Source organism: Poecilia mexicana, unplaced genomic scaffold (assembly GCF_051168715.1).
Source record: "Poecilia mexicana isolate PSO_F unplaced genomic scaffold, ASM5116871v1 scaffold_16, whole genome shotgun sequence".
Classification (NCBI taxonomy): Eukaryota; Metazoa; Chordata; class Actinopteri; order Cyprinodontiformes; family Poeciliidae; genus Poecilia; species Poecilia mexicana.
Genome location: NW_028263385.1, coordinates 28398808 through 28642600, shown reverse-complemented (window position 1 = coordinate 28642600; position 243793 = coordinate 28398808). Strand labels below are relative to the sequence as shown.

General features: G+C 41.0%; 2 protein-coding genes across 2 annotated transcripts; one reads left to right on the top strand and one right to left on the bottom strand.

Annotated features, from left to right (window-relative positions):
* Positions 1–1581: 1581 nt before the first annotated feature.
* LOC106931384 (uncharacterized) lies at positions 1582–34239 on the top strand. Its single transcript, XM_015009483.2, has 11 exons — positions 1582–1707; positions 3231–3381; positions 4162–4233; positions 4317–4393; positions 4879–4979; positions 7664–7780; positions 10436–10510; positions 30589–30727; positions 32958–33040; positions 33123–33219; positions 33287–34239. The coding sequence occupies exons 1-11, from the start codon at positions 1648–1650 to the stop codon at positions 33452–33454; spliced, it is 1140 nt and encodes a 379-aa protein (XP_014864969.2). The 5' UTR covers positions 1582–1647; the 3' UTR covers positions 33455–34239.
* A 669-nt stretch (positions 34240–34908) lies between these two features.
* On the bottom strand, positions 34909–201757 carry zfpm2a (zinc finger protein, FOG family member 2a). The gene is made up of 8 exons (XM_088013832.1): positions 200923–201757; positions 159347–159505; positions 149901–150002; positions 124733–124857; positions 98282–98393; positions 40517–40723; positions 39728–39955; positions 34909–37658 (listed from the first exon to the last, which is right to left on the bottom strand). Exons 1-8 carry the CDS (start codon positions 200960–200962, stop codon positions 35110–35112), a joined length of 3522 nt encoding a protein of 1173 aa, XP_087869958.1. The 5' UTR covers positions 200963–201757; the 3' UTR covers positions 34909–35109.
* Positions 201758–243793: the final 42036 nt, after the last annotated feature.

Sequence of the window (243793 nt, the reverse complement as noted above, 5' to 3'; positions counted from 1 at the left end):
TGGGCCACACAGAGGCGAGCAGCCAGGCCGCTGCCTCACAATAACGCACAGCAGAGCCAAGCAACAGTTCTGTGATGAGACCATCCTTCTCTCAGTTCTAATTATGTGGAGCCGGAACAGAAGCAAGAGGCTGTGATGGCTCTGCGTCATTACCTTTAATCAACCATAGATACCCCGACACACAAACAGCGCGCGCACACAGGCAGCCTGACACTACACAAATAGCTGACATTCATCATCATCCAGCCGAGCTTTTTAATTACCGCAATGAATCCCCTGCATGGCTAAAGTCACCTGCTAAATAAACAGGTTTGGCTTTTTCCTCTTCAGGAAAAATGGCAAGGGGCCGTCTGGTGTTGTGGTTTCCCATGTTATCTTGCAAATATTTCACACAGTCTGAATCTGTTTTGTTTTTTTCACCTACATTTCTCAATGCAACAACAATACATTTCAATGTATTTTAGTGAGATGTTATGTCATTATTGTGAAGCATAAAGAAAAAAATATGTTTTTTAATGTATTTATTTAACTAAAAATCAGAAAAGTGATGTGCACAGTATTCAGCCTCCAAGGGTAAGTGCACTATAAAATCACATTTTATTTCAGTTGAGGTATGTGTCTGTTGATGTAGCACATCTATTGACTAAAACTTTGTGCCCACTTGCAAAGGATTCATGCTCAATCATGAAACATGTCTGTGAACTGCAAACAGGATTTTTTACTTTATTTTTTTTGCAATAGTTTACTTGATCTGATCTTTCTGGGTTCAAAAATTATTTACATATTACCTGATTCGCATCAATAAAAACAACATTTTTAGTGTCTTACCATATGACTGTACATGACTGTGAGAAAAAAGAGATGTATTTGCATAAGTTGCTTAATGTGAACCCAGCTGTCCTGCTCACAATCAGCAGGTTATTATATTTGTTGAGGGCTTGATTGCTTGTAAAGCTCTCAGAAGAGCAAAACCGCCAGACAGTAAACACGCTCTGTTTAAGACTAATCTAACCTATTTTGTTGTATGATGACACTGTATTTGCATATTTTATTTGTTCATTTCATCAACCTTTATTTTTTATTTGGATTAAAAACTCTTTTGAAAAGAAGAGAACAAAAACAACGGTGATTAATCCTTTTGCCTTTGATGCTGGTGTGTGCCGGACACTGTAGTGAGGCAAATTCAAGAGTGGATTTGTGGGATACAATGACTCCTGCAGGCCAGTAAAGGTACTGCTGCTGGGTAGTGTAGTCTTGCCCGGAAAATGGAATAAAATAAATGTTTTTATTGTATGATAATTTATATCAGTACATACTACTACTACAACTACTATTACTACTACTACTTCTACTACTGCTACTACTACTACTAATAATAATAATAGTAGTAGTAGTAGTAGTAGTAGTAGTAGTATTTGCAGCAGTATTATTATTATTATTATTATTATTATTATTATTATTATTATTATTATTATTATTATTATTATTATTATTATTATTATTATTATTATTACGCTGGTGTTATGAGTTAATGTAACTGGTTTAGCATAAAGATTGTCCCTCGCCGGCCCCCGTAGTTTCTACAGGAAGTCATTGGGTTTCATTCATTTTGATGTTGCATGGACTTTTTGCGAGGTTCTTTTCAAAATGCGTCGGAAACCAGAACATCAGGCAGGAAGCAGTGACCCCGTCAACGCTAATAAAAAGGTAGCCCATTGTTAGCGGTCATGTAGCGCATGACTGAACGCATGACAGTCCAGTCAGTTTTCATTGGCTCGTTGCTTTCAGGAGCCAAATTAACACATTCAAACATTGTTATAATATATCTATCCCGCGAAGTTTCTTGATATTTTCTTGTTTATTCTTTTTAAAGGCAAGCTGCAGTGATATTCAATGTGAATGTTTATTTTCATTTGTAGAGAGGGAGAGAGACAGAGAGGAGAACAAATATCATGGTAAACATAACGACGTAGTTGTGCGACACAGGCGGATGGAAAAGTGTGAATAAATCTTTTAACTGACAAAACATTCGTTTTCGAGAATCACCAGAGAATAGCCTGTTTTTACAAAATTTAATTTCCACGGAAAGGATCTGATGATCCTAACTACAGCTTAGGATAATTACATGATGACTTGTGCATTTAGTATACTGGTCTGCTAAATGCAGACCAGTATACTGCATTTATACAGTATACTGTATAAATGCAGTATACTGCATTTATACAGTATATAAATGCAGTATACTGCATTTATATACTGCAGTATATAAATGCAGTATATACTGCATTTATATACTGTATAAATGCAGGTACAACCTGGGTACAACCCAGTACTTTACTGGGTTGTACAGTAAAGTACAACCCATACTTTACTGGGTTGTAAAGTATGGCTTTACAACCCAGCCATACTTGTCCTCATTCCATTTAAATCACACTTCAATGTTTTAACAAAGACAACTTAAAGGCTACTACAGGTCATTTGTTGTCATTTTACAGAACTGCCATTTTGTTCCCATTATTTTAAATAAAGTAAAACAATGATGGATCCATTTTCTTCTATGTAGTGTTGATATTTGTGGAAATTAGAGATAACGTACAGCTTTTTTTTCCATTCTTAAGAAAAATTGTTCTAAAAGTCTATTCTGTTCCCACGATGAGGTTCAATATTTTCCTCTGTTTATTTTTTTGTTTTTTATTTAATCACTGTTTAGTGGTCTCCATTTATACTTCTAACTAGTCCCATAAAACATGTTACAAAAAGTTTTCAACAAACAAATTGTGCAGTTGGTCACTAAAAATAAAAATTATACATTTACAGCTTTTTTGAATAATTTATCAGACATTGTGGCTGTGACATTAGGGTGAGTTTGACATGCTGGTCTTTAAAAGTAAGTAATATTTTTAAGCACTGTGAAGATGCCCCAACTGGCTACTTTTAACATTAGAATGCTAAAATAAAAATATGTTTTTAAGTTTTTTGTTTGTACTATTCGCCTATTAGGTTAACAAGAAGGCAAGAGGATTCTTTTCTTTTGGAGAAATCACTCCAAAGGAGCTTTTCCCTTTTGAGTGATTCAAAAGAATGCTTTTTGGAATCAGGACCACTGTAGATTGAGAAAAGTGAAATGTTCTTCTCCAGATTCTTAAAATCACATTTTGTGATTTCTGAAACACTGTCTTCTCCAAATCTTGTCGTCTCCCCTTTTTCCATCATTTTGTGGTCGGGAACAGAGAGCGGAGCGGCCAGCTGACGCCTCAGCCAGGCAGTCCTACAGCTCCATCCTCATCAACTTCGGAAAGTACTTACTGCTGATCGTGATCATTCCTCCGTTCCTCAACTATGCATCTCTGCAAAGAGAAGGACAGATGCTCTTGCCAAAAGGTATACCGATTCTGTTTCCGAATTCATATTAATAGTGCAGGAGATAATTGAATATTTCACACAGATACAAGAATCTAATTTGATACAGATGTTCCTAGGGGCTTGCATTTAATAAAAAAAAAGGGTCAGCCACTCAAAAATTAAAGATGGCGGCCGATTCTCAAAGTGTCCACCATGGCTCTCAAGGAAAATCAAATTTTTGCACTCAAATTACCAATCAGACGAATGGGTTTGGTGTCAAATCATATTCTACATATTCTGAACCATAGAAATTAGGTCTGTCATGATTACAAATTTTTCCGGACGACAAACTGTTCTACAAATTATTGTGATAAACGATAATATTGCCATTTTGAGATCATTTTCATAATAATACAAATACACCCACTGAAAGACGACTGGTGTGGGACTTGCAAAAAGTTTCATGTTTGGCTTCAGATGAATAGGATGACCAAGGTCAAAAACAAATAATGTGACATAAAGTTCATGGAAGTCAACAAAATATGTAACATTTTATTACCTTAAGTGGTTTAAAAGGTTTATAAATGGTGGCCATCTTGAAAAATTACCTTCATCCTGAAATTCAAGTTGCTAATGGTAAGCATAGACATTTTTAGCTAGTACCCACACTTACCGTAATATTCTGCACTGTAAAGCACGTTTTGGTTTTAAGCTCTACCAGTGTTTCTCCAGCTGTGCAGGTTTATTAAATTCTTGAGAAGGTGAAAAGAGTTCTTTAAAGCCTAATAAAGTTTGATTTATTTTGCTTTGTACTTCCAGACGGGCAGATGGTTGATGTCGGTTTGGGTCAAAAGTTGCATCTTTTGTGCAAAGGACGAGGAAAACCAGCCGGTAATAAATTGTCTCGTATATCATTCTCTGTGTTGATTGATTGCTTAGTTTAACCGAACGCTAACTAGTCTTGTGTCTATTAGTTATACTGGATGCACCAACAGGAATGTCCTCAGACGTCTGGATCCATGTGCAGGAGAAACTTTCCTCCCTGACAAAGGTGACAAATCGTCATGTTTACGATGTGTGAAAATAAAAAAACTAAAACAAGTAAATTACACACAACACTCAGGAAAGAAAGGATTCACAGAGTAGAAGCTAGCACTGAGCCAAATAGTGATCTCTTTGCTCTTGTGGCCATGTTGTTTGCTGCTGTCAGGGTCATGCAGAGACGGTCCTCGCAGTCGCTCTGTCAGTTCCTTTTTGCTCGGCAACACTCAGCTCGGCAGCGCTCAGGCTGACAGCCTGCCCCATGTTGTTTGTCTGAAACTGTGACCCAAATTAGGTCACTGGCTTGTTGGGAGGAGTGTAGTTACACAGAAACAACTAAAGTAGAACAGCAGTGAGATGCAGAGCAGCACTGGCCACTGTGTCAAGATCATTACAGAGCATCTTGGTTGTTAAGGAAGATTTCTGTTGGGAGCGTCTTGTATATTAAAACCAAGCAAAACTTTCAGGGCTGGTCCTGTTTGTTTGTTCCATTAGGTTTGTACATATGACAGGATGGGACTGGGGTTCAGCAAGCGGCTCATGCAGAACGAAACGACCGGGACGGAGAAAGTCTGGGGGGCGTCCACAACCGGACGGTGAGTATGTTACGTCCAGTTGGCAATGGTTCCCTAGGTGAAGTCGAAATGTTCTCAGGAACATTTACAGTTTGATTTCCTCTAATTTGGACCGTTTGGGTCAGGTGGGACATAAATAGTTGTTCCTGTGGAAATATAAATATTTCAGATAATAAAACTAATTTTAATGTCAAAATGTCTCCCCCAACGACCACTGGGCAAGAGATGGAAAAAGTCACAAATGAGAGGAAAAAAAAAACCATGCATGAGTGGTGAATTTTCCCAGGAGTGGCCAGCCTACTAATATTACTCCATAAAGGCATTGACAACTCATCTAGAAGGTCACAAAACAACAACTGAAGAACTGTAGGCAACACTGGCATCACTTAAGGTCAGTGTTCATGATCAACCAACACAGTTGGCATCAGTGGGAGAGGTCCAAAGCTAAAACCACTGGTGACCGAAAAAGAATTCATCTTGCGAAAGCATCGTGATGATCCCCAAGACTTTAGGAAAAATATTCTGTTAACTGACGAGGCCAAAGTGGACAGGTTGCAGTAATTTATGGGATCACGAATGCTTAAACAGTACAAGCAAAGACCCTGTCTGAATGACTCAGGAAAAAATGAAGGTTTTCTAATGTCCTTGTCAAAGTCTGGTTTTAAGATTTGATTGAAATGAAACTGAAATGCTGCAGCTTGGCCTTAAACAAGTCTTTGTGTTTGAAAACTCTTCCATGTGGCTGAATTAATGTAATTTAGCAAAGAAGAATTGACCAGAAATCCCCCAGAGTGACTCCAAACGAATCAACTTTAATTAAAACAATGTTTTGAGAACGTTATGTAGTGTTAAATTTCCCTGGTTTGCAGTTGATAAAGTATAAAATATGTAATAATTTTAGCATTATTTTTAGAAACTTTTGGTTCAGTTTTTGTGCAAAACTGACAATTTGGAGGCTCGATGACTCCATGTTGCTCCTAGTTTAAAGTTGGACATCTTTTCATATCAGCTTCCTTTCCAGGAGGTCAAGTTGAGGTCTGAAAGATCAGAAAAAAAACTTTCTGAGGGAACTGCGAAATTCTTCTAGAGCAGAATAAACCTCAGTCGTAATGCGGGAGACCTTCAGGAAGACACAACCGGTTCCAGAGAGTTAATGTGTGGAGCAGCAGCTCACGTCGAGATGACAGAGGAAACTCTGACGCTTTGTTCCTCTGAGGCTCAAAGCATGGCATGCCGCCGTTTTCAGTTTATGATCAAATATTAAACACAGAGGGATTCTGCAGCAATATTTGTCTTTTAGCTGCCAAAACCAAAGAACGTTTAGCGTTGCAGGCTGAAAGACTGTGATCAATCAGCACTCCAAACTGCTGCTTGTTAGAATCCTGTCAAGCAAAACAATCACATTAATAATTTAATTCCCAGTTCCTCTCTTCATCTCAGAGTGGTTCATTGTATTTACACTTGTTATGTGCTGGGAAGAATCAGTGTCGTACAACAGAGAAGAAGAAACACACAGATTCAGTTCTGTGCAACAGTATTCACATCCGCACACTTTCTCACATTGTAATCACAAAAACGACATGAAACAAACAGCATTAGCTTCTGGTCTGGGATCCCTTTTGCAAGCCCACAGGCAAAGCTACAAAATATGTAAAGAAATATTGACTTTTAGAAAGTTTTTTTTGCAGCAGTGTCTTACACAGCAGGGCCTGGGTATGCTAACTTGAGGACAAGCATGGCAAATAACATTTCAATAAATTATTTTAACTTATATTTTGTAATAATGCTTGAAAAGTAGATAAGAGTTTTTTAAATGCAATTTAAAATTTATGGTTTGAACATCTACTGGATTCAATTTGTTATTTTTAATTTTATTATTATTTTTAAATATTTTTCCTCATCTTCGCTCCAGCTTTCCGAGGCCCCACCCACCACCCTCAGGTGGCCCCGCCCACCACCCTCAGGTGGCCCCACCGCTTTAAAAACCACAAAACATTAAGTAATTCATTATCTGTAAAGCCAATGACAAAGTAGAACATTACAAGACGTTCAACATTCTTCCTTTTAATTTTTTATCTTTTTTCATGGAGTTTTCATAAAATTACTGTCATTTCTGCTAATATTGCGACTTTACCTGGTAATATTAACACTTTAAAACTTCAATTTTGTATTATTTAGACTTTATTGTTGTTCAACTATATTCTCGCTTTACTATGTCGGTGTTCTTGTAATATTGTGACTTTATTCATGTTAGGATTTAAACATATATAAATCCTAACATGGCCCTGATGTTCCCCTGTAGAGTCCAAATAAGCAGAAGCTGTAAAACACAGTTATCAAACCAGATGGTGGTCTTGGGTGTGCTGACATCACTCTGAACTATGGAAACCCAAGGAGAGCATTGATGGAAAAATTTATTACAATTTTTCCAAAAATTAAATCTTCAAAAACCAAAATTGTGTGTTGACTTCTTCAACCCTTTGACACATGTGAAACCTCTTCAAGCCCAGCTGGCTTATAATAGCAAATTAAGGCAATTTTAGTATTTTTCCTAGTAATGATGATGTCTTAAACCTACTTTGATGTAGGTTATTGGCTTGTCCATCTTTCATTCTGGTAACCTTGAGTCCGTATAAACCTTCCTGACCCAGTTTGCAGCTCGCCCTGATTTTCCCACATAGATTGATGAGCGCTTTGTGTTGCAGGATGGTGGATGATCTGCACCGACTGCTGCAGGCTGCGGGGATAGCCACCCCCTTCATGCTCGTTGGCTCAGAGCTCGGAGCGCTCAACAGCCGGTTCTACAGTCACATTCATGATGCGTAAGTCTTCCGGCATGGAATCAAATGTTTTCGCTGAAGAAGTCAGATAGTTTTCTAGCAAAAAGTGTATTCTGGGTTTTGTGGTTGGGAAGGTGGCAGCTCACTGCCACGGGGATGTTTCAGCGTGGGGAGAGGAAAGCCTCTGCATCAAACAAGGTTAATGAAGATGGATGGGGATTGTAGTTCTCTTTATGTAACCTCCAAACAAATTAATTGTATTAGATGCGTTTAGCTTTTCCCAGTAAACTGTAATCCTTCCATGTTATGAGAACAATCGGAAAGACTTTCAGTCGGTCTGCAACAATAGCTGATGATTTCTGGTCACTTTCTAAACTTTTGGCAGTGGCACCAGTGTTGGGTTTTGCAGCCTTTGGAGCTCCAGTTTTTGTGGAGCCAATTTCCATTGTTTTCAGATTATTTTTTTTAATGCACTGCAATTAAATGCATGCTAAGTCACTGCAAAAGGCCTTTATTGGCTTAAAAGATAATTCATCACCAAGTCCTTTTCTGTATTTTGCACTGACACAAAACACTAAAGAAAATGGTGAAGCATGTGTTAGAAAAAATTAGTGGAAAAAAAAGAAAAAGTACTATTTGCTGCCTAGTGTTACGTGTCTCCTACGCTACTCTAAAGCCTCTTCCAGATCAGATTTGTGGGCTTAATGAAAAGTATGTTTAATACCTGCTTGAAGGATGTTATTTTCAAAAGGTACTTTTAGTTTGACAAGCAAGCCTAATCTGAAGGTGTATCCAAAATTATTGTTGTAATACAATCACAGTTACATTTAACCTGTTGATTTGAAAACAACCTTCTATGGAGTTAGATTTACTGACCTGCAACAACAGAGTGGTTCATAAAAGACTAACCTGACAAAATAAGCCATATTCACTAACTTTCCATAACCACGAACCAACTAATTGTTTGAGAAGTTCCCTCTGCTCCTGTGTGTTCTTAATATAGATCTTCTGCCTTGCTTAAAACACTTTCAGGTTTGAACTCTATTGAGCCTTCCTGCAGTATGACCCTGTACAATCCCATATTGTCTCAACTCTTGTTTTGTTGACTTCTCTGCTTGAGATATTTCCTGCACCATGTCAGAACTTTGTGCATCCCCACCGGTTGAAGGCTGTCAGAGATATCACTGTCGTAACAATTTTCCTGTCAAGGATCCACTTTCAGAAAAAAAAACTGTCTATAAAATTGTGAAGCTGTCAGGCGTTGCTGGGTCAATTTGAAGCCACCGAATCTGGATGTTGTTGCACTTTCAGATTTAAGATACTTCTTCACAATTTTGTATGTAAAACACACCATGTCAATTCTCCTACCCAGAAACAACCAGAGTCAGGATCATGTCATCAGGCTCATGTACATGCTGCTCAATGTTCTAATTGTGAAGACACAACTTACCATTCCAGCAAAACTGTTTATCTGCCATCATCGGAGGCCATGCTAACTGGGTTTAGCATTCACAACAGGCTCCGGTGTGGGGAACTAGCTGTAGCGTAGCAGAGAGAAAGGGCAGGGTGTGTTTTACCATTGATAACAATGTAGATTAGTGGAATAATAAAATTTTACTTTAATTCACCTCAATGTTGTCAGTGTAGTTAAGGTAGAAATGTAGTTTTGCCTTTGGGAAAGCAAAATACTTACAGACAGTTACAGATTTTTCCTGCTTGCAGCCATCACCATCTATAATAACTGACAAATTTTGAATTACTTTGACTTACAACAACATTTAATTTTTCTTTGGGTTTAATATAGTATTTTTGAATTTGAATTGAGCAGCGTGTACATAAAAATGATTGACAGCGCTAAAACCCTCCTCCTGGGTCTGATTGGTTGTTTCTGAACAAGTGGTGTATTTCTGCATATGGCAGTACAACTCTTGGATAGATATACTAAACCATAAGTACAAAAACTGATTGTTTCAGTCAAGATTTTGATAAATTTTGTGTTTCCCCAAATTTCAAGTCTTCGTTTGTGGACATCCTTTAATAATTTATATTTTAGGATTATTATATCCATTGATTCCCTATTAAAAAATAGCAACTGTGCAAATTCCCAAAATCTTGAAACTCTGCTTCTGATGTTGAAAATGTCTAATATTTGTCACTGAAGATACTCTCAAATCCAGTGTATGTCTAAAAATATATATATATTCTTCTAAAAAAACATCTGCTTGCTTTACTGACCTGGTCAGATTTAGATTTTGAGCTAAAGATGTTCCAACACCACTTCCTATCATCTGGCATAATTCAGTCAACTCACCGACAACTCGGTGATTAACACATCAACTTCTCCACACCAGGATGAAAGATTTAGAGCTTTATTTGGCACAATGTGTCTGTCATTCAGAGAGAGAGAGAGAGAGAGAGAGAGAAAGAAAGAGAACGCTATGGGGGTTTGTTGATGAAAACCTTTCCAAATGGAAATATTACCTCAGAGTACATGGCTGCCATAAAATGACAAATCTGCAGCATGGCAGCGGGGACGGCGCCATCTATTTCACACTCATTACAGCGTAAAGTGGTGGAGCCTAGTTAAAGTCTTACCTCATCCGAGTCTACTTGTGTGTGTGTGTGTGTGTGTGTGTGTGTGTGTGTGTGTGTGTGTGTGTGTGTGTGTGTGTGTGTGTGTGTCATTATTGTCCTCAGGCAGGTGTCAGACCTGGTGCTGATAGATCCCATCCCAGAGGACATCTTTGAAGAGGACCAATGGAAGGAGTACTGGTGAGTTCATCGGAGACTCTTCGTCTGCGAGAGGAGAAAGAGGTCGAGGGGTGAAGGAGCTTGGAAGTAGATATTAGGAAGAAGAGAAGGAACTGAGATGAAGAAGACACAAAGTCCAGGGGGCTACGGTAAAAAAGCAAAAGGTTTAAAATTAAAGGCAACACACAAAAGTGATGCTATGTTTCAAATCGCTGGGTGGGGCTCATTAACGTGATTAATTGGAGGCCAAGGAAGCACATTAGCCGGCTGTAGTCTGCTGGCCTGAAACAGACGAGTAGAAGGATCGGGAGAGGACAAAGTGTTGTTGGGACCGGGTTACGGAAAGTGTAATAACACTGCTTTAATCTGCGTAGCACGATTCATGTCAAGTGGTAGTCATTGTCGCAGCACATATTCCATTATTCTGTAATTATCATACATGAAATCGCAGAGGAGGAACTGTTGACTGAAATGCCAGCTACGCAACACTTGGTGCCTTTCTGATCGGGAACAAGCACAGCCTGTCCTGTGTGGCTGTTAAGCGATACAACGCCACTCCAGATTTTTGCTCCGAGTGTATAATTTAACAAACGGTCGAGAGCTTTTAGATTTCACTGACAGCCTAGCATCAACGGGGCGCCTGATAAACACGTTTAAGAAAACGCATTGTTGAGGATTTTCTCTGTTGTCAGATGTTCAGCCTGAAAACCCCTCGGCAGATGGTTATCTCGCACAGGCAGGTTCCTTCATTTGAAAATGTTGAAGTGTCTTATCAGGTCTGCGTTGAAGTGCTTGCACATTCTTCACGCTGTTAGCTCACGGCAAATGGGAAAGGGTTTGTAAAGTAGCGTTATGTGTTTGACAATTTCTCTTGGTGATGTGCAGCCCATTAAAATGACTCCTAAATGATTATTTACTGAGTTCTCTACATTCAATTTAAATATAGCCTGATGGCTTGGCTCATCCACAAAACAGGACTGGTCCCAACTGAAACAAACCATCAGGACTGACCTTCCCTTCATCCAGGACTTATATAAATCCAGGGAATATGGACAGCTAACATCTCAGCAGACCCCACAGATCCTGGACACAAACTCTTTAGACTTTGTGTGAAATTCCTTGTTTGCGCACATAATAATGATTAAGAAATTTGATTCTAAAAGTAGGTAAACATGCATCTTTTTACTGGAGAGATTATTGACCAGGATATTTGACGAATTGTAGAAAAGTCGAGCATTTGCTACGAAAAAAAGAAAACTCTGAAATTTTGAGATTATTCTCAGAGATATTCTAGAAAAAAACTTGGAAATGTCCTACTTTCAAAAGTCAAATTTTCAACTTTTGGAACTCAGAATTTTCCATGTTTTTTCTAGACAGTTTCTGAGAATAATCAGACTTTTTTTTTTCTAGCAAACTTTGAGTATTCAAAGTCAGAAATTTTCAAGTTAATGTCTGAGATGTTAAAGTTTCAGAGTTTTCCTCCGGCAAATGATCAACTTTTTCAACTTTCCTTGTTTTATTTTTCTAGAACATTTCTGAGGTTTATGGCGAAAATGTACTTCTTTCTTTTTTTCAATCTACCATGGCTCTTAAACACCCTTGTCTTTTTTATCTCCTTTATTTAGCCAGCCACTCAACAACTTGGTCACACAAAAGTAAAACAAATGAAAAAAATATTCAAATTTACAGATATAACTGTGACTTATGAGAAAAAAAAAAGTCAGTGTCACTCTAAAAAGGCTAGCCCCTCACTCAGTGGCGCAACTACACATTATTCAGGTGGATGCGAAAACATAAATCGGCGCGCCCCCCCCCCAGGGAAGGAACGTCAGGGTGAAGGAGCGACGTGCGTCGCCCCCTCCAGACGGGGTTTTGGCGCCCCCTCTGGTGCTGCACCCCTATGCGTTGCATACGCTGCATACCCACTTTTTGCGCCTCTGCTACTACAAAACATGAGACAGTATTGTGTCACATTTGTCATCACACTACTGTGATGCTGCGCTAGGTGTGAGAGTCTAACTGGTGAACACACAGGTCTTTGATAAAAAACTTCATCTTAATCGCTATGAATGTTGGAGAAGGCAAAAACTGACCTGTTTTGAAGTTACATCGGTGGTAAAACTTTAGTTAGTTAATGGTTTATAAATTGTTACAGTGGGCCAGAAGCTTCTTGCCTCATGTAACAGGGTTTCCACGCGGTAGTAAAAGGTAGTAAGTTAAATTAGCTCAAATTAAGGCCAGTAAAAGGTAGTAAAAGGTAACTAATAGAATTTGACTTGGTAGTTAATTTTTCAATAAACATTTCATGACCGCTTCAATATATTTAGAATTTTACATTGATGCTGACTTTTTGTTTTAAGTTGCTTTAACTGTAAGATCTGTATTAAAAATTATATCTACTCCCAGGACCTGAGCTGATGTTAACAGACTCGATTGTTTTCGCTGTCTGATCTGCTGTGCGCATGCGTAGTGTTGGAAGCGCCTAACGTTTGAGACTAGTGAGTCACCATGAGAAAATATAAGTTTTCACGACTTTGCCTGGATGACCAGGTGACAGACAATCACTTTGTAAAATATGAAGAAAAAACTATAAATATGACCTCGTGACTGCGACCAAACCGAGCGGAGCATCTACCGTTCATTCGCAGCAGATTCCTGCGCCGGGGAGCAGATGAAAAGTAGGAACTTTTTTACACTGAATATGGGAATAGAAAGGTGGTTAAACCCTTCTGGGTTAAAGCGGTGGACTTGCTGAGTAACTGGTTGGATGTAGCGGTTCCACTGACACTTGCCCTATGCCTGTTGGGAGATGAAACCCAAATGACAGAAATGGGTAAGGCAGTAAAGTGCCCTACCCGTTGGCCCAAAGCCAATGGTTCCCTGGCCCCTCCTGTTCCGGCGAAGCTGCGCAGATCACTGCGCAGACTTGTGGGAATAATGCATTTAGTGCCCACAGGTTCTATTTTTTTCATAGGGCATGCTCACTGCGTGCTATTATTAGCCCTAGCAACAGTTGCCATGCTGCTGACAATGATGTCATCAGCATGACTTCAAATGATGTCTGTGTCATGAGGCCCTTCTAAGGATGACTTTGTGATGTCATAGAGTCCATGACATAACCAACTGATCAGTTAATTCTCTGATCAGTCGACACAAATCAGTTAACAAGTCAGTCAACACACAATTCATTTGGAAGTTTTAGTTCAGCTCAGAAAAGATGACTGACGAAAGCCCGCAGAGAGAAATGGATGTGAGGCCTCAGGTCTCATTTTGGACAAAAGTAAAAAAAACATTGTCCAACAGAGTTCATCCTGGACAAAGAAGTCCAGATTACAAGAAGAAAAAATTTCTCAGTGAACTTCTGTGGGCAGTGATCGAAAAGGCGGCAGATGATCCAACTCTGCATCTGGTACGACAGACATTTGAGGAACAGCACAGCAAGATTTTGACTCTGCTTTTGAGAAAAACTGGAGAAATAAACGTGGACGTACTCTCGGAGGTATCGGAAGAGCTAAGTGAACGGATTTTCCAGAGTACTGCGAGAGATGCATTCCACTTTGCCTCTGGACTGCATTTAATTGCACTGCTGGATTACCCAGAAGGACATGACGTAATTGTGGAAAAATTCAAGCGTCACCTGGAGCATCCTGTTCCTCCAAAGAAAAGGTTTAAGTCTACGAAAAGTAAGATCAGAAAGACGTTTTTTCCTAATGAGGACTTGTACTCGGATGACAACTGCCTGAGTGACGAGTTTACTAAGGCAGGGATGGATCCTGAAGAGTTTTTGAAGGAAGCGAACAAGATGGGTTTCAGACGTGGAACCGAAGATGAAAGGAGAGTCATGGTGGAAACGATTCTTTGGAGATTGATTTATAAGTCCAGTTTCAGATCTAGTTATGGAGGTTACCAAATGAAGCACACCGAACCGGTACATAAAAAGCTTGCTCCGAAAATCTGGGAGGAAGTAAAAGACATTGATTTCGTCTTTTTTGAGGATATGGAACGAAAACTCTGCCGAGACATCTTACAACTTCTCTGGGGCAATGAAGATGTGGTTCGAGAGTTGTTGTTCAAGATGATAAAAAGTGACAACCCGGTAGTTATGTACAAGGTGCTGGAGAGCTTCAGAAGGAACCTGGCACGGCCGCGAAAAGTCATTCTCCAAGATAGCTTCCTTCAGAAGACATGGAAAATCATCAAGAAGGCTGCCTGTTGTGGAGACGCTTCGGACACAGAGGAGATGCAAGAACCCTTTGGGCATCTCAAGTTGGTTCACTCAGTGGTCAGATTTGTCTCCGAGTCAGGACCTGCCTCCGAGACAGGACCTGCCTCCGAGTCAGGACCTGCTTTCGAGCCAGGACCTGCTTTCAAGCCAGGACCTGCCAACGAGACAGGACCTGCCTCCGAGTCAGGACCTGCTTCCGAGTCAGGACCTGCCTCCGAGTCAGGACCTGCCTCCGAGTCAGGACCTGCCTCCGAGACAGGACTTGCCTCCGAGTCAGGACCTGATTCCGAGTCAGGACCTGATTCCGAGTCAGGACCTGCCAACGAGACAGGACCTGCCAACGAGACAGGACCCGCCTCCGAGACAGTACCTGCTTCTGAGTCAGGACCTGCCTCCGAGTCAGGACCTGCTTCCGAGACAAGACCTGGCTCCGAGTCAGGACCTGCTTCCGAGTCAGGACCTGCTTCCGAGTCAGGACCTGCCTCTGAGTCAGGACCTGCCAACGAGACAGGACCTGCCTCCGAGACAGTACCTGCTTCTGAGTCAGGACCTGTTTCCGAGTCAGGACCTGCCTCCGAGTCAGGACCTGCTTCCGAGACAAGACCTGGCTCTGAGTCAGGACCTGCTTCCGAGTCAGGACCTGCCTCCGAGTCAGGACCTGCTTCCGATTCAGGACCTGCCCATGAGACAGAACCTGCCTCCTCGTCAGGACCTGCCTCAGAGACGGGACCTGTCTCCGAGTCAGGACCTGCTTCTGAGTCGGGACCTGCTTCCGAGTCAGGACCTGCTTCTGAGTCGGGACCTGCTTCCGAGTCAGGACCTGCTTCCGAGTCAGGACCTGCTTCCGAGTCAGGACCTGCTTCCGAGACAGGACCTGCCTCTGAGTCAGGACCTGCTTCCGAGACAGGACCTGCCTCTGAGAGAGGACCTGCTTCCGAGTCAGGACCTGCCTCCGAGTCAGGACCTGCTTCCGATTCAGGACCTGCCTCCGAGTCAGGACCTGCCAACGAGTCAGGACCTGCCTCAGAGTCAGGACCTGTTTCCGAGTCAGGACCTGCCTCAGATTCAGGACCTGCCTCTGAGTCAGGACCTGCCTCCGAGTCAGGACCTGCTTCCGATTCAGGACCTGCCTCCGAGTCAGGACCTGCCAACGAGTCAGGACCTGCCTCAGAGTCAGGACCTTCCTCCGAGTCCGGACCTGCCTCAGAGTCAGGACCTGCCGCCGAGTCAGAACCTGCCTCTGAATCAGGACCTGCCTCCGAATCAGGACCTGCCTCCCGGTCAGGACCTGTCTCCGGGTCAGGACCTGCCTCTGGGTCAGGACCTGCCTCCGGGTCAGGACCTACCTCTGAGTAAGGACCTGCCTACGAGTCAGGATCTGCCTCCGGGTCAGGACCTGCCTCCGCGCTAGGACCTGCCTACGAGACAGGACCTGCCTCCGAGTCAGGACCTACCTCAGAGTCAGAACCTGCCTCCGGGTCAGGACAGACCTGTGAGACAGGACCTGCTTCTGAGTCAGGAACAGCCTCCATATCAGGACAGACCTCCGATACAGGACCAGCCTCCGAGTCCTCATGCCTAACGGTGTTTCCAGGATTTTTTGTCACCAACGAAGAGACTCATTGTCAGAAGTGTCAAGACTGGATGCGTTTCTTCAGGAGAACATCACAACTCACGGGAGTGGATCATTATGGCCTTTAGAGTGCTTCCAAGTTTTGGGTCTGAGAATACCTGAAACGTTTAGTCATCCGCTGTTACAGTCAGAGCAAGGTGGGTAGAGCCTACTGAAGAGTCAGGATGGGGGGCTCAGGGAACGGTGGCGGACTGGGGGGGCTAGAGTATAGTTAGAAGGGGTTCGACGAAGAAGGAGAGAAGGTGGTGGGGGCGGACTCTGGGGGACGTAGAAGGAGGGGGCGAAGGAGAGATGTTGAGGGTTGACTAGTGTACCATTAGAAGTGCGAGGGGGCGAATAGGGTGCGGGGGGGGTCTAATGTACCGTTGAGTGCTGGGGGGACGGACGGACGGCAGCGTCAGGACCTACCTCAGAGTAAGGACCTGCCTACTGGACAGGACCTGCCTCCAAAACAGGACCTGCCTCCGAGACAGGACCTGCCTCCGAGACAGGACCTGCCTCCGAGACAGGACCTGCCTCTGAGACAGGACCTGCCTCCTGGTTAGGACCTGCCTCCAAGACAGGACTTGCCTCCGAGACAGGCCCTGCCTCCTGGTTAGGACCTGCCTCCTGGTTAGGACCTGCCTCCAAGACAGGACCTGCCTCCAAGACAGGACCTGCCTCCGGGTCAGGACCTACCTCTGGGTCAGGACCTGCCTCAGAGTTAGGTCCTGCCTCCGAGTCAGGATCTGCCTCTGAGATAGGACCTGCCTCTGGGTCAGGACCTGTGTCCGAGTTAGGTCCTGCCTCCAAGTTAGGTCCTGCCTCCGAGTTAGGACCTGTCTCCGGGTCAGGACCAGCCTCAGAGTCCTCATGCCTCACGGTGTTTCCAGGATTTTTTGTCACCAACGAAGAGACTCATTGTCAGAAGTGTCAAGACTGGATGCGTTTCTTCAGGAGAACTTCACAACTCATGGGAGTGGATCATTATGGCCTTTAGAGTGCTTCCAAGTTTTGGGTCTGAGAATACCTGAAACGTTTAGTCATCCGCTGTTACAGTCAGAGCGAGGTGGGTAGAGCCTACCGAAGAGCGAGAATAGGGGGACGAGGGAACGGTGGTGGACTGGAGGGGCTAGAGTATAGTTAGAAGGGGTTTGAAGAAGGAGAGAAGGTGGGGATGCGGACTGTGGGGGGCGGATGTATCGTTAGAGGGGGTGGGGGGGTCGGGGGAAGCGAAGATGGAAGGGCGACGGAGAGACGTTGAGGGTTGACTAGCGTGCCATTGGAAGTGCGAAGGGGCGAAGAGGGTGGGGGGGTCTTGCGTACCATTGAGTTCTGGGGGGACGGAAGTTAAATTGGGGTGGAAATACGAACAAACAAACCTAATGTGTGTGTGGGAGGGGAGGGATATATATATATCCCTCCCCTCCCCTCCCATATATATATATATATATATATATATATATATATATATATATATATATATATATATATATATATATATATATATATACATACACACACACACAGTAGGAACTACTGGGTTTAAAAATAACCCAATTCGTATCCCAGCGCTGGGTCAAATATGAACCGACCAACTCTGGGTTGTTTTAACTCAACTGGGTTGGGTTGATGATTTGACCCAGCACATTGGGTTATGGCAACTAACCAAAGGTTGGGTTAAATTGACTTGTTTAATTTGGTTAAATTGACCCAAAATTGGGTTGAAACTCATAGCTCAACACAAGGATTATTATACCACTATAGTTGGGTAAAAAACAAAAAATTTATTCATATTAAATTTCACTAAATAAAAACAAGACTAAAAACAATCTAAATTTAAAGCTTCTTTTATTTCCATGTGATACATATATAGAGCCAGCAGATTTCATTTACAAAAGTTACAAAACATAAGTTAGTTGTTTCAAAAGCATATAGTGTAGCATCCCGGTTGAAAGGATGATCTCTCAAACTGATGGTTCACGTTTGTTTATTAAACAGCCTTTGTACATGAACATACAGTAAGAGCTACAAACATACAAATAAAATACCATTAGTAACTCTTTGTGGTTCTAACCTTTTACCTTAACCTATAAACCTTACTTTACGTAATAACATTAAACTTACAATACATGTATTTAATTAATATTGCTATATTACAAATTAACCAAAACATATTCCAACTGTTCGACAGTTAATCAATTAACACTATTTCATGTCAAAACATAAACATTATGCTCAATTTATACAATACTCTCATCAAAACACTCACCTTGTTCCCTCATCAACCAAGCGCTAACTAATTAATTGTTTAGACCTTAGTTGGACTATTCCTTAGTTATCTCCCTTTAACTGTGACTCGAACGCTCTCTTACTCTCTGCATTATGTCCAAAACAGTTAATTGTAAGTTATTGTCAGAAGTTTGTGTAGATCACCTTGTCCCTTTAAAAATCCTTTCAAATTAAAAGCATCAGTTGAAAGGTAACAAATAATTTTTGGTTAAATGAGGAAACAACATAAAAACCAAAAAATAAATATATATATGTATTAAAATGTTGTTACTGCAACATTTTAGTGTTAAAATGTTGCAGTAACTAAAAAGCATGAAAACATGTTAGCTATTCTTCTGAGCTTCAATGCCATGAGGGAGCAGACTCATGTTCTTGGCCATACAGAAGGTCTTCGTTGAGAACAAGGACTTTGGGTTTCGGTCAATTCTCCTGAAGATCCTAGATGTAAAATTACAAAATTTAACAGAAAAGAGAAAATCACAAATAAGAATGACTGAATTCAATCTTATAGCTGTCTCCACTGCAAATAACTTGTAATTAGCCAGAAATTTCAAATGTTCAGAGTAATTTTATGTTCCTAAAAAATAAATATAGCACTTAATAAAATAAAATGACACATATAATTTAATTTATAAGCAAAACTTAACTTAAACACTAACTTAGTGCTGAATAACTTTCAGCACCAACTTTAAATAAATGTTTTTGTAATTAATAGTAAAAATAATAATAAAATTAGCAATCATTAACACTAGATATTGTCTTATTTTTGCTTTTAACTCGTTGCCGAAAACCAGCGGGAAACGGTGGTTCTCTCTCGGCTTAACGAGCCGCTCTGGCCTGACAGAGCGGGCGAGACGAGCCGGAGGCTGCAGGGGAGCGGATAAGTCCGAACACGTCCGAGCATGTTTCTAATTAAACTACATGTAGCGGCAGTGGCGCAACTACACATTATTCAGGTGGATGCGAAAACATAAATCGGCGCCCCCTCCCCCCCCCCCTCATACCCACTTTTTGCGCCTCTGCCCTCACTTCAACTAAGCTAAGTACAGCTCCTCTTCTGTTCTAATAATCAATTCTTAGTTCTCCTTCTTAAAACCCAACTCTGTGTTTTGCATGCGTTGACGTCTTGCAGTGGGAAGTGTCAGCTAGAATTCCTTACTAACATTCAATATACGTGAAATCCAACAATAAAAAAACCTGCAGCCAGGAAAGCAGTAAAGGCGTAATAATTGAGTTATGCCCATGAGGATGTTGCACATCCAAAGACCACTATTAGCTTGTGGCTTATGTAAGCGCAAGTCAAGCCAGATAAGAAATGGATCCCTGAAAATGGCCTAATTTGTACGTGACTCAAAGTGGAGCAGCACCATTTATCAGGGGTATGTGTCCAATTATCCTCTGATTAATAGGCATTCATTTAAACGAGTACATGACAGTGCAGCCGCAATCCAATTACTCCGTGCAGAAGCAATGCAGAGATGAAATGAAGCAAAGACTTACATTTAGTTTTTGGGGGGAGAGAAAAAAAACACTATCATCTCTGCTTTATTTCCATTCGGGGAGCAAAATACATTTCACAACAACTCTTTCTTTTCCTGCTGAAGGCGTGGAGTTCTCCATCTCAGCGTTTATTAGCTGTCAAAAGTCTGACAGCATTTGGTACGTTGGGTTAAAGGAGCAGGACAGCACCTGAGCTCTGCTCTGGGATCGGAGGATTTCCACATCAAAGAGCAGCTCGTTAACGAAGGCTCGCTCCTAAAGCCAGTCCTGCTACAATCTGCAGAACGAATCGCCACCGTCTCCTGGGACAGGGGTGTGTAGGTATTTTCTGCTGAAGGGTCCACTTCTTTGTTTCGGGGGGTTTGAAGACATCACATTATTATTATTTAGTTGCGCAGAGACAATGTACAACATTGTATCAACCCTTAAAAGAAGAGCTGCATGCTACAAGGTTAAAGAAAAAAAAAGTCAATTTCCATCTGCAGCCTCTGGACAGGTTGATTTAATCAAGGATTATTTAAAAGGTCATGAATAGGCAGAAAGCCAGTTTAGTAATCTAAAACCATGAAAACCAAGCAAACCAAACTTTAAATCCACAGACAATTCATCACATTTTCTTGCTTTCATTAGCAATGAATGCAAATTTATTTCAGGAATTTCTCTTTGCTTTAGTTAGTCCAACTTTCCATCACTTCTGACATATTTCTCCCTTCTTGGTGAAGAAATGCATCCCATATCATGATGCTGCTACCACCCTGTTTCAGTGTGAGGATATGTTGAGGTCAATGAGAGGTGTTAGTTTTTTTTGGACAAATTTCCTCTCTTTCCCTGGAGTGCAGAAAGCTATGTTTGGTTTCATCAGACTGGAAGGACTCAAATTTGTTGCAGTTCATCCTGTGGGAGTTTGGCTATTTTGCTGCTTATTTTCTTTACAATTAAGTGTTAATACTTAAAGATACTATTAGTAATACTAGTATTATATTTATATAAATGATTTCTGTGACTTAAAAGAACTAGATCAGGCAGCCAAATCCCTCACCTTGCCTCACCTACTCTGCTTACCTTGCAATATTTCCTCTGCAAGCCCAAACAAAACAATAAAATGATGCTTGTCTTCATTTTGTATTTAACAGAAAGTAAATAACCACATTTAATCCACAGTCTGCGAGTGCCGAGAGTGTAAAACTAATGAGCGCCATGGCAACAGTTCTTTGTTCAGAGAGCAGAAGCAGCAGGGAATACTCTTCTCTAATGGAACAGTCCTCAGATTTTAATGATTGCTGATTGGCTGTTTTAATGGAACCTCACTGTGTTTAGAGCAGCTCAATTTTCACAAGAGCTCCACTTGAAGGTTTCCTCATCAGCTCGTTGCTTTCGGTGTTAGCCGTTACATTTTGATTGATTTGATTTTTTTTTTGGTTGATTTTGGACAATTTGAATTTCTAGGCAGACCGTTTCTATAAAAAGTATTCACACCACCTTGGATATTTTTACTCTTTTTGTTGCTTTTACAAATCAGTCACAGTCAGTAAAATGTGGCTCTTTTGACAGATTTTCTTTTTCAATGTCAAAATGAAAATTGATTTCTGCAAAATAATAAAAATTGAATAAAATATTTAACATAAAATAAGTGATTGCATTAATTTTTATTTAAATATGTTTTTACATGAAAAATAAAGTATGTTTGCAGTGCTGTGATTGCAGCTAAAGGTTAATGAGACTGAATAATAATTCAGTCACTTATTTTATGTTAAATATGTTATACATTTTCATTATTTTGTAGAGATACATTTTCATTCTTGCATCAAATGTTTTTTGTAAAAAAAAAGTAAAAAAAGTTGATTAATACTGTTAAAGGATAAGACATCCAAGTGAGAGAATACCATCAACAGTCACTGTAAAAATAAAATTAATATTTTTATTATATTTAAAAAACAAAGCAAATCATAAAAACAACTCAGTTAGCCCTAACAATATAATTCATAAATAATACAAACTGAATAAAATGAAAACATATCTCAAATCTTGAAGAATTGATAAGATGAGTTTATTCCCATGAGATCCAGTCCTCAAAAGAAAACTTGAGCTGTGTCGAGGTTAATATTTAAGAAGAAGAGGCGGCTGTGTGTTAGATTGTTAAATCATTTGTACTTTCTGTAATCTTTCTGTAATCAATCGTTAATTATTCATGTTGAAACAAGAAGTGGCGGCTATCAGCCTGAGAGGAGGAGAGGGAGCCGAAAGCTGTCTGTCTTAAAATGAGTTCATTATGTCAGAAAATATAAATGTTGCTGCTGCTGTGTTCAAGGAAGTCTTTTTTAAAAGACAGGGAGAAAACTACAGAAAAAGACAACAGCCATTGGTTTTTTGTGTGTCCACCTGAAAACAGACCCAGAGGAATCCCATCAGGTGACGAAGCCTCACAGCTGTCTGCGTCTGGCTGCAATTATGACCGACTTATGAGTCTGGATTAAAAGTGACACTTTGCAGCTCATTCATTAATCTGCCTCGTTAATATTCTCATCAAAATCTGCTCAGAAACACACACACCCTGTCAGCTTCACATAAACACTAACGTATGATGCATATGTGTGTGTGGCACTCTGTGTTACCCTCCCAAAAAGACAGACGGACACAACTGTTACTTTTAGTTAGATCTATAGATATTAGATAGAAAGATTGTTACATATTGACATTTAAACATTTTAGTTAGTTTTCCTGTTGCAAAGTGGCGCGTGGAAAAAGTGATCTGCTCTTTATTCGGCTGCAAAATTATTTACACCTGGTTACGGCATGCAGCACATTCCACTTATACTATTAATGAAAAATCAAAATGCTGTGTAAATGCCTGGGTAGTTTAACCACTATTGGCAGCGATAATCCTCAGATGTACTTTTCTGTCAGACACGTATTTCTGGCTTAATTGGATCAGTATCAGGTAATATTAAACCTCAGATATCAGTATCGGTATCAGACAAAAAAATAGATCGGTGCATACCCTGGTAGAAACTCTGCTTTGGTCATTTTTGAAAGTACAATCTTAAACAAATGAGTGGAATGGAATAAAAGAACAGCACCTATTAAGATTAATATTAATTCATATTAATACTCCTTAATAAGATATTGTTACTTTATCTAGACATTAGAATTGAATGATTGAAACGTTATTTTATTTACCTGTATATTTATCTGTGTATTTATACAGCATCTTTCATTATTTATTTATTTTTTACTTAATATTTTTTAGCAGCATTTTATTCTATTTCATACCCTGCGTGTTCACTGGGAGTGGGAGGTGTTTAATGTTGGTTTGAATGTATGTTTTATATGCAAAAACTCAATAAGTACATTGTTTAAAAAACAAAACAGAATCAGCTTCCACCCCGTCCTGCCTCCCCGTCATCCTGAGGCTCCCAGATGAGTCGGGAAAGGCAACTGATTGTAATTAGAAGCGGCGTAAAGCGTAGCTGTTGCTCTGACGCTCCGCTAATGAAGCAGGCCCGCTCCGGCCTCCGTGTGTTCACCCTCCTGTAATCTATAGCATCGATGCCAAGTGGAAGAGTTCAGAGGAGGGGACGGCGTCTGCCGCGGCGCAAGAGTGACACCTTGTGTTCGCTCTCAGCGTAACAGTTTGAACTTTTGCAGCCCTGCTCCTGCAAAAAAAGGAGCCTGATTAGAATCGACTGGGTTGTTTCTGAAGTGGCAGCTTTACGTCTGACTGTGTGAAGGTGGTGGAGGCTGAAGTCGTAGCGATTAGGAATCCGAAAGTATAATAATTGGAACTGTTCTCTGCACCGGGGCAGCTGTGGCTCAGATGGCAATCAGAAGGTTGTGAGTTTGATTGCATCTTCTCACATTCCCGGCCGATCGTTGTCTGAGTGTGAGAGATGGGAGTGCAGCCAGGTGGATTTGACCTAAAGGGATCTGGAAAGAGCTAATTAAGCTGAATTCATTGGAAAATTAATTTTTCACCATAATAAATAATAAAGAAACTGAAATTGACAAAAACAACAGGTTGACTACCTTGGTCCCATATGTAAAAAATAAACTGCAACAAACATAAAATGTAAAATAAACAATAAAGCATGATGTCACTCAGAGCACAAAGCATAGAATTAGACTTCATAGATCCGCCTTTGTGAGTCAGACGTATTGTCATTGATACCAGATCCAGAATTTTTTTTCACTATCGGATCAATACAGATATAAATATCAGATTGGTGCATCTGTAATATTAAAGTAGCCATTTCCTAAATGAAACTCAGCACATGTCTGCCTCATATAAATACTAAATTATCTTTATTTTTCCAAATTCAAAAAATGGCTAAAAGAAGTGGCTGTTTTACGTCACATCATGTTTATGCTCCTGTGAAACAGGAAGTCACGGTCTGATAATTTAAAGGTTGATCTAGACTTAAGTAGTAAGGTATAACCTAGAAAACAGCAGTTACATGTATCTTATGGTAATTGTTAAAGATGCCAATAAGTGGGGCTCTGGTCATTCTGTTAGACACGGTTGCTTAGTAATAAATGCGTGCATGTTTTCCAGTGTGAGATTATGCTTCTGCAGAAAAACATGAATTTATTCATGCCTCCTTGCGCGTCTCTACCAAGGTGCTGTGTATGTAAACAAAGGTGTTAGTTTTTACAGAACGCCATCGCTGCTTGCTTTCCTTTCTTCTGCATCATTCCCCAGGACAGTATCAGATGCAGTTTCATAACAACATAATCCCAACATGACTGTATAATTCGGTTCAGCTTTTTATAAAAGTACAAACAACATCCACTCCCGATTTTATTTATGTATTAATTTAACAGTGTATTTATTCAGTAGAAGAGCAGCAACTTACCCTGTTTTTCCCCCCGTCTCGCATGTGATGTTAAAAATAAATAATGAGGTACCCAGTAGTTGTACAACAAATCAGTGGAGATGGGGCTGGTTCACAAGGTGACACCATGCTGCTCTGTTTTTCAGCTGCTTAGACCAGAAAATCAACTCTGCACCAATAACATAATGAGTGTTTGAGTCCCGGTTTGAAGGATTAACAATATATGTTTACAGTTTATAACAGGTGTGTTTTTAAAGGACATCCATTTTCCTTTTTTTTTTTCATTCTTTTCTTTTTTGCACTTTTCAGGCTTGTTGCTCATAATTGTGTTCATTTCCATGTCTGAGCTTCATCAATGTGTAAAATGTATGAAGGAAAGAAAGGAAGAATAAATCAGCACAGAATACTGTCAAAAGTTAAGTAATTTCCTATATGCATAAAAAAAAATCCGGCATCATTGCCCCGCTTTATCCATACAAGGTGAAAGCAGTAATAATAAAGTCTCCATCTGGAATATGAGCTTATAATGTTAGTTGTCTGGAAAAGAGATTTTTGTTTTCTTCAAACTGTGACACAGAGACAGTTGTGTTAGAAAGCCATGAGTCATTTTGGAAAAACATAGCATTAGTGAACAGAAGCAGCTGAAAGTCTCACTTTTTGACACATAATCCATTCAGGCATTATTCCACGATTATTATATGGTTAATAATTGTGGTATAATATGCAGAAGAAACGCTTGGAGAAAGCTGTTAATTTTTAGATTTGATTTAAAAACATAATATTTAGACATATGGAGATGTTTTGTTCTAAAATAAGATGTTAAAGAAGAAGTTAAAACGGCACATTTTCTTATAGGCCTAGTTGCAAGCTCTCCTTTTGGCCCCAAAATATGTGATTTTTACATCCAATGTTTTGGTTTTTGGTTCACAGTGTTTGTCACAACAAGCTGCACTAAATATAAATAGCAGTGAAGACGTGAGTTAATAAAGATATACCATTATTTGGAAAATCAAAATCATGCTTTATTGCATTTAGGGATGAAAAGATGAATCAGATTAATTGTATTGAATCAATTGTTGAAGTGATCGGCAACTAATTTAGTAATCAAATAATTATCAACTGGAGTACACCTTCTTAAATTCTTAATTAAGCTAAAACTGTACAAAAATATCTGCTAAACATCCTTTGCTACAAATGATAAAGCTTTAGCTTTAGTTTCTTATGGAAAAAAATAATTTCATCATTTGTTTACTTGCATCTTTTAATGTATCTAATATTGTTTAAGAAAAGGTTTAGGTAGTTAACAAAAAGTCCGCAGAATGTGCAATTATTAATCAATTATCCTATTAATTGATTAATAGTCACAATAATTGAAAGAATATTTGATTGCTAAAATAATCATTAGTTTCAGCCCTGATTCCACTGGGTGTTTCTGTCTCTTTAAGAGAGAGATTTCAAATTTTGAGTATTATGTATTTATAATATAATAATTCACCTGTTGGTCTTACCAGCACTTTGAGTTTTTGATCAACAAGTTTCCTATTTTTGGTGGAACTTCATTCAGTGTTATTTGTTGGCGTGTTGCTTTTTGTTTTTTTGTTTTTATTGCGACTCGCTGTAAAATTAATTGCCGATTAATTGGGACTGAATCTGAATAATTTAATGCTTTTTGAAGCATCTAAACGTTGATCTGAGTCACACGACATTGTTATATTCCATAAATAATAAGAAGGGCCACACTGTGTGGGTCCAATAAGAGAACATAAAACCCCGATGTTTTGACGTAACAGTGGAGCCTGGTGTTTAAATGTTCCACGCTCGATGTAATAGTTGGCAAACTCGTGTGTAATGGTTGGTGTTTTGTGCGTGAGCACGCTCTCAGGTAACAGAGGCCCTGCATATGGAATGAGATGGTAATGAGGAGGAGGAAGAGGAGGAAGAAGAGAGGAAGACGGGGGGGCCTTATCGCTACGGGGCCAAATTCCGACAGTGAATTGCGTAGTTGTAACAAAAGTAACAGAGCGTCCATTCAGCCTGCACTAATCCAGATGGGAAAGTCAAACAGCAGAAAGTCCACGGCACAAACTCATTTCATCACTTTATTAATTTAGATATTGCCTCCTCGCTCCTGTGGGGAGGAGAAAAAAAAAAGAAAAGGAAAAAAAAAAAGGGCCCCTCTGAAATGACCAACATCGGTGAGGCGTTTTGCTCTACATGGTTCCCCCACTTCGTCTCCTCCCGTTATCTGTTTAATTCATCCCACCAATCTTGGCTGTCTTTACCCACTAAATTTCCCTTTGACACGCATGCCTTGCTTCGCATAATCCTCACTCAGGGGCAGAATTAAAAACGAGAAAAAAAGAGGCAGGAATGGGACAGGTGGCTGGAGAATCCTTGAAATAATGTTTGAATGCCAGACCCGGGGATGATTTGACTAGATTGGAACTGGCTGGCTGATAGGGAGAGACTTTCCTCTGCCCGTTTTTTACTCCCCCCCCCATCTTTTTTTTTACTTTTTTTATTTATTTTTTTTATTTTTGGAACCAAGTGGTACGAAGAAGGGTGACAGGTGGAAAATGTGCAGAGACTGAGATGTTTTTTAAGAGCCGGGTCGAAGAGTCGGCTCGAAATTGTGGTGCCAGAATGACTTCAGAGGAAAACTGTGGAAAGGAAGATGAAAATGTCAAAACGTCACTCTTCAGAAGTCTGATACACAAAGTTTTCTCTGTCTCACGAAGACGGGGAATTATTACATCCCACTTGTTTCATTCCCCACCCCCCCGCTGCCTGTCCAGAAAGGACTGCTGTGTTTTTTTTTCTTTCTATGAATATGGCAGACATGTTACCTCAGTGAGTAACAGTTGAATATGTTTTCCGCGGTTTGTTTGGGGCTTTATCTGACCAATCATAGCTGACACACTTTGTCGGAGCCATGCCTGATGTATCTGGCTGAGGTTTATGTAGAAATGTGTCGTATCAAGCACAGGTGGAATGGCTTATTTTACACATGAAAGGCGCATGATAGCAGCGCGATAAGGACTGAATAAAGAAGTGCTGAAGAATGTGAAACCGGCCGACTTTAACTGTGGAGCTTTTGGCTCAACGTTGTGTAGAAAGATCAACCCGTCTGTTATTGAATACCTTATTGATCCCAAAGGGAACTTAAATGCTGTATCTAATTTAATTAAAGTTATTGGAGCCGGTGATGACTGTGGGCAGGAAAGACCTCCTGCAGCAGTCTGTATTACAACAAATTTGAAGAAACCTCTGACTGAAGACTTTGTTTTTCCGTGGCAGTTTTATGCAGAGGGTGTTCAGTTGTCTATAATTTTCTTGCCTTTCTGCAGCGATGCGCCGATCTGATATTAATATCGGTCCTGATGTAAACAATTCTAGATCGGGTTTCCATAAGGTCAGATCTATTCAGTCTAATTCTATGCTTTGTGCTCTGAGTAATGCCACGTTTTAGTATTTATTTTACATTATAGTTGGAATTTCTAATTGCACTTTCTGAGCCATTTGAAAAAAAACATTTGTTGCAGTTTATTTTTCACATATTTGAGCCTGTAGTCAGTCTGTTGTTTTAGTCCCGTTTCAGTTTGTAATCATTTCATGTACAAACTGAAACCTGTGGAGCCTGGGATGGAGGTCTTTGATTTTTTTTTTTTTTTTTTTTTTTTTTGGTAATTTCTCTGAACATTGCATGGTTTGGATGAGTATATTTGGAAGTCCACTTGTTTGAGTACTTAACAAGGAAACGAAGGAGTATGCTAAGTTCTCTTGCCGATCATCAATATTTAGTTTTTTTAAAGCTTGACCTGCTGATCCGTTTTTTGTGTGTGTGTGTGTGTGTGCGTGTGTGTGTGTGTGTGAATTTGTTGCTAAATCTGGCAACAAATTCACTAAATTGGCAACATTGAGGTGATTATTGTTAACTGCATGGCCGTATCTGCCGTCTCTCTCACAGTAACAGGAGCATTGCTGATTTTCAGACCTTTGTCGATCATTCGATAAAATCAGTTTCCCATGAACATATTGAGCATTTGCAGATCGCCCCAAACTGGAACCAGTCTGTCTGCGCAGACCTACATAAAAGTCTTAGTATTTTCTGAATCCAGCCTTCCTGGATTGCTTCTATGTCTTTTGATCCTGGCCTCATCTTAACACACCTTCATGCTCCAGAGCAACAAACTCCTGCTTTTATTCAGTCTGTCACACTTGTCGATTATCAGTTAATCAAGTACTGCTACCCTCTTCCATACAAACCTGTTTGTGTCAAATTTACATTAGATTTTAATTGTTTAAACCCATGTAGGACCAGATAATAAAAAAATGTCTGAGTTTCCCTACTGTGGAGCAATAAAGGACATTTCTATTCTATTTTCTACTCTCCTCTGTTCTTATCTATTCGAAACTTGAAGTCTAAAAATGTAAGACAGTAGTTTCTTCTATTTTTCCTGTTGTTGGGCTTTACTAAAATAAAACCAGCCTCCCTGTCCTCATGCCTTCCAGGACTGTAGCCTCTGAATGCAGAAAGTGATTCATCAGATGTTTAAACTGAGAGCATCTGAGATCCAGATAAGGCAGAACCGGGACGAGGCTCTCGGGACACGCGGGGTGAAGACGCGCTCGGCGCCGGCTGCGTGTCGGCACGGCGATGTCGGCAGCTGCCGCGCCACGCTATTGATTGGGTTCCACAGGCTGAGACCAGCCAATTCAGAGCACCAGTGAGCCGAAACCGATTGGGCCTCCTGAGTTACAAAATCCTGCAGCTCTTCTTCTCTCATCTGCCAGAAAAAGGGAGTTTTTTTTTTTCATTCCCAGGCAAATGTTTTGTGTTTTTAAGAACGTTGGGCAATTTTTTCAACTGAAAAGATACGAGAAAGGCAACGTAGCAACAGTCTAACTTACTAATGGGGTATTTATCGTATCGTATCGTATCGTATCGTTTATCATTTATTGTGATAAATTTAGTATGATGCAAATTTTCATTTATTGTCACGATAAATTCTAATTAATGCTGTTTAAATTCCCCCCAAAACTGTTGGGACGTTTGGTTTTACTATTTTCTCCACTGTTTGTTTAATGACAGCATCAATAAATTTGAAAATGCGACCAAATGCAGTCACTGTGTGCATCAGCGATACAAATCACACTTCTTTGTTTTCCAGGAGCAGTTTATGTGTTTGTGGGGCTATGATTGTCAGTCATAATTATCTAAAAAAGAAATAGTAAATAGTTCCTATTGGAACTTTAATTATTAAAGTTGCAATAGGTACAATAGGTACAATTATTATTGTACCACACAATAACATGATAAAACTTTAAGTCATCTGAGTTTACGTCGATTTTATGATAATTATTTGTTCCATTTACTGGATTATTTAGGTCAGTCAGACGATTTTGACACTTTTTCAAGTTGAAAATAACAAATGTAATTCAAATCTACTCTATGCTTTATTATTTGGTGCATTTCTGTCATTAATAAACAGATTTCTTTTGCCTCTACAGAACTTGTCTTCAGCCAAACTTTTGCTACTGACTCAGCCAAATCTCCTCACTGGACGAAATTGATGAACAGAAACCTGTCTCTAAATTGTGTATCTCTGTTGTTTTTTTAACTGCTTTTCTTCCTCCTCAGGTATGGGAAGCTGCTGCCGTCACTCCAGGCCCGGCAGTTTTCGGCCGCCACTGGGCTGAGCCGCCTGCTGATCATCCTGGGCGCCATTGAGCCGCTGCTGAAAGGAGAAAATGTCTCAGAGGAAGTCATCCAGCGGCAGGTCAGGACGGCCTTCACAGCTGAAAACAACAGAAAAATTTCAGACGTTTTCATAATTGTTAATGTTGTGATAGAAATATCTTCCAGGTGGGTTTTAGGGGCTTTGGTCTCCAGTGCACTGTGAAAACACAAAATCTCACCACAGAGTTCTAGTTTCTTAGTTTTATCATATTTCAAATGTGCTAACTTGCAAGTAACTTTTCAGCAAGCTATAGGAGCTTGTTTTAAATCATTAATTTCTTAATATTGACAAAAAAGTTCTATAGTTCTAAAGGCTGATTATTTAACTTACAACAAGACATTTTCCCATCTTGTAAGTGAAATAATTTCCCAATGGAACTAGTACTTTCTTCATCAATATTAAGGAATTGTTTACTTAAAACAAGCTCCTATATTGTGCTGAAAGCAACTTGTTGGTTAGTACACTTGAAACAAGACAAAACTAGGACATGTGCACTAGAAACTAGACCAAAAATGCCTGGTGAGATTTTGTGTTTTTGCAGTGCTCAGTGCAGAACGTTTCCCGTTTCAGCCACAGGGTGGTGCTAGTGCGGGAACAATCGCAGCCTCCCCCCCTCTGCTCGAAAGCAGAGTGGGCGACTGTTGCAGGAGCGTTTCTGTCTCCAAACCGTCAGACACACTGAATCACTGCAGGAAGCCACACGTCATTTTTTCTTTCTTTCTTTCTTTAAATAAATGAAAAGCGAGGCCGGGTTCATCTGGGACTGACACGGTGCTGCAGACGCTCCCTGTCTGTCTGCTGCTTAGGAAGCTTCCTCACAGGTCAAACACAGTAATATGAACTACAAGCTCTTTGCTGGTTGCTGGCATTTGATTTAAAAAATACAAATAAAAAAATAAAAACTCATTAGCCTGATATTTGCCCTTCTGATTCTGCATCTCTGCCATTTTCTGAAGTGAAGGATGTTAGCGGTTCGTTAAGACACCTTCTGGCAGCCGCCCACCATTTGATGGCTGCAGCGATGGGGGGGGGGAGGGTATTTGAGCTTTTCAAGTATTACAGTTGTTGCCAAGGAGATAAGGACATCATTGTGCTTGAATCCTCCAAGGACCTTGTCGTCAGGCCAGGGAAGGTTATGATGTGCACACAGAGCCGCGCAGAGCCAGGGCAGATGTTTGCTACAACGTTAATAACTTCTAAGGCAGCCGGTCCAGTAACATCTGGATGATGAATGGAGGCAAAGAGAAATCGGCTCGGTTTCATGGAGTTCAGCTCGTCTCTGAAGTCCGTCAGCGCTGACCGACCCGGTCCGCAGTCGCTCCAGGGTTTCTGCTCCACTCGACCGCTGGAGAATGAGATTATTTGGAGGTTTTTTTTGTCCATGTTCTGATCAACCCTGAGGTATAAAGGGGTTGTTTAGATGGAATTCAGAAAATGACAGAGTATTGGAATTTGGTCACAATAACAAATTTTACTGGATGATAAATTGTCCCAGAAGTTATCGCAATAAAAGATAATATTGTTTTGAAAACATTTTGAAGTAATATTATGGTAATATATCAGAGTAGTGCAAGAACACGTTCTCAGAGCTTTGTCCTTGAAGGCGGGGCTAGGTCCAATCAGGCGTTCTGTACAACTGGAGATGAAAAGATTTCTCAAATATGCATGAAAAGATGAAAGCAACACTCCAGATATGTTTTTGATGAGGGAATAACGTTATGATATAAAGCTCAAAAAAGTCAATTTTACATAATAATACCCCTTTAAATATTGGTGATCGACCAGAACAGTACAAAGCTAGAAGTCAAATCATCGTGTGGCATTCTGCTATTCAACAACAGTTTTATTAGTTAGTTGAATTAAAATGAAGTTTATTATGCGTCTCGGTCCATGGAGGACTTCTGTTCTGTTCTCCATGTGAGGCTGCAGACACAACCACACCCAGACCAAAAACAAACAGAAACCTTATACACATGTGAGATCATTAAAAAATGTTTATCACATGAGACCCTGTGTTTATTCATAGACAGTAGATGTTTGCTCAGTTTAAGGACAGAGTGATGCGCCTTATTGTTTTTTTTTAAAAAGCTTGAAAGTTGTAATTTTTAGTGCACTTTTAAAATGAAACTCTTGATCTTGTTGCTGGTTTTAAAGATGAATGCATGAGCTTTTCAAAAACAATCAAATCAGGATGCTAACCTTCGTAGGCAGAATTTCTTGGTCTAATTTATTTTGAAGTCGGGCTAAATTTTCTCTCTCCTCCTGACAGAAGTACCTCCTCAGTAACCCCGCCCACCAGAGCAGCGCTGTGGACGAGCATTACTTTATGAACGAAAGCGTCGCTCAAGTCGGGTAAGACAAATATGTCTGACATTTTACCTTTTTGGATGTTAAAACCAGAAGACACTTTTTTAAAATTGTTTTTGTTTTAAAGGGACATCACAAAGTTTAAGCCACTCTCCAGCCGGATATCAGTGAGCATGCTCACTGGGGATTCCTTTGATGAGCAAATGCCTCAACACCTAAACCAAGTGAGTTCCACTTCCTCCTGCTGTAAACCAACAACGCTCACGCTAAATCATATTCCTCCCGCACCAGATGGTCGCCGAACATCAAAAGAGGTTCCTGAAGGAGTCCTACCCATCGGCCAATCACGTCCACATAAAAGGAGCAGACCGGCGAATGATCTACAAGAAGCCATCTGCCATCAGCCAGCACCTGTGGAAGCTCGTCAGCCAGCGACAGGCCGGTCCGCAGAGCGAGTGACCCTCCAGAGAGGAAGCAGTCGCCACGGATACGGGGGCCGAGCAACGGCTGAATAGGTTTTAGATACTCACTAAAAAGTTCGGCGGGCTTGTTTTGCCGTTCTTCGCAGCCCTTCGTGGAGCCGGTCCACACGCCCCGCTAAGGTTCATCAGAAAGTCAATTTCAGGGCAGATTTCTGCTTCACTGGAAGCTTTTTTTTTTTTTTGTAAAAATGAAAATGATTTAGCATTTTCTGTCTTTGATTCATCAAATCTTCCCAAGTTGTTATTTCAGGCTCTTTGTGAGATTGGCTAGTGCCAAAAAAAAAAAAAAAAGAATACATGAATCTTATGGAGGGGAGGGGCCACACATGCACCATGTTACCGTCCAACTCAACGTAGTCACTTCTTCATTTTCTGTCACATTATGGCCACAAAGCAACGGTAGCTTCAGTTCCTTTAGCTTCATGTATCAGAATTCATATTCATACACATTAAACCTGGAGTTTGAATATATACTTTTGAAATCCAAATCTTTTTAGTCAGCTTTCTTAATCCAGATATGCTTAAAAAAAAAAAAGAGCAAAGACCACTGGTTTATCCTGAGGATTTAAGTTTAATTATGACACCACATCAAAATAAAAATTTCCAACAGATCTGGAATTTAATTCCATCCATATACATGCATAGCAACAACGTTTTAAGAAACATTTTCTCCCATAATCAGGACATTGGAATGATCATTTTACATCAGTATTCCCCACTGACCTCCCGGCTTGTTCATCAGCAATAAACTTAATTCTCGTACAGCGTCTTTTTTTTGTCTTTTTTTTTTAATGGGGTAACAAATAATTATATGCACAGCCCCCATGTCATAATACTGCTTTCAGTAATGTTCCCTCATTTACAAAGTATTGCATTGAGAGCAAAATTTCAAAAAGGGAGACCAAAGTGTATCATCGAACAGAAATACGAGTACTATACAAGAATGTCGTCATCCTCATGAAAACATCCACATCCGAGTCGAACGAAAGAGACAAGGACAAACAGCCACATATGTATGCAAAGCCATGTATGTATGCCAAAATGTGAGATGCAGCGTTGAGCCTGGCACTCGCCTCCAAACGGTGGTTTGTAAGTCACTAGCAGTAATCTGCAGGAGACATTTTGAGCATACGGAAACTGGTACAGCAAATAAGAATACACAAGTGCCTCAGTAGCTATTTTTGAGTCTAAAATGCATCTCGTTTTTGTTTATTGTTTCGTTTGAGCCTACATTACAGTGTAAACAATATGTGTGCTACACAAGAATGACTATACAATAACATTACAAACAACTCTGATATAAATTTCATTTTGAATTTAAATTAAGATCACTACTCCTAATAATACTGATTGTAAAATAAATTAATGTGAACGTGGCACCAATATTATTCTCGATTCTCATTTTCTTTTTCTCTTTTTTTTTTAAACCAATGGGTTTTGCATTTTTAAGTCTTGAAACAATGAAAGAAGAAGCTTCTCTTGATTGTCCACAAGCAGTGTTTTAGCACTGCATGATGCACTATTCCAGACACAACAGTGTACCAAAAACAAAGGAGGAAAAGTCTGGTTTAAAGGTAGGGAGGTTGGGGAGCGGAGGGGGTCGGAAGAACAAGTCTTGGGTCTTTTTCCAACTTATTTTACATGCTCTGCAGCATGTGATGAACAGTAAAACTTCTTATGAGTAATAAAGTTTGATAGGTTGTTGAACTGGATGTCACACAGGCGGCAGTATTTGCCGCTCCCGGAGCCGTTCACGCCTTTGTTGGCTGTCGGCGCCGCTGCCTCCTCGCCGGGGGACTTGGAGGACGGGGACATGTTCTCGTTGGAGTCGGCCTGGTTTTCAACGCCCCACGTGGGCGAGGGATTGGAAGGCTGGCTGTCTGACTGCGGCTGGTTCTCCTGCTGCTGCTGCGGCGCCGAGCCGGACCGCTCCTCCGGCTTGTGCCCCCCATTGACGATGACCATGCCCCGGTTTTTGGGCAGGAGGGGAAGGGGTTCCTTGCCGGGGTGGGGGCAGCCATTTGCTGTAGGTTGTGGAGCCTGCTCTCTGGTTGTGACAGTCTCTCCTCCTCCGTTGACGCTCTGTTCCTGTTCGGTCGCCTCTCCCTGCATCACCGGCCCCCCTGCCACGTAATCTGTCGGCTTTATCCCAAAATACGGCGATATTTGCTCGGGACCTTTCACCTTCTTTATTGCTCCTGGATAAAGGCAGTGGGGCAGAAACATATTCTTGTTCTCGTCTTTTGATGGAATGAGCTGAGGCTCAGTGAAAGGCTTAAGTCCCGGCACGGGCGCCAGGTGAGGGGGGAACATGCCTCCATTCTGCACCACCACCTTCCCATTCCCGTTCTTCTCGCATTTGCCAGGGCTCTTATCGTACCCGTCATCTGGGCTGTTATTCCCTTCGCTCTTCACATCTGGGAACAGAGCAGACTCCAAGGCGCTGCTCTCATTGTGCTGCTGCTGCTGTTGTTGAGCTGCGGCAGCAGCAGCAGCCGTGGCAGCAGCTGTCGCAGGGCAAAAGTTCTGTTTGTGTGCCAGGTAGTTCTCCACTTTGTTGAAACTTATCTTGCACACTGCACATTCGTGATAGTCCAAGAGTCTTTTGGGAGAGCTACATGTCTTGTCGGGGACCGGTGAACACTTTTTGCTGAGATCAATGGGTGCGTCCAGCTCCTGCTGCTCCGCAGTGTTGCATTTGGGAGGCAGAATGGGCTTAGTGACAGTCAGCGAGGCCTCCAGGTGTTTGGGTACCATGCCGGGAAAGATGTCGCAGCGGGGGTGAAAGCGGTCGGTCAGACTCTCCACGGCCTCCTGAGACGTGCAAGGGTTCATCGGAGGAACGCCGAGGAAACCCGGCTGCCCCATGGGGATCCTCTGGGGGTCCTGATCCGGGAGACACATCTCGTACATCTTCCTGCGCTTGCGGGTTCTCATGGTCCTCTGCATGGAGGGCACCTTGTTAGCGGACATCCGTTTCATGGGTGGGTCATGGCGGGTGGCGCAGTAGTACTGCTTGTGGACCATGTAAGTCTCGTGACGGCTGAAGGTGATGTTGCAGGCTTCGCAGGTGGTCTTGTTGGGATCATTGTCACTTTCCACCAACCCCGTGCTCGGGCTCTTCCCTTCCAGTTGCTTCCCGTTGAGCCGCTCCTCTGCCCCGGTCGGGGTCGACACCTTTTTCACCTGCCCCGCTAGATCCTTGTCGGGGGCTTTGCCCCCCGCATTGATCATGTCCAACACGTTGGAGTTCATACACGCGGACTGCATGAGGTGGCTGTCGGCCTCCGTCGGGTGGCAGCCGGCCAGCAGGCTCACAGAACTGTGACCGCTGTTGGGGCTCACCGCTTCTGGAACCTTCCCAGAGAGCGCCGAGAAGTCCGGCGACTTGGTCATGTGCTGCCAGCGGCTGTTGCAGTAGTGCTTTTTGTGGACCAGGTAGTTGTCCAGGTTGCTGAAGGTGATGTTGCATTCGAAGCAGGTGGCCCCCTTGGGCATCAGGGGACTGTAGATGACAGGCGGGTAGCTGTTCCCGCCGTGGCGCAGTCTCCGATGGACCAGCTCTGACATCTTCGCCAGAATCTCCGAAGCCTGCGGGACGACGGAAATGTCCTGGGAGAAGGCAAACTGAGACAAGAAGGGGCCCATGGGAAACGTAGGCATGTTATGTTGCACGGGGGAGGAGGCCAGTCGGGGGCTGGAGGGCTCTGACTTGATCCTGGTGTAAGAAAAACTGGCTTTGCTGCCTGGGTGGGCCTCTCCCTTCTGAGCAGACAGCATGGGCTTCTTCTCAGCCTTGTCAGCCTCTCCGTCTGTGGCCGTCTCCTTGCTGAGGGCCCCTTTGGGACTTCCCATCAGAGCGTCCTTCTTGTTGGCTAGCTCCGCACGGCCCTGCTGCTGCTGCTGCTGCTGCTGCTGGAGGCTGTCCTCCGGACCCCTGGGGGAATGCTCGGTGCCGTCGCCTTCCCTGTGAAGTTTGCCGCCGTGCCCATGTAAGTCCTGATGCTGTAAGAGTTCCCTGTGGCTCTGGAAGCTGATATGGCAGTGATTGCATCTGAAGGCCGCCTGTGACAGGTGAGACATGATGTGATGCTGGAATGTAATAAGAGAATCTGCCGTGTAGTTACAGATTGTGCATTTCAAGCTGGTGCCAGGAGGGAGGCTCTCTTCCATTTTGACACCTGTGAGGGAGATAAAAGAGGAGAATTGCTCAGAATCTCGTCTCCCACTTCTCTTTTAGAGTTAACTGCAGACGCCATCAAACGCTCGCGCCTTATGCTAAGCTTATTCCCATTCACTTGATTTTTTTTTTCTTTACACAATGATAAACTGTCAGCTGTGCTTAGGGACAGCCGGATATGTGTATTCCTTAAAAGAAGTGACACTTTTTCTATATTCATGTTAAGAACTGTCCAGGTTTCTAAAGCATTTTTATTTCAAATTTAAAATACATAAAATGTATATCTTGTTGCTTTTTGTCTTTTCTCTATCAAAATTCTCAAGTTTTAATATAAAAATTTTTTTTTTAATTATTTTTAAAAGCTGAACCAATCTATCCCAGTGTGAAGTTTCTCATATAAATCCATTTCTGCTTCGTTATTTGCCTCAGCATCACAGCAGCTTGGACCCGGGGCCAGACTTATAGGGGCAGTAGCCCAGGGCCTCAATTTTTGGGGCGTCCTTGAATGTTTTCCTTTCTTCTTTTCTTTTTTTTAATGCATATGTGCTTTTGCAAATGTATAATATTTAAAACTCATAGGCCCAAATAAGATGAGTTGTATTTGTTTTTGAGGTTTTTCTGAACAGAAACAATATTCAAGTATTTAAAAATAATGAAGTTATAGTTTATTTTTTTGGGGAGCAATATGGAGTTATTGGCTATGGGAGGTATTGAATCATGCATGGATTCATACCTGCTGATGTATGAATTAATGTCCTGTAATTTGCATTAGTAAAAATTTTCCTTCGTCAATAGGACACCAAAAGCGGCTCCAGCCCGGGGACCCACTGCCTTGTACATCCGGCCCTGTGCAGACCATCACACTGCCACCACCATGTTTGACTGTTGACTGAAATGTTGAACTAGTTTAACGCCAGGTGCAACGGGACACCTTCTGCACTGCAAAAACACAAAATCTCACCATATCTCACCAGATATTTGGTCTCGTTTGAAGAGCAAATATCTTAGTACACTGGAAATAACACAAATCTAACCAATTCATTAATATTGACGAGAAGCTACAAGTTATAAGTGAAATCATCTGCTAGTGGAACAAGACATTTTTCCCATATCATAAGTTAAAATGTTTTGTTCGACTTAGGCCTGTTGTATTAAGCAATAAATCAGTTAATCGCTTGCTAAATTAAAATGAGCTCAATAATTTCCAGTTGCATGATTCATTGTTTTTCTCTTTTTCTACCAAAAACTAGATAACAAAAGTCTTTGATCTGCTTCTTTGGTCTCAACTAGCCTTTTTTCATGAAGGATAATAGTATTTACAGAGATTTCATGATTTGTCTTATTTGTTGTTTTTGGTGTTTTATTTGTTTTGGACATTTAAAGTGTCTTCCAATTCCAGTGTTAAATGTTTATTAGAATTTGAAGTTTATTGATCTATGTGGATGTATTCTTGGGTTATTATGTCATTACTGTTAACTGAAAATGGTCTCAAAACAAAATATTATCATTTATCGTGATACCTTCTGGGAAAATTTATCATCCAGGAAATGTTATCATGACAGACCTGATTTCACTGGCAGACTATTTCATTTATAACTATAACTTTTTCATCAATACTAATGAATTATTGACTTAAACAAGCTCCAATATCTTGATGAAAAGTTACTTGTCTTGTCTTAGTTCAAGTGCACTAAGACATCTGCACTAGACTGAAAATACCTGGTAAGATTTTGTGTTTTGACTCTCCCACATTTTTTTCACTTTTTCACATTTTGTTGCCTACTTCATGCAGGTTACTCTTCTGTAAATTTTGGATTGTCAAAATTTCGCCATTTCCAGGTGGGAGTAAAATTATATTCAGCTTTCCAAAAAATGGGATTAATCGTGGCTAATTCATCAGTAGGGCCAGCTCTTTCCTTTGATAAATGAACTCAGCATTTAAAACTGCTACTATTCACTCAGTTTGTTAAGTTTTGTGACAAAACAAGCAAAAACTGAACAAATTAAAACGGGGAGCTAGTACTTTTCCCCAGATCTGTATCTCTTTGGAGCCGTGCCGTTGCCGCTCACCGCTGTGCGAGGTGCTCAGATGGATCTCCAGGGCCCTGGCTCCAGAGAAGCTCTTGTTGCACTGAGGGAAGGGGCAGACGCTGGGGGTCTGGTGGGGTCCGCCGTCACCGTCCTCCACCACCGTCTCCGTCTCCCGCTGCCGCCCGCTGCAGTAGTACATCAGATGGGCCTGCAGGTTCCTCTCGCTCCGGAACCAGATTCCACATGCCTTGCAGGGGAAAATGTCTTCTAAAGAAGAGAAGGGACAAAACAGGGGGACATGATAAGAGGACACAAACAATGCTTTCCAGTTTGAGTATGAAGATAAAAAATAAAAAAGAGCTTGAACATAAACACTCCTCTTCTCCAGTTGTGACTCTCAAAGCCTGCATTAAAAGGCTTTTCCCACCAAATCCTGGGCTGCAGCCTATCGCTGCGCCGCTAGCACGAGGTCGCTAGCCCTTTCTCAAGGGCAAACAAGAACACTGGACCATCTGCTTCCAGCAGCCTCCCTGTCGAGCTGAACCCAGATAGCCCTCTGCTGAGTAAACAAACACACTATTTGCATGAGGCGAGCGTTCCGCAATTAACACGTTCGCTTCGGAGCCTCAGCGCGTGTTTACGCGAACCCAAAAAAAAAAAAAAAAAGAAAAAACTTCAAGGTCGACGGTTTTTATCTGTGACGCAGAGACTCATCTGGGTTAATCTACGACCCGCCGGAGACGCCGCCACTCGTTAAAAGCAGGTGACCGGGCGGGTGCAGAGCGGACCGGAGAAGGTGGAGGGAGTGGAACGTGTTCGGGCGCTTACTGTTGACGATGGCGGTGGGCAGGATGGAGGCCATGGCGGCCTGCTGCGGCAGGAGCTGGATGCTGTCCAGCAGCCGGGCTGGGTACATGCCCTCGCTCAGAGACATGTGGTTGACGGCCTGCAGGCGCGAGTCGAAGTCCACGGCGAACGCCACCAGCTCCTCGCCCTCCATCATGTTCTTGGTGGTGGTGCACCACAGCTGACCACCTGGACGAAACACAGAGAGGCGGCTTAGTGTCAGTGATGGTTCTAGAGTCTAACAGCTGATCAGCTGATCCCATCAACCAATCAGCTTCCTACTCCTGCTAAAGCAGAGCTTTCTCTAAGCATGACGCTGCCACCACCATGTGCCGTAATAGGGATGGTTCTAGAAGAAACCAATGAAAACAAAGGATTTTCAACACTCGAAACAACGAAATTGTAGCAGTTTCCATACTACTGAACTGCAAAAACACAAAACCTTACCAAGTATTTTGATCTACTTTTTAGTACAAATATGTTAGCACACCTGGAATTAAAACCAACTTAAAATTAACTTTTCAGGAAGATATGGAAGCTTGTTTAAGTCAATAATTCTTGAATATTGATAAAAAGTACTAGCTTCACTGACAGATTTTTTTCACTTATCACATGGGAAAAATATAAGTGAAAAAATGTGCCAGCTTTTTTTAAAATCAGTATTGAGCAATTATTGACTGAACACAAGCTCCTATATCTTCCTGAAAACGTACTTGCAAGTTAGTTTTTGTCTTATTTCAAGTGCAATAAGATATTTGCTCTCGAAACTAGACCAAACATTCTTGGTAGGATTTAGTGTTTTTACAGTGTGCTGCCCATATTCAGAGCAGCGTCGACCTCAGCTGGGGAAACACTGATGCCCAGAGTTGTTGTCAGCAGCAGGACTGAGACAAGTCCTCCACATTATTAGATTGTTGTGTTTTGGGATTAAGCATTCCTTTGAAATCTTTTGAACATATTCATTAAGTCAGAGACAGAAGAGGGTGTATGTGTGTGTGGGGGGGGGGGACTTTGAGGGGGCAAAAAGGAGAGAATGAAGGTTTTAGCTCTGATAAAAATTTATCTCAGCATATGACAGGCTTTTCAGCTGCACTTCATTTTCCCATTGAAGAGATTAAAGTTTTTAATATGACTATTTACAGAAATCTGGCTGCGGAGATAACAACAAACTATGATACGCTCCCGCTAAATGGCAGAATTAGGACATTGTTTCTGAGGGAGGATGGACAATTAATTAGAGCGCGCTGTTGGCTTTCAAAGATGTGCAAACATACCGACGGAGCGTCAGGCTGAGAGGGGACGCGGCGTGAGGTCTGGCTGGTATGGAATAAAGAGAGTCCTGAGGAGAAGTGTGAAGGAGGTGGGGGCTGTAGAGGACCCCCACATGTCTGCAGCACTGATAACTCATGTCTGCACAACATCAGTGAGTCACCAGGTTTAAAACAGCACCGCAGAGTGGATGAAGGTGAACCAGCAGTGGCGACCCCAAAAGGGGGGGCAGCTGGGGCTAACGGCCCATTGAGAAAACTGTTGCCCACCCCACTGGCCCAACAAGAGAATTATGTTCAGGTCATGGAAGGGCATAAATGTAAAACCCAATTAAAAATTAAAAAAAAAGGTAAATTCACTTAAATTAAAAATAACATAAAAGCAGCAGTTTGTAACTTTTTCTTAAAAAAATGTTTCTTTTAAATATATATTTGTTTACATTATCATTATGTGGTGACAGTATAAGACGTATAATCTGTGAAAAAAAAAATCAAGCTCCTTGCCTTCTCCCAGTACAAAGTGCAGAAATCCACCACACAGTCAGAAATAACCAATCAGAGCCAGGAGGAGGGTCTTAGTGCTGTCAATCACCTCCTGCCCACCCCCTCTCCCTTGCTAAGCTATAGTTGGTTCACCACAAGACAGCCTGACATAAATGCTAATGGTTGCTAGCATAGCCACCGATGACAATTTTCCTGTCTCCACCATTAGCATATTTAGTACCACATACACGAGTGAATTGACAGCACTAAGACGTCCTCCTGGCTCTGATTGGTTGTTTTTGACCGGATTAACTGAATTACCTATTTTGACCTAAAGGCCTCTCTTTTAACGTCACACAGTTTTTTTTACACAGTCGATTCCCACATGGGAGTGAAAAGATGAACATGAGAGTCAGACTGGTCATGTTCACTTTAAAAAAACACAGTGATGGGCTTTTGGATAAAACCAAAGCAGCATGTACTTATTGTAAAGATTAATTATCCTTCAATGAAGCACATAATTAGCATTTCTAGATTATATTTGAAACAAAATTATTTCTTTTAAATTTTTCTTAAACTTACTACTGGCCCAGTCTGGACACCCCTATGACATTTTCTGGGGGCGTCCTTGAACGGGTGGAAGGAAATCCACATTTCTGTTTCCTGGATGCGCAAAACCCAACTACAGATAGATTATGTGTGAACCTGTTAAACCTCTGAGATAAACACTTCCTTTATATTAATTAAAACACAAAGCATCAGATTTAACGTCTGTTATCCTGATTAAAACATTCCCAGGACTTCCTGCTTGCGACTCCCTGAAAATTAGAGCAGCACAAACACGTCAGAGCGGTGACACGCTATTAAAAATACGCTATCTGTCTCAATCCCGTCTGCGTGCGCGCTTCCTCCCCGCTACCGCACGCGCGCGTGCCAGCGCCACTTTAAAGAGCAGCGCCTATCTGTCGGCCAATCTGCTGCGACGACACGTGCACTTCAGGCCCTCTCTGCTTCATCGTTTCTTGATTCTGTCATACCACACACCGCCTGGAGAGACCCTTTGAATTTTTATCTCCTAATTAAAATAACAAAACTCCTCTACACTGTCTGTCCGAGTCACCGTCAAGGTAGATACAAAACTGCTGCTGACAATGGCGAGGAGTATATCGCTGCACCAGCCATAAAAAGTTTGAGTTTCTCAAATGCTCTTAGTTTACAAAGAGAATCAAGAACGAGATCCTGACTCTCAGATACCGGTCGGGTTTGTTTGGATCAATCCAGAAGCGCAGATAGCGTTCTCACGTGACATCTGATGAAAACGTTTGACTGCGTTTTAACAAAACTCGAGCTCCGAATGCTTCCCTCCGGCCAAGATTGCTGCACATCCATCTGCTGTGTGTGTGCATGTGTGTGTGTGTGTGAGCAGGCTGGAAGAGAGCGTCAGGACTGTGTGTCCTAGTTTCACCGAGGCAGCGCTGAGCTCGTTGCAGTGACTCGCTTCAGGCGGCAGGAAAACTGTTTGAACTGGAACTGGGGAAACAATTGCTCAGGCTAGCAGGATTTTTATATAGAACCTGTCTGCAGGATAAAGATGGCGCCGCAGCCGCATCCTCAGGTGAAACGCATGCAAAACATAGAGGAGACTGAACCTGAAATCTGAGATCTACATCATTCTTTACCCATGAAACTGCAAATTTTCTTACATAATTTTGACATAATTTTGGAGTTTTACGTCCTAGACCAAAGCAAACTAGCATAATTGTTAAGTGGAAGATACATGTTTATAACTCTTTTGTTTTTTAAATGAAAATCTGAAAGGTTTAGAGTTCTTCATGGGTTTTCTTCCAGAGTTATCTGGTATTTAGCATCATATTTGCCATCAACTCTCACCAGATGCTCCGTCTGCTGAAGAGAAGCATCCACTCAGCATGATGCTGCCACCAACACTCCTCACCCTTACATTAGTGTTTTCTGGGTGATTTTTGTTTAAATTGAAAATGGGATTTATTTTGACTTTCTTAAGGAAAAAAAAGTTCTAACCCTGCTTCAAACCTTTTCTCTCTGACCTGTCAAATCAATTTAGTTCAGTTCAACACTTCATTAATCTCAGAGGGAAATATCATGTTGTAACTCATATTACAGTTTTCTTCAATGTTGTTGTAAAATGATGATGGCTGTGGACAGGAAAGGATCTCCTGTAGCAGTCAGTATTCCAGCAAATCTGCTAAGGGACTTTGAATGAAGGCACACTGCAAAAGCACAAAATTGTACCACACATTTTTTTTCTAGTTTCTAGTTCAAATATGTCAGAACATTTGAAATAAGACAAAATGAGCGTACAAGTAACTTTTAAGTAAGATGGGGAAAAAACTGACATTAGAGCTAGTATTTTTTTATGAATATTCAAGAATTATTAACCTAAAACAAGCTACAAAAGGTGCTTTTGAGTAAGATAAAGGAGCATCCTCTTATGAAGAGACTGCTCAAGGTTGTTTGTGATTTTCTTGATTTTATAGAATCCTTCTAGTCTGAATCTTTCATCGGGTGTGTTCATTAGTCTTCATGATGCTGTTTGTTCACTAATGTTCTCTAAAAATCCTCTGAAACCTTCACTGAATGACTGGCTTTATACTGAGATTAAAGTTAGCACACTGAGTAGCTGAGTTTCCATTGACCGTATAATTGTGTAATTGAACATTTTAAAAATAAATTTGCTTCATGGAAACGCGGCAATTTCAAAATATGAAAAAGAAGGGGAAAAAAAGCTAGTTTTCCATTAAAGAATTTTGCACTAGGAGCAGGTGGAGGGTTTTTTTTTTAGTTTATTTGGTAAAAATGCAATGGAAACACTTTTTTCGCATCACACAAGTCACAAAATCAACAACCAGATATTGCCACTGGCACAAACTACAAAGAAGACGAACAAAGGAACTAGTAGAAGGAAGATGATATTGTGTTTTTTTTTTTTTTTTTTGACATCAGCAGAATATTGACAGTTTTGCAACGGAAACAAATTAACTTCTGAAGGAAATTTGTTGCGATGAACTTTTATTTAAGGGTGTCAGGCACAACACAAACGTCCGACTTTCATTTTCTAATCATTTTAAATTCTACCTCGCTGTGATTTGTCATGTAAAAGCGCCGCTGCAGCACAAAGTAGCTCACGGTTCAACATGAAACTTCGATGAAATATGAATACTTTTGCAAGGCGTTGCGTCAAGAAGCAAAGCGCTGAAATCCGCCTGAGCGGAGGCGTCGACCGGGCAACGGACAAAAACAAACGTTCCGCGAAAGGAGCTCTTTTAGGAAGATTTGTCACGGCTGTTTGCCTTTTCGTGACAGGTGATTCAAATCTGACAAATCCAGGTGAGCCGCCAGGGCCTGGGGGTTGGGGGGGTCAAGAGTTAGAGCAAACAACCAAATGCATTAAGTTGAGAAACTGGGGAAAAGGCTGAAGGAAAGTGCTCTTGTTTTGCCTGCTAACTGTCTGCAGTGTGAGCTGCCTTTGTGCAGTGGCCAATGCAGTTGGAAAGAAGGCTATTGTCTAAATCCTCCTGCAGAGCACCTGATAAAAGAATAAAGAACTATGACATATTCTAAAAACAATGGAGGAATTAAGGGGGAGACAATAGGCCAGCTGCCTCATTAAAACAATCAAAAACGGCATCCTGTATGTAGTCCAGATAATTAAAAAGCGTCGCTTCCGACCGCCTCTCAACACACCACATCCACCGGCTCGCCGAGGCCCCGAGACTGCTGGCTCCGCTGGCTAAATGCCCTCGTCCCTCTCTTCCTCTTTGATTAATGGTTTATTTGAACATGCAGCTGAAGATGAACATATGAAGGAATTCATGAAGCAAAATTATAATGCAAACCCTTCTGCCCCCTCACCCCCCCAGCATAAGCACTCGTGAGCTAATCAAACGTCTCAGGATGAATCGGAGGGACCAGGGGCCGCGTGTGTCTCCTCCCCTTCGCCTAAAGCCCCGAGAGATTTCAAAGAGCGGGCATCACAGGGCATTCTTTTTTTTTAATTTTCTCACTTTAAATGACTTTATAAGAAAATGGATGTGTACAGTATCTGTGTTTGCATGGAGAAGGCAGGGAGAATGGAGAATGAGATACTTGAGCACATTTTTTTTATTTATATATATATATATATATATTTTTGCTTCCTGCAAACCCGCTACCAACACCATATCTTAATGAAGCTGCAAACAAATCTCTCATGCCTCGTGCAAGAAAAAAAAAACAAAAAAACTGAGAGACAACAAAGCAGCAGAAATAACAGAAGGGCCCGGATAATTAAACTGGCCTGAAGACAGGTATTCAAATGTTGGTGTGTAAACAGCACAACTCTTTAATAGTTTAGCTGTAAAATGCGTAGTTAAGCACATCAGCACTTGCCTCTCCCATCTGTCCAAACACATTACTGTGGCTGAGGCCATTATGGCTCTGGAGTACAGTCTCCCTGCACTGCAGCCACATATTATAGGAAGGGTTGAATGGGGCTTCTGGGAGCACTAAAAAGGGGCCTGTTGGCATTATCTCATTGCATCATGCTCTATAAAAGAATGAATTCTGGACGGTATTAAATATTAGTCATCAAAATTTAAAAAAAAAATTTAATCAATCAAGCATTTACTGAACTAGTGTAATTCTAAGAACAAATTCCACCATAAATACGACACCCTGTTTCTGTGTTGGAGACTCTTATTTTGAAGCAAGAAAGCAAACTGTGTGTCAGGACGTCGGCGTTCCCCATACACACAGAGTCTGCAGTCTTGGACGGTTCGATTCCCAAACTTGAGACCTTTGCTGCATATCTTCACCCATTCCCTCTCTCTCTGCTGTCCTGTCTAGAAAGGCCACTAACGCCAAAAATAAAAGATAAAAAGAAAGAAAGCTGTTTTTCAGTTGTTGGTTGTATGACAAAGTTAGTTAACAAAACCTGAAAGTTGGAACAAGATAAAAATGCTTTGTCAGTACTGTCAGAAAACAGCAACTGACTGAGAGCTGCTAACAATGCTAAAGTTAGCATGTGTAGGAGTTTCAAGGCAGCACTAAGCTAAACAGATAACAGACTCGAGATCAAATATGGAGACTTATCAAACCTGAGCCTGATTATTCTACACTCAACAGAGAAGCTTTAAAACACAACTCTGGATTTGTGAAACAACAAGGTTTGCTATCTTTTTGTAGCACTGGAAGCACCATTCAGTTGAAATAAAATCACAATATATAAACTGGACCGAGAGTCAATAGTCACAAACAATTTGCATTGTTTGTGAAAGTGAAAGAAAAATTCTCAGTTTTTCCAAAAATATTGCAAAAAAAAAAAAAATCTCAATGTTGTGTATGTTCTCCTTACCTTGTGAGTTTGGCTTATTGTCACAACCAAACGTATACATTTTTCACTAACTATTTATCCATTAGTCTCCTACCTATTTTTATTTTTTGTTTGTTTTGAAGACGGGTAAACAGACCAGGCAACTCAGATAATTATCATTAAGACCCACTTTGGCAATACTGAGATTAATTGCTAGAGTAATCTTGGAGAACAGATTTTTAATCTCTGTTTTCCTGACGTTTCCTAGTTAAATCAAGGTCAAACAAAACAAATAAATAGTTCAGATTGAACTAATTGTACTTGGTTATAACGTACCTAATTTACCAGAAATTAAAATCAACCTCTAAACCATACGGCTACATCAATTTTAGTGGTTCAACTTTATCAGCACCGGTTGAGCGAAAGATGTGTTGGGTTTTCTCGTACAAAAGTGCTTCTGGCCTTTTATTTTCTACTTTAAAACAGCGGAAGTTTTTAATATGTGATTCCAGATTCAGAGTGGAACTCGAATCTCCTTTGTGAAGTTGATTATTAATGCGGACCCCTCTCTCTTTTTTTCTTACTCTTTTTTTTTTTTTCCACAGCTACTTACATTTCTCATCTCCGTCTATTGGCTCTGCACTAACTGCTGGTCTTAATTGTGAAGTGAGGCCAGCGGTGCCTGAAGCCACAGAGAGGGTTGTAATTAAAGACCTCTACTCCTCTTGTCTTCAAATCAGCTCCGGCTCCTCCTGGTCAAATGGGAACAAGCCGCTCGCACCTCCGAATATCAAGTAGCTGCGCGCCAGAAACAGTCGCCTCCCTGTTCTTAAACAAAGCTTCATTGCAGGAGGAATTCACAACCGTGACAACCATGGCTTCCCAACGCGGGTCCGTGGCAAAAAAAAAGAAAAATTAAAAAATAAATAAATAAATCAAGTCGCCGAACGAGGCTGGATAATGTCTGTATCTGCACCCGTCAGCGGACCGGACAAGCACTGAACAAATCCTGCTCATGGACACCAGTAAATATTTGGATTGTTTCTGGATCAGCAGAGATGAACACATTAGGATGACTCACAGCTCTACCAGTCCACAGTTAGAACCCACTGCAAGCATCACATATAAGGTCAAATAAGCCAAGTAGTATTACTATTAATATTATTAGTTAAGGATACAGTAAACTAGATTTAGCTGACTTATCAGCACAGCTCTGACAGATTGTGTTATTGTGTCCTCTCTGCCACTAGGGGGCACTCTTCTCATGCTCTAGCTGCAGGCCGGTGGCTGACCTGCTGTGATGATGCAGAGATGCCTCAGACATAGCAGGCCAGCACAGACGCCTGTCTGCATATACATCTTCCGGAGGACGATTCTGATTCTTTTAGTCTTGCGAGAAACAGATTTTGATCAAAAAGGAACATTTTGTCATTTTAAAAATAAACCGTTTCCCCCTGATAAGAGCTCAGATGTTTAATTATGCTGTTTTCCCCACTTTTTTTTTTAGACAGAATGTCACAAATATGGCAGGCTTTGCTGTATTTCAGGGCAACAGAAATCATCAAAATTTCTGTTAAGCAACTTCTCCCATCATCCCAAATATCTCTCATTTCACACTAAAGTATCCAGACTAATTTTAGTCTCAAGTGTTTTTGGGTTGTTTTTTTTTTGTTGTTTTTTTTGCAGATACAATCAGTTACCCAGAGATCGTGGCCTTGAGCGAATGGCACATGGGTCAGAATGCACAAATTAAAGAATTGTCCCAGGGGAGCCTGGCACACCGCTCTCTTTCTCTCTCTCTTTCTCTCTCTCTTTCTCTCTCTACTGTATACATTCACAGCGGCTGCACCGAACAATGTCACCCAGCCTCTCAATTAGGAGCCGTTTGAGGACATTAGAACAAACAGTTTTGACCCAAACGGCGCAGAGATGTGACTGAGTAAGCATTTTTCATTTCACACAGGGATAAAATGAAATGTTTTTGCTTTGAAACGGAAAGACGTTTCTCCGGCTGAGGGTTGTTTGCCTGGTGATGCTGTTGTAATCATTTTATAAGAGGTGGTGAGGAAGGGGGGGGATGGTGAAACAAATGTGAATTAGCAGCTATTTCTGCTCTGGAATGCTTCGAAAACCAGAGTATTACAGTTAGAAATGTATTTGTTCGATACCCCTTTTATTAAGATGTTTTCAGTTCTATAAACTATGTCCAATTTCCCCCCCACCCAAGAGAAATTCAATGGTTTTCAGCATTTTCTAGTACGTTTAGGCAGTGCTGTCAGCGTTCAAAACAGACAACACCGACATTCCTTCAGTGTACCGAGCCGCTGTCCCTCGTTAGACGTCGGCTCCTCCCCGTCCCGCAGCAAAGCGGAGTAGACTATTAAAGCGCAGCCCTGACTGGCTGCTCTCCGCTCGGCTTTTATTCTTTATTTGGACAGGTTTGTCCCACTGAGATCTCTATTAGCTCTCCCTCTCTGCGGGTAAGTGCTTGCCTGTGTCCTGGTTGTGGCCAGTCGACATGTGTTTACTGCGGCCCCCGCTGCGGCGGCAGGCTGGTCGGGGTGTTTGGGGGAGCGGGGGTCCGTCCTGACCAAGCCCTGCTAATGGGACCAGAAGACCCCTCGTGACAGGACGGCCTAGCTAACTCTCCCTCCCTCTCACCCCCCCAGCACCCCTGACTCTTCTCCAGCTGTGGCCTCGTGGCCCGTGTCCCCCTCCCCACCCTCTTCCCATCATGCCTCGGTGGGAGCAGGTGAACGGCACAGAGCCAATGGCGGCAAGCTCGTTTTTTTTTGTTTTTTTTCCTGGGAGAGCGGCGCTCCACCGCCGCTCGCCTCAGTGGTTCCTCCAACATGGCTCCGGCCCTACGCCACATGGGCTGGTTGGCCGGTCTGCGTGTGTGTGGGTGCATGAGAGAAAGTGTGTGTGTGTATTTGAGGAAGAGGTTTGGGGTGGGGGGTGGATAGTGAATGCCAGCCCTAATGCAAATGCTTGCCTTTTAAAACATGGAAGGCTCTCTCCTCCTCTGCCTCTCTTCTTTGGAAAAAGTCTATTTTGGCCTTCTGGTGCTGGCAGTTATTTCCTCTCCTCTCCAGAACGACGGAGAGCCAGAAAGATGCACCTGTCGTCCATTTTGGAATGCGGCGTTTATCGATTTGCTGAAGTCGTGTGTTCAAGTTCTGATTGCTCACCAAATTTCCAGCGTAACATGTGGGTTTCTTCCTCCCAACTTGTTTATGTGGATGCTGATTCAGTATTCACAGCACACACACTGCAGTCGGTGTTACCCCACCTCGGCGTGCCCTCTGTCTCTGCACCCCTGTAACTCTACATATTGCTTAAAGTATGTGCTAATTAAATTTTCAGTGGCTTTGCGAGGGGAAATAAATAATCTGCGGCTAAAAGGCCTAATTGCGTTTGTCACATCGTGCCTCGGCGGCTGGTGTATCGGGGAGTGCAGCCGCTGCCCTCGCTCATTGCCATTCTGTCGTCCTGGCAAGCCCCCCACGCTGCCCCAGGTATCGCCACGCGGCCATCTGGAGCAGACATCTGTCTCTCTATTGATCACAAGGGTTTAGCACTTGATCAAACAGACTGCGACAGGAAATTGCTCTTTTCCCCACAGAAAAGGCCAATCGGCCTGCGTGAGGGTAATAGAGTGGAACTGAGATGCGGCGGCGGGGAGAGCGGGTGCCGGGCAGCCAGGGCGGGCACCGGCTACAGGGATGTCTCTAGCCCTCTCTGCTGACGCACCAGCAGGAAGTCTTCAACAACGTCTTCTGAAATCAGGCTTTACAGTCCTGCACATGCACACACAAAGGAAAATGATCCAACCCTCAACAGGGCTGGGAATTTATCTTATTTATCACGATAGATTTCATGTCATTTTAAGAATTCTGATTTATTGTTGCCTCAAATTCCAATTAATGGCACTTAAAACTCTCTAGTAAAACTGCCTGTATCGTCAGGATTGTTAGTTTTACTATTTTGTCCAAATTTGAAAATAAGATTGAAAGCAGTTATTGTGTGTGGCTTAATGATAAAAATAATGGTGTCCTAAAGAAGTGTATTAAAAATGTTTTTCATGAACGCTATCTGTGTCTGTGTGGCTATTATTGCTGTGTCATGCAGTCACAGCCATGCAGTTACCTAAAAAATAAGTAATAATAAATAGTTCTTATGACCGCTATCACAACAGAGCCGCAAAATATCATGATAAAACTTTAAGTCCATATCGTCCACTCCTGAGAAACGGATATTTATTGTATCGTTTCTGATAAATTTGTCATCATGGTAAGTATTTTAATTGATTGTTGTCATAATACATTGCAGAACTCATTATAAATAGTTCTCATCACTTTTATCGTTATCACAATAGCAACACAAAATGTCATGATAAAACTTTATGTCAGGATTCCCCACACCTACACCCCAATTAAAAAGTTTATTTTCTCATTGTTGTAGAATTAATTATAAAAGCCATTCAGGTAACTGTTTAAGTTTTGTGTTAAGTGTTTAAAAAAAAATCCAAATGAATTAGTGTGAATACGCCAGATGGTGAGAAATTAACATTCATCGATATAGAGAGAGCAAGAAAAAGAAAGTTTTTTTTTTTTTTTTAATAATTAACACTAAGCCTGTCAGTTTTCGTAATAATTAAACTGTACAACATGGTGGAAACTCCTAACAGTGTGAAAGTCTTCTGAAATTACGAGTGGCTGAATATGTAAGCGAGCGCCCGGGTGCAAGGTTTCAGCGGTGGAGGAAATCCCTGACAAGCCTTGGAGTTGCTCGCTGTATCCCCAGTGGAGTTCGACACACTATTACAGCCCGAGGTGAACAGCTCCTGAATGTGTGTCACAGCGCGTTAGCTGAGGCTGTGGTCCACTTAAAAAAAAAAAAAAAAAAAACCTCCCCCCGCACCCCTTTCTCCCTGCTCAGGCATGCTTTCGAGGCACTCGGTGCAACAACATGTTTAGCAAGTATGGACAATTTGATACTGAAGGTGACATTTATTCCCCATTGTGGCAAAACATTTAATTGTTCCTGCAGAGAGCAAGATATGTTTCCCCTTGCCTACAGTGCTGGGATCGTCCTTTTGGAAATATGATGCAAATTTGGGATGAAGCAACTAATTCCTTCCTTGGCTCCCCCACCCCCCATTTCAATCCTCCGCCAGCCTCCATCTTCCCCCAGACACAAGGATTCTGATTAATCGTGTGACCGCCCCTCGCTTTTCCTTTTTTTTTTTTTTTTGCATTTTGCCACAATCTCACAGCGCCACGGTGAGATGTGTGAGGTGTTTCGCCACTTTTGGCAAGCTGAAAAGATGTAGCCCAAGGAAGAACAAGTGGAAAGTATGAACGTAGGGGTGGGAGGGTGGCAGGGGGAGAGAAGGTGGTGGGTGGTGGGGGCAGAGGGAAAAAAAAAATATGACCAGGGGACGTGATAAAAAATTATCAGCCAGTGTGTTTTCCTGTTTGGTTTTAATCTACATTTAATTAAATTCTTATCTGCTGTGTGCTTATGGCTGCATTTGAATGGCGAGGCTGCATTCATTATGAATGGTAAAATTGAACTCAGTACATTGTGTGTGGCCCAATAAAGAAACAAGACTCTTATTGGGAGTGCGTGCGCAAGCTCTCCGACAGACATGCGGAAAAAAATAAGTCAATTAAGATCGCTCTTTAAATTACCGCTGTATCAAAACAAGGGGCGGGAGCACGCTCCATAATAGAATCCTGACAGGGAGAGAGAGGGAGCACTGCTCACTGTTTTTAATATACGTCCCAATTGATACAGCCAATTGTATTAGCTTGTTTATAGAATGGTTGGCCCACACTAGATTTACTGCTCTGTCAGGATAGTTCATAACCGACGTAAAAAAAAAAAGTTCTACGAATCTAGAGGTCAAATGAAAAATGGTGCCAGCAGCATAATAAGAGCTCCTCATAAAGATTCTGCTTGTTATCTGAATATTAGAGGCCAGCAGCAAAGGTCAGCAGATACCAAAGAGTTAAAGCCCAGAACAGATTCAGCTTCCAAAATTCTAATTCTATTGACAAAAAAGACAAAAAGAAAGAGAGAGAGAGAGAGAGAGCGAGAGAGAGAGATAGCTTATAACAAGCAGGCGGCACTTCATAAGCTAAGAACAACATCCCATCGGCAGCACCCAGAAAGCTCCGAAAAACACGCTGAGCTGATGCTACAAAGTTGGGAACCCGCGAAAATCCCTAAATCTTCCTCTTTTTTTTTTTTTTTGCTTATTCCAAGCAAGCGTGTGGTGGGAACGGGAAGCCCCCCCTGCCCCCCCACTCGCTGCCTGCTCGTGTTTACAGAGCCGTCCCCGTCTCTAGGCCCTGCTCATCCACGGCGCTGACACGCGGTGTCGACATGATTAGGGGGGTCTGCCTTTGCATAAGGGGTTGGCGGTGGAGGGGTGGGGAGAGAGGAGGATCGGCAGATGAATGACTCTGGTGCATCGGAGAGAGGGAGAGGGGGGATCACGGCAGATAATCGCGCCTTCCACTGCCGCGCTGCGAGCTCTCAGATCCCCGTCTTTAAAATAATGTTCGGAGTCAAGTCTCTCCAAAGCTTTTTTTCCCCTCTTTTACTCCTACAACACTCGTCTTTTTTTTCTTTTTTCGTAGGTTATCTTCCTGCGTTTTTGTGTTTGCTGTTTAAATCTTAACAGGACACAAGCAGCGAGGGAGAGCAAATATGTCTGGAGTCGGAGGAAGCCGAGTGGAAATGTTATTGCGAGGGGGGTTAAGATTAGCTGTGGCAGTGGGTGAGGGGGGATAGAGAGGAGGTGAATCCCCCCAACACCCTCCTCTCTATTTGAGAACAGCTCGAGTAAAACTTGGAATGTTTGAATTTAACCTTGGGAGTCCGGATTCCGCCGGAAAAATAAATCTGACCTCTTGTAAAATACAAAAAAAAAGGGGGGGGCAGCACCATTCTAAAGGCATTTACTCAAACAACCAGACCAAACGCCAAATCTTCTTAAGTACATTTAAATACAAAGTACAGTCTGAATACAGTACAGCATAAATTCCAGTACCATAAATACTGCTATCACCTCTGCAGAGCTGCCGTAAAGTACGGCTGCTGTGTCTGGGACTATAAACCTCTGGCGTTACTCATCGGGAATAAACACACATGCACAATTTACTGCACTAGATCCCCCCCCCCCCCCCTTTTTTTGTTTATCTTTTAAATAAGCACACTTTATCACCCTCCCGCAAGAGCAAATTGCATGCAATGTGTGTTGTTTTAACATGAGATACGCTGTCCGGAAGATTCATTTCTCCCGACCCAATTCAATTGTCTCGGCAACATCCCCGCCGCCATAGGCATCGGGCCCCATCACCTGTTCGTTATCGGCCCCGGCCCCGTCCTGTTTGTGGAGCTCTTGGCACCGACTCCCCGCTAACAGCGGGGGTCTCTGAACTTCTCACGGTTTGACGGCGGGAAAATGACGCTAACAGCTAATTAACATCATAAAGAGTGTTTTTCAGCAGACGGACGACACCTGCGACCTTCATTTGCACGAGCTAAACGTGAAATTACCTCTGTTTTTACTTTTGCAGATAGCACTTGCATTTTTTGTTTGCTTAGCAGTTCCGGCTTCAGATTTAGCTCTTCCGCTGTGTGTAAAAGATGAAGAAGAAAAAAATGAAGGCCAAAAATAATTACAGTCACAGCACAGCTGCCAGAATTACTGCAATGCCGCATTCCTTTTCTAATTTCTATTTGAATACACAATTTTTTTCCAGCCTGCCATTACATGGACCTCCAGTTACTGGTCCGGATAACAAAGTGCCGCCTGTCAGTCTGAGACACTTTACTGGCTGGCTGAACTAAGCTGGTTTAGACTGACGAGTCTTCAGCTGTAGCAACCCCGCCGTTAGCTGGCGTTTCCTCTGGAGTCCCTTCCCCTTCTCTACGATTTCCACAACTCCGTCATTGGTGTCTTACAGGCAACTCTATCCTCTCCCTCCGCCTTTAAAAGGAAGAGAGCAGATACCGTCCTGGCAAAGTTAGCCGGTAATGCACTCGCACCTCATTACAGGCCCACATTACGGACTACAGCAGTAATACGGCTTTAATCTTCTCCAAATCGTTCTAAATGTCAAGCCGGGGCCAGGGACTTCCCACTCTGCTGCACCAATGGCTTAGCCTGCTGCCATCCCCCCCATTTTTTTTTTTTTTTTTTTAGCGTATTAGCTATAGCCAGAGTATTACACTCGCTGCCAGATCCCCTGAAACTTTCAACTCTTTTGTTCCAACATTCAATGCAACATTAACATACCCTTTGAAATTGTGTCTTCCACCCCCCACACCCCTTACCAAAAAAAAAAAAAAAAAATCCCAAACAGCAAAATATGAAAACAGTTAATACCTCCACCCCTTCTTTTTTTTTTCCCTCCGCGCCTCCTAATGAGACGCAACATCCCGTCTCTCCACTGAAGGATCCAGACTTTCCGTGTGATAGAGACTGGCTGTTTATTAATAATGAATTTGGGATGTTTTTTTTTTGTTTGTTTTTTCCCTGCGTGCCGAACGTTATCAGCGCGCGCGCACAATCCCGACCAATAGTTTTGCCCTGATGGGGTAGTTGGGTTCCTCATTAGCAGAACATATTTAATCCAGAAGTTTCTTATCAAATGTCACACCTGCATCTCCAAATGGCATTTTCACATTCATTCGCCTGTATTTGGAAGATGAGGCTCCAAGGTGCTTTGCAGAGATTAAGAAGGAGAGAGAGTGCAAGCTTATTTTATCATTTAGCGGGTCTGGAAGGAATCCAAGGAGTTTTTGTCTTGTTGTTGTAATTAGAAAGCCTTTTAAGTGATAACGCCTGCATAGGAATATGAATATGTAGCGATCAGGCCAGTAGTCAGACCCCCCCCCCATCCCCCTCACAAACCCATCCACCCTCCTCATCTTTCTTTCTGTGTCTCTTTTCCCTTCTCTCTTACTTGGCTCTTTTTTTTAATTGTTGAATGCTGAGTTTTTGTTCTATGTACAGCAAGGATTAACTCGGAGGCTTCAGAAGTTTTAATGAAAGACTTGAAAGTACATACTTTTTTCTTGTTTCTCACTGTGACAGTGTTTCCTTTTTCCTGTGTGAGAGCAGGAATTGTTTTTTTTATACCTAAGGTATAAAAAAATATGACAGGACTTAAGAAAAGCTATATGGTCAGAACACAAAACCTACTCCAAAATTAAATAGATGTGCTAATAGCATATATTAAACAGGGATAAGCTAAAGTTACATGAATTTCTCAAGCGAAGTTCTGTTTAAAAGGTCATAAGTTGGCAATGCTCCACCTGCAGCAGATAGCTTTTGGTATGAACCCAGATTAGCTGTTCCTGGAGGCTAAAGCTAACCGCTAAAGCCGATCAAAGCCGACTTTCATCACCTTAAAGCAACTTCAGTGTCGAAAACATCATAACAGTTGATGCAAACTCTACTTTATGACCCTCTTAAACTGACGTTATGTCATTGGGGAGCTATTTAGAGAGAAGCCATTGTTTATTTACAGAGGAAATGGAGCTAAGAGCGGGTGTGCCACCAATAATCTTCCTGGCAGAAATGCTAACAGAACATTTCTAGTCAGAGTAACTGACAGGGAAGTAAGGTAGTGTAAAAGTGAATAGAGTATGGTTAGCTTAGACTGCTATATTGTTTTTTTAGAACATACGTTACATATTGTGATAATGTAATAAAGGTTCCTTAAAGAGTGTTAGCATAAACTGCTATGACATTTTTGAGACTCCAGCTGTTATAAGATATTAAACGTTTGGCATAAATCGCTCTTGGGACTACCTATTGACTAATCTCAAGTTGGCTAGATTAGTTAACTAAACGAAGATAAGAAGTGGGTGTCTCTGCTATCTCTGATTTCTGACTTGCTGGACCCAGAGGCTAAAGCTAACAGCTAGGTTGCAAGGGGACAACACTCCTTTTACTGTACTAAAACAACTTTAAACTACTGTCATGTTAGCATTGGATTATTATTTATAGAAAATTTAACAACTGTTGACACAGTAAATGGAGGAAGCAGGCTGTGCACCACCAATAATCTCCTTGTGTGAAACTTGTACAAAGAATAGAAGATTCTCAAGCGTAAGATAGAAATCAATGAAACAGCACCAGCTTATAAGACCAACACTTTCCTTTTTACACCACTTTATTTTATAGTAGACAGTCATACAGAGCATGCAGATTTTAATTTTACACAACTTTACTTCTCCAACAGGCAGTTACTCTTTCTGGAAATGCTTTACATTCACATTGGTGGCACATTCCACTAATCTCAACTTTCAGAACCAATAATACTCAAATATGTAAAAATATTCACAAAAAGCTAGTGTAGCAACAGTTTAAAGGTTTATGAAAGAGTACTAGCATAAAATGCCACGGCATTCCTGAGGAATAACAAGGTGTAGAAGTTGATCTATTAGCTTTAGCATCTGGGTCAAGCTAATCTGGATTCATACCAAATAATGATGCCAAGTAAATTTATTTACAAGGTGGCCAACTCTTGCACAGGAAAGTCTCACTCCAAATTGGGAAAGTACCTGCCCTCATAGCAAACTGTGTTTCTACTCTTGTTTTTTGTGATTGGTCTCTAAACATAGTGGCAATATTTCATTATTACTTTCTTGGTAACACAGCCAGAGCTGTATTAATCATAAAGTACATATAACTGTAGTCATATAAAGTTTAATAATCACTAGTTTGTGACTTGTTTTAGATTTATCCAAGTTGACTCTTATGCATATGAACAATTTTCCTGGACCAGTAAGTTGTTTCATCGCCATCAACACGTTTAGTCGTGCATACACAAAGTTGATTGACAGTGCTAAGACCCTCCTCCTGATTTGGCTGTTTCTGACAGCCAAATTGGTGCTGCCTATGGTCAAAAATGAAGCATTTCTGCAGATGACAGTAGGACCACAAGGAGGAAGTGGAAGAGTTTGATCTTTTCACAGATTATCTGTCTCATACTGTCAGGACATGGTGATAGATATAATAAATATGCAAAAAAAACAACACATTTTTGTAAAAGTTACGTACTGCAGCTTTAATAAGATGTTATCAGTTTATTAAAACCTTTCCACATAGCCTCAATTCAAAAACTATCCCCTTAAGAATAAAGAAAGAACAGCCAAAATAAATTTTTTATAGAATTTCTTACTTGCAAAAAAAGGGGGGAAAGAGAACGTCAGACATTTATTATTTCCTGATCCAAAAGAGATGCTTGCAGCCCGCCTTAAAAAAAAAAAAAAAAAGATTATTATTTTTTTTTTCCCTAGAAACTTAAACAAGCAACGCTTAGCCTGGCGGCGGGGATAGTAAAGCATGGCGGGCCTCCAGGCTTATAATACACTGGGGGAAACCCTGGGGTGGGTGAGGGTCTCTCAGTAGTGGCATTTAGTACCTGTGTTTACCCAGAGAAGCTGCTGCTAACCATCAGCCCAGAGATAAGTGCAAAACTGAGGAGTATTGATCCAGTAATAGTGGCTCACGCTTTGACTCTGACACCGTAACCCCGCAGACATAATGTCATAGCCTCTTATCCTTTCCTCTTAACACAACCTGCCTATCTCCCACTGGCTGTCACCTCTAGTAATACGCTTCTCAAAAGCTCCACTAAATCACCAAAATCATTGCACTTTCAGACATTATTTATTTCCCCTCCGCTTAAAAGTGAAGCATGATTTACAGGTTGGTAAAAGGTTGCACTTTTTTCCCTTCCGTTTCTTCGTTTTTCTCTCTTTCTCTCTCTCACCCCGTCCGTTCCACCCCTCTTTCTCATGACCCACTGGACCTGCTAGCGCTTTCCCCCGTCGAGATAATTCTATTTCCGCCATTGTGAGAGCTGCTACTTTTGCAATTACAGTTAGGTCTGTGTAATTGTGTTGGCTTACAGCGCATGACAAATACAGAGGAGCTGGAAGCCTGCGTGCTGATCCCAGATGTATGCCGCTTTAGACATTTTCATTAATTGAAAGCGTCACCGTGTAACAGTGCAGTATTACACTCTGGCAGGTATGAATGAAGTCTAATACAGCTTAATTACTCTGCAGTTAAATATGTTTTGTAGGGATTCCTTATTATCTGTAACCAATCATAAGTTTGAGGCAGTGGAGGGTGAGAGGAATAATTAGCGGAGGGGAGGAGGGGGTAGTTTGCTGCGATTCAGGACTCTTACGGAAAAAACACCCGAACGAGTCCAAACATCTTTCTCACATTACAGAAGCCTGTAAACAAACGCTCTGCCCAAACTTTTTTTTTTTTTTTTTTTTTGATCAATGTGTCTCAGAAGAGCAGCTTGGCCATCGTCAGAGGATGCCAGACGTCGACAATTATATGCAAATCGTGTTTATTATCTCGCAGGCAGCACAGATCCTGCCTTGTTTTAGGTCCTGCTGCAGCCCACAGCAACTCCCAGGCAAGGTTTATGCACCAGGGTTTCTAATTAGCTCTCAGAGGGCCCCGTTCAGAGCGCCACTCTCCACAATAGCCGCTAGGAAGTTTGAACGCTAACTTGGAGGGCTCCATATGTTGCCCAGGAGGCCTGAGAGACACACTGATCCTGTGTTCACATTAGGAGACGTCGTGTTCGCTCCTGAGAGAGGCTTTTCATTTCTTTTGTGGATGGAAGAGGGAGTAGTTGCCAAACCGATGAATGGAGCTCATCTCTTGTTCTGCTCTGTGTCTTTGGGCCGCCTTTGGTCAAAAATAAAGAATTTTATATATGAAGCCGGAGCCATGTAAGAAGCCAACACAGTGGAGCAGGAGAAGTGGCATCTGAGAGTTTCATGGTAGAGACAATGCCTTCTTTGTGAGCAGAGCACCTACGGTTTGGGAAAATGTGCAGGGATGACAGCGGTTTACTTTCATGGTCATCGACAAAAGTCAAGGAATACCTCAAGTTTCTGTGAAGATTAACTAAAAGCAGCCAATATTTTGGAGAAGATCTGCAATAATAAAGCTTAATGTTTGAAATGGGCGACATTATGTGTTTTCCAGGCCTATAGTGCCAATTTACAGCACAATCAAGTAACTATGACACTTTCAGTTGTTGTAGAAATACTTATATGTCAAACATGACTTCAAGGAAATTTGACTTGGCAATTTAGTGCATTTAAATTGGGCTCCTGTCTCTTTAAGAAGCTCCTGGTCTTTCTGAAACTACTTAATGGTAGTTAAGCTCAGGGCTTAACTACCATTAAGCCCTGAGCAATGATTTCACCAGCCTGATACTCTCCTGATACTGAGCTCAGCAGATGCGCAGTTCCACCAGGTGTTTGCCAATTGCTTTTGGCTAGTCTGAAGGAGCTGAGTGTGGGAGGGTAAATTATTTTTATATGTATATTGCTGTTTTAACAGATATAGTCAAAGGTCATGTCTTTGAAGTTGATTTGCTTCCTACTGGGCTCTGGTAAATCTTTCTGTCTTTGCTGCCAAATGAAAAACTGAACAATGATCTGTCCAATGTTATATCAAGTAACACTGCTTTAAACGTAATTTACAATGTTATTTCTGACCTTGTGTTCTGTCTTCTTTGTGATGCTGTTCATTCACTAATGATCTCTAACAAACCCCTGATTCTATCACACAACAGCTAGATTTAGGCTAGACTACACTCTGGGTGATTTCTGAAGGCAATTAGTTGCACTGATTTTATATTATGGAATTTCTCAGTAAAGGAAACTTTTCCAGTTTTTATTTTGAAAAAGTATTTCCCTTCCCCTTTACAATGATGCACTATTTTGTCTATAAAAATGTAGCAATGTGTGATTGCAACATGATGAAATGTGTCATGTCCAAAGGGTAGTCATACCCCGGCAATGAACTGTAAATATGTTTATCAAGATTAGTTTCCTGAAAACTGGTTTGGTAACTTTCCATCCAGGTGAGAACATTATTACAGCTTTATGATGTTGGACATAAAACATGACATTTTCTCAAAACTTAGCATGTTCTAAATTCATAACTTTAGCTACTTTGTGCTGGACAGTTAAAATGGTTGGGATTCAGTACAGTCCATGGCGTCCGTTTCTTGCTCTATCAGTTTCTTCTTCATAGATTCTCAAGGCCCTTAGCCAGTCTTCAACTCCAGCTGATCTGCAAGCTTCCATTTCAAGGTTTGATCTCACATTTCATTCAAAAGCTCATTTAGAGCAAAGAAAACCACAGTTCAGCCTCCTTCAACCCTCTCTTTTTTGAATTGCCATCTCAGTTTTTCCTTGCTTCGCTCTCAATCAGCGTTCCTTCTGCTTTTGACCCCGATGGCACAAAAAAAAAGAATAAAAAAAAGAAAGGAAAAAGATGTGCCTCATTAACTGAGGCATCACGCTGGCTTTTTCAACTTATTGTCTCGCGCACCTTATCCACCGCTTCATCTTAAACTTGGAATAAATTAGGACGATAACGATCGCGCGCGTGCCATTAGTCGCAAATGAAGTGCTTAATGCAGAAAAGGGGGGAAGATAAGGCTGAGATCTGATGCCGAGTCATAAACGGGAGGGTGAGTTGGGGGTAGGGAGAAGCAAAAAGATAGACTGCACAAATTGAGTGTCGACACACAATTAGATGTTTTTCTTTCTTCTTTTTTTGCCAACTTTCCGATCAAAACCTCAAGGGAGAACCGTGAGAGGAAGGACACTTCTGTGTGGCAAACGTCATTCCTTTGAACAAACACTTCGGGAGACGCTGATGCTGCCTTCACCTCCGAAATGTGTTTGCTTTTAATTCATACATTCCATAATGTGACATTTAAAATTTTCCTCTATTGAGACTCGATTTCAATTCCTCCATTGACAGGGACGCCATAACGAGCTAAATGATGGTCTTGAACAAATGGAGAATGGAAGGGGATGGGTTGATAATAAAACATGGTGTTTGTTCAACTTGAGTCTTCCGCTGGCTCAGGGAAGTCTTTTGTTCTTCTTGGCTTGTATCCTATGTTTAGTCATGGCCTTACAGCTTAATACTTCTAATATGTGATAGTTTATGTAATTTGTGCCAACACCGAATCTTCACAGAACACCGTTTTCAGTTCAACTTGGAAAGGGGTATGAGGAAGATAACCTAATTTACTGTAGAGGACAATTACGATGGAAAAAAGAAAAACGAGTGACACATCATAGGCCGAGGTAGCACCGCTACTCTCTGAAGAAGACAAACTGATAGATTGAAGGTCTCTTGAATCCAGGCTGTCGCTGGGGGTAGGGGAGCTCTTGTAATTTGCAGAGCCGAATCCATGGAGCGGGCATAAGGGAATAAGTTGGAAGGCGAAGAAGACAGAGAACAAACCTGGCAGGCACGTTGAGGCCATGCCAGTCCTGCCTGCGCCACGCGGTGTGGCAGGGGGGCAGTGCCAGGAAATGTGGCAAGAGGAGGAAAGATCAAACAACAAGGGCTGCAGATCTCCACCAATCTGCTCTGTATTAATGTCAGAGCCAAGGAGCAGCTGAACCAGACGTGATCCACAATGTGTGACAGCGATGTATGTGTGCGAGAGCAAACTGGACCCGGTTCATAATGGCCTGGTGGAAGGAGACACTGCTCAAAACGGACGCTGGGTGCAAAACAATTCTTCCCCACATCTTGTCCTCAGAAATCTGAGCAAATCCTCGAGCTCAGATGGCGTTTGTCAAGCTCTTTGTTGTATATTTTTTAATCACCAGCCAGCGAATGATCGAAGCTTTAATACGTAAGTATGTTATTTTGGATGTGCTTCTCGGTGAGAGACAAACAGTAGCTGGTGATGGAGTGCCGGGAGCCCGGTGCCTGAATGGACACGCCTCTCGGCTGCGCTGGGCGACGCACCCGGGCCCCGCATCCCGCTCCAAAAAACTTGTTCCGTATAGCCGCAATAAAGCAAGCAGACGGCAAATGAGCTCCGCGCTGCCATCACTCCCTCCCAGACAGATGGCAAAATTAGACAATATGCTTTCCAAAATTACTCTGAAATCACACGGCTGCGTGTCTTGTCTGCTCGATTGTCTGTCCGGCCACTTCTCCCACCTATCTGCTCGGTCCCACATGGCGTGGCGCGGCACCCGTCTCCACTTGGGTGTGGTGCCTGGGCGCGGGGCGAGGCAGTGCGGGTCCGCTGTGATGAGGGAAACCCAAGCCAGCCTCATTGCCGTTGATTGATATCGGAGCTGTGCAGTGGGATGTAGGGCCAACAGGAGCATCGGTTGGACTAGACAGAGGAGGGAGTCGTTGTGTAAGGGTGGGATGGAGGGTAGGGGGGGCCATTCTATGACAATGCATGATGAACAGCCTGCTATTTGGAGTGCGTGTGCAGGAGCCAGTTTGTAGCAACGAGTCCTTAGAGAGATGTGGGAGGAGAACAAATGTTTGAGGAGCAGACTCTGCGACTGCTGAAAATCCCAGAGTTCTGCGTCGTTTGGGAGTGACACGGAGCCTCTTGTGACAATATTAGCCTCCGTGGCTCCTTGTCTTTTTGAATAGATTGCCGAACTGGCAGCTGATAGTGATATCTTCAACTTATACGGGAGTCTCCACTCCTGGGATGGTTGGGTTTAGGTGAGTCTCGGTGGAGATCCTATCTGAGGATGCAGTTTGGGATGGAAAATTCACAGGGTTGGCAGCTTGACTGTTTTGTCAGATACATAATTAGCATTCTAAAAGGAAGTAAAAACAGCTTAAGAGTGCCTTTCACAAGTACTATTGCCTCTTGAAGTTTTCAGTATTTTCTCTCACAAACTTCGATGGATTGGGATGAAAAATGATAGGTAATTTTCAAACCATTTTGCTGGTAAAAAAAAAATATTAAGTAAATTGAATGGAATCAATACAATGAAATACAGAAAGGACTTGACTTAAATTAAGTCAACAATGTCTCCATATTCACCCACAGGATGAAGAATGACTGATCTTTATTTGTTCATGTAATGTTTCAAGTTGTGTAATTTTTTTGTTTAACAGTAAATGACAAGTGATTTTAATTTAGTTATTTTTTAGGTTGGTTTTAACAACTACCAAAGAGACTGACAATGACAAATAGCTCATTTTAGCTAACTCAGGCACATATATGATATTGGTTAATGTACACTGTTCCTTGACAAATAAATCCATTTGAAGTGCCTTTTTAAGTGCAAACTCAGTCAGTTTGGAAGGAGCATGTCTGTGAACAGATGACTTTCAAGTATTTCCACAGATACTCAATTGGTCTTAGGTTTGGACTTTGACTGGGCCATTGTAACACCTGAACATTCTTGATGTAAACCATCCATTGTAGCTCTGGCTGTATGTTTTGGGTCGCTGACCTCCTGGAAGGTGAAACTCCATCCCATTCAAGTCTTCTACAATTTTTCTCCCAGGATTCCCATTGGCTCTGACCAACTTTTCCTACCTCTGCTCAAGAGCACGTTTCTCCCACCACTTTGTTTCACTGTTCAGAGTAATGCACAGTTTTAGTTTTCACAAACCAATATTATATGATTACTGATAAGGTGACTTCTAGAAAATACACTGACTTTTATTTTGGGGTAAAGGGTGGTAAAAACCATGTATGACATATTTAAGTTTTTTTTTATTTTGAAAACTATGCACCTTAGCTTACAATTTACAATTATGTGCTACTCTGTATGATTTTTGGTTGTGATGTGACAACATCACAATATTCCAGTGTGTTTTGGAATATTTAATTATGCAAAACGTAAAAACTTAAACAAATCACACGCAAAGAGAAAAAAATCACAACATCTGAATACATAACAACTAATAAACACAGAAAAAGCTACAGAAGCTCTGCAGTACCAATTAAAGTGTGGGATAAGAGTGAAAAAAAGCCTCTCAATTGCTAAATAAGCATAAAAACGGCCATTACCGCGGCGAGAGTGGGGCTGCGTTTGCCAGTACGGTTGGACTCTGCACTGGGCCATGAAAACGGCAGCCAGTCAGAGTGAGTAAACATCAGAAAGTTGTAAACCGCTTGAAAGAGTTTGGACTTTCTGAAGAGACTAATGGTTTTTATATATTCAGTCGAATGATCACAACCATTCGCTCGCTCGCTTTGATTGGCCTCCCTACTCTGTCACCGGGGCAGAAACCTCAGCCTCCCCTCAGCGATGAGCTCTGTCTCAGACTTTGTGCCCCGGTTCAAGCAATTATACCCGGCTACATGTTTTCAGATGGTGGAGGGGAAGGAGGTGGGCCGGCATGTGAAGAAGTCATTTTGGCGATGCATTGCTCAGTTCCGGTCATGCTCTGTACCGACGCAAATTAAAACCTCCCCCGGTATAGCCTATGTAAATATGCTGCCTGCTGCGCTGCGCTTTAATGAGCCATGATATGAAAGACATCTTAGACCAGTGGAAAATAACCGGCCACTTAAGGGTGGGGTGCATCTGACAGGTGACAGGTGGAGAGGGTGTGGGGGGTGGATGTTTGAGACAGTGTTGGGTGGGTGCTGATGGTGGGGGGTGCTGGTAGTTGGTCTTGCGAAATGATGGGTGCAAGCTAGCTCTGGCAAATAATCTGGAGCTGGAAGCCAAGGGGGAGAGTAACCAGCTTTCTAGCCTCAGGCGTTTCAAAGAAATTTGGGCGGCAGTGCTGGAGAGGATATGCATGAGTGTGTGTGTGTGTGTGCGTGTGTGGAGGGGGGGCATGTGTTTGTGACGGGGTTGCTAGGGTACCTGGTGTATGCTCGTTTTTTGTTTTTTTTTAGGAGGTTGGATGTTGTTAGGGTGAGAGGTTAAGACAGACATTTACCGTGTCTCTCGCCTGGAGATGCAGCTCATTGTCACCAACTTTTTAATAAAAAGTACATAATTTTCCTCCACACACACACCTACACACTCAGAGGGACACACTCAATCCTCTAATAACCTGTCTTTAGAAACGGAAAAAAAAAAAAAAAAAACTTACAAGGATTACCTATCTGCAAATCTGCTTTGTATGCAGAATGGGATGGTGGAATGGAAATGAGCGTTCAAGATGGCGCTTGCCAAAAAAGAATGGGTGGCGGGAAGGGGGTGGGGGTGGACACATCTGCACGAACTGATTAATCCAAAAACATTCAGAGGAATCTCAAGATGTTTACAATATCACAGAGTCCATAATCAAGATTCACCCCCCCTCACCTGCACCGACCGGTTCGGAGTCAACGCCCAGTTCAGTGAGGGCTGATGGATTGTATAATTTCATGACAGATGCACGCGTTCACAAGGGAATGATGGGTCATTATAACACAGAGGCAAAAAAATCCCCTCCATACTTACACTAGAAAGGGAATAAACTACTGATTATAAATGCTGCAAAAATCCTGAGCGGACAAGAGTTACAGTTGCAAACCCACAACATTGTTATTTAGAAACATGGAAGTAAATATGCATCTCTAATTTGGTAAAATCCCTGTGTATGCACAGCACTAATTAGGATCATGTTGACTGTAAAGATTACAGGCTCAGTTATTCTAACAGGTGATGCACTAAGAAGACACACCAGAGACAAACCACTGTGGTCTTGCCGCCCTCTGCCCCCCCTGTATTGGGAGGAGACCAATTTAATGTGTGGCAATGCATTTTAAATGTGAAAATGGACTAAACAGATATGTAGATTTGGAGCGGGGAGAAAAAAAAAGAAAAAGAAAATCTGTGTCGTGGGTTGGTGGTTTGAACCTCGCCAAGCAATGCTAAATCCACTCTTTAAAGGAACGCAGCAAGCTACAAAGGTCGGAGCCGGCTGATAGGCTGGTGAGATCCATTGTTGTGGGGCCATCTGACAGTCGAACCCACGAGGAAGGAGGGAGGGGGGGAAACAGAGGAACGGGCCAGTGGGGTGCCTTATGAATTTAGAGTAAGTTGAGATTCGACATTTGGGTAGGAAAGAAAAAAACCACACACACTCTGTCCTGTGAACTGTCAAGAAATGCAAACGAGAGCCAAAGAGAAGCGAGGAAGTGAGGCAACCGGCCCATCTTTGTAATCTGTCACGGGGGTTTGCTTGGACAACGTGTGGCTTTGCTTTTAAAGTGCTCAAAACAGATTCATGTGACTGCTGAAAATCAACTAGTTACATGGAGATCAGGCTCCTATCTACAGGGCCGGAGCTAAGCCAGGGGCTAACCAGGGCCATCACCAGGGGAGGGCCCCAAAAAACAATTCATTCATTTTCTTTGTTTTGTAAATGAATGGAGATTAGGATATTTAAAAAAAAAAAAAATCTAAGAAACTTTTGAGGCCATAGCACTATTTTGTTACGTGTTTGCATTTCTGATAACCCATTTTCAACTTCAGGTGCATTTTATAAATTGCTTTACATCGCCACCAGCAACTATGGCAGAGTAAACGACAGCACAATTTTGTAATTGTGGTGTCTTTTTGCCAGTAGTAACATCTGGTTGTTGATCATGTGACTCGTGTGATGAGAAAAAAAGTGTTTCCATTACAGTTTTGCTAAATAAACCAATCTCTATCGAAATGGTTTTATCAGAAAAGTAGAGGTTGTTTTTTTTCCAAAATTGGCGTGTTACTATTAAGCCAATTTATTTTTGAAATGCCAAATTGCACAGTAGTACAGTCAATGGAGACACAACTGGTGAGAGTGGACTTTATTTATGGTGGTGTGGAAGGAAAGAGGACAACATGCAGCAAACAGTCGAGGGTCGATGACAAAAGCAGCTTCTTACATGGCACACCTCCTCCACTACTAGAAGTGGATCCATTGTTGTGGGGCCATCTGACAGTCGAACCCACGACTGTAACATTTTGGATAATTTTTTGAAAAGGAAAAAAAGACAAAAAAAAAAAAGCCTCTTTGAAAACACTAAAAGTTCACACTGACAAGACCTGGCAATCAATATATTTTCACGTAAATGAACTAAAGAAACTTCTGTGGCTCAAAGTCTCCTGTCTTGCCTGGCCCGCTGCCTCAGGTTGGGCTCCGGCTTTACAAGGACCCGTCCCTCGCCCCGGCCATTTTCTGTGACCTTGTGGGTCTTAATAATACTGTAAAACTGATTCAGCTGCAATAAAAGAGCATTATCAGCAATGTAATTATAATTAATACAAGCAGCAGCGGCAGGAACATTATTTATGATAGCGTGGGAGGGGGCAGGGTGGGTGGGGGTCATGGTAAACAAACGCAATAATAATCTGCTCCATATATTTATTGATATGTTGATGAATGGCTCTCTTTCACACAAAACACCAACGGAATGTCTCAGTGGCCGATCAAACAAGTGGTGCTGATTATTTCACCGCTGGTTTCCTTTTACCCCTGCCCCCCCTCCCCCTGCTTCACCTTACCTCCAGCCTCTCCTCTTCAGGCTTTCATTAGCCCTTTGTTTGGATCACCTTAAGTCCCTGACTCCAAACCTCATTACAGAGAGCGGGGTCACGGTGTGGGAGACGGCTAACCTCCGGGAGGTGAATCACTGTCAGAAATGTCCGACAGCAAGAGCGCACCGACATCTGGCCGCGGCGCACTGAGATATCCGGCACAGAGCTCAGAGCAAGCGCAGACATTTCAAAACTCGCTGAGCGCTAGGTGTTCCAGCAGACCACAGAAATGTCACAGTTTGGCTGATTTATGCCAGATCTGCACTACACAAACTGTGGTACAAGTGCCACTGACGGGACACGGCCTGCATCTGTTAGTACAGAGTTTTTCAAAGTGGGGGGCTGCTAATGCGGGCCTCAGAAGGTTGGAGGGAAGGCAAGAAGAAAAAAGCAAAGGAAAAGAAAAAGGAATACATTTTTTAATCATAATTTTGTATCATAACATTTAATCTATTTTCCAATTACTATTATAAAATATAAGTTGAAATAATTTATTGAAATGTTATTGGTCATGCTCATTTTTCTGATTGGGTGCCAGTCAAATTCATCAAGCTGCTTTGCTCCTAAAGCTAGCACAGATAGCAAGCATAAAATGGAAACATTTCAGACAAGAAAAAGACAGAAGAAACTGTCCAGCAGCCCATCTACAATCAGGAGGTATGAGGGACAGATGTAATAATGACTGAATATTGAATAAAAGTGAGAAAAAACATTGTATAAATGACTGTTTCTTTACATATTTTGGTTTGAAAAGAGGGTTTCTCCCTAGGAGCTAATGCTGTTTGGAAAAGTTTATGTACCGCTGTTTTAGTAAATACAAGGAACAATTGCCTTGGTGTAGAGTTTATTAGCCAAACCATACAAAAGATGAGTAACTAAGCCACAAACTAGTGGTGTTATCTGGTTGTTGTATTCATCAACACTGGCAAAATGAAGCTAGCAGCAAAACAGAGGTGGTTTATCTATGACGGATTTTGAGGTTGATCCCATTTTGGAATTCCAACTTCGAAGGACATTTTTGTTTATTTTCCCAACTTGAAGCAAACATTTTTTATGCTCAAGTAAAAATTCAAAAAGTGACACTTAATGACAAATGCAGAAGCTTGTAAGTCCAATATTTTTCCAGCAGTTGAATGCAACATACCTCAGTGCTAACAACACTTTGTGTGGATGTTACTGGCATGTAAAGACTGAATGACCAGTTTTAATTTTAAGATGAAGGCAGAGGAAGCAAAAGATGGAGGAAAATGATGCTAGACTTTTAGTAAAGAACAGGAAGGCTAAACAGAGTGCAGCGAAGTAGCTCCGTTTTAACCTTTGAGTTTTCAATCTTTGTGATGGAACGTTTGTTTTGGAAATGTTCTTTAATCAGAATCAGTCAGAAATGGTCCGTTAGGTCAGACTGCTAAATTCTAATCAATAATAGAAAGTCTGACAAATAGAGGTAGACCCATAAATAACACTAATCTTATTAATGGTAAATAACGTTAATCTCATGGCTAACACGAAGCATTTACTTTCTATTTGATTTGATTGCCTATTGGCTTTTGTCTGGTCTTCTAAAAACATTTATGCTACAAAATTGTTTTCAACAGTGAAAGAAACCTTTCATGGAAGGTTAAAGGTCCTCCATTTTCTCGACAGATTCTACTCAAGTTATAGGAAACAGGCGGCCGACTTACAGAAAGCGAAAAGCTCTTCATTAATCTGTTTCTAACTATTTTCCATCCGGTGAATATCTTGTCCTTCTGATTACAAAAAGCCCCTCTGCCTTACAGTCTAAAGCAATAAAACAAAAAGAAAGCAACCTTTATATCTAAATAATTCCTTCTAATCGGTGTCCATGTAGCTTATGCCGTTTCAACTGTTTAATTATTGCCGTCCATCCTTCCTAATTTTCCAGAGCATCTGAAATAAAACAAAAAAAAAGTCCTTATTTGTGTCTATCTTTCTTATTAATTCTCCTCACAAATCCTTGATTATTTTCCAATCCTTTCCTCTGATATCTCTGGCTCTGTCTGTTGCGCTCACTCCTCCACCGAGCCGGCTGCCTTCCTTCTCAATCGCCTGTTTTGTTTCCCATTTTAATGAACAGTTGGATTCTTTTATTTCTCTACAAGTGCTGGATTTGCCTTATCAACCCCCCCTCAGCCCCCTCCCCGCGTCCCTTTGAGGGTTGCCAATTGGTTTTATCCACGGATGTATCATTTCTTAGGCTTCCTCTTTTTTTCCCCCCCACAAAGAGAAAGAACCACTCCGTCAACAAGCCTCTCCGGAGCCAGAGATTAAAAACCTCAACATCACCTGCCTTCCAGCGCTACTCCCAACTGGTTTGTGTAAAACTCAATTAAACGTGTCCCCACTGAATTTCACATTACAGTACATTAAAAGGAAAATTCTTGAAGCGTGATGACAAAAGCTCAGACCCGGCTTCAGAGCCGCTATTTAGGAGCTTTCCTTAAACGTTCCAGTCTTCGGGGGTTTTAGCCTCGTGGTTGGTGCAAACGCAAAAAAAAAAAAAAAGACAAAGAGAAAAGAAAAAAGGAACTCCTTTTGACTCGGGAGAATAAAAAAAACAAAACAAACAAACTTTATGATTTATTTATTTAGAGACACGTTTAAAGTCCCAGCGTCTCTCTGCGTGATGCGGCGCACAGAAACGAGGTCTCAGTCTATCAATTAGCTTCCGACTGAAGGTGAAAGGCAGCCTTTTGATGCTCCAAGATAAATACTTTCACAAGAACCCCGGGACACAATGGCGCTTGTCTTCTGGGTGACAATAGCCATCTTTGTAAAATAACGATGTTAATCTTGCTCAGTGAGCTTTTTGATCTCAATTTCAGAGCCTTTGTGAGTCAATTACACATTATTCCACCGGCGCGGTGCAATTTATCAGGGTGAGGGAAGAAAAAAAAAAGTCCAGTCAAGCGTTACACTGTTGTGCAGAAACATCGGGTCGATTTGTGTGGTAACGCCATCCAACGTGTGATAATGTTCAGAAAAGGATTACAGCCACTGACAAACAAAAAAAACAAATGCTCACTTTAAACTCAGATTTATGACTTTTTCTTCTAAGAATTTAGACTTTCTTCTGTACATTTTGATGCTTTTTCTCAGAATTCTGATGTTTTTCTGAAAAAAAAAACTTTTTCTCAAAATTCTGATTTTTTGACTTTTTTCTTGCAATTCTGCATTTTGTTTCAGAATTTATACTTTTTTCCCCAGAAACTTGACTTTTAACTCAAAATTCTGACTTTAAACCCAGAAGTCTAATTATTTGTCAATTGTCAAAACCCAAATAAAAACCTAAACATTCTTAGGTATATGTCAATTATGTTATGAGCACATGATTATTAGAAAACAGATTTCTGAGAAGAATTTCTGTGGAGGACATTGTAATTTTGAGATAAAAGTCAGAATTCTGGAATCAAAGTCAAAATTAAAAGAAAAAAGTCAGAATTCTTGTTTTTTTTCTCAGTGGCCCTAATCCTCTTCCGTACCTGACGTGCTTTCAGCCTCATGATTGCAAACCTGCAATTTGAAAGGCAAGAAGAGGGCAGTTCTAAGAACGTCTCTTTGCGAGGAGCACCTTGCCTTTTGTAGTTTGTGCGAGAGAGCAAGTGTGGCACACAACAGGAAGGAGGGAAGGGACGCTTGGCTCTGCTTCAGCCAGGTCAGCTTTACAAGAGCGGGATCTGGAGACGGGCTCTCCTGTTCTTCCCTTTCACTCTTCATCTTCTTCTCCACACGCACAAGACTTTAAGGGCAGCTTTGAACCCTCTTACTGCTCCCCCCCGCACCCCCAACCCCCTCCATCCGCCACCCAAAAGGTGTTTTCTTGCTGAGATCAGTGGATGAGGTGCAGCCTGTGTTTGGGGCCAAACATGGCCGTCCTCTGACACGGGGTGCGGACTCCGACTCCGACCGGGCGACGGACCAAGATCCCTCTCGTCTCCTCTGTTTCCTGCTTCCCCCGTTCCCCCAACACGCGACATGTGTCACCGCCACAGATCTGCACGGGTCGATACGAGCGGTTCAAGGTCAGGGCTCATCCGTTCCACAGCGAAAATGACGTGGCGGGAAAAGAAAGACAGAGAAGAAGAAAACAAATCTGGTAGATTCCATTCTTTCTCTCTTTTCTTCTTCTGGGAGATGTTTAAAAAGTTTTTCTTTCTTTTTTTTTTTTTGTTAAATGCTGAGCGTATTTCATGGTGCTTTAATGTGAAATCTCCATTAGCCAAATATGGGAGCAGCAGTAATGGCAATGGATGTGTCAATTTTCTTGTTCTAGAAAAAAAATAAAAACGTTTTTCAGGGATTTGAAGTCCATGTAATATTCATATTTTCTATTTCAGGGCACAATAGTCAGTGAGGAACTAAAGTGATTATCCATAGCCAGAGTCCAACTCTATTTCTATTAGACTTTAATAAATCAACTCTAAATCATCACATCCGACTACTTTTTAAACCAAATATGTCTGATAAAATAAACAAACGAGACAACTGAGCAATACGACTAAGTAATCTGTTGTGCTGCCTTAACCTTTAGTTTTTTGCAGATGTAACATTTTGAAACAATGTTTCTTACAAGCTGTCTGCCTCTCAAAATCCAATATTGTTCTCTAACTTGAGTTAATGTGTCTCTTACACCAGAATGCATCACTCTTTCGTGACATGACTGAACTAATAGTTCAGAATACTTGTGATTTGTCGGTAGTATCCAAGGGTGTTGTTCTCTGAAACTAAGATCTGAATTCTGCAGCCTTCCCCCAACACTTATTAGACCATTTTCATCTAAGAATGGTTTCAAATCTTTGATTTTAGAATCTACCTTCACATTTTTGTTTGACCTTAACTGCAATATTTCAGAACTGAAACAACTCTCTTGTGTTGACTTAATCCAGTACATTTCAGCTGCACCAAGTTCTTCTGTACTTATCTCTCCCTGAACCTTCAGATAAGATCTTGTGTTACTAACAAACCGCTTTACCCATGCAGTGATTCTTAACATGGTCTTAAGCTTGCTGTACCTTTCTAAGTTTAACAGAGGTTCAGTTTGCTCAGTGCCAGTGAACTGCACGACAGTCTCATACCCAGACCTCAGCTCTGCATTCACTTCATCCACTACATAGTCACTACAAATGTTCAGTTCCTTCTCATCCGTAGACAGTGAAGTGGGTCCCTTCCACCACAGCTGGCTCTTAATAAGGCTCCGAGCATGGTAACCCCGCGTAAGAAGGTCGGCAGGGTTCATTTTGCCAGCACAGTGGGACCAGAGTTCTGGATTTGTGAGCCCTTGTATTTCTGCCACTCTGTTGCTCACAAATGGTTTCCATCGACGTGATGAGCTGCGGATCCAGTGAAGCGTGATCATAGAGTCCGTCCACATGTTGAGCTGGTTTTTCTCCATGTTCAGTGGCTTAAGGAGGCTGTATCCTAATCTTGCTCCAATAAGTGCACCCATGAGCTCCAAGCGAGGTAATGTCATTTTCTTTAATGGTGCTACTCGTGACTTGGAGGCCACAAAACTGGTAATAGTCTCTTCTAGGTTGTTTTGTCCTTGAAGATATGCCACGGCACCGTAAGCCTTTTCACTTGCATCACAGTAGACATGCAACTTTACAGTGTGTGACTCTTTGTTAATCTCAGTGTGGTACCACCTGGGAATAGACACCAGGTGTAACAGTGGTAACTCCAGACACCATTGCTCCCACTTCTCTTCTAAGTCAGTAGGTAATGGTTCATCCCAACTCAGTCCCTTTTCCCACATCTCTTGGAACAGGCACTTTACTCGGACTGTAAAAGGAGTAAGAAATCCAATAGGGTCGAATATACGGGCTGATGTTCTTAGTACACTTCTTTTTGTATTTTCTCTGTCTTTCAAAATGTCCATTAACCCCTTTTGATCAAACACAAAATCATCGTGTTCCGGTCTCCAAACCAGTCCAAGTACTTTAAGCACATTTCCACTGGACTCTGTATCACCAGTGAGCTCTACTCCATTTTCTTTCCACATGGCTTTCAGATCAGGTGAGTTGGTAACCCATTTGCAGAGGTTCATGCTTGCCTGAGAGAGAATGTGCTTTGCTGCAGTTGTCATGTGAAGAGCATCCTGCACAGTAGGTGAGCTTGAAATAAAGTCATCTACATACATAGAGTCTCTGAGAGCCTGTACTGCCTTTGGCTGTTTTCTTTCAAATTGTTTGAGATGTTTTCTGATAGTGGCAGCAAGCAAGAATGGGCTGGGAGTTACTCCAAAAACAACTCTTTTCATCCTTAAGACACGCACCTCATTTTTCCAGTCCTTAGCTAAAGGTCTGTGCATCCACAAGAACCTGACAGCATCTCTGTCCTTTTCTGCTAGTGAGATTTGAAGAAAGGCCTTAGTTATATCAGCAGTAAATGCTATCTTGTGCAATCTGAACTTTATGAGCACATCTAGCAGGTTTGGGTTCAGGTTAGGTCCAGTGTACAGACAATCGTTGAGGGATGGACTGTTTGTCTCATGTGAGGATGCATCAAATACCACTCTAAGTTTGGTAGTGGCCTTTTCTTCTCTTATTACAGCATGATGAGACATGTAATATTTCACAGTCTGTTGATTCATTTCTGGTTTTCCATCTGCAACCTCCTCACAGATACCATTTTGAAGATAGTCTTCTATTACATCGTTGTATCTGGCAAATAAATTTACATCAGTCTTCAGCTTTCTCGTTAGATTCTCAAAGCGTTTCTTCGCTACCCTGAAGTTGTCTGGAAGCTGGTCTTTGTCACATTGCCAGGGTAACTCAACTTGGTACCTTCCGTCTTCAAATGTTGTTGTTTGTTCAAAACGTTGCATAATTTCTGAGTCCTCTGGGCTTTCTGACTGTTTATTTACAATACCCAGGGACTCCACCTCCCAGAATGCATGCAACTGATTAGACAGCTGGGTGTCTTCGTTCAAACTAATGTGCATACACGTGGTGTCTGTAACACTGGAGGTAGTCACTGGTCCCTGTAAAGCCCATCCAAAGAGGGTTTCAACTGCCACTAATGAATCTGTAACCCTTTGGACCTTTCCAGTAACAGCCTGCCAGTAGTAATCTGCTCCAATTAACATCTGCAACTCTTGTTCATTAGCACCCTCTAGTGGAAAGTCTCCAAGCTGCAGTCCTCTTTTCTTAATCTCTGCTTGAATGGGCTCAGTTGGTACCTTTATTACAGCAGTGCACACCTCGGGGGTCTCTACAGCATCTATTTCGATTTTCCGTTCAGTGTTCCACACATTTTCAAGTTGAACTCTCACTATGTTGCGTTTTTCCACTACAGGACTGGTGGAACCAAAAACATGGAGGTTTAGTGTCTCTTGCCTCACAACTTGCAGTCCTAGGGCTCGGACAATGTCTCTGTGAACAAAACTACGCTGGCTACCTCCATCTAACAGACAGCGAGATATTTTTCTCTCCTTTGGTCCTACAGCCCATGCCTTAACCGTTTGGAGCAATACTGTGTTCTGAGTATTTGTCTTCACTTTGACTGAGCTGGTCAACGAAGACAGCACAGCCTCTGCATTTCCACTATTGCTGGTACTGTCGACTTCTGGTTTAGCTTCAGATTGTTCACAAACTGACAAGTGGTGTTTTCGATTGCACTGTCTGCACAAAATCTTCACTCTGCAGTATTTCGCAATATGTTTCGGGCCCAGGCAGACAAAACACCGTCCAAGCCTTTTCAGTTTCTCCCTGCGTGCACTTATTGTAAAACCAGGACAGTTCTCTGGTTTATGGTCACTACCGTCACAAAACACACAGGTTTGTGGCACGACGCTGGCTGTGTGCAAAGCAGTCGCTGATGGAATGCTCCACTTTCTAGGTTGATCACAGGCATAGGATGGCTTACCCACATGCTTGTGTTGTGGGCTCGGGCTCTTCAATGTGTGGCCTGGTCTGGTCAGCAGAAGCGCCCGTTCTCTGCTTTGCACTTCATTTTGCAGAAACTGAATCAATTCTGGGACTTTCCATTCGTTAGTTGAGTTTTGTTGCCGTGTATAAGCAAGTGCTATGTCTTCTGGAATAAGCTGTAGCAACACTGGACATAGGAGACAGCCGTAAGTATCACTTTGCACTCCAAGAGACTCCAAGCTGCGTATCTGGATCTCACATTCATCATAAAGGTGCCTCAAAGCTGCAACATCAGATGATCTTCTCACAGGTGTCAAGTTCAGCAATTTAGACATATGAGCACTTATCACAATATCCTTCCTTCCAAAACGATTCTGGAGTAACTCTATTGCAGCATCATAGTTGACATCTGTCATTGTCAGTCCTGCAATAGTCCGAGCAGCTGCTCCACTTAGGTAAGATCTCAGGTAAGTGAACTTGTCCGTCTTACATAGTCCATCATTTCTGTGAATGGCTGATTCATACTGTGACCAGAATTCCTGCCATTGGCTTATTTCTCCATCATACTTGATTATCGTTAGTTTGGGCAGTTTAACCGTCTGTTTGGATTGTGATGAAAATGAGCCGTTGTTCACGTCACTCACATGCGCTCTTAGGGTGTCTGTAGCGGTCTCCTGCAATCCAATAACGTTGGTGGTGCGAACCTTCCAAATGAGAATCCGGTCCGTGTAATCCTGTGAGTTCGTTATCTCAGTGTCCAAGTCTTCAATTGACGTTTCATCTTCTATGCTCTTGTCCAAATCCAATAAAATTTCCTCCTTAGAAGATAAAACTGCCAGGAACTCACGCAGTCTATCCATATCGGGACTCTCTTTGCCCACCTCATCCTCTAGTCGAGTTAACAGCTTCGTCGTTGCTGTTCGGATAGTCGACCGTTTCCTCTTTAACCGCTCCAGTCCTTCCGTCATGTTGGCTGCTAAACTGAGCCTTAGCTTCACTTCGTTCAGAAAAATCAAAAAAAATTCTTATTCCCGGGTTTCGGCACCAAAATGTAGCGGAGTAAAGCTTCTTCTCAAACAAGACGGAGGGACTGGAGCGGTTAAAGAGGAAACGGTCGACTATCCGAACAGCAACGACGAAGCTGTTAACTCGACTAGAGGATGAGGTGGGCAAAGAGAGTCCCGATATGGATAAAACTGCCAGGAACTCACGCAGTCTATCCATATCGGGACTCTCTTTGCCCACCTCATCCTCTAGTCGAGTTAACAGCTTCGTCGTTGCTGTTCGGATAGTCGACCGTTTCCTCTTTAACCGCTCCAGTCCTTCCGTCATGTTGGCTGCTAAACTGAGCCTTAGCTTCACTTCGTTCAGAAAAATCAAAAAAAATTCTTATTCCCGGGTTTCGGCACCAAAATGTAGCGGAGTAAAGCTTCTTCTCAAACAAGACGGAGGCTCGTATTTCCTTTACTGAACCCTTTTGTTCAGTATTTATTGAAGAGGAAAAAAAGGGCTTCAGCCGATAAAAACAGAACAACAGCAACAACAACTGCTCGTAACCAAGCAATAAAATCAACAAAGCAAGATAGTGACTAAACAGTAACAGATCCTTAAGCATTCTTCAAAATAAAAGACTTCCTCTATTCAAATAAATCATGTCTTACACTGAAATATATTTCACTTCGCCTTTGTAATTGTATACAATCATATTCAATATAATAATAATAATCATCATGTAAATTATGCTTAACATATAATTGTAATCAGTCACTTATCATGCAAATATACTGAACAACATAAGTGTAAAAAAGTCACAACAGCTTATCCACCTTTAAAGGGTTCATCAATAAACCAAAAACGGTAACGATTTTCTGAGTTAAGGTGAGCTCAATGCCAGAAAAGGTAAAACGGGGCCGCTCGCGTGATTCTCTGGCTCTCACGCCGGCCCATGCGCTTTAAATCTGTGAGGACGGCGAGCAGAAAATCTGTTTACAGCCGAGCCTGTTCGCTTTGCCGTGTTGGACGAAGCCGTTGAATAATTCATGGCGACCGCCACAGGCGTGTGCAGTGGGAAGAAAAAAAAAAAGTGTCGGAGAGTATTGCAACAAAGATGGCACCCCTCTATTATGGATGTTGTGCCTTGAATCCCCTACAGAACTCACATAATGTAAGTGAATAAAAAAAAAAAAAGTCAGATGCGGCATATTGAAAAGCCGGTGATATTCTTCGGAGTCTCTAAAACGTGCTAATTGACTCAAAAAAGCAGGCTACAGGAGAACTGCACGGCTTATTGTCTTCATATATTTATCTCCGACTCATTACTTTTTTTCTTTGGTCCTGTTACAAGAAATAAGTGGAATAAATTTACTTTACTACAGCTTGTGTTCAAAAAGCATGACCTCTCCCAAATAGAACAAGGGAAGGGGGAGGGGAGGGAGTGAGGGGGGGGGGCGTCATTATGCCGAATTGGTCCACCAGAGATGTTTTTGTTGTCACTTCGCTTCTGCTGACAACTTGTCTCATCTGGATGTCGCTGAGTGAGACGACGTGACGCGCGTTTTGCACATCAAAACCGCCGAGTCTTTCATTCAGAGGGGCGTCGTCGTCACTGACAACGTTTTATTGACAAGCGAAGCCTCAGAGAATGGGCGAAGTCGTCTAATTAGAGGATTCCTCCACTGTCGTGTTTCCACAACTGAAGGCCCACAGCAAAAAAAAAAAAAAAAGAACAGCAGTTCAACTATGTAAATATCAATGGTGTGTGCCGGTGTTTGTACCAAACTATTAGTTGTCACAGTCAGTTGGATATATAAGTCACAGGCGTATCCTGAAGAGGTGTGAACCTTTTTTTTGTTGCTTGGCATTGTGGCACACCATAAAGCAAGAAGATGAAGGTAAAACGGACTCGGCATTCATTGATTTTTGTGTGGAGAATCACTATGGATCTTTTTATAAAGCATATATAGAATATTTGGGTGAAAAAATGCATCATGGGAAGCTGAAATATCTCAATGCTACTTGACATGTTATTGGCATGTGTTTGAAAGTCAGCCAATCCCGGATCACCATTGACCTTCCCTTGCTGTCGATTGGCTGTACAACCATGAGAATGGAAACAAGGAAGACCGCAGATGTTAGCTTCTGTTGTTGTGGCAAGATGGTTTCTAATATGCGTATTAATGCATTTTAAGCGATATGTGGTGGTTGGGTTATTAAAAAAGGTAATTCCAAGCTTTTTTACAGAGAATCTCAAGTATTCAGAAGAGGCTGTGGTCACTAGTCCATTGTCTGACCTAAAAGCACCCCACACCAAAGCAATGCAGGAATGGCTTAAAGGATAATAATGTTTCAGGACATCACTGCTTGTCTTTAATCAGTCATGTGAAGGAGTTTCTGGTTTCTGGTTATTCAACACTGGAGAGTCGGCAGTGGATATATGGGATGCAAAAAAGATAAATAAAAATCACAGTTTGCATCTTTTAGGCGTAGCATTTGTTAGTTGCTACGCTTAATAAACCAACATGACACAAATACACACACACACACACACACACACACACACACACACGCACACACACACACACACGCACACACACACACACACACACACACACACAGGAGAAATGCCACCTGGCACTTTAAAAGTACCACCTGGCATTCAAACAGTGTCACACCAGGTGAGTGATGGATGCTTAACATTACATTTAATTATGATTTTCACACTGGGGAAAATCATTCAGTTCCATGTTGGCTTTTAGTTTGCCTGTGGTTAAAGTGCACACACCCAGATGAACAGAAACAAATGTTTGTGTCATTTGTATTTTTGCCAAAAAGATACTTTGCTGTTAATTGTGGACATAAAAACACAGGACACTGTTTAGGAATCCTGTCTTACTGTATATGGTTTTACACTTTGAGGGGAATGGTTTGTTCTTCTGCTCCTCACAGCAGTTAGTATTAGTCATGAAGCCCTGCTGAATCAGTGTGTAGCCCTCTCATTTGATGACAGAAAGGAAGTAGTTATTGAGTTTCCCGTTAGCTTTGACAGACTAGGTGACAACACTTGGCTAAATAAACATAAAAGACGCCTGGTTTCCTTTTGAATAGTTAGTGCGTCAGTAGTTTAGATACACATTAGAAAACTGTGAAGGAGTTACAGACCTGATGAAAACCATTTGTAAACACTGATAACCATTGACTTCCTGTTAGCTGCTAATCCGGCTAATGTTAGCTTCTGCTTTGAATTTACATGTTGGTGTGAAACTAAAGGCTTTGTTATATTCTCTGAAATTTGGACTGCATTTGAAATGTCTGATTGAATAAAAATGGTTAATTCTACACTTTCAAATAGAGTTCTTCTTTTGTGAAATATCTATTGTAATTGAGAGAGTAGAAAAATTTACTATTTTAATTGTTTTTCTGGTATTAACCCGTAGGAGAAACATGAAAACTACAATGTATAGACTAGTCTAGCCTGTAATCTTCTATACTGACTTGAGATTTCTTAAAACAATGTGTAAGATATCCAGTTTCTGCTACATATCTAAATACACAGATAACCCAATGAATACATGAACATTTTCTGTCGTCATTCTGATTCAGTCAAAACAAGCCATATTTCAGTCTCAGTCAGTCATATGTTGGTTGTCTCTATAAAAATAGATGCGTCTCTGAAACAGAAAAATGTGCTTTCCTAAAACTGATTATTCAGGGAAGCAGGGACTTTTCAGAATGAACATTCCTCCAACATCCCTTGGATTTCCATTTTCAAATTGAGGAAACAAAATGTGACAATCAATTAAAACACAAAACACTTCCAAGTTGTTATTTTAACCGTCTCCTCCAAAATGTTTACATGTTATCCAATATGTGTCCTCATGACAGTTAAGTGATCTTAAAGTGCATTTTGAAGTCTTCTCAGTCTTCCTTTTAAAAACCTAAAGACTAAACCAGTCAATAAAATGAGAATTCTTATATGATTACATGAAAACCCATCAGCTGTTCAAAAAATGAGTTCCATAACTCATTCACTGAAATATGTGAACAGAGGACACGCATAAACCTTTACATAGGAACGGTTCCTGAGTGGATTCTTAGCCTCATTTCGCTACACAAGCCAATCCTAAAGAGAGGACTGGGGACGGTGATGGATGCGGTGGCTGTGTAACTGCTGAAAGGAGTCGGTGGGCAGGCGGGCTTAATTCTTGACATGAAATATTACCAGCGACACTCGACAGAGCAGACCTGCTTGGATGGTGAGAGAGATAGCATCCATCCCCTCAGTATGAGAAACAAACAAACAAACAAAACCTCCAGGACCCCTGACCCGACGGAGGAAGTACAACTGATAAGTTCGGAGCATTTCCTCCCTTTTCTCCTTCTCCCACTCACTTCTCTTTGAACAGCATTTCTCTGCCTTTGGCCCCGGTTTCACCTTGCTCCGCCTGTGCCCTTCTATTAGAGGTGGTAACGGCTGCCAACTTCCCTCAGGCCTTCTTTTTAATATTTGTCACTCATGAAAGGGAAAAGGAAAAAAAGGGAGGGGTGGATGAGAAATCTTACTTTTGCCAGCTAAGGGCTTCTATCTCCAAAACAGAAGAAAATCCAGTCCAAAACACTTGCTGTGCGCATTAGGAAGCAACGGGTTTAAGCCTTGTCCGCCACGATCAAACCAGGATTTATGAAGCGTCGTAACTCCCGACAACATCCAGCGGCTTATTAATTTTATATATTTCTGTCCGTTCCCCGATATTTGCAGCCTTGACAGTCACTCAAGATAAGCCAAAAGCGTTGTGACAGGATGGAGTGTATGTGTGTATTTTTCACTGTTCTGCCTGCTTTTCACCCGCCCCCCCAGCAGTTGGCTCTGCTGGTGGAACCTTGAAGGCGGCCACGCCGTGATTTGTCTCTGGTTTTTGTCTTCGTTTGCAACCTTCCCATTTGTAAGGGCCCCCTTAAATCAGCCTTGCACTCTGCTGAGGCATGAGAACAGTACGGCTAGATGGAGGCGGGGAGGGGAGGATTTCTTCTGTGTGTGTGTGTGTGTGTTAATGTACGTCTCACTGTATGTTCGCGCACAGATGCAACAAGGAAAGGAGGCGTAGGAGGAGGAGGGCGATTGGCTCCACCAGAGGATCGCATGTGTTTGAATTTTAATCAAAATGCTCACTAATCAGCGTTTACAGGCCGTCTGTATGAAAGGGCCCGCTCTCTGATATGAGGGGGCAACATGCTGATAGGCTTTCATTTAGCTACAGTCTGGGTCGGGAGGCTCGGTTTAATGTGGCCCACAGGAGAAGTGAGCATGAGAAAGAAATGTAGCGATCACATAAGTTTGCGTCAACAAAGAGAAAAACCCCCATTAACAGAAAAAGGACATGAAAGAGGAGGAGCGTTCACTTCCGGAACAAACTATGGGACGACACCTGGTTTCAACATCAGCTCTAACTTTGCATAAAAAAGGAAACTGATTCTATATTAGCTGCAACAGCTCTTCTTGGGTATGAAATATTCTGAAAATGTAGTCTGCAACAAATAGATGAATTGATTTGTTTCATATTTCTCAATGTGATCTTTGAACTCTGGCCTTTCTGTCTTTGCTCTCCCTTCATTTCAGCAGGGTCTGGCAGATGGCTATCCTCCTGTTAAAAGGGAGTTTCATGCCTCCACTGTTGCCAAATTCCTGCTTAAAGGAAAATCACTGGGTTTTTTTCTGTAGCACTCGAAGGTCTTAAGCATACCAAGTAAAGTTCCCCAAGAACGGTGGCGGCAAACATCAGAAATACACTTTCTATGAAAGAAAAACTGAATTTAAAGGGATAGGTTTTGAACGCAGGTCTGTGATATTATGATCAATAATATTGTCATCTCTTTTAATAGGAATATGTCATCATGTCACAGTGAAATTGTGGAAAATGGGAGGAAACTACAAAGCAATGGGAAGATAACAACTAGCTTATTGTAGCTAATAGCACCTAGCAATATACTAGCAACCATACCTGCTAGGTATTCTAGCTGATTTTAGTTAAAAGCAGCTAGCTACAGGTATGATTTAGAATCAAACATATTGTTAGTGCTACAGGACAGTGTTGGCCACATTTCATCAAAATGTTTCTTAGCTAAATCTGGCCTGTAAATATGAGCCACATAACAAATGCATGAAAGGTAGCAACTTGGATATATTAGTGAATATTAGCCAACTACATACTTTCACAAGACAAACACTTTCAAGTTTGTTGTGGTTTTTATTTTTAGCGTAACAAAATCCATGCAACTCTACAAAGCTGTGTTAAGAGGCTCCAAGCTCTATCAAGAGGTTTCTAAACAAATGAAGTGCTTTCAGATTATGTAATCCGAATGTATCGTTTTACGGGGGCACAAAATTCATTAATCAAATATGACGTGCGTTTACATGGATCAGGGTTTTATGCACGATAGAAGCAGACACATGGAAATAGTTGAAAATTTTCCCTAAAAAAGAAGTCATACTTCCGTTTAAGCCAAACATAAAAACAAACAACCACAGTAATGTTTTCATTTTTTGATTTCTGTGTGACCAGGTTCTAATACTGGTTGAGACGATACTGCACTCCGCAGTTGAGCTACATGCTAAGCAACACATGTAGTTGCTATAAACATCCTTTAAAATTTGACCAATTTTCTGATTGAGCCGTTTACATGAAGCATTTTTGTTAGAGACATCAAATACATCCCAGTTCCCAGTTTTGATGCATTGATTGAACAAGGAAACCTAATTTAAATCAGAGATGATCAAGGAAAAAGTTGCCAATTGATTCACTGACTGGTGACTCTCTAATCATCTCCTGGCAGGCAGACTTAGCTACAGATAATGGATGATTTCAGATAACCTCCAAAAATGTAGCTTTAAAATGTGTTGTTTGATAATATCTGCCAATACAGATCTGTGAATCTGTTCACTTTGGATGAAGCCAACTAGCTAAAATGAGCTAAAACTGGATTTCCTCGGATTTACTGTGAAGATTTCTTTACTATTCTACAAACTCACCGCGATACGCCATCTATCTACAACAGGTAAGAGAATTAATACTTCAAAATACACCATTCCTTTAATTTTGCCATGTAAAATTCCTGATTTGGTCAGTCCAAGCATAAGAACCAAACTTCCAGAGTTCACTTTAAGTTTCCAAAAAGCCTCTGTTATTTCATAACCCCCTACCATCCTTCTCCCACTGCTCTTCAAACCTGCCCACTCTCTGGCTTGACCCTGACCGAGCTAACTAGCCACAGTGGCTATCACACCCAGCAGTGTCTGACTAAGACCCTAGCATGTGCCGGGCAGCTGCAGTCCGACTGACTGAAGCCTGCGGCTCTAAGGAGGCAAGCAGGATGTAATCTCCAGAAGCTGTTGATACAGGGAAACACACAGGGCTTGGGTCAAAAGGATTAAAATGGTGGAGGTGTTGATTCTGTGAAGGAGAGGGGATGGAAAATAGTGGCGGGAGCAGCGGGCATGCCACCCCACAACAGCGAGGAGTGGGGAGATTACAGGGGAAAATGGTGCAAAAAGGAGAGGGGGAGCGATGACTCCGAACGGCATTGGAACACAGCATTAGTGGCCGCTATTCAACGGTATGCAGGCTTAGCAAGATCAGGGCAGCTGAGGGGGGCGGCCATGTTGACGCTGGGGTTCACGAACAGCAGGTGACAGGTGTGAGGAAGATGGGGATGCGAGCGGGAATAAGAAAGCTAAGCTGAAACCCGTACAGTAGCGCAGGAAGGCTTTGTCTTGTCACTGTGACTGTCTAAATACCATCGGTGCCAGAAAGAGAAATTTAAACAAAAGCAGTCCGACTCTTGCAGGGTGATTTCGCACAAGGAGGTTTTAACTGAAGCCCTTCATGCCTATGCAAACCACACATTGCTTTGGATAGAGTTCTATCAACAAAACATGTCAATCACCTCTCTGCGGGGAAGAAAAGGGGGCAAGATATGAGAGAAACCTATCTCGCTTCGACTCAAATACTGTACTCAGCCCTCATTTCACAGTGTGTGGGAGAGCGGGGTTCAAAAAAAAAAAAAACTAACATCAAGGTTTTTTTTTTTTCCGATCCAGCTATCCAACAGCTCAGATTTCAGTTACATTTCACATTGAATAGACTTGTGTTTCCAGCAGTCTAGCCCTCTTCCAGTGTGCTGGCTAGTGGAGCGATGACAGATTGGTTTCCACTCACTGCACAGGGGAGCACAATGGAGTGGCTTTGACAGAGTTAAGAGAAACAGTGCATCAGTACCCCCCCTCCACCCCACATCTCTCTCTCTTCCTCCTCATGCACACGCTACGTCTTTCCTCCACGCTCTCTCTCTCTCTCATCCTCTTTTCTCCCTCTCTCTCTTCCCTGGGGCTTTAGAGGATGGATGGCCCTGTCTGACCTGGACGACACCGATGTCTGCTCCGCCACGCTACTGTACCTACAGCACGGCTGTCTGCTCGTCTCTTCCTCTCACGAGCGTGTTTGCTCGCTCGCCGAGAACAGGAGGCACCCGTCTCTGTCAAGCGCCGGCGACAGGCAGAGGTCAGCAGAGCTCAGGCGGTAAAGCCTCAGGGTTCACCTCATAAGCAGAAAATTTCACAGTCAAGGCTTTAGGCGCGGCGTTGTTAAATACGTAAAAAAAAAGAAAAAAAAAAAAAAGAAAAAAAGACAAAAAAAAACGGTGCTACAGTAAACAAAACCGACAGCGCCCTAGCATCTGTGGGAGTTATGGCCATGTTGAACTACTCTTCGACTCACATCTACGTCCGACTTCCCTCTACATGAAGCGCCCATGGTGCGGCGTGTGAGTGATGATGCGGAGTGCAGCGGGTCGCATAGGGCGCTGAAGATGGAATGCATCAGACTTGCATGTGGGAAAACCAGTGTTCGTGTCAACCGGGGGGAAGGGGAGTTCGGTGAATGTTTTTGCCTCTGCGGCTAACCCGATAGCCGCCGTCAGTCCTGGTACGCCGTTGTTCCAACACCTCCGGTCCAAATGGCAGAGGTCATCCTCGGTAGATTTTCATCTTGCTCAGAGATGTCTTACATAGATCTGCACGGCTAAAGATGCTACGCTATCCTCGAAAGTCTTGTGGTAACAAGCAATCTGGGCTCCCACTTACCCAGCTCAACAGAATTATGTGATTCTGAATGAAAAGAGTCAACTGATAGAGTTTAAATGCTATAAGGGTCAGGAATCTAAACCAGAAACTGAGAGAGTTTCTGTATGAATTGGTAAAAGAAGTTGGCTGCTTAAAGTGAGACACAGAAGCAGATCAATGGAGAATTGAGGGAAAGGAAAAAAGTGTGGCCCGTTTGAAGAGGTGATTCTCATGGTATGGACTGAAATGTTTCAAAATAGTGGACAGCCTTGGCAAATACAGATAGGGGTTAAACTGACAGGCTCCTGTGAATAATGCGTATTTCATATAATCAAATAAAATGTAAATGGTACAAAACTGATTGAATTTGAAAGAATGTGACATAATGTCTGCCTATTAGGAATGTCAATCTGATATTGTACTAGTTTTCACCTGATGATTATAAGACACAAAATTATAACACATGAGACATGGAGAAAAAAGCCTTAGAAGTGGACAGATAGAAAGATAGATTATATAAAGATAGAAATATTGACAGAAAGCTAGACAGATAAAAAGACACAGAAAAAGACAGCAAAGATAGAAAGACACAGATATATGGGCTGATATTTAGAGTTGATAAACATTAACATTAAAATGGAAATTTTCTATCTCATCTCCCAAGATTTGTCCAGAATTTTACTTTCCCACACATTGTCTGGCAGATCTCTTCCTGCAGAACTGCTGCTGAGCTATTTATGGTTCGTCGTTGCCCCGAGGTCCAGAGCAGTTAAGATCCCTGGACCAGATCACAAGATAAAGCAACCGGCCGATAAGGTGCGTGTGTTAGAGGTGGCTTTTTGCCTGTCCTGCTCTGTCTCATGCAATAAGAAAGGAAAGAGGCGCGATATGGCCCCCGATACGTGGCTTCTAAACACCTCGGCCGCTGCGCTGTTTTTCACACAGGTGGGTACACAATCAATAAAATGGATTAGCTGCGAAGGTTCGTATGAAAGGTTATCGCCGAAGCTCGACTCTATGAACACAGTGGCGACCCCCACAAAACAATTTAGTAATATCTCCAGGTATTTCTTCAGAGGAACATCTGATTAGGTTTTTTTTTTGTCATAGCTAAAAATTGATTTCCAGGAGTGTACATTATCAAAAGAAAAAAAAAGAAAAGAAAAAAAAACAGCTCCTTTTACATGTAGCTAGAGTAGATTATTATTTCCTTCTGTTTTCTCAACACTAGCATTTCACATTTACAGCTAAAGCAGCATGTTTTCTTTCTCTCTTTCTGGAAATCATAGGCTTTTTTTGTGCGTTTCCTTTCTCCATCTTTTTGTAGCACGTAGGCGCGTCACTTTCGGGTGTTTGCCCCCCATCCAGCCCCTCACCACAATCCTGTCTCGGCCCTCACAGAGACTTTAACCATGTGGCTTTCCATCACACTGACTGACGCTTTAAACAACCCTCCACCTCAGCGATTCCCTCTATCTCTGTCCCTCCATCTCTCTCGTCCTCAGAGAGATGAAAACAGCCCCCCTCCACCCTCCACACTTCTCTAAAAGAAGACGAGAAGGAAAAAAAAATGGATGTGCAGAAAGGCCTCCTCTCTCAACTTTTGTCATTGATTATTCCAACCAACCTTCCCCTGGATCTTTTATCTGTGTGCCTATGTGCATTTTAAGGGAGAGCGTCCAACGGCGGAGCTTTATCCCAACGCACACTGACAATGCTTTTCACACCTACTTAAGCACAGCAGAGACCGAGGGGAGGGGGTGGTTGGGGGCGGGGGGGCTAGATGGTGCCCAGACCCCCAAAAGCAGGCTGAGGGCCGTCTTTTAGGAGACACATAGGGAGGACGGACTCTGTAATTACCGATCCCAGATCCCAGAGTAGATTAAAAAAGGGAAAGTCGCGAGGGGCTTATTTTCATATCCGCTGAACTTTTTTCAATTAATATAAAACGGTCATTGATTATGCCGTTAAGGGAAGGGACGTTAAGAAGGGAAAATATAAAGTACATATAATCACATTAACTTGCAGTGATTAATGTAATGGAATGTGATCTTTTTTTTCCCCTCCAGCAGTACTGAAGGCTTGTTGAGGAGACATGCACCAAATATTAAGAGGAAGCTTCTTAAAACCCACTTAGCCAGCTCTGAGAGGGAAAGACGTCCTGTAGGACCTGTGCAGACACACCGCCTCGCACAAGTCTTCACCCCCTTCAGCTGCTTCACGTACTGTCACGCTGCAGCCACAGACCACAATGTTGAGATTTTATGAGAAAGAGCGACAATAAAAAAAAAAAAAAAAAAAAAAAAAAAAAATATATATATATATATATATATATATATATATATATATATATATATATATATATATATATATATATGTAATTTGACACCACAAAATAAAGTCCAGTGCTTTGAGACAACATAAAAAGTATTTTTATCACCACGAAACATGGTGTTGGCAACATCATGCTGTGGGGAAGCAGGAGTGACAGTTGATGGCACTAAATCATCTCCTGTTAGAGACTCAACAAGAGTTGAGAATGAGCTTCATCTTTCACCAGGAAGTCAATGTTAAATACATCCAGAACTGCTATACAAGAGGTTTAGTTCAAAGCGTATTACAATCACAGGATGGCCTAGTCAAAGTCCTGACCTAAATCTAATTGAGTATCTTGTAAGTGCCCTCCATCCAATCTAACAGAGCTTGTTTTGCAAAGAAGAGGGAGCAAAATTCTGATTTCAAGATAAGTAACTCTAGTAGAGACGAGGTATGCACCGATAAATCGGCCCAGTTTCATTCATTTTGGTCGATTGGCTGATGCTTAAATGTGGCTTTGTTGCTATATTTAGCAACTTTCCAGACACAAAGCAAAATGGTATAATCCAAAATCAGAATTGGTAGGTCGAGGGTTTTAAAGATTGGCGATCAGCCAGAAAACTGGGAACGGTGCGCTCTTAGCAGAGACACAGTCAAAACCAAAAGGAAGCAAAAAATGTTGTACAAGGTACTGACTCAGGATGGCTGAAATGGAAAGAGCACTTTCCATTTCAGTGAAGATTCACAAAAAGATTCTTTTTGTGAATCTTCATTCACAAAAAGAAAAAGTCAATTTTTCCCCCCCACTTTAAATGTATTCAGTGCTTCATGTTGGTCACATAAAACCCACTAAAAATTCTACTGAGAATTTGTGGTTGTAATATGACAACATATGAAAAACCTCATGAACACCTCATGTGGGTTGTTGTAACTCATTTCCCTGGCATTAATGAAATAAAAAGAATTGCTGTTTATTTGTTTTTTATTATTGATTAGATATTCATTCGCTGACTAACAGAAATCAGTGGCCACGCTTTCATGTCAAATCAAGGAGAAAGCCGGTGGTCAGCGCCGAGGGAAGAAACGCTCCCACTTCACTCCGGCTCCTTTCTTCTTCACGTGGTGCTTAAAGCGAGCGCCGTGAAGTCCAGGTACTTCACTCAGATGATTATAATGCCACGAGGGTGCAATACATCACTCTTATTAGCCACACTGGTGCACAATGGTATCATAATTAATGGTCGCAGCAGGATTGAACGCTGCCCTGACATGGAAAAGTGGGCCTACTTAAGCTCTACAAGGCATTTAAATATGCAGAGTGAATGGCACAACCCAAACCCTCCTGCTCTGAGGACGGCCCACGCTCATTAGCTCCGCACCCTCAGTGGCAAACGCCACCGCAGGACCAACTGGATCGCTAACACGCTGCTAGCGCATATTGCATATCGGGCTGAGTCGGCGCACATAACACGGTAAACAGATATATGTGCGAACAAGAGTGTTGTACCTCATCAGTGTCCATCATGCGGGTAACATGTCCCCCCTTGTATTGTGGTTTTTATCTGGGGGTTGGGGGGGGCTTAGCGCAAAATGAATGCATATGGGCATATATGTGTCAGCAAACAATATGAAGCATTTCTCTGATGTTTGCTGTGTGAGCGTTTGCAATGAATGTGGGTGCAACTGCCAGCATGGTGGGAGGACACAAAGCACACAGAAGGCTGACGGAGGGGAAGCGTCTGGAGTCTGTATGTATGTAGGGAAGTGAGAAAGTAGTGTCCACTTAAAGTCGTCTTCTGTTTGCCTTTTTTATTCATTTTTTCTTCTCGCATTTTATAAAAATGGCAGGACAAGGGACAACCTTAGTAAATGCAGTGCGTTTCTGATTTCCCTCTATAAGGAAAAAAGCTACCAAAACCAACCTCACCCAATGTGAAAACATGATTGCCACCATAGATGCACCGATCTGATATTAACATCTGTATCGGTTCCAATATTGAAAAAATTCTAGATCGGAAATCTGTGACAATGTGCCTGATTCATAAAGGTGGATCTATTCAGTCTAATTCTATGCTCTGTTCTCTGAGCGACATCATGCCTTGTTATTTATTTTACATTATACAATAAATAATGAAAGTGGAATTAGAATTCCTAATTGCACTTTCTGAACCATGTGAAAGAAGAGGGTCAGGGGGGCATGTGACAATGATGGTGACAACGCAACGTCGTGGGGTCATTAAATGGAGCAGAAAAGCAATGTAGGGGGTGTGATCAGTTCGACATGGTGTTGAAAGTGTAAGAAGGAAATAAATACGATATTGTTGAATATTGGTCAACAGCAGTATTAAAATCGGATGTCGATATCGACCCAGATTTACAAATCGGCGGATTCATACCATAATGAAGGCTGAAATATCTCAAAAAGCAATGCTTCATGCCCTGATATAAAGAAATTCAAACACAAAATAAAATACTGAACCTCTCTAAGTCTGGAAAGGGACATTTCTGAGGCTTTGGATTTCTTACCAGCTGTAGCCGGACTGACAGAAGTGACGCTGCAAATTCTGACTAACACCAGTAGGCAAGATAGGTGAAATGTCTTTCCTAGGGATAAAAATGACAAGACAGACCAGGAATCAAACTGGCAAACCACCAATTGCATGGCGAACTCCAACTGCCAATGCACCCATTGATGTAATCTGGCTATATACAGACAGAAACTACAGTGATTTGATTGGTAAAGTAATAGTGAAGCACACAACTGTAATCCTGACGGTTCTATTTCTAGAGATTAAACTTGATATTGAGATGAAAACTTCTGGCAGGCCGGATTTGGCCCACAGGCCTCGAATATGACACATGCTTGTTGTAGAGTTAAGTAGGTTTCAAGAAATATATATATATATATATATATATATATATATATATATATATATATATATATATATATATATATATATATATATATATGTAAATTAATTAATAAAATAATAAAATCACCACTTGGAATAAAATTTGATTATACTTGATATTAAAATTTATTTTATGATCTGTAACATTTAAGTGTGTCAAAAAAACAGAATAAAAAAATCAAAACATCTCTAAGGAAGAAAAATGCTTTATGCTTATGAGATGCAAAAAACAGACTGGCTTTAATTCTCCTCCTCATTTCAGGAAGCTTTTTAAACTTCTAAACTCCTGCTTTAGAAACCTCAGCTAAAAGACGTTTCTCAGGCAGTGAGTGCCAAAAAGCCTAAATCAGCAGCAGCCCTCCCCAAACCCCCGTATCCCCCATCCCAGGCTCACTCCAGCCTGACCGTACCAAGTTATCGCGTGGCTCACTGCAATCAATTATTGTTGCAGTGGAATCATTAATAATTTCCAAATGAAAATGATTCTGTTGATCTCTGTTATCTTTTAATTAAACATAATTAGTCGGCTGCTTGGAGCTGTGGCAGAGGGGGGCTGACTGGGGTGTGGGGGGAACTCCTTTAGGGTACAATTTTGTTTTAATACACTGATAATGAAATTTTGACATTGTGTCGGTTGTTTAGTTATTATTCCGTCACACTATTTCGCTATGTTCCCAGATAACAGATAATAACCTCGCGTACCTCCTCCTATTCTCCGCAGTCGTTCCGACAGAGCCGGGGTTCAACCGAACAATTAAATGCTGAACTGTAAGAGTCCCCCCCTCCTCTCACCGTTTGATGCAGTACGCATGTTGCATGGGAGCAGAGCAGAAATGAATGAGGAAAATATAGACACTTTCACAGCAGATGTGGCAGGGCTGGTTATTAACACCCAAAACAAGAGTCAGATCTCACTAGTTCAACGTACGTCTGAGAGGTCTGCAGAGCTAACGAAGGGAGGGAACATGAGTTAGAGAACACAATATTACACAAAGACAGAGTTAGCTAATTCTGCTTGGTCTGGATTTATGTAAAACGTTCGTCACATTGGTGAATTTCAGCAGCAACAATAGACTGAGTTGCTCCGGAGACGTATTGGACATGCTGTATCCGGATGCGGTCTGGTTTAAGAGGCTTACAGCTGAAAAGTTTGGGTGACCTCTGAATAACGCCACATAATGTGCTCACAGTCAACGAACATGGAGTTTCACTGGATTCAGATGCCAGGTAAAAATAGGCACAATGAAGGCTCAGTGAGTTGAGACATAGGTTTTATTTTAGAACTAAACACTGCTGTAACAGTCTAATGCGAAGATAACCCTAGGTAAAAACACTCTGGTTTCACTGTATTATCCATATATAGAGACAAAAAGTAAAACAAAACTGTATAGTAAGTAAAGCAGAAAAGTAAAAAAAATATCCTTGCTAAAATAATCAAACAAGTTTTCAAATTTTATTTTTCAGCATTTTTAATATGCGTCTTCATTTTCATACATAGACTTAAGATAAAATGTGGAACTAAATGTAGTAATTCCCAAGTAAGCATGTTTATTGTATAGATTTTTTTGTTGTTTTGCTCTTCATACAATAAGAGAAGCATAACAACTTATTATTAGCTGGTTTAAGACCTGTAAATTTAGTCTAAATTTAGTTGGGCTAAGTTCACAGGTAGCTAGCCGCCTACAGCCTAGTTATCCACCATAACTAGACTGAAACTAGCTATGGCGGATAGCTTAACTATGGTACGGTTCATAGGTACATTTTAAAATAAAACCAGCTTGGTTGAAACAGAATCAGGGTTTTGCTTAAATGGGCTAATAAAAACCCTCCAAAAATGCAGATTTGCAGAATCTGAACTGCTAACGTACTCAACTAGCAGGAGTTAGATGATAAGAAAAAAAGAAATCAAAATGTGTCTGGATTTGTTTTCTCTGTTAAGTCTTCCCTCCTCTCCAGCTGCAGTGTTTATCGTTCCTGTTGTTTATCTGTACAGAAAAATTCCCCACCCGTTTCTCTCTGTCTTGCTGTCTGTCATCCTCTCTCTCTGCGGTCTCCGGTGTTACTGTAACATATAATTACTCTGCAGACTTGCCGCCTGTTCCTATAACTTCTGAGGTTCAAAGCAACTGTCGGAGTGTGGAGGAGAGAGCATTGTGGGAGTTCCAGGTGGATTTCTCGATAATGAGTTAGCGCAGTGGTGGAGTTGAGAGTTTTAGTAATGGCTGGCTGCTAAGGCTCTTCCTGGGAGTTTAATGTAAAACAAACAGGGCCATGCTGACAGCCTGGGAAAACCAGATATTGCTCCTTTCCTTATTTCCACTGCAGGGCTCTTGCTGCCCCTTGCTGGAAGAAAGGGAACAGTAAGAGTACAAATACCTAAAAAAAATCTCTTTAAATCCCTATTTAGGGCATTCTTTAAATTGTTTTAATGCTTGCCTTTGCCTGAAAGAAGCTTTTTCAGACTGTTGAAACTGCACAAAACGGGATATCCCAAAGAGAACTTCCTGGTTGAAAATGCATCAAAACAGCTGCCCATTAGCTAAAATAAGGATAGATTGGGTTTGAAAGAGAAAACTATTTGATTTCTAAATGTTTTGTGCGTCTATTAAAAAAGATATGTTTAATTCAAGGTTAAAAAAAAAATGTAAATGTAGAACGTTCTGATCAGAACTATGTTGACTTACTGGATGAGTTCAATAGTTTAATATTTGATAAGGACCAGGAGTCCATGTGTTCCAGACATGGTTTTATTCTCCTAACTTTAGAATCACTGGCTTTTTAAAATATATTTTTTTAGAAATACAGCTCAAAATCTGCTCCTCATCTAACTTGAGACATCCTGTAACTATGACGGCACAAAAAGGCGATGCCACTGGATCTGGCTGAAAGTTCTGATTCATGGTTTTTTTGAGAAAACATATTGATAAATGAAATATAAAGAAACAGCACAGAATTAACTAATTTATCCTAAATTACAAAACCTGTAGTTCTGTTTTACTTTCTCTTTGGGCTTCCAGGGATTTCTTCAGGATTCCCAGACTTTTTCAGTGACCCTTACACATTTTTTAGTTGGTGGTCTATGTGTGTTGCCCATTTATAGCTTTAAATCAGGGCTAGAGATCGATATAATATAGACAATGTTGATGTGTGAAAACACACTAAATCTCTGCACAATACAACAAGTTCTTGGAACAGAGACTGAGAAGAAATACGGAAATCCTGGGATAGAGAGGCCGCCTCAAGGGCAGAGCCACTCAAACCAGTCACCGCTCTTTATTTAGATATTCTCTCCCCAAAGATTCACACGGGCAAACATCCAAAGTGAAGTGCTACTATCTTTGCAGGCAGCCTTAAAGAAAACCGCGACTAGTGAAACGTGAGCCAGAACACATTCTGTAAGCAAACTGTGCATTGAGATATTCACTGTTTTCCATAAATAACGCATCACGGGAGCAATGAAGCAACCCACAGAGGGGAAACAGCACCGGAGTGAAGATATTAACAATCCGGGTATAAAGTTAGTTCCTGTCAGACTTCTGGGAAGGCATTCCCTCCCCTCCTTAAGTTGAGCCACACTGCACTCGATATGAAAAACCCAATTCCAGCTAAACTTCAAAACTGAAGCAAAAAAAAAAAGAGGACCAAATTCAATACTGAACCCGACAAAGATTTGAGAGTTTCGGCACTCACTTTTCAATGTCACCTCCGGAGGGGCCGCGCAGGACATATAGATTGGAATATTTAAAAGAAGCCGATGGAGAAGAATGAGCGGTGTAAATCGAGTCATAGTCTGGATGCAAGAGTCAAACGCCTGGCTGGCATCAAACGCTTCAACACTTTCTGAACTTACTCCAAGTCCTTGTAGGGGGAAAAAATGATAGCCAAGAGCAAAAAGGTGGACCAATCTTAGGGAGAGAAAAAACAACAAAAAGACGACACCAAGTCAATTTATCTAACTCTTAATGGCAAAAATTACTACAAAGCTATGTGAATCAAGGAAACAGTTATAACTCAGAGTATTTGATCTCAGATGGCAAAAACAATATTTTACTGCCTATTTTCTATTCACTATAATGTTTTTAAACTTAAAAAAGTACATGCATTTACATTGACAATAAATAGTTGCCTGAAACACACTTTAAGAAGACAAAAGCTTTTCAACCCTATTCTGAGATTTAAATTAATTTTTTACGTTCAACATTTTCTCCATGATCATTTAACATTATCATTTGGCAAGCATGCACTGATTCTTTTGGAGGATTTAGGGTAATGAACTCATACAGTACAACACAGAACGTCTCTCTCCAGGGCTTGTCTGGAGATCTTATTGTGTTTAATTTAATAAGGTCAAGCTAAAAGTGACAAACAAAGGAACTGCCAGCAATACTCCACCAAGGTGATGATGCTCGCCCGCATTGTAAGTGATCTTATCTCTGGAATACATGTACCAACGCTGGCATTGTAAATTTGCTGCTGTTGGGGGAGAAGATAAAAAAAAAGTGAAAAATCTTGTTATTGCCCTTTTTTTTTGTTTCATACAGTCAGCCTCTGTGCACCAAGATTAGAAGATTTTTAAAAGAAGTGCGTAATCTTCTTTAACAGCTTATCAAAACTTTAATGATTTGGTGATAAAGAGCACAAAGTTAAGTAGCCGGTTAAGAGGATAACTCCCCAGTGCAGTCTAGTGATTAGTAGATGAGAATTGGGAGACCGAAAATCCGGGTTGCAAATCCCACTCCTGCCACTTATTCACTTTGAGGGAAAAGAAGCTCCGTTTCAGCTTTGGGGGTATTGTCACAGGGTAATCATTTTTGAAAAGTGATAAATGGAGCCCCCAGTTTTCCTTCGCCCCTTTGGGATCTGTTGCTCAACTTTATTTATGTATTTACTGTGCTGTGTTTCTGCTCAGTGCCCGTCACGACTCACTTTTATTATATCTGCTGAAGCCTCCTGCTTTCATGAGAAGTGAGTTTTAGAGGCTTTTAATATTTTTCCAAAAGACATCAGCACAATACGTTATATGATAAGACTGAGTAAAAGTAACATGGTTTCACTTTATTACAGTATTAAAGCTGCAGTGTATAAGTTTTAGAAACAAAGGTTTTTACATATTTTTTAAAACTGTCACAATATGGTGACAGTATTGCATGACACACAATCTGTGAAAAAAATCTAGCTCACCATTCCCAGCCAGAAACAACCAAACTGTCAATCATGCTCATATATGCATTTCACATGACCTCACTCTCTGCTAAGCTATAGCTAGCTCCCCACAACAGAGCCCGCAGTTATTGCTAAGGCAAGTTAGCATGTTCACAGTTGACTGCAGATAAACAGGTTTCCTGTAATTATAAGTTCTTCCTCTACCATTAGCACCTTTAGCAGCACTGCATTACTCCATCTTTCATGGAGCTGTCACTTTCTCTGCCTTATAATTAGAAGGACTTTAAACCAGTATGATGGATCTTTTTATCGGTTTTGAAGCAGCATTGTTAAAATGAACCCACAGAGCGGGAACCTTCTCCATTCTAATCTCTGCTGCACAGTTGTAAAGAGTTACATTTAAATGCTTTTGCATTTTATACATCCTATTTTTGTAAAGAAAAAAAAAGAAAAAAGATCAAAGATAGTTGCATTTTCTCAACACACTGAGAAAATGTATTGTCTTTTTAAGTCTCTGATTTATCTTAGATATACAGCTTTGCTCTGGGAGCAACTGAACCCTTCTCCTCTTAAGCTTTCCTTGCTATCTACTCCATGATAGTGATTCACTTAGTTAACTGAGGGAAAAAAATAGGGGCATTAATTACTTTGTGAGATCTTAAAGACCATTAACTTTGTATGTCAAGTGATGTTTCTCAGTTCCTAATCAGAGTTTTAGTGATATTATAAATGACCTTTTGGATGAGAAAAGCAGATATGGTGGTAAAAACGGCTCGGCACGTGTCCTTGTGCTGATGCAATTATGTGTGAATGTTTGCGACTTTGAGGAGCAAGGAGAGCGAGAAAGAAAAGAGGGAGAAGGAGAAGGAGGAGAGGGGGAGTTTAGGATTGTGGCATGGCGAGGTGAGGGGAGATAACAGGAAGCTAGAGCTTGCTCGCTTACCTTTGCTGTACACCACACAGTTGTTTTTGTTGTCTTCTGCTCCCTGCCAAGTCACATCCAGAAGCCACCTGGGGCCGGCGCTCAGCACCACCGGGACCGTGCTCTTCGTCTTCTGGTCAAGGACAGATAACAGACACTAATCATTTGCTTATTTTGGTGATTAAACAAATATTAATAAGCACCGAGTTATGCTTTTGGCTTGCCTGAATGGCCATAAAGAGACAATTTCAGGAGCTAAAACAGCATGCAACTTCAGTCCAGTGAGGAGAATGTAAAAGTCATGGATGTTTATGTGTATGTCTGTATGTGTGAAAGGTGAGTCCCCATAAACACCCCAAAAGTCATATTGGTAACATAAACCACAAATACACGTATGTGTGTGTGACTGCCTCCAGACAAAAGCTGCAGAATGGGTTGGAATGATGACAAATCGCTGCAAAAGGAAGAGCAAAAAGGAGAAAGTGAACTTGGTGATCCAGTATCAGATGGTCCAGATTAGGATGAATACACCAGGTGTCCAGTAATCACAAAAAAAAAGAAAACGGAAGGAAAATAAATAGGATGGTGACTTTCAGAGAGAAGGAAGTGAGTGTTTTGCGGTGAACTTTGGGCACATTGTGCTGCGCTATCACCAGGATCTCACTATTTCCTGAAACAAGCGGTGGAAGAATTTAAAGAATCAGTATCCATTTCAAAGGGCGATTGAGGTTAGGGTTTTTATAATATGCCGGAAAATTATTCTGAATGTGTAAGGTCGTTTTTCTTCTTGGTCAGAGGTCAAACGTGGACTTTTATTCTTCTAAAAGGAGAGAGAAAAAAAATCAAACAGCGATAGAGATAGAGAACCAGGTCCACTGTAATACATTCCCATGGTGCAGTGTCACTAGATTCTTTCTCTGTTCTGTTTCCCCAATGCCTTGCATACATATTTGTACCTTTTGAACTTCAGCATGTTGGTATCAATATGACAGGAAAACACTGAGTAGTGCAGAATTAAAATGACACAAATCTAGAGATATTTCGACCATTTTTCTTTCCAAAACAGCTCAGTCATATTGGATGAAGAGTGACTGTAAACATTTAGTTCACTAATGGATCTCGATCTGGACTTTGACAAGGTCATTCTAACAAGAACTAATCTAAAGCAGATGAGTTTAACATGTCCTGTTCTAACACACCTGAATGAAATGTATGGGCTCAGATACCCTACATCTGAGCGAATGACATTGAGTCTAAACCCATATGACATTTCTCAGCTTTTTTTTATTTGCAAAGCGGCGTGAATTGGTAGCAACTTCGAAAGTGATTTAAAAAAAGGCACTTTTTTAAATCAAATCTCCAGGAATTTGCTATAGATCCCCGGAAATTATTGTGGAAAGATAAAAAACAAACCCTGAGCATCATTTTCATCAGACTGAAAACAACAGAATATATTCAGTCAGAGGCTTCTTCAGAACCGGTGTAATGCAGATTGCTACAAGACATCCTTCCTGCTTTGAAAAAAAATGGATTATATGATTCACAACTTTTCATTTCCATTTGGGATTAACAAAGTCCAGCTGAATGGAAATGAAAATTATGTCCCAGGGGTATGAATACTTTTGCAAGGCACTATAATTCACTATGGTGCCCACATTGTCAATATTCTGAGGCCACTAATTTCTGACCATGCTACCTTCCCATCCCTCCCTTTATTAAGACGCTACAGAAATAGTTTAGCTAAGAAAAAAAATAGGTTGGGTGTGCAAGCTTGACACTTTGTTTCTTTCTCTTTTTTCCATCTGAGCGAGCCAGGGACAGGACACTGTCCATCTGACTAATGCAAGGAAAAAAAAAAAACAGCCCTCTCCGGAGCTTTTCACTTACTTCTCCCCCGCAAAAGGCAACAACCTTCAAGGATAAATGCAAATGTCACTTGAGCATGTTAAAGGTCTGAATTGGCACAGATATGCACAAGAGATGAGCGCAGTGCCCCCACCACCCCCCTTCCTCCTCCTACTCCTCCACCCACCCGTGTCTCTTTCTATGAACTCTGTTGAGTTGGAGGCTGGAGGACAGATTTCTTTTTTCTCTCTCACTATTTGAAGAGCATCATTTACAAAAAAAAAAAAAAAAAAAAAAAAGCAGCAAAAAGCGCTTCTGGAGCTGATAGCAATCTGATCTGTGGGCAAAATTAAAAAGAACAGTAAGAAAACAAGATATATATATATATATATATATATATATATATATATATATATATATATATATATATATATATATATATATATATATAAAAAACCCTGTGCATTGGCAGGACACGGCACCAAATTGATCAAACACAGACAGTAAATTGTGTCTGTTGATATTCTTAATACTTCTCCTGGCATCTTCTTATCCTGTGCTGGCAGCAGATGAGAGAGAGAGAAAGAAAAGAGAGAGAGTGTGTGTGTGTGTGCGTGTGTGTGTGTGTGTGTTGGGGAGGGGGACCTCTGTAATTTAAGTCATCCACAATTTCACATTTCAAATTAGCCTCACAATAAAGTCTTCTATCTCTGTAACCTGAAAATCTCACACCCCTGTCAAAGGAGCAGAGCAGACCGGCCGATTGTTGCCAGGACGACTATCTGAAATGGGAATCAGATTAACCCTTTCTCAGATCTCCAGGCTGGAGCCATCTCTTATTCAGGCAGCGAGAGGGGCCCCTTCTGCCATCTCTGCGCGCCTCCGGGAATTCATGATATTCCAGCTGCTTGCACCAGCTATTACATTCATGGGAGATCTTCACACTTGTTATTGAGAGAAATTCTCCTTTTCTAAAACTTTTTTTTTTTTTAATTCTCCAATTTAGGTATCAGTTTCTTTCATTTCCTTTGGCTACATTTTGTTGGAAACTTATCAGCAACAACCACCAACGCCCACCTCTCCTTTCTCCGCCTCCACACCAAATGCAGATTTACATAAAAATAAATAGCTAAAATATGTGCTTTTGAAAAGGGCGACGCATGCACACACACACACACACACACACACACACACACACACACACACACACACACACACACACGCATGCAGGTGCCACCAAAACAAAGAGAAGAAGGCACGCGACATATTTGGGATTAAGACAACGTGGCGTTGAGTTGGCCAAAGTGGCTGAAAACAGGAAAAACACAGATTGACAGGCAAAAAATTGCAATTCGCCCCGAAGCGAGGGTAACACACGATGAACTGGCTTTGTGGGAACCAACCCCTCGTCTAGATGGGAGTCACACAAACTAGGTGATGTGGCAAGTGGAGGCCGTTTTTTCAGTTCAAAACAGTGTTGAGAGGGGAGAAATATACTAACATCTGCTGACTAGGTGAACAATTTAACATACAAGTGATTTGTATGTTCAGAAGCTGTGGAAAACAACCCAACATTATTATTGCAGTTATGACAATGTTATCTATATTTAATTATTAAAGTGGTGCTATTGTGTATTTTCCAGCCATATAGTACCATTTTATAGGACAATCTAGTAACTATGATACTTTGAGTTGTTATGAAAATGCTTTTTATATCAAAAATAGCTTAAAAGAAATCTGATTTTTCAACATGGCTTATCTGATGCCTTGAAATTGGGTCACTGATTCTTTAAGAACCTCCTACTATTTCCGACACAACCCCAAACAGCATGTCATCCATGATTCTGTTTACAACTGTTCTTAAGAGCTCTGCAGATGCTCAGTTCCACCAGGTATTTGCTAATTGCTGCTGCCGCTAGTCTGGAGGAGCTATATGAGGTCAGGCGGGAACTTAGATGGGAACTGCAGTTCCAATGCGGAACTTTGGGTAAATAGGCGCCGCATTGTATGAGCAAGCGTTTAGGCATTCCTGACGGTTGCCATGGGAGATTGAGGATTTCTCAAACATGCGTAAATGAACCAAAGCAAAATTCTGGGTATGTTTATGATGACGGAATGAAGTCATAACTTGATGTAAAACTGAAAAAAGTCAAATTTGCATTATACTACCGTTTTAATTTTTCAATTTTAATACACAGACTGTAGCACACGTGCCTCATTTTGTCATTTACAAGTACTTATTCTGCTTTTTCAGGAGTATAACAAGCTTGTTAACAGGTTAGGTCAGTGGTCCATCCATCTAACCATTTGTTTTAAGTTACATGAAAAAAACATAATGTGTCTTTGTTGTCAAGCAAATGATTGACAACAAAGACACTAACTAATGATTGTTAATCTGAGTATATTACGCACAGTAGATATAAATGTAGGTGCTTAATAGACACCTTAGCTAAATATGGCCTAACCGGGCATACCTCCAACCACTAGATGGCACCACCTTACGGGGTGAATATACAACAGTAATCTACAATAGATTGGATAAAATCAAAAGCAAAATTATCTGCAGGTTTAAACTTAGAGCTTACAACATTTTGATTGGTTGTTGTCCTTTAAAAACCCGCCCCAGCTGCTGATGGAAGCAGTTTGTTCTTCTGGCCCGGTTCCTACTTGGTGATTGCAGTTTCTACTTTAATGAAAAGTCAATTTAACAAAGTACTTTAAACCCTTGGAACATAAAATAATATAAGTGGTCTTGAAATGATAACTTTTAAATTCAATTAATACCATAATACTGGTATGTGACCCAAGCAAAACAGTTACAAATTTAACATTTGTATCACAGTGAAAGAGTGCCAATTTTTTTTGTGCTGTTATTCAATAATTTTTATTCTTAGTATGATTAATTCATACTAGAGTAAATACTGCACTTATCATTCAGTATCAGTTTAACAAACTAACAGTTATCGCTGCGGGAGCTTCTAAGCTTCCCTCTCTGCGCACTCTGTTCTGGTTTATCCACCTTCCACCTTCACTCCAGTGGTTTCAATACTCTTGTATTTTTTTCTTCCCACTGAGCTCTGTTACCGTCCACCCTCTAACCCCCCTGTGTAAGAGATACAGTGACCCAAACAGTGTAGTCAGCTAGGAAGTGATTACAAACTGATGCTCCAAATTCGCTGTAAAATGAAAATCAATATTTCCACAAGTTGCTGCAACATAAAAGATAACCTTCATTGATTTTTCAAGACTTAGGTGCCTCTGTGATAACATCTAATATAAATTTTCAGCCACACGGATTTGGATCAGAGCGGAGCCGGGGCTGAACGATAAGTTTCCGCACACATCTCTCAGACCTGGATTTTTTCCTCTTTCTTTCTTTTTTTTCTTCCTCTTTTCCTTCTTCCAAGCCAGGACTGTGCTATTTATAATTGGCCCTGTGTGAGCAAAAAGCTTCTATCAGGAATCTGTTCTAATTTTTATTACTGAGGAGCTAAAGCCTGTTCCAGATAATTTGGAAATTTCAGGGGGAATTGTGATAGAGCTGATGGCACATCCAGTCTGACTCCAGAAAGGAGCTAACCTGTAATAGCCTCTGTGGCTGCGCTGATTAAATGTTGCCATAGATGAAAGACCTGCCATCACTGCAATAAATTAACCAATCACACAAATCCCAAGTCGCTACTAATCCCTCCTTGATACCATGATCCTCTGATCAGCTGAAGGAGGTGAAGAAGAAAGTGGCTTGTGACACTCAGCCTTCTCCTCCTCGCTCCCGGTTTCCCCGTGTAAACAACGAGCTAATGATATCACGGCTCACCATTTCACCACCACCGGCTACTCTTAAACCGCTTCACGGTCAGGCCAGGTGAAATCGATACGGACCTCGGTTGGGAATGATTATTTTCCTCATCACAAGCCCTTCCTGCCCCCCCGACTCCCCTTTCGCTCCCTCCAACAAGGTCACCGCCTGGCACTGTATCCGTCTTGATCCCACAGCTGCAGGATTTAGACAACTGAGAGATCAAAACCACTCAGTCTGAATACATCAAGACATTCCCTGAATTCTTACGGCTCCCACCTGGTGTGAACGCAGCACTGTTCTAATAAAAAACAAGACTGGCTTAAATTAATTTAAATGTGTTGTGAAATGTGTCCTGTGTTGACGTAGGAAATTCTAAGACTCGGAAAGAGGAGGGCAATATGATTAAATTTGACAGCGAAGAACTAAAATGTGTCATTTATTTTGGGAAAAATCGAGATCATAGCATCATCCATAAGGACACATTCTGTGTATTGTGGCTCTATGCTCTTGATCAGACTCATCAGATTTATTTAGATATTTTTCCTTCATAAGGTTGACCTGATAACTCAAGATTTCTGCAGGTTCCACCAACTCACATTTAAGGCCTTTTAAGACCATTGCGAATTAAATTTAGGAGATGCATCATGACAGATATGTACAAAGAAAGTTACATATATATACATAGTAGTGCTATGATTTTTAGCAGAAAGCACGTAACATTGTATGGGTTGGCAACAAAAGCGGGCCAACCCACTTTCCCATAGTAGATTGAAAAAAATTCTAGCTAGTTAGCAAGCAACTAGTTCCTGGTAACCTCACGTGCCTCAAGTCAAAGGCCATAATGAAGATGTCTGCACACGACTAAAACATTTTCTTGACAGAAAAGTCCCGCGAGAAAAATAAACTTCATGGAAAATATGAGACTAAATAGTTCTGACGTGACAAAATTTAAGACTTGTGATTAACTTATTTAATGACAACTAACATTTCTTAAGTGAACTTAAGACATTTCAAGGTCTTAATTTTAGATACAATATTTAAGACTTTTTAATGAATGATACAGGTTTTAAAGATTACAATGGTAAGAATTAGCATCAAATTCAGCAATTTATCAAGGCTTAGTAAGCCAATACTTAATAAATGAATCAAAACTAAGAACACCAACTGTTTTCTGACAATTGAAACATTAACTTAGTTTTTAGCTTAAAGAAAACCTTTTGGATTTAAAGCTAGTGCCACGATTCAAGAACATGCAGTAAATTGTCTATTTCATGTGTTACAGTAAAACAAGAACAAAACAAAAAGAAATAGAAATGGACCTAACAGGTCAGAGCTGATCAGCCAGGGAGAGCCTGATCAGAGCAACGCTAGCATCGGTATTTAACTAAGCTCCATCTACATGAGGCTAACTAAATGCTGATGCTAATACTAAAAACACTTGAAAACATGGGACTGTTTTTGAGTGTGGGAGCCTTATGTCTTGCTTTTAAACATAAAAATGACTTTGTACAAATAAGGCTTTTTGAAGATAATTTGTTTTCCCTGTGACACGGGAACTCAACCATTAGTGGCCTTGCAGCTAATGCTAAGTAAGCTAGCTGGATATCTACAGTCTTCGGAATGATTTACTTTGTCAGTTTAACTCGTTTTCCACTACTCAGCTGGACTGACAGGAGTGTTGATACTTCGTCTGTAAGGAAAAAAAGCTATTTGCTGTTCTTAAGTCCCCAAAAGTTGCTAAACAACATCAACACCAAAGTGAACTGAGAATTGGTCATAATGTGTGTAGACAAAACTTCAGTAAAAAAGGCATCCATTGCAACACATGCTGTTTTTTTTACAGAGAAGGTAGAATGACAACATCCTCAGACAGTCACAAGATTTAGCACCCATTGTTTATTTGGAAAAGTGTCATTAGATCTGGCTGAGAACTTCTTAAATCCAGAAGCAAAGAAACATTGATTTTGCATTGAGACACCCACCTTCCTTCAGACCTCCACAATAAAAGCTTTACGGAAATAAAATCCACTCTAAACTTAAAATGACATGTTTCAAGCCTAATTTGAACTGTTACAATAACCTCTCGGCTCAGAAAAAGTAGCACTTCAGACAATATGTGTGTAAATGTCTGCCAGTATCTGTTATGAAATGATGAAAACCGTTTCTTAGTGAAACCAATAATATTCTTAATAACATTCTGCTGAAGTTAAACTGATAACCTGAGATGAATTTGCACATGATAATCTTGACACAAAATGTTGGTGCTGTATATTACCTGTTAAATGAATTACACTTTAGGTATTTAATTAATATGAACTGCTGTCAAAAGACAACAATATTTAGCAAAAATCAAAAATGATAAAGTCATGTCTGTGATTTTACTGTAAAAACGAATAACGATGTTATTGTTGCCATGCTGTGACACTCAAGTCCTGTTTTAGAGATGAACGAGAACACACACACCCACTACTACACACACATTCCTCAATGTATGAGGAATGTCTAGTTTCTATGTTTTCTGTTTCTAACATGGGAGAGAGGATAAAGGATTTGTACCTGTTCTACCAGTCAGTTTACAGCAGACAGCACACTCACACCTTGATAACGTCCATTGCAATTAGTTGTTCAGTGCGATGAAACAAATTGCATGTGGTCAACTGGAAATTTCATTAAGGGAGATTTTCCTCTAGCCCTTGTTATCGCTCTGCGTATTAATATTTTCTTTAGCCTCAAGGATGGATGAATTTGCAAAGGTCTTTTTTTTTCTTGAATGAAAAAAAAAGAAAAAAAGCTAGGCTAACCCTGCAGTCTGTGCTCTCCCACAATCCAAGTTGTGTGTAAATCCTAACTAGGTTTCTGAAATAACATCCTAACTGCAGTGGTGAAATGCCTGCCTCCGTTTTTCTCAAGTCTTCCTTTGAGTCACTTCCTCCTCTTTTCTTTTTTTTTTTTTTTAAACAACAGTGGTTACATCTGCCGAAATGAAAAGATAGCTACGCTCCGCCTTCGTCCCGTTTTTCTCTCCCCCCACTTCCCCCACACCTCCCTCGCTACCTCTCTTCCTCTCTCTAAGGCTAGAGCATCTGCTATTGGGGAGACTAAATAACAGAAATATGCAGGAATCGCACACTAATTCCCTTCAGAGATAGATCTTGGCTGGTGCCCTGTCATAAATCAGAGAATTTTCGATATGAAATGAGGCAAGCTGCTCTAATCATTTCTGCATTTCAAATTGGATCACTGGCTCAATCGCTTGGCTTTTTAAACTGCTTGCCTAAGAGCAAATGTGAGGTGGGAGATAATTCAGCTGAAATCTCTGCCTGCTCTGTGCGGCAGTTAGTTTACTGCTTGAGTGCAAGAGAATGTGTTTTTTCACACACCCCCCCCACCCCCTTTCTTACCCTCTTCCTCCAGCTCTCTCTCTCTTTCTTTCTTCCCTCAGCCCCATCTTTCCCTTTTCAACTTTGTTAAATTGACTTTTCATTTTAAAATCGATTAAACTGAGAGAGAGTCACCGCTGTTCCCGGAATCTTTAAAGGGACACCCATCACATGTGCCTTTATTTGGCTGCTGCTATCATGGTGCCGCTATGAGCGGTAAATATTTTCTCATTTAAATCACCTTTTATCCTGCTGACTGGACTGTAAGCATCAAAGTTCATGTGCTGCATTCGCTATTGGTTATTTCGCTCCATTGAAATGCACACAGTGCTTGTATTTGTGGTGACTACGGGTGGCGTGGCGCGTTTTCTGTATGTTGGGCCGGGTTGTTTTTTTTTTGTTTTTTTTTTCTCGTAGTGTAATGAAGCGGACTGATGACAGGCTGTTTGGGTTGTTAAGAAGCGGTGCTTAATTGTAAATAGCACAACCCAACATTATGTTGTCTTGAATCAGGCGCCAACTGAACTGGAGAAGTAACTTTAAACACTAACAGCTTATTTAAAAGGTAATGAACCCCCTTCTTTCTTCACTCTCCTACATTTCCTTTCTATTAAGTTGAACTATAGAAATAACTATACAGAGAGTATAAAAACTCTACAAATGCCAGGTTTGAAAAATGAATACAAGATAAAGTATGCATTATTCAACTGAAAAACATCTGCTATGGAGGGAAAAGACAAAAAAAAATGTAATAACCGGTTGCATGTGTGTTCAACATGATGCTGCAGCACATTCTTCTGAGGAACACAGCAACCATCAATTACAGAGAAATGTGTTTAATCTGACACAAAGTCCAGCTGTCCTAGAAGGACTTTATTTCTCACTTGTTCTTTCACACACTTTAGTTACAGCCAGTATTTGCAGAGAAATTAGTAAATGGTAAATGTTACCTCATTGTACAAATGTATCAGTCAGGAGAGAGGCTTTAAAAAATATCCATTCTGGAAGTGAAGAGAGTCGACAATAATTGGTGAAAATATGAGAAGATAGCAGCAAAAGGTTTCCCCATAACTGACAAAACACCTAGATGGAAGCTGGTCTGAGAGGACGTACTGTAAAAACACTAAATCTCACTCAGTGCTTTTGGTCCAGTTTTTAGTGCAGATATGTTAGTATTTATGAAATAGGACAAACCTAACTTACAAATAACTTTTCAGGGAAAAATAGGAGTTTGTTTTAGATGAATAATTCCTTTAATATTTGTAAGTGAAATAATCTGCCAGTGGACCCAGTACAATCAGCACGTCTAAGTATCTGTCAAAATGAACTCTCTACACCAAAAATGAATAGTTTTGGAGAAACCACGGCAGATTCTTGAACTAAAACGAACATAAGAACACCTGAAGGGTTATGAGGACAGGAAGTGATGTCACAATCTGATAGATTTGGAGAACTTTAGCAAGGCAGAGCAGAAAAATGTGACCAGATGTGGATGCTTCCAAAGATTGAATCCTGAAATTAAATTAAAAAAAGTTGCTTAATAAAGTTTCACAGTCGTTTTTAATATTTACCTCCAAACAGATTTGTTTTTCCGTTGAATTGTACAGAATATGTCAGACTAAACGGTGGAACCCTATTGCCCCCCCTCCTTATTTCCACCGCAAAAACCTGGCCTAAAGCGGAGGTGTGCAAACTTTTTATGTTCACTGTATTTCATTTCCACCTTCCTAAGGCATCCAGTTTCAATATACCCACCTTCCTTTGTGAAAGCAAACTCTACAACCAAAGGCGTGTGTATTGCTGTAACTATCTAAAAGCGCCTATGTCCTGACGACTATTTGAAGTCGTAAACAAGTGAAAGCCATATTTGTAATGCATGTGCTCCAGGACTTAATCGTGTCTCGGAGGTAGAGCACACACACACAGGTAGAGTGTGCTTGGCTTCGGTCAGGGGGACCAAACACAGCCCTGTCGCTTCACTACTCACTATTTGAATTACTCCAAATTTCCCATTTCAATTCCTTTTGGGAAGAACTTGTTTGATCTTCGGCGCACGAGTCGAGTCTGACTCCCGAGCGGAAGGAAGCCGCGTGTGGAGAACATAATAGAGAACCCCAAGTTGGTAATGTTCACCTGCATGGATATTACCATGGCACCTGGGGGTCAAGGTGGCAGGTGGTGTATTCTCTGGACAGATCGTCCCCTTTTTTTTCTTTTTTTCTTTCCTCCTGCTTGGAATAAACACGCAGGCTTTGGGATTTCTTCAAAGAGGAAGAAATGGAAACTCAGGAGCCAATCAGTCAATGGGGTCACAGCAAATCCCTGCTCTCATAACCACGCATGGAAGACTAGGATCAGTCAGAGGCAGTAAATAAAGACAAACAATAAAGTAGAAGGCATGATGCTTGAATAAAGCCTCCGACTTAAGATAAACCTTGGTGTCCCCCTTTAGGTATTGGATTTTAATATTCTTTTGAACTCCCTGCTCTTCACTTGCAGAGTTAGAAATTTCAGGATGCTTTAGAAAGGAATCTAGTGTGTGTGATTTTTATATTATGGAAGACTCACCCCCAGTTTATACGTTTCAATGTGACAAAGAGTTCAAAATGGCACTGAGTTAACTGCGGTTTAAAGTGCAACAGATTGAAACGTGACTGGAGATTAAGACAAAAGAGAGGAAACGTGAAAAGTTGGAACTGCATTCTACTGACGGACAGAACCGGCGAGTAGCTGTTTGATATCTGCACCACCTAGCCACCTTCTGTAGTTTGATCCCTGTGTGCACTTCAGAGAAATGGGGTCTTATTAAATCCGCTGCATAAAAAAAACCTCGCAATATTTACACCGAGTTAAGTAAATAAGATAAAGATGGTGAACTTGGCCCTCGCCGAATGAATTAGACTTGAACTTTCTTATCAGAGGCTCAGCACTCGCACCGTTAAAAGATGGGTTTCTCGAGCTGGAAACGGTCTTTGTTACCCAATTAGTCTGCAGACAAACCCGCGGTATAATATTCCTCCTTCAACAGCCTCGCACAAATCCATCTAATGAGGCGCTGTTGGACCACCAAGGAGAGGGAACGGACACTCTCCAGACCTTCATCTGGCTTTAGCAACGATCAGATTTCTTATCTCCGTCATGGACCTCCTCTTTTTTTTTTTTTTTGTCAGAAGACTGGATTTCTTCTGCTTGGTTGTTCATCCGTCTAGAGACATTTGGACGGGGCCTTTGTCTTTGGTTGACCCTAAGCCAACAAGGCTGGAAAAATCAAAGGCATTAAGGCAAGGTTAGGGGACAGGGAGGACTTATCAAGGTCTACCAGCAGGGGTTTGCATCCCTGTAGGGTGCCCATCCTTTTTGGAAGAGGGAGCTAAGCCTCTGCTATTTTCCACTTTCCTCTTGGCCAGTGTGACCAGAAGGAGAGGGTCGAGTAAACCTCTTTAATTTCTAATAGTGACCTGCAGAGAGCGGCTGGATGTAAAGAAAAAAAAAAAACACTGAGTGCCTTACTGCGATCCGTTTCCCACAAACAGCTAAATTAGAAGGTTGTTTTTTTTCAAGGTCGTCTTCCTTTAAACATTTTTTTCAGAGTTCACTTTTGCACTGGCACACACCAGGCGGCCATCAGGGACTTGCAAATGAAAACAAGGAGAATTATGTCCAGCTCTTCTCAAGAAACTTGTTTCAACATAGTATCCCAAATTACAGCCATGACAGTGACAGATGGCAAAGCAGCTGGCACCACTCAACTTTGTTTCTCTTTTCCTTTCTTTTAGCTCCTTCCCTCTTATTCCCTCCTCTTGCACCTTTGCTGCACTGGAGGGTCTGTTGTGTACTGAAGTGGTGGATGATCGTTCATTTGGGAAGACATATTGCGTGGTTGTAAAACAAGGCGATATGCGTGAAGCCGGGGACTTCTCGGCTTCACTATTGTGGCCTTAAAGGCATTCTGTAAAGACTGAGACGGAGCTTTGCTTACTTGTTGGCTGTGTTAAAGCTCAGCAGATCACAGTTAAAGAAGTATCTCAACCAAATCTTCCACAAAACAGTTATCTGAATTCATAAAACTCCTGCAGTAAATGTGTGAGTCTAATGCCAGCCCAAACAGATCTCTTGTTCTTGAGCGCTCATGTTTATATCGAGCTGTTGTTGAGTGGTTTAAACTTCAAGAAGCTTCAAGAAGCTTAGTTTAGACAGTAAATCCCTGAACTTGAGCTCTTACTTAACCCTGATGGACTGAAAACCATCGAGACGGAAAGATCCAGTCTCTGAGTCCACTAGCACATTCATAGAAAACAACACGAACTTTTTAAAGTGATTGGAGATTTTTCCAGTGTTTTTATTTTTGAAGATCTGAGTAGAACCACATTGCCCCTCCCCTACCTGCTGCTACACGCCAATGCCCAGCAGGCTTAAAATAGACCACTACACCTTTTCCTTCACTTGGAAGAGGCACACATTCGACTGTTTGGGAATATTTCAGGACAGTAATGATGTGGGAACCACAGAAGCACCTATCTTTCTTATTAAAGTAAAATTTTTAACATGCATGATTTTTTGCAACGTTTTGCATAGTTCTAACTTTTCTGCTTAAAGTAATTACATCATATTCTGTATTTTAGTTCTACAATTTCACATGATTAACATGATATTTTTATCCAAGGTTATCAATCTCTAGTGCTGCACCAAGTGATTTAATCCTAAAAAATAAAAGTCCTCCACCTCCCCCCCAACACATATGTAGCTGTACAATAAGGGGAAAGGTCCAGATTCTGTGTAACATGGAACATAAACAGGGTGGAAGTGGAAGAAGTCAGCATGTTCTACACCTGAAACACTTCTTTATTAGAGGATAGAGCATAAATACATCTATATTCAGTAAATGAGAATATGCGTTCTGATGAGGGTCATTTCTCAGATTAAGAGCAGTTTTTGTAATGCAACAACCTTGAAGCAGATCTTAAATATACTCTTCATTAAGCCCACATTTTCTGTATAATTATTATTTTTTTTATTTGTCTGATGTCACATCCTAATCTTAGTTTCATGTTTTCAACAGCTGTAAGCAGGAAATCATCACATTAACAGAAATAAAGGTGTGACAACATCCTTACATGTGATTAATCTATATAATGTGTTTCCTGTGAATTGAGGTGTTAAAAAAATAAACTTCGACAATATTCTAATTTATCAAATAGGATTGCATATTATACATATACTAGGCTACAAAATGCCAAAGTTTTAGTATCTTAAACCATAAATGACTATGAATAACTAGCATTATAACATCTAGTGTGCAGCATGAGTTTGAACCCTTCCAAAGGAAATATTGTTTTATTAGTAATAAAGTAGACTCACACATATTTCAGTAAGGACGTTTGCCAAACCATCATAACTTGCAGTTTTATGACTTTTACATCAGGAAAAAATTATCACGTTAATTATTGGATGTTTGAATAACTCTGAAAAAATTTTATTTACTGCGAAAATTTGTAGTACAAGCTAAATCATATTATCACTGCCAGCATTATCCAAACATCTTAGAGATATTAGTGAGTTATACTTCAGTGAATTATTGGATTTCTGCTAACCACGCTATGATTGGTACAACTGTGGGAGCTCAATGAGACTTACATTAGCAGTCTAATAATTCCTACTACAGCCACAGCACACTTTACCCATCATTTATGAGCTAAATACAATGTTATCGAGCTTGATAACATCGGATTTAAATCTAAAAGAAAGCTACAAACTATAAAGTGAAAAGACAAATGATCGCCTCCTTTGTGTTTGTAACGTGATAAAGTCACTGCATGCTGGGCTTCTTCAGGAAACCATGCAGCCATTACAGTGAGCACAAAGCAAATCAGTGGGTCCTGTTCTGCTTATCAGGGCACCTGCCATATCAGTTTGGGTAGTTGTGTTGTGAGGTAAAGACAGCAAAATGTCAGGTTCACTTGTAGATCAAGTCAACCATGTTTTATCTGTCGAACAGTGAGGCTCAGCTGCAGCCGGAACAGGTTGGCTGGCTGACTGTTTCACGGCTAATGTGCGGAGCAGTGGGCGGCCTTGACTTCCAGCTATGAACACAGAAACTTTAAAGGTGTGGGGCTGGGAAAAAAAAAAAAAAAGTCAAAAACGGCAACATTTTTTTTTTCTCTTTTACATCTGACTCACACACTAGTAGCGATATTATGTGTTCTAAACCCCAAAACATAAAGTCGGCTTCTGCAGAACACATTTTGATATTCCCCTCCTTTTTCCACGTGGAGTCACGAAAGCCATCGACAGCCCAATTGATAAAAATCTCGGGGACACCACTGAGTGCGGGAACGCGGGCCAGATAATTACCATTTTACCCATCTGAAGAGACCCCGGCTCTGATATTGGTTTAAGCCCAAGAAATAATTGATGCATGCAATCACAAATTGGTTCTCCGCCTAAAATTTGGGCCCATTATTTCATTAGACGGAGCCGCATTTGGCTTGCCAAAATTATTTGTGTGTCCAACACAGAAAATTTAAATCCTGTTAGTTGTGATAATGTCGAGCGTTTTCCAACCATATCCAAGACGGTGTGACTTTCATATGCAAAAGCAAAGGCCACGTTTAAATGCAAATATAAAGGAAATGCGTATACCTCAGCCTTTTCTTTTATTATTATTTTAAGTTTATTTGCATGTTTGTATTTTTTTGCATATTTAATGAATATGTGTGTGCATATGTGCATGATTTAGCAGCTATGCTACAGAGAGGTCCTATCCTGGGGAGCCTTCTTGCATATGTAATTGGATGTTACTGTAAATAATTGCCTGGGCATGTGCCAGTGTGATGATGGTTTATGATTTGTGTGTGTGTGTGCGTGTGTGTGTGTGTGTGCGTGTGTGTGTGTGTGTGTGAGTGCAATCTTTCTGTATGTTTGTCTGTCTCTGTATGTACTGCGCGTGTGTGTGTGTGTGTGTGTGTGTGTGAGAGCACATCTGCCCCATCCGTACTCCACTCTCAAGTCCCACTGATTCTCCTTTCCAGCCATGTTGAATCCTCTTTTCCTTATCAGGCGAGCCCAGGCCTGCATCAGGCTCTCCTTGCTATGACAGAGGCTACAACAATAGGCCTGCGATACCGCTGCTTAGCGCTGCGTTTCGGAGGGGAAACCTGCCACGGGCGCAGATTAACTACAACACACACACACACACACACACACACACACACACGCATATACACGCACACATACACAAAATAGATTGCAGCCTCCAAAACAAAACATTTTTCAGAATGCCTTCTCTTGATTAATGAAGCAATGACAAGAAGAAAAATATAATTTCTGAAACAGAAAAATCTGCCACCACTTGTTAAAGTTTAGGGGTAGCTAACAATAAACATAGCGGAGGGAGAGGGTGGGCACAAGGGGGCTGAGATAAATAGCGTGAGTGATGGGGCTGAATAATTTCCGAAGCGTTTTTCGGGCCCATATTCGTAAACTTGTACAAAATTACACAATAATCAAACCTCCGTCGGTTTGACAGCGCGCGCCGCTCACTCTCTCTCCTTTCTCTCTCTCTCTCTTTCTCTCTCTCTCTCTTTCTCTCTCTCTCTCTCCCAGGTGAAAATCGGGACAGTATCTTGACATTTTTGCTCTTCTGTTGTCTAAGAGCCGAAGCTCTCTGTTCGCAGCCAAGAGCATCAGACGCCGCTCCTTCCCTCCCACTCGCCACCGCTTTCATGAGCGTCTGAGACCGAAAACACGTGTAAAGATGTGAAAACACGGCATGTGTGTGTGTGTGTGTGTGTGCGTGCGTGTGTGTGTATGCAGAAAATTTACCAGCTGCACCTGGTTCTGGTTCACATTGCAGCAGAATACCTGATCCTGCTTCAGTGTGAGACTGAACTCTGGGCAGATTTCAACAGAAAATGATGACTTGTCTTTCAACAAATGTTTTGAGATGATGTTAAAATTCACCCTACAAAATTTTACTTGTGATATGATGTGTGAATCTTCAATACTGGTGTCAAAATCTGTGAAGGGTTAATTGATGTTGCAGCTATATGGGAGGTGTGGGCCAAAACCAAACCTTCCAACAAGACATGGTGTCAAACTGTAAAAAAAAAATCAAAAAAATCGTTTTAATTAATTTTAGTAAGATACCAGCAAGCAGCTGCCTTTTCTTTACAAATGTGAACAAAACTTTGTGTATATTCACTAAACTTGAAAACACACAATATCATAACTGCAGTGTTTCCATTAAATATCAAAAAGCTATTAAAATCACATGTAATTAAGTGTGTTCACAATAAGTGAACAGACTTATAAGTAAAGTATAAAACATGCGGCGTCATCATCCTCTGACTACTTCCTGTTGCTGCTTCTTCGTGGTTTATGCCAGTGGAAACATTTGGTTTGCTGATCATGGGACTTGTGTGACATGAAAAAAATGTTTCCACTGGAGTTTTGTGAAATAAACCAATTTTAATACAACAAAAAAAAACCTTCATCATAGCACCAAATCATTTTTCAACACAAAACAAGAGTTATTTTGAAGTTGCCATGTTTCCATGAAGTAAATTAATTCCAAAATGTCAAAATGTGCAATTCTATGGTCAATGGAGACACATCTACTGACTAGTGTTTTCTCTGCTTGTATGGAGAATCAAACACCACAGCGTTACCCCACCCCCACCTGTTTCTGCATATTGTTGATGCAAAGAAGGCTGGTATAACTTCATAAACTGACTAATAAAAACAATCTCAACTACAGCTAAGATAATATAGCGCAAACTATATTTTAATGTCTATAGAATTATGTGTAATATGTATTTTAACATGCATACGTTTGAGTAACATCTAGAAAACATTTAGTAAAGATTAATAGAAATAAAGATTTCTATTAAAAAATAAATTTCTGTCTGATACACTAGTGTTTCTGTGTAATTAGTCAACAACATGCAGTCAGCAAAGTAGCAGATGCAACTTCCCAAGAGTATTTATTTGATTTGCTTTACCTTAATAAGAGTGGTTGGTAGAGCTCATTTTGTTTATCAAAAATATTTTCAAACGGCCAGATTTTAGTGTCTAAAAGGAAAGGGAAAATGTGTTGGGGCCTTCTTTAAGCCAGCTGTGTGGCAGCCTGTAGCAGCGTTTGGGGAGGGCGCCTCACTATGTTCATCTGTGCTCCATCAAGCCAGAAAAACACTTTGGTCAGTCACTCTGGAAGTCATTGGAGGGAGTGTTAGATGGTAGGGGCGTAATGATTGAAGTTTTCTGTCCGATCACAATCTTGAATAAGCCTGACCTGCTGATTTTAGACAGAAAAGTTAATAAACAGCAACAAAGTGGAGAGGATCAGTGGATAAGACCATGTTGACATGCCGGTATCAGCCGATCTCCCAAAATTAAGGAAATTTAAGCAGATTTATCAGTGGACCCCTAAAATAATAGCACTTTAGTACCTTTGAACCCATAACTAATGGGATCCATGCTGTACCTTGGTACCAGCTTGTTTTATCCATACCTAATTCCCACCAACAGCACATTAAAAACTATTGGATTTAGTGGCTGTTCTATATTTATGCTTAAATCTCTGGATTAAGATCATAACAATAAATACATGACACAGTTACAATGTGTTGTATCGTTTTGCAAGATAAGAAATAAACGCTGCTTTTCTGTTTAAACAAACGTAAATTAGATTACGTTATCCCAACGCCTTCATTATCTTCGTTACATCCGTTTAACCTGCTCATTTTCAGATTATTACCCTTTTCTTCAAGGCTCTTGTACGATTAAATCTGTCATAACAGCAAGACAAGCTAATTTAATAATACTAAGACAGAAGACAAGATAGGAAAAAAAAAACACAACACCCTGATAGATCCTATCTGGAATTAAGCAAGCTTTATGCATTTCAATTACTGTGTAATTTGTACTAAAAGGCCCTCAAAACACATAACCAGATCGCTATTGAATCCAGACTCATTACAGTTGCACCTTGACTAAGCCCCCCGGTAATTAGCGTTGGTAAGGCATTGTATGAGAGGCAGCAACACCCTCATCAACACACATTTACAACACCGCTCTAAATCTGCTACTCATTAATAGCTTGCCTCCCAATCAATTATTAACACCTACAATGGGGGCCAGGCTCGCCGGGGCCAGGCCTGTTACTCCAGGCAAACCGCGGGGCCGGGCCCTTCCTCCTCCCGGTTCCGTCCGCCGAAGGTAATTACCGCTTTTAAAGACACCTGCTACTCAATAGCTTCGACCCAGACTGCTAATTTGGCCCCCGCCGATTGCAGACATTTATGTCGCCGTGTCACTATTAATTTGCGTTAATTTGGAGAGAGCGCGCCGGAGCCGGGGCGGAGAGGCGCTCTGTCGTCAGCGGCGGCGGCGGCAGCCCTGGTGTGCTCGTCGCTCACCTGCGCCGGGGCTCGGCTTGTAATTGGAGTCTAATGGTCTGATTGATCAGTGAGTGAAGTGAGGGATGAGACGGCGCACTGGCAGCTCCATCAGTCAGACGGAGAGGAGTGAGCGGAGGAGAAGGAAGAGGAACGGAGCAGGGAGAGCAGCTAACAACAGCAGCATTACACTCGTATGTGTGTTTTATTTTTGTCTGCTACCTGTTTGTACTCAAACCTTCTCCACTAACGAAAGCATTCCAACTCAAACTAATGACTCCATCTTTGATTTACACTTGATCTGTTCTTGTCTTAGTTTAGGCTAAGCTAAATTAAGCTAAGCTAACCCTCCAAATATATTTCCCCATTGGGGCAGTATTATGTAAAATCAACTTTTTTGAGCATTACCTGATGTTATTATGTTATTGCCTCAACAAAAACATAACTGGAGTGTTAATTTGATTCTTTCGTGCATGTTTGAGAAATCTTTTAATCTCCATAGCAACCATTAAGCTGTGTAAAGACGTCTGTGTGGACCTAGCTCCGCCTTTGAGCTCCAGTTAAGAAGCTTTCAAACTTTTACTCCTCCATGACACAGTCCTTCAGCTCCTTCAAACTAGCCAGAAGCAATTAGCAAACACATGGATTAACTGAGCGTCTTCATTTTGATTTTCAGTTTTATCCAGAAAAGATAGAAAATATTTTTAGTATCTGTACAAGTCCATATATGAATCAAAAATCCATATCTGCAGAGCTTTACAAATAATCAGTTCAAATTGGCCCCAAAATAACGGATCGGTGCAGCTCTATTGTGCATTTCTTCATCAAAACAAACATAAACCAGTTGTAAGTTTGCCAGTTGTATGTTATACAAGAATTGATGAAGAGCTGCGCAGAAGAAGCCAGGCGTGCGCTGACAGTGCGATGTGTTTGTGTTAACAGGTCTGCAGCAGCAATAACTCCAGCCCCGCTCCCTCACGCCAAGCCGAGCCCCCTGGGGTCTGCAGACCTGCCACGGCAACCCATCAGCTGTGAAATCTGCTTTCCTCTTTGATAAACGGTCGAGATGTGACCCTATCTCTGTCCTGCAGATGCCCAGATTTCCTGTCATGCTCTTTCCCTTCTGTTTTTTTTCTTTGCTTTTTCTCTCTCCGGCGCTCTCTATCTCTTTTCACTTTTTTTTTTTCCTCCAAGCTTCGCACCTCTCTTTCAAGGCCTGCCTGGACAACCGTATGAAACGCTCCACTCGCTCCCCCCCTTTCTTAGCATCATCCATCACTCCGCTCTGCCACCGATGCCCGTTGTCCACCTGGAGCCAAACCCCCAACGGGCCCACAGCGGACGCCAAACCCCCCCAACCCCCTCCCACACACACACACACACCTTCCCTCTGGGATCTGAAACACCTCCGCAGCACACAGCTCCCCAGACGCCAGCACTAACCCAGCACATTCTCCTTCTGAATGCCTCCTCTGCTGTCCGCTTTACTGCAAACGCTGCTGAAATTCACAGTAATGTCATTATTTACCATTAGCCACTTTAACAAGTCATCTCGCTTTAGTGTGTCCTTCAGTGTCACGCCCCCGCTAAAATGAAATGAACTCAATTTAAGAAAATATTTTCTCCAACTGAAATTAAAAAAAACTATAATTAATGCTGAAAAACTAGAACTAACTGGAACTATGTTGTGGATTTATGAAACTGGCTAAAACATACTGAAAAATAGAATATCCTTCATATTTGTGTGTATAAATCTATTTGTCAGCCTGTTGAACTGATGTGAAATAGATTTTGTTTTTTTCTCTCACAAATGATTGATTCATTTATGAAGCTGAAGGTAGTGGCAGCAGCAAAACACCCACTTCTTCGACCAACTCTGATCTTCCTCTGCTTGGTCACACACAAGCAGTTTACGTCACATGTCAACAAATTCACTTCATTCTCCTCATGGTGGCGCTAACGCTAGTACACAAAATGGCAGCGGGAAAAGTTAGGATAAAACTCCAGAGTCAGTTATTGTTCAACAATTTAATATGTTGTTTGAAAATTGTATCGTCTGTTCAGTACTCATTACTCAATCTGTGTACACAGAACCACAATACAATACTTTGACCTTTTTTTTTTACTTCTGCATCTAAAAGTATGAAAAAACTAAAACTACTAATAAAAACATATAAAAACTGGCAAACACACTCTAAAAACTAATGATAACTAACTGAATTAGACAAAAAAATCACAACAAAATACAACTTAACTCTAATAAAAAACCTAAATCTATCATAACGCCGGTCACGTTGGGGAGTTGTCCTGTGCGCCTCGCATAGCAGCTCGACGAAAATACTTCGACCTCCAAAAAGTCCCGCCTTAAACGGCGTCTCTTGCACAGGAGAATAAAATATGTTTGATTCCAGAGAGAGGGCATATCAATATCTCACCGGCGGGTCGTGTGTTTTGAGGTGTCGCTCCTGCCACCTACCTGACTGTCTATGGGTAATTCATTCACCTTTACGGGTTTCAAAAAAAAAAAAAAAAAAATCTAAGCGAGTAAAAAGGAGATTTAATAGTGAGCGGAGGTCACACTTCATAAGAATGACTGAGCGTGGCTCCTTGGTGAGGTAAAGGCCCGTGAAGCAATGAGGCTTTATTTCTAGCTCAAACCGCTTTCTGTCACCTCCTGACCCCGCTCCGCAGCGCCGGTCACCCTCACATGCATCAAATCTAGCCAGACCTTCTCCATCCCCTCCTCCTCCTCCTCCTCTTCTTCCTCCTTATGGTCGCATTTGTTAGCTCAACTTTTCCATCCTCCACGTGCGGCATCCAGGGTTCTTTCCATCTCCAGGGTCCGAACGTCTTCCTCGCCTCCCACTGAAATAACTAAGATGATAAACGCTGCAATATATTAAAAAGATACTCCTGAAAGTATGCCGCGTCTACAACAAGAAAACAACTTCGCAAAAAACCAAAACTATCCTACTGTAAATACGAGGAATCCCTTGTGAAGTTTCTGACACATGCAGAAGCTCAAGAAACAAAGTAAAAAGTTACAATGAACCCTAAAAAGGAAGGTCGCTTATACAAAAGACACCAGCCGTGCTGACCTAGCCTTTAATAAGAGATGGTGAGAAGCTGCTAACAGCCTCTACCCTGTTTGAGAGATGAAACTTATGAGTGGAGGAGGGCGAGCAGCAAAGCATTGAAAAGAGCCCCGCGAGAATAGACAGGCAGGAGATCCTCAAAGGCAGAGTCTCTTCCTCGGCTTTTTAATTGCGAGGGAGGTTAGGCATATTCTGTAACCCCTCCACAGCCTATTACAGGTGATGACCAGCACCTGCTCACTCCATTAAAAAAAAAAAAAAAAAAAAAAGAGAGAAAAAAGAAAAGTTGGGGAGGATGTGGGAAACAGTGATGAATTCTCCAGAGGGTAGTTAGTTTCAAATGTACAAGCTCTCCGCCAAGAGCGATAATCGTTTGCATGCGTGGCGTTCTGCAGGTGGGGGAGATGAGTTTGTTTGTATCTTTGAAAAATATTCAAAAACTGAAACTCAGGAAGGTGAAAAACACCAGTGTGGCGAGTCTGAGGGGCTACCAGACAGCTGAAGGTTGGTTTGGGCACTTTGCTGGGGGCTTCATGTAGATAACGTTTGATAGTGATTTACAGTTGTTGTTTTTGTTGTTGTTGTTGTTGTGATGAACCAACAAAAAAGTAGTGCATAACTGAGTTAAATAGAAACATTTTAATGTTTTTTTCAAAACAAACGCTTCATGTAGATAACGTTTGATAGTGATTTACAGTTGTTGTTTTTGTTGTTGTTGTTGTTGTGATGAACCAACAAAAAAGTAGTGCATAACTGAGTTAAATAGAAACATTTTAATGTTTTTTTCAAAACAAACGCTTCATGTAGATAACGTTTGATAGTGATTTACAGTTGTTTTTTGTTGTTGTTGTTGTTGTTGTGATGAACCAACAAAAAAGTAGTGCATAACTGAGTTAAATAGAAACATTTTAATGTTTTTTTCAAAACAGAGAAAAGAATCTAAAACTGAGCTATGCCTTCTTTTATTCCTGAAAATGCCACACCCTGTGTGAGTGTGACATGAGGAAAAATATAAACCAGAAAACGTAACTGCAAACATTTAGCCAACATTACAAAGCCTAACCCAGAGACAAAATTAATAGTTTTTCTAGCATCTAAAGCCACGTTGCATAAGGACACAGAGTCTGGGTCAAGGTACATAAAAAGCATAAAAAAACAGAGGGAATTTTACCCAGGACTATTTAAAGTTTGGATATTAATGGGCTGGATTTGAAGATGTTCCACCACAAAGTCCCAGGAGAAAAAGAAAAAAAAAAAAAAAAACACAAGCTAAATGAACTGAAGTCACAGCAACAAGTAGTTCACATTTTTGGCACTACAAGTGACAACGCAATGGAAGCATTATGTCATGTAGCTAAAGCAGGTAAACCCCACAGCATCAGTAAAGTATGTATGAATATTACGTTTCCTCCAGTGTATTATTGAGCCTGGCGGGCTTCCAGGCTTAACTTGCTAAACTGAAGTTCAACAAAACAAACAAAAAATATATTTTCATTAAAATATTTTGTTTTTGCCTTTTTCTTAAACTCTATTGCTCTTGCTTATTTATTGTCGATAAAATCTTCCAAATAACAAAATTACTTAGTTGTAATTTCAAATTTTCTGTCAACCTTTAACGTTTTTTAACACAAAAACACAGTGGGCTGACCTAGCACCCCTACCACCAGACTTAGCTAATTTTCTGGGAGAAACCCTGAAATGGCTTACAGAAATAATAAAACAAATAAAAGCAACACTTAAAATTTGGAACTGTATGTTATTTTCCTTCCACTTCAAAATCATTCTGTTGTGTTTTGGCCTATCACTCATAATCCCAATGAAAACCAGTGAATTTTGTGGATGAAATGTGACAAAATATGGAAAAGTTGAAGGGGTGTGAATACTTGTAGATCGTAGATGGAGTGTATCAGTCGAGAAGGCAACTTGAGGTGCTGCTCTGTCAAATCGCTTTTCCACTCAAGGATAACAGGCTTTACTCTGAGAGAAGCCACATTTCATGGCTATAATACGACCAGAGTTATTTAAAGCCACTGATGACTTCAGAACCACGAGAGGAGCTTAAAAACAGCGAAAACTCCGAAAATGATTTAATAAAAGTTCTGCGTTCAAGGAATCTTGGGAAGAAAAAAAAAAATGAAAGGAACGGCCTCTGAGTCTGAAACCCGGGTGGACTTTTCCTTATGTGTCTTAACACGATGAATTGTGAGGCTTGCTGATGGCTTTAATGGGAATTTCTTAATTAATCCAAATGTAGAATGAAGGATCAAACCCCCATGAAGGGCTCGTCACTCCAGCAGAGCAGCAGGTCAGCGCCAGCCTCAGCTGGGATCTTTGAAACGAGAGATATGAAGCTTCTGTGTGCAGGAGACTGTTAGAAAATAATGAATAGTTACTTCATTCAGCTGAAGCATGGCTCGGGCTCTAAATCAACCAATTAAAATGTTTTGACGTGAAATGTGCAAATTCAGTCGTAAAAACAAATTCAAAACCTTATGTTTGATCCAAAAGGAGTCAACTCTGTAGGTCAGAATGTCATGGCTGATGGTAAGAATTTGCTCTTTGGATGTGTGTTTGTTATCATTTATCTTCCAGGAGGTTAAAAGTTGCTAAAAAATATGTATAAAATTTTACTTTAATAGAATGTAAAAGGATCAGGGATACCAAACCAAGTCCTGTAGAAATATCCATTTGCTAACACAGAGTCACATCTGATGCTTTGTAAAATCACATGCCACTTAAAATGCTTGGAAACTGTGAAGTTCAAGGACTAACTCCAGATGCAAATAATGTTGTTGGCCTGCTAGTGGTTTTGCAGATTAGCCTCAATATGCTGCTTCAACAAAGGTGATTATGTGACTGTGAAAGATTCTATGATCTGCCACTAACCCTCAACAGTGTGCATAACTTTGTCCAAAGATGTTTCTGATTCACATGCCTAGCAACAGTGCTTAAAGAGACAGTATTCTGTATTTTCCAGGTATATAGTACTATTTCATAGCACAATCAAGTAACTATGCTACCTTCAGTTGCTATAAAAATGCCTTGTATATCAAATATGACTATAAAGACATTGGACTTTGCAACTTAATGCCTTGAAATTTGGTATCTGTCTCTTTAAAAAGTCCTGCTATTTCTGGAACTCCCCCTTGAGGAAGTCATCAGAACATCAGTCCTCTTTTAACCCTTTTAACCAGCGTTTCTTGCATAATGAGCTCAGCTGATGAGCAGTTTCACCAGGTGTTTGCTAATTGCTGCTGGCTTGTCTGAAGGAGCTGAGTGGTGGAGTCACATGAAGCTTCCACTGCACCTTGTGAGATGGAAGCTCAAGCTTAGAAACTGCAGCTAAGAGGAGGAACTGTGCCTTGAAGGTGGAGCTCAAACATGCATGAAAGAATCAAATTAAATAATTTATTTTACATAATACGGCCCCTTTAATAAACTCAAACAGCACTGCAGTGGACAATGTTTGCATTGTTAACTGTCGAGGGCTAGGCTATTGTTAGCCTGTTTACTCTGTTTTGATATGACTCTTTGACAGCTCTTTTCAGTGAGGTTCCATTTAGTCGTTTGCAGAAAATAAAGTTACTGAAATGTTCCCCTGCTGCAGTGTGTTTTCAATGAAATGACTCCGAAGTTCTTAGGCAGGATGTGGCGAACTGCACAATCTGCTTGCTTTTCTGTCTGCATTGCCAACATTCATGCTGAAAAATTGTAAATCATACTTCTACACTAATACTCTGTTAAAACTGCTATGCCTTCTACACTTTACCAAATACTTTCTAAGCCATGGCAGAGTTTAGTTCATGAGTGATTACGCTTTAAAACAAATATACTCCTGCTCGATTACTTGAACCCGATTCTCTTCTAAAATGACAATTTTACTGCATTTTGATGTGAAGCCCCCCTTTCTGTCATTATTTTCTTTCTTGTGTTACATATATAGTTACAGGACATACCAGTGCAGTGGTGTCAGTGGTCATTTCAATCTTTCCTTCAAACGGTCCCCATGTTGTCCCCACAGGAAGCTGCTGCCGGCTGTGGATCCGACGCTCGCCATCTTTGAGAAACGCGTCCAGCTCTCCTAAAAGCACAACAGTATAAATTTTTTTTTTTAAATTAGTCTTGTCAGAATTCTGCTTTTCAAATCACAATCATGTTCATCCTAAATCTGCTAAACTGACACATGGACTATTCTTATAGCATCAAATCCCTGTATATATAAAAAACAAAGCTGTGAAGGTTAAAGCCAGGCATTCTCAGCGTGGATTAGCAAATCAAGCGAGCATCCATCTGATGGTATTCCTCAGACGCAAGGAGCCCTAACCTTACTTGAAAGGTGTCTTGTGTGGAGATAATCTCTGTGAGACAGTGCAGGCTCGCTGGCTGCTGAGGGGAGCTGGTGGCAGGCCTATTTCTGTTGTTCCAGGAAAGCAAGATCCCTTGTTAGCGCTCTGCAGAGCCGTAGTTAATTAACAGCGGGACCGGATAGCACTGTTAGTACTACCGGTGCTCACCTCCCCAACGCCCCCGGCTATCTTATCACTTAGATTCAGTGTACTTTTTTTTTCTAGGATGGCGATTAATCAAATAGTTATGATAAACCTTGTGGCGGGCCATGACGTGGTTTGCAGAGGAGGATGTTTCCAGCGTGTGCTGCAGAGAGAAAGTATGCAGCGCTTTAGGAGTTCAAACCGGTTGCTCTGGCAACGCCGTAAAGCCAGGGGAAATCTGGCTAAACATACATTTAGTAGTACTTGACAGTGCTTATGTGAGATTATTTGTGAAACATGATGTTAGGACAGAAGTTGGGTAGTTATAACCTAACATTGGATCTTTGTTGGGTGACCAAAGAGACTATATGTTTTGTGTCATTTTATTTTGAAACAGAAAAAACTAAGGATTACATAGGTATAGGAAATGGATAGATGAATCAATCAGTTTAACCAAACATTATTTTTTAATAATCTATTTTCTTCTTGAATAGATAAGAAGGCTTTTGCCTTCCTATATGATTCAGTTTGATTCTCATCTCCCTTCCCTGCTTCATCTGGGATTTCTTCCATTGAAGTGAATTTCTCCAGTAGAATTTCAACTGGACCAATCAGCAAACAGAAGGAGAAGTTGTGAATGATGACGTCAATTTTCTGCGTTGTTTTAGATTTGTAGTCTGTCTGTAGTTTTAGCATCGGCAGTGGAGGAAGTGAGCGAAGGCATTCAGTCTGTGTTGGCCACACCTCCAAATATTGAATTAAGAGTGATAGTCATTTCATTCAGCTTGCCACTTCTCTCCTTGTAGTGGAGGATGGTTGTTCACAATTGCTTCATAGCATCAAACTGCTGCATTACATATGTCACATCCAAAAGTTAGCAGCTGGGTTAAATTTTAAACTTCAACAGAGTCGACAAAGCAATCGTTTCTTAACAGCCCCAAATCCAGACCCTCTGAATGAAGTGAATAATAGAACTAGCGGTTGTTTTTTCCAGACTAGTCAACTCCATCTTTGTTTAACATTAGTCACACGAACTAATGTGTGTGACTAATGTCAGTATGTTTGGTCAAACTCAGATTCCAACCCTATTAAATCATTCATATTTGACCTCAGCCTTGGTCAGCAAAATAACCCAAATTTGCTTGTTTTTTTCCCCACCCAGCATTTTTTAGAGTGTCTTAACAAACCAGACATGCATTGTTAACAGCGTTTGTTAACACGTGAGGCCACCAGGTTCGACTCGCACTGAATGAGCTGCAGCGATCGGTGAACTTTGTGATGCGTTCGCTTCATAACGACCTATTCAGCGTCGGCCTACTCTGTAAATATCAGCCGTGTATCTTGTTGGCGCTCTATTGTTGCCAGTCTGTTGTGTTGGTATGGAAATGCGTGCCTATGCTCTGCTTTGCATGTTCAGCTGCGATCCAGGCCATGACTAAAGATGCCGGTGGCTACAAACGACCCGATCGTATTCCTCATCAATGGCGGTCAATTCTGCAACAATAAAAGGGTAAATGTCACGTATCATGAAAAAACATTAAAAAAAAAAAAAAAAAAAAAAATGCTCCTTCCTGAACAGTCTGTGGATGGCTGTAGATTCAAAGTTAATGAAGCATCAGCACATGAACTCAGTGTTTATTTATGCTTCAGAGAGATTACGTGGTTTTGGAATCGGCCTTAAAGTTAGATATTCTCGACAGCTTTATCTCATCCTTCCCCTCCCTTTGTATCCGCTGTCCCCCACCAACCCCCCGCTCCTCTCTCCTCCCCCCGCTCCTGCTGTTGCACGCTGCCTTCCTGGTGCTGCAGTGGAAGGTGGGTAAGCTCATTACACAGAAATAATTAAACACTGGTGCACAGCTGGCCGTCATCACTGAGAGCAACAGCCACTGCTTGATGCATTCTGTTTGTCCTCAGATAAGACCCACGGCCTTTAACCGCTTGGATGCAAGTTCCTGTTTAGCCCCGCTTGACATACACACACACATGCACACATAGCACAAGCCTTCCCCAGCCAACAACTCTGGCTCTTTCTCCTTCACTTTACATCCAGGGTGGGGCTTTTTGTGATGAAATAAAAACAAACAAACAAACAAAAAAACACATAGAAGGCAATGTATAGGTGGAAAAAGAAGAGGGCAATAAAGAGGGTATGATATAATTTGCGGTCCGCCATGTTTAGGTGCCAGTTGTGTGCATCTCACACCAAATGTTGCCTGAGGACCTTGGCTCGCAGATGGCTTGTCACATCTGTTGCAGATACAAGTGGAAGGTCTCTGCAAAATAGCAGCCATGGCAAAAAAACGAGCTCCCCTCGACTCTTCATAACATCGATCAGTTTGTTTTCATGAACACCACTTCATGCTGGAAGTCTGGACTTTGAAATTTTTCAGAGTTCCGTGCCTCTGGTATGGCACAGACCCACCAGTGTTATGTCAGTACTTATTCGGCAAAAGTGTTTCCATCTCTCTTCCAACTCTTTTTCGGAAAAGCCAACAACAAGAAATATGAGCTTGTTTAAAGCAAATAATTAATTCATACTGATTTAAAAGTACTAGATCCTCTAGTATTTCACTTATAGCTGGTACTTTTTCATAAATATTTCACAATTACTGACTTAAAACAAGCTCCTATATGTTACTGAAAAGTTACTTGTTAGTATCTTATCTCAAGTGTATCTTTAAGATTTTGTGTTTTTGCAGTGGACAGCAGGCAGAACCAACCAAAAGCTGGTAATGGTCTGTTAGGACACTGAGCTCACCGTCTGATGCCTAAATGGCACACTCTTGGCAGTACAGTACATGAGCTCATCATTTGGCTCAAGAACTCCGCCCCTCCCTCATCTGAATCTCCACCCAAACTTCTTTACTATATTCACCCCCTTCTCCCACTGCCTCAACGCCCCCCAACCCTTCGATAAGATCATCATCTGTCGCTAGACTCCAGGGTCTGTCCCTGCACTCCACAGATACTTGGCAGACCAATGAATGTCCCTTTGTGTGGGGAGATCCTCCTCAGACAGCACCCAAGATGCTCCATACTGGCATCTGTTTGTTTTTTGTTTCTTTTTTTAAGTGTGCATGTGTGTCCTGTCTTTCTTTTCTGCTGCGGTGAGAAACAGGGCGTTCCCTTCTCCTTCCGGTGTCGTACAACTGAGAGCCAATGAGTTCCTCGGTGGCGGGACGCCAGCCTGCTATGATCTAAAGAATAAGTGGGTGTGAGCCATTGACAGGCAGAGAGGTGAGCTGCCACTTTCTACCTTTGAATGATGTCATTAGATATAAAGGGATTTTCAACAATCCTTCAGCTTGTAATTTTCTCTTTTCATTTCCAGTTATTTATGTAGAAACATTTTTATTTCACTAAGTATACGCTGCATTCGCCTTTCACCCAACCTTACAGAGACTAGAAGGGTTTGCAGCGGTTGTGTGTCATTCAAGCCAAAAACTGTTTTTTTGTTTTTTTTTATGAACATTATATGGTCGTATTCATCCTAAAAGCACAGTTAAAAGGGCAGTATTATGTTTTCCAGGCACATAGTGCCATTTCATAGCACAATCAAGTTGCCTTCAATTGTTATGAAATGCTATTTATATATAAAATATGACTCAAAAGAAGTTTGACTTTGTAGCTTAACGCCTTGAAATTGGGCCTCTGTCTCTTTAAAAACTCCTGCTCTTTCTGAAACTCCGCCTTCAGGAAGTTATCACAACATCACACCTATTATTTCATTTTGTTTTTCCATTTCATTCACTCAATAAATATGAATGCATCATGTAACAAATAAATATGAATGCATCATGTAACAACTAAAAGAAATCATGAATGAAAAGGAGCAGAAAGAAATATAAACTTATAATTCATTTACTATTGAATTATAATTAATATAATTATTTATATAATTATATAATTACCATTGAATCCCAATTCAATTAAACAAATACTGCCTCTTTAAAGACTAAAAGACTGAAAAGTGTGGTGTGCATTTATTTGTAGCCTCCACGAGAAAACACATATACAAATGTTTTTTTTTTCTTGCCCTTTTTAGCAAAACAACTCAAACTCAAACTGCTGTGTCTGTGAAGGTCAGTTTTCTAGTCTTTCCACAGATCCTTAATTAGAGTTCAAACTGGACTTTGACTGGGCCTTTCTATGGAATGAGCATGCTTTGACCTAAACCGCTCCACTGTAGCTCTGGCAGTGCGTTTAGGGCCTTTTGTGGCCTCCAACTGGTTCTCTTCAGGTTGTTTTTAGCTCTATCTATTAATCCATCCCCACTGAAGATAAGCATCCCAGCCGCATGATGCTCCCACCACAACATGTAGCGTGATTTTTGAATATAATAAACACTGTAAATGTCTTAATCCCAGGTAAAAAGCTAATGTTTCAACTAACATGAATGGAAATGAAACGAGAAAACTATGAGGATTGTTGAAAATACCTTCATTTATATCTAATTCTATTCCAGATGACAAAGTTAACAATGTTGCTTTTGAGCAGCCATATATTAAATTGTATGTCATTGTTTCCTTTCAGTGCACATTAAGTGCAGATTTCTTTTTTTTTTAAATTTGCAGTCTGAAGTGGACGTGTTAATGGAGACGGATGACAAATTTTCTCTACAGCAGGCTCAAAGCAAACAGATCTGACCACGGTGTGTTTAACGTCAATTTAACTTCCTTAACTAGTTCAAAAACGCCACTTGAACCAAAAGGAGCCGCCAGTGGCAGAAAAAGAAACAGCCTGATTAGCAGCCTTTGGTTGATTTCACCTCTTCCCCCGGTTATCAGCAGTGTATTAACAGTAAGGACGGATGCTGCAGGAAAACAAAGAATGAGTGAGAGCAAGTGGAGAGAGGCACGTCGCGCTCCGACTTCACACACGCACACACACACCATCCTCCTTGATATCAAGCAGCGCCTTTGAATCAAAGCAAATAAATTACTGCTGTTCAAAGTTCAATAACCTGTGTGCGGCAATCTGCAGACGTCCCGCCGAATCCCAGTCATCTCCGCCGATAGGCCGCGTTACGAAGCCGGCAAATGGGCTATAAATTAATATACCATGAGAGGGGAGCCGTATTGGAACGAAATGGAACGCGCTCTATCGGTTCAACAAAAGGTTCCACATCTTTAAAGCAGATATGTGATATGGAATTTTACAGCTGAAGGAGAAATGTCACAGAGCTTTGATAAGAGAGCGATGAACTTTCTTCCCCTTGTGCCCAAACTGCTATTATCAGGTCTCAGTGAGCAAAATGCATCATTTATAACCCACAGCCCGCACTATTATCTTTGAGAAGGGCATTTGTTTTAATACATTGGGGGACCCTCCCTCCCATCCTCTTCCCCAACCCTAAAACACCTCCTGCTTCACCCCTTTCCACCTACCTCTAGGTCTGACTAGGTAGCTGCATTTTGAACCAGAAATCAACCCAATGGTTGTACCATCTTGAAAGGGGGTTGTCATGGGAGGCTAAACTTAAGTATCATGTTTTGTTGTTGTCATTTTGTTTCCTTTTGTCTCATCTATGTTTGGCATGGGGATTGGTTATAAGCTGATGATTCAAACTGAGAGGTGCACCGATGGCAGTTTTCTGGCCGATCGTTTTGCCAATATTTAAAAAGCCCAACCAATTCAGATTTTTGCCAATAATTATATTTTTGTCAGAAATGTTGCTAAATATAACAAGGTTTTTGAGCTGGCAACAGTGAGATGACTAATGTTGACTGCAAACATGACCTGGTGGGTGAGTCTGTCAGTCAAACCTCACAGCAGAGCAACAGAGGACAGTGACTGAGTTTTAGACCTTTGCCGAGTTTCATGAAATCAATGGATAAGATCAGCTTCACATGGAAGTGTTGGGCAATCACTGATCTCCCAAAATTAAGGAAATCAGAGCAAATTCTTCGATGCACCCTTACTTCAAACTGTTCTCCTCCAGTGCCACAGAGGGCACTGGAGGAGAACAGTGATGAGGAGGACGTGGAGTCGGGATATTGGCTGGTGTGCCGAGAGGCTGTTGGTAATCCACCCAGGCCTGTGGTCCCAGAACCATCAGAAAGGCCTCCAGCTCGAACACCTGTTCAGGTGCCATCAGCTTTGCAAACTCCTCAGAGCACTAGGGCTGCCCCTAGAAAGTCCACCCGTAAAACTGCAGGCAAGCACTGCAGTCCTCAGCATCTCCCAAGATCAGCTATGAGTGAAGACAGAGGGGCTGCCGTTTCTCTGGTTCCAGTTGTCGGCAGCGTGGCTACAGCCATTTTACGACCTTGGTCATAGTTTTACTTAATCAGTGGGTCACCGATTCATAGAGGGGGGTGAAAACCTAGTTTACATCCAGTGGTTGTAAATTCCCACCCACTTTGGGCCCTTAAACACATCTAGGCCCCGTTCCCTACCTTCACTTCCGTTCACAGCCTTGTTGGGCTCATTAGCGTATATAGGCACCGGGTGTGCACGCCAATCTGAGTGTGTTTGTTGGGTCCATTGTTTGAGTTGGCTCTCAGTCAGATGAGCGCTGGCGCCGTGCTCATCGGGTTGCTGTGAGAGTGTTTGGATCGTGGATATTTAATACTGGTAGGATAAATGGATTTTTGATTTTTGTCACTACCTGTCTATATTATTGTCAACAGATGCGTCATTGTTTTCTTTTGGTATTGCAGATTGCTGCTGTTGCCTATTGTGCTCCCACAAACAGTGCATAGCTCCTTATTTTTATTAGCGTATTGGGCACAGCCTTAGGACTGGGTTGGGGCAATGCGGAATTTGTTTTTCTTTTGTCTAACATTATTTTGTGTTTCTACTAATTTGGTTTGCATTTGTTTTGGTTCCAATTGCTTCTAGTCTTGTCCTGGGTTTTTAAATTAGAATAATAAAGTCTATTTTTAATACTGTAAAAGAATCTATAAATAAAATATATTTTGTATACTATTTCTGTTTCATCATTCTCAGCCAGACCTACATGGGTATAATTAATTGGGAAACCCTAGACCAACTGATATTTCAGTGGTCTACCAGTTGGCTTTAGGGCCACGTCCTCAGTCACGATCCGGGTTCTTTCCCCCGGATTGTGACAAGTTGCATTTTTTTTAAATGCAACTTGTGCATTTAAAAAATGCACAAGTTGACATATCAGTTGAGACTGATATGTCAAACTACAAGTCAAAATTCATAAATAAAAATGAAAAACAAGCCAAAGGTATTATTGCATTTCAGTTGTGAATCTCCACTTACAAACTAAGCAGGAGGTTAGACAGAAGATTCAGACTCATTTTTTCACATTTTCATATTCATATTTTCATATTCTCGCCAACATGAAACACCATACATATGTAGTGACCCTAGTCAATAAATGACCTTGGAGATATTTCTCAGTAAATTGCCAGTTAGTAAATTTTGTAAATCATCTTCTATATATTGCACTTCAAGTCGGTTGCACCACAGATTTTCATATCATATCATCCTGCATTTGGGAAGTTCTGGGTTCAATTCCCATATAGGTTCAGTCATTTGCTTATAACTATCTAAATAGATTTCACAGTAATCAATTCAAGATCCAAGAATATCATACATATCATAAAATATTGGGATGCACTGATATGAAAATTTGGGCCGATGCCAGTACTGATATTGCCGCATTTCCCTACATATTTTTATATTAATTAGAGATGTGCAACATGTATATCGCACATCTCTAATTAAATATTTTTAAAAATGACAAATTGATTTGATACCGAATTATAAACCTTCACTGAATGATCTTTTCAAAGCCTGGCCCTTTAAAAAAATGTGACTAACCAGGAAAGTAAAAAACTAGGACATTTTACAGAACTGCTACTGAAATCTACACACAGACCAGAAGCTCAGTCCTGCAGTACAACAGAACCGCTATAGCTGGGCGTCATTGAACACCTGAGATATACCAGCTGTCAGACACTCGGTCTCATCAAAAAGCCTGGAGAAGTTAGCAGCAGGACGGCTGACAACAATCTCTGAGGCATCCATCTTTGAGCCAGGCACTGCAGTTCCTGCTGAAGGCATGTAAGAGGAGACAGCAAAACTTAAAGAATGACTGTCCTCACACACAGATATCACAGACAACATCTAGAGGACACAAAGCGCTCCTGCAGCAATCTGATCTGTTTAAATGCTTTTCTTTCAAATTTCAAAACCATCAAAGGGACATTACTCTACCTGAGCGTGACAGGATGAGTGAGGGATGGTCAGTGTGTGTGTGTGTGTGTGTGTGTGTGTGTGTGCGTGTGTGTGTGTGTGTGTGTGTGTGCGTGTGCGTGTGTAGTGGGACTGCAGGCTGCTTGGGAGACAACAGGATGAAAAAACTAAGAAGGGAAGTTGCTGTTTGAGTCTTGATGTGAAGTCATTTGTTTACATTTCTGTCAAAAAATATGGATGACACCAAAAGCAGTCTGATCATCGGTATCAAGGTTACAGTCTGTTAAAGCTATAACTGTCAAGCTACAAGCAACATACACTCCATAGGCGCCGGACTGGAGGCCCTGCTAATTACTAGCTAATGCCAACTGCTTATACTACGTTACATTTAAGCAAAATTGGTTAAGATTTTGAGCTAAATCATGATAAATACTTGAAAAACACAAAATGTAGCCATTTTTTTTTTAGATTTTTACTTTGGTCTACATATAGAAGTAAAAACAGTGTTATCAGTAAGGTCACATTACTGTGTCTGAAAATTCCTTTTTATTGGTCTGAAGTGACATTCTAATTTTAAACATGTTTTCATCAGTTGCTAGTGGGACGTCATCAAAGTTAACAGAAATCCTTATGATGCGTTTCAATTAGTGATAAAGTTCCTAAAATAAATGGGCGCTTTTCAATAGCTTACTTTATTGAATGGGATACAAATGATTTGACGCAGCATGATTATCATAACAAGGTAAATTTAACATTGGTTTGAAATCCAGAAATACACATATATGTATCAACAAAGAAGAAGAAAGTGACCAGTAAACAGTGTCTTCTCTCTTGTTCAACCTTCTGCAGTTAATTCAGAAAGTGACTTTTTTTTTTTTTTTTTTTAAAGCATCTGCTCATTCTTCTTCCCCCAAGTCAATTACCAGGCTGAACTTCCCCAGAGTAACAGGGAATTCTGTTTATTTCTTTCCTGGGTGACCTACTTGTCTTTTGTGAGTAGGTTTTAGCGCGAGCGGTTTGACAGTCACCAGATAAGATGGATTAAGCTCCTTTTCATCCAGTTTTGATGCGAACAGCGTAAAAAAGCGGGTTAAATCATTGAGTTTCAGGAGTATTTTTAAAATGCTCTGAGATGGCACGATACCGGAGCTAAACCCAAGACTCCGAGGCGCGGCGAGGCCAAGGTTGTGGGTTTCAGACCCACAACCTCGACCCCGGAAGGAGTGAGACGAAACCCGGCAAGGCGTTCGGGAGCAGCATGAGGCCTCTTTGCCTCGTGTGGGAGACGGAGGGCGTCTCCGGCGGAGCGTGTGTGTCGCCGCGAAGGCGCGCGCGTGTGTGTGTGTGTGTGTTGAACACTGTAAAGTCTAATTTCGCAATTAAACAAGGCCTAAAAATACAACCGCAAATAATCTGCTGATGTCAGGCAGAAAACAGAGGCAGGAAATACAAAATTAAACAACCCAGTTTACTGAGCAATAAAAAAACACCCAACCTAAAACTATATTGAGGATATAATTTAACAACTCTTCCCCCCCATTCCTCTTCCCATAGACCAACTCTTCTTGACAGCCGTACAGTCACATGGTGCGGTGCGGCCAATCCCCAGAGCTCTTTGTTTTTTGTGTGTGTGTGTGTGTGCGTGTGTGTGTGTGTGTGTGTGCGTGTGTGTGTGTGTGCGTGTGTGTGTGTGTGTGTGTGTGTGCGTGTGTGTGTGTGTGTGTGTGTGCGTGTGCGCGTGTGTGTGTGTGTGTGTGATGAAGCCACTTGAGCAAAAAGAAAAAGGTGAAGGGGGCGTCCAAAACGACAAACAAACGGAAGGCATGGAGCGGCTCAGACGTACGCCGCCCGGCTCGCGTGAGCTTATCATGGCATCTGAACGCCCCCCACCTCCCCGGCGCTGAGAGGTCCCAGGTCCAGAACGGTTTCTGAGGTGGGGGGGGGTACATATTTAGACACGTTTTTTTGTGGACGTCTATTCCCCCACCGCTCCTCATGTCGGTGACAGGGGAGAGTAATCCTATACACAGCCTGCTATTGTGAAATGAGAAACTAGCCTCCTTCACAGCCAGGGACCAGATGCACCCCTCTCTCTCTCTCTCTCTCTCTCTCTCTCTCCCTCTGTCCTAATCTGTAAACGACTTAAAGGAGCCTTATCTCCAGGCTCTTCTGCTTCATTTCATGCTTGATTTACTTTAATTTGTCTGATAGGGCACAAGGATTTGGAAATGGCCCATCTTTCGGTGGAAAATGTTCTGATTTTTCTCCGGCATTGTTATGTGGAGGTTTTTGACTTTTCTCTCCCCCCTTTCTCACTCCTCCGCCTCTTTTCTCCATCTCCATCTCTCTTCCTCTTTCTCTCTCCATCATCTTTCCCTTTTTTTTTCTTCTTCTTCTTTTGAGGGATGGTGCTGGTGGAGGTGGGGGATCTTGCTCCGGTGCAACAGTCTGTTTGAGTGCATTTAGATTCGAGCTAGCGCAGCACAAACAAGTTCTCCATGAGGTGTGATTTTCTGATGGCAGACGGCGACACTGGACTCGTGTTTGCCTTTCAGCTCCACACTGGGAGCAGAGCAGCCGAGTGCTTCAAACCACAAAGATCTTATGTTTAAGTTAAGAGGCGACTGGCCCTCCAGTTTAGCGAGTGGGTGAGCGGCTGGCGCTGATAAAGTTGCTCCACAATGAGGGACGGGGGACAAGCGGCACGTCTGCAGATGCCTTGAATTCTCCTTCCCCCCGCCCCCATTCCTCTGCCGGCACTTGCACAGCCTGACTGGTTTCTTCCGTCACCAAGACATTTTCCCTACTTCTATTTAGTGACTGAATGACAGCAGAGCTTTGATTAGAGAGAAGTCCGTATCTTCCCAGATCCCCGGTAATCTCCGTCCCCTGCCAGCAATGAGCAAGGCACACAGGGGAAAACGGAAGAGGAAAAAAGAAAGTAAGGCCGGTTCTGGATGTCTTAAGGCTCCCGCATACTTCATCCAAAGTGCAGAAATGGGATCTTATTAGATTTGTTTTCATTACAAAAGTGTGCAAAGTTTTGTCAATATTCCGCTAATGTTGAAAGAACACAATTTTGCATAATGAAGTGTTTCCATTAAATGAGAAATGCAAATAATATCACGTGTGAATCATTTTATTAACGCAAAAAGTCAATAACATGCAGCGCCATCCTCCTCCTACCACTTCTATGTCTTTCCTGCCAGTAGTAACATCCGCCTGTTGATCACATGACTCAAAAAGTGTTTTATTGCAGTTTTAGGAAATGTGCTAATTGAGATATTGTCAAAGAACCACATCATCCTAGTGCAAAAACTTAATTGAAAAACGAGTTGTTTTCTATATTAGTGTGTTTAGATTAAGCAAACTTATACTCATAATTCCAATTTGCGCACTTTTAAGGCCAAATGAAATCCACTGACTTACGTAGACAAGTGACGAAAATTGCATCATTTTGTTCACAGAGAGCCATCCAATTTCAACAGAGCTGTTTGCAAAGTTTGGTGTGATTGGTCAGAAGCTTGTTTCCGTGTTTTATGCAGAAATGTGATCAAACACCACCGTCGATATTTCTCTTCAATGCCGCTTCCATTAACCGTCTTTTGAATTAATAGGATACATTAATAATAGAACATTTATCCAGCGCAGTGAGGAATTATGTACATTTGTACAGTTTTTCACCAAATGTCTACTATAAAAATCCGACTGTTAAATAGCTAAATAGACAGCTACTAATTTGACAAACTTAGTGCTAGTCTCTTGCTAAGTAAGGTCAATATCTTAATGTCATATAGTTGAATGATGCTGAGAAATACAATCCTACATCTCCAGCTTTCCAGCATACATGCATGTGGTCAGGTGATGTGGTGGAGACACATGGCTCGTAAGTAGCCATGTGTTTCCTTCAAGCTTTCATCTTATTGGCTGAAACCTACAACAAAAGCGTGTGAACAGCTGATAAAGCCTGGTATGTTAATCAGCTGGGAGTTTCTCCTGCCTGACCAAAAAAGCACAGATTGACTCTGTAAGCAAGCAGAGTTTAAATACAAAGCTTAATTTGGATGGAATGGCTTCTCCATTCTATGCAACAAGTATATTTTGCAAAAAAAAAAAAAAAAAAAAAAAAAAAAAAAATTAAAGTCACTATTTTCTTAGAAATGGGTGTTTTAATTTTTTTCTCTGTTTCTACTCCGGTGACTTGTTTCTAATTTTCTTGTGATCCATCGACATGGAGAACACAGTTGACTAAACAATACTTGATGGAATTGTCCTTTATGTAAATAAAATAACATTGGATTTTTTAATACCCTTTTGCTGACTGATACGTTTGTCCAATGAGATCATTTTTATCTTTTATAACCGCCCTGGTTATGTTGGCTTTAGCCAATGACTAAATGCCCAAATATTGATATATTTTTTTCCTCCATATCTTTTGTTTTCAGTTGAATTGTACAAGAAGAATGATGGAAACCAGGCTGTGAACACTTTGAGAGTCACTACATATTTAGTGTGGCCAGTGGGAAGTCATAATAAACACTTAAATGATTCACCTGTAACAGACCCAATCGGTGACAATTTTCATTCAAATCTGCTGGGAAAATGTGTGTGAGAGAGGGAAAAAAAAAGCCAAATACCTAAAATAATTAGCAGTTGCTTTATTTTCTGTAAAACATCCCAAATTCCACACCTGTAACACGATGTGCATAAATATAAGGTTACCTATACAGCCAAGCACAAACACACTGAGCGAAGGAACGGGGAGACCATTGAAATTCACCTCACAGCCTGAATTTACTTAACTGCGGGTGTGCGCGCGGCGATAAACGGAGTGATGATCCGGCAACACGTCTTTATCCATGCTTTGCTTTAATTAACGGTGGCTTGTTTGTTGAAAAGATGATTAATATGCCAATGAAAATTGCATAATTGAATACCACAACATTTGCACGATCAGGGGGAGAGCATGCCATTATTTATTAACTTTCCAGAATCATGATTATTGCTATTATTTGGGGCGACTTTAATTCCCTTAATAAACAGGCCCTGCCCACACGCCCACCTCCAAAGAGGAGGCAAGGTTGGCATGACAATCGTCAACAGAAGGCTGTCAACCAATCAGTGTGAAGACAGTACTCTGGTACAAATGTGCTACACAGACAGGAACAATACTCTACACCTGCATGCAAAAGTATTATTACCTTCTTGTACTTTTTGTTACAGCTACATGCTTCAATAATTTTTTTATTAATTTTACTTTATGATAGGCCAATAAAATGTACAGCTTTGCTGTTCAACTTTTTAATAAAAAGAAACCCACATGCATTCAGCCCCCTTTACTCTTGCAACCCTGAATGATTTTTTTTTAAATTCAGGTCACAATTAGGAACTAAAATTCCTTTTTATGCAGTGCAATCTCAGTATAAATAAAATTTTTTCCTTTGAAGGCCCCAGATGAATCCACACAGAAACAGGGAGAACAGAAAGACCCCAAGCTGGGATCTGAACCCAGTACCCTCTGCTACAAGGCAACAGTGCTCCCTCTGTGCAGAATCAAGATGGAAAGACTGAGCACAGAATTCATTGGAAATGTAGGCAAAGTGAAGGTCATGACCTCCCCAGGGGGGGTCACAAGACACCAACCGGATAATTAAATGTATTTGCATGATGAAATAAAGAAAAAAATTGTTCCACTAATTTACTAAATATGACTTTTAAATGATGAAATGTATATTTCATTCACTAACTAATCCTCACTCTGGTCTTATTTCTTTCAAAAAAATTACAGGCCAAAATGTTTGGGAACCCCTGCTTCGGTTGATGGTCTTCACCCAAAGCCCTTTGCTATGGAGGAAAATTAACAATGCAGCAGCACATTAACATGCCCCTACAGTGAAACACGGTGGTGGCAGCATCACTCTGTTGGGATGCTAGGAAAGCAGGAAGAGGTGCTGTGAAGCATGGCGTAAAATACTGAGAAAACCAGGAATAAAACCTGTTAGAGGCGGCAAAAGACTTGACAAAAACGAACCAGACCTACAGCAACATGATTTAGGTGAAAGCACATTCAGGCTAAAAAGGACCACTCAAAGTCCAGACCTGAACCCAGTTTGTTTATTACCCAATCTGTCTGAGCTTGAGTTTGCAGGGGTATTAATACTTCCAGAATAGTATTGAGGATTTGGGAGTATTGAGTGAAAATCAGCTCAGATGGGCCCAACTGGAAACTTGCTGACAGTAAAACTCAACACACGTATAAGAATTTATGCACAATTTGGGGACTTGGATTGGAAAAAAAGAAAACTTTAATCATTTAACCCAAATTCACTCAACTAGAATTTAACACGGGCGGCAAGAAATGGAAGCATTCCACATGCGAGTAAGTTTCAACAGAGCAATCCCAGAGTTTACCCAGCGCTATATCCTCCAGCGACGATTGCATGGGGGTCTCCATGCTAATGCTAAACACACACATCACATATTCAGCCAATTACAACGATACCTCTTCAAAAAAAAAAAAAAAACCTGAGCAGCCACAGAGCCTCGGAGGGCAACCGCTGCAGAACAAACACGTTCTAAAGAAAGATGCAACGGGTGTCACATCCCCCCCAAGGCAGAACCATCACCACCAGCTGCGCTTTAACACGGCCATACTTAGCAGTGGCTCTATTCCCCCCACCCCCCTTCTTTCTGCGTGAATCATCTGAAAATCGTAATTACAGTCAAAAGACTCCATTGTGAGTGGACAGAAATGCGGACAAAATGGCTGGAAGTCAATGATCTTATTACAGCGTTCTCGGCTTCCGCGCATCATCCCACATATGCGCGAAAAAAAAAAAAAAAGAAAAGAGGAAAAGAAACTGGAGCAGAATATAGTGACATCTTCCTCAGATGATAAGAACGGTGATTGCATTTTGCCCTATTTTAGATTATATAACTAACAACCATGAAGTTCCCTCATAAAGCCTCTTATACAGCGGATCAGTGGCTAAATTTGCATCGAGGCGAAGCGGCACAGGAGTACAGTGATTTGTCTAATCTCTTTGTTGCATATTTCATCATTCATCACTGTGTGTGCGGTTCGGGGAGGGTGGGGGTGTTTTCTCCACACACAGGTGACGCAGGCGACACGAGGCCTTCGTCGGCAATCTCTTAAGAAACAAAGCGTATTTAGAGAGGCGGCAAGTTGGTGTTTACATTCAGGCACTTTGATTGCAATTTAATTTTACATCACCCAGAGCCCAGAACTCGCCGAGGAGCCGGCTGATGGACTTTCATCATCTGTATCAGCAATCGCAGTGTCAGTCATGTTTTGTGAGACTTGTCAGAAGACTTTGAATAAACCTCTGGAGGAGCGAGATAAAAACCTTCCCTTTTCTGTGGAGGAATTGCAATGATGCACGTCCAAATTTCTTGATTACATGACGAAGGAGAGACGGAGTGTGTGTGTGGGGGGTGGTGGCGGGGTGTGAGGTGGAGAAGGGGGGGTGATAAAAAAAAAAAAAAAAATAAAACCTTGAACGAAAAGCCTGCGCCGAAAGTTTTCGGTTTGCTGATATAACAGTCAAGTGTGTCTATAAGTCTACTTAAAACGCTTAGGTATCAGCGGAGACAGCTGCGACACCCTCTTCTTATGATTCTGTCGAGACAGTACACTATCAAACCTTTCATAGCGCTCCCAAGCTACATTTCCGGTGACAAAAGCTTTGCGAAAAGCCTCCTGAAGGATTCATCTATATCCTAATATTTCCAATCCAATTTAAGTGGAGCAGCCGGAGTGGTCTGAGCACGAGTTTACCAATCTTTGCTTTCCAAGACTCTGCGTGCTGAAGGCTTGAGGGGTTCAATCAATGGTGCTTTGATCTCGGCTGGAACCATAATTATTTAACATTGTTACAAGGATTTCTCTAATCCATCCTACCATTAAATCCCTTTTACACCCTCATCTTCTGCAGCCTAATCTGAATCTGGGTGCGCCGTTTGTCTCTCTGCTTCATTTCGGCTCGCCCCTCCCTCCCTGACGACACCCTGACTTTATAATGGACTCGGGTGATGAGTTGGAAAATTTCTCGTTCCCCGAGAGCAACTTGACTGTTGAAATGTGTTCGCAGTAAAGTCTCGCTGCAAAGGTATCTGGAATTATTCATACTCAGAACCAGTAAATGATGGAAGTCCAGATTCAGACCAAGATCCAGGCTGAAGAGCAAAGTGAATCGGAACCACTGCTCATCTTTGGAGCAAGGGGTGTGAGAAGGACTTTCCTACACACCAGTCATTCATAATTTAAAGCAAAAGTCCTAGCTTAGGAAACAAGAGAACAACTCTGCGGATGTTTTGTCTTCCGACTCATAATATGTTGTGAGCCGACTTATCAACAAGTCCTATAAAAACAGAGAGAATGCTAACGTTAGCTTAGCACCAAGTAAATACGTTTGAGAGCATCTTATTACGTCCTCTACATAGTAAGATGAAAGATGTTTTTGCATCTGACTGTGTTCTCAATATTTTTTCACCATTTGTGTCGAGTCAAGTCAAGTTTATTTGCAATAGCACGTTTCAGCAACAAGGCAGTTCAATGGGCTTTCCACCATAAAAACATCAAACAATAACCAATTACTAAATGAGCAGTAAAAATACTTTGTCCAATCTCATCATCAAAATTATTAAGAATAATCATCATCAAATATGGCTCAAAAATATTGATCAATGTTGCACTTATTGGGAATCAAAGGCAACTGTAATCAGGTGGGGTTTTAGCTTTGATCTAAAGGACCTCCGTGTTTCGACAGCTTTGCAGTTTTTTGGAAGTTTGTTCCAGATGAGTGGAGCATGGAAACTGAATGCTGCTCCTCTGTGTTTGGTTCTTGTTCTGAGGATGCAGAGCAAACCAGAACCAGAACCAGAAGACCAGAGTCAGAAAGTCCTTTTGTGTGTCCAAGTGGACATCTTGTTTGAGCATTTCTAAACCCAGCTAACCTGTGCTGGAGCGGCAAAGAGGCCAAAAAAAAAAAGAAAATCCAAAACAGTTCATATATAAATAGTTTTTACTTTCAAAAAGGATTCTTTTAATTATTATTTCAAATAAAAAGAATTTAAATGCATAATTTAAAACCTCCCTATAAATGTAGGTTATTTTCTCTCCAACTATTTTTACTTGATTTTTAGCTACAGAGAATAAAGGAATTAGAAAAAGCTCTAAATGACTTTCAGAGGTCTTAGGTGAGGCAGTTCACTGAAAGCAGACATTATTCCAGGAGCTTCATGTGTATTTTGTCTCTGGGTATCTGTGAGTTTTACCTCAGTTAGGATGCTACAGTGTCTGGTTACACTTTAGGTCCAGTTAATTTCTTTCATTATCACACATAGATGAGGACATGAAAAGCAATGAAGTTAAAATCACTAATAAAATGAGATTACTCATTAAACTTTATTGCCAAAATTAATTAAGCTTGCCATCAGTTTGCTCATCTCTAGATGTTCCTTTGACCTTTCCCTGGTTTGTACTATGAACACAAACTTTCAGAACTCCTCCTCTAATCCTTCTGATGAAACATGGGTTAAAAATTGTGGGTCACAAAGAACACGTTTCAGAATAACACACTTTAATTTTTGTTACGTTTTCTTTTTTCTTTAGTTTACCTTAAGTTATTGACAATCAAAATAATTGCTCATTTTTATCCGACAGGTATCCAGAACGTTTGATCCCATCTGTTTATACTGATGATCATTCTGACCCCTCAACATAAAGGGCCCCTCTGTCCTGTTGCAAATATTTGCCTGTCTGTGTTTCGGCTCGATATAAATAGCAGCACGGGTGACCGCAAACATTTGTCGAGGCACCTGCCACGGTATCACGGCCATCTGGTTCTTGGTTTTCTCCTAGCATGACATATGTGCATTAAACCTGAAATGGCCATTGTTTTATTCCTCTCTTTTTTTTTTTTCAAGTTTTTGTTCTTTGGAGTGTGGCAGAAGATGGATTGGCCACAAATCCCCCTTCTGGGTTGGCTGGAGTCAAAAAAATGACTTTTTTTATATGTGAGTGAAGCTGTGCTTTCAGCATGTGCATGTTTGATGTCTTGAAAGGGAAAGAAGGGAGGGGGTGTAAAATAAATGTCTGGGATGTGTTTTTTTTTTCCTTTTTAATTTTTATTGATGTGTAAGTATTTCAGTGTGTGTGTGTGTGTGTGTGTGATCTTTGGGTGAATCAGATGGCCACTCCTTCGGATGACCCCTGCCTCGCCCTGGCAGGCGTCCAGCTGGCTACAGAAACCTGGCCATCAGTCCACCGATAGAAGAGATTTGAGTAAAAAGGTAATCGTATTTCTTCTGCTGCCACTCTGGCCACACTTATTTCCTCCATCTGCCCCTCCTTCTGTGGTGGGTCACTCATTTGTGACTCAAAAAAAAAAAAAGTACTTATTACGATAATGAAACAACACCATTTCCTTCTAAAGCTCTCTCTCTGCTGTGATAGCAAGTTTTTCAACCTGTAAGCTGTTTTGCATCCTTCCTGGTACAAAAGCTGTACTGCCAACCTAATATGTTTTTTTTAAAGGAAAGAAGAAACTGCTGGTTAAAATCAAAGCATCTAAAAGAACCTGATCCTGACTCTTAATGTCAGGTCAGGTCCGCTCCTTCGCTGGACGTCTGTGTCCAAACCATCGGTGTCTTTTACTGCATCCTCTGCCTTGTAAATGCCCGTGCCTTTCAAACTCCACGGCCTCAGTTTGGCACCGCGAGCTTTTAATGAAAATGTGCCTCCAGTAACCCCGACAGCCTCGACAGGGTTGTATTTTCTCCTGACTTTAGAGTGATTTTCCTCGGCCAAAGAGCAGGTTTTACATCAGGTTGGGTAATGCTCTGCGTGACTTGATGTTTCCATGTGGGATGGCCGCGGTGGCTACCGTCACACAGAAGGTCTCAATGCCCTTTGATGAAATTAAATGTGACCGCAGTCAGACTTCTGTGTGAACGGTTTACGATCCCAAAGCGACCCGAAGAAGAAGAACGTAGACGTCTCATAGCTGTGCACTGTTTACGCAGGTAATAATGGATCATTTTATGATGTGGAATAATTTAAAAGTTCATTTAGCAATGGGAGCTGACTGGATCGTCACAAGATCATAACAAAATGAGGAAAGCTAACAAAAAGCACAACTAATAGCAATGGCCTTTTGTGGGGCACTGACTGCGACTTACAAGTCTGGATGCATAGTGCAGACTTGTTTGGATGAATAGTCAGTCAGGAATGGTGGGATTGTGATGTGATAGTGAGTTCATATAATCATGGATTATAATTTTCAGAAATTGTTTTTGTCCTGTGGCTTGTTTTGTTGCAGAATTGTGACACATCTCACATCAATGACGTTAAGAGTCAAAAAAGCACCATGAGCGTTAAACTGAAGACACTTTGAAAACAATTTGATCTGTTTTAGTTCCACATAAGGAAATGACACAAATGAGATTTATTTGTTTTAGGAGGGGGGGGTGAAAAGATTGGAATTGGGCCACTCAGACTCCAGTGAAAAAGTCGGATACGGGTCGCGTTTGGGCAAAAAAAGCGGATTTGGATCACATTCGGCTGCTATGTGAATGAAGCCTTTGGCTCTTAGAGTGATTCAGAAAGTGCTAACCTAACTTATTTCTTCAAATCGGTAACAAAATGCTTAATAAAAATCATATTTATATCCATTCATCCATCTGTCGCATCCATAAACTTTTCATATACAAATGGCTAACTTAGAACCAGTCATCCATGTTTGGATATTGCAAAGTACCCAGAGAAAACTCACACATTCACCAAAGTAAATAAAATAATTGCTCTCAGACAGGCCTCAGGACCTTTATGGTGTAAGGCAGCTGGTCTAGCCACTGCACTGACCAGCCAAAGCAAAATGGAAAAAAAAACAAAAAAACTTCTGACCATTTTACACAAAATTTCAATGGTGAAATTCCCGAAAACCTCCTTGATCCCAAACAAACCCCGGGAGTTTCCTGATTTTCAGAAGAGGGTGTGGTTTACATGAGAAACCATTTAGATAAGACAGAGAACAAGTTCATTAGCACAGTTAGCTAACTAATGCACACCATCCACAATTAGCCTTGAGGAGAGCAAGTGGGAGAAACCGAGTCAGATCCCTATCGGCGCCCGTCTCTGAAAACGAACACAATGGCTCGACGCCCTATCTCGGGAATCAGCGTCTGATTGGGAAACATCCGTGACGAGGAGTGAACACAAGACAGAAGATCAGTGTGGAGACTCGCTTAAGGACATACTTGTAGAGAGAATGAGAGGGAAAGAGAGAGAGAGGGAACTCGCTGGGTGTTCCACATCAGAGACCCAGCTCTCTGAACAACACAGAGAGGAGCCGGCTATCAGATTGATAGTGACTCATTCAGCTCGCTCCTCCACCGTTCCACACAGAAAAGACAATCAGAGAACATGAGGCAATCGTGGACAGCACTTGACATGACTTACTAAAGTAGAGATGAAATGCGGCAAACACACACACACACACACACAAAAAAAAGAGTGTTCAATTACAGGATGTAGATTGTAAAAGGCTTTTGTTGTTACTCAGCAAAAGGGAAAACGGGCATGGAGGTGCTTCAATAGAGTCACCAAAGCAGGTGGGCTTGTTCCGAGTCAGCCCACCTCATTAAAAGGCTTCGCTCGCTTTTAATGTGGCGGACATTAACACGGCCCATTCAGATGCACGCACGCGCGCTGTGATTAAAAATTATCTGTTGGTGATCCTAATCACAGCTGCTTAAACTTAAGCCAAAGAATAACAAAGAACTTCTGAATGCCGAAACTATCGGAACATTTACAAAGAGATTAAAGGGGAGACAGTCTCCAACTAAATAAATTTGCTTTTAATCACTTTGAACAGGAAGTCATGTCATTTCAAATGTCCCTATCTGATTGTCTGATTCTCCCCCCTTTATTCAAATTATAACATGCCCATCTGACTTTTCCCGGCACAATGGGAAAAATTAAAAAGGGAAATGACCTTTCGTGGCAGCAGTGATGAGAGAGTGAATGGCATTATTATGCGCCGAGATTAATTTCGGCCCACTTTACGCCGGCCCATTGAGAAAATGCAGCAGGGGCGTGAATGCCTCGCTGTACGTCGCTCATTAATCGGCCGGTACATAATACAAATGTCAAGCAAACAAGTGGGAGATGTTGAACCGATAACCTAGCCGCAAAAGTATTCACACCCTTTGAACTTTTCCACGTTTTGTCACGTTACGCGAACGCCAGTGCAGTTAATTGGGTTCTTATGCAACGGACCAACAAAAAGTAGTGCATTTTGGTAAAACAGAAGGAAAACGAGACATGATTTTTAAAGTTTGCGAATAAAAATATGAAAAATGCTCAATTGTAAATAGTAGCGGAAATTCCTACATTTCACCTGTGAATAATTCAGTCTCGGGGTAGTGGTTTGTCAGAATATTTATGAACTGAAACTGTTGAAACAATAACTACTAGAGATGGACTGAAAGTTTTATCACAGTATTTTGTGGTACTATCCTGATAGTGGCGAGAGGAACTCTTTACTTCTTTGACTGCATGGCACAGCAATCAAAGCCCCACAAATACTGCTCTTTAAAACCGTTTTTAATGTGTATTTTTAGGACACCAGTCACATAAAGTATGATTTGTATCACAGTACAACAGTACATGCTTTTAACCAGATTTTCAACTTTATTGATATTTACTGATACTCTCATTGAACAAAAAAGTGTAGAAAACAGTAAAAAAAAAAAAAAAAGCAGCGATTCCGACAATATGGACTGTTTTGGGATTTTTTAAAAAAACATCATAAATGGAAATTTATTGTGAAAACAACAAACCAAAATTCTTATCACGATAAGAAATTTATCACAATAAATGATAAATTATACAATAAATGCCTAGCCCTACAATTAGTAAGCTCTGCTTGTAGTTAGAAACAAACCCTGTAGGAGAAACAGCAGCATGGAAGGAGGCACTCTGGTTAAATGAGACCAAAATCAAACTTTACATCCTCCTTACAACATCCAATGTGATGCTACACATCAGCCTGAACATACCATCCACATAGTGAAACATGGTGGTGGCTGCATCATGCTGTGTGGGTGTCTTTCCTTAGTATGAATGGGGAATCTCCCTGGATTTGAGGCAGGGACATATCTGAATATCAGAAGGCAGTTCAGGAGTAGCGTTGACTCAGAGAGGCTAAACACAAATGCACGACACACACCTTTATGAAAACAATGCATCATTTCCTTCCTGGTTCACAGTTGTGTGCAACTTTGAGTTGGTCTAGCTTGTTGGTATGTAGATCTTACCCATCGATCTCATCTTCCTCAGCCACTGTCCTATTTTGATCTGCTGAGAGGTTTGAGTGACAGACCGCCAGGTCATGTCTCAAAGTTTCCAGTTAACAAAAGTCACCCCATTGTTGCCAACTCAGAGATTTTCTTGCTATATTTAGCAACATTTCAGACACAAAAAACAAACATAAAAAAACAGTATCAGTCAAAATCCTCAGGATTTTTAAAGATCGATAACCAGCAATGAGTCAGAAAACTGCAATCGGTGCAACCCTAGAAAGAAAGACTCATGCAGCCAGTTGTCATTTTTTTCTTCACAGATTAGAACAGAGCATAGGATGTTTTGATAACTTGGATCCAGACATGTTGTGCTTTTGTAAAACATGAAATATGCATCAAGTCTCATATCACTACCTCCAGAGTTTAACGTCCCTCACTAAAAACAAGAGACACTTTTTCTTCCATGAAATCCCAACTTTCCCCTCTCTCTCCCTCCCTGCCAGCTGCCTGTCCAGCCTCGTGGTTCTGAGCCCCTAATTCTCATTCTAATGGCTAAGTGAACGAGGAAGCATAATTACAGCCAGTCATACATCCAGTCATGCTACATCCATCCTTCTCTTTCACAGCAGTATTTTTAAGCTCAGCGTTTTCTCGCCCAAAAGCACTTTTTTTTTTCTTTTTTTTCCTCTTCCCACTGCTTGTGATGCCTTCTTTTTGTCACGGCCCCCATAGTTCTGAGCTGACCCCCTCAGCCCTGTCTCCTGACTGATCACAGTGATGGTTTATTACTGTCGTCCCAGCGCTCTTATCTTTAGCCAGCAATGCTCATTTCCTTCCCCAGATTTAAATGCAAATGTGAAATTTAATGATAAATGCATTATCTGATAGGTGCGATAACACTGATTCACTGTCAGTATAAAATACACACCCCAGGGGGCTTTGAGCTAGCGAGCGAAACTTGCCCAAATCCACTTTTTTTTTTTTTTTTTTTTTTACAGCTCTCGCTTTTTCATCTCCCTCTTTCTCTCTCTTTTTTTTTTACAAACTCATGTACCTGGAATAAATTCTGGAGGTCATTTTATGCAGTAAAAGGAGTCATATTTTGTCTGTTCAGCAGTGTGTGTGCAGGCTTTGGCTGAACAGTGATTGCCGTGCAACAATCTAGCTCCCTCTATTATCCGTCTCTCCCGCAAACATTTTGGAGAAAGTGCATCTAGGCTGGATGATACGACTTTTTTAAGTAGAGCAGTCACTAAAATGTGTCTTGTTTAAATCACCAAATATAACTGAATAGTGTTGACTTTAAACTTATTTATTAATCTTTAGTTAATTTCAACAGTATATAGTTTAGAGAGGTCTTTTGATATTAAAACATCAAAAATATTTCACATCAAAGCTAAGTCTTCAAAAATTAGGAAACACTGTAAGAATCCAGCTGAATGTTAGCCTCTAAAGACGCCAAAGTTAGCATCTTCTCTTGGAGCGTCCTCTCCGTGCTAAGCTAAAGGCGTGACTTAAAATGTTATGGCATTTACTGACATGTCAAAAAAAGTGTCAAACTATTTTTAAAAATTGTTGTTTTGGCTGGAAATCTAACAGAGCATCACAAAATAAACTGCTCTAAAAGATAAACGTCAAACAAGCTACTTCATGACAACACGGTCCTGCTAAACAGTAGAAAATCGTTTCAATCAGTCATATTTTAAACATTAACAGCATTTTATTTTATTGCTATGTTCAAACAATTACTCCAACCTGGGTGGTAACAGTGATATGTGGATTTGTAGTATCATCAATTAAGAGTTTATTGTAACTCTGTGAGAGAGCATGAGATTTTTTTTAAACCAAGATATTTTTTCTACAATAATGATTAATAAAATGACCCATCTTTGATTTCTAATCTGAAAAGCTTAAGAATAAAAACCGACAGGTTTCAAGTTGTTGATTTATGAATCATTTTCTCAAAAGAAAATGTGGATTCTTACTTTGATCATAAATCTGGATTTACATTACATTAGAAAACCTTATAATGGCGTCACTGATGATGATGATGATGATGATGATGATGTCAACACCAAAACATCTTTCCTTTAAACCATGCAGGGCAATAAAGTGATAGAGATGATGCTCTTACTTGGACCATCCCATTCTTCAGGCCCCGCAGCAGCATTCCTGCTCTTCTCTCCTTGGCCCTCCATCTCCACATCTCCTGCTTCTCGGTTGCCGTCCTCTTCTCCTACAAAAGGTTAAATAAAAAACAAAAAAAAAACATAAGCCCCACAAAGCACACATGAGAGCAAACGTCTCCACAAATTTAATGTTCAGAGACCTAATTTAATTAAGTGCTTGCATTATGGACTGCTCTGCCCTTCCAGAGGGTACGCTCTTATGGACTTTGGATCGTGTCCCAGCAAGAATCACTTGCTTTTATAACTCTTTCCTGCAATATTTGAGCCATTGTGTGTTTGTTGCGTATGTATAGCTTTGTACATGCACGCCTGCGATGAGCTCACCAGGTCCAGCTGTGTACTTCTGTGTGAAAGGCCTTCCCATGAGGACTTGCGGGGACAGGAGGAAGCACCGTGGAACAGGAAGGAAAGCAATGTGTGGGAGAGAGGTGGCTATTTATTACCCTTTGATCTATTGTGGAGCGAGCTAGAATGTGTGTTATAGGATGTAGGGGGCTGATTTACAGTCTCGGGGCTCATACACACACACACACATGCCCTGCTAAAGGATATTTGGGTATCTCTCTGCAGGATGTAAGTACCTAAAAGGCCGAGTTAAACACAGTCTGCGGCGGTAGCGCCGAACGGGAGGGCTTGTTGAGCGCTCGCTGATACACTTACTGTAAAAATAAAATCTATTTTTGCATGTCTACAGTAAGCACAGTTTGTGCTCAAAGTTTATGGGAACATAAATCAGCGCTTAGGAGGTGCCTCCAGTGCGTCGCTCTGAATAAATCCAATGTGGCCGACACAGCGGCTGCACAGTGTGTCTCCAAACTGCGAAACCCGCCCGGGGCGTGCGGCGGCTGATGGCTTGTAGTGGAACATTTTCCTTCACTTTTGTCACCAGATCTATTTCACTCCTTTGATGTTTTAAACCCAATAGTGAACGGTCAAGGACAGGCAGGCCAGGATTAAAACGATGGATTACTTTATGCATTCTCCACAGAAAAAGGACGCGGACAGTGTCATTTATTGGAACCCTGGATAAAGATGTGTCGAAAGCCTTGAAATACAGTAATCTTTTTGCAGTTGTGTAACGTCCACTTAGTTTTGTCCTTTATGTGTTTCATAAGATGGGAACGTGCAGAGAGACGGATCTTTGACGATCACTGTAGATCATCTACTCCTTTCTTTAGTTCACCATAAAGTGGTCATTTAGGTCTGAGGACTGAGATGGCCATGGAAGAACGCTTGCTTACTGTCTGGTGATCTATTTCTGTGTTGATTTGGGTTTACAAATCAGAAAGTTGTGGTGTCTGGTAAACCTAAAGTCACTGGATTTTCATTTATAGCCCTTTAGCTGTCAGGAGAACACCGGTGTCCTCATGGACCTGCACTGACTTGCATGCAAGTGCTTTTGGGTGCCAGTAAAGGGTTAAATCCTCCTTGTAGTTTAGGCCTCATAATGCCATGAATATTCACAAAGTTCCCAGGACTTTTGGCAGAAAGGGGAAACCACAGTATTTCATACTCTGTTATTTTGACAGTGGGAATAAAGTGTATTCCACATGTCAATCCTATTTTACACCAAACCCTCCACAGCTGGTTGTCAAAAAAGATCAATATGAATCTCATCTGACCAGAAAACACAGCTACAGTTAAAGTCTCTGCAAACTGAAAATAAACTCTACATGTTTTTGTTTATCATGGTTGAGCAGAAACAGCTTTTTCCTGCTGTGCCTCCCTAACGATTACAGTTCAGGAAGATTGTAGATTGCAGTAGTGCTGCGATGGTTTCTACTGTACATATTAAAGCATATTAAGTTAAATTTAATGTTTTGAATTATTAAAATCTGCAATTCTAGGTATTTTCAGAGGGGGGTCTTCAGTTTTCATGAGTGATTTTAGTCCTGAAACCCTGTGGAAATGGATTGTTACTGTATTTTGAAGGTATTTTTCAGGAGTACCAATCGTGCCAGTGGTGACTTTGGTTAAGACAAATATTTCCAAATGTGGGACTTTTTTTTCAGTGAAGAATAGTACTGACATTATATATTTTTTTTCTGCCAATATGTCACTTCAATAAAATGTAAATTTGTTTGAATGCTGTTTACACATCTTTACCAGTGGTGTCCATAAACAGGGTCAGACTGATGAAAACGTATCCTCTTTTCAGCCTGAGAACCAACTCGATATGCTGCAACCGTCACTATATAAAATGTCTATCGTTGGTTGTTTACTTTATGTTTGTGATCTCCAGCTTTGCACTGTCACACTTCCTGTGCCACAGCCCACAGGACACTGTCCATCCTCAGTTTGGTTCATCTCCAGATCAAGCACTCACACTGTGCTTGTTTAGCTTTTTTTTTTTTTCTTCCTGACCTGGCTCACTTCAAAGAAGGCAGCAAATGTTGCCAAAAGGATGTCAGCTTTCTGCCTCACTAAAATAGGAGATGCACTGAAAAAAAAAAAATAGTGATACTGAAGGGAAGTCTTCAGAAATGTCCTACTTACAGTCCATGAGGTCATTATGACCCAGTTTTGCTTATACAAGTGTCTGACTGGGCTGGCAATTCTCCCGCCGCTCCTCCTTCCTCCCAGTGTATTAACAAGGAGCCCAATCAACTCAATTCCCCCCACTATTTATTGTTGGGCCCGGAGATCCTCTTTAGCATACCAGGCTCGTATTATGATGAGCATAACAAAGGCGTGTATCAACAGTTCCTTCCAATGGAGCGGAGTTTGCGGGGAAATAAAAAAAAAAAAAAGAGGAGCTGGAGATAACATTAAAGGCACTACCTTGATCTCAGGCGAACATGCTAAGCCCTGTAACGAAACGTATTGGAAGTGTTTAATTACAGCCCGGGAAATGAAGCTACAAGATGATTCCTTAATTAAGCAGTGATTAAGGATTTTCTGCCTTCTATCTAATGCAGTTTGCAGTGCATTTTAAACACAATCGCCCAGGCAACCTCACAGGGAACAATGTCACAAGGCTTTGATGAAGTTTCCGGGCACAAACGTTCGTAGGAAAAAAAAAAAAAAAAAGCAGAGGAGTGGAAGAAACGCTGCAGCAGCATTCCACTGATTCGCAGCTGCAGTTTAACATTTTTAAAGATCCATCTGATATGAACCAACTGATTGAGGTGCTCCATTTCATTTCTGCTCTAAGTAATCGAGACTCTGCCTTGTTTCATAATTCGAAATGAAACCCTCTGCGGTGTTATCAAAGAAGACAGATTGTCAATGATCTTCCTCGACATTATCGACTGTAATTTACGTCCGGCTCGGGCCCCCTTTCGCAATTCGGATCGAATGGTCGCATTTAAGGATGAGTGGAGGAAGACTAAGGAGGGCAGGAGGGACGGGGGGAGGGGCCGGGGAGACGAGGCGAGTTAGAGCGGCCCGCTGCGTTCTGGGTTGGCGGGCATGGAAGAGGAGCCAGTGAGCTGTTAAAATCAGCCCTATCGCCGCTCCATCAAAGGACGGCTCTCCAGCCAAATCACAGCCGCACGCAGCGGGCCACGCATTCGGGTCAATAAGCTTATAGGCGATTTACACAAACAATTCCTCGAGCAAGGTAGCAACAAAGTCATATTGGCTTTTCCTCTCCCTTTTAGCTTTGTCTCTGCTCAGAAAAGCCCTTGAAAAATGTCAATCTGCCGTGTGTGACTTTAAGGAGCTCAGAGCTCTCTAATCCTGACCACAGATTCTAAAGACCCTTCGCAACGGCAATGTATCACAATAAATTATTTTGGAAGCTAATATCGTAATGCGAGTTGTTGCTTCTTAGAGAAAGATGTCATTTTGCACCAAGTTTGTAGAAAAGTGAAGAACTATTCAAAAGGCTAACAGTTGAGGTCTCTGCTTTAGATGATCATGTCCACCGATCTCATAGCCACCCCACTGTTACCAACTCAGTCACTTTCTTGATATATTTAGCAACATTTCAAAATCTGAATTTGCAGGTCAGGCTTTTTAAAGCTTGGTAATCAATAAAACTGCAATTGGTGCACCCCTCGATAAAATATCTGTCCACTTCAGGTAAGCGAACTATTACTGATAATATCAGAACTTTACATGAAATAAATCTGAACTATACCTTAAAGGTATGTACTCTGGAGTTTTTGGCTTTATAATTTGAACCTACCCACACTTTGTAAACCCATTGCTGTAGCTGGGTTGTGATTTCAGGACATTTGATTGGAGGACTGCTGTTCCCCCTCCTTCTGCCTCTGATACAGGATGCTGCCATGTCGATGCAGATTATGCCACAAGAGATGAAGTCAATTCCAGAAAGCAACATTTTTTCACTAAAGTCAAGCATAGCTGTAAGACTTCTCTGCTATCTGACAAAAAAAAAAAAAAAAAAAAGAAAAAAGAAAGTGGGGGTTTGGAATTGCCATGCAATTTGTGGCGGGCACAGCACTCCAACGGAGGGAGGCTATTAGAGAAATGCCTTGGCACTGTCTCTTTAAATGCCAATAAATTCCCATCATTACAGAATCTGGCAGTTTTCCTCCCCGTCTGCAGCCCGGGCCTTTATCTCGTTCTGCCTCAGTCTTTGAGCATGTAGATCTGGCCCAGTTAGATTGTCATACTTAACAAACATTAATGATTAATTTCCTCCACTGAGTCAAATGGGGCTAAAGGGATGACTCGATTCATCTTATCGCGCCGCAAATTAGCATTTCCCCATATTCTCCAGCATCAACTGTGCATTAAAAATTCCACATTTACCATTCCGGGCACTGGCAGCTGTGAAAGGCGATCTTTCCTCCTGTGTTGCTGGAGATTCTGATTACTTCTGCGTTACACAAAGACTAATTAATTCTGGGACTCTCTCCCTGCCCCGCTCCAAGCCTCCGACTGAAGCGAGCGAATTTCCTCACAGAGAGGATATTGAGGGGTCAAGGTGGGTTTTTCATCCGCTACGCCAAAAGTCCTGCAGCCCTTGCTTTCACCTACCGCTTCTGCTCTGATAAAATGTTTCCACCCCATTGGAATTCCTATCGTTTGCAGAGGACGGTGCACGGGAGCGCGAGCATCCAGGTTTAGTTGTTATTGATATATCCTGACACACAGAGAGCGACAATAAAAATCAGGCAGTCTGAGGGCAAAAAAAAAAAAAAAAAAATCATGGAATATGACTTCCCAAAAAGGTTTTTTTTTTTTTTTTTTTTTTACACAGAGGAAATGAGACACATGAAGTGACATGTAAATTTACTGTCGCAGCCGAGATGGGAAGTCATTTGTCATCAGACAAGACTTGGACCGCTCAAAGGGAACAGCTTGTGGCAACATCCTGTGCTAAACTCCACATATAGCCAGCAATAAAACGGGGGGTAAACCAGCAAGGTGAAATTTCACAGTTTCAGTAAAAGAAAAAAAGAAGAAGGAAAAAAAATATGCCACTGAAAAGGAGTCTTTTTCACAATTCCAGAGCCTGGCGCTTTCAGCGGGGAATAAATCTTAGCTGTGGAGTCGTGTGTGTGTGTATGTGTGTGTGTGTGTGCGTGTTGATCTGCACGCTTTTTCACAAACAGAAAAAGCTCCCATAAATGTGAAATTGAGGGGAACTTGTTTCAGGTAAGATTCTTGTTTAATCACCTGAGAGAAGAAAGGTTATTTCTTTATATGTTAGTCCATTTGTCTTAGCGACTTTGAGAGGCGGACAGGCTTTCTTTAAAATGCCATGTACGTTAAAACGCGTTTGCTCTCCACGGGGTGCTGATACGTTTTCCCCCAGTTGTTTTGAGCTGAGCATTTGAAGCACAGCAGACACCTTTAGAGGCGATAAAGACTTTCACTGCAAAAACTTCTTGAGGTTGGACTTTAATAAACGCGGGTTTCTGTCACAATTAACGCAATCAATTGCCATGGCTTGACGAAAATGTGCTAATTGAAGTTGATTTAAGCAAATCGAAGGCAGTGGATATATTTTGAAATATTCTCCAATTTACAGAAGCAACTCCTTTAACCTCTCCACAATTGTTACCAAAATAGGTCCCAAACTTTGACGTATTTTATTAGGACTGAATATGACCGACATAAGGTGTATAACTAAATAAAAATGACACAGCAAACAGTTTTAATATGGTTGTAGCTGCAATTACAGTTTCAAATCCTTCGGGGAGAGCATTTACTCTCAACTTTTGCCTCAGTATCGTTATTTTAATGTAGCGTTGAACTTTGACTAGGCCATTCGAACACACGAATACACTGATTTAAGCCGCTAGAAGGTGAACCTCTGTCCTGATCTCCACTCATCTTCCCATCAACTTTGACCAGTGCCCTTGTCTCTGCTAAAGAAAAGCTTTCCCACATGACGCTGCCACTACTGTGTCTCCCTGTTGCTAAAAAAACTGGCTGAATATATAAACTTTTCACATTTTGATTTGTAAAAATAAAATTGAAAACCATGCTTCCATCTTTGTTCCTTCCACTTCCTTCACAATAATATTCCACATTGTGTTGGTCTTTCTCTCAGAGTACAGATGCACCGATCTGCTATTTTCAATTCAGATACAGACGGCGATACCCGAGGTTCAGTATCAGCCGATACGGATCCGATGCAGAAAAACAGAGCCAAATTGACCTAAACCATTTCTTTTCTTTTCTTTTTTTAAAAAAAAACAAAGACTTAAATGTATTGAATTGCAAACTTATTTGATAACTCTACACCAGTACAGCACACTGAAATACACCAACAGTTTCACAAGGTTGGACAAACATGTAAAAGAACAACACAACTTTAATCTGTCCAGAAAACTGAGACAAAAACAATAGTTGTACTACCTTGTTCAAACATGTAAAAAGTAAACTGCAACAAACCTTCTTTGAAATGGTTCAGAAAATTCAATTAAGAATTCTAAATATAATGTAAAATAAGTAATAAAGCATTATGTCTCTCAGAGCACAAAGCATAGAATTTAACTGAACAGATCCGTCCTTATGGATCAGCCACCGACACCCTGGATTTGTTTTCAATATCGGGGCCGATGCAGATATTAATATCAATCAGTGCATCTCCAATCAAAAGGCAATCAAATACATTGACGTTTGTGTTTGCAACGTGAGAAAATGTGAAAAGTTAACGTTGAAGAAGTGTGGATACTTTTGCAAACCACTGTACAGAGGAACAAAGATCTCATATGTAGATGTATTGGAGCCTAAGCAGCCGGTGATGAGGTGAAGAGATTCACAGAAAACCAAGGTGCAACTTCTGGAAGTGACTTTGGGAAGGTGTGGAAGAAATGAGGCCGATATGTCAATAGCCCCAAAAACCCCATGAGAGTGCAAGGCACAATGAAGGACTCAACCATGAAGGGACTTCAAGGTTCCCTGGCCTCAGACCACAAGCGGGACGTCAAGGTGCTCCGCACACTTATCTAGGGGAGTTCCCTTTTTTCTGCGAGGGTAAGGCAAAATGGCTGAGTCTTTGGTGGCATTCAACTTCCTGACCTTTGCGCCTTTAAGCGGCTTTGCTTCTTCACCGCTCTCTGATCAAAGTTAATAAGTGCTTCATATGTTAATGAAAATTGGTACTCCTCTTTGTGTTCCTACAGCTTTTTAATACCTATTATGGACTGAAACTTTTAATGGAGGTTTTAGGTCCCCCTGACAAGCCCATTTCAGAGAGTGACTACACAGATACAAGGCTAAGCTAAGACCGGAGAGCCGCTGCTCAGTGGAGGAACCTCACACGGGAGACCTTATTCTCGGGGAAGCAGCCGGAGATAAAGGCCATGGGATGAGTAGCTGCCTTAAAACCCACGTTCAAGTCCGCACAGGGCTAATTACAGCATGCCATCGCATTTGAGAGGGTTTAGTTAATCAAGGGCTCTCTCTCTCTCTCTCTTTTTTTCCTTCCTATAGTCGAGGAATAACACACTTAAACCATTTAATGCCGCCAGGATTGCATCCTGTTTAATTCGCAGCAATTTCACATAAGTGGGGTAAATTTAAGCCACTATGACATTAGTTTTATACAGATCTAATTGAGGAAGGGATCATAAGGGAGGGAGGGTGCGGCTACACCTGAAGATAGCACCGAGTTTGGCACGCGGAGAACCGAGCAGTGGATAGTACATCGCCTAGGTCTTAGGAGGCAATGGGGGACTTAGCTACTGTAAGCTTAGATAGGGAAGTAATACAAAAAAATCTGACTACTAAGGCTTGTGCGTGACAAGAAACAGATTACCAATGCCCACGGAAAGAAGTATTTGACATTTGGGAATGCTGTGTAGTGTTGAGTTTATTTAAAAAAAATAAAATAAAAAAAAAAAAAAACACGGAAAGAAGATTTGAGTCGTAGTTTCGGGAGGTTTTATCCAAAACAAAGGGAGTATCAAGCGGCTCTTTCAAGGTTCTTTGAAGATTTCCGGAACTTTTCGATTTTTTTTTTTTGTCCCGCTCAACCACTGCAGCCGCCATTGTATACAGCGCCCATCTATTTCATGGCTATTGGGTATATTAGAGGCTCAGTGAGTTGTACTTTGAAGTTTAAGGAAGGGTACAATACGAGGAAGACAAAGAAACGGGGCGAAACAACCGAGACGTCGCCGGTAATTGCAATTTCTAAACAATTGCAACTTTTTCGCCCTCCCCCGAGAACAAAAGAAAAACGGTATTGATACGATTACTGGGGCGAAGCCTACCCGGAACATGAAAGATTTGTTTTGTCCCGACTAATGTAATCCCACGAGGCACATCAGTTTAGAAGTGTGGAAGGAATAGCTCTAAACAAAATGTTCCCTTTGAAAAACGAACGAAGGGGCAGACATTCAAAGCACCGGTTCTTCATTAAAAAGTCAAATTTGAGGGTTTCGTTTGCCAACGAGAGCGGAGGAGGGGGGGCCCACCTGGGGCCAGCGAGCGCCACACAACCCGAGGGTACGAAGAGGACGGTTCGGCTGGGATACGGGGCGGGATGGTAGGGGGGGAGCCTGTCATCTTCACATTGTAACCCGAAGCAGACCGCAAATTAGCTCCTGTGATGGCAAGGTGTGACTGAAATGAAACAAACACACAAAGAGGCAATCTAATTGAATTGCAGTTCAAAGAGGACTGGAGCGCGCTTGGCGACGCCGCGGCGCTTTAAAGTGCTGGACCTCGGAGCAGCGGCAGGTGCTGGCGAGCGTGCGCAAGGCCTCTTGTTGGCCCGGCATATACCACAGTCGGACCTCACAGCGCTATCATTGTCAAAACGAATTTCTCAAGCAAATTTTAAAAAGGTAGGGAGGCCATCTTCCTCTCGGATCAAACAGTCGCTCCCGGAATCAAATATCAGGACTCAAGGTATGACTCTCAAACGCCTACAAGCTCCGCCAGGAATATTTGAGTAAGTTGTAAGTTAACTTTTAGGGTTTTGGAGTCAGCGTTATGCTCAATATCCACCCCCTCTCACCTTTGTTGCAGAAGTACTCCATGTCTTCGCAGTTCATGTTCTCGCTCTCAAACTCGGCCGTGAAGTTCTCCTCCACCGAGAACTCGTCTTTGGCCAGGAGCTCGTTCTCCTCCGAGACACACTCCTCCTCTTCTTCCTCGAGGCCATCCTCCAGAGGACCTAAGGGAACACACACGCACATGCCCACACGCGCACGCACGCACGCACGCACGCACACACACACACACACACACACACACACACACACACACACACACACACACACACACACACATAAGGGGGAAATGTTCAGAAGTTTCATCACATCCTTCAGGCTTTCAGGAATAAATAAAGAACTTCTGCTTCTCTGTTTCTTGCAATCCAACCCATTCACATGCAACTCTTAACTGTCTACGCTCTCCATCTACGTTCAGGCGTTTAGTTCAGGTGCAGACAATAAAAAATATGTTTGTTTTTTTTTGCTTTTTGTTTTTTTGCTGCAATATTTCACAAAGTCTTTCCACTATAGCTGCAGCTGAAGCCCTTTGTGAACGGCGTGTTGGTGAGAGAAGCGAGTTGACACGCAGCCAAGGTGAGCCTGATGTTAATCCTTCTACCTGCAAAACAAAACCTCACACAGATGGAGAGGGGGGAAAAAAAGATCCTTTCTAGACTTTTCATACAGGCATCAGCATGGGAGGGGGAAAGAAAATACTTTTATTAATTTGTTAGCCTTATCACAGGGTACAATGTTGATTTTCCATTTACATTCCATGCCTCCGGGTAATACACCAGTGCAATCTTAAAGGAGACACTTTTCCGTGTGATTAATTTTTTCTTTTCCCCCTCTCTCTCCCTCTCTCTGTGCAATATTATTTCTTTAAATCTAAATGATTTCAGAGTTTTGCTCGTAGCTGTACATCTCTTTTTGGTATTTGCATATTACAATTTTTGGCTTCAATCAATTGCTGTTGATGGAATTACTGTACTGCTACCTGAATTGTATTAGTTCTTAAGGGGGGGGGGGTGGCATCTCACCCAGCTCCTGAATGTTATTAAGATAATGGTGCATCTTGCACACATTTCTGTGTCTTGAAAACATGTCTGCAGTGTATTTTTCTTTTCTTTTTTTCTCTGGGAATTACCATAAAAAAGAGAAATGATGAAACACGATGAGTTTTAGTTTGTTTCTAAAAGAAAGAAAAAAGGGGACAAACGACAGAATTAGCTTTTTATTACATTTATAAAGGAGGAACCATATCAGACATGGAGCTTTTAGTGGCAGTAGTGCAGTTTTTATAAACCAAAAAAAAAAGTTATTTTAACACAGTTTCTACATATTTTATTAAAAAAATAAATAAATAAATAAATTCCATAGTTTTCCAGACCTCAGTTTCTAGAGTGCTACAAATTGTAAGATATGAGCTTCTTGTGGATCTTTACATTACAGGCAGGTTTCATGTTTGGAACCTGCACCAACTAGAGACTGACGGACTGAAGGACACAAGGAAGGAAATAAGGAAGCAAGGGGACGAGGATCTCAGAAAAAAGACAACAAATGCGAGAAAGAAAGTAGAACACAAGGAAGGAAGGAAGGAAGGAAGGAAGGAAGGAAGGAAGGAAGGAAGGAAGGAAGGAAGGAAGGAAGGAAGGAAGGAAGGAAGGAAGGAAGGAAGGAAGGAAGGAAGGAAAGAAAGAAAGAAAGAAAGAAAGAAAGAAAGAAAGAAAGAAAGAAAGAAAGAAAGAAAGAAAGAAAGAAAGAAAAACAAATACAAGTAAAGGAATATGGAAGGACACAAAAAAGAACAAAGAATTGATACAAAAAAGGAAGGAAGGAAAGGCAGTGAGGAAAGCATGGAAGAAGAACGAAAGGAATGACACAAGGAAGAAAGGAAAGAAAGTAAAATTGGAAAGAGTCACATGGAAGGGAGAAAGGAAGGACACAAAGGACAGAAAAGGGTAAGAAGGAAGGTTAAATCGGGAAAGATGCAACAAAGAAGTAAACAATAATGGAAAGAAAAGGAAACAATGAAGGAAAGAAAGGCAGGGCACTAGGCTGAAATGGGGACAAAAGGAAGAAAATAAGTAAGAAAGGATGTGGAACTGGTATAAACACACAAGGACATAAAGGAGGAAGGAAGGACACAGTGAAGCAAAGAAGGGAGGAAGGAAACAACTTTCAGACAATGGTTCAAGGGATTTAGTCTAGAAATGACATTTTACTATACTAGACTTTCTTTTTCCATACTTAAATTTTAAAAAAAAATTCCCAAACCCACTTCCAGAGTTTTCCAGAAAGCTTTTTTGTTTCTGCAGTAGAACCTTGATAAATTTCTTGCAAAAAAAGAAGCAGTAGAGTCAACTGGTGATGCATTTCATGTCCCACTTGTCACCTGAGTCCTGTGTCTTCATCACTCCAACAGGGCGCACTCATCTCCTCTACAAGCCTCTCAGTGTTTGTTCTTGTTGCAGGAGGGCAGCTGGACCCTTCAGCTTTAATAAAGCAATAATTTCAGCTCAGAAAATCACGGGGCCGGCGGGCCTCTTCCCGTTTCTCTTTCTTCCCTCATAAAAAAAAAAAAGGAGTGGGGACCCCCCCTGATGTCCACAAACCGCTTGCTCTTTTCATTAGTCTTATAAATTACTCCTTTGTAGAATCCGGCGTCGGCAGGAGCCCCGGACATGAAAAAGAATTAGCGGCCGGCTCTCTAATAGACGCTGCGGAGGGCCGAGTGGCGCTTTTTTAAATGAGGATACAGTTTTATGATCTTATCTGATGCCTTCTGCTGATTCGCAGAGGAGTGAAGTGAGGCGTGAAGTGACTCGATGAGTCCACCATCGCTGAGGATGATACCAGGAAGATAAATACCACGGTATCAAGGCGAGGTGGGGCGGTGTGGGGCGGGGGGAGCTTGTATGACTGGCGTTAAAAGCTTCTGCCGAGGCAAATGAAGACGGCGTGAGAGAAAGCAAGAGAAGGGGGGGCAAATACATTTCTATACTGCTATACTGCGCGGTTTGTACACATTCCATTACACAGCTGAATGAGAACCGTGTGTACAACTAAATGATTCTTCCTCTGTTGCTCGCAAAAATACAGCAGCGCCGGAAAATAGACCTACAGTGTTGCGAGATAATAAGAGTAAAGGGAGATTACAGATAAACTTCATGGTCAATAAGACACAGAGATTAGGTAGATAAGATGAGATAGAATTGAGGTTTAATAGACTCAGAATAAGGGCATCTCACTTCCCCACTCTAGCAGATAGTAACTAAATGGAGCATTTTCAGACTGATAGAGATACTGGTGGGCCTTCCTGAATATGGAAAGGAATAAAATATTCCAGACATTAAAAAGAGGGGAGAGCCCCAGCAGGGTGGGGGGGGGGGGGGGCTACTTCTCGAGAGCCACGTAGATTGCGAAAAAGTTTGCCCCCACATCCTCACATGTTTAGCTTATTATACAGTATTCATTGCATGGAGAGACCTGAAATTATTTCAGAGACAGCAATGATAAGAATAATGACTTTCTAAACGACCAGCACCACACTCCTAACTCATTTTCTGATAGTGGCGTCCCTGCTATATTTAGTTGTGTACTGTTTAAAATCCTGTCACATTCTCCATGTGACCCGCGCTCGTCGGTGCATTTCTATAGGGGGGGCTTGAGGGTGGGTGGGGGGGTGGACGATGACGAACTGGGCCAGAGGAATGTGTTTGCTGCCTCTGCCACTCTCATCGAGCCTCCTCTGGAGTTCAGATGGCCAACGACACAACGGAGAGGACGCCTGCATCTCACTGCACCGCCCAAAACAACAGAGTGTGGGTTTGAGGCGGCGGACTTCACGTGTCGATTGTGATGTGAACTGAGACAAGAAATATAAACAAACATTCTTTACTAGGAAAAAGAAGAAAGTTTAGGTAGTGACAATCGATTCCCTTTAATAGCTTTTCAAATGTTTTATTTTTATATTAGAGTAACTAGATTAATGGATGGGTATACTTAAATAGTTTGTTTTCTGTTTTTTACATCTGATCTGCAACATGTTGGGCATTATGGCTAGGTCATAAATTAATTTTACTGATTCATTTTCTAAAATTTTCTATTTTGGAAGATTTCATTTTTGAAAAATCTGCATTTTTTTTCACCAGTGTTCCTACTATCCCATTAAAGAACTACCAACTCGTTTCTTAATTGTTTTTCAACTTTGAATTCAGGTCAATTCACAGAAGAAGTGAATGAAAGAAAAGAGAGAGAGAGAGAGAAAGAGAGAGAGAGAGATGGTGGGATGAGTGGGTTATTGTAGTTCCATTTTTCTTTTATTTTTCTTTAACATAGAATAGACTGTCAACCCTACTATTTACAGATCTTTGTTAATTATGATGATGTAAAGAACTTTGCACTCCCTTGTTGAAATGTGCTGTATACATAAACTTGACTTGACTTAATAATTGTTCGTTCTTAATAAATATATGAAGGCCAGGTGTACTGCAACTTTTACATGCGTCTCTGCTTTAACGCATCAGAGTCAAACATTGAGGTCCTTTGTGGGACACTGGTGAACTTGACTGTATACTGAGAAGGTAATTCAGACATTTTACTCAGGTTGATGGACGAGGTGCACATCATCTTTGAAGCCTGGATTTGAGGAACCCTGAACTCGGCATGTAGAAACCATCTCTCAACCAATCGTTCTCATTTTGGGCATGGATGTTATACCACTACTGTTCAGGTATCCCAGCAACCCTTCTTCCATCAGCCACAGGGAGAAAACAAACACTCCTGTAGCAGGAGCAGCCTGTGCTAATAGAGACGTTGCTACCCCAATGCTGGCTTGATCACAGAGGCTCTTTTGTTCGTGGCATGGCCTCTGTCTGATAGGGATCGGCCATGCGGAGTGGAGCTCCAGAGAGGGATATGGTAATGCCCCCGCTGGGACTATAAAATGGGGTGATACTCTGAGACCATATGATGGACAGAGGATTAATGAGTCACTGAGGAAGAGGAGCAGAGAGGAAGAGGAGCATGGACACAGGTGGAGGAATAAGCATATCTGTAAGGTAAACACTCTGCACTATAGTCTATGACTTAGTGGATAAAAACAGATGATGGGGACAAAAAAAAAGTGTCAACCTTTCATCCACAGCCCTCTCTCTCTCTCAATCTCACACACACACACACACACACACACACACACACGCACACACACACACATCACGCACAAAAAGGAAGAGCTCTAAAGAAAAATGTGGGTATGTGCAAAACTGTAGATGTGGCTGCTAATTTCATGGAATGCTTTTTCCAACCATCCGCAATGTGGGGAGAGCTTGTGGCCGGGCTGTGATAGCGACACCGCGCATTATCAGCAGGCTCCACAGTGTGATGTGAGGATCACAAAGCCAGCCTCCTCTATAGCTCCCTAATTAGAGGTGAGGTAATTGAATCTGACAGAACAAAGCAGCAGATCTCTATAAGCATGAAAATCTATTTTTTTTTTTTTTTTGCACCCACCTATACAGTTTTGTTTTGGGTTTTTTTTTCCCATCCAAAAATGAAATCCATTGAAAATGTGTCCAAGCTGGCCCGGGGGGGATAAAACGTGAGCACCTGAGACTAAACGCCAATGCATAATGCAGAACCTGAAAATCCAGCAAAGGGGCCACACAGCAGCTCAACCTCTCTGCTGCCAACTATGGCCTTTTTCCATGCCAACGCTGACGCCGGCCACTTCCTCACTTCCAGGTGAAACTTTTGCAAAGGAGGAAAGCAAGATTCCAACTTGAAGGATGAGTTAAATAAATATAAAAAAAGAGACTCTCTCCTTAACTCTAATGACCTTTGGGAAGCAGAGGGCTCCCTTGGCCTTAGAGGCGACTTACAGGGCTCACGCTTCTAATTTAATCCTTGATCGCCGTAATGAAAGAGATACCATTTATGCAACTGTTAATAGCCTAATATGCTACAGGAAACCTCAAAGGAATATTCCATTTCAAACATTTTCCTTAACAAAACGAGAGCCTTTACCCCCCCCTCACCAGTTCCACAGTCTGTGATCAAGCTAAATGTGGAGCAAATGGCGTAACACAAGTCAAAAGTAAATTAACCACTTGTATATTGTCTGTGAATGGTTGCTTTTGTGTGTGTAAATGTGTGTGTGTGTTCTGGGAGGAGCGTGGAGCAGCTTCAGTGGAGACTGATGCGTTCTGCGAGCTGCCGTCTGTTGAGCAAGAATAAGCAATGGTATTGTTTAACTTGATTTTCTGGTTGCTAAGCAATGTAATTCTCATGATTAGAAATGGCTGCCTTCCTAAATTCGGGCACTTACAATCAGCAGTCAACAAACTGCTTGAAAACTCAGCGGCGACACTCATCTGGAAAGTGTGGCAAAAAGAGAGAAAAAAAAAGGCAGGAGGCGGGTGGCATTATAAATATATTCCTACTCATTAAATATACACTGTTCTGTGGGGCTGCAGGGCTACAGATGACACGGCATCGAAACGTAACGTGATGAAATCATTCAATTAGGAGTTTCCATGTGCAGCAGGACTAAAACACACCCATTGGCTTCTCATGAAAGCTTGGTTTGTTCAACCCACGCACAGAAAAAAAAATAAATAAAAATTTACTTCTTGACACAAATTCATTTCGCTCACATTTCACAAACGGAGCTCAACAGAGTTCTGGTCGAGTGTATTATTCCAATCAGACGCCGCGTTGGATCCCAGCGTGTTTCCCAGAGTTGCTAAGTTTCTGTGTTGTTGCGCCCAGTTGTCGCTTCTGTCTGGGCCGCTGAAGGAGAATACCATCCTCTCACTTCTTTATCCAATGAATTTGAATTGGAATAGCATGAAAACATGCTGGCATTTGACTACGCCATTAAAATGCTGGAGGCACCTCTGAGCGTGCCCGAGGGCTTCAGCAGATGCCAGCCACTTTCTCTGTGGAGTTAGCCGGGTCCTTGCTTCACTCTGCTGACTTTCCCTCTCCCCGCCAGGAGTTTGCAGGAGGAGACTTGCACCTCCGAGTGGAGGACCAATACGACGACGGGTCCAACGAAATCGCACGATGTGCTCCAACTAATAAGGGCTTCACTGACACCTCAGTTGTACCTGACAGTTTGTACAGTGTAGAAACTGAATTTTGGACAGAACTACTATTTTTCTCCTTTAAATTATCAACATTCTATCAGAGTATACTACTTTATAAATTCAACAGTTGATAAATTTTACTACCATGAAATACTTTGTTTGGGTAGCATACAGTGATACATGATGTAATGGTATTGGACAATAACTAGTTTTTTTTTGTTTGTTTTTTTGACATATTGGTGTTGGTCCAATAAATAAATCTTCAGAGCAAAACACCAACTTTTTCAGACCCCATACATGTCAAAAACAGAAGTGCGTAGAGTATGCATTTAAATCTAGTTGAAATTACTTCTTGCCTGAGGTTGTGTAGTTGTTTGTAATCATAAAAATCCAGGATGTTACAAAATCTCAGTTGATAGGAGCCTAACAATATAATGTTGCCAATAGTTGTATTAAAAAAAATCTTTGAACCTGTGACTGAGAACATGTCTTTTAGCTTTCATTAGCTTAGCAACAGTGCTAATGTTAACATCAAACCTGCTAGCAAGCTGAGCTTCCCAACTCAGAGGCAGTTGTTGCTACTGAATAGCACATATTAGCCGTGGCTATCAGGAGAATGGTTTATATGCCAACTTGATAAAACTGATTTTTAAAAAGATATACCTATTTCAGTTTTGTTTTAAGTCACAAGCACAAACCTGTAGCTTTTCTAACATGAAAGGGCAAATCAGCTGACAAAGTAAAGCAAATCATTCTGACCAAGTAATTGTCAGAATGATTTAAGAATTCACCTCATTTAACTAAGCAAGTGGATTTTAATAAACTAATGTACTGATTAATATCAGCCCAAGTTAGATATACTCAGTTAGACCAACTGACTCAATGTTCAATTTGTTATGTAACTGAATTTGGAAGTGTCAACGTAATCAGATTCAATTGGGCTGCTCAGTCTCTATATTTCAGGATATGACTTGGATTGTTCTTGTCTTGCAAGGAGGCCACACATTAGACTTGTAAACCTGTGCTACGTCACTAAATTAACAGTTTGTACAATAATGGACTTAAAATGCAGTCGAATCAAACAAAGTCTTGTTCCTCGCTGCTTCTTGTCAAACCGAGTGATTTACGAGTCGGTCGGTTCCTTATAAGGAAATGTGAGTTAACCATGTGACGGTGACAGCTGAAAGAAAGCAGGTAAAATATGTGTGCTCTTAATTACTGGCTTATAAGCGAGCTTTTCACGACAACGTTCACTTTTAATGAAGCCATTGAGTGAGGCTCCTCCAGGGAGCTATCATGGTTAAGTGGGGGCATCCATCTTCAGCCACTGGCTCGTTTGCAGATGAGTGGAGGCTCTGTCTGCAGCACGCTCACCTCATATTGGCTCACTTTATCTCCACTAAGTAAAGTCTGCTTGGAAGGTGCTAACAGTGGCCAGGAAGGACTTTTCTCCTGCAGCTCTGATGAGGCTGAGGGGACTTTTCATTCTGTTGAGCCACAAGGCGCTCGTACTGACTTAAGAACTTATTAGGACACAGCTGTTTAACCTAAAAAGGGGGGGGGGGGGGGGACGTGGAGAATTCATCACGTTCAGTGGCCTGTGAGCCTGCGGGGGTGGGGGGCTCAAATTGCAATAGCAATCAGAAAAAACAGTGCCTCTGCAACAATTAGCTTTTAGTCCAGAATCATTTCAAAGAAATTAAAGAGCTTTCTTATGAACAAGGAAGCTGATTACTGTATCAAAAAGTGTCGATAAAACAGCATTTCTCCATCAAGGAATTTCTATGAAACGGATATATCTAAGATGTCAATTTCATCCCAGTATTATAAAGGATACGAGGGTGTGGGGGGGGTTTCTTTTTGCAATAAATTCTTCATTAATTCAATTCTAATTTGCCTCTGGTTCCTATTTCTGCTATTGATAGTTCTACTTCTTAATACCCCCGGATAAGAGGGAGAAAATCGCTGCAATAACTCAGTGGAGAGACTGCGAGCGGCAGATAGGATCTAAATATTACCAATGCCAAAAGAAGTGTGAAGTCTGATGAACATTTCAAAAGAACAATTCTTTATGGATCAGCTAAATCTTTTTTTTTTTCACTTTTTAATTAAAAGTAAAGAAAATAGAAGTTAATTATCCTGTAAAGATTAGCTGCTGGGCATCTTTCTGTAAATTAGTTCTAATTAAAAGGAAATTGTCAAATGACATTCAAAGCACTGTCCTTTAAAACACAAACCGAGAAGGATCTTTTTTTCTCTCTCTCTCGCTCTCTCCCTCTTCCCTCCATCCTCTGCCTTCCTCATGATTCTTGACGTGGCCATGTGAAAGCCTCATGCCGGACCATTAGGATTCTGCCAGCGCTTCAGAGAAAACTAGGCCCCCTAACACACACGGACACACACTGCCTGGTCCCCGGATAGCGGGGCCTCGAATACATGCTGAAATGCTGCTGCATCAATGGACAGCTCGTGGCTGCCGGAGATAAATTCTCCCCTGCTGACAAATGATTGTTGCGATTAGCATGAAATCCCACCTATTGCTGCGCTGTACATGGAAGCTTGTCGGCTGCGTCAGTGTGCCTGACGAAACAACGAATGAAGGATGAAGAATGATGAAGTTTTAAAAGTTTTCCTACATCTGGCAAACGGGGCCTCATTTCTCATCTCTGTAAACTTTTGCTTCTATAGGTGACAAAAGTAGTTGACATGCAGCGATTCACGTCTTTACCGGCTCGTGCCGATTTTAAATCTTCGACGTCTCGCCTCCCAATTCCGATGTTGGGAAAACTCCCATTTTCCTTTCAAGAGCTATGAAATCTGTTTGTTTCTGTTTGGATTTTATTTGATGAAATATTATCCTGGAACGAGACGGAAAATGAAGGAATTCCAAGATTACCCCCCATGGAAAGCATTTGTTCCAAACCCGATTCTAAATTTGATCAAAGTGCAACAAACATGCCATTTGGTGTAGCATTTATGGCAAGAAATAAATGGGATTATTCTGTTTTTATGTATTTTATGAGCAAGAAAAATGATATGATTTCCATTTATTTGACTATTTTTGCCTAATTTATATATTTGCTAGCTCTCTAACCGACCTTCTCCATCATAAAGTGGACCCGTCTGCCATGGGACATCCATCAAACTTGCTTCAGTCTGCCAGGAAAATACGTCATACTTCCTTTGATACTTCATGCTTTGAGCATGTTGTTCATGCAACAACAATAATCAATAGAATAGGTTGCTCAGTTATTTTGGTTTGACCAGTAAAACAAAATCTTTAGGAAATAATATACAATATAGCTAAATGATATGTTAGACTTGATATTTTGTGGTATCTCCATAATTCCTGAAAATACTGAATTACAACAAATAAACTGATACACAATGGTTTAGGCCCCTGACTACAAAATGGTTTGTTTATAGGTACAAAATGTAATCAAAGAGTCAAACTGCTGAAATGTGGGTATTAATCAACAAATGGGCAAAATGACCGAAAGTCTGAGAAAATCAGACAATATTTAAACCCTGGATGCATCTAGATATGAAACAAATGTAGCTAGATATTACACTAAGTTAAAACATGTCATTTTTGACATCAGTTGAATTAGAGTTGACCTTTTCTTAACCAATAATTGTCATTAAAAAAATCAACAAAAAGAATCTATCGCCTTTGAGAGCTTGTGAGTTCTGGGTGTCTAACTCATAAAACGACCAAACACTCAAACGCAAAACATCATTTTTACATTATTATAACACGAAAACATATAACAAATGACTGCTCATTTTTTTTAACCAAACTTTCTTATAGCTGTAATATTTTTTGTCATATTTTCACAGCCGTCACCATGTTGATTCTTCTCTGTCTACAAAATAAAATAAAACAAACCAGCTGAGCTGTGCTTAACTAAACCTCCCCAATCACAACTACACAAACAAATGATGAATCAGTCTCCTGGTGTGTGTGTATATATATATATATATATATATATATACATACATATATATATATATATACATACATATATACACACACACGCACACACACACGCACATGTGTGCGTGTGTGTGTGTGTGTGTGTTTCAACTGATTTCATGTCCATTTCATCACTAACTGTGTGCTGCTGCTCCCATCCACTCACATTGTGCCAGACCAGATTCCAGCAGAAACAGTCTGACAGCAGCAGAGCTGGTACAGCAGAAACAACGCAGTGCTGAAGCCCCTCCATCTGCTGCGGCTAATGATGATGATGCTCTCCCTGGCCCCCGAGCGCAACTGTGAGAGGGAGATTTACACCCATAATACCCCTGGGGTGTGTGGGTGGTGGGGTTCGGGACTCTGGAGCTAGCAGAAACACCGTCACTCTATCACTTTCTATATGATAGCTGGCAGAGCAGGTAACAATGGCCCGGCAACAATGTCTTTTTTGTGTTACTGACAAGTGCCTTATTTGGTTGACACAACCCGCCTGTGCATGCGAGGGGTGGCACTGAGCACACAGGGGAAACGGATGACAGCTACACCATTGAGACGTCGCGTTTTAGCGAAAATCACACCACATTACGTTAAAAAAAAAGCAGTGTGTGTATGTGTGTGTTTGTGCATGTGAGTGATAGGAGGTAGGCAAGGATCGACTCTGATACACTAATTGGAATGGTGGCAGAAATGGAAAACAGGCATCATATTGAGCTTTTTTTTTCTAGTTACTCCATAGCAAACACAGAGAGTCTGTAATTGCCCCCGCAGTTTAGGAGCCTTAAACTCGCTGTAAAGCTGGACGAGGGGAGCAGCTATGACATCTATCTTCTAAAACAAGCGAGTTAAGAAGCGAGAGGCACAAAGAATGGTGTGTGTGAGAGAGAGAGACAAAGAGAGAGAGAGTGTGGCAGGGCGGGAGATGTAGAGAGCTCCTCGGGGATTGAGTGTTCATGCACAGTAAATGGAAGTGGCACAGCTCTGACCTTTGAGCCTCGGCGTACGAGTAAAGTGAAGGCGCTGTCAAAATATTGCTTCAGAAATGACAATCCACCTCGCCAGTCCCAAGCCTTGACACGGGAGGCAAGTGGAGAGCCGTAACCCGCTGATCCCAACATTACAAATGAGGGGATTATCATGACAACAAACCGCAGCTCGACACGCCGCATACCCTAAAGATATTCTGGCACTGCCCCCTTATTATCGGCGCCGTCCGCCCGACCCTCTGCAGATAGCCGCCGACGACACCGGAAATCGAGAGGAACGGGAGCCGTCGTGTGTCAAGATCCCCCAAATAAAATTTCAAACTAGTCTTTTTTTTTTGTACTGGAAGTTCCTCCACTTAGCAACATTCCTGTCATGATGTTACATTTGGCATTCATCATCGCATCGTTTATTGTGATACCTCTCTTATCATGATAAGAATGTAGATTTATCGTTGCCACAATAAATCCCAATTATTTATGTTTAAAACCCCCCCAACTGTCTGTGTTGTTGGAATTGTTAAGTTTTCTCCACTGTTTAGTCAATTAAAATCCATATGAGTTACTGTGACCAGTTTAGAGATACAAATCCCACTTCTTTATGTGACCCATGTCCCAAAGAAGGGTATTAAAAATGGGACTGTTTTTCAAGAAAGAATTATTTGTGTTTGTGGGACTATAAATGCTGTGACACACTGTCTTGCAGTTACCTAAAATAGTAGTAATAAAACATTTTGATTGTCACGTTTATGATTATCAAAACAGTACCACAAATTATCATGATAAAACTTTAGGTCTACAGTGATTACCCTTAGATAACAATAACAGTGATAAGAACTATTAATTACCGAGTCGTTATCTCAAGGTTGACGATATGGACTTATAGTTATATCACAATAATTTGCAGTATTATTGTGATAATGATTAAAGTCACGATAGGAACTTTTTATGACTATTTTTTTAGGTAACTGTATGACTGTCTGTGTGTCACAGTCTTTAAAACCCCACAAACACAAATTCTGCTCTCCAAGAACATTCCCGTGTGCACTACCCTTCTCTAGAACTTGGATTTGTATCACTAAGCTGTACACAGTAACAGTAATTTTAAATTTATTGGTATTTATTGATTATTTCACTGAAAAAACAGTGGAGAAAATAGTCAAACTATCAATCTTGGCAAAAACTACAGTTTTTTGGGTGGATTTAAAACACCATTAATAGAAATCTATCAAAATTCTTATAAGAAATTTACAATAAACGATAAAACGATACGATAAACACATACCCCTACAGTTACCGCAATACTGCTCCAAAATGTCGTGACAAAACTTTCAGCCCTGCTTACACAATTGCTGAACTTTGGGGATTTGGCAGCGGAGGAGCTCATTCGCAACTTCATTTTCGCCTGTGTAATGATCCAAGTCCACAGAGAGCAGCTCCCTCGTAAAAGAATACCAAAATATCACAAATAATTACTGGTGTTCTGAGAGCAAACTCGGGAACAAAGACAGGCGGACGTAATTATATCCTGCCGTGTACGGCATGTCAATGGGCCACCTTCGTTTCGACGACGGGGCATTCCCCAGGGCCATCAAAATGATGTCCAAATTATTTTTTTTGGGTGGGGGCTTAGGGGGTCTCTGTTGCAGTGTGGCCCAATTATCATATTTACAGGTAGCCGCATTATGACAACACGGATGTTTACACCTGTCTCTGTGAGATGGTGAGGTTTACACTCGGTAATTTAGCAAATGTACAGTATGCATATGAGCTCGTTTGGCAGGGATTTAAATTAGGTCAAAAACGGAATACATCAATAGCAACCCATATGTGCATCTTTCTGTTTCTTTTTCCTCCCCTCCCCTCCCCATGTCTTCTTTGCTCAGAAAGCTTGGCGATGAAGCAGCTTGACGACTGCACGAGTGTGATATGTGCAAATCACATTTGCAGATGAGCTTGAAACTCCCTTTTAATATTCAGATATCAGACATCCTCCGCGCCGAGAAAGCCCGCTAAGACGCGATTCCGGCAGAGAAAGAGAGAGAGAAGGAAAGGCAAGATTCGCGTCATTAAGGGAGTCGTTAGAGGCTCGGTTTACATTTTTACATATTTCATCCCCCGAAAAAAATGTACGACCAAGTAAAAACATCACCAGCTATCTGAGATAACAATGCTAATTTTTTTTTTTTTGTCAGAAGATTCTGTCGAAATCCAAAAGTCGCTCAGGTCTTTCTTTTCTTCCCCCCCCACTATTCTCTGGCTTAACACTCCCAGATTATTGGCACTTTGATTTCTTTTGGTTTTTCTTCCCCCTCCTGAGAAGTCGCATGCAGGCTCGGTGGAGTCAGAGATGGCGAAAGGTGCGTCTGCCACGAGGAACGGGGAACACGTGTCCCCGAAGCCTGCCAACAGCTCATCAAACACACAGGACTGGTGGATGGACGCCGGCCCGGCTGGCATCAGAAAGCGCCTGAAGAGGCACAGAACCCATCGCCGACTCTGGTTTGCTTCTTTCAGTCGGAACCACAAAGAACAACCCTGTTCGCTGACCCTGTCCCACCTCACTATGACGACAAGGTGGCATTATTTCCCTCCTTCCTACGCATGCTAGGCACACAGACATTTTAACTTTGATTTAAGGGCTCAACTTAATTTCTCTGAATGCAGCCCCAGCGGTTCACCCCCCGCCCCCAGCCTTCCGCCCTACCTCCTTCGTTTCTTAGCTCTGCACCAAAATTTGTCCCTGTGCCATTTTAATTACAGCCAAGGCAATCTTTATGGTGGTATTCCGTGAGAACACCAATCTGCAAAAAAGGTGATAAGTAGAACCGCCACCCAGCTTTTGGTATCAGTAATAAACAGACACTTAATTGAATAATTTGACCTAAGAGGCTGATCCTGAGAAATGGCATGATGGAAAAAAAATTATATATATTATTTTGAACCTTGAAGACTGTTGGGTGTTTTGCATGACGCCTGCAGTGGGGGAACTACACAGCGGGTTTGGCTGGTTGCCCGCCAACTCGCCAATGTGGGCCATGGTGAGTCTTTACGGAGCAGATAAGTGAGCCTTTGGTATCCTGGAAGCCTTTGGATGCGTGTGTGTGTGTGTGTGTGCGTGTGTGTGTGTGTGTGTCAGGAAAGGGAGTTGACACATGTATGTACGAGCGTGTGTGAAGGCGCGTGTGTGTGAGTGCGTATGTCCGATATGAAGTGTGCTCGCTCGAGAGTCCTTCTCCGGCTAGATGTGTGTCTCTCTAAAGACACACACGGCGGCGTTCCGCAGAGTCTCAAAGACAATGACTCGCGGCACCTTCCCTGTTTAAGGATTGCTGTTGAGGGTGTGGGGGGATGATGGCTCTGATTCAACACTGCAGCAGGTTTGCACGGAGCTCCCCGATAAAACGAGAAAACAAAAAAACAAAACCGCAAAAGCCTCCACTCTCTTCCTTCTCTCTCTCTCTCTCTTTCCATCATTCTCACTCTCCCTCCACAGTTCAGCACTGATTTGACTGCTAGCATAATTTTGCAGAGGAGACTATTTGCAGATGCAGCGGAGTTATCAATCCGAACAGACACACAATCCGGGTCCAATGTCACTTCTCCTCATTATGTTAATGGTTAATACATGCAAATGAAAACATTCCGGCAATTTGATTTCTTTGAAGATAGTTTGCATATTGTCTTAGCCATAATGATGGTACACTTTCTCCCACAGCTTGGATTTATGCAAGGCTAGTTAGTTCATTTTTATCAGCTCTGAGTTCATTTCTAGGGCTACTGGAATGTGATTTCCCCTTCCCCTCACTATTTAGCTAATTAGGATTCAGGTACCATAAGCAGATTTTTCACGCTATTGGTGTTTTTCTTAATTAAGAAACAAATGAATTCTCCCCAGCAAAATAGATGGAACAACGGGATAGGGTGCCAGGGGCCAGATGCAGCGCTTCTTAATTAGAAGTCACTCCATTGTCTGAGGTTTTTTAATGAAGCCCCAATCTAAATGGATATCAAAAAAGCTTCTAGAGAAGAAGAAGAAGAAGAAGAAAAAAACACTCACACATGCACACACCGGCCATTTAAAATAATAAGGAAATAAAGATAATGAAAGACAAAAGATATGTACCGGCAGCCCCAGCTCACACCTCTGGTTTAGTGCGTTCGGCACTCTCGTCAACTCTTGGATGAGCCCTATTAAAACGGCTCGATCCCTGGTCGGAACCCACCCCGCCCCACGGCCACATCTGCCATTCTGCCAAGCCAACAGTGGAACGAGCTCTTTTCAACTTCTCATCAAAGATGGAAGTTCCTTTGCCTCCCCTCCCCGGTGGATTATCGACCATTTCTGAAAACTTCCTCCAGCTGTCAGCTTCCTGACTTGCAGAATGTGCGTTCATCACGTCAAGGGTTAAAGAGGGAACTGGTCCGCAACTGGTGTAGATGGGATGAAAAATAACAGTCAAAGTTTTTGTTTTGGAAAGCCATCTTGGCCAGTTTGCCGCTGTAGCGACTGAAGATGATAACATCGGGTTCGGCGTTTAACAGAAGTTAAAAAAAAAAAAAATAAATAAAAAAACTTGCAATGTTGCCCACATGTGCTGCCAACCTCATCAGTTCTTCTTCAGACAGCATGGCTTAGGAGGTCCCGGAGGATGGGCCCATGCCCACTGATACGGGGCCCAGCAACCGCCTTGGCCAGGGCCAAGCATCCCTACACCCAGAGGCTGTGCCATCAATGCCATGACTTGTGCCAGACTGGATCGCACCCAGCAATCCATTTCAAAGGTTTTTTTTTTTTTTTATGGATCAGGTATGCAGTGTGATTTTCCGTTCCCTTTGTAATGCACCGTGTCAAAGGCGAGGTAGGCTGACTTTAAAGCCACATACTAGGTTTTTTTTTTTTTTTCCTTTCATTTGAAGAGAAGACATAATTGATTTCTGAGTTAGCAAATGTCAAGTTAGAGGAGATTAAATAAAAGGCCAAAACCCAAAGAATCAATTGGCGTTGTGGGAACATTGATCTGGACGGTGTTTTGTTGATTGTGTTTGTAGTTTCTGAAGCTACATCTGTATCGCTAGACATTTGCTAATATAAGATGTTCACAGTACTGTTAAAAGGGGCAGTATTATGTGTTTTCCAGGCACTCAGAGCTATTTTACAGCACAATCAGGTAACTATGTCACCTTCAGTTATAAAATTGCTGTATGTATCAAATGTAACTTAAAAGAAATTTTGACTTCATAATTTAACACCTTGCATTTGGGCCTCAGTCTCTTTTTGAAAATCTGCCTTCAGGAAGCCATCATCTTTAGCACCGTTTTTACCATCGTTGCACGGAGAAGTACGTTGTATAAGTTCAACCAGGTGTTTGCTAATTGTTGCTTGCTAGTCTGGGGGAGAAGATTACTCTGTGAGGCGGGAGCAGCTAGACTGCAGCTACGAGGAGTCTGACATTACTTGAACGAAAATTTTAAACCAAAATGTGCAACACAGTCAAATTAGTTTAATTTAAAACAAAAAGTAACAATAATCTGAACATAGCAGGAGTTTATTTTTTATTTGCAATAATAAGTTTTCCTTCTCTTCATAACACAAGTATGTAGGTAGAATCGATGGCCAGCCTGCAGTATGCTGCTTTAGAAACATGCTTCCCATAGTTTACTCATTCTTACCAACTTAGCGACACTTACGTTTAGAAACTATTCAGACCTCAGTATGAAAGTCTGTGAAAAAAAAAAATTGTAATTGACTTACTTTGCTGCGACATAAGCTATGGCATGCAACCAGTTATAAATATTCATGTTTTACTGGTTTTGCTTGCAGGCCTCCAATTGAACTGGAGGGTTAAAACCAAATCAAAACTTTTTAACTATGATGAGTGCATCTTTATAGTCAGAATCACCAGGAAATCCAATAAAGTGGGTTGAAATTACAAAATAAAACAGAAAGTTTGGTACAGCAAGAAGCTACATTCCTTACTATGAGTTGGCAACAGTAAACTTACCACCACTAGTTTAAAAAAACATGACCTTAATATGAGTAATGAGTCGATATCACAACAGGAGATATTTCCAAACATCAAATTTGTTTTATTTCTGTCAATGTGCAGCAACAGGTGGGGAGGGGGCATAGTTACTATATGTTCCACAGAGCTGGAGAAAACTCAGACTGGATCTTTTATGGGCGTTCAATTAAAGCAACATTTTGAAACCTTTGTATGCCATATAACCAGTAACAACCTCATGACTATATATCCAAACCTGCCTTAAAAAAGTCATCTTTAGATAAAGTCAGCTGCCACTTCATCCATTATTGAGTCAGTTTATTTGTACACTATCTGCTGTCTCTGGGTTCATGGAGTCAGAACCCATTTTTAAAAACAACAATTTTACTTCCCCCATTTTTAAACACTTCTATTTATCCAGAAAATTACCATAATCCCCTGGATGTTCACTCGTGTGCTCTCATGTCATTTAGAGCACTGCTTGTTTATTTATATCTGTGAATGAGATTAGGGGGGAAGATTACTTAGCGCAGACATATGAATAGCGATCAAAAGACTGCAGGATAGGGTAAGTCTTTCTGTGATTGCTCAGCTTTTTTTTTCCTTTTCTTTTTTTTCCCCAAATCTACCGCTTGGTGTATTAGAACAATGCAAGTGGCTGTGCTCCATACAGTGTGACAACAATAATACAAAATCCTCAGGGACTGAACCGCATGTAAACACTCCAGATCAGCACACTGGCACAAAGTGTCCTCTAATGCAGCAAAAATTAGCTTTGATCCTGACGGTGGGGTCGAGGGGGGGTTAAAGGAAAGTGGTAAACGGTTCAGGGAAGTGACATCACTTGTCGGACAAACGTGCAGTTTAAAACGCAGTTGGTTCTGCTATCTGTGCAAAGCAAAGTCTTGAGCAAACAAGCCCCCATTACAATTATTACTATTTGAAGCAAAAAATTTGGACACAAAAGTGACACTCCCAATGATTTATGAGCAGCTTCAAAGTCTTTTTTTTTTGTGTGTGTGTGTGTGTGTGTGTGTGTGTGTGTGTGTGTGTGTGTGTGTGTGTGTGTGTGTATGTCCATCTATGTTGCACAGGGTGGAAGGAGGCACCGGTCCAGTCAATTATCAGTGGGAGGACAGAGAAACGTGTCACTCATGTGTACACAATGAAAAAAAAAAAAAAAAAGACAGGTGGACAGCAAAAATACAAGCAGCTGAAGCCTAAAAAAAAAAAAAAATTGTCCAAAAATGCAAATGAGCCTGCATACAGATGCAACTATCAGCATCGGCTCGCAGTTTTGACAAAGAAACTTTGCGAGGAGGATTTATTTGAAGCGGCGAACGAAAAGGAGGGGACAGATCTCGGAACCAGTTGGCTAATTATTTATCCTGCTGGTTTTATGGCTCTCATTAATTTTCCTCCCCTCTCTCTTTACCTTCCATTGAAAGTCTGAAGTCAACGTGCATCTGGCGCTGATAACGCCGGGGTCTCAGCCTGCTTCGCAGCCTCCTTTCCAAACCACCCACACACAAACACACACACGCACACACACACCTCCACGAGGAAAAAAGGAGCAGTTCTGGCGCACTCCCTTCTTGAATAATGCCATTAAAAATAGCAGCCAAAGCAGCAAAACATGCACTCGTGCTGGATGGTATTTTGGGAGAAGGTATAACGTCACCTCCTTAATTCATGCGGCATTACACTGAAAGGGGTGGCGGTCCAGAGAGGTGCAGCAATTTCGGTATCATCAAATTAATTGTGTATATGTTATAAATAAAGATGCTCCAATCAGAGTTTGGTGCTCAGTTTCTAATTTTTGACCCGTAAATGCAGATGCCACGTACAATTTCTCTGTGATTAACAATGTTCAAATATTTTTGTCCAGCCTTCCAGCTGTCAGGAGCCAATTATTATTTATATTGGCAGCAGAGGTGATGTCCCACTGTGTGCGTGAGAAAGAAGTGACAAAAAAAAGGGTTTCCACATTTTAGCAGGAACACAAAACTACGACTTCAATAGCATTGCCAGCTATAAACAGTTGTACAAATTGCACATCCTAACCATAACTTTAAGATTTGTAATTTTCTGCCAAAAGTTTCAAAAGTGGCATGTTCCGGGACAGACACAGGTCTGCCTGTCTGTCAGAGATCAACTTTGCTGCTTTTCTGTTAGCTGCTTAAGTCAACGCAGATTTAAGTTGCCAGACTGACAAAACGGGCCCAAGGCGGGAAAAAATGACTTCCGGGTGGTTTGTTGTTCCTTCAAAAGTTGGTTCTGAAACAATTCTTTAAAAGTGCAAAAAAGTGAAGAAACAAAATACCCAACATATCCTAAAGCCTAGCTCTCTGTTGTAGCAGCCTGAATGAACAACCGTTATGAAAATAGAGTTTTCTTTAAAGAGGAAGTTTAAAAAAAATTGACTTCTTTGAGCTTTATATCGTGTTATAATGTCATTTCCTGATCAAACACACACCTGAGTGTTGCTTTGAATAATTCATGCATGGCAGCCATTGGGGGTGTCTAAGTGTCTAGGTGTCCATTAACCCGAAGCCTTACTCCACAGCCGAGCTCCCACCCAACATAGCACCCCTCCCCCACAACTCCTCCACTCAGCTCCTTCAGACTAGCGGCAGCAGTAATTAGCACCTGGTGGAACTTCAAGCCTTCTGAGCTCGTAAGAACGCCTGTGAACATCATGGAGGAGCGCTGTTCTGATGACGTGCTTAGGGTCGGGGTGGGGGGATGTCAGAGAGGGTAGGAGGTTCTTAAAGAGACAGAGGCCAATTTGAAGGTGCTATATCCAGCTATGATGAAAAATCCAATTTCTTAGCTGACAGTTACTTATGTGGCTGGGAAACATAACATAACACTGCCCCTTTAAACATCACCTCACATGTATTTGACTTCCTCCAGCAGTAATTACTTCAACACTGAAGAGTGTTGTTAGTATGACCAGGTAGTGCACATGGTTGGTTTGCTCCTTTATCAGAAAAAAAGAAATGTTTTTCTAATCAGAGTCAGACAAATTGATGATTCAGTCCACCTCTAATTAGAAAACAAAAGATTTCAAAGAATCCATTCAATGAAAAATTGCACCCCCCCCCCTTGTTTTTTCCAGCAAATGCTCCATCTAATCTCCCTCTCTGTCACCTTCTGTCACTTGCTTTTCAGGGGAAGGGTGCTTAAGATTGGCCAAGCCTTGCTTCTCTGGTGAGATCGCACCCCAGCAGGTCTGAACCGGGGCCTGTCCGCCACTCCCTAATGTACCCCGCCTGGCTTCTCACACTCTCCAACACCCCCTGTCCCCCTCCACCCAGAGCTGTCCATCACCCATCACCCTGTCACAACAAATGAACAGAAACCCCTCATATGGAAAAGGTCTGACTGAACCAAGCAGCTAATTTGAGCCATTTCTTTCTTAGAGGGTGAACCGATAGAGGCTGCGAAACGGGTCATATTTTCAAAAAGAGACACGGAGTGGGCGAGGATGGCTGAAAAGCAAATATTGCCGACTTGTGCTGACTTCAAACAACAGTCAGATGGCAGAGACTACCTGAGCAGTAGAGAGGGGCGACACCGGAGAAAGGGCTAAAAGAAGTCTCGGTGCTTCCTTTCATGCCCGTCTTTACAGGAAACCGAGAGCATTTTATTTCTCCTCTGGCATGCAGAGAAAAGTAAACATGACACACTTGTGGTTCATGGAAATGGGAAATTTCAGAGCGTAATCAGGGCTTCTGTGTTTCAGAATTAGATGTAAAAACCTCCGCCGAACCTTTTGCCATCCCATATGTCTTTAAAAAAACTCGCTTCAAACATATAAAAATGCCTTTCTGAGTCAGATCCTGCTTACGGTTAACTCTGTTTGAAGGTTTCACACCCGAACCGTTTTGCGCAGAAACACACGTCCGGGTCAGGTAGACTCACACGCCGCCACAAACTTAAAATGGAAGAGAAAACTTAACCCAGTTAGGTACTGTCTGACTCTCCACAATGCCCTGGTAACGCTTTGTGGCAGTGTCGTCGGACTATCAGTGCTCAGGGGTCGCGGGCCTGGCCGGTCAAGATAAAAGAAACCCTGATGAAATGAAGCATGTGGGAGCAAAAGAGGGGCTGCTCTGCACTGATGGAAGTCACTCTGAAAGGTGAGACTGTTAGCGGTGTGGCACTGACCCGAGCGACCCGGCTCACCGCTGGAGCTCCAGCAACTCTGCAACAATCCTGTCTGAGAAGAAGGGAGGTGGCACAGATATGAATCACTTCCCACTAAAGCTGCAGTTAAAACTCCGACAGTAGCTCGTGTGGATTCTGCACACTTTTATCAATGTTTGTTCTTGATATATTGGGGCAATTTTGATCGCAACATGAAACGAAATGAATGAATTATTAATAGGGGCTCTTTCAACGTTAACCAAATGCTAATGCTTTAGCTTGCCTCAAGAAGTAAGAGAAACTTTGGAAGCAGCGTCATTTGTTTCTCTTAACTGTTTTCTATTTTATCGAAGACCTTATTAAGTCAGATATTATACTTATGCTTATACGCATAAGAATATTACAGAAAACACAGTACAGTGGACTAGTGCCTAGTCAGTTCAGTATTTATTGATTTATTGATTTTTCTATGGAACGTAACTGGATAATTAGTAAAAAAAAATTGCCTATTCATTGATTTTTGTGTGTGTGTGGAATCCATCTAAGTTATCAGAGAGAAAATGCACCTTTGAAAACTGAAATACTCAGTCCAAGGATAGTTCAACTGGCCATTTGTGGACCCTGGAATGATTTTCTAACCAAATAAAAGTCAGGCACAACACAAAACATTCATTTTCAATAACCAGCCTTTTGAATTGTCCTTAAGTTCACAGTAAATCTGACCACATTTATCCAGAGACTTTTACTCTAAAGCAGGTTTTAATGCACCTCTATCTGCATTTAATTAATTTAATAAACCTGAACAAATGCAGCCGGTGTTTTCATAGAGACAGTGACCCAATTCCCTTTCTTGTGCTGAAAATAGACCAAGTCTTTGTATGTTTTTCTTTTTTCCAAAATAAGTCCCAAAGAATTAGCAAACTGGATCCTCTTCTTTTAATGAGGCAAATGTGCAAAACACCTTTTCAGGTTTTGGACTAAACATTGATTCTATACAAATAAATTTAGTTCATTTTCTTTTGTCAAAATATTACATGCTTACATTGTTGTTGAGCTGTTAAAGAAAATTGGCAATTTGTTTGTGGAGTTAGCTCTTTAAAAAACTACTTTTAACTTGATGATTTTGGCCCATGTGACAAAAAGTTTGGACACCCCTGACTTAGTTGCTACTTGACTTTTTTTGTGGCATTTGCAAATGACTGGTGAATAAATTCATAGCTGAAGTATGTCCCTAATCAAAGACTTCAATATTTATTATTAAATAGTAAAATAGTCTAATTTGGTGTGGTGCAGCTGTGAACATCAGTTTTCATCTGGATTTATTTTTGGCTTTCAACTGGGTTTCCTCCAGGATTTTCATTTAGCTTGCACTGGCCAGCCATCAACTCTGACCAGCTTCCCTGTCCCTCCCCAGAATGATGCTGCCACCACCGTGCTTCACAGCAGAGATGGTGTTTTCAGGTGCAAAACTTCACACTGTGTAATCTGAGTCAGTTAAGTAGAACGGCCATGACTTGGTAGGTGAGCGGTGGAAGACGAAGGTATGAACAGTGAGATTCCTGAAGCTTCAAAATCGCAACTTTGACCTGTCCAGCATTTCCTTCGCTCTTTGTGATTCTGTTAACTCGGTAATCTTGTCTAACAAACATCTGAGAACTTCATTCAACAGCTGTGTTTATGCAGGGATTAAATTACTCACTGTTTATTAATGAAGCGATTTCTGAAGGAAAATTGGTTCCACTGGATTTAATGTGGAGAGATCGAAGTATGAATATAAATGTCCACCAATGTTTCCAGACTTTCATTAAAACAAGGAAACCCTCCACTTTACAACAACTTTGTCACTCTTAGGCCTGACATGACAGCAAATTTTCCTGGACGATAAATTGTCCCAAAAGTTATTGCTCTAAACAAAAATGTTGTATGAAGGCGATTTTCAAGTGATACAGAGGTAATGGCATAACAGTGCAACATTCTTAGAGATCAATAAACATTAAATTCTAACGAACATTAAACACTGGAACTGGAAGACATTTTAAATATCCAAAATAAATACACAAAATGATAGAAACAAGAAATAAAATTAGTTTAAAGTCTCTAAACAAAATTGTCCTTCAAAAAAGGGGCTAGTTGAGACCAAAGCACCAGACTAAAGAGTTTAGTCATTCAGTTTTTGGCAGAAACAGAGAAATAAATGAAGATAAATCATGAAATTGGAAATTAATGAGCCATCATGCGATAAACTGATTTATCGCATGATAAATGTGACAGTTTATCATGCGATAAACTGTCACATTTTAATACATAAAATGGATATAAAACACACCGAAGTTTGTGGTTGCAGTTTTCTACGCTGCTGTCTCCCCTTTCCCCGAGTCGTGACCCATTTAAATATTCCGACTCCTTCCGATAAAGTTGGAAGCTGACAACAATGAGGACGGAATTCCATAATCCTCAGCACCTGATTGAGCCGATGACACAAATCGTTATTTACTACTTGCGCACGGTAGTGGTGCGCCGCGTCGCTATCACTGAGCTGGTCAATATACATCACCATGCCCTCCTCCTCCACGGGATTACGCCTCTTATCTGAAATGATATTGAATAAAGCACACCTGCTGAAAACACAGAGTGGAGTGTTCTTGCTTGGCTTATGCTTTGAGAAAAAAAATTATATATATATAAATATATAACTCTTTATTGGAATTAAGATCCAAGTCAAGATTAGCCGCAGAAACAGCAGTTAGATTCCTGTTCCAGCGTCATGTCCTACACTTTATTCTTCGCTGCCTGGGGACCAGACCACAGTGTGCTGTTACCTACGAGCCACAGGGGTGTAATAGAATGCCTTTATGAAATATATAGCAACACCCCAATACCTTCTACAGATCATAGCATGAGGCTAGTACTTTCAGTGAGTTTCTGTGTGTGTGTGTGTTAGTAAGGCAAAGAAACAGAAATAAGGTCCCGCGGGCTGACTTATGAAGACGTCCTGAAACGACCTGAAATGAGATATTCTCTGATGTTCCTTCACTGTAATTTCATTAATGTGCATGAATTGATGGTATAGGATCCATTTATACAGCGTAATTAGTTGCAACAACCTCCCTAAGCAATCCTGAGCCATCCATTTAAAGGTCCCGAATGTGGCCTGGAGAGTTTTGTTGCACTCAATAGTTGTTCTATTTACCTTATAAAAACCCAAAAGTATTTGCACCCTTACACATTTCTTTTGTTGTTTTTTTTGTCACACTTTAATGTTGTTGATAAACAAGTTGTAGCATCCTGACACAGTCCTGTGCAAAAATACTTCCATGAGACACTTTTAGCAAGTAGTAATGAAGTTATAAACCAAAAATGGCTGCGCATTGACTATCAGTTGGCATGAAATTCAGAGTTTCACAAGGCAACTCCAAAACTTTGAGTTTTTATTTATTTTTTTCCAGCTATCCACAGACAGATTTGCTAGCGTGCTTTGGAACATTCTTCTTTTGCATTAAACAAAATTTGTGGATGGTAAACAGAAGACCAGACATTCTCATTCAAGATTTCCTGCTTGGGAGCAGAATTCATTCGATTTCCTTGCTCGATTGCTTTATGCGTTCTTGGTCCTTTTGTGACCTCCTGGATGAATCTTTGTTGTGTTCTTGAATTAATTTCAAGAACAAATTTCCTGAGAAGTTTCACCACTGTTCCATGTTTTCTCCATGTGAAGTCATTAAGAAAACGTGGTCAGCCGAGGACCTAAAACCTTAGAGATCCTTGAATTTCTTTGGATCAGGACACAATTGAACACTTTTACTGAGCTTTTAGCCTTCTTCATTAAGTGATTTTTGTTCCCGTTCTACAGTGTAGCCAAAGCAAAAAAAGAAGGAATCTGTTTTGGTGGCATTTGGTATGTCTTTACTAGTGTCATTTATCCATTTTCCTTTCAGTCGTAGTGTTTTACTTCTCCCCGACATCAACTCCCATCCCACGCAGCCCAGCCATCACATCCGCGCCCCGCCACTGAGCTGTTTTTCTTTTGAATCGAGTAAAGCCTTTTGGTGAGTGTGGTTAGTGCACTTGGGCTGAGGATCTGATGAGAAGTGTGGGGTCTGTCACATACACATGCTCTAAGTACGTTCTAATTAGTTGATGTATGCAGGACCTCGTCCACGTTGGAGGGGTATCAAAAAGCAATCAACGCCCCATCCCTGATGAGCTCAGAGAGACACACAGATCCACATTGTCTGCGGAAAGATGATGCGTGGCTGGACCTCAAACCCCCAGCTTTCCAAAACCACCATAATGCCGCGCAATCACCAGACATTATGCACGGATCTGAACCCCCAAAGCCACAGGCTAGAAGGAGAAAAAAAAGAAAGAAAGAAAGAAAGAAAGAAGAGGGAATGTTGAGTTCATAATTCAAAAGCCTGATTACCACGGACGCTCTTTTGAAAAGCTGTTGCGGAGAGCCAGAAGTGGGAGAATTGGCCTGTGAGTGCCACAAAATATGCTTTTAAATGCAGAGGGGAGGCATGTTTAAAAAACTGTCATGATTAAGAGCAATAGAGGGGAGATGGTAGAGAAATCAGCCGAGTTAAGATGACAACTAGTTGCCATGGAAAATGGGAGTCGGTAGCGGGTGTAAAATGAAGAGTTGATTCTTCTCAGTGGAGGGAAATCGAATGGAAATACAGAACCAGCCATAGCACAACTCAACGTTATCAGCATGAAAATGGTGGAAAAAACCCCGAATATCCTAAACATATGATCTAGAATTTTGTCACCCATTCATAATCTAATTTGACCAGAGGGCATGAAGCCGATTCGTTTCAGTAAAGACCATAGGTGTTTCGGCTGCAGGCTCCGGCGGAGACAGGCATGTGTGTCGCACAAAGACGGTCGGTTCGCTTCGTACCGAAAGGGAGTCTGTATCACCATCTTATCTTCAAAGGACTGGGCAGGGGCTCAGGGGGAGCTGTGCCACCGCCTCGCCTCCGCATAGACACACACACACACACACACAGAGGGGGGATTTGGACCTGCAAGCAGGAACCAGAGATCTCTCGGCCGGCACCCAGGCCTGGACCCTCCTCCAACTCGCCCGCGGAGAACAGGCAGGGTTCCTGCACACGCGGCACGACATCAGTGAGCTGATCCCCCACCACCACCGCCGCCGCCGCAGCCACCACCCTCCTCCGCCTCATCATCTCTCTCCTTCCTTTCCTCCTCCTCCCCTGCAAAGCCCCTCTGCCGACTGCCTGCCCATTTGCTTGCTGGCCTCAGCTTGACGGAGGGGATGGGATCTGAACTCAACTTAGACACAGAGTTTCCACATTTCACAGATGGCTGGGAGAGGCTTTGCATGAGGTGAGGAGACAGAGAGATGGAAAGGAAAAAGGGAGAGAGAAAGAGAGAGAAAGGCAGCCTGATCGGCGGCGCCGAAGCAGGGCCGATTTCACACCGCGGTTGAGAGCGCTAAAGCGGGCCGCCGTTAATCCACTCACTGAAGGGAAGGCCTGGAGCTATTCCGCCGCCCGACCGCCATCTCTCTCCCACAAAGCCATAAACGGTGCATTATACAACTGGGCTTCAGAGACACTGCTGATAGGCTGATAGGTGGCAGACAAAGACCAAAAGAGTCCACAGGAGCGAAGCCACATGCAAGGGACCGAGGGGCCTTAGCGCGGTAGCAGAACAGCGACGCATTTATTCAGCCAAGATCTCCCAAATGCTGTACCTGGTGAGGTGAGGATGGTAAAAGGGGGCTATATCTGTCCCTCAGATGGAGTTAGTTCAGCCTTTTAGATTAATGCCTCAAGTCACAGATGGACACGCGCCGAAACTCCTCCTTCGTCTGCTCTCCAACAAAACAGCTCCACTTGTCCCCCTCCCAACTCGTATCTATGGAGTTACCAAAAGTCTCCGAGATGAGTCTTCTGAACTTACAAAAAAAGGCAATCATTGTGAATAAAAGGAGACAGAAAATATATAAACATGGGGGAATTTAAATAAATTGCTACAAAGAAAATCACGTTGAGGGCAGCGAATTATGTAACGATAAGGCCCGCCACCAGCCTAAGCCACAAAATGAGATGTTTTACATGAAACGAACAGCGGTCTAGATTAGGGGGAGCCGTCCTGTTTAGACATGAAGCCAATTGGGTTGATATCACATGTGGAGAAAATGTGAAAGATAAGTGGGAACTATGAGAATTGTTATAATCCAGCTGTAACAAAAAGCTGAAGTACATTGGCTTTTTTTCCCCCCAGAAGTGCTGCGCGATAAACATCTCTGATGAAAGAAGTTCATTACTTGTGCTCTGTGTAATGTAACATGCCGTATTATGAGTGTATGCCAACCTACAGTGAAGCGGCCTATAATGAAGTCCCGGGCATTTTAATGGACATCATTAGGTGAAAACATATAAGAGATAATTATGGTAATTACAAATCCCTTTTATTCGCCCCGAGTCTTTGACAAGGAGGTTGTCATATCAACCACTTCAAACAAACAAAGAGTTGTTGTCTCTTCCCCTAAATGATGTCCGGTTCTATTTGGATGGGAATTGTCTCCGGATTATCCTTTTTTTATTGTTTGGTTAGAGGCTCTGAATGGAGGCTACATTTCTTTTTCTTTGTGAAAACTTGATTAAAACAAGCGATCCACAGTAGTTTGAATTTGACTTGCATTTGCATTTCCACTTCATTACAAGCGAGACCTTGATCTTTAAAGCAGCTCCCAGACAAAGCTAATGGACATGTCTGGTAGGCATGGGCCCTCGAAGGAAAACCTATTTAACATCAGACATCAGTAAGGACACCTTGTTGTTTATTCTATAGTTTTTTTTGTAACAAGCCCAATTCCATGAAATCTTTTGAAATCAAAACAGAATGGCATGTCTCATTAAAGTTTAGTCTGTTTGTCTAGCTAAGCGCTGTCGTGTATGTGACTTTGTCTCTTTTCAAGCTGACAGTGCTGTAAATGTGCTTGAGACTCTTATTTTGAAGTAAACAAGGAAAAAGCTTTTAAGTTGGTCTGCTGTTATATTTGCAATATATGCTAATATTTCATCTATAAAAAATATATACCTGGCTACAAAAACACTGAAGTATCCTTAACCACTTTCACATCATTTATGTGACACCATTTCGTGTTCTTGGTAGAAAAAAATACTTTCAGAGTTCAGATTTAGAAATTTAGTTTGAAAACTATATGTAGTATGTTTTATAGACCTTTAATTGAGATTCCAGGGAAAATGCTAGACGTGCATAAAGTAGCAAAGTGTCATTAAAATAGGTGCTACAAAATGGGAAAAAAATCTGTTGTTTGGAAATGGCTAAAAGTCTGGACCACAGTCACTTGTGAATAGTTCCATATATTCTTGAGACCCTTTCTAAATAATACTAACAATGGAAACCATCTTAGCATAACCGCTGAGGTTAGCATCCCTGGTCTTCCTTATCTATTGAGGGTACAGCCAATCATTGCCAAGGAAAATGAATGCCGCAACTGGATCGGCAGCTTTGCAAATACCAGCCAATAGCGTGTCAAGTACATTTTGCCTGTTCAGCTTGAGTATGTCAGTTACCCAAACTGAATTTTCTTCCGAGTATTTTAGTTCTAAGAAAAATGAGTGGACAGGCAAATTTGACACAACATCCCATAGGAAAATCTGCTAATAGGTGAATCCGAGAACACTGAACTTTGAATCAGAGGGGAGTCACTGTAAATGTATCAGGTGTTCACACCATATTTTTGATTTAGTTGATTTTCTAAACATCAAATTGGGTCACAGGGAGATGGAGCAAGCAGTCATTGTGCCATAGAAAGTGTACATCATGGACAAGTTGCCAGACCTTCACAGGGCAACACAGAAATACACTGGACAACAAAACATGCACACACACAATCTAAGAAAAATTTGGAGACCAGTTAACTTGACGGTCTTGTTTTAGGACTGTGGGTGGAAGTCGGAGTACCCTGAGAGAACCCACACATGCAAAGGGAAACATGCTGCTATATGAACCCAGGACCTTCTTGCGGCAAAGCAGCAGTGCTGGCCACTGAGCTACGTAGGATTATTTTCCTAGCAGTTGCAACAATTGTTGGATTTATCTGAATTTAGTTCCACATCCAAAATATTTTAGGTTATCAAAGATGAAATAACAGTGGACAGGTTTTTCAAAACTCATGAAACGTTTATTTCGTTGTGAAATCACGAGAAAACCACAATTTTGTCTTGTGAGCTGGATGTATCATTACTTTCTCTTCCCCTAAAGCCCTGTGTTACTGAATATAAACACTGGTTAAAGGAACAAAATGGCAAGCAGTGGAAATATTACAGCCTGTTCTGCTCAAGGAGAGGGAAAATAAGCATCTTGCAAGAGTTTACTTTGGTTTAATTTAACCCTGGCAACACTGTTATTTAGCCAGAGAGGGTCAACTCCAGAGCAGGACCAATAACAGCTGAAATCTAGCATGGAACATCTTTCTCAAGACACCACGAGTGAGCCACAAAAGACTTGGGTGTTTATTTACAATATGCCTCCAATCACTCTTTGTCACAGTTCCACGTTCCCCCAAACCGCACTCGCTGGAGATTCCATTTTTGCCCCTCTTTGCTACACAAACTCGTAATGTGGCAACGTCTTATCAGATCCTGCTTACAATAACAGATTCCCTTTGAGTCGAAGCTGTTGTTTAACTTACTCGGTCCCAAGGGGGAAAAACACGGTTCAAACAAGTCGGCAGACATGTGCCAGTCCACAGCAGCTGATGATGTCAACGGGTCTCTGCGAGCACCCGGTTCTTCCAGCACTTTCAATCATTGCCTTGTGAGATTACCGCTATAGGATATTACAGTACAAACTATGACCATGTGTCCCGCCGCCACAAAGCTTAGCAACATATTAGAGTTTGTCAAAGCAAGCTATTGCACGGGAGAGATAGATACGGAGAGGAGGAGGGAAGCCATTGACCTTTGTGTCCTTCATATTTGCCTAGCTCCCCCTCAACCCCAATCTTAAGAGCAAAATCATCCGATCCCAAACTAACTGTCAGCTGGCTTGTGATGGTGACAAATCCAGCAGACATCAATCAATCAGATTTTCCCTTCGTCTATCACAGGAGTCCCCCCCCCTCCGTTTTTGCCCAGGCTTATCATCTGACCCAGTTGTTATCCTGTTTCTGAAGCTTAAAAAGAACTTGATTATGGTCAAACATAAGATTCACAGACACATCCTAATACTCAACCAGAAAGGGAAAAAAAGTTATATATATATATATATATATATATATATATATATATATATATATATATATATATATATATATAATGTGTATTTTAGAAGAAATATGAGCAGCAGATGTAATGACTCCCCCACCCTCTTTTTTTTTTTTTAAATGAGCCTCTTAATTCTATACTCATGCTGGAAATAAGGAGTTTGAGGCGGTTATCTTTGCTTTTCAGGGATGCACGATTGCATGAACCTCAGATAAAAATCCAATCTGATATCATAAGACAAAAAGGCATTTTAGTTGGCTACAGCACTTGCTCAGTGTCAACAGTTTTTAGTAATTACCAGATAAGCATTGTCTGAAATACAAACACACACACACACACACACACACACTCCCACAGACAAAGAAAATGGGCTGAATGTGAAATAATAGCGGCTGCATTTCTCTCCTGGTGTTTACTGTGTCACTTCACAAAGCCCGCTTTAAGACAATAAAAAGAAGGAGACGTGCTCCGCGCGACAAGTCCCGGCCTTTTGTGGGTTGCCCAGTGGTGCACTCACTCAATCTAAATCTAATCAGCGATTTGTGCAATTTGCAATAAATATAATCAATCCTCATCAAATTGTTTCCACTTGAGCATCATCTCGGTCTGTATATACGTGCGTCGCCGCTCGCTCTCTCGCTAATCACACGCAGGCAGATGCGGCCTCTGATCGCATCACGGGGGTAAGCTGTGCTGTCAACAGCTTTGCCGGCTTTGCACTGGTGCAAATCTAAACACAGCCTCTTTAAAGCATTAGCGTGTTTCCCGAGTTTGCTTTATAATTTCCCCAACGCATTTGACAGAAATTGTTTATCTGTGTACAAAGCTCTGTCATTAGTGATTTTCCGGCGAACCTTTAAGACGGTGTGCGTTTTGTAGCGTTTGTCTGGCAGGAAAATGCTGATGAACAAATCGAAGTGAAAGGCTTGTTGCTTAATCCTCGGGCTGCCAACTATCCCTGAACCGCAACGCCGGGCGCGTCTCAACCCCGCCGCAAAAGTTCCGCGTCTCGCCGCGCCCCCACAAATACAGCCTCGGTAATTCCTGCCAAGCCGGAGATTTAGACTGAACAGCTATTAGGCCATCACTCTCTGGAAGTGCCAAGCTACTATCCAGCTCAGAAAGCCCCCTGTCCTAACCCTGGCCTTTTTTTTTTTTTTTCCAGAAAATACGATCAAATTCACCTTTTTTGTTGAGTCAAACATCGACCGATATTTACATTGTACAATGCCGAGAACGCAACGTGACAACGCCTGCTGCAAGCTGTGAGTCATCTTTCCCAACACGGTCCTTCTCATTCCTCTCATCCAAGATTCAGTCAAAACCCTAATATCAGTTTTGACAGATTCCATGAAAATGTTTTGATCATCTGTAGCTAATTCGATTGAAAGAAACAAAAAACGGGTCTGAATAGACACACACATGCGCACGCACACACACAAGTTATTTATAAGCCTGCAGAGGGAGACTGACACATTTCCACCCCTGGACTTTATTCGAGCGAACATGAAGGCGAGTTTCCTGTTGCAGGGCGCCGAGCTGTTTCTCTTCTGGGCCGCCGAGGATGTCAAAGCGCCACGCAGATGTGGTGAACTCAATATCCATATCCATGATGCATCAGAACCTTGGCATGGCACAAAAATAACTGCAATACCTCAGGAGCCACCTCAGAAATCCCCCTTAATTGAGCAATATCTTCATTCCTGATCCGTGCGCATCACCAAGGTGAAAAGGGACTGTGCAAGTTAAATGAAAGAAGAATTCATGATGTGTGGCGGCCTCTCTCTCTCTCACCCTGGCTATTTCCCCTCTTGGCAGAGGCCAAATAGAGAATGTTAAATGAGGCAATTGTGTCCCGGAGGCAAAAAAACGAAGAGGAAAGAAAAAAAATACACACACGTACACACACAGGCAGTACCCGTGCTCTCTGCTCCAGCCCGGAGGAACATTCAGAAGTACGGCGAGGTAAATCCCAACCACCACACCTGGGTAGTTCACACCAAGCCTACCTTCCCAGGAGAGCCGGACACTCTGCTCTGTAATTTATAGGGCTTGGCTGGAGGAAATTTATAATCAACTCTGTGTCTCCTGCACACAAAAAAAGGAGGTCAGCGCAGGACTTATTTGCATTTCCGGTAGGCAAAAATAGCGACAAAAACGCACAACTTCAAAACCTGCATGGAAGATGGCAAAGGATTCTTACTCTAATGTTGCAACTTTGATCTGCAAGATTTTCTCTTTTGGCATTTTTAAATACTTCCATGTGTTAAAACAAAGAAGGAAACAACTCAGCTCTGATTCTAACAACCAGCTGCTAATTTGTGTTATGTATTGGAGATGAGGTGCCGATTTTCAAACCTGAGTGAAGTTGGCTGACCTTCAAAATCAAACCAAATTTGTGTCAAACATTTGTGCAGCAACAAAATTCATGTGTGCCTCTGTCTTTTTAAAGATATCAATAAACGTTTCCAGAGGTCAGCGAAGGTCAATCAGCCCAGTGAACAAGCTCGTCTAGGATGAAGCTGGATGATAAAATGTCCCAGAAGAAACGATAAATCATGCACATGGAAATTATTGAGTTTGTTTTAATTTATCATGTGATTAATTGATTTATTGCTTCTGGTGACAGCAATTTGAAACCACCAGTTTCATTTCATTTTTGTGAATTAAATGAGGAGGCAGGTGGTGACCTCTGAAAACTTTTTTATTTCCATCTTAGAAAGGTACAAGCAAAACCATTTGCAGCACAAACGTTGCTCAAAAGTTTGACACTCAGGTCTTCCACAATGGTTGCTTTGCACGTTTGTTATGTTACACCTTGTAACCTCACCCCATTAAGAGTTTTTTTTGTTACTATTAATTTCCAAAATGACTGAAGTTACATGGAAAAGTTGTGCTTTGATATTCTCACACATAAAAAAAAAAGCATCAAAACTGACAAAACCTCATGTCGCACAAATCAATCATTTTAAGTTTCCGAATGTTTCTAAGTGTGATCCCATCATGGGAGCAAACATGCAGAGAGGCCTGTAGAAATGCCAGGATGTGCAAAGCGCCGTGTTAACAGGAAACTGATCCCCCCCCCAGGTCCCTCTCCTCCAGCAGTCCCCCTCTGTCAGCTATACAGACATACTCTACGGTGACACCCCTGATAATCAGAGCTTTGTCTGGGTCTTAAAAGGACGTACTTGAACAACAGCGAGGCCAGAGGCCCTCTTTGCTGTAATGGCCTTCAGACATCAATATTTAAATCTCACATCTCGGCTGCGATTAGAATGCCACCTTCTTCTCTTTTTTTTTTTTTTTGTTGTTGTTGTTTTTGCCCCCATCCTAACACAACAAGGTGGGGTTGAGAGAGAGAGAAAAAAAAGCTTAAATCAATGATCTTTGAGTCCAAACTAGATTCCTGAGCAGTTTGCCACTCAGCAGTGAGATAAGATAAACTCTCTTTGACCTGAGAGATGAAGTTGCCATGACGATCGGGGGAGTCCACTTTCTCTATTGATATTTTGCTGATGTAACAACAAATGGAACTAGATCCTGTGCCTGATAATGCTGATTAATTAATACCAATATTGATCGGAACGAGGAGGAGACAAGGCTATTAACTTAAAGCGGACTGAAAGTCAATTGTTGCCCGGGGCTCGGTGGGCATCGCCAATCTAAAATCTGAACAAACACAGGGGGATGCGCTCGAGGAACAAACTGTGGGAAAATTGAAAAGGCAGATCTATGTGAGATTTGATAACATTGGGTGAATATGCTAGAATGAGATAGGAAGCGAGACGGAAATGTTTCCAGAAAATGCAGCCGCGTTCGCAGGCCAGCTGATCGGCGGTGTGCAGCAACAGGTTGAGAGAGGCACACCCTGCATTTCTGCACTCTCTCTGGGATGCTTTTTAAGCAGACTTTAAATCTGCTTAAAAAGCAAAATTGATCATTTTGTATAAATATGCCATTATTTTAGGTATATTCATAGACACACATCGTCCGTTTTATGATCTCTATGGATGGTTGATTGATGTTTAATTGCTTATGATAAAATCAATTAACTACCAATTGATAGTCAATCGGTACAAAATCTACCCCTTTTATATCAATTGACCATAAAAGTGGTAGATTTTTTTTCACACTACTTTTACATTAAAAACTTTGTCAATATGTGGCATGAAATTGTAATTTAATGAAACAAACTAATACATACATAAGTAAAACAAAAGGATATAAGATGGAAATAATTCCAAAAATGGAGTGATATTCATTAGCCAGCTGATTGGTGGCGTGCAGCAACAGGTTGGGAGGGGCACACCCTGCCTTTCTGCATTCTCTTCAGGAGGCCATTAAAAACTGACTAAAGCATCAGACTATGTTTTTTGTTTGTTTTTTTATTACTTCATACAAGTAACAAGTCTAATCCCGGCTGCACTAAAAGGCCTTTCCAGGGCTTCAGTTTTGTCTCAGACACATTTCAAAAATTAACATTTTTATCCAGAGCGGTGACAGATCCAGCCCCCCGAATGAAATGAAAACACAATGGCAGCGGCTTGAACCGACGGTTATTGGAATAATAGCAGAGGAATTCAGGAAAGAGGAAGATAAAGAGGAAGCCTGGGAGAGGAAGTGACCTCCACCTTTGTGGCAACCCCTGCCCACGTCTCCCGCCGCTGCCCAGGGCACCGCAGGCTGATGGGAGGGGGGGGGGCGGCAGCGCATCGGCCCCCAGCTCAGTGAACGCACCGCCGTCTCAAACAGAAAGGAAGCAGCAGCTTCCGTGCAATCCTCCCCCTATAGCTTTGGAGTCTGGAATAGAGGAACCAATCACAGCCGGGGAGGCACAAAGACCATATACAAAAAAATAAAAATAAAAAAACTGTTCTGTTTTAGGCACAAAATAAAGACGCAAAGAAAAAAAGAAAAAAAAACAATGAAAGGAGATGACATTCATCTGTATTGTTGTTTTGTGTCAAAAGTGAGGAGGCAATTGGGGATCCTTCAGCTAAGACGAGGCAACGGCACAAGCTGTTATTGGCAGGGAACAGATGTTTGAGGGAAAGTTGGCATTCAACGACCATTCTTCTTCTGACAGAAATCGACGAGAGAAACACGAGAGACACGCCGTGATTGTCACCCAAATGAAAGGAGGACCCTTAAATATACAGGGAAGCTGGCACGCAAACGGGTTTTTTTTTTTCCTTCTTTTTTTTTTTTTGATTCCTACACCCCCAAAACATCTGACTGCTTTGGGCTGCCAGCGTTCGGCGGGCCAAGGGTGAAACGCAGCGCGTACGCAGCTTCTCGGCGTACGAAGCAAAGCTGAGCTAAGTTGGAGGAAGAAGGGAAGGAAAAAAAAAAGTGGATGAGAAGTCAAAGCGAGAAAAAACACACACGTAAAGCACATCAAGCTAACAGCTCCAACGGCTCTGCTAAAACCCGTAAGCACATGCTCGTCGCGCACGCACCAATGTATACTCGAGCAAACACACACACACACACACACACACACTCACATTCAGATACAGGATGTTGGCAGTCAATTCTGTAAACACTCCCCTTATCCCTTACTAGTGTAATCTGCCTCTGATAAATGCCCCTCCAAGATAGAAATGTCACCTGATATGATAAACAGTATGCTGACGTTACATAAAGTGGCCGTATGCTAAGGAGTTGGAGAGATTAACTGTGGAGCAGAGATGGAAAAAATGGTTGGTGTGATAAAAAGCAGACATTAAGCTGGAGCAGAGCGCCCCGCTCAGCTGTGGTTCAGGTTCACAATGACTGGATGAGGGAAGAACAGACACTCTGTTGTCATTTTTTTTTCTTAAGGGTTACACACATGAAGCGTTAGCTAAAAGGTCAACGCGTACAAAGGAAGTTAGCAGTAGGTGGAAAACAGAACATGAAATTGAGTGTTGCTTTTTCTCCCGAGAGTTTTACTGGACATGACATGAGCCACATATTTGGTCATCTATTTAATTTGCTTCTGCAAAAATTTCACACTTCGCCATACTGAAATTCTGATTTTTTATTTTTTAGCAAATTCTGGAAATTTGACTCAAAAACAAGTACAGTAGTTAAAAGGCTTCACTGTCTGCATATTCTACAGATTATTAAATAAAACAATGCGTTTTAAAGGGCTAGTTCACAGCTTTTTTAGATCAGCACCTCTTCAACATCTACAGAGCTGTTCAAATCATTTGAATATCACTGAAAAGTTTATTTCACCAAGTGAAGCACAATATACATGTAAATTAGACAAATACCTAAAGGTCAGAAGTTTGGGAATATATCAAACTTAAATAACTTTGATATTATTATTGACTATACGGACCCTTTATTTACTTTATATCAGATCATTACCAAAATATGTCGTATCTACTAGTCAGCTGCTACGAAGGCAAGCACATTTCTCCCTTGATTAGAAAACAGAACAAATGTGACACATTCTGGTGGCAAAACAAAACATAAAGCCAATGTGTGAAAACTTAAGGAGTTCATGCATTATTTATTAAGATGTTCTCTTCGGTTTTTTTCCATTAATTTTTGACAGCTAGCAGCGGCCTGTCTACTAAGTAGTTCACTGCAGATTCAGCCTGAGCATATAGCCCGACTAACCAACCAGCTAATATCAGCTGGTATTTAAAATGTATTAAATAGGTAGCAGAAAACTACTACTAAGCTTAACATGTTTTATCTCAATATTTTCCTTTAAGTATGAAAAAAAAATGGTGATTGGTAATTTTCCAAACGTAGGAATCATTTTGAATCAGGATGAGAATCTAACTTCGACGCATCCTCATTGTACACAGTGGTGTGTACAGCTGCAAGGTTTGACATTTTGACATTACGACTTAGTGGTTGGCAGTGGGGACCTGTGCACCCGGCCGCCCAGGACCAATACAAACTTACAGTAATCACCACAGTCTGGTGCTTGATTTTCCACAATGGCGGGTAAAAGAGCCGCAGGATGCAACATGAATTCTCAGATGGTCTATAAAGCGGAGACAACAGTAAAAGGGGGAGAGCACTAAGTCAGTTTAATAAGCACATTTGACATCGGATGTCAGCGCCCAGCCTCCGAGGGGGGTGCTTCAATGTGTCGCCATAAACACTGGCCAAGGCGCGTTCCCCCTACATCATCTATATGCCCCCCCCCCCCCTGCCCCTCTCACCCCTCTTTGCACGATACGAAACTTTGGGGGGCAATTTTACAGAAAAATTACTCCGAGGGGTCCCGGTTTCAATTCAGCCCGCCCGTATCTTTCCTTCCTATTAAGCATCAAAATGTTCCTCCTCTCACTGCGAGTGGAGGTATGGACTCCACCAGAAGCTGAGAAGAGGCGGGTGGGGGCGGCTGAGGGGGAGGAGCGAGGGGAGCGAAGAGGGGATAGAGGGGAGCTTGGTGGAATTCGCCCATCATATTACATCAGCTAATCGCACTCTGCTGAGCATCAGCGATATTTTCATCATTCCTGTCAATTTCTCCTGAATCCCTCCACCCCTTACATTTGAAATGACTAACAATCTGGGCAATTTATTGGCATATTGGCACAGGGTGATAAGGCTAAAAACAACAGCAGCCAGCAGCTGGCCCGGGGAGATGAGCTGATAACATTGATATGTGCTCCCACACAAAAACACCTCCACCGCTATCTCCTCTTTCTATCAAACTCTTATTACAATAAAAGTGAATGGGTTCTTTCTTTCTGAAAAAAAAAAAAACAACAACAAGGAGGGCACCCAGAAAGGGGGGCGACGGGGATATATATTTATAAATAAATATATATAAAAATCAGATGAAGCATTTCAGAAAGGGGGAAAGAAGAAAAAAAAAAAAAACAAGGAGGAAAATACATAATTTATCACTGTATTATCGGGATATCCAGGCAGCCTAATCAAGGAGCACTGAGTGACTATTTTTTGCCTTATCATCCAAAGTGGTGGAAACGGAGAAGGAATTATCAGCCAGCTGCAGATTGCTGGGCTGGAATTTTAATGGTAATAATCGGGTTTCTGATGGTATATCTCCTCTGCTTATCTTTCCCATTATCTGGCCTTATCTCCTCAGTCATCGGAGCAAATTAATGGCGCTCTTTCAGCATCGCCTTTTTATCGCCGCTCAGAGAGCACCCAAGGGGAAAGAATAAGCAAAATATTAAAATACTGCATAAATCACAATTTTAGATAACGGTCCAATGTATGCAGGATGGTGGGAGGAAAAAGAGAAGGGTGGAGGTGATGTGGGGTGGGGGGACTGCGCCCAACAACCTTTTTGTCCTTTAGAATGACTGTCTGTGCCTGACTTTCTGTGTATTGCCTCCTGTGTCTTTATTTTCTTTTCTCTATTTTTTTTTTCCTCCGGAGTTCCCGGAGCGAGAACGAGGATCTAGGCTCCTGGTGACCTTTCTTCTTCCAAGTGCTGCTTGGTTATCCAACCGCACACCACCAGCGACATATAAAACAAGATCTTACACACGACATGCTAATGTAGCAAAAAAAGGCCAAGTCAAAGTGACGAAAGCAGAACACAAGAGTTAGGTTTGCTTTCGCGACCACGACGACAACAATTCTGGAGGCACCGACGGGATTGGTCTAAACACCAGAGGGCCTGCTGTCACGTCACACATTGTTTTGGCTTTAAGGTGAATGCTGATGGAAACATGAGCACTAAACAGAAAAACTGAATCAAGTCTTTTTTTTTCCTCTAGTTAGTTTTTGAAGTGTACTGTGTATAAAGCTATTTAAAAGGCTTAGGAGAAAAAGTAGAAGAAAAAAAACAGAAAAAAGCTTAACTTATTTTTTAAAAATATAGAAGTCAAACAATTATAGCAATAGATTGAAGTTTAAAAAGGAAAATTTAAACAACCCGTCTTTAATTTTCAAGAATCTCTAAAAATTCAAATATTAGCTTTACAAATGAAATAAAACCAAGCAGCACAAAATTGTCATTGGTCACCAAAATAAGTAAAGAAAACCACTCCTGTGCATCAACAGGCAAATTACTTCATTTATGCAAACACACGCACACACACACACACGCAAAAACACCTAAACATGTATAACGAAACATTTCGTTCAATAAAACGTTTTAAGTTCAACAGATCATCAAAACGCTCTTCCACATTATAAACACAACACAATCTGCCCTTTCTAACCTCCTTCAGAGCCGACATCCATCTGTCACACTGAACACACACACAGCACATGCACACACCCACACACACTTATGACAGCTAAAACAGTGTGTTTACACCATATATTTCTGCCTCATCTGCAGGCAGCAGAAAATCATTCTGACTATTAAGTTGTTTCAAAGCTATAATTTAAAAAAGAAACTAACCTGAACATGACCATGCAGGTCATAATCATATGCTCTAATTCCTTTAAACTGCATGAAAAATTATTAAAGGGAAGACTATAAAAAGAACATGTGTCCATTTTGAAAACAATTTCAAGAAAGTGTGTAATCTATAACTGGGTGCAACATTTCTATACAGTATATTTTAAATATATTTGAGATAAACTACATATGCCACATTTACTTGAGTAAGGTTTTCCACAGCATGCTGCATGCATTCATGCACACACACACCTGACAGACGGTGTGTGCATGAGGGGGGAAAAACAGCTGAAAACTGTAAAAAGAAGGTGGAAAATACGCAGCTTCTGTGTGAGAGTGTGTGTTGAAAACACACTTTGTATCGATGTGGGAAAACAGTGACTTTTTCAAGTTAGTCTCGTTATTTTAGGCCTACAATTTCAATTTCAATCGCTTTATTGTAAGACTCAAAGTGGTGCACTTTCCCCACACTTCAGAATTAACGCAACTATAAATTAAGTAAATAAGTCCGTGTTTTCCACCCTCTGCAACTTTGCAGGAAGTTCTCAGTCAATCAGGTTCAGCTGTGGTCATTTCTTTTCTGAATTAATAATAATAATTAAAAAAAAAAAAAAAAAAAAAAAAGACACAAACGTAGCGCGGAGGTCGAGCGAAGGAAGCGCCGTGACAGGCAAGCGGAACACGGCGGCGGTGCAGTTGAGCGCTCCTGGAATCAGCTTCAGAATCATTTTCACTGTTCGGCTAAAACATCCCATTTAATAAGAAGCAAAAGAGGAAACTTACGTTTGATCTGCCGCGGGTTGCTCTGCTTCCTTCGGGACATGCCTGCTGTGCGGCTGCTCAGTGAATCCAGGTGTAGTACTGACAGATCGATAGGTTTTGCTTCATCCAAGCAGTCGATTCTTTGGAGGGGTTGGTGGTAGTGAGGGGGTGTTTTTGTTTTTTAGGTGTTTTGTTGTTGTTGTTGTCTGCTGGAAACTATAAAGGCAGAAGAAGGGGGGACCGGCACTTTTTTTTTAAACGCACAAGTCTATCGTTCCGTCTGTCTTTTCCTTTATCTTTCTCGTCTCTCTGGCTCCGGCTCTGACTTTCTCTCCCTCGCGCACACACAGTAACACACACACGCACGCGCGTTCTCCCTCTCTCTCTCTCGCTCGCTCTAACACACAAATGCGCGTACACACCCACACTCCCTCCCTCTCCCGAACTCTTCCTCTTTTTTTGCCTCTCCTGCGCTTCGCTGCGATCCGCACGGACTGACTGGGGAGGTGAAAACGTTTCGCGCTTTTGTTTGAAGATAAGGTTTGTTCCTCCCCGGGCACCGTAGCCGCGCGGCGTCGTGAACTTCATGTGATCCGCAATCACTTTCGCTCCCCTCTTATTAATTAGGGGCGCCTCCGCTAATTAGTCCCTTTGTTTATTTGTTTTTTCTTTCCTTTTTTTAGTGGAAATACTTTTGTTTTTTCATAACTTTGATGCAGAGTGAAAAAATATAGTTTTACTTTATTTATTGTAATGATGAACAAAGCAGGCAGTTTATTTTAGGTCGACCCTTTTTTACTGCAGCATTGTAGTTAATACAGAGCTCCGTCTATATCGCTGACCAGTTCAGATCGACACACACACACACCCACGCACACACACAGGAGGACTTCACTTCATAATGGCAACTGATGCTTTGACTATTTCACTGAACTTTGACCCCATATCACCCTGAAGATGCACTGTAAATTGTTTTACAAAATTTTCAGTAATTCCAGCAGCATCTGTATTTAGCTGTACTGTAAAATCAATGTTAAACTAACATATATAAAGGAATCAGTACTGCAAACATAACAGCCAAAAAGAAGTTATAAAAAAACTACACAAAATACAGTATATCTGAAGATGCATAACTGCTGTAATTCATTCAGATTTATGGAGTAGTATGCAGAAAGCAGTGTCTTCAACATGATGAAAACAGACGATACTGTACAGAACAGAGAACACAGTAAACGCAGCAAAATCCAAAGTAACACACTGTACGCTTTTCACACTGAACTGTTGCAAAGACGACGAACTGTGTTTACAGTGTGGGTCCACTTTGGCTGCAAAATATTAAAAATGTCTGCAAGACGTTTTATTTCAGTTTTTGCAAAAGTGGGAGTTTATTTCCTATTCTAACCTTATATGATAAACGAAAATATTCACAATTTATCATAGTTGGAGTGTGAAAGAAAAATCTTTAGGATATTCAGAAGAGAAATGAGAGTACAAAGAAATCATGACTGCTACATTGTAAAAAACAAAAGAAAAATTTCAGAGGGTAATGCAAATCAGTCATTAAGATTTTTCAAACTGAAAATGAAATGAAATGAGTGATGTTGACTAAAGACTAATTCTAAGAACATGAACTTTTAGTTTTTGGTACCAAATTTTATGCAAGCATTCAGGTTGGAATTTAAGTGAAGCTGTTGACTCATCATTCATCTTATGAAGCAGAGATATAAGGCTGACATCCTTACATGGGTTGTTTTATGAAGTAATACACAGAGTTCAGAATTTCATAAGATTTATGATTGAGAAAGGTCTCTATTTTGGAGAAACGGTCCAAAACAGAACAACTCTTTACATTTTTGCACATAAAAACGACAGACCAGATCAAGAAAGAAACTGTCATGGTTCTGTTGCCAAGGAGAACTCAGCAGATTATTTTTATGGATCTTCTGAATCCATAAATTTCCTTCAACACTAATGAGACCAGATCCTTAATAATTAGGTTTATTCGGCATTGATCGATGTCAGCTTGTGCGTTTTAAATGCATATCTAAAAAGATGACTGAATATTTGCTGTATGCTGTGATAACATTTAGAAAGTATTAGTTTTGTTCTTCTGAATGATTAACATGCATGTTTCCTGTTATATTTTGACTTCAGCACTAAACATATCAAATCTAATTTATTAGAATTTATTTGATCTAAAAAAAAATTGTAAAATAATTTTATTTAAGTTTATGATTAAAACTACACCAGTTTGATCAGTTAAATTGTTTATTGGTGCGATTTGCTTGTAAACTAAATGGTGATTTTCAGCTGGAGGAATGAATTGCTTTTCTGCATTTGGTTTTATTTGATAAACCATCAGTCAAAATCTGAGTTTTTTTAATTAGTCTCTTCTGCGCGAGATGAAAACATTTAAAATATTTAAAAAAAAAAAAAAAAAGAGAGGCTGAGAAAAGAAGAGTCTTTGAATGGTTCAGATTTTGACTGCCATGTTCTGAATAGCTGCCCAAACTGGAAATCACTCTCTTCAATTAGCCAGTTGGACTGCCAAGGAAGACAAGCAAGTGGCCTGTGAAATTATCTCGTAACCCAATTCCACAACTTTGGGATGGAGTCTGAAACTGCGGAATAATTTATGTGGCACAAGGGGTCAGCGGCGGTTCACCTTGACATGTAGGGTGGCCTGGCTTTTCCTACTGTTCCCCATTGAAGTCTGAAGCATATACATTTCTCTTTTGCTCACCTCTTTTTTTTTCCCTCTCCTCCCTTGTCTGCAGCTTTTGGTCCTGATCCAGTCATGCTGATGTCATGGCACGGAGCCAAAAACAAAGAATTGTTGCAGTTGCCAATCTTGGCAGTAGCAATTCAAAGTCAGACTGGTGGAAATGTTGTGATATTTACACGTATTTCTACCTTAAACACTCCCCCCCCCCCACACACACACACACACACACACACACACAGAAAAAACTCAAGTAGGAATTCAGTGAAACCTAAGCAGGACTCAGTAAAAACGGTCATGTTAACCACCCATAAATAGCCTATCTCGGGGTATATTAAGGCACCCTGTGCCAAAATCAATAATGATTTGTGGCGAGAGCGACAACACAGTGAGGGAGTGGAGTCAAATTGCCAGCTCCAGATTAATTTAACGCCACTCCTAAATCCTCTGAGACCGGAGCGTGCTTCTCCTGTGCTGTTCCTGAGCCCCAGTGGCTCGTTTGAAGCCGACTTTTGATTGGCAGCTACAAATCTGCAAGAGGAACAGAAACCTCTCTCTCTCTCTCGCTCTCTCTTTTTTTCTTTTCTTTTTTTTCTTCACTGCTCAGACCAGATGGTTGTGATAATTAACATGATACTGATTCCATCGCAGGGGAAATCACTGACACAAGGTTGGTCACATTAATAGGTTAAGGTATACTGTATGCTGCGGAGATGCAGCGCAGCGCTCTCATATAATCTGATTACGGGGGGGGCCGAGGGGGGCAAAGGTTGATTTAATGTGCTAAATCATTTGATTAGAATTGCCAAGTCACATTTGGAGCAGCGGCATTCAGTGTCGGGGCGGTTAGTTGTGTTCATTCTTAAAAACAATGTTTTTGGCTGCTTGGTGCTCCCGTCACTGATGAATGTCATCCTGTCTCCTGCTTGCATCTGTCTCAGTATGACTGGAGCTTAATGACTGATCATTAAAAATGTAACAACACTCAGAGAAAAAAAAAAGTTTCATGGATGCATCCAGTTATTTTCGTTTTAGAGGGAGCACAGAGACACGAGCTGTTATGACTACATTAAAAAAATGTGTTACAGATGTTTGCATCTGCTTTTCAATGCAGAAAAAAACTGTAGAGAAATGCTGTGCACACACTCACAATTTATACTTATTAAATTATCGTACAGTGTGTTAGGGATTTTTTTGTTGTTGCACAAAACAGCAGCTGAAAGGTGAGTCTATGTTAATACTATAATAATATACAATACATATAATAATATGCATAGCATAGTAACAGCCAACAATGCAGAATCAATTGAACTAAAAAAAACATAGTACACATGAACTGGCAAAAAGCTAATACATAGCTCTTTGCTATATAAAAATCTATATTAGTTTTTTATAAAGCTAAAAATGCTAACATGTAACCTTTATATATATATATATATCTCTTATGATTCATTTGACAAAATGAATGGGATTGCTCTTCTCTTATTTTCAGATTCCTGTTTCCTGGAGAGCACAGAGATTGGGGCATAATATAATATAATATAATATAATATAATATACAAATTAAAGAAAGCACAGAATTTTTTTATATGTTTGAATGTAAATTTAGAAAAAGAAAACTACCCCCAGTGGATTCTTTTATCCAAATTCATTTCCAACCACTTCCCTGAACAGCATCACCTTACAATACATGATCACAGCACAGCATCAGTTTCACCTAAAATGACCTACACACAAAAAAAAACAAACAAAAAAAAAAACAACATGTCCGGTGGCTCTTGGAAGTGACAGCCACGGTGCGGACAGCAGCTGCCTCCTTAAAGAGCCGCCTCAGCAGCAGCAGCAGCAGCAGCAGCCCGGCTGGGACAGCAGCGGTGGAAGTTCGCCTGCTGCCATGTCACCCTCTGGCTGTTGGGGATTGGTTTGTCTAGTGAGGAAGTAAAGTGGGAATGTGTGTGTGTGTGTGTGTGTGTGTGTGTGTGTGTGTGTGTGTGTGCGTGTGTGTGTGTGTGTGTGTGTGTGTGTGTGGAATGTAAGAGGGTGGGAGTGCATAGGGGATGGGGAGAACGGCTCGGGGTGGCACCTAGCCTATATAACTATTGTTTTCCTGCATCTATAACAGTGGCGTTGTATGAGGGGAAAATGTAAGAGATAACATTTATAATTTGAGAGGATCAGATTTGCTAAAAAAAAAGAAAGAAAAAAAAAAGTCAGAACTAAACAAATGGAGCGCTGTATTTCTGTTTATGGAACAAGTCTGTCTAAAGAAACCAAAGACAGTATGATCAATTTTTTACTTTGAAGAAAACGATAAAATATCAGTACACCGACTGCAGTTTTTTGGCCAATCGCCGATCTTTAAAAAGCCTGACCTGCCGATTGTGTTTTGGCCGTTACTGATTTTTATTTATTTTTTATTGTTTTGTCTGAAATCTAGCAAGAAAGTTGCTGAGTTGGCGACATTGGGGTGACTACTAACCTCTTCTGGCAGAGCAAAAGACGGCAGTGGATGATTTTTTTTTACCTTTGGTAAGATCAGCTTCACATGAATGCATCGGCTGATCACCAATCTCTCAAAATTAAGGAAATCCAGGGAAATTTTCTAGTCCACCCTTAGCAAAATAATATTTTATCAAGTATGTTGATTCAGTAGACTGCTGTGTCATTACACAGAACGTTTCTTCTTTAATATCTTCATATATAGACATTGTCTGTTTTGTGATACAGATGTATCTGTATGAATGGTTGATGTTTATTTGTTTGCTGTTCAGTGAATCGACTTGAGAGAGGAGGTATATGTGTAAGACTAACCTCAAACTACTCATTTTAATTCAAAAATTTTGTGTATGTCAACGTGTGACGTGTTCATTTCAAACTGCAAATTAAATAAATAAGTTGAGGATATTTAGTCATAAATTCCCACCGTTGTTCTTTTAAAGGAGAATTATTTGAAAGCTGTAACAAAGCCTTACGTTTTCTTAAACTGCTGACCTCTAACGATTTAAAAAAAAAAAAAAAAAAGAGTTTTCAGTATGCAACTGAAGAAAGTTGTTACCTCTTCAGCAACCCCCCCTCACCCCCACCCCAAACCTCCAGCCAACCAGGCATCGTCTCCAGCAGCAGTGAGCAAACAGATGTCTGAGAAAGTGCCCACTCTGCTGGCCGAGCTGCCAGCACCACCCGCAGCCCCGGAGGCCTCGGCGCCAGCTCTTTCCAGGGACGCTCCGCTCTCGCTCTCACTCTGTGCGTGTGTGTGAGTGTGTGTGTTCCACTTCCCATCCCTTCTATTTACCAGGGAGATAAACAAAACAACTATATATAAAAAACACGGCTATCAATAAAAGCCACACAACCCCACAAGCATCTTAAGATTCCACCAAAAGAAAAAAAAAAAAAAAAAAACAAAGTCCAAGGGGAGGTGATAAAGATGCTAAAACGAGGGGCGGGATGAACAAACTACGCTCCTCCCAATGGGAGTGAGCAAATCTGTAAATAAAAGCTCTTTTTTTTTTTTTTTAGAGGAGGAGGAAGAGGAAGGAAGAACTATAGGGGCAGATCATACTTACAGCTAATCTCAGCTTCTTTTTTTTCCTTCTCTGTGGTCAAAAGAGAAGGCTGTGACACCTCCAGAGGATAAACCGGCGAGCTTTCTGTGGATTAAAATCACAAATATGCCTCGGAATTTCAAGGAGGTTCAATTTTGAGGAATGAACCTCCTTGAAACAAGGCTGAAGAAAAGAAGTGTGTGGAATAAATTAACAAATGAATGAATGAATGAATGAATTTATTTGACTATTGAATGTAGTGTAATAAAAGAATAAACAAAGTTAAATACAAACAAAATATATGTAAAAATAAAGCAAAAACAAAAGAAGAAGAGGAGTATGGTCTATTTAAACATTCAAAGGAGTGGATAGAAATACCAACATCTTACATCTGTAGCTTCGTCCAATAAATTACTATTCAATTGCTTAACAGTCTTATTTGACTTATTTTGTATATCCATATCAATAACTAGTAAAGTGCATTCATAACTGTCCCCAATTCCTTGACGTAAATACCAACATGTGTTAGATTCTTATTTGAAGAACAATTTGAAGGTTATAGTCGTAACTCATTCCTTTTAACTAGACCCAAGTTCTTCTTCTTCTTCTCCCAAATCAAACAATTAAAATGTTCTGTGTTTTCTGTGTAACTAAACATGCACTTATCAGAATAAACATGTAAAATACAGTTTGACTTTCAACCAAGTTCCAAACATATTTCCTGTTCTGATCATGTCCTCGTTTCGATGTGTTGCAGAGCAAAGTGTCCAAATAACATTTAAACTGCTCTACACACACAAACACACTCAGTGTTTTGACATCTTGTGATTTTATGAGGTCAAGTAAATTATTTTTTGATGCATGTAGTGGATTCCCCCCCCCCCACCCACCCCTTTCTTCTCTCCCCCAACCCATTTCCCTGTGTGAGCACGAGTGACTGAGGAGCCACATCTGAATGCAGTATTATAATACAGTCTGTTGATGTATTTTATAAGTGTGTCTGCTGGTTTATTACATATGCAGAGGCATCAGTGCACAGCAAAATGGAAAAACGCTTCAATATATTCACAGAAAGGCAGGTCGTGGACAGCCCAGAAAAATAAATAAATAAATCTACATCTGCCAGGCTCCATGCAAACAGCAGAGCCATCCTTAATGGTGAAACCATCGATGAGAGCAGATAAAAATATTAAATATTCAGACATTCCTTTCAGGCAGTATCAAAAGCGTCCAGATGTGGGGAGCCGAAGTTGTTATCACGAAGCCAACGACAGGCATTGAAAGAAAATTCCTCTGAATTTTCAACCATATAAAAGTATTTTATGGCATGCAAATAAATGGTAATTTCTTACTATGAAGAGAGGGGGGGGGGGGGAGGAGAAAAAAAAAACATGCCAATAAGCCCCTATCATTTGGGGACTAAAACTCCACAAACAGGAGACACTTTCAATTTGCTCTGCCTGTCTCCCCGCGTTAGATGCCTGCGATTGCCGCGAAATTAATCCATTTAACAATCTGTGGCTTAAATTTGAGGATTTCCAGTTTTTTCCTCTCTCTCTCTCTCTTCTTTTTTTTGGGGGGGGGAGGGGATATCAATAAGTTCCAATTGAAGAGAGGATTCTTTTGCAATTCAGGCATGTGCCCGCGATAACGGCAGAGTTGGCATGAAGAGAGGCAAAGATGGATTAATTATGCAGAGAACATGGAAATTCTGCTTATCATCGCTTCGCAAAGGAGCCCAGCTCACATAATCAGAAAAACGAGGATGAAAAAAAAAAAGAAAACTGAAAAAAAAAATAACAATGCAGTGGTACCTTCCAGCCCCATCATCTTACAAGTTAGATTTTTTTTCCCTGTAATTAAAAAGCAACATACAATTATATTCATATCTCACACGCAGGCTGTGAGTGGGTGTACAGTACATTAAATAATTGCGTCGGTGATGTGAGAGCGAAAGTAAAGAAATGTGAACGGAAAAATAAGTTTTTTTTTTCATGGTCTTCTGCTCCTCTGGGTTCGAATTAAACCACTTAGGAGAACTCAAATCTGTGGAAAGCAAAAAACAAAAACAAAGGCTAAATGGAGGAGACACCGGATTCCCCGTATTTACACGCAGCGTGCTCTCGGTGCATTATGGGAACATAAACCGCGGTTCTGGTAAATCTCGCCTGTGAAAGCGGGAAGCAGGAAGGCATTCGCTGTATTTTATTTTTGTTTTTGTCTTCTCTCGTTTCGTGTTGCCTTCGGATTTCACCATTTTTTTGTGCATTTCCCAAAAAATGTCGAAGAGCTGCGTGCGCGCTCCCTGCCAGCTTTGTGACGAGCAGCTAATATGTTCGGGGGCTTAGGCTTGCATTTCTCTTATTCCTTAAAGGGAAGCAGATTAAACCGTTAATGTTGCACGGCGGCTGCGAACAGACAAGCGGGTTTAAAGCCTCCCTTCTTCCTGGGCGCGCTCTGTTTGCGGGTCGGAGGTTAATGCTGGATCTTCTGCTGCGGATGAATCATCTTCATTATCGTCGTCATCACTTACAGGCTGGTGATATAAGGACGACGCGTTCGGGGGCGGGGAGGGGGAGCGGGATGCTGCAGTAGCAGTTCTTGTTGTGTTTAAAGTCTGTTTAATGGAGAGGTGCTGGGTATTTATGTTGCCGTCTTTGAATCATCAGCGGAAGCCAACAGTTAAAGTGGCAGTATTGTGTAAAACTGACTCTTTTTTTTTAGCTTTATTTCATGTTATGATGTTACTCATCAAAAACATACAGTGTTGCTTTGACTCAGTCATGCATGTTTGAGAAATCCTTTATTCTCATGGCAATCATTAACATGAACAATAATGTCCTGGGTGGACCTGGTGTAGCCCCCACTCGGCTCCTTCAGACTAGCCAGCAGCAATTAGCAAACACCCAGCTGAGCTCATAGGAGCAACTTCTCAGTGAAACGCTGGTAAAAACGTTGCTAAAGGGTTAACAGAGGAGTCATGTTGTGATGACTTCCTGAAGGCGGAATCTCAGAAAGAACAGGAGCTTCTTAAAGAGAGCGCCTTCGATTTCAAGGCGTTTAGTTACAAAGTCAAATTTCTTTTAACTCATATTTGATATCTGCAGCATTTTTGAATGTGCTATAAAATGACACTATGTGCCTGGAAAATACATAATACTGTCCCTTTAAAAAGTGAATATGAAAGAAATAGTGCATATGGGTTACCTGCCCATTTACTCTATTTTACATGTTCATCTAACTGACTAAATATAATAGAAACGTCGCATATTCTAAACAAGCATAAATGTATGTGTATGTTTATAAATTATGCGTCTTATGTTTATAAGACGCATAATTTCATTTGCTAGCAATTCTGCCATTGCTGACCCACACCTCGTCAATGAAATTCAACAGCTTTTCATAAATCTTACAAGTTGGCCAGGTTTCCATTCGCCTCCACCTTCCAGGCTGCCACAGTCGAGGCCCAAATGAAAGAAGTGACCTTCATGCTTATGAGCTTAGACCGACGTCTGGGCTCATTTGAACCGTCATAACATCCGAGAAAAACACCAGCCTCCATTTACATCTGCTCATTATGCAGAAAATGAATGATCTCAGATGTAATATTAATCAGCATAAACTTAGTATTACAAGATCTTAGTGCAGACTGACGCTGTTGACCACACTGATCTACTCCACAGGCTGAGACTGGTTCAAATTTCTGGAATCGACTTTAAATGGTTCAACTTATATGTAAATTAAATTAAACTCTTAGTAAATGTGACAAAAAAAAGTTTATTAAAATGTTATTTAATGAAATGTGTTCCACAAGACTCTGTTTTAGCTCCCACAGTTTTTAACCCTCTGTGGTGCCGTTTTATTTATTTATTTGCTGTTATATATATATATATATATATATATATATATATATATATATATATATATATAATATAGGGTTTTTTTCTAAGACAAGCCAGAAATGTGTTTATTCAGTCTGGCTTAAAAAGTTGAAGTTTATAGGAATTTATTTTTTATTTATATCGTTATTTCAAATAAACAGGCTAAAGTAATGATAATAAGCTTTTATTTATACAGAACCTTCCAACGACGCCTTGCATTACTGACCAAAGTGTTTTACAAAATGACACAAATAAATGCAGGACAATAAAACGGAGTCAGTGTTCGTTAAGAATACAACCACGATAAAATAAGCTAAAATAAATATATGGCTATCCTAGAAGTCCTTTTCAAAAAGGATAAAATAACTTCTATTGCCAATTTCTGTTGTTTTATATACGCTATTTAGGTTAAGTGTAGACAAGACCTGTGAAATTTTTCACCTTCTTGTAACATATTATTGCAGTCCTACATTTTTAAAAAAAATTTTATGACATAAATTTCTTCTCTAATCTACAGTTGAATTTCCAAAGACGTCCCAAAATTTATTGAATAATGTAACACCTTTATTTCTCAGTATTGTTATTAAAACTTTGCTAGTCAAAGTGTTGAAACGCATTTAAATTTGAAGTTTATTTGGCACCAAAGGGTGAAACATGGTGGTGGCAGCATCATGCTTGGGTTTTATTTTTTATTTCTTAACCTGGACCGAATTTAATAAAATTGGAGGAAATTATGAACAGTTTCCAATATCAGTTTGGATTCCGGTGGAAATCTATCAAGACAAGACATCACAACCCGAGGAGACTAAAGACAGAGGACACCAGGTTACCATGACTACACTGGATGAGCTACACGCTTCAGCAGCCGAGATGGAAGAAACTCTGGAGACAAACAACTGTGGCCCGGGTTCTTCACCATTCAAAGCTTTGTGGGAGAACAGTGACAAGACAGCTGCTGTTTAAGAAACCCCACACACACCGTCCCCACTGTGGAGCACGGTGGCAGCATCATGCTGCGGGGGATGCTGCTGAGTAGCAGAAGCTAGAAGTTTCTGAATGCAGCTGAAATATTCCATCTGCAAGAGGACTACGGCTTTATCCACCATCAAGATAAAACTCTCAGTATATTATATCTATAATGTCAATGAGTTCACCAAGGAATAAAACTAAACTATAATGAAAAACTCAAAACTATGAGAACCCTGAATTGGACTGGATAAAAAAATATAATAAAAAAAGTCAGATTCTAATGATTCGGTATTTCTTCCATATAACTCTACAACTCCACCTGTTTTCAGGAAACCTACACTGTCACCTTACCTCGTCTCACCCTTGGGCGGATCTCCAGAAACAAATTCCTTGAAACTTCTCGAAGCACCCCCACCTCTCCTTTTTCTTCTTAAATCCGAGATGGCTTTCCAATTCGCTCGCAGATTACGGCCGCCTTTCAGGCGGCGCATACCTGTTGCTCCAGCCTTGATTTTGCTTTTTGATCAGGCGGGGGCTTCCTGACAATAGAGGGAAAAAGAAGAAGCCGAAGGAGAGAGGCAAAGGCAAGAGAAAAGATCCTTATCAAATGCTCTCCGCCGGACAATGAATCCTCCCCACAACCATTCAAATGTATCTGCCGAATGCTTGAGTGATTCATTACAGCAGATTCTGAAGTGTGACAATGGACCTCAGAAATGAGTGATGGTATCTTTTTGCTGATTTCATTTCCCTGATCCTCCTTATCCTCCTGGCCTGTGTACCTCTATTAATTAGAAAGTAGGGATTTCCACTCATCAAGTGATGGGTTTCATGCTCCGCTCCGTCACAAATCTCCTGCCCACGCTATCTGCTGGCGCCCGACCGAAGGCTTGCTTTGGAACTTAACGTACCACACCGCGGCTTCAATCTCCAAAGCAAGCCAAGGTGGCTTTGGAGATTCATAAATATTTATAAACCGATTAAGAGGGAATAATAAAGTCATAAGACAGTGGCGGAGTTACCCTTGAACAGTACCGTGAATGACTTCTTGTAACAGGTAAGCGTGATCAAATGCACTGCCTCCTCGCTAAAGTGTTTACGCCTCCTGAACTTTTTCGCATTTCGTTGTTTTACGCCCCGCCAGCGTCGAGTGTGTTTTAGTTTAGTTGTTTTATGGGATAAAATTACAAAAAGCATGAATGTGGAATGGAAGCAAAAGGATAAATGGTTTTCTGACTCCCCCCACCCCTGACGAAAATCTAAAAATTGTGCATTTATTTGTCATCAACCTTCGTGATTCTTCTAACCCCGAATAAAATCCAGTTCAACCAACCATGCCTAAGGTGAAAGCATTGACCGGTAGAAAAGTCATTTAGAAGTACTTTTAGAATACACACACACACACACACACACACACATACACACGCACACACACACACACACTGTACATATGTATATAAAGCTCTGGAATAAATTAAGAGGCCACTGCACTGAACCCTTTTGAAAACTTTGTGGTTATTCCACCAAATATTGACTTCTGAACTCTTCCTGAGTTAAAACGTTAGTATTGTTGTTTCTAAATGAATATGAACTGGTTTTCTCTGCATTATTTGAGGTCGGAAAGCACTGCGTCTTTTTCATTATTTTGACCATTTCCATTTTCTGCAAATAAATACTACATTTTTGCTTGGAAATTCTGAGACATGCTGTCAGTAGTTCATGGAATAAAAGAACAATGTTCATTTTACTCCAACATATTCCTATAAAAAGTAAAATCAGAGAAACTGGTCACTTTAAGTGGTCTCTTAATTTTTTCCAGGGCTGTATATATAGTTAAAAACATACGTTTAAACTAAATAAAACGACACATACACACATTTCCTCAACTGTCTTAAGTTAAATCAGACCAAATTTCTCTTGTTAGAATTACCAATTTTCTTTCTTCTTGCGAGTTTAGCATTGCCATCCTGTGCAATTCTGCTCAATAAAATCTCACTTACAGGAAAGTTTAGACTTTCTCCCCTTGAGTTGGAGTCTCTCCAGTAAAATTTCCTATCAGAGAACAGAGGGAGAAGTTGTGAACGATGACGTCTATTTTCTGCGCTGCTTTAGTGTAACTGTAGTTTCAGTGATGGATAAAATTTAAAACCTCAACAAAGTCCACGCCTCCAGGAAGCAATCGTTTCTCAACAGACAAGAGCTCGGACTGTCTGTACGAAGCACGGCGTAGAACAAATGGCTGGTTTTTAGCAGGCTATTTGCTAAATGCCAGAAAAAAACAATTTAAAACTTCAAATTCATTAGTTTACTTTCATTTGGTCAGTGTCAGGAATTATTGCCTATGACATGGGCCAAACCTTTTGGACTTCCTAACACAAAGATCTCAAAATAGTTTGTTGCCAAATGTATAGAAATTTATGAATTTGAAGAAAGTTACATTGTAGATTAATTCTAACTAACCTCAAACAAAAAAAAAAGTTTGATTTGATTTAACTTCAGACCATGAGAAAAATCTTTTGTCTTTTTTTTTGGTGTATGTAAATATGTGGTTTAAATTGTCGTTTTGAAAATAACCTTGTAACAGGCATTGAACATACTTTTCATTAATATTTTGATCTTCTACATATTTAACAGAAAGGGTTGAAAACATCCATCTGTGCTTTGATAAAAATAAATAAAATGGGCAAAAAGCTACTTTATTACACAAATGAGAAATAATTATTAGGTAGAACAGGACAACGTACAGGTTCCTCTGGGAGTCTATGAAAAGAACTGATTTTGGATACTTTATCCAAAACTGAATAAAACTGAAATTACATTTGCAATGTTATGCAAAATTACAGTCGATTGTGTCTTTTATGTTTACTTCTAGGTTGTAGGAAGCCATATAAGTTTAAGTGGAAAAAATAAAGTACAAAAATAGAAAAAAAAGGAACTAAAAATATATTTTCTTGTGTCTCAGAGAGGACCCAGTGGCCCTCCAGCTACGCTAATTAGTTTGAAATTAATCTCAAATTTGAATATGGATTAAATTTTATTACTACGCAACTGCTGAATGGAACAATGTAACAACCGTTACATCTTTTTTAAGTCATCTCCTCAACTAAAACCATCCTTAAAAAAATGAAGAAAAAAGCAGAATGTGACATTTAAAATTCTTTCCGCTCTAAAGGAACATATATGTTCCTTACGCGCTGTCGCGGTCTGAAGCAGGTCATGTCAAGTCTGCTTAAGTTTGTGGAGACAGTTCGACTCTCAAAAAGTGCCGTTAAATATTAACGATTTCCAGCCCGACTGGAATGGCCAATTTTCCTGTTGTCTCCATGACTAGAAGGGTGCTGGAGGGCAAAGGCCTGCAATTAACTCTTATACGTGGGCGGCCATTCTAGACAGCATCAACTCTTGTTAGCAGCGTGACTGCAAAAGAAACAGAGTATGAACCCCAAGACTAATTATCTTTCTGCTCTCCTTTAAATAATAAGACATTAAAGTTGATTAGCCCTTCTAATTAGGTTATGCTTTTGATACCAATTCTGTTTTTAGCTTCTGGCTTTTACGACAATCTCCCTTTTTTTTTTTCTTTTTTCCCCCCACACACTTTCCTGCAGTGTGTAACGGCGAAGACATCATCTGGGAAAACTTCTCCATTCAGTGAGCTAAATGTCAGTTTTCTTGTCAAATATATAAGATTTATAAAATAAAAAAGAAAGTTAATGCACAAAAAAAATGGGATGTTTCTTTGGAACATCAGGAGGACTCCCAACACGGATCGAGTTCGCGGCGAAATGAAAAACCACAAGAGCACCACTTAACCCGAGATGCTGCTTTTCAAATAACAGTCGAATCTGATACGCCGAGCCCCTCTCCCACCTTCACATCAGCACACAAGGACATGACTGGGCAGAAAAAGGAGAGTGCTCATCTGTAAGATTAGGTTTGGCAACTCTACTCCTCTCCTCTGGATGTCAGATCAGCAGAGTAAATTATATTGAGATCCTCTCAGAGATGACAGATGAAATCTGTCTCTTTGGGCCTGACGTGGAGCTGCAGGTGATACATGATATGCGATAAGGCGGTGGTGATGTCACGGCCGCAGGTGGCTCCCCCTTCTATCCCCCTTCCCCCCCCCTCGCTCTTCTTCCTCCTGCCTCCTCCTCCTCTTCATGTCCCTTCTCCTTCTGTGTAAAATGGCAGCACTGTGAGCGGCTCACAGAGAACTTTTATCTCTCCCCATCTGTGTGGTCTCAGGCGCGATGATCTTGGACTCCAGCCATCTCAACCTTCATGCCATTTAAGAAAAAAGAGATGGGGTGGAGGGGGGGAGCAGGATGGGCAGAACGGAGAGGGAGGGGTGAGGAATGCTCCCCGATTTGGCTTTTGAGCTTCACAGCGAAGAAGCAGCTGTTCTTTCTTATGTTGCATGTGGGATACGCAGCGCAGAGAAAATCTACTTGAATTTGTCAATAAATACATATTATATATATATATATATATTTTTTTTTTTTTTTTGTTTGTTTGTTTTTTTTCACATTTCAGATTTTGATTCTTATGTGCCTAATAGAAACGCATCAATAGATGCGTTTCCCTTTACCCTAAAATTGTGCAAATTGGAATTAATGGAAACGCGGGAAAAAAAAAACCTCAGGATTTTCGCAAAAACGTTTATGCGCTAGGATGACGTGGTTTTCCCAGTCATATCAAAATAAATGTATTCCGCAAAAATGCAATGGAAACACTTTATTCGCGTAGCATGAGTAACGTGATCAACCACCAGATGTCGTTACTGCGACAGGAAGTAACAAGAGGATGAGGGTTTACTTTTTTCCAGACAACGTACAGCATTGCACAGTTCATAAACTGTTGTGCGTCATTCGAACGTGTTGAATCAGTAACTCCTGTAAAATTGCAGACTTCAGTTTTCCCAAAACACAGCATACGTATAAGGTGTATGAGGAGCTCGTCTCTCCAACACCTCAATGAGATGCAGACGTTTCCTCTGATTGGCTGATAGATGATGAGCGCTAACACCATGACTGAATTATGAATATATCTCATGTAACTGTTTACATCTGTTGCTGAAATGTTTAATGACTTATCTCGTGAACAAACTTATTCAGGTATGATTTTAATTTCATTTCTTATGTAATTGAAACACCACAACAGTCAACTTTTTTTTTTTTTTTTTTTTTTTTTACATGAGCAAATAAAGATTTGAGCACATTTATAATGGAAACACTGCTATTGCCCGGGTGCATACCGAAGTTAAGGTCATTAAACCAAGGCTGATGTCCACCCTGGGAGCAGAATTCATAATTTTGTGATTTGTAGAAAGCCATCCATAACAAAACTGTTCCAAAGAATGTACGGATGCTAATCTGTGTTGGGTGTGGCTAATTGAGTTTAGCTTTCTGAAAATTTCTGAAAGGTTTCGCAATTTAAGAAAATGACTTTTTCATGTTCAGGTTGGTTTGATAGCTTTTTTTTTTACTTTTAGGCTACATTCTCAAAGCAGGTGTTATTGTTTAATTCTGATTTTTACCATTTTTTACATCGTCATTCATTCTGCTAATTAAATGCGACCAAAAGCAGACTTCTGTGTGAATGGTTTACGACTCCAAAGCGACCTGCATTCGCAGAAGAACGCTGGCATCTGTTGCAGCACGCCGTTTACAATTTATTTTCAGCCATCGTTTACATCCGCATTTTCCACAAATTGCATCTTCTGAAGCAGAATTACAATCCATGTCTCACATCAATGACGTAAAAGTTGGATAAAATGTGATATGACCATTCAGACTGCAGACGCTTGGAAACAATCCCATGTGGAAGTGGCTCAAATCTGAATTTTTAGATGAAGTGCTGTGTGAATGTCGTCTTAACAACCAAATTACAATTTGCTCTTGTTTTAGTTTAAAAAATATATATATTAAAAAAAACAAAAAGCAAAACCTGGAGGTTTCCGTTGCCTTTGTTTCCTCAAAATGCTAATTCACAATCCAATTTAGGCGTCTCTTACAACCCAAATAGACTAATATGTGGACATGTATCTTTCCCCAAAGAGTTTCCCTTGTAGTGAAACTGAGTTGAGATACAGTATTAAAAAAAAAAAAGGCTGGCTGGCTCCACATTTAACTGTAACTGCTCCTGTAGCCCAAAGCCTCAGGGTACGAGTTCTCATGAATCACCGCTTTAGAGAGCCAGGCCTTTTAAAACTACTGAAACAAGGATAATGAAATGTACATGTAAGTTTGAAGCCTGAACCCCTGTGTGTGTTTCCTCCCCTTCTAGTGAAGGAAGATATGAAGCACAAAAGGACCAATCAAAAAATTTTATGTGTGTGTAGAGAAAAAAAAAAGAGGAGAAAAAAAAAAAGAAAAGTTAAGTTAGTTAATGGCTTCACCCGGAGCTGCAGCAGAGGGCCGCTGTTTTCTTGCCAAGTCTTCCTGAATAAACAGGTATGCCTGTTGTTTTTTGATAGGGACATCTTCACACTGCAGACACTGAGTGGAGCTTCAAGGGCTTATCACTTTCAAATGAGGAAAAGTAAATATATGTTGCTTGTCAATAATTAGAAATGCTTCGTCTTTTGTTTCTATGCAGCAACTATGTATGTTGTTGTCACTGTGCCATTTTGGACTCGGCTGCACTTCAGAGATACAGAGGCTGAGCATGTTGTCATCCCCGGCATTGTGATACCGCAGCTGGGCCACGGTCCGTTTTCTGTCACGGCATAAACACCGGCTAGCCGTATATTAGCTTCACTGGATGCGTATACCTTTCAGTGTAAACTGTAGCATCAAAGATTGTTTAAAAGGGGTTTGCAGCATGGTGTGTGGAATAGAGTTTAATTAATTTCTACTATTGTTTAAGCAAAAACAGGACAGGAGGGCAGCGCCGAGACGTTTGGCTAAGTCGCTCTGAACTGCAGATAGTTCCTATTAATTAAGCTGGATTGCAAGTTGTTTAATCAATTTCAGAGCACCAAACGGTGACAATCAACCCGCCTGCGAGCGTGCGGTGCGCGGACGGGCGCGGCGCGCGCGAAGGCACGGTCGGAAGCGGACGAGAACCCGAAAAGCTGGGGGATTTTTTTGTCTGTTTGCAATGCTACCAGTGGCGCTGCAGTGTAAGGTCTCGCTAATTAACCTCCACGTTGATAATGTGCTTAATTACTTTATATTGTGATTTGCTTCCTTCATGGAGGTTACTCTCCCTTTCAGATTGGGAGAAATAATCTTACATGCCTCAGAGGTGTTGAGCAGAGAATGCGGTGCCCCTGTGAAATGCCGGCGCGCGCTGGCATCTGTGGATAGACTTTGTGATTATCACCACATTGACATCAATGGAAAGTGTTTGACACCTGGCCAAGAGAGAGGGCAGCATCAGGCGGCAAGAACTTTGATTAAATGAGAAGAGAGAATAAAAGCAGGCAAGTGTAGAGTAGAAGGAAGGGGGGGGAGAGCGTCATGTAATTTTGTCTGATCACCACACTGGCCTCGTGTCCTATCAGGTAGAAGACCTCTCATCACCTTTGAATTTCTCTGGGCTCACGAAAAGAACAGGCATGGGTTTGATAAAAAAAAGAGGAAAAAAATGAAAGAAAAAAAAACTATGGCAACACAAAATGGGGTGAAATGAGACTCTGATCCTCTCTGCCTTTTGAAATGTGGTGCAGTCACCGTGCAACACTTTACTTATGAGTAAAAACTCGGGAGGTTTCAATCTGGATTCAGAACGACTCAAAACAGCAGGTTAGTTGAGGAACTGCAGAACAAAAACAATGTTCAACAAAAAAATATGTTTGCGGCATAAATAACTGTTACTAGGATAATAACTAATCTTTAAAAAAACAAACAAAAAAACGGGTCTAAATGAAAACATAAATGTTTAACAAGTTTTGTTTGCACATCTGAAAAAGTAGCCAGTAGAACTTCACTTAAAAACTTTTTTTAAAATGAGGACTTGGAAGACCTTTGCTGTTAGTCCTCACCTAACAAAGTGAGACATGCAAAGTTTAATTTGCGACTTCAAAATAACATGTTCAAACTACGGAGCCCCTCTGGCAACATGGGACAAAAGAAAAACAAAACTTGTGGCCATGACTGGTTATGATTAAGTCATTCCCATGGATTAAATAAGTCATTTCCAAGACATATTAAGTGACAAATTAAACAAGTCGTTCCCACCAATTAAGGTGTGGCCGCCATTTTTAATTTCTTTTTTCTCCCATGTCAGACGGCTTCCGTATCACCGTTTTCTTTAAACTATCACCAACATCAAAAAAAGTTTAGGGAAATATTGAGAATAAAACCCAGAAAAAAGCGAGTCTTCCATGTCAACTGTAAAGTAGCTAATAGACGCTAGCTGGTTCATTGGTTTATCTTCTGTCTGTTAGCTGTTTTGTTTAATTTTCTTATTGATACTTGGAATATTAATAGAAAACAATTGTAAGTGGATTGTTTTTGACAACAAATGTTTTGCTTTGATGAAGCAAAACAATTGAAAAATGAAGGTCATTTAAGACAAATGACACTTTTGTTCAGGTTTAATAATTTTACAACATTGCAAGTTATAAAATTATTATTTTATATGGATTTTTTAGCAATTTTTTTATTTGATCTCTGTTTTATCAGCATGATCCTCAGTGATAAATACTTATTTAAATTTATTACGTTGATTCATTAAATGTTTAAAGACTAAAAGAACTGTCCTTTAACTTTTTATGATACATACCAAAAAGTCTGGCAATGAACCTTCTGATATCATACATATGTTAAGAAATTGATCCAACTAGTTTGCTACCTCCTCAGGTAAACAGAAAACCACTTCTAAAATAAATTTTAACAACTTTGCTGGGCAGTTCTAGAGGAGGGTTACCGCCAGATCTTTCTCACTACGGGTGTATTCACACCTGCCACTTTTGGTCTGCTTTAAGCGAATCAGTTTGTTTAAACCCACTTGTTGAGGTGGTCTCAGTTTGGTTAATTTAGCATGTCGATGTTGAATTATGGTTTACCTTAAAAAAAAAAAAAAAAAAAAAACATCTTGAAGACCAACGTTAAGACTACCAAAATGCGGGCTAAGAAGAATAACTCCTTTACCTAGTTTTCTGAACAAGTAACATTTGTGTTAAAGTAATGCTATCAAACAAAGTATTTTTTAAACCCCTTTTATCATTTCAGGATCATGGAAGGACAAGAGCCTATCTCTAATGGTCAAGAGGAGATAACCCTACAACTTTAGTGCTATGCAAATAACCATGAGGAACACATACTCACATTCAAACTGACATGCTTACCTAAAAGGAACCCAGAAAAAAAATGCCTGGAGAGAACTTGTAGCCCAACAAGCTAGCACCTCGTTGGGCTACAAGGCTAAGAAAAACACCACCATACATCCAAAGACAACAATCTGAAGGCGTCTAATTTTTGCTTTTATACTCAATATATGATACAGAACAAAATACTGCATGACTATATTGACTTAATGGTGGAAGTATGATTGTTGATCATAGCAATAGCTAGGCAGTTACAAGCTAACTGCCTAGCTTGTAAATGGCTAACTCTGCCTTCATTGATCAAAGTTGTTTTGTAGAGTGAACTAAAGTGATTAACTCACCTCCTTGACATTGAAGCTGAAGTATGGATTATTTGTCTCATATTACCGTCACAACATGGTTACAGTTGTAACACGTATGTAAAAAACTAAATCAAAGTTGCATACTGCAGATTTAAAATTATAATACCATCTCCTGTCTTAGAGGTTCAGTAAAGTCCAATCAGGTTTTTTGTTTTGTTCTGAATGTCTGCAAAGAACCACAAGGCTCTTCACTAACTCCACATAGTGGGTCACACATTATTTTAACCCAATGTTTGGTTAAAACTTCCCAACTTCTGTTAAAACAGCAGCTAAGAAATTACCCAGCTGCTTTTTTCTGTATTCATTAAAAAAAAAAAAACCAAGATATTAGAAATTCTCATAAGACTGAAACTGAAGTAAATCAGCTAAATACACCTTCACTGAGTAATGACATGGGATTGCTGAGATAACGGCATACACCTGCATCTCTCTTCGTGAGCACACACACTCACCACACACACACACGCTCTCCTCCTCCCTATCTGTTTGTTTTGTTTTGGGCTGTGAGGATAACACCTGCCTCTTCCCAGTTAATGGTCTTTTTAATTCCTGGCTCAAACCCATTTAAAGGCAAACCCTTTCACAATTTGCTTAATTTCTGATGTCATTTCCACCCTATAATTACTATTCTCTCCCTCATATTTATCAGGCAGCGTACCTGCAATGAAAATATAAGACCTTGACACCACTTTTGCAAAATCAAAATAGTATTTAATTTGATGTCTTTGGCCGTCAAACAACATTGTTCGAGGGACATAATTAGGACAAATTTATCTTCTTCTCTCCTTTTTTTTTTTTCTTGTATTTTGGGGATATTGCCAAGACATGTGGGACCTTTATGATAAGAAAGGAGGAAGAAAGCGTTTGAACGCTGCTGCCCAGTATCTCATAGTTATTGTGAACGGCTTTCTGTAAAATTAATGGCTTATGGGGGAGATGGCTGGGCGGTAAAACAGGATGCAGATGTAGCTTGCGGGGGCATCCAGGTAAAGGAAGCAGTCGTTTCCTAAACGCAGCGCGGGCCGACGCGGACACACAGTCTCTGAACAAGTAAGGATCCAAATAGGAATTTTCTGTGTTCCCAGCTGTCCTCTTATGTTATTTTTGCATTTTAACCCTTTCCCCTTCCTTTTTTTTCCCCCCCAACAAGAATGTTGATATTTTTTAACACTTTGATAATCAATGAGAGCAAAGCTGGCTTGATCCCACATTGAAAAAAAAAAAGAAAACAGGTGATCCAACTTTTAAAAAAATGAGTTTGAATTAAGTTTGTCCAACTTAATGTATTTAGGCTTGTTTAACATGACAACTTAATGTATTTACTTGGATAAACTTAATTTGACCTGTAACAAATTAACTCATTTTTTTTGTGTACATTAATGGATCTTTTTTTTTCTTCCAAAACTCAGAAATGGATACAGCAAAATGAGACATTCCCTAAAATTACGCTGCAACACCCACGCTACTATTACCCATAAATACAAAAATGGATGTTGGATTTATAAAGTATGAATGCATTTCCCCCCCTCCCCATAGTGCACTTTTTCACTTTACTACCACTTCAACGGTCCTGCACTGATCTACACGCACATGAGGAGGAATATGTGCGAGACAACTGCTCCCAGCAGAGTGAAAAATTACTCTCAGGAAACAAACAGATTTTTGTGAGGTTGTTCTGCTTCTGTGTACAGCCAGATTTTCTGTACACAACCTGCTATATGTTATGTTGTCAAGACTGATTTTTTTCTCTCTTTTTTTCTGCTGCGAGGGAAAATTAATTGCGAAAGAGGGCTGAGAATTTGTTTTCATATTGGCTTGGTGAAGAACGGGTGCCAGAACGGAGGAGGACAGCTGTGGGGGAAGGCTGGCCGACCCGCTGCCTTCTGCCGCTCCCATGCCTTGCTGCACAGAGTCTGTGACAAAACAAGCCTCCAGGAATACTGGGCAAACACCATGAGCCTCTCACTGGGATCCACACTATTTCCTGACTGCACCACAGCCAAAACGCATCACTCTTCCAATACTGCCTCTTCCTTCCTTTTATCCAAATTAAACACTCGCTTCCACGTTGAGTCGAAGAATATATCGTCACCCTCATTTTTTTTTTATTTTGCCAAAAGTGATTTTTTTTCTTTTTTGTTTTTTTTTTTGGCCCAAGACATCTTTTGAAAAGAAAGGTGGCTTTTTTTTGTTAAAATCACTTTTGTCAATAAAAAAAAGGGTTATTTTAAGAATGCGACAATATGGAAAATTCCTGATGAGAGTTAGGAAATTTGAACACATTGGTTGGGGAGAGGGGAAGTGTCGAAACCGCAAACAAACACATTCTTTTTTTTTTTAACTCGCTTTAACAACTTACAACAAGAAATAAGGTCAAGTACGCCGCAAGTGATCCCACCTCTTCTCAATCAGGGAAGTGGAAGCTCAGCACAGCAGAGATGAGTCAGATAGCAGGGGCTCAGGTAGGAACCGTTTTCACACCCGCCACAATTACAGCAGCCGTCATTACATTGCTCACTCGTACTCCAGTACAGATAGAAGCCCACACCCGCCTCCCTCGTTTTCTCCCCCCAACCCCAACCCCCCCCCTCCAAAAAAAAAAATTATGCGCAGGCTAGGAGGAGAAAGTGGCTCACTTCTGTTTGCTAAATTAATCGCTTCCTAAATGGCTCCAGGCCAGGCAAAGTTAACATTTGCAGTTTCAAAGGTTTTCAGCGCTTGCAATGAGCCATGAAATTACTGCATGCCGTCGAAAATGGCAGCTGATGAAAAGCCCAAGGAGCAGGTCCCACAGGCAGAGACAGCTTGGAAGTGAAATCTTAAACACAAAGTCTCATTTCTGATTTGGATCGCGGTGAAATTCCGAACCCCAAACCCAGAGAAAGGAAGAGCCCCGCTGTCCAAAAAAAAAAAAAAAAGCGTGTACGAGTCGGGCTTGTGACAAGACGTATGACGAGCAGCTGTTTGTCCCGGTTTGGCCGGCTCGCCCGGGGAGTCCTGGGAGGCGAAGTGAGAGCAGAGGTTGGGGTTCAGCAGAATGATGATGTCGAGGTGCTTCGGTGCAGCCAAAACCGACTGACCCCGATTAGGTTTGATTTAATCATGGGGGTTGCGCCGAAGTCTGCAGACATCAATAAAATTAAAGAGGCTGAGGAGGAACAAATTAGCTCAAGCTAACGTGAGCTAACGTGAACTCAGAACAAGTCCAGCGATGGAACGCTGCTCTCCATCCCGAAACAGGAATAAATTACTTCAGAGTGCAGTTTCTGTTCTGCATTTTGCATCCTGAAAGCTTTGCTCGTATTCCAAAGAGAAATAATATTCAGGTGGGATAATTTTAACAAACCATCCTAAGGGAGGAATTAAAAATAATTTTTTTTTTATTCCAAAAATGAGATTTCAGCTCCACAGCATCTCTCATCAGAATAAAACAATTAATTCTGCCAATTTCTTGATGTGTGTTTTCCACGTCCCTCTGAAGTTTGGTAGAAACACACACCTTAGCACCCGCTGTGCCTGGAATCTCTAGAGTTTCACTTGCCAGGGGTAAAATGGGTGAAAAAAAAAATCTACCCCATACATCAATCTGAAATCACAGAGCCCAGCAGACACTTTGGATTGGAAAAAAAAAAATTGACCTATTTTTCAATGTTGGAGTGACCAACCAATTTGGAAACCGATGTTAGGTTTTTTTAAGCCAGCATGTGTGACATGAAATTTGATGCTCAGGTTGTTAGTATATGGGCTGGAAGGTGGTCATTTGATGGTATGTGTGCTTTACTTAAGGTGGTTCCAGTCTGCTGAACATACCTTTAATTTTGTATTGTTTGATTGTAAGAAAGGCCTCGGTTCCAAAACATCCACCTGTATATTTATCTTGTTCCCCTAGAAGAGATGCGTAAATCAAGGATGCCACTTTCAGAAATGGAAAAGCCGTTTTTGTAAAGACCAAAAAGTAGTTTGTACCAAAACAGATTATTTTATGTGTTCTATTGCAAAAAGTTTAAATCTATAAGGAGTGAATCCGATCATGACCTCAATTCTAGGTAGTTTGTCTTGATGAATGCTCCTCACCGAAAGCATTTTTTCAGATAACTGAAGACACTAAAAGTTATCAAAATTCATAGCTGCATTTTATAAATTGCATGTGATGTGTTTATTTCTCATTGTATAGTTTAAAAGATATTTGGTGTTTTCTCATAATGCTGTGTAAATAAGAGATTCTGCCTCAGCTTGCCATATGAAATGTTTTTGCTGTCCTGCTCCTCCTTGCTTCCTCTCCTGACTCTTCCTGGGTATTTTTCCACCGCATATCATTTGACATCAATATTTCTCCACAAGTAAATGAAATTACTGCCTTCAGCCCTTATTGTGCACCTTGTATAAATTTCTTCCGACATATTCCAACCATGGAGAACAGTTTTTCTTATCTCATGTGCTTATTCTGGTCTTTACTACTGTTAGATAGTAAAAACTGCAATCCTACTTTTCTTAAAGAGTCATACTGTTATTAGGTGTATCCTAGCAAGAGACAAAGTTTGATTGGTGGTTAATGACCTATGATGATGATGATGTTTGACTTAATAAAACATCAAGTTTTGAAACTTAAGCATATAATTTACAATGAAGGTCACAGTTAAAAGAGAGACTATCGTTTCCTGTTTGTGTCATGTGACCTGCCTTCCCCGCACATCAACCCCTGGTTTCCAGTTTTGAGAGTTTTTCAGCTGAAACACAAGTCATTACATTCTGCAGTGTTTAAAGCTGAAGTATGTCATATGGAGTGAAAACCTTTCCTGAAGGTTTCCTCATAACCCAATAAAACAAACTGGAGTAAAATATGTAATGACCACTTATTTATGAATTTGTTTGTGGAAAGTAATTCCAAATTATTATTGGAAAATGCGCCTGTTCTCAGATTCTTACATGGAGCATTGAGAGCTTGGGAAGCTCAAATCCAAAGGGACAATGCAACCTGACACACTATTTGCTGGCATTTACAAGGCAGCCAATCCAGGAGCAGCATTCCTTGAGTGGAAAAAAAGGCAATCGTGTGTTTTTGTGAATAGAAAATAGTTTCCACTGTGTGTATTAATGTATATGTAGGTATATTTGCTGTTTGCGCTATTAAAATAAGCAGTTCTAAATATATATATATATTTTTTAGTATTTACAGATTTTAGGTACTTGCAGGCAGTTGAGGTCGAGAGCCTTGGATCCACTGCAGACAACTGGACTTCTTTGAGTCCATTCAGCTACAAGAATCAGATCAAGATCGAGAAATCAAAGACTGTCCTGTAAGAACTCAATCTGGAGAAAAAAAATTAGCTGTCGATTTATTTGGTGTAATTATGAAGAAATGTACGAATATATGCATGGTAGTGATTTTAATAATGTATCTGGCTGCATATGCAAACAACCAAAGCTGCAATAGATGGAAAAAAAAAATTCTGATCAGGACATCGGCACATTAACTCTATGTAAATATGCTAAAGCACCACTAGAAAACCTTAAATACTTCCTTGTAAGGCCAAGTAAGAGGAGCGAGAGAAATGGGGGCAGGGGTGTTTATAAATGAGACTTAATTAATTAAAGAATGCATTACATTTTAATGCTGAATTATTATGTGTGGCTATAGCCTCATTAATATGTGGCCCCTTGGGGACTTTACTGCCATTGTTTCACCAGCAACCTGCTGGCTGCAGGTCCTGTGGCTATTTCATGGTGTTTGAGATTGATGGTTGACAAAGCAATTAATCACAGTGTGGACAAATCATCCCCTTTGTGGAAGGGCGAGAAGGGGGGGTCGTTTGAATTTTTAACACTGATGAGGTGAAGCTGGATTTTATTTACTAGAAAGGGGGTCAAAAGAAAGAATTAATGTCAGTTCTGCAAGCTTCATAGAGATCTGGGTTTTTATGTAAGTGCAGGTAGTTCCCAAAATAATGTTTACAGCTTTTTGTTCAGGCCAAATAATGTTTCCAAGTTTTATCGTTTTGTTCTGAGATAAAACAGATTAGATTTAAATTTCTGAAACCTGCTCAGGCAAGAATGTCCGACCTCACAGAATTAGAAAAATATTTATTCTCTGTAGCAGTTAGTTGCTCTTAACCTGGTGAAGTAGCGCTACATAAAGCTATAAGCTCGACATCCTGAAGCTATTATTTTGAAGCAAAAAGGAAGTAGTTTTAGAAGTGCCTTGATCTTTTTGGTTGAGTTAGCTGGCATGTTGATGACCAGAAAACCGTTAGCTGACTACAACATTGAACTTAGCATTAGCTTTGAGCTTTAAATTAAGCTAAATGTACTTTTTTTTACTTCTTTTTGGGCATGTTTATAGCAGCCCGTAACAAAAACATAGCATGTCTCAACCACTTTTAAACTATTTGTATGGTGCAGTATTTTTTGGCATTTGACAGACACAAAAAGAAGCCATGACAAAGTGACAGACAAAATACAACTGAGCTAAGCTATTGTATTCTCAGAGAGAATACAATAACCAGCTAACCGTTAGCTGCTAACACCACCAAACAGCATTCTTCACTTCTTGTGTTTGAACTGTATTTGATATGTTTCAGTTCAAAACACAAAAACACTTGGATTTACCAAACCTGAGCAATTTCACTCCAAACAGGGATTCTTTTTAGTTTTCTAAAATCTTTACTCTTTTCATGAAAACACACTGAAAGCTTTTTGGCTAGGTCATTAAGGGACACGAATACAGATTACAGGTTCTAATTCTGAGATTAGGAATGCTTTCACAAGGTTTGTGGAATACAGGGGGGCTTCTCAGTCTTCCCAGAAATAAAGGTTAAAATTCCTTTGAGCATTAAACCACAGGATTTTGTGTTTATTTAACGGAAACAGTGCAAATGCTAAATTGTGGATGTTTTTCACATTAGCGTAATATTGACAAAGTTTTGCTCACTCTTGCAGTCAGTGTGTTGTGTTTAGCTAAATAAATTTGCTGCTTCATCTATAGTATTTTTAAAATCTTTTTTTCCATCATTACTTCAATCCACTTCCCTCTTCGCGTCAGCTTGAAGCTATGTCCCTTATTAAAGTCAATGTCTGTTCTAAAACATTTCAACTTGTCGAAGCTAAAGCCACTTCGAAATGCTCTCTTTTAATTGGTTTATTATTATTTAATACCAAGGTGACGTATTTTACATTGTGACAGAGACGGGATACTATAACACTCAAATTTTCAGACACGGTTGCTGAAAATAAGCAGTTAGTTTATATGTTTGCTAATGCTTGAAAATGAAATCCCTGCTTCTCCGTTCCACGAACAGCGCTTCCACCGGAGCAGTGATCCTGCAGCGAGAACATCACAGCATGCGCAAACATGTTAACACGAACCCAACAATGCCACATTGACTGGCCAAAAGGCCTACAACTCCCCGCGCCGCTCGGAAGGCGTTGTTTAAAGCCCGTCCCTGAACCCGGTCGCTCTGAAGCCGCCATTTTCTCTCCTTTCACTCCTAATTACCATAGCCTCTCAAGAAAGTCCTCTGTTGCTCCATCTGTCCCCCCCTCAGCCGCTGACAGAGACGCTCTAATCACCTCGCGTCGTGAGGCTCACATGGGAGACGGCTACACCAGCCACAATGCTGCCTCAGATATAGAGCCGCTTACTGGATGCCAATACCTCACAGGGGGTAAGCTATAAACACTGGCCGCAGCCTTGTATGGGATATGTTCAGTGATGTGCACTGAAATGGAGCCATTTTATGTCACGGGATCTCCCACACAGCCCCGACAAGACCGATGCCAAACGGGGGTTTTGTATGAAGTATATGCAACATATGCCGAGTAAGCCGACAGTCCATCAGTAGCTCACATCAAAATGACACTCATGGGAGGGTGACGGAGGGGGGGGAGTGAAACTGTGTTTTTGGAGGGACATGGCGGCGTGTGCATTATGGAGCGTTACGTATGCATGCATAACATATCACAGCAGGAGGGCTTGGAACAGAAAGCGTGCCTCCGCGTTAGAGGAGATCAGTAACATAGATCGAGCTGAACGGGAAAAAGAGAGAGAGGGGCGGCTTGTAATTGGAAGCTAACTTTATTTCAAGCCCGGTGTGTGTTCGACAGCCATGCCTGCCCACATCCATGCATTATTTAATCTTATTCTGTATGCCCTGCAGCTTGGTATCTCGCCCTCCGTGTATTTGATTCTGTTATATTCACCCAGGTTGACATCTTCTTACTTCTCATTTTTGCTGTGCCGTCCCCACTCCCCCCCATCCTCTTCCTGATGACTTTCATGTGTTCTTTTTGTCGGGCACTGCAAGTTTCCTCCAGAAGTTTCTCCTGAAGCAAAAAAAAGAAAAGAAAATGGGGGAAACTTTCTGTCAGAAAAAAAGCCTTCTCATCTTGGCTGAGGAGAAGCTGAGTGAACTCTCAGATGATGACAGCCATCGTGAAAGGGCAGATAAGCCCGCGTGGCGCTGCCTCTGATTGTATGTTCATCTCATTCTGATCCGGCCGCGATTCTAAGCCCCTGTCTTCCCAGTCCTCACTCTCCCAACAGTTGATCTTCTGCATGTCATTGAAATCGTCTTATAGCTGATCCAGGAGACAGGGGGAAAGAGGGTGTTTGTCACCCGACTTCAGTTTTGGCAAGGAAGTTCTGCTCTGATACTTCTTCTTTTCTTGTTAATGCGACTGCCGGCCAGTTGGCCATACTTTTTTTTTTTTTGAATGCGAGTTTTTCTGTTCCTTTGTGATGACGCTTGCCTAGGCGAAACAATATTACGGATGAAAAAGATACTTTGTGTCATATTTTCGATTGGGTATGCGCAATACTGTCCCCATTTTATCAGTGCGAACCACTGAAACATTACATTGACATTTACCAAGATGTGGATAATGTCAAATTTATTGGTAATTTTAGGATTAGTTATTTGAAGATAATCCAAGCTTCTGGAACTTGATTGAAGTTTGCTGGAAACTTTTTTTGTTAAAAGTATGTTTTTATATGGAATGTCTTTTATTAGTGTTATTATTAATTATTATTATTATTATTATACATCCAAATTCCACTGCAAATGACACCGAATGTCAAGAAGCCAAAACCAATTGTAATATTCCATAACTAGAAAGAAGCTACTCTCTTGTTAATAGAAAAACATCACTATGCTTAAGAGTTTAGAGTTTAGTTATTGAATTACTTAATTATGAAGTTAAGTGTGGAAAGAGACTAATACAAAAGGTGGAGGCAGGTTTTATGCAGAGATTATCAAAAGTTGAGTTTGTGATTGGAAAGTTGTTGAAATGACTATATCTCATGTACGTGTTTACGTCTGTTGTCACCATTTTTAATGACCTAAAAGCTGTTTCATATTTGTTTTATTTGCATTTCTAATTCAATGGAATGTGTTTTTTTTTTTAACATTTGCAGAATATCAAAAAACCTTTGCGCTCGTCTGTAATGGAAACCCAGTGACTGACTCATCATATATGAAAGAGGTCTTATGTGTGGCCTCAACGTTGAAATCAGGTCTATCGCTCAGTAGTAGTTGAACTATCCCTTTAAGTATGTAAATGTCTGAAAATATGAACAGCTGCTTCTGCCAGCAGCAGAACGCGCAGAAAGAAAGAAAATAGGCGCCGGGACGAAATCTTAATTAAAAAGTTGGCGCTCTTCGGACGCGGCGATCAGCCGCCGAGATGGGATGAATAAAACAAACTGATGAGATCTAACAAAGGAGGTGTCCGAGGACTGAATTATCTCGACGTGAATTGGAGCAAACATGACTCTCGGAAACGACCCGGAGCTCCGGAGTTGGTGAAAAGTGATACGGTGTAAAGAAAGCTGAAAGCTTTTTCCACTTCAGAGGGCACTGCTCCTCCACCATGGTTATCAAAGCTTAATATTTGATTTTAGTTGACCATTTTCCATTAAAAACATGATAGCCACTGTAAGAGTGACAGACTCGGGCAGAGGGAGCACGAGCTCACACGTTACCCCCCCCTTACACTCCCCAGCCCTCCTCATGCACACAGGGAGGTACGTACCCTGCTCAACAGAGTGTGCAGGCCGAACTGTTTCCTTCACTTAACTTGACATTTCCTGCTGCACTGTCTGAGGCTGGTCCTGTGTGTGTCACATCCGTAACCCCGACAGTATGCACTGCTGAATGCTGGGCTTCCTAAATGAGATCCCAATGGGAAAACAGAGTGGGGGGGTAGAGTGGGTGGGTGGTGGTGTAGGGGGCAGAAGGGGTGAGGGGCATTATCTTAACCACTAATGAACAATTGTATAATTTCTATCAAAAGCAGTCAAAAGACCTGCGCTTTCTACTGCCGTATCTCCTCTAAATACTGTCACGATAAAGTGACTGTTAAAAGAAGAGCGAGGGGGGGGCGGCGACGGCGGTGGGGCTTCGGAGCTGTCAAGAGGGGCCAGTGTGGTCAGGAGGAGTGCTGGAAAGGAAAGTCTGCCCGCCTTTATCTGCCATTTCCTGCTCCCTTCCTGACTATATTAATAATCTGTAAGAGCAGAGAATCACGCACGGCCAAGAGAGATAAAACACGAGCGACAAAATATCAACTTCCTGCTACAAAACTCAAAGCCATTATTAGAATATCAGGCTCAGGCAGTAATTAATTTCAACTTTAATTACTTCCACTGTTCCCATAGATTAGATCACAGGTTTGAGATGGGTTATTAAAACAACTAGGGAAATCTGCGCTATTAAAAAAAAAATGTTAATTTCTTCAACCCCATCTCTTAACCTGCTTGTTGAGTGATGCAATTACATTTTTTTTGTGGCGCAGACGAGCGTTGATATCATGTAGATGAAGGAGACACCCGATCACTTTGGGTGGGATTTGGAATACAGAGCTGTAAACAATAGATGAAGTTACGGTGAACTCATTGCTTTTAGCTCAACACAGAATGAAACTGTTTAAACTCGGGTTTTATTTTGTAGACATAAACCTCATAAACCTGACCGTTCACATTTAACTTGTTGCAAAAATATTTACGTTTGTGTTCTGCAGATGTAGCTTTATAAAAGGAAGTTAGCCTAATATGTTTCATATTCATTTTTGTAAGCCATCATTAAAATACTAAATGAATACAAATAAAGCAGCTCTATAGCTTTTAGAATAAAGTGGTAATTTCGCAAAAAAAAAAAGCCAGCTCAGTGTTTCCAAAGGTAGCCATGGTTACCTGACTATGATCACAGGTCTGTTTTATACTGATGACCTATTTTAAACACAGTCCTGGTTTATCTAGTTAAAAAAAAAAAAAGAATCGACAGGCCCGAAACAGGAATCAGAACCATAGTCAGGAGAAAAGGAATGTTTTCAGAATAACACTTTTAAATTTCAGAAGTATAAACTTTTCTAAAAATATGCAATCTTGATATTTTTGGGGGGCTAAAAGCAATGACAATGAACAGGAAGTGATGGAGAAACAGTGATGAGGAAGCAGCTTAACTCAAGTGTACCCGTCATGATTTGAGGGTTGATGCTGAGGATTGACGCAGCTGGACCCAGCTGAGGTGCAAAGTGATGCTTTTAATGTAGATCACAGATGAGTACAAAGTCCAGGCAGCACAGGTGAGACAAGGAACTCCCACACTGGTGGCACTGGGAAGGCAGAAACAGTCACACACAAGACGACTCATGACTTTAGACTAGGACCCGACAGTGAAACAAAGACACAGGTGACACAGTCAAGGGGAAACAGAGGACAGCTGGAGGCAATCAAGGGGAAGATGCAACAACACAGGAACTAAAACACACAGAAAACCAAATCCTCACAACATGTGGATAAAAAGCTAGCAGTAGATACAACCTAGATTCCTCTTACCGTTTTGCATAAGACTCGTGGATAAACTCAGTGGTATAACTAAATATCTGTTTCTTTATGGATGTTAACAAATGGCTAATGAACATTTTGATGGATTAAAACTCAAACATAACTGAAGTCTCGTTAAGGAACCTAATATAAGATAGGTGTCGTATATAGTAGAAGCGAGGTCAAAGCTTGTTCTATTGGGCCAACTTTACATCGGTTCAAGAACATGGAATCTCATCCAACTAATCAAAACCAGCCACTCTTTATACTGTTGTGATCAATATGCACTGAATCTGCTGCTGATGGTAAAGAATAGTCAGTTTATTAACAGAGGAAATGGGGAATAAAGGGCACAGCAAATGTTTTATTTAAAATTAATCATCTAGGTGTGTTTTATTTTGTCGTTTCTTTTATTAGACGGCCTAATTAGTTTATTTTCATCATAAACAAACATTTAGTCCCTTCCTTACACATCGCACAGGCCATGTCTGGCTTCTCGAATCAAGCCTTCAAAACAGCAGTTTTTAAGAGAAAGTGCAGCTACCGCTAATCTTCAAAACCTCTGCCTCAAAATAAACAGAGCGACAGAAAGGAGGGATGTCTGAGATGAATCTGCAGCAACGAAACTGGATACCAAAAGGAGAGGACAGTATGTAATGAAGAGAGCAGAGGGTGGTGGTGAGTTGGGGTGGGGGGAGGCAGGGGGCGGGGGGTGTTTAAAATAAGTTCAAGAGCAAAGATAAAGCCCAAGGATGATGGTATCTGCAGGATTGAAGAAAGCCTTTCAGTACCAGAATGGTCCCAATCACTTAATCAGCCTGACTCCACCCAGCAGCGTCCTTGTCTTCCATCATATGCTATTTCCCCAGCGCCAAACAGTCAATTTCACTCCATGTGTGTGGGCGACATCTGAGTAAAAGGGTTACAGAGAGCACTGATGGCTCTGTCATAGTGGAGGCTGGCCTTGCATTACCAAAGCATAGCACTTCTGACTGTCCGCCTGGCATGTCTCGCTGAAAAGATGACCGATGCGAAACGGGAGACGGTACGGTTCGAGACGGAACGGTTTCTACGCGCTCGTTAAAGGGAATTAGTCCCGATCGGAACCAAAACAACCGGCATAAAGTTCAGGATATCAGTTTAAAGGAGAAGGAGAAAAAGATGTGCTCTAGTCTGGTTAATACACACGACTAGGAGTCTGAAACATTAGTTAAGCTTGTAAAAGTACGACCAGTAGAGAGCGCTGTTCAAATGTTTGACTCATCTTGAGCATGGATTTTATATATACTGCTCAAAAAAATAAAGGGAACATTTCACTTTAATTTTGTGTGTGGCTCCAAATCCAGGCCTCCATTGGTTAATAAATTTGATTTCCATTGATGATTTTTGTGTGATTTTGTTGTCAGCACATTCAACTTTGTACAGAACAAAGTATTCAATGAGAATATTTCATTCATTCAGATCTAGGATGTGTTATTTGAGTGTTCCCTTTATTTTTTTGAGCAGTGTATATTTTTGGACATGACACTTTTAAACTTTTTTTTTTTGGTCAGGCTTGACTTTATTCATTTTTTCAAGTTCCAAAATAGTCATTTGTTTATGAAATGCATATTCCATAAACTAGAATATGCATTCCAATTCATCAAGGTTGCTAATTTTATTTTTAAAAAAAGAGCAACCTTAAGCAGGTATTAACCATCAAGCAGACATTTCTTTGTTTGTTCTGATGTAATATTCTATTCCTAAATATGGTGTTTTCATTAGCTGTAAGCAGAAAATCGTCATAATTAAAAGGAAATAAAAGCTTGAAAACATCAGTCTGTGTTTAATTAATCTACCAATTACTGAAATAAATCTACACATTTTTAAATGATAAAAACCCAAGACTTTATTTTGTAGGCATTAACAAGCTTCTTGTATAATTTTGTCCACATATTTGATAACTCTTCTTATCAGAAATAAAACTCACTTTAATTCCTTGACTTCCTAATGTGGTGTTTGCCGTCAAGCATAATCCATAAACGTTCAATAGGATTGGGACTGGAACTGTTCTAGAAGTCTAACCTTGAAAACAGGAATTCCTTTAAAATAATAATAATAAAAATAATTTTTAAAAATCCATTGTTTGTGTTTTTGCTGTCAAAGTTGGTGCTAAATTATTTGAGATTATTCATTTGAATTCAGCAAATTCAATTCTAAATGGAGAAATTAGGCATCAAAGCTATGTGGACATAACTCCAGCTGCTATATGGTGGCAAACTATTTTCTAAACTATACACAGTGTGTGTCAAATATGCATCACTTGGCATTAGAGGATCAAGGCTAATGTATGAGAATAGACTACAAGTGATTACCATGCTCTCTCTTCGTTACATACATTCTAAAAGCAGGAACCATTGTCCTGTTGAAACATCCATTTGATCCAAAGTTTTAATCAACTGTTAGATAAAATGAAATTAGTTTGGATGTTAAAGAGCAACCCAAAAACCAACAAGGCTCAAGCCGACGATGACGCCTGCAACACCATTTTCTACAATAAAACAAGTTTTACGTCACCACATAATAAGGAGATGCTGACCAATGAAGAAGCCCCTACTTCAACATAAGCATGACCTAGCTTGACTACAAAATGTAACTACCCATGTGGATGATCTGAATACTTATGAAGGAATGTTTCATAGTGAAATGAGACAAAGACTGAGCTATTTGGCTAACATCTGGATAAATCTGGTGCTCCAACCTGACACAAATGTACATCAAAGTGATTTTATAACATAAAGAAAGCTTACAATAAGCTTTTGGAAGACACAAACCTTGACCAAGTTCACTCATGTAATTCCTGTTTTTGAAATCCAATAAAATCTGCATCATCACTGAATCCTAGAAAAACTGTTTGAATGAACAACAAAGACCTTTTAACTGCCACTGATCATCAGTCTGTCTGTAATCAAAATAACATCATTTCAAATAATCTTCTACTTTGAATGCTGATGCATTTCAACAGTTATTTTCTACAGAAACAGTCTGAGAATTGCACAGGAGTGTTTCAGAGTCATAAATCTGCCGAGTCTGACCCCGATCCAAGGTTTCATACAACACATCAACGGAACGACCAAGGTATGGCGTAATATATGATCCTGACCTTATCAAGGTGTCGGGCGTACAGTAACTAATGCAGATAAAGCCGCCACATATATTCTCTATTCTGTGGCAAAGGCATTCCCATAACTTCCCTGTTATTTGTCGTTATTCAACTGTTGTACCATGTGGTATCACCTTTCTAACAAGCTTATAAAAAAAATAAAAATTGAAGCACAGCTCAAATTTTTTGGACCCAGCTAGACTCAGACACTAGCTGAACTGGTACTCAGTGTGACCCAAAGCTATTCCTGCTTCAGAAGAGCACAGAGCTGCCATGTTCAAACATGAGTTTAGCAATTAGAGGCACTTTGGATGAAATCTCAAGTTGTGAAACTGTCATTGACAATGACAACTATTTTGTTGATGCGCCAAGAAGCCTAAAGTCCGGTCACAGTACGAAAGAAATGAGTTTGACAGCTTGTATTTTGGCAAAAAAAATGACCTCCGTCATTACTTTTGGAAGGTGATGATAAGCAGCTGGGTGGACAAAGTCTCACACCCGACAATGATGACATTCAACAAAATGCTAAAATTCACAGAGTGATGGAAGCTCAGATGAGGAGGAGAGGAAAGAACATGGGCAGATATGGCAAACTATATCGCAATATTATATATATATATATATATATATATATATATATATATATATATATATATATATACACACACACACATACAGCCTAGGAATAATTCTCAAATACCATCTTTGAAAATTCCTGTAGTTTTTCATACTGCAATGTATATCGCAGGGTAAAAAAAAAACAAAACAAAAAAAAAAAACTTCTTTTCTAATATCATGCAGCCGTAAATCCAGACTTAAAAAAAATTAAGTCTGTGAACATTTTGAGGTGCTGCTTGGAAAAGAGCAGCTGCTGGTTGTACGAATGTGTTTTTTTTCCTGATAGTCCATCAGAGCTGGGCCTTGTGGAATGTCTTCCCTCCTCTGTCTAAACAAAGCCTGAGATAAGCTTTAAGGAGAATCCTTTAGGTGATCCAGCTGCTCCCAGCTGCAGGAGGCGTCACGCCACAATGAAGGCTGGACCAAAACCGTTTCCTCTCTTATTATTATTTCTGACATTTCCATGCAGAAATAGCAGAAATTTAAATTTTTTTGTTTATTCTGACTATTATCTTTTTTTTTGTCACATTCCTTCCTTGAAGCGCATTTTAATGATTGGTCCGTCTTTGAATTTTCCCAATTATTCCTCTCTGCCTTTCCCGTCCTTCCTCACCGTTGGCAGGAAAACGAGCCGTTCCTTTTAACTGCATACAAAACTTCACCTGCCCAATTACATTCAAAATAAAAATAATAAAAAAAAGAGAGAAAAAACAATCGTACACCAACATGCATTTTTATTTTCTTAATTTGCATGATTACATTACATCAAAAGAATATTTAGCATTTTGTCCAATCGAGCTGTAAATAATGGGGGGAAAAAAAAAAGAAAAAAAACAGGGGATTTTTGCAAGAACAACATTTTCCTTTTTAAGGAAAATTACGTTAAATGGTTACACAGTTCTGTACTGTATGTGGCTGTGAAATAGTCCAGTGGGAGGGAGGGAGGCAACGCGGGTGAGACGGGGAGGAAATAATTAGCAGAGAGAAACGATTGCGCTAATGAGAGGAGAATTTGACTAGGATACTTTACTTGACCCCCAGTGTTCCTCGGCTGTCCAAAGGAGGGGAGAGGGGAAAAAAAGGCTGATTTATAATTATACTCTGCAATTCACCATGAAATTGTTATTGTGGAATACCATTTTGAAAATGTTATCAAACAATTACTTTAATTTTTTTTTCTTCCTCCCTGCGCCGGAAACTGTTGCACACGTCTCACCTAAAAAAAAAAAAAAAAAAAAAAAAAAAATGAGATGGCGGTTCGGAGCCTCCCGCCTGTCATCCACTGCTGTTCATGCAGATGAGCTCTTTTCTTTATTTTTTTCTTCTTCTTCTCCTCTCTCCCTCTTCTCCTTCTCCCCCCTTCCTCCAGAGCCTCTGTTCCAAAGGGATGCTGTGGCAAATAAAATAATACTCTGATAAAACTGAAATATTTTATGACAGAATGATAATCATTGCAAGCATACGTGCCACTGATACGGGGCCCCGTTTCGGTTGGGGGAGGAGAGGAAATAATCCTTTTTGTGGGCTTTAAAAAAAAAAAAAAAAAAAAAGAATCTCAGCTGAATCACATCAGAAGAAGGGAGAGAAAAAAAAACTCAAAAGACAGTTCCAAGATGAGCCAACTCCAGGAGAAAATGACCTCCTCGTTTTGGTGATAAAGTTCTAGCCAAAATATGATATCAGCCTGCGACGTGACTCATTAGAAATGTGTGTACGGCGTGGAGGCAGCCCTCCCTATCTGCCAGTGCCTGGCTTGCCGGCTGATAAGAGGCAAATGCAAATGTCCTGATAAGAACTGAATGCAAATATTTATGATATGATATTCCCTGGGAATTATGTGCGGATAAAACAAAGTGTATTATTTCCCCCGTAATTCTTTCAGGTTTGCCAAATTGTCCTTTTTTTTTCTTTTTTACTTTCAGAATTTGCATTTCTTCAAATTGATTGGGTCTGTGTATTATGTTAAGCTATTTGTTTGCTGAGGATGGTAATTAGTTACTGTAATTACAGCGATGACAGTTGCTAAATTGTTTTTAAGCATTACAGTGTGTCTGTGCCAGAAGATTGCAGTACTTATTTTTAGGATTTAAGCATTTGCTGGAAACCCTCCCACTCTAAGGCCAAAATGGGAATTTTTTTTTTTTTGAACTACAAAGCAGCCATTTTCAGAGCAAAGACTTTTTTTTTTCTTTTTTGAAAATGTCGGCTAATTTGCACTAATTGCTGGTTTGACTGCGTTGCACGGTTTCTTCTCCGATCAGGGGGACTCGTCACTGATGGCATGTCTTGAGGGATCAAAATGCGCTCGAATAGTGGAAATACATGTGTTTGTTAGCTTTTGTAGCCTCGTTTCAAGTCGGACTTTTAATGTTCTCAGTCACCCAAGAAACAAATTGCCGTTGAAGGCGCATTTGTAATTATGGTTCCCAGTGTAGCCTATACCGGCTTTCAAGTTTAGTAAACATTAATTAGCGCAGACACAGACAGTTGGGTGCTTCAGAGGGCGTTTCATGTGCGACACGGACGGCGAATGTTGAAATCACGTGGATCTGGGCTGAAAAAGCTACGGAAAAAAAAAAAAACAGCAGGAAAAGAAAACGTGCTGCAGACCGAGGGAACAATTATTGCCTATCAAAGTTAAAAAAACACTACTGAAGACTACCTCAGAGGTCAAACACTCCTTTGGTGCGATAACAGATTAATCTATAGGGCTGCACATTCAGATTATTTCCTATAAGAGTTCAATATGACCCCCTAACAATGATTTCAAATCAGTGTGGAGTATTATAAAATAAACACACACACATATATATATATATAAAAAGAGACAGCTGTCCAACTACAAAGATGTCAGATTTTGCACAGTTGACATGAATTAAATACTGACTGAATTTTTTTTAAAAAGCCTTCTTATATGCACTTTTGCATCCAACTTGGTTAATAGAGTCAAATTATTCAATATTAGGCCTGTAAATAAATGCAATAAATCAATTAGTCCCAAATAAATAGAAAACTAATCCTACAATTTATATTTGATTTTTTTTTTCTTGTTTCTCTTTCTAACAAAAACTGGATTTTATGTCTTCAGTCTGGTGCTTTGGTCTCAAGTAGCTACTTTTGTGAAGCAGAATTTTGCACACAGAGAGACTTCATGATTCACTTTATCGTTTCTGTTTTCATGTTTACTTATTTTGGGTATTTTAAAAGGTCTTCCAGTATCAGTGTTAAATGTTCAATAGAACTTAAAGTTTATTGATTGTTCAGAATGTGTTCTTGCATTGTCATGTCATTACCATTTGACTTTGGTTTAAAAACAATATTATCACTTATCACAATAACTTCTGGGACAATTTATCGTCCAGCAAAATTTGTTATTGTGACAGGCCTATTTGTTTTAACTTTACATTTAATTACAATTATCCAATTTCAATGTATTACAAAACAGGCCATAAAAAATTATTTCATCTAATTTACTGTAAATGTTTTATTGTGAAATTCTAGATCCAATTACTTACACTTTTAACATTCGAATAAAAAAAAAATGGCACCAAATGTACTTTCTTCTTTTAGACAACTAACTGCGGACAGGCAGCAAAATATATTGCCATATTGTAAAATTTGTGTTTCAGCATGAAGTTTCACCAGCCTAATTGATCTAGATTAAGGATTTTAATAAAAGAACAGCACAAACCTGTCAATACTGTAATTGGTAGTAGAAAATGCTGGCTGTGAAACACATTGGAGGATGTTATTGTGTGTTACGTTCATAGACCAGTTAACTTCCTGCCTGCCGCTCCAGATGACATCCAGAACGGAGCGATAACCACCAGACACCGCTACTGGAGTGACACCACAAAAGTTGTTTGACATAAAAGCGTCTTATAGCTGCTGTAAACTGTAGCAATCAGAGGACAAGACATAAGATAAAACGTTCCAGCATTTAGCAATCACCATCACTAGTTTGGATTGAGGAAACAAAAGACTATCAAGATAAAGACGAGCAGGTTTTTAAAACAGCACAAGGAGGTTTGTGTTTCAGCCATTGACCTTTTGACGTCACACTCTTCAGAAAGCGGTCCACTCCGCCATGACGGATGTCAAAACAACCCATGGGGGAAACAGTGGCTTGTCAAAAGACAGACAGTTGGAAGCCTAATATTCCTTTTTTTTTAGCTGATTTTGCTGTAAAAATGGCCATAGGTTGTTTAGCAGACAGCTGCACGAACAGACAAGTATCCAAACCAAACGTGTCATTTTATCATAAACCTTTTGATGCGGAAAGTTGACAGCCATGGATAGCACTTACGATTAGGACCGTCAGCCCTTGGTGTAATCACTATATGCAGTGAACACCTATCACAAGTAAGAAGATATACATATACTATGTATGAGTACACTTTAGTAAGATGCAATCCAATATTGCATAACGGAGAAGGTACGCATCAAATCATTAGTCAACATAGAGAGAATGCCCCAGCATCATGTCGCATAACATGTGCGACAAAACTGGTTAGTGTCTAGACTTTTGTACGTTTTTAAGTCTACTCCAGTGTAAAGGGAAACACCGTTTATGACAGTGGTATAAATCATGTAACAGGTTTATCAAATCAACAAGTCAGGATAGAGGTGGTATGGGTCAGTTTCTAAGCTAGTTACTTCCAGCTAGTGATTTTCTAAGCTATCCATTTCCAGTGGTATTTACAAAAGTAAGTAAGCCACACTACTGGGTGAGCTACATCCACAGACAAATTAACTCAGCTTGAACAAGTAGCCAAGGCTATGCCATCATAAACAACCTGGAAAAACATTTGCAGTTTCTTTATGTAATGCTTCCATCTCTCATTTCCAATGTCCGCCATTCTTCCTCAATCTGATTAGGTGACGTAGTTATGAATGGTCATTATTTTAAGCTTTACTCACTGATCTCATGACTGTCTTATTGTACATGGAAAGTAAAGTGAATTGGATGAACCATTTCCCTTTTACATTATTAATACAATATTTTGGTAATCAATTCAGTGATATCAATGATGCAACAAATTCAGCCATTGAGTTAATCTGTTTGTGTATTAAAAGTGTCCTGAACATTAAAATAAGAGAAAAATCCTTTTAAATTCCACTGTTTTAAAAATAAGAAAACCTGCTTCCATCTCTCTGGGACCAAATGGGCAACAAGCCCAGTTTATTTTCCAAGCACCACGGTGTGAGTGCATAATTGGATTTACTATTAACATAATCGGACATCGTGAATGTTGCCTGGGATATCCCCTGGTGAGCTGCACTGCTCCTCTAAACCTTACAGAAGATCCCCTGAGCTGCTCTTTGTCTCTCATTTCAACTAAACTGTTGTAGTAGGCTGCAATCATGGGTGGAAAGGGAGGGAGAAACATTTTTCTGAGAAGTGGATCAAAGAGGAATTTCAACAGTAAGAAGTTTGAAAGTCAAATGTTTTTCAACCATGTTTAACAATTCTGCACCAAATGCCATTTTCCTCTGTTTTTGAATAGTGATGTTCTTGTGATTTTCAGTCTTGACAACCAGTGGACCACAAGACCCTAAAATGTGATTCAGTGACAGCAGTTTTTAATGTGATGAAGGATATAAACCGTTTAGCATAAGCTACGTCTCCATTGCAAATGTGCATAAATTGTATTTGGCAATTGTATGATAAATTATGGATTCAACACGATGGAAGAACGCACAACATTTTATGAACTGGGCTAGCATGTCCGAAAAATGGCGAAAACCAAACCATCTTCCTGCCACTTCCTGTCGTTGTCTTTGTCGTTTTTGCCGGTAGTAACGGCCGGCTGTTGATCACATGACTCGTGATGGCAAGACAGTATTTCCATTGCAGTTTTGTAAAACACACTAATTTTGATTTGGCCGACAAACCACCGAAAACTAGCACAAAAACCTGGAGGATTATTTTTTCTCACACTTTCAATTTGCGCTACTTTATGGTTAATGGAAACACAGATAACGACGAAGCTTTGCTCAGATGGAAACACGCAACTCCACATCATCATGAGCAAACATGGCTGTGTCTGTAAAATAGCTCACTCTTGGAAGAAATGTGGCCTTTGTGTGCTGAATTTGTATGCTCTGTTTGTGTTCCATAAATACCCTGCCTGAACCCATGCCTGCCCCGACACACACACACACACGCACGCACACACACACACAGCATCCATATTAGATGCACCCCCTAGTTACTTCTTAATTAACACCTACTGCAGCCATAATGAATCGTTTCCCCCCCTTCCTCAAATCCCTTTGAAATTACGCAGGATTAAGGAAAGTTGGTAGCTAAATTGGTGTGTGCATCTGTAATTTAATTGCATCTGAGGCTATTAATTAATAAGGTTCCTCCTTTAATAGTTAATGTATAATTGCTATTAATTAACCACCAGTCCTGATAAAGTGTCACCAAAATCAAACAAAAACAATTAGGTTTTTTTTTTTTTTTGAGGTAAGTGTCTTTTAAAAGCCTCATTATTAGCACTAGAGGTAATATACTGTAGTTAAAATGATAAAGAAGGCAGTGTAGATTTTAAT

Coding starts and splice junctions, on each gene's coding strand:
- zfpm2a (XM_088013832.1), bottom strand. CDS start 200,962: ATGTCCCGAAGGAAGCAGAGCAACCCGCGGCAGATCAAAC. Junction 150,003..159,346: donor GGAGTACTTCTGCAACAAAG/GTGAGAGGGGGT, acceptor AACCTTTTGTAG/GAGAAGAGGACGGCAACCGA. Junction 37,659..39,727: donor TCTGAGCACCTCGCACAGCG/GTGAGCGGCAAC, acceptor TCTCCCTCACAG/GTGTCAAAATGGAAGAGAGC.
- LOC106931384 (XM_015009483.2), top strand. CDS start 1,648: ATGCGTCGGAAACCAGAACATCAGGCAGGAAGCAGTGACCCCGTCAAC. Junction 1,708..3,230: donor CCGTCAACGCTAATAAAAAG/GTAGCCCATTGT, acceptor GGTCGGGAACAG/AGAGCGGAGCGGCCAGCTGA. Junction 33,220..33,286: donor TGCCTCAACACCTAAACCAA/GTGAGTTCCACT, acceptor CTCCCGCACCAG/ATGGTCGCCGAACATCAAAA.